This window comes from Anabas testudineus, chromosome 2, assembly GCF_900324465.2.
Source record: "Anabas testudineus chromosome 2, fAnaTes1.2, whole genome shotgun sequence".
Taxonomy (NCBI): Eukaryota; Metazoa; Chordata; class Actinopteri; order Anabantiformes; family Anabantidae; genus Anabas; species Anabas testudineus.
In genome coordinates this window covers 32,190,544-32,393,509 of record NC_046611.1, presented here as the reverse complement: position 1 = coordinate 32,393,509, position 202,966 = coordinate 32,190,544, and the positions used below count along the sequence as shown (strand labels likewise).

The 202,966-nt window shown below is 39.4% G+C and overlaps 6 protein-coding genes across 10 annotated transcripts; 3 read left to right on the top strand and 3 right to left on the bottom strand.

Annotated features, from left to right (window-relative positions):
• Positions 1-1,577: 1,577 nt before the first annotated feature.
• Positions 1,578-5,935, top strand: bambia (BMP and activin membrane-bound inhibitor (Xenopus laevis) homolog a). Of its 2 annotated transcripts, XM_026364178.1 has the most exons (4): positions 1,579-2,450; positions 3,599-3,880; positions 4,161-4,553; positions 4,592-5,935. In XM_026364178.1, exons 1-3 carry the CDS (start codon positions 2,378-2,380, stop codon positions 4,535-4,537), a joined length of 732 nt encoding a protein of 243 aa, XP_026219963.1. In that variant the 5' UTR covers positions 1,579-2,377; the 3' UTR covers positions 4,538-4,553; positions 4,592-5,935. The 2 variants fall into 2 exon arrangements, with proteins under 2 accessions (XP_026219962.1, XP_026219963.1); XM_026364177.1 differs by having other exon boundaries at positions 1,578-2,450; positions 4,161-5,935.
• Positions 5,936-9,026: 3,091 nt separating this feature from the next.
• Positions 9,027-49,393, bottom strand: prkdc (protein kinase, DNA-activated, catalytic subunit). Its single transcript, XM_026361928.1, has 86 exons — positions 49,121-49,393; positions 48,225-48,301; positions 48,039-48,143; positions 47,597-47,671; positions 47,246-47,354; positions 47,013-47,125; positions 46,774-46,873; positions 46,603-46,658; positions 46,016-46,046; positions 44,442-44,599; positions 43,160-43,306; positions 42,625-42,789; positions 42,317-42,485; positions 41,352-41,401; positions 41,106-41,228; positions 40,543-40,692; positions 40,219-40,328; positions 39,881-40,040; positions 39,690-39,776; positions 39,467-39,586; positions 39,039-39,198; positions 38,813-38,922; positions 38,523-38,610; positions 38,227-38,390; positions 37,952-38,104; positions 37,237-37,344; positions 36,916-37,142; positions 36,228-36,322; positions 35,856-35,958; positions 35,391-35,524; positions 35,009-35,239; positions 34,514-34,740; positions 34,232-34,440; positions 33,932-34,064; positions 33,227-33,385; positions 30,683-30,886; positions 30,390-30,578; positions 30,096-30,200; positions 29,834-30,001; positions 29,501-29,628; positions 29,204-29,411; positions 28,633-28,811; positions 28,381-28,549; positions 28,116-28,181; positions 27,972-28,035; positions 27,463-27,611; positions 26,728-26,868; positions 26,382-26,501; positions 26,152-26,295; positions 25,757-25,908; positions 25,115-25,246; positions 24,774-24,885; positions 24,480-24,604; positions 24,129-24,278; positions 23,456-23,629; positions 23,220-23,318; positions 22,886-23,096; positions 22,598-22,766; positions 22,138-22,341; positions 21,642-21,757; positions 21,324-21,455; positions 19,237-19,407; positions 18,532-18,740; positions 18,009-18,147; positions 17,595-17,783; positions 17,020-17,244; positions 16,701-16,809; positions 16,481-16,583; positions 16,237-16,396; positions 15,956-16,130; positions 15,344-15,537; positions 15,024-15,207; positions 14,724-14,884; positions 14,384-14,595; positions 14,183-14,270; positions 13,960-14,103; positions 13,351-13,558; positions 13,177-13,244; positions 12,870-13,090; positions 11,311-11,403; positions 10,925-11,011; positions 10,691-10,762; positions 10,357-10,558; positions 10,041-10,229; positions 9,798-9,937; positions 9,027-9,690 (listed from the first exon to the last, which is right to left on the bottom strand). Exons 1-86 carry the CDS (start codon positions 49,281-49,283, stop codon positions 9,486-9,488), a joined length of 12,327 nt encoding a protein of 4,108 aa, XP_026217713.1. The 5' UTR covers positions 49,284-49,393; the 3' UTR covers positions 9,027-9,485.
• Positions 49,394-50,827: 1,434 nt separating this feature from the next.
• arhgap29a (Rho GTPase activating protein 29a) lies at positions 50,828-80,443 on the top strand. 4 transcript variants are annotated; one of them, XM_026364295.1, is made up of 24 exons: positions 50,837-50,910; positions 50,945-51,069; positions 52,171-52,564; positions 64,302-64,445; positions 67,406-67,502; positions 67,712-67,784; positions 68,081-68,141; positions 68,606-68,752; positions 69,800-69,864; positions 69,978-70,088; positions 70,246-70,326; positions 70,580-70,747; positions 71,149-71,286; positions 71,484-71,668; positions 73,054-73,223; positions 74,126-74,254; positions 75,439-75,537; positions 75,754-75,917; positions 76,994-77,182; positions 77,479-77,616; positions 77,824-78,059; positions 78,140-78,443; positions 78,574-78,682; positions 78,799-80,443. In XM_026364295.1, exons 3-24 carry the CDS (start codon positions 52,270-52,272, stop codon positions 79,755-79,757), a joined length of 4,062 nt encoding a protein of 1,353 aa, XP_026220080.1. In that variant the 5' UTR covers positions 50,837-50,910; positions 50,945-51,069; positions 52,171-52,269; the 3' UTR covers positions 79,758-80,443. The 4 variants fall into 4 exon arrangements, with proteins under 4 accessions (XP_026220079.1, XP_026220082.1, XP_026220080.1 ...); XM_026364294.1 differs by having other exon boundaries at positions 50,828-51,069; XM_026364297.1 differs by having other exon boundaries at positions 50,829-51,069; positions 78,577-78,682.
• A 1,000-nt stretch (positions 80,444-81,443) lies between these two features.
• On the top strand, positions 81,444-111,176 carry abca4a (ATP-binding cassette, sub-family A (ABC1), member 4a). Its single transcript, XM_026364293.1, has 49 exons — positions 81,444-81,509; positions 82,059-82,152; positions 82,278-82,419; positions 82,593-82,732; positions 84,184-84,311; positions 84,594-84,791; positions 86,645-86,734; positions 87,779-88,013; positions 88,853-88,992; positions 91,103-91,219; positions 91,806-92,003; positions 93,527-93,732; positions 93,810-93,986; positions 94,207-94,429; positions 94,998-95,219; positions 95,467-95,671; positions 95,800-95,877; positions 95,983-96,186; positions 97,718-97,895; positions 97,999-98,130; positions 98,299-98,438; positions 98,958-99,095; positions 100,630-100,808; positions 100,957-101,059; positions 102,188-102,393; positions 102,661-102,715; positions 103,229-103,404; positions 103,597-103,721; positions 103,831-103,929; positions 104,015-104,204; positions 104,283-104,377; positions 104,728-104,760; positions 105,011-105,116; positions 105,225-105,299; positions 105,401-105,570; positions 105,747-105,924; positions 106,019-106,134; positions 106,644-106,791; positions 106,882-107,005; positions 107,228-107,357; positions 107,494-107,614; positions 107,691-107,753; positions 107,859-107,965; positions 108,061-108,202; positions 108,365-108,499; positions 108,581-108,684; positions 109,244-109,336; positions 109,454-109,703; positions 110,125-111,176. Exons 1-49 carry the CDS (start codon positions 81,444-81,446, stop codon positions 110,242-110,244), a joined length of 6,894 nt encoding a protein of 2,297 aa, XP_026220078.1. The 3' UTR covers positions 110,245-111,176.
• Positions 111,177-112,022: 846 nt separating this feature from the next.
• LOC113164807 (very-long-chain enoyl-CoA reductase) lies at positions 112,023-121,930 on the bottom strand. Its single transcript, XM_026364299.1, has 13 exons — positions 121,847-121,930; positions 117,568-117,618; positions 117,394-117,445; positions 116,944-116,988; positions 115,589-115,692; positions 115,290-115,405; positions 113,599-113,704; positions 113,300-113,372; positions 113,189-113,232; positions 113,027-113,084; positions 112,664-112,752; positions 112,543-112,588; positions 112,023-112,347 (listed from the first exon to the last, which is right to left on the bottom strand). The coding sequence occupies exons 1-13, from the start codon at positions 121,868-121,870 to the stop codon at positions 112,220-112,222; spliced, it is 936 nt and encodes a 311-aa protein (XP_026220084.1). The 5' UTR covers positions 121,871-121,930; the 3' UTR covers positions 112,023-112,219.
• Positions 121,931-161,673: 39,743 nt separating this feature from the next.
• On the bottom strand, positions 161,674-183,373 carry olfm3a (olfactomedin 3a). Its single transcript, XM_026361389.1, has 6 exons — positions 183,148-183,373; positions 165,601-165,744; positions 165,157-165,312; positions 163,755-163,974; positions 163,175-163,281; positions 161,674-162,912 (listed from the first exon to the last, which is right to left on the bottom strand). The coding sequence occupies exons 1-6, from the start codon at positions 183,265-183,267 to the stop codon at positions 162,235-162,237; spliced, it is 1,425 nt and encodes a 474-aa protein (XP_026217174.1). The 5' UTR covers positions 183,268-183,373; the 3' UTR covers positions 161,674-162,234.
• Between the last annotated feature and the right edge of the window lie 19,593 nt (positions 183,374-202,966).

The following is a 202,966-nucleotide window of genomic DNA, read 5'->3' as shown; positions in this document are numbered from 1 at the left end:
TAATAATTACCTTTAATTACAGCCTGAAAAAAGAGAGAATAAACAATATGATGCACTGTACAAACAATTGGAAAGCTGCTGCATGGTCATCATCAGCAGTAAGAATCAGAAAGTCAGCTCAACATTTGCAAAAAGGTACAGAGATGAGCCACAAATGTTATAAACAAAGTTTATGAATTGATAGGTCCAATTCATGATACCCTGTATCAAACTGATGAAAATTCAGATTCTGTTTTTGATTCTGATTCTGATTCAGATTCTGTTTTTGATTCTGTTTCTGATTCTGATTCAGATTCTGTTTTTGATTCTGTTTCTGATTCTGATTCTGATTCTGTTTTTGATTCTGATTCAGATTCTGTTTTTGATTCTGTTTCTGATTCAGATTCTGTTTTTGATTCTGATTCTGATTCTGTTTTTGATTCTGTTTCTGATTCTGATTCTGTTTTTGATTCTGATTCTGATTCTGTTTTTGATTCTGTTTCTGATTCAGATTCTGTTTTTGATTCTGATTCTGATTCTGTTTTTGATTCTGTTTCTGATTCTGATTCTGATTCTGATCCAGATTCTGTTTTTGATTCTGATTCTGATTCTGTTTTTCATTCTGATTCTGATTCTGATTCTGTTTTTGATTCTGATTCTGTTTTTGATTCTGATTCAGATTCTGTTTTTGATTCTGATTCTGTTTTTGATTCAGATTCTGATTCTGATTCAGATTCTGTTTTTGATTCTGATTCTGTTTTTGATTCTGATTCTGTTTTTGATTCTGATTCTGATTCAGATTCTGTTTTTGATTCTGTTTCTGATTCTGATTCAGATTCTGTTTCTGATTCTGATTCAGATTCTGTTTTTGATTCAGATTCAGATTCTGTTTTTGATTCAGATTCTGATTCTGATTCAGATTCTGTTTGTGATTCTGATTCTGTTTGTGATTCTGATTCTGTTTTTGATTCTGATTCTGATTCCGATTCTGATTCAGATTCTGTTTTTGATTCTGATTCTGATTCGGATTCTGATACTCCCCATTCCACCGTGATGGAGCTGTTAATTAATTAATCCACGTCAAAAATTAAATGCATTAAATGACCAGTTTAATTGTCTGAGAGCCAAAGAGCAGTTCGGCATAAATCTACCACTGAGATTAGGACACAATTGTGTGGCAAATTCTAGAGTTTTGACCGATGCTTGTTGTTGAAAAAGTAACTGTAAGATATTTGGCTTGCTTTGTTCCTCACTTGTTTCATCGCTTTGGATGAAAGCGTCTGATAAATGACTAAATGTAAACGAATTATGGTGCAAGCCCAGTGAAGTGGGCATCTGTGTAACTGCAGACATTCTGTGTGTCTGTGTGGGGTTAAAAACTTAACTCATGCAACTGACGAATCAAATCCTGCAGAAGCTGTTAAACATCACGCGTTCGTATAATTTGCATTTCCGATTGTTACAGGGGAATCGTGTCGGCTGTGTGTGTGTGTGTGTGTGTGTGTGTGTGTGTCGCCTCGGTGGCGCCATGTTGTCTTTTTGCTTTGCTCTTGTCTGTGCTCTCCTCCCTGCAGCAGCAGCGGGTGCAGCCTGGAGGAAAGCAGCACAATGACATCACAGGTAAGCTGCTACTAGCCGGTCTGCTTTACAGATGACACAAAAGTTTCTTAAAATGTAAAAAAAAGGACAGTACATGGATTATGTGATGACTACATACACAGAGCAAATACAATGTTAAATAAAAATAGTATGAAATGTTTCGATTGACAATAGATTCATCTTTGAAGATGTTGGTAGACTACAATAATAATGTTACAATATCATTATAGTATAATAATACACTTTTACACTAATACCACCTTCTTTTGTGTGTTTTTGTGCATTTCGTTTCCTAATTTAAATACTTTATCTACTTAGATCGAAGCCACTGGACCAGTGTCGATAAAACAGTATTATGTAATATGACGAACTGCTCTTCCGGTGATCTGACCAATCAAGCTGCAGGGGGCGGGGCTCTGGAGACCACAGCTATGTTTTTGACCACAGCTTCAGTTCGTCCTCTGTGCGCTGATCGGAGTTCACGTCTCCTAAAGTGATCCTCTTATGTAGTTTATACTTAGATTTGGTCGAGATCGCCCTCACAGAGATGCTGGGAATATTTTCCTCCTCGGCTTAAATAAGAAGACACCGTTTTTCGCGTCGAGTTATGTCGGGCCGTCATAAAGGGACTATTCGCCAACCTTATGATCTACATGCAGGAAAGCGACTGTTTTAGGAGATTTATTGTTTTGTCTTAACTGTCCGCTCTTGTGTTTCAACATAGTTGTTCTCTAACCACATGTAAATCTGTTTGCTCCGCCGGATACACGACGACGTTTAGCGCATTGATTTGGAGTAGATGGATCAGTTCACTTTAATGTCCGTCTGGCTTCAACTGGAACTGTGTGCTATAACTGTTCTTCTTACTAAAGGTACAGTGTTATAGAGGTTATCTGTTTATTAAAATCGGACTCAACAAGTCATGGAAAGAGAAAGGACAACGTTAAAATGAGTCTTAACCGGAACTACATTGTTTGGACGGTTGCTCTCAGAAAATGAGCAAATCAGTCCCACTCCATATATATATATATATATATATATATATATATATATATATATATATATATATATATATATATATATATATATATATATATATATATATAGAGCTAAATAATTAGAGCTAAATAATGTGGGGGAATCATTGACTTGTTGTGCTTAGATGTACTGTACTCATTATCAATTTTACAATGTTACAGTCATTCACAAATCATGGTGTTAAATCTAGTTTTGAAGCCTCCAACCCTCCAAAGAGCCTTCTACTTTCCAATGAGCTCCTCTCTGAATGACCTGCGGGGCCCCACTGCTCCATCACGCACAAACATTCAGGCCGTAGCTTTTTTAAATGTAGGAGAAAGGCAAGAGTTTTTACTGAAAGAGGTCGTGATTAAGTAATCACCGGGCAAGCAGGCAGCCATAATGACAAGGTTAGAGGACACTCTTCAGATAGGATCTCAGTGCATCCCCGAGCTGTCCTTACCACAAGTATAGTTTTGCATGCAAGCAGGGAAAAAAGCGTCTCCTCCACTGCGCTCTACCCCTTTAAGACTTTCCATTTGGGTTGAAAGAGGTAGACAACGGCAAACAAACCTCTAATTATAAACTGCCATTCCTGCTTTATTATAAAGACAAATATAGCCAATTTACATGTGAAACTCTTACATGAAGGCACAGTTGCTGTTTGGAAAAATAAATATAAAATATTTCCATTAAGTCTTGAAGGTTTTTATGCTGTGTGTAGAGGACACAATGGCAGCAAATAAATAAACCTCCTATAAGGACGAGGCAAGTGGGTTCTATTAACTACTCAATCTTTGAAACCCGTTGAGCTGGAAATGTTGGTGGTCAATGCGTCCTAGGGAATCAGGAATCCAGACATACATGCTGAATTATTATGTTCCAGCAATTGTGAGGGACTGCAAGGTTAAAGTAAAAACAAAACATTATGCAAGTAATCTTGACAAAAGATTCCCTAATCCCTATTAATCCTGCCTTTTTTTTTGTCTCTGTGCAAATCCAGGTGAAATAAGGTGTTACTGTGATGCCCCACAGTGCGTGGCCACTGGATACATGTGCAAGTCAGAGATCAATGCCTGTTTCACCAAGGTCCGAGACGCGCTCAACACAAACTCTGCCATCAACCATGGGTGTTTAAACCCGATTGCCATTGACATTTGCAGTAGCAGCTTGAAGGCCACAGACGCCCTTACTGAGGCCTTGGCATCGACACTAAAGTGCTGCCACACTGACATGTGTAACTACAGAGGCCTGCATGCCCTGGCACAAACCAGGGACTCCACAGGTAAAGCACTTGCTCTTGCATTGAATTATTCAGTTACCAGCTGTTAGGTTTCTAACTACGCCCCTTACTGCCATTTCAGTTAGTCTTAAAATCATTCTTAAATCATCTTCAGGAGATTTTACAAATCATCCTCAGCAAAATTTAGTACAGAAATCTTGTAGACTTATGAGACTACATAGAGATATTGGAGGAGTGGTAGAACCGTTTTTTTGTATAACATTTAATCCGGCAAACCTTTAAATGAAAACTGACAAACATCAAATCTTTTCTTTGTGTACAGATATGAAGTACTTGCCAGACAGCAGTAACAGCAACCTGGTGACCCGTGTCCAGGAGCTAGCCTCAACAAAGGAAGTGTGGTTCCGGGCTGCAGTGATCGCTGTTCCCATTGCTGGTGGTCTTATTCTGGTGCTGCTCATCATGCTTGCGCTACGAATGCTTCGCAGTGAGAATAAGCGGCTGCAGGACCAGCAACAACAGATGCTGTCCCGGCTTTATTATAGCTTCCAGTGTCACCACAACAAAAAGGGACATGTGGCCAAGCTGGACATGGAGTGCATGGTACCAGTCACAGGACATGAGAACTGCTGCCTGACGTGTGACAAGATGAGACAGGCTGATTTGGGAAATGATAAGATCCTGTCACTGGCGGACTGAGGGATGTACAGTGGCCATGGCAATTTGGAGTTTGTATGACCTGTTGTTGTGACTATCACCTCTACACAGTCAGGATTGCCTCTCAATAGTTCACTTTTTTTTTACATTATTTTTTTGTTTTTGTTTTTTTTACGTTATCATGTTTTTATCCACTGGACTGTTGGATTTGTGTCAATTTTTTTTAACCAGTGGTAAAAAAAAATATGAGAGTGATCTTGTGCTGTGTGATTTTTCTTTTTTTTTTGCCAGAGGAGCACTTTACTTGAAAATGAACAGGCTGCATCTAAGCTTGAGAGGGCAGGACTAAGGTGTAGTTAGAGCTCTGTCATTGCTCCTAAAGATAATTGACTATTGCCGTTAGTGCTGAAGGATACCAAATCTTTGTTATTTGCACATTTGTTAAAAAATGATATCTCTCAAAATGAGAATTTCACACTAAGACCAGGGTACAAAAATGACTTATTTGAGGGTAAAAAGTGTGTGTCAATGTAAGTATGCATACTCCTGTCTGTTTCATGATTAAGGCTTATTGTAAAAATCTTATACACATACTGGCTGTTGAAAGCTTGAAACCCTTTAGAATCTTCTGGAGTTCTGTATTAACATGACCTAAAAGTGTAATTTGATTTTGAAATTAGTAGATAAAGGAAACCCAGTTAAACAAATGAGAGAAAAAATACATTTATTAATTTATTTAATGCAAAGCATTTAGAATTAATTCAATGTTACATATATTTGTGTAGTAAAAAGCGATTCGAGTCAGGTTTTTCAATCAGTAGGATAACAATCAGACATGAGTGTGAGGGACCTTGCCTTATTATTTTGCCTTATTTGGGGAACATTCAACACTATTTTAACCTCCCCAGGAGTGGTCAGCCAGCAAATTTCACACTAAGAGCAAGTGTGTAAAAGTCTGGAAGGTCACAAGGAACCCTGGGATAACCTCTAGGGAACCAAAAGCCTCTTCTAGCAAGTTTTAATATTGATGATCATTTGTCCATCACTCAATCCAATGTTAAATAACAATGGTATTCGTCATAGACTTGCAAGAAGGTAGGGGAGAAGCTAGAAGGCTACTGGAAAAATGTTATGTTCATCTGTTCTGACAGATGAGACCAAAGTAGAACTTTTTGGCTTAAATGAGAAGTGACCAAATGTTGCCATGCATTCCATTAGTATTCTTTGAACGTTGTGGTAGTATAATTTTTTGGGTGTGCTATGAAGGACAAGGAAGTTTTGCCATCATTGATGGAATCATAAATTTGAAGGAAAATGTCACAGTTTCAGCTGTGAAGTGAAGTTCAACAGAAAGTCGACCATGCAGCAAGAAAATGACCCACACACAGTGTTGCAAAAGGGGTGATATATTTTTGCCACACACAAATATTAAATATCATTTTTCACAAATAAATGAATGTGTATCTGATTTACTGATTTATTTGGTTAATTGGATTCCCTTTACTAAGTTGTAGTACTAGCAGAAAAAGTGGATCATAAGTTCCATGAATACATCAGGAAGATGGCCCCAACTGATTGCGTGCTTAGTGAATACCTCAGGTAGCAGAAACCAGAGGAGCAAGGGAATGAAGAAGAGGAACCCTCATGGAAGGACAAACCCCTGTATGGCATGTACCACCGGCAGATTGAAGAAGTGGCTGATGTTGACAAATCCTACCAGTGGCTAGACAAAGCTAGACTGAAAGATGGCACAGAGGCACTAATCCTAGCAGAACAGGAGCAGGCTCTGAGAACAAGATCGATAGAGGCTGGGATCTACCATACCAGGCAGGACCCCAGGTGCAGGCTGTGCAAAGATGCCCCTGAAACAATCCAGGACATAACAGCGGGATGCAAGATGCTAGCAGGCAGGGCATACATGGAACGCCATAACCAAGTGGCCGGCATAGTGTACAGGAACAACTGTACAGCCTGTGTGAGTACAGGCTGGAAGTCCCAAAGTCAAAATGGGACACACCTCCAAAGGTGGTTTAGAATGACCGAGCTAAGATCCTGTGGGACTTCCAGGGATACAGACTGACAAACTGGTAATGGCCAACCAACCCAACATAGTAGTGGTGGACAAACAGGAGAACAAGGCTGTAGTGATAGATGTAGCAATTCCAAGTGATAGCAACATCAGAAAGAAGGAGCACGAGAAGATCGAGAAATAACAAGAGCTGAAAGAAGAGCTGGAAAAGATGTGGAAGGTGAAGGCACAAGGCCGCTCGAAGGAAGGAGCAAGTGGAGAATTTTATTTTATTTTTTTATATTTTATTCCTTTGTGATCAGACTTTAATCTTGTTTGAGCTTGAAGGAAATTTCTTTAAAAGTTATTTTTTTAAAATTGATTTACAAGTTGACTTGTGTGTTTTTCTATTTTATTTTTTATTTCTTGTTGTACGGTACCAGTCACTACCTTTGCTACTTTGGTCCCAACTTTAGGGTAAAGACAGTGTTAGATTTTAAGTCATATCAGACAGTCATCCTTAAATCTTATGTGATGTTCCAAAAAAATGTCCTAAACAGTTAAGTATACAGATGTAAATGACGATAGGTGGATCCCAATTCCCTTAATTGCATCCACTTTTCCCTCACTTGCGTCCCACTAAAGATAAATGGAGGGATCCAAAAAATCAATAAATAAAACAAAAATACAAGGAGAGAGGACCTGAGGAAACAGGGTTTTGGGAGATATAATCTTCTAATATATCTTCTCCGCTGTCGATTGTCATGATGTTTGTTTCTGATAATGGTGGATCAGCTGTCCGTCAGACTTTGTGGTCACTTTTTTTTTTTCAGCTTATAATATGAAAGTTCTTCAAGGCTTTTTGTCAGCAACTGCCTGTGATCCAGATGATGGATCTGAAAACATTTATTGGTTATGTTTTAATGTTATAAGTGTACTTCAGTATAAAACTTGCTGGTGTTGTGATGCAGTTTAAGATCAGTGCAATCAACTGCAGCCAATCACTAATAGGCTTCCAATAAAAGAGTGTGATGGTCCAATTAAAGACTTCTGTGAGGGATGGTCTTCTGGTGTATCTTTGCTTATCTCTCATCAAATATTGTTCCTCGTTCCTCAGAATTAAGGCTTTAGGACGTCTTTTAAGATGGAACATCAGAACAACTTCCAGGGGGGGGGTTAACCAATATCTGGTCCAGGTGATTAAATTCCATCTACAAGGGGGCAACAAGACACGATGTCTCTGGAGGAGTGTGTACACTGCAGGCTGCTTATTTTACAGATGGAAGAATAGTTCAGTTGAGCATATTCAGTGGTATTACTGTCTGAATGAGAAGATAACGGTGTATGTGATGATGTAGTATATGGACATGTTCAGTCTTGTCGATTTGGCATTCATATCGAGTGGCTTCATTTAATGAAAATGTTCCAATAACTTAAAACTAGGCTAAAGTTCTAGTTTTATCAAAGTGTACTGACAAAAACAACTGGGAATCAAAAAGGAGCCACTGACATTTAAATCCAGTTTGTTTTAGACTCATCAATGTAACTGGTGACTGAGAAATGTATCATATATTTATGTTGTAGATTTGTGTTTACCAGACAGCATTCCAGCCAGCCCAACCAGTCAAGGCAGATGGTCGCTGGAGGATTCTTCTGTTAAAGGGAGTTTTTTCTGTCCACTGTTGTTCAGTGCTTGCTTGTTAGATTTTCTGTCTTTTTTTTTTTTTTTTTTTAGCGCTATATACCTAAAAATAAAATGAACTGAATAGGCCTGTTCCTGTTCGAGTTTCGTCAAGTGGCTTTTGATGGTGCAGGACACTGACACTTGGGCTTTCCCTACAGGAAAGACGTACACTTGTAAGGATTACAATGGTATACTGTACTACGACCTGTGGTGTATTACTGTCCAAATAATTATTTCGAAGGTGTAGTCACACAGTCTGTTTCACCACAGCTTTTATACACACACAGAGGGTTTGTCGGTGATCTGCACAAGTCAGAACCCGAAGGAATTTTCAAGGCTTCTTTAAGCTGGAAGTGGTTAACACATGTTCCCTGAAAATACACTTACATTATATTTCAGTCTTTTAGTCAGTTGTTTTTTAAACTGAAAGTTCACTACTTCTTTTAGTTCCATTTGAGTCACTGGACTTGAACTGCTCAGATTTCAATACTAGAAAAACGTGGTCATCATAACATGTCATTAGTAGTGTGACTGGGTTAGTTATAGATTGTAGTGATACCATACCAGAGTTACAAATGAACCAATGAGGTACAGTCTACATCCAGGTTCAGCAAATTAGGACTCCCGAGTTATCTGCAAGTGAAATGTTTGTTGATGATTTTCCATCATCACAGCAAATGAATAAAGGTGGTAACATTAAACATACGTGTAAAGTGTGAAAATGTGTGCTTCCTGCACCAGTCGAATGTGAGCATGTTGACATCTACTGCAGGTGACAACTGAGAAGTTTGATACTTAAAAAAAAAAAAGAAACAAAAATTAGCTATTTGTACAATTGTTTTATTTGAAACATTACACAACATTAAAGATTGATGCTGGTTCACTTCAGAGTAAGGGTAAGTAGGTGCTTATGCTCATTTGGTATCCGATTTCCAAATGTTTTTTTCAAAATTGCAAATTAGATTAGCGATTTAGTGATTTCGTTGATTTAGCGCATTTAGAGTTCACTTACAAGCCCCTACTGTGTCATAACCCAACAGATAAGAAGAATTGTTCACAGATAGAAAAGAGGAAACATTGCAGATCACAAGGATCTTTGTGAACCAAACAATACAAGCTAATTTCCTTACCTACACACTTCCTGACAGTGTAATATATAATGTGAACAATGCTTGCACATTGTGCAAGTGATATGATCTGCTTAAAAATTAATGTCAAAGAATTCAAAACTTCATCCACATCCCATGCTTGTCTCCTTTTCAGTCACGTTGGCGTGACTATGGATGGAAATCAAAGAATCACATCCATGCTTCCCAGCCCACATAAACTCTGCCCAGCACATTTTGGTCCATGGCTTGGTCAAGCAGACACTCCACCTGCTGCTCCACTGACAGGCCTGCAGCTGGAAGCTTGGAACGTATGTTGTGCTCCTCACTCCCCAGAGCCACAGTCTGCATCCCCGGGAATGCGAGGTCCTTCTCAAAGCCCAGCTTCAGCTCCTCACTGACAATATAAAATCAACATCTTAACACACACACACACACACACACAAGTGAAGATTCTTTGTGAAGATCCAGTAGAGCATCTTAGACTGATATTCGATGACATACCTGGTAATAGCAGCTGGATTTGCTCCTTCTAGTTTTCTACTGCAAAAGTTCACCTTCTGTAAGGGATACCAGTTGATTTCTTTGGTGTTTATGTTCTCAGTCCAAGTGCCTCCTTTCTTCAGCTGTTTTAGCTCAAAGTTCTGTGGGATAGTAAAGAGATGATGTTTTCCTTATCTACTGTAAATTGGTCAAACAAACTGCTTTAGTGTTTACTGGGATTTTCCCAACAGGAGTATTGGTTACCTTCCAGTCCAGTGATGGCTCCTTCACAAACACATCCATGGTGTTAAGCAAAAGGTCTGGCTCGGCTCTATAAGCTCTAAGGGAGTGAACCATGACGCTCTGGATCAAACCCGATTCCTTCAGTGGTTGCATTAGATTCACAAACTGTCTGGTCAGCCGGAAAGGCATGAGTTCTGGCACAGGGAGAAACTGCAAGGACAGAAAGAGGCTGTGTTTGTTTCTTTTTTAGCCATATTAGCACGTCTTCAGATGGAAATGTTGGGATGTCCAGTTGCTCCATCTGACACTGAAATATCCTGAGTATCATTTCACTAACCTGTGTGGCTGAACCGAAAGCGTGACCAAAGTCGATGCCAATCATGCCTCCTGTTTCCATGTTGATCATGAAGTTGGACAGGTGGCGGTCTCCGATACCCAGAATCCAGTGGCTCACACACAGCAAAGCGTGAGAGCAGATGAAGTGAGAACGTAAAGAAAGAAAAGCCACAGGGTTGTTGCACATCTTCAAAAAGGCTCGCCTACAAATTGGAAAGGAGAAAAAAAAAATGGTACTGACCCTGGGAGCAGTTTTGGACTGCAATTGGAAGTTACACTTTAAGTTGTCTTAAAGTTTTGTGTAATATTCTATAAAAAAAAACTTGCTCACTTACTTCAGGAGATCACTGGGTACTTGCTGCAACATTTTCATAAAGTTGCTGACTGTTTCAGCACGTTTTGCTTTCCTGACAAAAGAAGAAATGTTTGAGCTAATTTCTGTTCACTATTCATATTCTAGAAACCAACCTGTTATACTACAACAGTTCTACAACCAAAGTGTAACTCGATCAGTTACTACCTGTAATGTAACCTCTGGTTTTAGAAACAGTGAACATCAGGAGACATACCTGTAAGCCAGACTATAAAGTGCGATGCCACTCTCTTTTGAATTTGAAGCAAAGCCTGAAAGCCATTGACTGTAGAGTTTAGGACACCTTAAAGTAAAGAAATCACATGGCATCACATTGCTATAATACTTTCAGCATTTGCAATAAGCATGTATTACCATCAATATATATAAATAAATACTTTTTATATAAAATATCACTACAAATATCTGCCCCTCTTATATTTATTCAAAAAGAAGTAAACAAACACATAAAGACAAGTCACAAAAGTTTTACGCCACAAACATTCTAATTTACAGTAGTTAATAAAATTATTTCTCTTCTAGAGCACAGCAGATTTCTTGGACAGTACTCTAATATTTTTACAGTAACTGTATCAAGCGTACCTCTGAGCATTTTGCTGTTCCTCCTGGGTCATTGTGTTCCACAGGAACTCTTTTAGGGTGCAGGTATTTTCCATCCACTCAATCAGGCCAACTCTGTAAAGACAGTAAAAACTAAGTTGGTTTCTCTGTACATTTTCTGTAGTGGTGTCAGGAAGTGGTAACAATGTTAAAGCCCCATCCCAAATACACACACACACACACACACACACACACACACACACACACACACACACACACACACACACACACACACACACACACACATAAATAAAATTAGATAAATATATACAGTGGCAAGAAAAACTTAACCTTAACCGTAACCTTTTGGAATTTCATGGTTTTCTGCATTAATTTCTGTGCTCTGCTCTTCATCTAACTCACAACAATACAAAAACACAGTCTGCTTAAAATAATACAACACAAACATTATATGTTTTCATGTTGTTGTTTTTTTAACATAACATGTAAACATTCACTGTGCAGGGTGGAACAAGTATGTGAACCCCTAGCCCAATTGGAGCCAGGAGTGAGCCAACATTGAGTCCAATCAGTGTGATGATATTGGATGTGTTGCTGAAAGCTGTCCTGCCCTTTAAAAACACACACCAGTTTTGGGGTTTACTGGTTTCAAGAAGCACTGCCTGATGTGAACCATGCCTGGCAGACAAAAGCTCTCAGAAGACCTATGATCAAGAATTGTTGACTTGCATGAAGCTGGAAAGGGTTACAAAAGTATCTCCAAAAGCCTTGATGTACTGTTCTTTGGTTGTGTAAAGCTGCTTTGTGACAATGTCAAATGTAAAAAGCGCTCTACAAATAAATTGAATTGATGTTCATGTGTCCACGGTAAGACAGACTGTCTACAAATGAAGAAAGTTCAGCACTGTTGCTACTCTCCCTAGGTGTGGTCGTCCTGTAAAGATGACGCAGAATGCTGAATGAGGTAAAGAAGCATCCTAGAGTTACGTTTGGTTGAGGTTATTGGTGCCAAAGACGGGTCAACAAGTTATTAAGTTCACATACTTTTCCACCCTGCACTGTGAATGTTTACATGTTATGTTCAATAAAAACATGAAAACATATAATGTTTGTGTACTATTATTTTCAGCAGACAGTGTTTTTCTATTGTTGTCAGTTAGATGAAGATCAGAGCACATTTTATGAGAAATTAATGCAGAAAACCATGAAATTCCAAGTTTTTCTTGCCACTGTATGCTTAGTGCTATGATCTGGGGCTGCTGCAGGTGGTCAGGTCTAGGTTGAGCAACATTATTGACCAAGTTATATTGAATGGTGCCGTATTAAAAGCTAATTGTGGTCTAACAAAACATTAGCATGTGTGACGTTTTTTGGATGTGCAGTGTAAATACAATAAATAAATCAAAGTATAAAGAATAGCAAAATAATTATTAAACACAAAAATAACAATAAATAAATAATAATATATAATAATAGTTTTTATAGAGGGGAGTCTCGCCAATCACTGACTGGAATCAGGGCTAGAGACAGGACATCAGTAGCTGGTGATAAAGAAAGGCATGGACAAATGTGGTCAGCACCTTGTGGTAATGGGAATGACTTGATAGGTGCGGAGCTGCAAGCCTCTGTGTGTGCAGATGGCGTCATGACTCAGCAAAATGTTCATGACACTAAAAAGCTGCTCGATGCGTTGGTCCTGACGGAGGTCCTCCCCACCCTTGACCAGAAAGGGATGATCCCGCTCATCGTCCCCGCGGATGATCAGGCGCTTAGGGCGACGAATGGAGGTCATCACCTTTACCTGCAGGGTAAAGGTGATGGCACTTACTGGGCAGCCAGTATGGAGACACCACACTTAGACACAAGATGGTTTAAACAACAACATACCCTTTCATCAAAGCCTGTGATTTTTGTGTGATACTCTGGTAAAGGTTTAGATCGCCCATCATACTGTCCTACATAGAAAGTAAAATATTTTGGCATGAACAAAACACAATTTATCTGTAAATTTACAGTTTACAGATGGCCCCGATTTCAGTTGTAACTTTTTCAAGCTGATACCTGGGATTTCTAGCTCATTGCTGAACTGGTCTGCTTTGAATGCACTTAGCCAGGGAGAGTATTCCTTCAGGTTTCCCGGTTCTGTCTGAAAATCACGCATGGCTGCTGCCAGATTTTCCACCTGCTGCACCAAGCTTTTATCCTTCCTCTTCTCAAACAGCTTGCTGCCTTTAGGTCCCAGCAGTTTCTCCACATCTTTAGCAAATTTCTGTTAAATTAGAGAAAGAAACTGCTGCAATAAACAACATACAGACAAGTCATTTTGATAATCATCTAGAAACTTCAGTCAGGATCTTTAGGGAAAAAATTAAAAAAACAAAAAAAACTGTATGTGGGGGAAAATGTCTAAATGTTTGAAGCTACCACCTTCACCTGTTCACAAATTCAAACACAGCAGTGAAGTTTGCAGTTAGGCTAACTGGTGACTCAACATTGCAAAAGGCTCCAGCACCCCTGCAACCAGTTTGTGTTACAGCAGCTCTTTTGTAAGAATGGACCACACAGGCTAACCACATGCACCACTGAGTCTTGGGGGCCCATGACCCTGTAGCTCGCTCAATTATTGTCCTATGTTGCCATATACATGTACAGAATTGAATACGGACAAACCTGGATAAACTTTTTCCGAAACGATCCATGACCATCTGTGTTTGGATCTCCGAGTGAAGAATACATCTCGTCATACATGTCACCCATCCGCTTCTTGTCAAAGCTTGGTTTTGCCAACTCGTTTTTTACATTGTCCCACCAATCCTGTGGGGACAGATGAACATAATCAATGAGACACTGAAAACTAGTAGCCAGCTGTTTGACTCATTCATAGTTGAATTACCTTAAAAATCATCCCAGGATTTGTAAGCTGCTGCAGTGCATCCACAAAGTTCTTCACAGTTCCTATCTTGCCCAACATGCTGCTGAGCCTGTTGGCACACAAACCATTTTCATTGAGATAAATACTAAGTAGTACTGAAAATACACTTTCACTATTAAACTAAATATGATGGAACTTGATTTTGTTCTCCAAACAACTGGCCTGTTGACAAATTCCCGCTGCTTGTGTCCTGTGGCTGAGACTTCAAACTGGTAACTCTCGCTGCTGATCATGAGAGCGTAAACAAGAGCTTGGGGGTAGCACTCTGCTATCTGCCCAATGCAGTGCTGCACTGCTACAGCTTCTGGTTTGTCCAAGAGTGCAACCATTTGACTGATCCAGCTAATCAGCATCCAGCAGGGAACTGACATAATCTAAACACAAACAGATGTGTTGTCACTATGTATGACTAAAGAAAACATATTTTATAGGATACTGCTAGACTGACAACAAACAAGACTTTTTAGTAAGGTGTATCTTACAGTTATCTCAACTCACTAACCTCTTTCTTCATGAGGTCCAAGGTCTCAGCAGGGTACAACTCGACAATCTGTAGCAGACGTGGGAACTTAAGGCGAGCTTCCTCTGAGTTCATCTTCAGTGCTTTCATCATGCTCTCCACTACATGAACAGGCAGAGCCAGAAAATCTGGAAATTGGCTTTCTGGGAAAAATAATAATAAATACAAAATAAATAAAAGACTGAATGTGAGGACATCATAATGAAAGTGAGATGAGTCATTTATTCAGAGTGAGTTATTGGCATGAAAATCCTTGAATTATCCATTAGTATTATTACTCACCAGTATCACCTTGCTCTTCCACTCGCAGTCGTTTGTCACAGAAGTTAGCCAAAGTCATGTATGTCTCTATGATGCTGCTAGTCTCAACACAGTCCTGAGTGTAAGACTGAAGTTCTTCATCTGCCTTTTTCGTAGCATCACACAACATCGCCAACGCTTGAAGCTGCAGCCCCATTTCCACTTTCTGCAGGATAAACAGTTTAGTTTATTGACCAAATACCCTTTACCTGTTTCACACACACATTCTGAGCACAAGTTAAGGCTTCTTACTAAGACTGCAAAGCAGCTTCACAGAAAGTAGTTGTCTGTGACTGAAGTACCTTTGGATTTTCACTGGACCCTGCAGCTCCAGAAAGCCTTACAACTTTCTGGGCCTTCTCTGCATCAATAGATCCCAAGACTGAGGGGCTTCTGCTTACACCTGTAGCCAGGATGTGGAAAGACGTACCCTGGAGTATCTTTTGGCATCTGAATACTTTAGCTGTGGCACTCTGACAGTCAGTCTGAATATCCTCTGCAGAGAGAAAACAACAAGACTATGTTTCTTCAATGTTTCTTCATTTGTCCTTCTTTTTTTTTTTAAATACCTGGATTTAAATTAAATCGTAAATTTAAAAGAAATATTCCGGTTGCAACTGAAACTGTTAGGCCATTGTTAACACTCTTTGGGGAAACACTATTCTCCTTACTACTGCTGTATGTACACAGTTTTGTGCTTGACGATACCATATTGATAATATATACTTTTGTTTAATGATATATGAAAGTGGGTTTAGTGCTTTTTCTGGTATTTGCGCTGAAGGTATTGGCAGCAAAACAGAGAGGTTTAGAGAACTCTCTTCAACAGCGTCTTATTGGGGAGTTGCATGGAAGCACTATTTCTTTAAGGGATGATCTTATAAATTGTTAATATGAATTGTTTTCCATCTTACCCAGGAGCGGGATTGTCTTCAACATGGTGCTGATTTGCTCCACAGGACCCTGGGTCTGGCTGCGTTTGTGACTGTAGCAGCTAAAACTGTGAACCCATCGCATCAACCAGGCTCTATTAGTTTTAGCCTCTCTGTGAAGTTCCTTTAGCAGCTTGGTAGCAACGGAAAAGTTATTCTGAAACAACATGAATAAGCCAAGGTGTAGTTACAAAGTGACAGCACAATAACAGTCAGACAGTAAAAAACAAAACAAACAAAAACAAAAACAGTTATTTCTTCACCTGCTTCCACGCACTATCAGCCATGTGTAGCTTCATGCTGAACTTGCAGTCATTTACTAATGTGTCAATGTCATCTGCTGAGCCTTCTGAACCATCCACTTCCATAGTGTGGGGAGTGTGGCTCTGCAGCTGTTCCCTGATCTTGTCCAAGAAGAAACATCTGAAGTGTAGAGATCAAATGTGAGGCTCATTTTTTATTTTTACCTTAATTGGAAAGATTTGTTCGTAAACCTGTTCTTCATACCGAGATGTAATGATATCATCCCATACGTTCAATGGATCCACTTTAGCATCAGGAAAGCGCTCAGTCCATAATCGGATGAGCCGTTTAAGGGAGCTCACAGACACTAATGATTAAAAAACAAACAAGTTACTGCACCTTGAGGCAGAGCCAACGGTTCATTTTAAATATCCATTTTATTTGATATTCATAGTTTGAATTATTATCACAGATTCCACACACCCTTCTCCTTTTATGAACAGCAGGAAATCCTGGATCTCAGTTAAGGACTGCACTGACTGCAGGATGGTCAGGCGACTTTCGGTCAAGAGTGTATCTACACTGGAGTAGCTCTGTATGATGCAAAGAAACTGAGTGGTCTTGTGGTACGCACTGCATGCACATTTACGCACACACACGCACACACACACACACACACGCTCACACACAAAAAGGACTGTGCACTCACTTCTGTGCACTGACCAGATATTTCTAGACAGAATTACATTATGTCTATCTAAAACTGTAGGTGATGGACAAAAACAAGATGTGTAACAGCAGACCTCCATGAAGAGCTGCATGGCGTAGTTGGTGTAGTATTGGGCGCGGTCGTAGTCCTCCTGCAGGATGTAGAGCAAGCTGAGCTCTTGGCTGTAATGACTATCCAAGAGCTTTTTGCGCTCCTCCACCTTCATGGCTTTGTCGATGAAACTCAGAAGAGTTTGGTCCCGCTCCCCCAGCTGCAGCTGCTTCAACATGCTGCGGATCATGTGCTGCAGGTACATTTCCTGCCGCAAATGCAGAAGACTGATGTTAGTTAGACTGAAGTATTACAACTTATGCACTTACATGATACTAACAAATTTATTTCACTACATGTTGAATATTGCATTCCCAAAGGGCTTAAAAGTTTGGTGTTGCTACAGAGTACAATATGTAAGATTGTATTCACAGCCACAGCAGTAATTTAGTTATTAAGAAGGATGCGTGAGATTATCCAAAGTACAGTAGCTTTTCATTCTATGCCATTACAGCTCATTTAACATGAGAGACTGTAGTTTGGTTTGGAATCGAAACTGGCAGGATGCCATTCCTCCCTGTTACATGAGACTAGACTGTGAAAGGTCACTTCTGTTACCTGGTAGAGAGGCTCTGACCACACCTTCTCCAGGTTGGGTGGGGAGTTTTCATCAATATACACAGTGGAGCAGTACTGAAGAGACTTCCACTCAGTCAGATGACTGTAGGCCTCCATGGCAGCCATTTCCCAGAAGTCCTTCTCAGATTCAGTGGGCTCACCATCATTCCAAACCTCAGTGTTGAGACCCTGCCAGTAAAGAAGGTAGTCTGCACTTTTCTCAACCTTTCATGCTACTTGGATCACTAATATTACATCCCTACGGTATACACCCAGCAAGCAATGTGGAAAATGGTGTCAGTCAACTGACAAGTTACCAAAGCACTGGATTTCTTAATTTTACATCTACTATACATTTATTGACAACTGACCACTGTCTACTACTGTGATGCGAGAAGCTCAAAACTTGGATACCTCATTGTAAAGCTTCACAGCTTCTGCAAAGTCGCTGTTGGCTTCAGCTTGAAGAGCAGCACAGGTGATTGACTTGGTCCCAACTTTCCCACCAAATATAGCACGGACAACATCATAATCCTCCAAAGATCTATAAAGCCTGGAAAGCAGATGAACATTTAGAGTATTACCCTTGTCAAAATTAGCAACAATTGTCCAAAAGTGACAGATCTGTTTATGTAATGTAGCTCTTCACAGTACCAATCCAACAAAATACATGAATGTGTGATGTCTGTATGAATGTTACTATCTATATGGAAAAAGTAATAACCAAAAAGAAAAAGAACAGAATCAGAGCATCAAGCTATTTGTGAAATTCTGAAAATTCTGACTCTTTGTGTTTAATGAGCTGTATACTTAATCACACTTTTATCATAGTATTGTCATAACAGAGACACCAGCTCACTTAAACACTTTAAAGTAGCTCTGTGTTTCTACCATTCAGCTCCAAGACAAAAGTAGGACTACAATAGCTCTGTAATACTTTGCAAGGTGGATCCATTTCTTGGTGTCTGGGGGGATCTCTTTGCGACCTCGTGAGCGTTTCGCAGGAGGCTCAAGTTGGACACCAGCATTCAGCAGGCTCTCCTCCAGCAGCAGGATGCCAGACGGCTGCTGGAGACTCACCATGCATGTGGAGCTGATGGCTGCTGGGTCGAGCTGCTGCAGTTCCTTATGCTGGTAACACATGTCCTGACACAAGAACCAAAAGAACATAATTTCAGCTCATGATGTTTCAGCTTTAAAGTTTTAATAGATATGAGGCTATGTTTTATGTTGCTTGACTTATCTAGGTATATATACCATCATATAAAACCTGACATATTTATTGCACAGTCATCTTTTGATCTTAAACCCAAATGTCTTTAGTGTACAGCAACCACACAAATGACCTGGCCTTCTTATTCCAATACTTTCGGAGTGAACTGTAAAAGCAAGGCCCTACAGTATAGAGAACATTTTCTTTGTTGCTCATTTGTTAGCTGTTCTAAAGAGGTGAAAGATGAAGTAATATTTGACTTGTCTTACTGGCCAAAATATATAGTATTCATGTTGAGTAAATGTGGCCAGTTTGCAGTAATTCATTCCAAAAACTACTTTATTTTGACTTTATTTTATTATCAATAATTATTACAGTTGCTCAAAAGATAGGTAGATTATTATTATTATTGCTTGCTGAGGGTCATACCTGTACACATGATATAAAAGGAGGGAAGCAGAGTGTACTCTTGCTCAGAAACATATTCATGTTGGCCCGCAGCTCCTCTTTAATCCTTGCATCCTCCTCTGGTTCTTGTTCAATGTCAAGAATACCAGCAAACAGGGAACTGAACAGCTGTTTGGCTAAAATTGGATCTCTCTACAGGGGATATCCATAGAAGAAATACATACATGATAAAAGTACTCAAAGAATGTTGTCTCCTTAGATATATACACACACACACACACACACACACACACACACACACACACACACACACACACACACACACACACACACACACACACACACACACACACACACACACACACACACACACACACACACACACACAGGTGGTGGTCGTATAATTAGAATATCTTCAAAAAGTTGATGTATTTCACTAATTCCATTCAAGAAGTGAAACTTGTATAATGTACTGTATACATTCATTCTACACAGACTGATATATTTGAAGTGTTTATTTCTTATCATTTTGATGATTAGAACTGACAACTAATGAAAACCCCAAATTCAGTATCTCAGAAATTAGAATATTACTTAAGACCAAAACAAAGAAAGGATATTTCCCACACTCTTATCAGCTAATTAACTCAAAACACCTGCAAAGGCCTTTAAATGGTCTCTAGGTCTAGTTCTGTGGGCTACACAATCGGTAAGGGAAGACTGCTGATTTGACAGTTGTCCAAAAGATGACCATTGACACCTTGCACAAGGAGGGCTAAACACAAAAGGTCATTGCAAATGAGGCTGGCTGTTCACAGAGCTCTGTGTCCAAGCACATTAATAGAGAGGAGAAGGGAAGGAAACGATGTGGTAGGAAAAAATGTACAAGCAATAGGGATAACCCCACCCTGGAGAGAATTGTGAAACGAAACCCATTCAAAAATGTGGGGGAGATTCACAAAGAGTGGACTGCAGCTGGAGTCAGTGCTTCAAGAACCACTACGCATAGACGTATGCAAGACATGGGTTTCAGCTGTCGCATTCCTTGTGTCGAGCCACTCTTGAACAGCAGACAACGTCAGAAGCATCTCGCCTGGGCTGAAGACAAAAAGTACTGGACTGCTGCTGAGTGGTCCAAAGTTATGTTCTCTGATGAAAGTAAATTTAGCATTTCCTTTGGAAATCAGGGTCCCAGAGTCTTGAGGAAGAGAGGACAGGCACAGAATCCACGTTGCTTGAGGTCCAGTGTAAAGTTGCCCTGTCATCTGCTGGTGTTGCTCCACTGTGTTTTCTGAGGTCCAAGGTCAACACAGCTGTATACTAGGACGTTTTAGAGCACTTCATGCTTCCTGCTGGTGACCAACTTTATGGAGATGCAGATTTCATTTTCCAACAGGACTTGGCACCAGCACACAGTGCCAAATCTACCAGTACCTGGTTTAAGGACGGTATATGTGTTTTTAATTGGCCAGCAAACTCGCCTGACGTTATTCCCATAGAAAATTGATGGAGTATTGTGAAGAGGAAGATGCGATATGCCAGACCCAACAATGCAGAGGAGCTGAAGGCCACTATCAGAGCAACCTGGGCTCTCATAACACCCGAGCAGTGCCACAGACTGATCAACTCCATGCCACGCCGCATAGCTGCAGTAATACAGGAAAAAGGAGCCCCAACTAAGTTTTGAGTGCTGTACGTGCTCATACTTTCGGTACATTGGTAATGGCATTGTGATTGCACTTTTATTATGTTCCATTCTTTTCTTTTCTTTTCTTTTCTTTTAAATTGTTAAGCACTTTGGTTAGTCTGCTGTTTTAAAAGTGCTTTATAAATAAAGTCATCTTGTCTTGTCTTGTCTACTTTCATGTTCATACTTTTCATTTGACTCAGATTTCCAAAGATCTGTCCTAAAAAATTTTTTTTTAATGAAATAAACACTTAAAATATATCAGTCTGTATGGAATGAATGTATACATTATACAAGTTTACTTCTTGTATGGAATTAGTAAAATACATCAACTTTTTGAAGATATCTACTTATATGACCAGCACCTGTATATATATTAATATAAACATGGGAAGACCACAGAGAGCTGTGGCAGTCTGACCTGAGCTAGTGCTTGTAGTGGCGCAATGAGGCTACTATATGGGATCTGGATGTCTGGAAAGTCTCCCACTCTGTAGTTACGATAGAGAGTTACCTGACCCTCTTTTCGCAGCCTTTGATCTGCTTTTTCTTCCTGTAGGAACCCCAACAGAAGCCCTAGTGGTTAGTGATGGTGGCAGTTTGGAGAAGTGACTGACAGTAAGCTGGGACTTTACAATAACCAATCTTAAACCTTGTTTGTGCTACCTTATAGCATTATAAAACACAAGTGTACCAAGGTTACTGTACATCAGTATATTGGTTTTTTAATGATTAATACCTTTTTCTGCCTTTGTAGTTTGATCTCTTTTTGTGCATATGTGAAGCTGACTTTCTCCTGATCCTTGAGAAATCTGCGTCTCAGTCTTAGAATGTTATTACGTTGCTCATTTTCTGCTGTAAAATACATAAAAAATGTTTACATTAATAGACTTTCATTTACATTAATAGACTTTCAATTTATTTAAAATCTACACTGCTACAGTGGTTAAACAAGTACACTGCCCTTCAAAAGAAATGGAATAGTGTGACCAATTCCTTTATTTCTGAAAACATTTTGGGGGATTCAAACAAAAGGTGCTATCTTCAAAGTTGTGTATCACAGTTAGACGTAAACCTTGGAAATACAAAATATTCATCGTTTAATGTCAAATGTCACCACAGCATAGAGTGGATTTAGGGATATATTAGAAAGATGAGAAAAGATTTGAAGATTAGAATTTTGTCAAAACTGTCCTTATTCAAAAAGATGTGGTTTTCTTTTCTAAGACACAAACCTCTGGAGCGACTGTCCACCTCATCGGTTGGTGCAGTAAGGCGCCTCAGACCAAATCCTTCTCCCACTGGTCTCCTTGCTAAAGCATGCCTCTCTGCTTTCTTGTCAAACACCAACAATGAAGACATAGATTCAGAGTCTGGTGTATACTCTGCTAGAGTATCCACGCTGCTTCCTGTCAGCCAGTTATAGGCTGTGCGTCGACCTGGAATAAAATACAAACATGAAAGTTTAAATGTGTGTTCACACCAACATGTGTTTTAGTGCTTTAAAGGAATCTGTATAATTTTAAGTGGAGTAGGTATACTAAACAAAAGTATAAAGTATATTTGCAATAATACACGGAAATACAATTGAGAATTGAAAGTGCAAACGGTCTTTCCTGCTGCTGAACTTGATTTAAGATATTTTACAGCAATATGTTGCTGTTCTACCATGTGGATACCTAATTACAGGGGTACCTGCTGTCTGTGTTTGGCTGAACTCCAGGGACGTCTGAGTGGCTCTTAGCTTCCCCTTCATGGCTCCAGACTGGGACACGCTCTCTGTGCTTTGAGAACTTTGGGTTTCAACAAACATGGGAGTCATCACTGTACTCCTGAAACGCCAATTGGAATCAATAACATAGTCCTAGGGGGAAAAGAAAAATCACCATTACATCAAGCTCAATGGTGGCATACAAACAAAATTATTTCAAACCTTTTTAGCTGAATCAGAGAAGTATTAAGTACAGAAATATTTTCACTGACCTGGAATGTACACTCTGACAGGGGATACTCAAACATATTTCGTTTGAAGTCAGGACTCTGACTGGTCATTTCCAGCAGTAGATTACTAGCCAGACTCAAGAAACATCGTTCTATTTGACACGAGTACAGAGAACGAAGCACCATCAGCATTCGCTGAAGGGTTGCTGTAGGAAGTCGCTTCTCCTGACTCCAAAAGTTCTGAACATAAAGCCTAAAAACAGACATGAATGCTCTCAGTTGAAACTTAAGACTAAATTTTGTACTATGAATTCCCCTGCTTCTGAAATATATAAAATGTAAAACATAGGACAAGTGAGAAAGAGTGGATACTTACTGAAGGCCTTGGTTTTCTTCAGACAGTCCCTGAAGCAGTGTCTCTTTAGCTGCATTCAGAATCTCTACTGAGGTATTATCACTCATGCTCTCTTTATCACTGGAGAAATGAAACAGTACACAACAGTATATGAGTAAAGTTCAAGTCAGGAGTAGTAACACTATAAGTAACAAAACAAAGAAAAATGATGATTTGATGATCTGTTCGAGGACAGAAGACAATAATGCTTACAGTACCTGTAGTTGTCCTGGATCCACATAAGAATGTCATACATCCTCTCTCTGCACACTGGTGAAGGGTGGGAGATGAAGGCTGTCACAGCACTTAGGAGCTCCTGAAGCTCAACAGGAGTTAAAAGGACAATGATCTTGTGGATGATATCCAAACACACTATCTGTCTTGCTTCATCCCTGAGCACACAGAAGAGAAATGTGCAGAAGCAAGATTGCAGTATAAATAAATATCCAGTTGTGCTGTTTATTCTACTCGTTATTTACTCTTCTTTATCTAAATGTTGAAGAGAGATTGCAGTGAATGTAAAATCTATTTGTTCACAATGTTGTCAGAGGATTTGCACATTTTTTTATGTGACAATGATTGGTAAAAAAAAATCTAATTTTGACTTGACATACTGCAGAGTGGAGCTGGAAGGTGGTTGGACAATGTGAGTAAATCGCTGCTTTTCAAAAAACAATTACAGAACGCCCTGTACCTGCTCAATACTCTTTTGCTTTACTCAAGAGGTTATACATGTTGAAAGTGACAACCTCCTGGTTCTACTCTGTGTATAGTGTAGAAGCAGTGTACTGTACCAGAAAAGCAAAAAAACTTTGCTACATAAAAACAACTACACATTGTATAGGCCTGCAGGTTTGGTTAATCATGAAGAAGAGTGTGGTTAGGACTTACCTATGGCTCATCATCTGAATGAAGCCTGTGGACTTAAGCTGCAGAAAGATGTCTGGGATGACATCAGCTCGGCTCAGCACACACTCAAGACAATGAGTCTTTAAGATGCCATGCAACTTTGGCAGCAGGCAGAACACGTGGTTGATGAATCTGGGGAGAAAAAAAACAAAAACAAAAAAAAACAACAATTAACCTTTATAATAAAAATAAAAAAGCTGCAGTTACTCTAGGTAGGCAGCTCAACAATTAGACACATTTAGTTATTCAAATGCAATATGCACAAAACGCACCTGAAAAAATGATTAAAGTATGACACAAAATGTGATAAATACAGTCAAAATATAAACTCACCGATCGATAAATGGAGGAAAGTGCTTTGACACTTTGTTTAAGCAAATAATGAACTTGTCATCCATGTCTTTTTTCTTCAGATTTGTTATCTTACTAACAGCAAGATTGAGAAGTTCTTTATGTTGCTGTGATAAGAATGAGAAATGAAAAAATGGCACATGTAACAATTATGTAGTACAGTATATTTAGCATAGTTTAAAAAGAAATATACTTGAAATATATATTTAGATATACATGTTCTGACACAAATATCAATCAAGTATAACTATTTAGGCACTGAAGAAAGACCCATACATTGTCAATTTCACTCATGTTCTTCAGGATGAGGCCGATAATTTCAGCAGCAGCTGAGTAGACTTCTTTATACCTCACAAAGGACAGGTTGTTAGTGAGAGACTCGATGTACCTGAAACACCAGCACGCCACACAGAGCTTACAATATAATTTGTAAGATAGGAGTATGTAAGCTACTGCACAACACATGTAAAGAAGCCATTTTTCCAACTATATTCAAGCTTGCAAGATTTGCATACTTATCTGCAGGACCAGTATGTAATGATAATGTCTGAAACAAAAAGGCTATCAGGTGAGACAGTGTACAGTATGTTGGCATTTAGCTACAATGTATATGTTACCTGTCATATTCAATTCCACATGAGGCATCATAAGCAGGTAGGTTGTTGGCCAGGATGATTCCCAGCAGCTGAAGACCCACAGAGTTATCTTTGCTGTTTGGGTCGGTGCCACAAAATCTCTCATATATCAGACTGTAAGTGCAACAAAATGGGAAACAGACAAAAATTTTATTTCAACTATACAGACTTTCTCCTCATACACAACCAAATGTATAATCATCGTTGCTTTCTTCTGTGAATGGACTTAAGATAAAGGCTTTTTTTTTTCCATTCTAGTGCAGACAAGAAAATAATTCAAAATCTTTCAGATAACTGGGAATATTTTAACAAATGTAAATTTTTTTAAAAGACATTTCAACACAGATTTGCTTAACCTGTGTTAACAAGCACCTTTTTGAGCTTTGAAAGATGACACATATCAGCCAAGAAATAGAGTCTGTAGTGTGTGGACCCATCAAGATATTTTCCATCAAGTCTGTTTTCTCTGGAAATTCACTCATTTACACTTTCGATCCCTCCATTTGAACAGCGCTAAAAATCCCCACTCGCTTGCTTCGTTTTCACTACTCACTACTTCACTACAGTTGTGTCCCATTTCCACTGAACAAGAGAACCTCTTAGTGAGACTGTAATATGGGCTACCTGTAAGAGACATGCAGACAGTCTTTCCAGCACTCTACAAGAGTGCGAATGATCTCCAGGTTGTGTCGGAAAACAGGCCTCTTAGAGTGGAAGCAGTGCTTGATTAAGAACTCTAGCAGCCGGTTGGCGAGGACTTCATCTCTGGTGTTACCCTGAGTCATAAAATACCGTAATTAATGATAGTGGTGACAGATAATGATTTATTATGTTCATTCCATTAAACAATAGCTAAAGAAAATGTATTCCACCTTGAAATGTACCATACTTCTACATTGTTCTATGAAAATCTACCAAACCACATGGAATAAATGTACTATAAATCCTGATGTGTGATTAGGTTACAAAAAGTGCTAACGCCTTATTATTTCTGTCTTTAAAACAGATTTATGAGCAACCTTGGGGTTGACCAGGCTAGTCCAGGATAGCACTGTGACCACAATATCCACCACCATAAAATGGATTCCTTCTCCTCCATTGTTTCCACACACAACAAGCTGCAACAGCGGCCCTAGCCAGTGCTTGGCATATGGTCGGAAAACCTGGAAACATAAAGAAACAGCAAAGATTAAATTCAAAAGGTAAACGGACAGTATTATTGATAGAAAGACCTGATGTTGTCATTCACCTCCTCTGTGTTGATGATTAGCTTTGAGATGAAGAGTCTAATATTCAGAGGTGTGGCTGGATTTGCTAGTTTTCCATGCAGAAATTTCATCCATGGAGGAAGCTCACTGGGGAAGCTACCCTGTTTCATTAAAATTGAACAGCATATTTTTCAGAACAGCCATATTTATAGACAACAATATTAATTAAATTTCACAGAATCACAAAATCAAACTTTATAATGGAAAAATGGTTCATGTTTGTCTCCTATTTTCCTGTGTTTGTGTCACTTAAATCTTCTTACATAGAGTATGATACAGTTAGAAAAAGATGAAGAATACAAAGACAGCCAAAACAGTGTCACTGACCTGTTCAATTTTCGGGGTTATGTTGTTCCTTTGCATGTGTCCAATAAGAGCAGTCATGGTTGCCATGCACTCATGCTGATTCAGCTCATCCATTTCTAAATCCACCATTGCATCCTGGGAGGTGTTTGTCTCCTCTGTCTCCTAGATTTACAAACACACCAACAATAGCAGATTTTAACATTTAGTGTCAAACTCTTGACACCCCTGAGCTTGAGCTGAGGAAATCCTCAAGATTGAATGAATGTGTTCATCAGTGAGAAGACACCTGGGTGGTGTTTTTTTCATCTTCATCAACATAGATATGTGCTGCCGAACACAGAGAGCATTTGAGCAGCTTGGACAAGCAGTTGGGGCAGTGTGTCGGGGAGGAAACATGGAAACTATGCAGCACCCACAGAGTCCTACTTTGACTTCAGCGTGTTACTACACTGGAGTTCAATCAGCTCCATTTAGAGGTTGGTTAGTGCGCTTTCCACGTCAACTGCAAACGGATTACTGAGCAGTTCAAATCTCCATTTCTGGGCTTCAATGTCGCCAAGAGGCGCTTGGAGGTCAAAACATTCTGGGATTTGTAGTATTAGCAGTGTATGTGCTGTATACCGGGGGGCCAGCTCTAATATGCATTTGATATGATCTCATGGGCCAAATATAATGACACCTCTGATCTAGACCATCCTACTACATAAAACATGCTAGGCTTAGTGCAGTTTAATGGGCAGAAATAGTAAGACCTACCCTTTTTACAATTGTGGGCCTTTGTCCTTCTGGATTTTGGGAGCTAAAGGAAAAGCTCTGGACTCCAGTGGAGAAATCAAACTGACTCATCTCCTCACTCAAGCTGCTGTCGGCCATGTAAGACTGGGAGGACAGATAAACTGGTGCTTCTGAAAGTCAAAACATAAAACATGAGTAAATTAGTCACTGGACCAATCACATTCCATTTCATTGTAAAGAATTGGACAAATTCATGGGACTAATGACTTGTGTTTATGCAGGGGTCCAAGTACTGTGTCCCAGATGTAATGACATTACTTACAGGTGTTTTTAAAATATAGCATTGACGATAATAGGACATACATGAAGTCACAGTGACCACCAATATCTGAATTTGAAGACATTGCTTCTATGCGTTCCTGAGACACCACATTCCCATAAACAATTGGATAAACATGAAAAAATCTGAAGAAATACATGTGCTATCATTGGCACAGAGGCATAAAAATACAGTTCTAAGCATTTTATACCTCCATTCTCCTCATTCACTACTTCTCGAATAAGGATGTATTTCTTCTTTCTCTCTAGTGGGACCTGTATTGATGAAAAAATAAATACAAATATGAATAAACGACAAATGCAAAGTAAAACACTGCTAAACAAGCAAAATGTACCTCTATTTCAATCGGAAAGTTGTAGGTCCTTTCAACATCAATAATATTTTCCAGAATAAACTGATTCTGCAAGAAAAAAAAAGTGAGCGATGTGAGTTTAAGTTCTCCAGTGTACAAAAATATGTCTCTTTCCATGGATGACAAAATATGAAACTCATTATACCATAAAGGATTTGAATTTTTGTACTGCACTATATAGTATCAAGAGTACTGATAACTGAAGTGCTGAGTGAGACCGGAGATAATTACAGAGGCCTGTCTATACCTTCTCTTGTTTCTCACTAAAGAGGAAGCCTTGGTAGAATTTGGGCTCATTGAAGCTGCAGCTGATGACGGCGATGGCACAGTTGTATGCAGCGCAGTGATAGGATCTCCTGAGTTCAAGCAGCTGAGTCTCACCAGACATGTTCTCAGTGAACGCTTCAAAACATGACCTATTATCAAAATAATACATTAATATTCGTAGGGCACATCAGGACAGATTTGACATCACTGTAAAGTGTTGGGGGAGTCCTACTTGATCAAGATCTTGGACATCTCATTCCCCTCTGTCTTGTCTGAACGGCAGTAGGCTTGATTAATGCGGGACTCCTTGGAGTAAACATCCTTTTTGGAAAGCCGAGAATACAGGAGCTCCATCAACTTGTATGAGCCGTTCTTCTTCAGCAGCTGGACCTCAAATGCTGTTTCATTTGACTGAAATAAAATAATCAATCAATCATCAATAGAAGCCTTCAGTCAAACTACAATGTGCTCCCCTGAGCCGACTGGAGGGTTTTTTTCCACTAAAGCTGCAGTTTTTTAAATGGAAATAGAGAACATGCAGAGGTAAGTTTAACAGTGATATACATATACATTTAGGGTCCTCCCTGCAGCCCCACAACACAACAGGAGAGAACATTTTAGTTGCGGAAGCTGCCCTTTAATAAGATGGCTTTTATTGGTAATAAATATTAACAAACGTGTTACAGAAACGGCTTAATGGAAAAATGTCCTCCTTGCCTTTTGTCAGTTTTAACTTTGGTCAGAGAACATTTTGATTTGATCGCTTTTAGCCATTTGTAAATGTACCAATGTTAAGGGCAAACCTTGGTGAAGCGACTGAGCAACAAAGCAATTATGTCAGAGACATTTGCCACAAAGAAGTCATTCAAGGCTATGGTGCTGCAGTGAGAGGCCAGAGGCAGCAGAACTCTCTCCATTATGGCCTGTAGCGTGGAACTCAGTGGCACATCACCCTTCTGGATCAACCCATATATTGCAGACAAGAGCTGTAGCTGTCGTTCACTGCTTGACCTAGTTAAACACAAGGAGTGGACAGAATAAAAGCAACTGCTGTATACATTGTATGTACCCTCATTTTCAGGTGTGAAGCCCTTACTAACCGCATCGCGATCCTATGGAAACAAACTTGAAATTGCTCCTCCATGATATGTTTTCTGTCACGACACAGAATCCCTGCCAACATTTTAAGCAGGAGTGGGCTCTGAGAAAGCTCCAGGGCATCCAGCAACTATAAGACAAAAATGTAAAGAGCAAACTTTTACCCTTGTTTCATGATTCGTGGAGTCTATGTCAACCTGTGGCCCTACACTCTCACTGAAATGAAAGCAAAAATAAAAATTACAATAATAATTACCAAATTTCTAATAACACTTTATCCAGCTGTAGTACAAACTAGTGTTAGGTCTGAATTAAGGCTTTATGGCTGACTTCACCTTTCGGATACAGTCCATATAATTGTTGCGGTGTAGCGAACCCTTAGCAAACTCGTCTGACTGCATAGGGAAGTGTGAAGCTACCAGTGCGTCAAGAGCTCTGTGCAGCTCGGCTAGCGGCTCCTCTGGAAGGGTTGTGAAGAAGGGCAAAACCAACAGGGCCTGGCTCTGTACAGATGAAAACCAGAGTCATCCACTTTAATCAGTATGAGAGAGTAATCCAGTATTTTGACTGGGTCCCACCATGTATCCTCTATGTTACCTTGAGATTCAGAGGCAGATTCATATCAACCAGCAGTAAAGTAAACGTGGAAAACACTGGTCTGAATGCCTCATGGTTGACAGTGGAGCAGACAGAAGAGTCAATCTAATCAAAGAGGAAAAATATTTCATAAAACAAATTAACAGCACTATTTTTTTTAAAACTGATCATTATTATTATTCTTATTACTTAAGAATGTTGATGTAATGACTAACTTGGTAGTTGCAGCTCTAGCTAATGAGATGACAGTTTTATTTTGCTAACTGGTATACAGTAACTACACTTTGACTGTACCTGTAGGAGCTTGGAAAGCAGCAAGAGAGTAGCAGTTTTGCTTTCTGGAGTGGAAGATTGTCCTTCCCACCATGACTGCAGACTGTTCCATTGTTTTAGCACGTGCTCAACCAGCCGTTGTCCCTGAGTCTTCCTCACAGAGCGCTCTTTAAAGCTGTGGTCTAGCATGCCATTCAGCAACGTGCTCACCTGATGAACAACAAAATAAATTAAAATAAAAAAAGATTATATTCTTTTACTGCCTAGACGTTCAGTTGTCTCACGACTGATTAAAATGTGTGAAAAAGAGCTACCATGCTGGGATTTTGAGAGGAAGCTTTCATGAGACGTGGCACTGTGGAGTCAATACTCCTCAGCAGCTCAGCGTTGATGGTCGTCTGGAAGAGGCTGTAAAAGTACTCGCCATGCGAAAAGTTCAGTAAGTTCTGACTATGGCTTCCAGATACTGGCACAGAAAGCATGATGGTGTTCAACAGCAAGTCCACCAGCTGCTCACTCTGTATAGGAAACGACAGAAAAGGAGGAGGCAAAAAACAAAAGAAAAAAAAGACAGAACATGCTTACGTTAATAGTTGTTTTTAATGATGTAATATTCTACACATACAGTTTATGTCATTTCACAAACCATGTATTGCTATGCATTACAGTGTTCAGAAGTGTTTTCTAATTTTGTTTTCCATTTGCCACCCCCCTTTTAACCTAATGCAGCTTCTCTGCAGCTCAGATAGCTCAAAAACACTACATCAAAAATGTGTCTAAAGATTGGTAGCTGCCAGTATTCCCCACTCGCTCCTATCTTGGAGTGGTCTTATTGCTTCCAGCTCAGGTCCTCTACCAGAGGCCTGGGAGCTTGAGGGTCCTGCGCAGTATTTTAGCTGTTCCTAGGACTGCACTCTTCTGAACAGCGATCTCAGTTGTTGTTCATGGGATCTGCTGGAGCCACTCTCCCAGTTTGGGAGTTACAGCCCCCAGTGTTCCTATCACCACAGGTACCACTTGTGCCTTCACCTTCCACATCTTTTCCAGCTCTTCTTTCAGCTCTTGTTATTTCTCGATCTTCTCGTGCTCCTTCTTTCTGATGTTGCTATCACTTGGGATTGCTACATCTATCACTACAGCCTTGTTCTCCTGTTTGTCCACCACTACTATGTCGGGTTGGTTGGCCATTACCAGTTTGTCAGTCTGTATCTCTGGAAGTCCCACAGGATCTTAGCTCGGTCATTCTCAACTACCTTTGGAGGTGTGTCCCATTTTGACTTTGGGACTTCAAGCCTGTACTCACACAGGCTGTACAGATGTTACTGTACACTATGCCGGCCACTTAGTTATGGTTTTCCATGTATGCCCTGCCTGCTAGCATCTTGCATCCCGCTGTTATGTCCTGGATTGTTTCAGGGGCATCTCTGCACAGCCTGCACCTGGGGTCCTGCCTGGTATGGTAGATCCCAGCCTCTATCGATCTTGTTCTCAGAGCCTGCTCCTGTGCTGCTAGGATTAGTGCCTCTGTGCCATCTTTCAGTCTAGCTTTGTCTAGCCACTGGTAGGATTTGTCAACATCAGCCACTTCTTCTTCTTCTTACCCTCTGCCAGTGGTACATACCGTGCAGAGGTTTGTCCCTCTATGAGGGTTCCTCCTCTTCCTTGCTCCTCTGGTTTCTGCTGTCTGAGGTATTCGCTAAGCACGCCATCAGTTGGGGCCATCTCCCTGATGTATTCATGGAGCTTAGTTGTTTCATCCTGGATAGTAGCTTTGATGCTCACTAATCCCCGGCCTCCTTCCTTCCGCTTAGCATACAGTCTTGGGGTGCTGGAATTGGGGCAAAACCCTCCGTGCATTGTAAGTTGGCGTCCATCTCCGCTTTTGGCCAGCTTTTTATGCCAGAAGCATACCTGATGAATGGTAGGGCGTAGGTGTTGATCGCCCGGACTTTGTTCTTCCCATTTAGCTGACTTCTCCGGACTTGCCTTACTTAGTGGTTGCTGTTTTCCTTACGGCCTCTTCGTGGTTACCATTTGCCTGTGGGATTCCAAGGTATTTGTAGCTATCCTCAACATCTGCTATCTGCCTTCTGGTAGTTCTATCCCCTCAGTTCTGACTACCTTTCCTCTCCTACGACTGCACTTATCCAGTCCAAATGACATTCCGATGTCTTGGCTGTATATCCTGGTGGTATGTATCGTATGTATTGATAGCACTTTGCTTTGATGTTTTTTCTCCTTGACTTAGATTTTGTTTGCTTGCCTTGTTCCTCACTTGTAAGTCGCTTTGGATAAAAGCGTCTGCTAAATTACTAAATGTAAATGTATCAGCAAGTCGATGTCTCGTTTCCTCTTGGCATACAGCTTGATGTCATCCACGTAGAGGAGGTGGCTGATAGAGGTGACATCACTTGATGTTGACTTGGGCAATTGGCTTGATGTTTGCCTCTAGGGTTGTTTTCCACTTTCCCATTGAGTTCTAGATGAAGGTTCTTAGAGTCCTGTTAATCAGTTCCAAGCATTCCATGATCCATGTGTGAGGCATTGAGTCATCGGCTTTCTTGTAGTCAATGATTACTGCTGAAGAATGCAGATGTACCAGCGCAACTAGGTTTCTAAACAGCTTGTGAAGCATGAAAGGCTGCACGACAGCAGCAGAGTTGTTGGATGACAGGGGAGAACACTGTAACAGCCTCCTCATTTTTATATTAAAGTCTGCCCAAAGTCAGACTAAAATTGAAACTCATAAAGTTTGTATCATATAAGTCGTTTTCCACTTCAAATAAGGTAGCCATCCCTTTAAAATAAGTCTGAGGAGAAACCTGATTACTCATCTGCATGTTAACACAGTTACTGACCTGCTGACTAAGACAGAAAGCCAGTTGAAGCAGAGCATCTGCAACCCTCCTGGTATTAATGTCCAAGGATGGAAGTGCCTTCCTGTCCTCGCCGGGAGCTATACCTTTATACACTGTTGTTAGTAGCTGGGACCCAAGGGATTGGGCAATGGTTGAATCCTTTAAGAAAACCACAAATGTTGAAAAGTGTCAGATCTGTCCAGCAATAGGTTTATTGGAAAGGACTTCATACATTTATACAATTATTTTTTCTGGTGATTTAGTGTGAAATAAGTTGAAACATACAAGATGAGAAACAAAGATTAAAAAAGCACAAATGTCATAAAGATAAGAGAGCTAGTTTCATGAAGTAAGACTTACAATACACATGCAGTGAACATAAATGAGTGTATGAATTTGAGCAGGGATTGAATATAAACAGCAAAATGAGAGAGTGCAATGGACAGTGAGTAGCATTAGACGTTTAAATGTGATGAATGATCAGGTAGTGGCCCATGGGATAAGTTTGTATCTGTGGGGAATCTGTGCCTTAAATGAAATCTGAAATAAACAATGATGCAAGTACATATAATAAGCACATAGTGTTTGAGCATTCTTATAGCCTAGTTTCACAAATGACAAATTTGCCTCAAGTGACTTTACATTCTATTCAGCAAGTTTTAAGTTTATGTTCCATCACATTTGAATGCCCCCCTGGGAACATACCTGGCTTTGGAGAATGGAGCCAAGGAGACCAGCCTTGTGGATCTGCTTACAGGAAGACAGAACCATTTCTATCTGGTCGTGTCGGCTCAGAGAGGTCGAATGGTAGAGGACTACAGCACACAACTCCTCTACGCTGTAAAGATCATTTTAAAAAAATAATTTAATTTCATATTTTAAAAAAGAAGAAAGGACTACTTTGTTTTGTTGGTGATCTCAAATATACAATACAATTGTGATTTCAGGAAATGCAAAAACAAATGCGACACGTCAAAAACAACAGTGAATGACATTACTACACACCTTTTACGTGAGATCTTTATCCGCAAGCTACCTTCTAGACGAGTGCAGTACGGCGACATCAGCAGGGCCTTCAGTAGAGGAACACACACCTCTGGTAGATTCTTCATTACCTCCACATCTGCCATGTTGAAACCTACAGTGGACGGTTCACACACCACCAGCGCAGTCAACTCGAAAAATACTGGGCAAAAAAGATCCTGTTCCAGAAGCTGAGAAAAAAAATTAAGCAATGAGCAAAAAAAGAGACAGAAATACAACTTTTCTTATTAAACCAAGTGATACCTTCAACATCTCTAGGTCTCCTTTGACAAGGACCATTGTGGCAAACTCCAGCAGGCGAACAATGATGGTGCACTTGCTGTAGTTGTACTGGTCAACCTCTCTTGGGCTGAAGTGAGAGGTCTTCTCGCCATGATGGAAACAGCTCTCTGCTGCTGCTAGGTCGTGTGTTGCCAGCTCAGTTAAAAAGAAATGTATGGCTTTCAGAAAACTTGACTTCTTACTTGAACCTTGGAAATTAAGGAAAAATCATTTAGTGAATCAGTGTAAGGCTAATACAGAACACTATAGTGATCAACGTCAAAAGTAAGATTTACTCTTTCCATCGTACTCAATGCACTTAGAAAAATACAAAATTCAACTGTGTTAAACACACAATGGCCACTCACAGGTTATTAGCTCACAGAGCTATTAATGTCACAAGGAGTCATTATCAGTACAGGTATAGCTAAAAATGAAATAGTAAACTAAAGTGTCCCTTGCACTTGGAGGACTTACTAAGCATGTGTTGAGGCTTGATTACGTGTGAACTGATGAAGGTGTTGTAGCAGTCCAGGACAGCCAGCAGTAGGTCCATCCACTGCAGGGTGGCTCTGACGCTGAAAGGGCCCGTCAGGTTCCTAAGAGTGGACTGTGAGAGGAGACCTCCACCCTCAAACCGCAAGATCAGGAAATCTGGCCCATTTTCTTTTAGCATGGCATCTAGCCACTGAGATAAAGACTTCTTTCCTGAGTGTGGGACACACACACACACACACACACGTCAATCAACTAAATGGGTTTTGGCAAAATATATTTCCTAACCGCTGGTGTAATGCTGCTTGAAAATCTTATTTAAAAAACAATTAGTCCAACTGTGAAATATGAAGCAGTTGGTCACCTGGAAGAAGAGGAACCAACTCATAGAGGAGCTTTAAGCATTTGTGGCGACACTCAGTCTGAGGTCGGCCACATTGTTCTAGAAGCCATAAAACCACATCTGAGAGGCACAGCTTTGCATTAGGTGGAAACCCTCTGAAAAAGAACAATAACGCTGGAATTCTATAAATCAACTTTCAACTTTCATCTTTATGTATTTATTTATACATTTATTTATATAATAATATCTTATCATTGCACAAACATTACTGCAATAACAGTACTATAACTTGTGGAAAACTGGGCAAAACACTCTTGTTGTACTATACTAAGGGTTCATTTAAGTTTACCCAGCCGCTGAACTCCACCTATATCACCTATTTTCATCTGTATTTAGCTAATTTTGTTAAGAGAATGAAAAAAATATAAGCTCAAACTAAAATTTAATTCAGCAAAGTGCCAGCACTTGGAAATATCAAGTACCAACCTCGGGACACGCCTCTCAGGACTGTGCTGATTGAGACCGGGGGCCTTTTTGTTGATGATCCTTGTCAGATGTTCAATGACAATGCTGCACTGCTGTAACGTGCCTGATGAAGGAAGAGTGGCAGAACAGCACCATATATTTAGAACATTAAAATAAACTTTTAGTTTCAATTATTACTAATATGCAATGAAACCTTAGTTAACCCAGCATTAGATCATAAATGTAATAAATGTCACTGGAAATAAAATTACAAACAAGACTGTGCTCTTCAGCATAACATACACATTTAAAAAAAAAAAGTCCTAATAATGTAACACAGTAGGTGTTAGTTGATGTATCCTGTCTATAAAGTTTTAGTACAAAAACAGTTACCCATAGATCGCTCATCTGAGTGTGCCAGAGCCAGACTTTCCACAAATATGACGAGAACCTCAAAGACAAACTGGTCCACTAAGGAATTTTCCTCCCTGCAAAGATACATACAACAACAAATATCAACATAAGTCTCAGGTCAAAGTGTGAAGAAAAAAAAGATTCAAGGATTGGAGGAGTAATTTGACAGATCCCTGTCTGGGCTCAAAGCAGGGATGTTGGAGTGCGCTATCAAAAAAGGTTGATTTATTATTTAGAACAAAATTTGTGAAATTGGGTACATAGGTATTTATTAATGTATATTAGAGAGGATGGCAGCAAACTAAGCCCAAAGGTGTACACTGTTGAGTATTCCCTCACTCTTAAGTCTGCATGTAAGTAACAGCTGACTCTAGAATTAACTAACTAGAATTAAATCTTATGTGGCATCCTTCTTTTTCAAGAAGTGTCAAGTAAAAATGTGAAAGTAAATTATAGTACAACAATTTATTACTCCAGCAGGAATCAACTGTGGGGTATTTTGTTAATGCTCTTTTTCAACTAAAATGCAAATCATAATCTTTATAATGTACAGTTTTTCCTAATCTTATATAAATTCTTTATCCTTTTTTTCCATATCAGTTTGTAATTCTGTAAAAGGTCTATATATTTCTTGGGGATCAGCAGAAGAGTCATAAAAGTATCCTACCTGAACTCTCTGTAGATACTGTTGAATGTTAAGGCAGCACCAAGTCTTTTGAACCCATTGGGGTGGAGAGCCAAGCTGTAGATCCGCTTAAACAAGGACTTCATATTGGTTGGGCTCTTCTTTTGCTGCTTGGGGGTGGTTTGCTTAATTGACCATTTGACGAATTCTTCAATGCAGCGACTACAGAAGTCTCGCAGAGTGCTGTCCATGGGGTCAACCACACCATCCTGACCAAAAACAAAAATGAGACAGAAAACTGAACCTTTGCCAAAAGACAGATTAAACAACCATGCGTGGACTTCAGAGATTCTAAACACTTACCAGTATTGCCTCTAAAACAGCTACTGTATCTTGGCTTTCAAACTTCTTGTTGTTTGTGAACCAGTGGATCAGCTGCATAACCAGTGGTTCAAAGAGCTGTCTGGTAACCTGGTAGGAAGAAAAAAAAAATTAGAAAGCTGTCATACAAACCTTCTGCCTAAGTACCTCTGTGACAACCATTCTCTGTGTGTAATAGGGTTAAAAACCAGCAATCATGACAAACCACCACAATTACCACAAATGATAACCAAGACAATACTGTCATGTCAGCACTGTGAAAGAGGGGACGTGTGCCCGGAGTGTACCCTGCGTTTGACCAATGATAGCTTGGATTGGTTTCAGCACCTCTGCAACTCTTAAAACCTCAGACAATAGACAGATTAATGTTTCAGAATAGTAGATAGATAATGGATTTTAAGCATTACATATATTAGCATTTGTTCTTAGTTTACTCAAACCTGCAAATATGCTTGCTGATGCTTCGTAAAATGAATGCAGGGTATACACGTGTTCTTCTTTGTCTGTTAGTATTTCTTTTTAAAGTAATACCAACTATAGCTTGGTATACCAGTGACAGTTTAGCTGAGTTAATTTCTCCAGAAGCTGTGGTAAGCAACATGTCTCATTATTAGAACACCTCTAAATCCCATAATAGGATATTTTTTGACAAGTGGGGACTGTATCAAGGGTAGCTATCTTGATGGAGTGAACGTACCTGATCCACATCACAGGCAAGACGCAGAAGCACCGGAAAAAGCCTCTTGTGTAGTCTGTACATAGGTGGCAAAGTATTCTTCCCCTCAACCATCTGAGCACTCTTCCCAACCATGTAGACCACCAAGCTATGAAGCAGCTCGCAAGCAGCTACCTGCAACAAACACAAGAAAAACTTAGTGATACATCATCACGTCTAAACTGTAAAAAAAGTCTACATCAAATGCATTCAATTTAAAAGTGGGAAACTTAGGACACAGATGTTAGACGGCATACTTTGGTTTGTCTGTCACTTGTGGACAAAGCCAGTTCACTGATGCGAGGAAGAAATGGGTCCAGGTATATGAGTGGCTTCATGTCGGTGAATGGCACTGCAAAACTCAGCCTTTTCTCAGAGTCCCAGGCAACAAATTTCTTCATCATTTCCTCAGATGAGACCACTAAAAGCCAAAAGAGATGGTCGACAAAAACAATTGGAACATCTCTCTGGAGCATGGACGAAATGCTCAAAATGTCAGAATCTGAATAAAATAGACTAAAATAGAATGAGAATATTACATATGAGATCTTACCAGTTACAAGATTCCTGTTCAGTTTTCCTCCAAGGTGACCAAGCAGTTTCACCACTCTGAGTCTCACCGTGACAAGAGGAGCATCTTCCTGCACTCACATACAACAAAGAAGCAAGTTGACATACAGGATCTCAGGAATATAAAGCATCAGCTATCATTTTCATAGTTTATTAGCCTTTGCCCTGTATAAATTATGTTTTATAATTAAATGATATAAGTATAAAAATACTTTTCATTCAGGATTCTACACTCGTCAAAAATAATGCTCTGGGAGATTTTCCATGCATTACCATGGAAAGCTGATTGGATTGCTTCAGGAGCCTTGTCATCACTCTGCTGTATCCTTTGTCAGTTTTTGAAGAAAAAGATGACATCACCTCCCAGCTGCTCTCATCTTTGTCTGAGGTCAACAACACACAACTTTAACATTGGCTGATGTCTTCATTTACTAAACCAAAACTTTCATCATCTCACAAACAAAAGGTGCTTGACCTCCCCAATACTACATTGGCTTACTGTGGTTGACGGTGGTTTTCAGGTATCCATCCAGAAGAGGAAGGATGTTGGGGTAGCACGGCTGTATGATCTCCATAGAAATGTTGGAGGACCAGTCCTCAAGAGCATCTAGGGCTGCACTGGCCAAAGGAACATGGCTCAGACCCAACTTCAGAGCCGCCTAAATGTACATACAAAAACACTCTGTAACAAGTCTAGTAGCAAACAGTTTTAACTCTACACAAAAGCTATACAGAACACTGTAAGGAGCCTGGACTAATTTTTAATTGATATATAATTCCTAATTCCTTTAATCAAATTATTTGGAAACTACAATACCCTGTGAGGTAAAAAGTATCACTAGCTGAAAATTACTGCAGTAAGACACCTGTATATGAGGTTTCCTTTTTAATAACAAATACACGATTTAAAAAAAAGTAAGATCCCACCTCCAGTGCAGGACAGTAGGCCTTGATGTCCAGAGCTACAATGTTGTGGTGGAGTGTGAGGATAAATGTCAAGCAGGATGCCAGCAACTCATCTTTGTACTGCTTAATTCTCGCACAGACCTAATGGAAAAACGAGTTACTCAGATTACACTACACATTAGGTTCTCGGGCAGGGCTAATTTGTATTATTACATTCCCATAAAGTAGTGTGAAGAGAAACTACCTCTTTTCCAAATTTGGAGAAGAGAGCAAAACAAGCACTTTTCACTGTGTCATTCTGGGTGCATGTTGAACTTCTCAGGTCAACTCCCTGTTTAAATGTAGATTTGTACAACATCAATATGATAATAATATTAATAATAATGATATATTTCACATGCCAGAGAAAATGCTTTGCACTAGTAGCAATATTACCTGGTAGTACTTGATTCTCTTAGCAATTTTCATGGTGACAGACAGCAGCTTGTAAAAGCCACTGACGAGTGGATTTCGTATGGAGTGCAGGATAAGTTCATGGCTCAAGGGATACATCCAGCACTGGAAATACTCCAAATGTTTCGTCAGCAACAACTCACTGCAAAGGAAGGAAAAAGAAAACAGTATTCACTTGAAACCGTCAATGTGCTAGAAGTAAGTAAATTAAGTATGGTTACAATTAGGGTGTCTAAAAGTTTCCCACAGAGTTTCATCCTACAGAGTTGTGTTCATTTTCTGTGCTTAGAAGGAGTGTTGCGTAAAGTTGTGTCGTTCACCTGCAGAAGTCAACAAGGTTGATGAAGGCCGTGAAGTCTTTGACCTTATTGGGTAACAGATGAGCTGTGGGGTCAGAAGAAGGCAGGACCTGGGCTGTATCTTCTGGAGCCTGACAAAAACCATAGCATCAAAGATCAACTGAACTGCATATAATTAAACTGACGCTGCCAGTAGTATAAAAAGATACACAATACGTAACATTTTCATGCAAACAACAATCATGACATAGACATGCCTATCAGATCATTGTATTGGTGCACCTAACAGCTATATTTTACAAAAGTCGAACCATATCAAAGTGGGACTTGAGAGTGAAACCTCACCTCCTCCCCTGTTGTCACTTTCTGCACAGAAAGGTCCAACTTTTCCACTATCCGGAGAACTGATTTCACTAACTCATCATAAAAGAGACGGCTCAAAGACACAAGAGCGGCATTCTGACTTTCAAAAGCTCCATCCAAAAATCCCGAGTCCTGCAGAGAAACAGAGATTCAACTTAACATTTATCATTTACTTAATATTTTTCATCAACCATTTCAAGGATCCCTTACACTTAAGAATAATAAAACAATCTCCCCTTCAGTATACAAAGCATCACCTCCTAACAAACGGGTACAGCTTGGTTCACATTCAGGACCCTGGAAGGGTTTTAACACTTTAACAGTACAGTAAGCAGCCACAAGCAAATTCGCATTATGGTACATAATCATTTGAAAGCAGATATGGTATTGGTAGTATTTTGAAATACATGTACAGTTTTCAAATAGAATACAAAATTGTAATGTGCATTATACATACAAGAGTATCCAACATCTTTACCATTTTTTAATTTTTTTTTTTTATTATGGCTAATCCAAGCAGCAGCAGACAAATTACATAGCTGTACCTTCAACTGATCACAGTCTAAAAGTCCTTTAAATAGACCAAGGTAGTTGTGACTAGATGGAACTTTCCATTTTCCAGTACGAACTTGGGAAGACTGAGAGTGAGAATTTCCATTGTCTTTGTCCTGAGAGAAGAAAGGACAAAAAATTGTATAAAGAAAAAAAGATTGTTGGATTTAGACAAAGTGAACTACAATGCACATTACATATAAATTCATTCCTTTAACAACACCTTAAAATCATCTGACCTCAGAAAGCACGACAGGTTTTGAACAGACTCTAATCAAGCCCTGGTGCACTGAAAAAGAAACAAAAGTTGATGTTTTAGCAGGTGTTATGTCCTGATCTCCTGATTCAAAAGCAGCAGGTTGTTAAAACGTGCTTTTGTGTGTATTTTTGGGAGCTCTTCATCACCACTACAGTCTCAAAGTCTTTACATTATTTTGGTTTAATATCAAAATATATATATATATATGAGATGAAATTTCTCCTTTTTTATTGTTTATTTTATGGCATTTACATTAACAGACAGAGCAACCTTTAGTATCAGATAACCCAAATTTGCATTAAAGTATCAAAGATACCGTAACACAAAGTTTTAAAGCAAATAAAACCTAATACTGTTTTTGGTTGCATGTACATTTAGTAATTTGCAGACGCTTTTATCCAAACATTCCAAATTGTTGTGCTGGCTATGTCCAATGCCTTTGCAGTGTCTTTTCTCATATTCACATTTTTTCTACTACAGACAGCTATATAGTTTCCATCAAATCCATTCCTTTCAACATCAGATGCAGTCCTCACAGGTGAGACCCATGGTTTAAACCAAGAGTAGTAATATTGAGCAGTTTATTGTTTGAACAGTCAATCTCACAGGAAACACCTGTGAGTCACATTCTAATACTAATACACTTGAAATTTGGGTTGTCTGATATAAATGGTGCTAGGTTCTAAGCTGTTTATTGCATCTAGGTGTAAATAGATGCATTACACAAGTGTATTCATCTTTTAATCTTAAACAAAGACACACACACACACACACACACACACACACACATTACTTAAGATAATTACACAAACAAATAGCTGTATAAAACAACTGCATATTATACAAATGTCTACCTGTTGTTAAAACAGTAACTGACAAACAATTGTGTTTTTGATCTTTGTTTGACACTCTTACTGTACAGTAGTGTTCTCATGACAGACTTACCCACAGAACTAATGAAACTCCACAGCACAGGACCTTTGGAGGCTATGGCCACTAGCACCTTAAGGATGGACCTGGAACAAGTGGTCTGCATTCTATCACTGTACTGAGGGAAGCTGTCGATCTGCACCACAATAAGACGTTCCAGCAGGGGTGTGTACAACTCTGGAATCTGAGGCCATACACACGAAGCTGAGAGTCACATATATTTTACTCTGGCAGACACAATTCAGTGCAGTGCACCACTGAGAGGAGCATTTTGGGTGTTGCTGTTATTCAATACTAGGTTAATGACAGAGTGAATTTGTTACCTTATCCAGGTGAATTAAGACACTGGCTATAGAGTCCAGGAAGCTGGGCAGCTGGTAGAAGCTGTCATCCTCCCCGTCAGACTCCGTCAGATACATCTGCTTACAGCGCTGAATCAGCTCTGTGTACATCAAGTCCACATCTTGGGGGCAAACTTTCTTGCATGGCTATAGAGGAAAAAAGAAAATTATACCTAGTTGGTGCATATAGTACTTAGGCACCCTTTCATCAACACCAGTCATGTTCTAAATGTGTCACTGAACAGCTTTTAATCTGAATATTTACCATATATTAATGATTTCAAAGTGAATATTATAATTTATGTATGTGTACTGTAAAAGTGTATTTTAACAATTTATCCACAATTTTATCCATTCCAATTTTTATATATATTGTTTTTGCAGTTGCTAACTATTTCAACTGTTTATCCATTACTTTTTGCTGTCTACATAAAGTAAGGACAGGAACAACAATAATAGATCAAAGATTTTGTTTTATGACTATTAACTGGAACAGTCAATAGGCATGCATACATACAGCGGCAAAGAATCCATATCCACGTATGGCAATGGACAGTTCTTTGTGTGTTGAGTCCATAGTCCTAATGATGCCACAGAACTTCTGCATGAAGAACTTTAACTTGCTTTTGTGCTCCTCAATATTATCTGCTACCAGCATTGCAACCTGAAAAATGATCAGAAATAAGTTAGGCTCAAACGTATTGATTCTTTGGCTGATTTGGTATCAGGACGAACAGCTTAGAACTGTGCCACTAATCTTGATTAGTAGTGTATAACCTAACCCTAAAATTAGTTCTACATAAAACTAGAAACAATAAAACAAACAAACAAACAAACAAACAAACAAGCCCATCACCAGGTACTCATATAAATAACAATTATCAGTCCATTTAAAGAGTCAGGTAGTCAGGTATGAGTGTGGCAGGCTAAAAACACAAATTGTGGTCTGCCTAAAGTCTGATCTTGATCACAAGTGGATAATGATCATTTTATGAGAACCTTAGAACAAAGTGATTGTTCAGCAGGTTGGACAAAACTGCTGTCGGATGGAAAACATTAACAACAGTGAGGCGTTCAGCAATCAAGGTCACAGAGATTCCCAGGGTGATGTTAAAGGATCAACAGGCCATCAGACAAACACTGAATCAGAATGATGTGCAAAGCAGAATAGCAAGGCGAAAGGCAATACAAGTGCTCCATCAGAAGGAAAGAACACGTGTTGTCGCCAAAGAAACCAAGATCACTGCAACCTAATGGTTCTTATTAAAAGATAAAGTGCAGCTTTATAAGAATGTTTTGTTCATCATGGACAAATATTCAAACAATTTGATCACCCTTAAAGCACCAAAGACAATCTGCAGATGTATTAATTTCTCTATCACTCAGCATCAGTCTACAAAAACAAACTGCAGTTACACAAGTCATTGGTTTCTCTGGGTTTGTTGAGATTTATCAATGGCACACACATTATACCAACATATAATATATACTCATGTTGTGAGCACTGCTGAGAGCATCTCAACAAAAAGTAAAACACATCATACTTTCACAACCTTTCCTAGTAGTCTTAGCAGTAGTCATTCTCATTACTGAAAGTAAGAGGCTTAATAAAGAACCTTCTATGTGCTCAGACGTAGCAGTGTTTTTATTCCCACTTTTAGCAGCTTGAAAAAATAGGGGCCCTGATCGTGTTTTCAGTCAGATGTGTATAAAAACACACAACATTTGACACTTTGAAGCACCACTGCAGTACGCTTTCTGGTTTCATGGTTTCTGTCCGTGTGTCTTCAAGAGTTTACCTGTTTGAGGAAGGCCTCAAGTGCATAGTAACTTGTCTTCTTCATCTGAGCGTTGATGTGTCCACAGAGTTTAGACATGACCTCGAACAAAGTTTTGTAGTGGTCCATCAGGCAGCTGCTGAACTGTGAAGCATGTCTGGCAAATAATCTAAGTCCAGCTGTTTAAGAAGCAGATATACAATCAAGTATTTGCACCCACTTTCTATCATTTTGCCTCTGTCCACCTCTGCAATTTAATTACAATTAAACTATCAAATTACAGTGGCAAGAAAAACTTTGTGAACCTTTTGGAATTTCATGGTTTTCTGCATTAATTGGTCATAAAATGTGCTCTGATCTTCATTTGACTCACAACAATAGAAATACACTGTCTGCTTAAAATAATAGTACACAAACATTATATGTTTTCATGTTTCTATTGAACATAACATTCACAGTGCAGGGTGGAAAAAGTATGTGAACCTTTGGACTTAATAACTGGTTGTCCCGTCTTTGGCACCAGTAACCTCAACCAAACGTTTCCTGTAGTTGCAGGTCAGACCTGCACAATGATCTGGAGTAATTTTGGACCACTCCTCTTCACAAAACTGTTTCAGTGTAGCAATATTCTTGGGATATCTGGTGTGAATGGCTCTCTTAAGGTCATGCCACAGCATTTCAATTGGGTAGAGGTCAGGACTCTGACTGGGCCACTCCAGAAGGCGTATTCCATCAATGACAACAATCCGTCCAGGCCCTGAGGCAGCAAAGCAGCCCCAAACCATGATGCTCCCTCTGCCATGTTTTACAGTGGGGATGAGGTTTTGATGTTGGTGTGCTGTGCCTTTTTTTCTCCCGACATAGTGTTGTGTGTTTTTTTCCAAACAACTCAATTTTGGTTTCATCTGTCTACAGAATATTTAGCCAGTAGTGCTGTGGAACATCCAGGTGCTCTTTTGCAACTTCAAACATGCTGCAATATTTTTTTGGACAGCAAATGGCTTCCTCCGTGTTGTCCTCCCATGTACTCCATTCTTGTTTGATGTCTTCCTTATTGTAAATGTCAACAAAAATGTTAGCATGTGCCAGAGATTTCTGTAAGTCTTTAGCTGACACTCTAGGATGCCTCTTTACCTCATTCAGCATTCTGCGTCATCTTTACAGGACGACCACGCCTAGGGAGAGTAGCAACAGTGCTGAACTTTCTTCATTTGTAGACAGTCTGTCTTACCGTGGACACATGAACATCAAGGCTTTTGGAGATACTTTTATAACCCTTTCCAGCTTCTTGCAAGTCAACAATTCTTGATCGTAGGTCTTCTGAGAGCTCTTTTCTGTGAGGCATGGTTCACATCAGGCCGTGCTTCTTGAAACCAGTAAACCCAAAACTGGTGTGTGTTTTTAAAGGGCAGGACAGCTTTCAGCAACACATCTATTGTTGTGACTTAGATAAAGAGCAGAGCACATTTTATGACAAATTAATGCAGAAAACCATGAAATTCCAAAAGGTTCACAAAGTTTTTCTTGGCGCTGTATTTACTGAGTGAATTAGTTTTGAAAGTCTTTATTTTGCATTTGAAAACAACAGGCCTTACCAAATGTTACTGCATATCGACTCATTTCCATCTACAAAAAGAATGGAAAAACAAACACAAACAAAGAAAAGAGTAATAATAATAAATACATAGTGTAAAGAAGTTGCTGGTAAAATGCAGTTCGTAAATGGAGCTTCAACACTGCTCTACATGCCATTAATTAGTAGGCACAAGCATAGTGTGCTAGAGTCAAAATAATGACATACAGGACCCAAGTACTCGTAAGTACTTACAGATATTCATACTAGCGTACATTTACGCATTCATATACGTTTCATCAAATTAATTGTGATGCTTTGTTTTAGATGCCACATTTCAACCAGAGTCCATTATAGGAATGACTGGTCACTCATTATATGGCCTAATTTCAAGTGAGTCAACTTCACTGGGCTTCAACAATATTGAGTAATGGATGTGCACACAAGATCTATATAAGCTAGTTTCAGCTACAGTGACAGTTTGTACTGCTTGTTCCTACTGACACATTTAGTTGAAGTTCAGTGCCAATGTGCCCACATCTCTTTCCTTCCTATGCAGGGTACACAAATGTAAAGGACGGTTATCTGAGACAATGACATTTACTATACCTGAGGACTGATTGACTTTAGGGCGTACTGAAAGATTTCCTTCGACGTTTCCGGGTCTGCAAATCAAAGACACACTAACCATGCAGCCACAGAAATAGAAGTATGATTTTGTTTGTTGTCTTAGTCATTGTGAACCACAAACAATTAGCAAAAACACACACAAGCTCTCACCTTCTTCCATGGTTTTAGTGAAGTTGACCATCAGGGCAGTTATTCCTCTCAAACATCCAGCAACAACAAAAAGTTTGGGTTCCTTTGTTGATGAAGTCATCTGGAAAAAAAAGCTCAACTAGCTACAGTTTATATGCTATAAAAACAAGGTCTATAACAAGCTGTAGGCCTGTAATGGAATCAGACATTCCACCATCCATTCCCTTTCTTCATTTGAGTGATATCAGTGCAAAACAAACCTGTTCTTTGAGCTCCCCTAGATAGGCTTTGTAGAGTTTGTCAGAGTTGCTGACCATCTCACTGGGGTGGACCTCAGCAAGAACTCCCAGCAACTCATAGATTTTGCCAAGTACTATACCCCGGCCCCCCCAAAAATGAATAAACACATTTCAGTGATTTACATTTTATAGCCTGAATAAAGTTGTTCTGTTAACAATGTCAAAACAAAGTGTGGTACTATATGAAGCCTCACCTGAATCGGGTAGTCTGCTCTTCTGACAAAGCTCACTGTAATATCTGTTGAATATTTCATTAATTTTGAAGTCTGCGGCGACACTGGAAGCCTTTGTTGTTTGGAGAACCTATAAGAGGATGTGGTTACTTTTAGATGTCTCTACCACAAAGTGTACTGTAGTGTAGATACTTTCTAGTATTGGTAATCTTGTTTTAAAATCATAATGTGCTATATTTAACAAACTCTCACAAGATCCTAGGGATAAGTATGTTGTAAGTAAGTTTATTTTTAATGGCTCTCCGCCACAGGTCTGAGGGCAACACCAGGCATAATTAGCCTTATGTTAAAGAAGGCTAAGCAGAAACCAACCTTAATAAGGAGCTCCAGCACTGGGGTCCTACATTTGGCTACTTTTTCCTTTGTATACAAAGACATGCACGTGTCCTGCACACAATAAAAATGAATAATTAGTAATTAATAATAGTAATTATCATTTGTGATTTTGTAAGTCTGTGCTAGTGCTTAATTGTCTTGTATTATACTGAGAGATACTGTATATCTGTAGAAATGGGTAGAGACAGGGTGTTTTTCATCAGCTTTAAATGTTACCTTAACCCAAGGAAGATGCTATAAACATCAGAATCAAAGACAAAAGAGAAACTGTGCAAAAAATGTATAAAAAGATGAGTTTGTAAATGTATCAAGTTAAATTTAATTTCTACAGGATGCACAAGGAAGTTATACCAATACAAAAAGAAACCAATACTTAATGATTTTACTATTAAAAGACAACAAACAGCACAATACGTACTCTTATATCAATGGCGTAAGTGTTCTCCCAGCCTTTGATCCGTGGTGAAACCTTGTCCAAGAACGTCTCCAAAAAACATAAGATCTTAACTCTTGTGTCCAGGAGCTGGAAAACAGGTCATCACACTGACATAGAAATACAAATTTTCTCTCTGCTGCACCAGATGTTCCTTCATAGTGAACCTACCTCCTCTGATGGCACAGACTTCCTGAGAAAAATCAGCAGTCCGTAGTCTTTTGAGAACAATAAGGATGTCTGTAAAGCTTTGGCACAATGACAGAGGAGAAAATTGAATCATATGAAAATCATCACCTTTCTCTCTTACCACTAATATTTGTTTTTCAACATGACTTTCTGTATTTTGTTCTTTTACTGGTAGAAACAGACATCTATATTTTATCAAGTATATTTAAAGAGTCTGTGTGAGTTCTAGATGCTTCATAATAATCATCATTTCCATATTTTATTGATCTCCTTTGGGAAATCGTTGTTGGGAGAGCTGCAGTAGATGATGGCGCTACTGTAGGTTTCTAACTGCTCAACCGACTGAGCTTCACATCGCCCCAACTGTTTTAAATGACTAACTAATGAAAGAGCTTACTTGAAGTTACTGCTGCCAAAGGTGATTCCACCAGTTATTATAACACTGTCACCATTACATTACATTAGATAATATCAACTTTCATGATCCCGCTATGCACACATCAGGAAACTGACTGCAAACATGCATTTTGCATATAGTTGGAACTAAACGGTGAATCCCACAAGGAACTGCAGAGTCATTCAGTGGTTAAACACAGTTAAAACACATCTACTGAAACCCGTTTGAACTTCAATTCTAACAATCCGTCATTTGTTGCGTGTTGTTAGTCTGCTCGTTAACAAAGAATCACATGGTTATTATCCAGCTTTCTCGAGTTACCGCCCCCAACACAGTTTTGGCGGAAGAGACTAACATGACACATGCAAAGTAAATAAAATGTTATTGGCATATTTTCGGTTTGACGAACTTTTAAGTAGCTTCTACAAAGACTGACACTGAGAGGAGTGCCGACGTTAACTGATGAACTCCACTAGCTTACCGAGTTCAGTCTCGGTTGATGTTAGCATGCACTCCTGTGCCAGGTCAACGATGATATCGTTACATGTCAACGCTGCAGCTCGGGTGTCTTCGTCTGAAAGTGCTTCGTGAAGTTTGAGAAGAAGCCCGTGAATCCCTCCAGCAGCAATGCTGTGAGAAGACATGACCGCAGCACTGAGCTAAGCTAGTAGCAGTCACTTTTCCTGTCTCTAGAAGTACATCTTCACAGAAAACTGAACAACAACAGACTGACACACCGCCATTCAATCTCCAACATCCTCTACAGCAGGAAGGATCGTGTATGTTTCAAAATAAAAGCCCCCTTCTTCTTCTTCTGGTAACCGGGTCACACTTAGTGATTTACAGCATCAACCGGAGTTTTCTTTTTCAATTAAAGGATAGAAAATTGAAATATGTTGAACCTTGTCCTGCAGATCAACATCCAAAGTCCAAAGTTAAAAAGCTACAACCTTGGAAGATGTCCATTTGAGCGTTTAAGTAATTTGAAACCTGATATTATGTTAACACAAACACATGGAGGACTGGGGATGTTGGTTCTCATCACTTTTAAACATCTGTTTTAACAATAGCAATGGTTACAGCAAGGAAAACCTGTTTCAGTTTGTTAGATAAAATCAACTTCACTCTTGTGATTTAACGATATACAAATAAAATTGAATTGAACATTTGAACTCATCAGTCCAGGGGCCTTCTGAATGGAAGTTTAAAACAAATCCAGCTGCTACTGAACAGCCTCTTTCGAGATAACCATGACCTGGATGACTGAGTATCTTCACAGATGTGAACAACTGACAGAAATACCAAATCATTTTAAGCTGCAATTGACAATTTCCGCATTCAACCATCAGTGCAGTAAACAGTTGCATGCAATGTGTATTTGATGCTGTGCAAATTTTGATACTGTGTTTTTAATATGTTCCCTGGTTAAAGGAAACACAACATTTTTTGTGAATATCCAACACAACCATGGGACATAACCATTTCTTGTTGGTTTTCTCCAGGTACTCCAGCTTCCTTGTCCCTTTAAAGACATGTATTTTAGGGTTAGGGGTTAGGGAAAATTGGTGACTCTACACTGCCCGTGGGCCCATAGGTGTCTGTCTCTGTGTGTCATGTTCAGAGACCCTTCAGGGCACAAGCGGTTAAGATGATGGATGGACGTACTTCTCAACAGATCACTTAATGTAACGAGCATCTACTTTGTTTGACTGCACTGCAGTAGTTTCTCCAGCAGATGTCACATGTGTCCTGTCTAGAGGATCATGTACACTGCAGCATACGTGTGTTGTTTTTGATCCTTGAATGTTTGATCTTAGATGATCTTATCTCTCTCTCTCTGCTTTGCATGTAAGAATATTTGTGAATACACTGTGATAAGGTTTGAAAGTTAATATCAGATAGGAGTCAAAATATGAAGATCCCTACTGCAGCGTATTTCTTAGAGATGTAAACCTCCCTAATATTCTGTGTTTCACATTGATCTGAAGCAGACTGTTATGAAAGCGCACATTTTGAAGGGATAACAGAGACTGCATCGTTACATCGGTACAGACCACGTTCCGTTTATGAAGTTAAAACTTCAGACACCTGTTGTTAAGGGAGGACTCGCACATAATCCCTAACGCGCACACGCACACGCACGAATCCGTACACACGCCAATCACAAGTTCCAGCCAGCATCACATGGGCAGAGGAGGCGACTGAACGCGGTGAGTGCGGCTGAGCTGGACAGGGAGGTCTCGGTGAGCTGTGGCTGAGCTGGACAGGGAGGTCTCGGTGAGCTGTGGCTGAGCTGGACAGGGAGGTCTCGGTGATCCGTGGCTGAGCCGCTCGGACAGCTCCGGGGTTGCGGATTCATTTATCTTTCTCCAGACGGAACATCGGTCGAGACGGTTTTCTCGGCTGAAATGTTTCAGGACTCCATTGCAGGTATGTTATTTAGCGTTTGTGCTGTTTAAACCTTAGTTTTGGTAACTGAACATTAGCTACAAGCAAACAGCGGCTGACTGTTATCTTAACTAACGTGTTTAAGAGGAGCAGAGTAACTATAGAACAGCGAGCTCGGTCCCTTCACAGCGGATTACACGCGAATTCCGCCCACGTTGAATGCTAGTAATGTTAGTAATGTTAGTACTGTACTTCTTTTGCTTGTAAATACCTGTTCTTCTGTTCGTGGTTGGCACACATATTTATTCGGCGTACATTACGTTTACGTAGTATTTCGTCCTTCTATAAAATAACAATGTGCACACTTGTCTTCTGGTCTCCAGAACAAATGGTCGCACAGTGTCAGAGACTGTAATGAACGAAGTCTGGCTTGTTAGATTTGATGCATGCTAAATTATAATGTCCAATTTAATCATCCGTCTCAGATTAAAAGTAGTTTTATCTTATTTACCGACAAGTAATAAATGATCACATTTTCGCCTTTTTAATGAGAAATGTCCTGTTTTTTCCAACATGTGTTTAGATGCAGTGTGTATGTGCTGTTAAAGGGAAATAAACGACCGGTTGGGTTTTTACTTTCCTCCTATGAATGTCACAAACACTACATTAAAGTGCACAACATGTGCGAAAAGAATACAGCTTGTTTTAGAGAAGTTCATTACGAAAACGATGACCCCTATTTTAGATTGTGTTGTGTGTAATTACTTCATTAAAATGAAGAATGTGGAGATTTATTTATAACTTTAATTACTTCTTACATTTTCACACGATTTAAACAGCACTGTGATTGTGAAATATAAAACACACCAGATCACACCAGAACTGATAAAACCAGTTAAAAGTCACTGCAGATTGATTTTTGCCAATTAAAATGGAAACGGGCAAAAATCCACCGCTTGAAGATTTCTAAGATTTCAAAGTAATGACAAAGACGATTCATGTTAAGGCAAGATGAAAATGGCCAGTTGTACCTGTTGCTGTTAGAGTGGATATCCTGCTTAAACCCACCTGTGTGTCCTACATGTAAAACAGTCATTAATGTCATTCTACTGCAGGATTATTAAGAGTTTTCTTTTCCTGCAGTGTCTTTCGGGCCTGTTGTGGTGCAGCGTTTGGTGTGAGAACAGAGCTGAACAGTGGGGTGAAAGTCAGCTGGCCTTAGGGCCTCTGGTCCAGTAAGACATGCTGGCGGCAATGCTGCGGCAAAGTTCTGGTGGCGGATCTGGAGGAGGAGGAGGAGGAGGAGGTGGTGGCGGCGGCGGCGGCGGCAGTGGCGGTGGAAGCAAACTCTCCCTAGGCCTTTCCCGACTCTCTAGCTCTAACATGGGTTCCGCAGGCTCTCCCAGCCTCTCCAAGAGGAGCTCGTTGAGCTCAGATAGCCCCGTCTCTGACCCTAACTACATCATGCAGCTTGTCAGTGATGTGCGCAAGTTTGCCGATGTGCTTCTACAGCTCAAAGAAGTTTTCAACTCTAAAGGTATGTTTGGAAAGAGTGGCATTGATAAAATGGCTTAAAATACAGTTTTCCAAGTGCTGTTCAAGTTTTCTTATGTCTCACAGTTGACTTAATAAATCAGTTTACATTCTAATACGGCAACATCTGCCACTATTTCAAAAGATAAAAAATGGTCTGTAGACCTCCTAACCTATTCATGATTTGTTTCTACAATAACTGACCATTGTTGATGGGGACCTTCATCTTATACATAGTGTGAGTGCTTCCAGTTTCAACAACACAATGACACAAACATAGCAGTGTGAGTAACCTCATTCTTTTTTGCTCATAAACAAGATGGAGGCGTCCTTCAAAAAATTTGAATGTCCAGCAAGAGAAATGTGAGAGGGGGGCTTGTAATTGTGTAAATACTGCAAGGGGGATTTATAACGGAGTGTATCTCTTAGTCCACTCTTGTGTACACACTGTTGCTTTCACCACAGAGTACACTGTCCCAGGCCCTAGGCCTATCTACCTGTTTGTCCTACTTGTGGCCTTGACTGTGCGGTCAGTCACCAAGCTTTATCTCAATGTCTTTTACATTTGATAAATGAACACACAGTCACCTTTTTGCTAGAAAGTTTATAGATATTTTGGTCCAACAAAGTATTAGGTGTAATGCCAGCTAATCTAAATGTTCTAAAACACACTGTGGCCACAAATTAACTGGTTCTTCTTTCCAGCACAGTTGAGCACAAGGACATTTAGATACTTGTCTGAGAAAAACTGATGCCAGTATATTTGTGTGTGTGGTTATTCAGTTCCTGACTTGGTATGTTTGGTGTTGGCTTTTGGGTCAGATCCACATTTGTGAATCCTCACATCTGGTGTAAATGGCCTGTGCAAGTTGAACAGACTATGTGGCTGTGTGGTGACCCCCCCCCCAAGCAGCATTGTGCCATGACACCCAAACCTCACAAGAAGGAATCCCAGACTTTTTTGTCTGGAGAGGTCAGAAAAGGTGCTTGACCCAGCTTGACAGGTCAGCATTATAGAGAGCAGAACATGTGCTTTTCAAGCTCAAGAGACTTTTCAGTGACCTGTTGCAGGGGAAATCAACAAATTGTCATATACAAGAAACTGGTCTTTGCAGGTTAATGGAACTGCAGAATGCTTTAAATAATGCTTGGTTCTGCTTTTTCATTCTCTTAACTTGGTGTGCAATCAGCCAAATTCAGTAGTGAATTTGGTCTGTTTAATAACAGGTGATAAACGCATAGTGTGCACATGCAGGTCAGCTGTCATTCTAGATGTTTTGCTCTTGCTGTGTATCGTTAAGAAACCGGTTTATAATTTGTGTCCTCTCCAAATATTACACAAACTCTGTAGAAGTAACATGAGATGGCTAAAGCCCACTGTGCTGCTAATGAATACAGAAACTAAGTCTTTGAAATGTTTAGGAAAATAGGTAAATTAATTTCAAATGCCAGTAAAAAGTAAGGTGAAAGAGAACATTTAATTAATCAGTGACTTAACACTGGGGCACACTTGACCCTATGCAAACAGTCTCAGGTTTTAGAGTCTTAGCAGCTTTTTTTTCTCACTTTTTGTTCCACAGTTCATTGAGAAAGGCTATCAAGTTTGTTCATGTGTAATGAAATAAGAAAGTCTGTTATTTTCTTGATCATATCCATCTGATTTGTGATTCAAACTGTCATTGTTGAGATTTAGGGCTGTAGGGCTGTAGTGGAGGTGCTCACAGATTGTTGGGAGGCACTGACTTGTGCTTTGATTAGATGTGATTTAAATCCCCACCTCTAATTTATGACTATATTGTCTCTGCAATGCTTGACAATGGGTCAAACCACTCATTGCCCCAACTGCTCACTGAAACTGAAGGAAATCCCCCCCACCTTTTTTTTTTTTTTTAAACCATGCTGAGGCAATAGTCACAAGAAAAAATTGAGCTTAGAGCTACCCTGTACTCCTCACAACAGTGCCTGCATTCACAGTTGACAATGTGAGTCTGACACCTATTGTCCTTGGAGGCAGCTCCAGACTAACATGCTGCTGCTAACTGGCAGAAATGATACTTTCCCAAGTCAAGAATAGCTATGGGTTGTGGGATTGCTCCCTAGGGGAATTCTTGAGCCAAAAGGTTTATTTTCTAGCCATGCACATCAACCATAAAAGGTAATTATTACATGATGAATCCTTGGTTGCTTATGCAGTCAGTGACGCATGACTGAATTCTGTTTTTTACTTTGCCTCTGTTGATATGCATCGGGAGGACATGTCACAACATCCTCACAGTTACATTGCCTCTTAATGCCATGCCCTTGTCCAGTGGACATGAACGTAATGGAAGGGGATTTTTTTGAATGTTGGCCTTCATATCATTTTGGGGTTTCTGTGGTCTTAAAATAAGCTCTTCAGGCGGTTGTTCTGCATGTAAGATCTATTTTTAGGAGTGAGTGTGTATTGTTGTGACTGTTTGTCTGATCTGGACAGGTGTGTCATCAGTGTTTTCATGCCACCTCTGCCAAGCTGAATGATGTCCTGTGTTGTGTGTTAGCCACTTATGAAGGAAAACTGCACCAGCAAACAGTTCAACCAGTGAAGCTGAGTGTGACAGGGAAGTGATTTAAATTACTGGAAACAATTATCAAAAGATTGACCGTTATGGAAATTATTAACCCACAAAGGTCACTGAAATAACTTGAAACTGTGGCTGGATAGTGTAGTGGTAAGATTGCTGTCCTCCAGTAGTATGCAGTAGACCTGGGTTTAAATCCTGGCTGTGGCCTACCTCCTTTAGGGGTCCTTTGGCAGGTCCGTATGCTTACCCTGCCTTTGCCTTGTACCTTTTACCTCACTTGTAACTTCCTTTGGATAAAAGCGTCAGCCAAATGTCTAAATGTAAATGAGTTGTGGTTCAACAGAGGATTTAAAAAAAAAAAAACTAACTACTGAAACTGGCATGGCCAAAAATTATGATAGCTTTAACTTACAAATTTATTTTGCATAAGCTTTTGAGGCAATTACTGCAATCAAACAATTTCTGTAACTCTTAATGAGACTTCTGCACCTGTCGACAGGTATTTTGACTCTTCATAGGCAAACTGCTCCAGCTGGCAAACAAACAAACAGCAGGCAAAAAAAAAACAACAACAACAAGCAGGAAAAACATTGGGCAGGTCAGTAAGGCCAGTAACTGCACTCTGAAGATATACAGCTCCGGGGGCCGAGGATACCTGCAGAAAAGTACAGAAACGAGGAAGCTCAACTACGAGAGAGATTTTAATGATTAATTGATAACAGGTACATGCTAAAAATGTGCCACAGGTGTTATGTAATGTATGCCCATGAGCACCAATTATGTGGCAGTGAAGCAAAAATATTTTGAGAGTATAGTTCAGTCTACTAATTATTGTTGGTACTGTTACTGCACTGATCTTATATCTAATACATAATCATGAGGTAGCATTCCATTTTTGATGTACCTGAAAAAAGTTATTATTTTCTTTTGTGGATGTTGGTTAGGCATTATGCCATGACAGTGAAGCTCTGTGGGAAAGTGGTTTTGGCCTGGGTCCTCAGAGAAAGCCTAAATGCTATTTTAGTGATTTGCATTCTAAATCACTCCTTGTGAAATACCAGCCTAAAATTAGCCCTACTTAGGCTTTTCACTAACCATTCCAGACTTCCTTAATAGCTGTGACTGTGCTTTGTTTCTACAGTCTATCCCACTGGGTCTGGGATCCACTGTACAGCATTGCAGGCTTCTTCATGCCTTCCTTTTATGGTTCTCTTACTGCAGCCATATTTAAAGACATAAATTATGCCAAGGGCAGGACAAAAAGCCTTCTTTACTTTGAAATTGTTTCTTAAAGATCTTGAAGGTTTGGGAGTCGGGTCCTTTTTTCCAAAGATCTTGATTTAATACTATACTTATCTTGCTAAGTAAGCTACCTAACAGGATTTATTACATTACCCTAATTGTTCTGTGTACTTTAAAAGTACATTCATTGTCTTAGAATTACTTCACATGCTCGGGTTAAATCTTTGGATTGTTCCCCCCAGGATTTAAGTATAAAAGTATTGTGACATATGGCAGGTCAATTTATATTATCTGTCTGGGGAAACAAAGCATGAAATGATATACTGTACTTGGTGCCATCAACTGAAAATTGGTCTTTTGTCAACCCACAATGTATGCAGCGATGGCACACTGTATACAGGTGGTTAAACTGTGCTGACTTGTCAAGTTTAATAGCCTTACAACACTAAAAGATTTGTAAGTTGTTTTCAACTTAAAACCCAAGGGAGGTGTGTGTGTTTCTGTGTCTGTGTGTATGTATCTCTCTCCTTCCTTCCTTTTGGAAAGATTTATGTTATGGGCACCGTTCTCGCTGGGGCAGCTTTGTTCCAGAAGGCTGTCAGTGTCTACCACACACAGTCAGATAGAGCTCTGGGATTCCCACACTACACATGAGAAGCTAAGGATTGTGTGCTCTTTAGAAACTCAGCAGTGGAGACTTCTTATATACACAGAAGCTTTTAGATCATTGTAATAATGTTGAATTTAACAAAAAGAACCAGTTTAACCAAGGCTTCACCTCTCTTGGATTAAGGCTTTGAAACAAAGACGATACATTTATCCTGTGGATAAGATCAAGTCATCTCTGAATCTGATGCTTCAGTCCCCACACTGGATTAAAGTAATCTAGAATTAGATAAGGCTGTTTTAATTTGAAATCCTGCAGTTTTAGACTAGCTCAAAATATTCAACCATTAATAAAGTCACTTGATTTAGATATAGCCACTAGTAGGAAAACTACATTTATAGCTATTTATTTAATAGAATGTTTTTTTTTTTTTTTTTTTTTTTGTATCTAAAATACTTTTAGTGGGTACATTTTTGCAACATCAGGCAATGAAACTACTGTATTACAGTATATGAATCACAAATTCAGCAAATTCCCAATTATCTGGATATGGTGTGTTCTGTCATTCAGCAGCACCATCTTAGCTGGGGGTGGACACAGAATGAAAGGGTGATCAGTGGATGCCAGCCCTCAGGGACCAGGGTCATCCACCCCTGTTTAACATCCAACCAAAGAGTAATGGGGACTGTCCTGTCTTGGGAGACTCAAGTTAGGTCCTTTTGGGTTGTAGAAAAAGCAAGCGAGGAAAGCTATTGAGGTGTGGATGACCGTGCCAACTTGCATGACACAGACACCGAACCATAAATCTGCATTGACTTCCGCTCATCGTATTTCTTCTGAGTATTCTTCGACCTCTTCTTGTTCAGGGCCTCTTCCTCCTCTGAAGTCAGCTTGGCTCCCTTCTTGCATCTTAGAGTTGCATAGTGGGCCTCATACCGCTGCTTCAATGGAAGACTGTCAACGAGGATGAGCAGGGTCTTGGTTCTGACCATGTTATTGATGGAGGCATTGTAGACCACGTCAATGATCCTCGTCTCTGGAACTTAGAATTCTCTGAAGTCGAGTATTTCATAAATAACAGGACAGAGGCAGGACCCCTCACGGTGATATGGGGGCTATCTAGAGAGAGAGGTTAATTGTCTTGCTTCACTGTGGCTGACAGAAAGAAGGGTGAAAAACTAATTCTTCACTTCACCCTTAGTATCTCATTTATAAGAGAATGATTATAACATGTCATAACATGTCTGTTCAGTTAGTATGTAACTGCAACATTTTACCACTTCACCTAGATTTTTAAATAATTTCCAGTGTTTCATTGGTTGTAAGTAATTGCTTGAAGGAAGGGATGTGTGGACCACCCATTGCAGTGACCCTGCCCAAGTGTTAAGGGTTAAGTGGACCCATTTTGCACGACCCCAGTTGGGCAAATGGTTCAAATTTGGCTTAAAACCATAAGGTCATTTTTTGCTGTAACCTACTATACTGGTGAGAGCCAAAATGTAGCACTTCACCATAGCCAATTAAAGAAGAAATTATTTGACCAAACAGTTATTGAGTCACACAGTGATTGATTAGATTTGGTTGCGTGTCACAATAAGACTATCTCAAAGGAGACCCATGAAACCAAGAATCAGCATTGCTTTTGATGAATGCACAATTTCTTTAAAACAACTGCCCATACACAGTCCAATGTTGGTTATTTAAGGGCTGAGTATTTTAAATGTCCAGCTGGGCTCTGATTCAATAGGACACATTGAGAGATTTTGATTGACATTAGTCATGGCTAGCCTGTCCGACATCCTATTTTGCCCCCTCTGTCATGAGATGATTCGATTTGATCAGACCTCTGGAGCCTGAGTTGTGACATGTTCAGTGATTTCACACTTGCTTTGTGGCAATTGAGCACCCTCTCTGTCCTCTCAGATGTTTTGAAGCATAAATAATACATTGCTCCCATGATTTGCAATGCATGACTGAGCATAGCTAGGGTCAGAGTTAAAGGAATGTTGCCAAGTCATATTGTGTCAAGCCCTAATACTTCTGTGCTTCATAAAGTCAAACCATTGATGCCACAAAGTCTGCTTTTGCTACACATTAAAAAAGGGATTGGCATATTTTTTAGCTGTTTGCCTTACAAAACAAAGCAACTTCTGTTTACTATATGGTGGTGCACTATGTAGTACATTATGAGCAAACTGCTTAAGTCTAAATTACCCTGATTTTAGCTCCTCCAAAAAATAATCTGTCTCAATTTTGTGCCCCCAAACCAGCAGTTTGAAGATTTACTGCAAAAACCCTTAGTGTAAAACACAAATGAATTTCTATTTGATAAGAAAATTAAAATAAATTTAATTTTGTTTAATTTATGGAACAATCACTAGAAAAACATGACAGCAACAATAATAGAAGGTATGGAATTAACTATCAGACTAAACCTTGGACGCCAAATCTTTTAGCATGTATAAGGATGGTAAAGGTCTGTATCTGGTGGCAATCCAGCAGTAGACTGAGCCTGGCGACTTATTATTATTAAAGATAAATATAGTTGGGTATCATCTGCAAAGCAATGGAAATTTGGAGTGTTTCCTAACAATAGTATTTAAAGGGGACATATATAGAGTTAAAGAATCAGCCCAAGCACCAAACCCTGTGTAACTATCTTTTGTGTTCATGGAGGACTCATCATTAACATGCACAAACTGGAATCTATCTGATAGATACGATTTAAACCAGCCTACAGTTTCTTTAACCCCAGTGAAATGTTCCAGTCATTAATTATTGAGATTAATTCAGCGTGATCTACAAAAAAGCAGTAAGTACGTTTGTACATACGAGACCATCCATGACAGTTGCAGGAGGGCTCTGATAAATTTTTTTCTCTTGTAGATTTTAATTGCAAAGAAATTCATGAAATCATTGCTGCTAAGAGGCTCAACAGAGTCTTTGTCAGTGCTGAAAAGAAGCCTAGGGTTGTTCTTATTTGCCTCTATTAATGAAGAATAATATGTGGTTCAAGCTTTACGGAGGGCTTTTCTATATATTTATTATAACTATCTTTCCAGGCTAGGCAATATTCATCTAAATTGGTGGAACGCCACCTTCTTTCCAGTTTACGTGATTTCTGCTTTAAGCTACGGATTTGTGAACTGTACCATGGAGTTAACTTCCTCTGATTCACTACCAAGATAGTCGACTTGTGCTGGAGTAAAGTTATTTTAACTGCCCTTCTCTGTGTTGGTACATGGCTCTGAAATAAAAGGTGGAATCATTTCCTTAATTTTGTAGCTTTTTCACATAAACATCTACTGTAGTGAAATTTTTTTCTAGGTAATGTAAAGTTTAGTACAGTAAATTCAACTGATGTTAAATGGTCAGATAAAAGAGTGTTTTTAGGGAAAAACTATTAAATGATCAATTTCAACACTATCTGTCAAAACAAGATCAAGGGTGTATTTGGTATTGAGGTGCTAACTCAGTGGGGAATGATCCCCTCCACCCCATAGTCTCGAAACGCTCGTTCCTGCTCCAAAGCAAGAGGCTGGAATGTTGGGTTTCCATGACGCTAATGAAGTAAAAACCTGGCAATGTGCTGCTGGCAGCCCCTGAGCAGCTCCTGATCAGCGTCCTCCTCCTCATCAGGATCAGGGTCTGATCCCCCATATCCTTCATTCACCGTGGCTTATTATGCCCAGGAATGTCTCTCACTCTCTGCATCTCTCATAACCCCCACTGAAGCACCAGGGATGTGGGGTGCAGGGGTAAATTTTGCGACAAATCCCAGGGGAGAGTGCTACTTCAAATAACACAACCCCCTTCCTCCTACTCCTGATTTTTTTTACCCCCATATCTCCCAAAACTCCTCCCATAACCCTCCTAAAGTTTACAATTTTCCCACCCCTAACCATCACTCCACAATTCTCTTTTCCCGGGAAAAGTGAAATGCTGTCGTTGTGATTTAGTGTTCCATAAATGCTTCATGTGACAGGCCCATGTGGTGACCAGTCCCACTATTTGTTTGTGGCCCCAGGGACAACAGTGAGTTTTTGGCACTCAAACAAATCTTCCCTCAAAGCTCTGTATTCTTCCCTGGGGAAAACAGACTGATCAACCCAGTAGCTCTCCTGTTTTAGCCACTTTTTAGATAGCCTTGAACTTTGTAACGTTGCAAATGTTTCCACAATAATATTGTCTCCAAACTTTTTGTCCTTTGTTAAAAATGGTACCCCTGCCGAATCAAAATGCACTTGTTGCATGTTGGCCCTGCTTCGTGGGAACGAGTGTTCTTCTCTTTGTGCCTGATCCAGAATGTCAGTTTAGGGGGTTAAATAATCAGTCTCTGTACATTATCCAGTACCCTGCTGGGCTGGTGGATGCAACCATAATGTCTTGCTAATTAGCTTTCATTTAGGATCGTCTCAATAGGCCACACATCCACCATTGAAGATTGAAGCCTGTGGAGCTTTGCAAAGGAAGATCCTCTGTCTTGTGGGAATTCATGGTTTAGGCTCATCCTTAATAAACCTCTTGCTTGCCCAGGCTTGATACCTCTAGGAGTCAGGATTTAGTTACTTGCTCAGTGAATGGGATGTATAGGTTGTGTGGGGATGATTTAGGACATTGTGTGTATTTTTCCATTCAAAGGATAATGTCTATAAATGGGATCTGAACTGACCAGAATCAATTAAGGGCTCAAGGAGTGAAGCAGTTTTTTGTAAACTTTTATCAATATCAAATCATTGTGGGTTGCAGTCACTATATGAGGTGGGAAGAGAAAAGGTTTCAGGGAAGATTGATTTTTTTTAACAGTAAAGGATACCGCAAGACACCGCAAAAACATACATAAAAATGTGATGATAGCTGTTTTTATGGTTTTTAATTTGCTAGTGGTGCTAGAGTATTTGGGGTGTCAAGTGAATACAAGAATACATGCTGTAACATTACTAAATCTCATGTTTCTCATTTTTTATAATTTTCAAATGACAAGATACTTAAGGCTACCAACACTGAGAATGATCTCTTTCGTACGCTCATGGGCACTGGTTGTATCAACTCTGAGTTTGATGTGTGGCTCTGCCAGAAGCAGACCGTCGTCCCTTTTCCTGCCTCGTGGAGAACTGAAGCGCTGAAACAAAAGGACAAGAGGCTTTCGTTTTCAAAAACCACCAGGTCCCTGGCAGAAAAAGATGCTGTACATGACATCTGATAAAGATGGATGAAGATGGTTGCTATGGAGCAGGATGAGACACCCTAGGTCATGCAGAGAAGCATTTGGCAAGCTAGAGCAAACAGGGTATTTTGGCATTGAGTAGCTGATGTGGTAGTGGGATTTGAGCTCATCTTATGTAATCATTTTGGTGTTGGTAATTAGGCAATCTGTGTACTGATTTGTGCGATGATTGTTTTTTTTTTCTTTCTAATCTAAACAACTGCTTGTTCATCTGGAATAACCTCTCTCCTTCCTCGTGGTGTTATTTCCGGCGAATATTGCAACTGTTGTAGTGAGTTGACCCCATTTTTGATTTGCACTGATAGGCTGTATTGAAGTAGTCTGTAAAACAGCTTCATTATGGTGATTTGTTGTCTTTAATTCATTAAAGGGGAAAAAATGGCACTTGTCAGAGTCCTATAAGAAAGGTTGAAACTTGCATCCAGACAATACGCCAATGTGATCGTGGTAGCTTTTTGGTTACTGAATTAATTTTGGCCCACATTTTTGGGCGCTTTTCATACTCAGTGTGTGACTATTGTGATGTTGTGACCTGTTGGTCAATGTGAACTTGCTCCCTGCTTGTCAGTTGACTGGATTTTTCTGTCAGCTCTTAGTTAGCATTGTCATGGCGGCAACACAGAACCAAGCGTTACTAGCACCACTGGCAGCACCATTTGCTCAACTCCAAACAAGAGAGCTAACAAATAAAAGAAAAAAATAGGAGACAGCTAAAGTCTTTCTGATCCCCCCTTCCATGAAGGGATAATCCAGGGGTGATCGTCAGCACAAATGAGGCTTTGACTGCCTGTATCCATTGTATGTGTTTGTGCTCGTGTGTGAGTCATTTTTTGTGCGTAACCTTTATTTTACTACAAATTAATGAATAGAGATAAGACCACGAAACAGAAAATTGGGCCATAAAAAAAATCAAACATGATACAACAACCAACCAGACTACAGTGTAGTTTTTCTAATCTAGGACTGCAACATATTTTACGCACAGTGGCAATGGCACCCATTCCAGCTGTGCTAGATGTCACACTACCTTGTACTACTCACAATAGTTCCAAGAAGTGGTACAATAACGCTTTTATCTTTAGTGCATGTACATTGTCTCATTCCTTGACGATACTAAAATATTCATTATCAAGGTTACTTAATGACAAAGTGCATTTTGCCCTTTGTAAATGGTGGTGACTCACTGTTAGTGAAAACAAATCTAGTACCCAGAACCACATATCATACATATTCATGGTTTTCAGGTTTGCACCATAGATGTTCTGTGTAGGTTTGCTGAGCTGTGGGCAGTCCTCCTGCCATCTTAGTTAAGTTGCCTGGACAGTGCATTAGCACCTACACAGTTTACTAGAACTCTTGTGAAAGGGTGGCAGGAGTCTGACATGGCTACCATGGACCCTTTCAACCAACAAAGCTGCAAGGTGGCACCATCTGTGTAAAGCAGGGAGATTTTAAATAGCTTGCTTCAGTATGTTAAAAATTTTTTGAATGTGAGAAATTCAAGTTTGTAATTACTTCGAGTTTTGTAATTAAAGTAACTGTCAGACTTAGGACACAATTCTTTGTCCAAAAGCAGAGGGAGGTGGTAGAGAAAAGTGTGGATCATCTGTATTGTGAGACATTCAGGGACAGTACAGAGTGTAGGTCTTTCGTGTTTTGATCCTAGCACTGCTGTTTTTTATTTTAATTTGGAGAGTGCAGGTTCAGCCAATAAGCAACATCCAGCACCAATATGCCTGTTTGACAGTCCAGTCCCAATTAACACAAACTTTGAACACAGTCTGCGCAGGCTTGGACAGGTGGTGAAATTTAAAATGTGGATTTTTGTTGAGATGCAAATATGGAAATCATAAACCAACCTTATGGTCCTAGGTAGTAAATATTAACCCAAGTCCAAACCAAGAGACTTATTTTCAAAAAAATGTGTTATCACATTGTAACTTCATCTGCCCTCAGTTTAAAGGGTGTAGTTTATTGACCTGTCTTAATATATTTCTAACCACCATGATCTAGCCAAACTGATTATTACAAAATAGACTGAATGTAACTTAATGGTCACTGAGGAAGTAAATTGGAATCATGAAACCATCTTTTCACTTTCTAGACCACCAGGACTGCCTCCATCAGGCGGTCCACGAACGACTCGGGGAGCTGCTGCGAGTTCTGAAGGCCATTATTGCCAAACACCAGAGCCTCAACTCAGTGGATATATTCAGTACAGCTGGAACCGTAATCGCCACGGTCAAAGGTGAGCTATGATGATCAGCTCTTCCTAAAACAAACACATACACAGTTTCCCTGTAACACATACCAGCTACTCCTCCACTCTTCCTTCAGTCTGTTTAGTCTCTGGTTATCTACCCTCCTCCCTTGACACTCTCCTGGACATACACTAGAACTATGCCCTCTCACTTAAACTACAAAAAGGCTTTCCCAGGGAACGCCTCTTATAACTTCAAAGAAGTCACTACTGCTTTATAATGCAGCAGCATGTGTTTTTCAACCCCATACAGAGTAAGAAAATAAGAAAAATATTTGGGAGTCAAATACCTGATTTAAGAGGGAGGGAGGAAAGGGTGTGCTTTGTGCTGTGTCTGCCAGTTCAGATGGAACTACAATAAGGAATCCTTTTCAGTTGCTCATTCTCCGAGATTATGATCTGGTATGCAGGTCAATTCTTAACTTGGCTGCCACACAAGAATCCTCTGACTTTACCTCATCTTGATTTGCATTGCAAAGAAGGGCATATAGAGACTTCACAGCTTTTTTTAACTGCTTGCTTTTAATGAGGAATGGTGACAGGGAGCTGAACAAGTCTGAGGAGACTTGTGTAGTTTACCTTCACTGAAATATCTAAAAGGAGCCTGCACAGGCGGGCGCGTGCGTGTATGTTTGTTTGCCATAAACAGTAATTAGATACGCTATTACATTGGGTGGAAAAATGTTTAAGAGTGCAGCTGCTTTTGAGAGCTGACAGAAAACTGGTTGGATATCGCTGAACAGGTACATATGTCAAGCATATCATGTAACAGATCTACCTTTTTCAAAAGCTGTAATAATCTAATCTTTTAAATTTATGTCCAGTGAATCATGTTATAGTGCCTTTTTTCTGCCACTAGGTGGCCAGAATTGCCCACTTGTTGACCCCAACACAGTAACAAGGTGCTATCAACTGCACACTTTACCATTATTTTAAACTACCAGGTCTTTTGTTATACAACATTTGACCATGATGTCTTTTGTTCTGATCTTTAAAACTAGAAATAAATATTAAAACTGTAAAAACATTTCCTTTTACTCAACACTAGATAAAATGGTCTACACAAACTTTTGTAATATTTTTCATCCTTTAATACTTCCACTATTCTACTTCCAGTCCGATGCCTTGCTACATCTGCGTTGCTCTTTATTGGAAGAAGTCCTGTATTCTATTGAGGTTTTTGCAGCTGACGGGTGTTTCGAGAGAGTTGTGCTTTTTCCAGTGAAACAATGCAATTTTTCCCAGATGATGTAACCATGTTTGGAGTTCTGGTCATGGCCCAAGCAAGTGCTGGCATTGTATTCCAGCAAGCCTCAGGATGTCCTGTTGGGGGTAGGGGTTGGACAGAAGAGGAGGAGATGTAACTGCAGAAGAGAGTTGCATGCTTTGAATGGTGGTGGCTACAGTAGCTGGTCTGGGGTTGACGAGAGGCAACAAGAGGCTCCTAATGGACACCCCCTCCCCCCCTCCTTTTTTTTTAACACCCATCTGACAGAGCCTATACTTCCTAATACTTCCTGTGCCTGTTTTTGAGTTTTTTACTTTGGATTTATTTCTCTGTCAGATTTTTCTTTTTAGCTGGATACATGAACGTAGTCATTTTTCAATGACACGTTTAATGTGTTTAGCATTTCATTCATCTTGTAGTTGTGGTTTTTGGTGATCAGATTAACAGGAGGGGAAGAAGAAAAGCTGTTTGAAGGTAGGTAATTCGTTGTTATACCATCTGTAGTACTGTTTACTTCTCAACTCCCAAAAACCTGGATGCAGTGTGTAGTAGCTAGTGGGGAAGCATCTTAGCGGGGGTTGCAATTGGTGGGCAGGTGCTCACCAGTTTTTATTGTGTGGTTAATTCAATAATCTAATTAAACTAGCATAATGTATCACAGTGCCCCCCTTCAGAACCACTTTATGAGACTGTAGATTGTGTTGTGATTTTTATCCTGGTTCCAGAATGGTTCTATTTCTAAGCATGCAGAGTTTGTGGCCGGAAACCTAAAGATCTATTTTTGGGGTCTTATGCTGTGAGGTGTAGGGGCCACCAGCACATTGGGTGAGATGGAATTGTTATCTTTTTGTGTGTCTGTATCTTGTTAACTGTTGAACGTTATATACTGTTACTTAGAGCTTCCAATGACTGGAAGCGAATTTTGTGTATGTTAGAGATACTGTATGAACTCAAATCTCAAAAATAAGACGTGCTACTGCATTATGAGTAACAATGTGCAAATGTGGATATTGTTTTACCAGCTTTTTTAAACCACTCGAGATTAGTTTTAGCTTGTGTGCCATCCATAAATGTTGTTCTCTGCTTGTATTAGAGAGATCAGATTCACAACAATAACTTTGAAAGTTTATCTAAGAGAAATAACAACCAAAGACCGTAGGTTTTCAATTTAAAATGTCTCTTCTGAGTCTTTGAACTGTGACATCACTGATTTATTGCTTGGTGTTTGGACTTTTTTTCTTAGCACCTCTTTCCTAGTTTATTTTCTCTCTGCTCAGTCAGGACAGGAAGTTTATTGTGAAGACTGATTACAGACGTATTTACTCGTCTGTGTTCTTTCCCCCATTCTGTCCTCAGTCATCACTGTGTTTGGACTTACAGCAGGAAGCTACTGCTTTTCTAGATTAGAGCCAGATATGTACACTTGCAGTTTTTGCTTATCTTTTTCTGATTTAAGGTATACAGTTGTTTTTGGATGCCTCTGAGGGACTTTTTCATGCGAAAACGCCTGAATGTGTGCGATTTAAAGTGAACACCTCCTTAGCTGTGAGTGTGATTCAGAGAGTACAGCATGACTCAGAAGAGATTGAATTGAGATTGTCACACTTGACATCATTAGCAGGATGATGAATCATGCCTCAAACACAGGATGTCTTTAGTATGCTCGGTTTAGGTTTGCCACAAAAACTTAACTCTGTCCTCCTTTATCCCAATTCGACAGGAGTGAACTTTAAGGAGGTGACTGAAGAGAACAAACGGAAACTTTTTGGAGAGATCTACGCCGCTATCGACAAATTGGCATTCACATTTGGCAATGTGTAAGTTTGTCATCATTATTGTGATTGCTGTTAATCAAGAGCAGTTTTTTTACGAGCAAATGTACCTGTTCCTTGTCAATTCAGAAAGTACATAATATATATATAAGTCATTAAAAGTGTTGCATTATAAACTGGATGTATTTTGAAAATCATCAGCTGTTTTTTTTCTACACTCAAACTATTGATCTGTGTTTCTGTTTTCCCTACAGAGTGTCCGACTTCCTTATGGGAGATGCAGAGAATGGATCAGTGTTGGGGCTGCCCCTAACTAAGAGGAGCAGGGTAAGAAAATCACTGTTAAGCCATTATAGTCTGGCTGCACTGACTCCACACATTTACACAGTTACTAGTTTGTTCACCATCCAGCCAATATTAGAATTTGTCCTACTGCCCTTGAGCTGTCAAAAGATGTGAAAAATAACAGCAGCAGAGTTCAAAGGTTAAGCGAGTACTTGCAGTTGCTACAAGTTCCTGACACAGCCTTCATTCAGTGTGTTGCTGTTGTTTTGCTGCTGTAGTTTCTAACAAGGAGAGCAGGCTTCTGATAAGCCTCGTGTTTGATCTTTTTTTATTTTCAGTCTTTTGAGACCCTCTCTGTGGAATCTGGAGGATCCGGTCCTGAGAAAGATGATCCGCCAGGTAAGACAGATCTCAATAGCACACAGCTACTGTACTGTGGTGCAGTGACGTGAAAGAGGTGGGGTGGAAACTAATCCAGGCATATTTGTTTGGGGAAAAACGCTTTTTCAATCAGTCCTAAGCTGGGCTACTGTTCTTTTATGATTCTGGGGCAAGGTGTTGATTCTGGTGGACCTCTGCCATTTGCAGGCAGATCTGGGACTGGGTGATACAAGCTCTCAAGTCTTGATGACTTATTAACATATCCATCAGTCAATCACCTGTTAGCATTGGCTACCTTCAAATGGTCTTAGCCAATATCAAACTAATGCAAGGTCAGTGTGTTTTCTTACACATACTGACACATATCCAGTGGTGAAGAGTTTGTTTGGTGGTGGTGGGCAGTGGGGGTGGTCACAGGTGGTCATGTTAAAACCCATCTTTTACAAGATGTGGTCTCTGTGGTCTCCCTGTGGTTGTCACAGGGCCATCTCCGCCAGTTCGGGCTGAAGACGTGGACAGGACACTGCAACGGCAGGAAGGCGGAGTGGTGTCAGTGCTGCTCTACGCCAAGGCCTGGTCCAAGTACACCAAAGAACTGCTGGCCTGGGTGGAAAAACGTGTCAGCATGGGTGAGTTGGAGCTTAGGTGGAGAGACTAATTCTGACTTGTAGGAAGGCAGCAGCGAAGTGGCACCTATTACACTGAAGGACAAACATCAGCTGTGAGATGGTGCTGTTGTTGTTGTATCAAACAACATGTACTTACAATAGGCACTTTATTACATGTTAGTGTGAACAGTCACGTCAGTGTATGTTCTGACATGTTGTTATGTACGTGCTATTTCCATACATACATTTAAGGTAAAACAACAACATCATATTAACCCACCATTCCAAAGCAATGACACTGAAATCCTTTTTTATAAGACCTAAACTGACTGGTTTAAATCAGAGTTTGGTAGGGTTCCCACAAAAAGAGATTTGGTGATTTGCAATATAATGTTGATTGGTTTTCAAGGAAAATGGACATACTGAAGATAGTGTTGAAATGTGTATTAGACTATTCAAACACACAAAGAAAGAAGCGTAAAACACCTGCTTAGGCACTGTTATTTTTTAATTGTTATCATCACATCAATAAACATCTAAATCTATCTCTAAAACTAATTCATGATACTAAACTAAGTTAAATTTCAATAATTGCACATCACAATTGCAGTTAGATTCATTGTGTAGCACTAGTTTTTACCAAGGAATGCACTTAATTAGGTCAGTTTTCCTTGATCACTTGAACTGGACTAAAAACGTTTTATCCAGGCTCAAGGTTGAGTGTGTGAATGTGAGAGCTTTTGTTTGGTAAACCAGTTAATGAATGAGTTCAGTCACTCATCAGTCAACACAGTGACATGAAGCACTTAGTCAAGTTGTACAGTACTGATTTTATTAAGCAAACAGATGTGTTTGTATAACAAGTCTACTCAAGTTAATGCTTCATTTGCTGATTTAATATTACACAGTACAGTTGTCTCTTGTGTGATTTAGTCAGAGAAATGCTTACATGGTTCTCTGTCGTTGTGCTTACAGCGCTCTTCAAATATTTGACGGCCAGTAGACAGCCCTGGTATGTTGTTAAATATCCACCAATTTAACACAGAATTTGGTGTGGTCTGTTTCTAGATATTGAGTGTGCAAAGAGTTATGCCAAAATGGCAGAATCTGCCAAGACGCTGGCGAGTCAGCAGGTGAGTAGATATCTCTGCTGCCTTCAATGCATTTAATTTGTCTGCCCATGCTTCGCCAGGGCAGTGAAGCATGGGCAGGGTTAAGAGTTAAGACCTTCTCGTCTATATTTAAGGAATTCATGCCTTTCCGTGAGATCTACATGAATGCTTTCAAAAATGACATTGAGTACAGCCAGCTGGTCCTTCACACGGCAGCAGTACTTCAGAGCAACAAATTCATACAGGTAGTATAACAAAGACTTTGTCTTTAGTTGTACAGTATAAAACAAGAGGACTTACTGACTCTCTCTGTGTCTGTGTCTGTGTCTGTGTCTGTGTGTGTGTGTGTGTGTGTGTGTGTGTGTGTGTGTGTGTGGTGCGGGATTATGTGTTTCTTTCCAGCCTCTCCAGGCCCGAAAGAATGAGCTGGACAAACTGCGAAAAGAGGTCAAGGAGCAATGGCAGAGAGAGCAAAAGAAAATGGTGGGTTGACCTACTTAACACCAGGTGGTTTTGGATGATAAGTACTATTAGATTGTTCAAAAAGAGGATAGAAGAGGAGATATCTCTATAGTGTTGTTATTATATTTTAAAGGTTACCATTTAAATGAACAAATCCAGTGCATAAAGCCTGAAATGGCAAGATCAGCTTAATGTCTCTTTACATGTATGCTACAGTATGTGGGTCTTTCTGTTTCTGTATATCTGTGTGTTAATGTAACATGTGCATCTCCAGCATGAGGCAGACAGTGCTCTAAAGAAAGCCCGGCTGATGCAGGCCCAGCGGCAGGAGGAGTATGAAAAGGCCAAGGTGTCCACCAGCCGCCTGGAGGAGGAGCAGGGAGCAGCGGGAGCTAAACAGCTAGAAAAGAGGCGCAGGCTAGAGGAGGAGGCCCTGCAGAAGGTAGAGCACCTCTTCTGTTGTGTGTTGTGTTTAATTGTGGTACACTGCAGATTCCTATGGACCCTCAACTAATCTCAATTACTGGATTTTACTTTTTACTCTTTTTTGTAAATGGCACCCAACAAATAAGACCATTATAGCATACAATCTGAGCCAATAGCACAACCTTCTCCTCTTATACATTTTTGCTTTTTGTTAAGGCTTTCTTATGATCTCTCAATATTCTCAGTCAAACTGATTTTTTTTGTCTGGACTAAGGGAGCTGTTGTCTGAATTTTGAAAAGCAGAAAACAAGATCATGATTATTTTTGGCTCACTGATGTTGTGACCTACTAAACTAAGCATTCATCAAAATGCAATAATCAAGTTTTAATAATAATTTACAAATAATCTGTTGGCAGGCTGAGGAGGCCAAGGAGCACTGCAAAGCTTGTCAGATTGATGTTGGAGAGAAGAGAGTGGATCTGGCCAACACCAAGAGTAAGATCATCACTCAGATCCGCGAGATGGTGTCTCAGTGTGACCTCACCCTCAAGGCTGTAAGTGTTTTTTATTTATTTATTTCTTTTGGTAAATGTTCATTTAAAGTTTAGACTCACTCGGTTAATAGAATACTGCATTCAGGGCAGTCTGAAGAGGCTGGCACTTTAGTCCAGTGTCACAATTCTATGTATGTACCTGCAGGATAATATTATTCCCCTCTAATTTTTTATTATTATATATATATATTTTGTAGGTGACTGTTAACTGGTTCCAGCTTCAGCAGGCCCAGGTTGTATCTCTCCCCGTTAACCATCAGAGTCTGTGTGAAAATGCCAAGCTGTATGAGCCTGGACAGCGTTACATCGACTTTGTCAGGAGTTTGCCCACCGACGGGCCTCGTCTGGATGCCCAATGTTTCGATTCACCTGTCACACCTGGGTAAGAAATACAAAACGTCATCTCAAACAACCTCCACAGTGGTTTGAAGGTTGTCCATTTAAATAGCAGGTTTCTTATTGTAGACCCACAGAATCCTATTGAAACAACTCTTGTTGATTACCACCATACCAGACCTCTTTATTTACATCTCTGTGTTTCATCATCCCACTCTGTGGGAATGGGAATATTAACTGTGCATACTTATGGTAAACAAGTTATTGTAAAATCAGTGGTGAGGTGGAGCAAGGGAGGGAGGCAGCTTGTTTTGGAAAGCGTAAAACAATTGGGTTGGCTGTGGCTTCCTGCGGAAATTACTGTGGTCATGGGACAGAGTGGTTGGGGGAGTGGGCTTTTCAGTAGCTTCCAAACTAGATGCACAATGTTTCTGATGGAGAACTTGAGTGCTATATAATTTGGGTAGTTTTTACCCCCCATGTAAGCTTCCTTTTGAGAGAGATTTGTTGACACAGGTTTGTACTCACACTGGACAGATGGAAATAAGAGAGCGCTTTGTTAGTTTTCTTCCTCTACTCACCCCCAACCCCACCCCTCTATTCTAATCCCTATGATCAAAAGAATTCAGTTTGAGAGAGAGGAAATGCAACACATATATGCATCCTTACTAGTGGTCTTCATAAGGTTAAATATAGGCTGCTGACCTACATAGTGTATTTTGTGAGAAGACAGTGGGTTACTTTCATTAACGGTTGTTAATGACAATACTGATACATTTCAGTGGCATTTTCATTTTGAGTCAAATCAAAGGGAGTTTCTCTTTATTTGTTCTGTTAAAAGGAAGCATACTTATACACTACATTTTTACACCTTGCCAAAGCATTGTAAAGTATGTGATGTAGAGCAGCAGCGAAACAGTATGCAACATTTACTACGATGTACAGAAATTGGTTGCTAACAACCATTTTCAAGTCAACTTAGAGTCTTACATATGTCGTCCTGTTTAGGGCGGGGCTAGAAGATTCAAACTGGCAAAACAGCTGCAACATTAGACCATAAAATGTGACTATATGTATGTTGTATGCCAACAAAACAGTGTAATAACATTTTTAGAGTGGATTTTATTGTGTGGTTGTTTTTAATCCACCCTAAGGATCTAAGGGTGGATGGAAGGTGATATATGTTGTATATTCATACACACAAATCACCAATAGTGACGGAATTGTGTGATTTCCCAAAAATGACTTTTCTAACTTTTTCCTAATCTGCAGTAACACCTTTTATTCTTTTTTGTTTCATGTTAATGGTTCACTGTTTGGAGGACTTCCTAGTTAGGAATTCAGAAAAATAAAAATATGAATAAATTGTATTGCTAAAGTTGTGGTATCTACATTTCAGCCTTCAGACATATTGTTATGTTCATTCCCCAGAGTGCCTTTTGACAAGCGCTCAGTAAGCGTCTGTAACTCATCCCAGAGTAACCTGTCGCAGGCATCTGTGATGTCTGATGTCGTCACTGGAGACGACATAGACAGTTCCTTTAATGCCCAGAATGCCAGGATCGCAGAAAGGCGCTCCAACAGCAACACTGACATCCAAAGTAGGTTTACACTGAGCATGTATCTCTACATTTTTGATTAATTGTTTGGTAAAATGTGGAATGCCTTAGTTGATAAAAAGTTACAGTTGCTGGTCAAATGTAGGCACCATGTAAGGACTTCTGACACCAGTAGCTGGTTCCTGCACATACTCTATCATTTAGCATTGCTTGTCAAATTGAATCGGACTCTCGAAGACAAAGATAGCACTTTTCATGTTTGCATTGATCTATGTGTTTCAAAATGTTGCTCGGTGAGTTACACACAAAAACTGCAAAACACAAAGTGAAAGATGATGTGACAGAAGCATTCAACTGTAGCGAATTTCCTTGTCTTGTTATCTTCCTTTGTTTTGTTGTTTTACTTATATATGCAAGTTGGATCTACCCAGATCTTTTCAGGAAGTACTGGGCTAATGGGTGCATCAGTGGTAATGGGGCCATTTAAAACGATGGTGGTAGTTAAAGAGTACTGATGGCTAATAAATGCAAATTAGCTATTACACTGGTTGATTGGTCTGTGTGTGTGTGTGTGTGTGTGTGTGTGCGTGCGTGCGTGTGTGTGTGTGTGTGTGTGTGTGTGTGTGCGTGCGTGTGTGTGTGTGTGTGCGTGTGCGTGTGTGATAAATTAAAAATTAAAACAGAGTATATTAGCATTGTCAACAAGACTGCCATACAAACGTGTGTGTGTGTGTGTGTGTGTGTGTGTGAGAGAGAATCTGTTCTTTCACACATTTGATAAAAATGTATTATGTTTACAAATTCTAGTTCTATTTCTGAATAGGCTTTTTTATTGAGATTATTTCAAATGTATATCACAGAAATTAGTAGAAATGTTCAAGTGAAAAATGACTAAGGTGTTGTAGATGTATTCTCTTCCAATTATGAAATCTGTTTTCATCCAGCACTTCGGATTCAGGCCCCGTTTCGTCCCTGGGCTGCAGCCAGCCAGGGGTCAGGGATGTGCAGTGACTCAGAAAGCGCTGGAGGGAGCAGCGAGTCTCGCTCTATGGATTCACCTACTGCAAGCCCAGGTAGAGTTATGGAGACAGTCATCCAGCTTCATTATCCATTATCCAACTTCTTTAGCTCAATGTCATCCTCATGTTTTGGTTTAAAGATTAATGTGGCCAATTTCACAAAACAAATTCTATCACTTGACTACTTCTAGGTAAAACTAAGGAGATGTGGTGTAGCTTTGATATGTTTAGTTTTAATGGTCAGTTAAGTTTATTCTAAAACTTGTCCATACACTATGTTGATCTAACACATGTTGTACACTGTCTATGTTGTACATCTAACACCTATTGGATGCATCATTTGTATTTCTGCATTCCTTTTCTCATGCTATCACTCTTGCAATCAAGGAAATAAAAAGTCACTTTTATGTGTAAAGCTTCTGTGTTCACTGCCTAGCTGAACTAAACAAGTCACCAGGTTTTTCCCCGCTTGTTATACAACACCTAGCCATGGCTATGGTGAACGTTCCTTTGTGTTTCCTCTGTTGCCGTGCAGCACTACACGTTCGGAATACAAGTCAGGATCTAGCAAGTGTTTACAAGGAAACACTTTATTCAAATGTGTCAGTTCATGCAAGAACTGACAAGGTGTTTGTTCACCTCATCGGTTGACACTTGAAACAGCAACTGTGCGCAATCCCTTTTACTGGTTACAGTATGACAAATTGACAAGTTACAAATGCAACCTGTGGACAACACACACACATTGTTAAGTAGTTACTTATTCCACTGAAATCTTTAAATACATTATTGAAGGTATTAACATTTCTTAGTTTCTATGTAAGAGTTTGTCATTTACCATATGACTGAGAGGGTTGCTATTACCAGTACGGAGTATCAGATATATGTAAAGTGTATTTTGCCCTATCTCCACCCAGGAACCCCTAGTGTGTTAACAATGTAGAAGTTTATCCCTGATGAGCCTCTTTTAGATAAATCTACATAATTAAAACTAGGCCTATTGGGATCCATTGATCAGTCAATAGAGGTGTGAATCACCCAACAATCCTATACAAGAGTGTCTCAGTTATCAACTCCATGCAACCAACCACGCCTTTTTATTTAGAGCATTAAATTCAAAAAAGCCATCTCAGTCCTTCTCACTGGCCCCACAGTAACGTTGACCACAGGAGGAAAGAACTGGCCTTATATTACTTTGGAGATGTGGACTTACTGGTGTGTGTTGCCTTACTGTTCAGGAGACTTCAAGAGGAGATTACCCAGAACCCCCTCCACTGGTACCATGTCTTCTGCTGATGACCTGGATGAGAGAGAGCCTCCATCGCCCTCTGACAATGGTGAGTGAAGCTCACACAATGTTCAACTGCACAGTTCTTCAAGTGTCTGTGTTTGTTTCAGTACTTTTAGTCAAGTAAGTTTAGTTACTTGAAACTTTGCATTGTGTCCATACGTACAATCTATTTTCTTTTGTAAGCAAACTGCCACATTTCTGAGTAGGAGTGTGTAAGGAATGGGAGGAGAATGTTAATGCACTTCGTCCTTTTACTCTGCAGGTTTAAGTGAGATTGTAATAGAGACAGCCAGCTCCCCAGGTCCCTTTCGAAACACCCAGATGTCTAAGGCAGCTCAAACCCACAAGCTGAGAAAGCTCAGAGCACCCTCCAAGTGTCGGGAGTGTGACGGCCTGGTAGTGTTTCACGGAGCTGAGTGTGAGGAGGTAAACTTGGTTCCCTTTTATTCTCTTTATAGAAACAGTCCAACCATGATACTCTTATTTTACAGTTTCAAGATGACCATTGCCAAAGTTTCACAATGACTTCTTTATGACTCACAGCGAGCAAAAATCAAACCAAAACAAAAGAGAGAGAGACCACCTCTGTCCCCATCAGAATCTTTGAATAAAAGAGAAAAGTTGAATCTGACCACAAGCTCTCCTTAGAGACTAAATCCACCAACCAGCCTCAGCTGGGGAACGGGCAGTGGAAACTGAAGACCTTTTGTTGTGTCCCCTGAGGAGTCCCCTTCACATGTTTATTTTAGATCCAGTTTCTTTCCATATTTAATAGATGTACTGAACAAGACAATAACAAAAGAGTTACTGGAAAACATTTTTCTACAGAGAGATTATGTAACGCTGGACTTGAGAACATTTTCTTTGGTGATACGCGGGTACTAGACAAGAAGCTGTCCTAGTTTGCTTATTTTTTAGTCCCTTAGGACCTTAATTCAAGTTAGTTGAACATGCTGCACAGTGCTGCACAACCTGACCAGCTGGATTTAATGGTTTGAATAATTTTAGTAGAGACAGGAAGCCCATCATTTTGTATTTTTGCTAATTAATTTACACCAAATAGCCATTAAACAGAAGTTTTTAATAAAATCAAAAACTGAACTCTAAAGTCTATTCTGAGTATTATTTCAGTACTTTATAAAAGCCCCTCTTAGAAGCAATAACAGATTTGAGTCTCCTTGGATAAGCCTTTACAAGCTTCTCATACCTGGATTTAGGCAGTTTATCCCATTTTTTTTCCTGACAGATCCTTTCCAGCTCAGTCAGATTGGGAAGATGACTGAGCTTGAGTCAGTAAGCTTAAGTCATTTAGATAATTAAATGTAAATTTATGATCAGAAAAGGCAAGTTTATCATTTAAATGTAATCTACATAAACATGATGAAGTGTGCGTAAAATGAAATGAGTCTTCTTTCATTTTACAGTTCTTACCTTTCAGCTGTCATATATGAGCTCTTGCCTTTTTTTTTGTGTAACTGAGATATGTGTCAACCCCTGTGCAGTGTTCACTAGCCTGCCACAAGAAGTGTCTGGAAACTCTGGCCATCCAGTGCGGCCATAAGAAGCTCCAGGGCAGGCTTCACCTCTTTGGCATCGACTTCACACAGGTGGCTAAGAACAGTCAGGATGGCATCCCCTTCATCATACGGAAGTGTACATCAGAAATCGAGAACCGAGCTCTTAACATTAAGGTATTTTCAGTCGAACATGAATGACAGAATGTTTTTTTTTTTAGAGGGTTTAATTTCTTTTATACTTATTAAAGTATAACTGTAGTCCTGGTGAATGGTGCTGCAGGAGGCCTCTTCCTTCCTCCCTTCCTTCCTTCCTTCCTCTCTTCACAGATCACTTGCAATATACATCATGCTATAAAAACAACTGCTCTCTTCAAATGTTTTCTCTTCGAGTTGGAGGGTGTCACCATAGCATTTTAGAAAAATGTATCATGTGTTCCTGTGTTGAATGCATTTTGTTTTTCTGCTGACAGGGTATCTACCGTGTGAATGGTGCCAAGTCTCGGGTGGAGAAGTTGTGTCAGGCATTTGAGAATGGAAAGGACCTAGTGGAGCTCTCCGACCTTTCTCCCCACGACATTAGCAATGTACTCAAACTCTACTTGAGACAGGTTGGCTGCTTTTTAAACCTTTTTCATAACACAGTTGAGTATTTAAATGTGGACTCTGCAGAACAAAAGCCAGCTCTTATAAGTAAAAGATCCCAGATCTAATTCGGGCCCACTTGAGTATTTGCTTGCATATTTCAGATGTCTTTGTTTATTAAAACTTCCTTGTCTCATTTAGTCTACATCTTTCCTCTGTGTCTTTCATGGCAGCTTCCAGAGCCACTTGTCCTATTTCGCTTCTACAACGACTTCATTGATTTAGCTAAGGAAAGCCAGAGTATCATTGTAGAGGAACTGGAGCTGCTGCGCCTCAGTCCCACCCCAGTGAGCCCAGCCCAGGTCAGCGTGGACCTCAACCGGGTCCTCTTTAAGATCAAGGACCTGCTGAGACAGCTGCCTTCACCTCATTACAAGACACTGCAGTTCCTAATAGAGCATCTACACCGGTACGCCTCAATCAAACACCCCTGTAAAAATATTCATTTGATTCATTATTTACTTTCTCTCTATGTTGCTTCCTCTTCAGCGTGACAGAGCGTTCAGAAGAGAATAAAATGACCGCCAGCAACCTGGGTATCATCTTTGGCCCAACACTGATCAAGCCAAGGCAGGCGGATGCCGAAGTTTCCCTTTCCTCGCTGGTGGATTACCCCTATCAGGCACTCATTGTGGAGCTCCTAATCAGACACTATCAGATGGTCTTTGATACCCCCGTGAGCCCTTTGAGTGGCACCTCGCCTGCAGAGGTTGATGCACAACGCAGTCTTACCCTTAAGGAGAAGGAGCAGCAGCTAAGCAGGCACTCAAAGTCTCTGGGAGACATTAAAGAGGTGATCAGTGTTCATGCTTACAATAAGATTTGACATGCCAATGTCATATGCAAAGCATTTATCCATTCCTGATTTACCTTAAACATGCACATTGATGTTTGTTTTCTGTTCTTGTCTGATTTACCACCAGCAGGGCTCGAAAGTGTATAAGAGGCATTCCTCTATCATTCCTTCTTCCAATTTACTAGGTGAGGTTCAGGAGATCATGCCAAACCTTGATGGAAGGGACTTTGAACCTGGTCAGTACTGTTAAAAAGCTACATAATATTAGCCAATATTACTCCTGAATTGCCAGTCCACATTATTTTATTTGTTATGTAAACGTATAAACATGTTCTAATCTCTCTGTTTAAAGCTGATGAAGTGGATTCAGAGACTGTCAGTGAGGTTTTATCATCAAGTGTCCCAAAGTCTGCAGAGAGAGGCCTCTGTCGCTCCCAGCATATTACTATCACCAGGGTCCAGCTCCGACACCCTCGAAAACCGTCTTCCCGGCCTTTTAGCATGCCGGCTGAACGGGTGCACGGGCGAGGCAGAGTTGATGAGAATAACACCCGAAACAGCATTGACCAAGATGCCATGAAAGGAGATGGCTTTGACCTGTCCATCAAAAAGGTGGATGAAACTGAGAATACAAAAGTGCGAGTGGCCACACATTACCGAAGAACATACATTGACACCCAGACATTACGCAGAACTTGGGACAAACAGTACAAGCATGAGGTCTCTTCTAAGACCATTGGATTTATAGCCAGTTCACCCACAGACAGTGCACCAGTGGATACCAGCAACTTATCAACTTCTGTGCCATCAGCCCTCTCTCTTGGAACTACTGGCAGCACTATTAGCACCATGTTCCCCAGCAGACCTTACACCGTCACTGTACGACCCAGCAGAACTCTCAGAGGGGAGGAGAATCTTAGCAAGTACAGTCCCATTTCAGCAGCTTTTAGGGCTCCCAGGACTCTCCAGCCTCCCCCAGGAACCTTCTACAAGCCCCCGTCAGGTTGCAAAGCTAAAGCACTGCAGAACTGCTTATTAGCTAACAGTGCTGAGGAAGAAGATGAGGAGGAGGAGGACGATGACGATGAGGAGGAGGAGGAGGAGGAGGAGGAGGAGGAGCTGGGGATCGAGTTAGAGGTGTCTGTAGATGAGCCTCTGGAGGAGGAGGAGGACGTTGCGGCTGAGCACACAATCACATCTCCCAGCTCGAGTCCTGAGGAACTGGGCCAAAACCAGGCCAAATTAGTATATCAGAGACCAAGGCCTAGACGCCTCCAAGAGGTGGAACATAGAGAGGCTCATTTTGTGTGATCCTTTACCAGTCACAGGCTATCAGATGTAAGAAATGTGGCTCAAATCTGAACAGTGTGTGTCATATTCTGCAAAGACAATTTCCAGCTGTATTATGACTTTGGGCACTCTGTGGAAAATGAATTGTAGCTTTGTTCCTCAGAAGACAAAACAGGATGCACTTAAAATGCTGTATATGTTAACATACCAATATTTCATTTACCAATCACTTGCTCAGTACACTCTGGCAGCAGGCCAGAATATTTATAATTTTTGTCTGAAAATGTGCAATTACATCTTATTTGAATATTTTGTATAAACTTCTTACAGGCTCACTATGTATGTTTATATACCAAAATTATGTTTGAGTTCAGTGCATGTAGACAATGGAAAAACACTAGTTCAGTGCACTTACCTGGCATCAATATTCTTCACCAATGAAAGTTTTTACCCACTGTGAATGTTTTACACTGTTACATTTAGATCATAATAATCGTTTTGATTATAACGTGTATAAAGCAACATTATGACCTTTGTTACACATTGTATACACAGTAGTTTCAAGGGGTATACATGACTTGTTTTTATACTGTTGAACTTGTATGGTATCAACTCAAACTGACCTAAAAAGCTTTTAGAAACACGCCTGTGTACCATATTGTGGCATTATCTTTGTTCTTTTAATACAACATTGACATGTCTTGAGAGCCAAAGTGTTTTTTTCCTTTTTTAAGTATTTTTAACCTAACTCTGACAGCTTATTTGTAAGTCCATTAGAAATGCTTCATTTATTTAAACAGTATCAGTTTTTCACAGTATCGTTCAAGGTTGACTGAATGTCAAAAGGTTCAGTGTAAAAAAAAACAAACTTCCAACCTTGATGTTTTGAGTGTTGAAAGACTTGATTTAAGAGGATTTACTTCCATGATTACCAGCAGTTATGCAATGGGGAGAAAATTCAGGACCACGTAGCACGGTAAACTGAACACCATATAACAGAGTAATCAGTTGTAATTAAAATTGACATATTCTTTTAACAGTGGCAGGTGGTTAGGACATGTACATTGGTACAAAGGGATGAGAGGCGTTTCCAGTCTCCCAGCACAGAGAAAGGAGATTAATTCAATCTGCTTAACTATTCACAAGGTCTGAAAACAAGCTGCGTTAGCAACCTCAAAGGAACACACGACAGAATATGTGCTGTTATGCTTTATTTACTGGGCATCAATCTACAGTGCAAGTGTTTTTCTAAGGTAAGTGATGTGCTGCACTATGTCCTTCGGAATGTATTTCTAGTGATTCAAATAGGTAATGTTGCCAAAAAATTGCATAGTAGTCGTAAATGATGCAGATTGAAGTAAATTTTGTGTAATATCTAGGGGTTTCTGGTAGTAATATGAACAATAAAAAAAGTACCAGAGTAAGAGTATAAACTGTGGGAAGGTTTATACATTTTACCACATGAAGTGTCTTGAGCTCATTAACCTTATTACAGAGCTATTACTAGCTTTCACATGGAGCTGGATAAAGCACTGGCTATACTGAACCTCTGTGATGTTCATACCTCCTTTCACTGTCTTGGAAACTTGTATCAAGTCACCTGTAATATATCAAGTAGCCTCACTTAGCTCATGATAGTATTGCGGACTGGTTAAATGCAGGTTTGTTGGCTGCTTGCAGCCCCAGCGGGGGTGAAACGGAGGAACCATGGGGGCAGGAAGACAGGTCAAGCTCCTGCTGTGGAAGAACTGGACCATCCGCAGGAGGCAAAGGGTAAAATCCTCTCATTCATCAATTCCACACTCCATTTAGCCAAGGGAGTGGGCTAAATGTGGATAGCAACAAATGCCTTCAGGTCTCATTCTTTGCTGATGACTTAACTCATTTACTGAAAGACCTTTTTGTTTGCAAGTTGAAACCCTGCCAGCCTTCATCTACATCCTCCTTACTTGTGTTATTGTCCCTGTAAAGGCCTAAACTGCACTGCAGACACAATACTCATGAGTTTAGTTTAGAGATAACCTAGTGCTTGTAACATGTCAGATTAAACAAGCATTTTAAAGGTTCAGATTTATTTCTGTAGTATGTGAAACTTGCAACAGATAGACACAGGCCATACATGTAGCTTCCTCCTGACTGCTGGACTGACACAACCACTGGTCTACTGTCAAAGTGGAAGCCTATCTACTGTCTGGAAGTTAACATTTCTGCAAATAAAGCAAATATTTTGGTTAACAAAGTGAAAGACTCACTGCCCTCAAACAAGTTCAGGAATAAAATACAGCTTTGTACTTTTGTGCATTATTATGTATTTTTAACCAGGTGCGTTTCTTCATGGAGATCATATGGCCCGTTATGCTTTTCATTGGACTGGTGTGGCTAAGACGAGTGAATCCACTCTACCGTCAACATGAATGTAAGCACCCTGCAAGACAAGAAAATAAAAAAATGTTCACAGATACAGAAAAACTACCATCTGTGATGAGTCCTGTTTATACATGTGCAAACTAGTGAAGGCCAACAGTATTTGCACTCCCTCAGGTCACTTCCCCAACAAGGCTATGCCCTCCACAGGGGTCCTACCTTGGATCCAGGGAATCTTCTGCAATGCCAACAACCCGTGTTTCCAGTACCCCACCCGTGGTGAATCTCCCGGCCTGGTGTCCAACTACAACAACTCCATGTGAGCATTATCCAGGCCAAGACGATAAGAAATTCTTATAAAAACCTTAGATCTAAGATTAAAAAGGCAGATTCACTTAAAGAAAATACATTCCAATGCCTCTAGATTATCATCCACTAGTTTTTTCTGAGTGTATACAATCATATTTACATCTAAATGTGTGTGATCCTCAGATTGGCTCGGTTCTACACAGATGCCCAGGAGCTCCTTTTTAGTGATCCCCAGTTTGTGCAGCTCAGCCGACTCTGGCGGGAACTGAATGCCATGAGTAACTTCATGGACACACTGCGCACTCGCCCAGAACAGGTCTCAGGTCAGTGCTCCAGGCTTTGTCAACATACTATGACAAAGCCAATGTAGAAGCAAATCCAGCATCGACGAGGTTGTGTGGCAGTTGTGTCAGTGGCATAGGTGTAACTGGAGGAACTGTGTTTGAAAAATGTGCTTTTTAGATGATCTAGTAAGAGCTTTTATAACAGGATTACATCACATGGAGAAAGGCCTGTAGAGTAAGCTGCTTACTTTTATTGGTGTGTTTATTTGGTGGGAATGTAATTCATGCTTTCCTTCCCATGACAGAACATAGACACTGATCTCAGGGGACGACACCTACATAAATCTGTACTGTATATATGTATGTTTACACATGGAAAAGCATGTTTTCCCTGCTGACAACATGAACCTTTACTGTGAGTGAGTGCAGTCCAGCCCATGAAGGATTACATCTGGTCATTCTCAGTGCTGCCAGTCTCACGGAGGAATATGTAGATGGAGCTCACAGAGATATGCATCCACATTCCACCCAAGTTTCCATGAACCCAGGGAAAGAAAATTAAATCATGCTGAGAACCAAGTTATGTAACTGATGGATTTGACTTGTGGCTGTCTCATAGAAAATATTTGAATTCATATGCTTATTTTATGTTTCAAGGCCCTTGAACAATAATAATATTACCTAAAAAGAGATCGGCTGTCTGAGTGTCTATGCACACCTTGAGTATCCAGAGTGCTGTGTATTTAGGTTGGAGGTTATATAAAACCAACAGTAAGGTGATGAAATGTCTGTAAATGTATTGAATGTTGTCTATCTAGCTTTACCTAGATGTGTAAAAGGCCCCAGGGAGTGAGAGTACGTGTCAACAATCACTGCCTCATAAACTTTTACACTGTGTGTACAAAACTAGCCTCAGCGACGACTTTTCCTCTCTGGTTTGTGAAGTAGAACTTTTTGTTTCTGTGAAGTTTGAAAAGTGCAAATATTATTTTGCTCAACAACAAAAAAAGGTTTAAAAATTGAAGCAATGTGTCCTTATGTGATGCTTTCATTCCATGAATATTTTGTGTGCTGAATATATTCCTGTTTCCTCTCCCTTTCTTGATTTTGTGACCTGCTTGTTGTAGCTTTCAGTGGGGGCATCAGTTCAGTTCATCTAGGGCAGAACCTGGATAGAGGCCACACCAGCTATTTGGCAAGGCAAACATTATTCATGCACAGACAGGTGACTGGAAGTAATGAGACAATGCAGAGGTGCCTTTATCCTGTGTTCCTATCCTCCTAATGCAGCATATGTGTCACAACCTGCCCAAAATATTTGCCACTAAGTCTCCAGATTTTTTCAGTGTACCCAGTTTATCCACCGTGTGACTCAAACGCAGATTTCATCAGTGTGTTGATAGACAACATGCTGGAATGAATCTAAAATTGAAGCTTGATGTATTCAAATACCTTTTGCCCACAAGAACTGGCTGCTTCTCTGTGTGCAGGCCGAGGAGTAAAAGTGGAGAGCATCCTAAAGGACGATGAAACTCTGACATCGTTCCTACTGAGAGACATTCCCCTCACAGAGTCTGTGGTGTATCAGCTCGTCAATGCTCAGATCAGGCCTGAACAGGTACACGTACACAAGCATAAACACACACCTACACAACAGGGTTGTTGTGTGTGTTATATGGCATTTTATTCATTTTTAGACATTCCACCTTGCATGGTACTAAGTTGGATCATACTGGATTATGAAGTTACACAATAACAAATGTAGATCAAAGGCTTTTAGAGCTCTTGGCGTCCTGGCCTTGATTTAGATTTAAGTCCAGTGGATATTAAACGTACTCAGACATTATATAAAAGCTTAAGTCACCATAACCTACTGTAAGTTTCCTTTTGTTTTTTGCAGTTTGCCTATGGGGTTCCTGACTTGCATTTAAAAGACATAGCCTGCACCCTGAACCTGCTGGAGCGTTTCCTGATTTTTCCCAGCCACAGAGGTGTCTATGCTGTTCGCAATGCCATGTGCATCCTAACACCACAAAGGCTGCAGGTCATCGAGGACAAGTTTTACGCCAATGTCGACTTTTTCAAGCTCCTCCGTCTGGTCAGTGCTCGTTTGTCCTGAGAATTGGAAAGGATGGAAGTTTTAAGGATTGATACAAATACAGAAAAACTCAGCTTATCATCTAATGCTTTGCCATTTTATTTTCCAAACATGGGCATTATCCAAACTCTATTCATAATCAAGCCAGTTAAGGAGAGACCAGCATGGGGCTGTAATTGGAAGAGTTTCATTGGGGTGTTAACTTATTTAATTTCAAAGATGCTATTCACAGAAAGCTGAGCCAAGCCAAGAGGCCTGAATGGGCTGAAGCTGGCAGATGGTAATAAAAGATTTGGCAGGTTATGACATTAACAAAACAATGTCATGCTCACTTTTCGCCAGTGTGCGTTGGCAAGATAGTGAAATGAAATGCCTTTCTTCAAATAGCCCTCAGTTTGGAATAAAACCAGTATGTAGATTGTGCAAATGACATGAATATTAGCTAACCTGCTGATATTATAAAAATGTCATGGAGTACACTTTACTACTATGTTACTTCTTAGTTTCAGGTCATGAGTTTCAGCTCATGTCTTGATCCAAACTACACAAGCTCACACAGGCCTGATCGGCTGACACGCAGCTTTAAATCTGGAGGTGCAACCGATAAACAGGTGTTCGTATTTTGAAAGGGCTGTGACTCATGGGACAAACATTTATCAGGCAAATGTAGCACAAAGTAAACAAAACCTTTCTGCTGCTGTGTTCAGCTGAACACTAGAGATAAATCAAACAATTCAGTCTTATTAAAAATTCTTCCTCGATTAGCTGCTGCTTGGCTGACCTTATTGCATAAAAGACTAAATTTAGTCCATGCCCGGACTCTGCCACTGTGCGTCTTGAAATTGTGAAACAGCCATGAGCTAAGCAGACAGACAGACATGGCCTCTTTCTGTAATTAGCTTAGTGTGGAGACTCCTCTCTTTACTAATCACAGGTTACTGGGAGTAAACATGGGTCACAACAAGGCAGGCGGCAACAAAAGCTGCTTCAGTTTTAGTCTGATCACACACTCTACCTCTCTCGCTCTCTCTCATTCTCTCTCTCTCTTACATTCTGATCTCATCACACACACACACGCACACACACACACACACACACACACACACACACACACACACACACGCACACACACACACACACACACAGTGAGACAAAAAGAAATATCAGAGGAAGGATGTCTTCTGTGGCAGTTCTGTGTCTTGGCCTTACTGCTTCCTGATGCTTTAAGCTATTGTGTTGTGAGCTGGCTGGAAGATTTCTGGGCAAAGCAGCAGAGGATCCTCACGAGAAAGCAACGCTCAACAGATACAAGGGAAACACTTATAGTAACATGCCATTAAAAACAACAGGACAACTATTCACATTTTTCTCCTTAATCCACTAAAACATGTTTATGTCAGTGCACATTTTATTTAATTCATCATTCAGGGTTTTCATTTATAAACAGCTTTAAAAAATCCAAACATTTACTATAAAGCAAAAGTCAATATTTGAAACGGATTTCTAGCACTTATCCTTCTTTGTCTTTAAAACAAAAAGAAACACCTAAGGGGGAAACATTAACAACATACTCTGTGTCAAAAGAAATTGGGTTTATGGGAAGTGTAGTGTTAATGTCAAGAAGCACAATATTTATTACAGCATATATATATTATATATATATATATATATATATATATATATATATATATATATATATATATATATATATATATATATATATATATATATATATATATATATATATATATATATATATATATATATATATATTATGTGTATATTTTAGTGGTAGTCTACCTCTAATAGTATAATCATGATTAATCATAATAATCATTTGTGTTTCTCTCCAGCTTCCTCTTGTTCTGGACAATCACTCTCAAGGCATTGACATTCCCTTCTGGGTACAGGCAGCCTCTGCTGCCTCAGACAAACTGCGAGAGGTAAGGCATGGCCTGCGCAGCCCCACTCTAGCTCCATTCAGAAGTTCACAGCCTGCTATTTTTAGCCGTCAGGAAACTGTTGCTTCCTCTTGCCTGAGTTTTTACACAAACACAGACTGTGGGGGGGACATCATTTAGTGCGTGTGAGGAAGGCTAAATCCAGAACAGGCTCATTTAGCCTCAGAAATAGATTGAGCATCACTATGGGAACATCCCACAAACAGGTGAAAGCTCCACATGTGAAGGTTAATGAAAACTAACGGAAGCTCGGAGGCGACTGCATGATCTGATGTGACAGTACCACTATGCTTGTTATATTTGTGTAGTTTTCAGAACAGTCACGACTAGATGAATTGTGTCCAGTGGGTACACATGAGGGTCTGCAGCAGCTCTGACTGCTTTTACAGTTTAGTGTGTGATTATGTATGTGTGCTGGGCTCTGTCTGAGTTAGTCAAAGTGCTCCTGTGTTTGAAACATCGCATGCACATAGACACATGAAAAAGCTTTGTTGTTTGTTGTGGATGTTACCATGGTATATTTGGTGTAGCTGACATCCTGTTGGCGAGACAGTTGTCCCTGTCTCGTTGAAAGACAGGACAGATCAGTCATTCCCCACATATTTTACAAAGCAAAATCACATGTGTCCCTTTGGAAGAGGACAAAAAGAGAAAGATTGGAAACTCTTGTAATTAGAAAATCTGGGGATTTTATGTCATTTCTAGCCGGTGTGTACAGGTTTTCTAGAAATTTCACATATATTTCACATTTTCTTTATACCTCTGTGTTGTTTCTTATCTGCATGTGTCTCACATATGTCCACTCTTCTTGTCTTTTCTTACTGCTATAGTGCCATACCATTCATTACTATCAATACAAAGACTAGATTCTCCTTGATGATTGACATGTACTAAGGCCATATTGATGCTTGAAAACTTGAGTGTATGTTTACCATAACAAATCTGTTATATTGGGTTTCACTCTCTGTCTTTGTTCTTACTTAAGCCCTTTCCACCCCCCTCAGTATTATCTTATCTTCTGTGCAGTTGTTCCAGAGGAAAAGCTCCAGGGAGCTTCTGCAGGTTGTGACTCCTCTCTTCCAGAGCAATCTGTCCTTCAGGCAGGTGATGGCTGCTGCATCCAGCCTGGTATGTGGCTACACTGAGGGGGCTTTTTCCCGGGTCACCTCCTTTAACTGGTACGAGGACAATAACTACAAAGCTTTCCTGGGTATCAGTAGCGGCAGGGCACACAGCCACTACTCATACAACAACAGCACCAGTGAGTAGACCACATACAGATATTAGCATGTTAGGCTGCCAATAATGACTTACTATGTTTTTTCAAGTACCTCAACTTTACTTCACTTACTCCACTAGAGAAGGAAAGTATAGGATTTTTTTTCCTTTACTTTATTTGTCTGGTGTCCAACATTTGTTTTTATTGCTACTCGTTAAAGGGGTTCTCTCCTTGAATCTTTTCATAAATTAAACTGAACAAGACCTGAACATGACATGATCATTTCTGCAGACACTTGATTTATGAAGTGATGTGGAGTTCGAAGTGACCCTGCACAAGACACAGGACCCCAAAAATGTCCACAAAAACAAGCCAGTGCTCTCCGACTGCCAGCACTACCAGCACAAAATTGTCAAAGGGTTATGTCGGAAGAGGACCTAGCGTAAAAGTAGTGCCAAATCTACATGTGAACCATGCTCCATTGTTTTGAAACTGATCGTGGGATAAGCTGAAAAAAAAAAAAAAGATAAATGTGAACAAATCTGGACAAAACTTCATCAACATGTTATGTTGTAATAGTACATTTAGTTTGTTTTCTGTCAGTAACTGGGTCGATTGATACCCACAAAATCACTTTACTGCTACTTTTTGGAATATCTACTATTGTAAAGTGCAAGTCTTCCTGTTTAGTAATGGAGAACATCTTAGGCAACCGCATGAACTTTTACTTGAGTTTCGAGTTTTTGTATACTTTTTCACTGCAGACAACAGATGATTACCTGTTTCCTTTGTTGCCAGTTTCTAGTTGACATGTCTCGTGGCGAGATTGAAAGTGTATTACTGTATGCAGATAAATACTAATCCTACTGTATTCCCTCCAGCTCTTTTCTGCAATGATCTAATGAGAGACCTGGAGTCCAACCCTGCCACCAGGATCGTGTGGAACTCTGTGAAGCCCATGCTGATGGGGCATATCCTCTATGCCCCCGACTCTCTAGCTGTCAGAAAGATCATTCGAAATGTAAGCAGCACTGAGTGCATTTAGCTAAATTGTATTATAGTGACAGTTTCCAGTGACAGTAGACGTTAGCAGGATTCTTAAAAGTAGGGTCTACAGCAAATCAAACATGGAGACATAATGAAAGTTTATAGAAATATAGTAAGTAAAGGAGAATTGTTCTCATATCACCACCTTTAGATTTTTTCTATTACTCCATGACATCCAGAACTTTTATGTGCTTTAGAGCAGACAAGCCCACAGCAGTGAACAATGCAGTGTCTCTCTAAAAGGGATCAGCTTTCCTCATGTCAGGTCCAGTCCTTTGTATCTGGATGTAGATAGGTGTCGGTCAAAGCCTTTCAGGGGGGCACCGGTCATGGATGGCTTGGTTACAATGGGACAACACAAGCTGATCCGGCACGGTGACAAACACACAGCATAGTGGCACCATCGCTTTTTCACTGTTATGTAAGCAACACGAGTCTGCCTTCAAAGACGTGTGATCACATGCACACAGAGATACATTCAGTCATGTTGTGTAGCGTTACCAATTTCTGTTTTCCTCCTTCCTTAGACTGGGATTTTAATTACAATAAGTAACTAATGACCAAGGGGTTAATCCATTTCTTTACTAGACCAAAGCCATGGTCTCGACACCATCTCTTTCTTCCTCTGTACTCTGTCATCTATCTGCATCCTGATGTTTGCTGGATACATTTACATAAAAGTACATTTACCTTAGTTAACAGATCATTTTTGCTGAATTCTACCTATTTTTACATTTTTCTCCTTAATTGTTCAAAAGTTTTAAAAACTGTAAGGTAAATATGCATTTCCATGGTATCACTGTAAAGATACACACTGAAGTTTCATGCAATGTCAGTTTGTGAATTTAAAACAGATGAATTGATGAAAGGTAAAACTCAGAAAAAAAAGACTTTCTGTATTTCTTTCCTTTTCTATCTTCTTTATCTTAAATAGTTGTAAATAGCTAACAGGTGAGGTGCTTAAACAATCCACCGCTTCCATATTGAACATCCTACCATAAAAATGACTAAAATAGCTGATAAGACAATTATGCCTAAAATCCATGTAATACTATTTAGACAATTAACATTGTATTTTTATTTTCGTAAAATTCTCAGAGCGCTGGCATAGTTAGATCCCCAAGGAGTTTTAAACATCTAATCCATCAAATTCTTCTTTGTCCTGTTATCCAACACTTAAACAGAGGAGCAGGGAAGTTGGAACCAGTCACTGGCATTCATGACTTTATTATGTGTGGAACACAGTGCACTCATTACATTTTCTAGTATGTGTTTATCTATATTCAAAGACACCCTACGTACCTTTCACTGCCCCCACGGAAGAAATCACCCTAAGGAACCCCCTCCCCCTTTACCAACCCAACCATTCTCTTTTTTTCTCCCTGCTATTTTAAACTGCCCCAGGGAATGAGGAAGCTCTCACTTGTGGGAACCTGACTGAGATTCACTGGTCAGGCCGAATGAATTGAGGCCAGTTGTCACCAGCGGCCTCCATTATCCCCATTGTCGCCCAAAATCAGACACACACAAGAGGAAGGCGTTTAATTGGGTGTACTCTTGAACGCTCTCATCCCCCACTGCACATGACCGAATGCTGAAATAGCCTTGTTTTGTTATTTGCCTGACACAAAAGCACAGTACTCACACACAGTGAGGGTTTTAATGATAAGCATGCAGTAAATATTTGACTGAGTGTGTTTGTTGCACATGTTGTTGGTTATCTGAAAGGGCTCGCGGGAATTCTTTGTGTGACAATGTGTGTGTTGTCTTTGCGAGGGCCTGTTTTCACAGGGAGTTTAATGTGGGAATGGTATGTAGCGGGAGATTAGGAGGAACGGTGAGAGTGTGTGTATTTGAGTTTCTGAATGGTGTGTACATATGTAAATTGGACATTTTGTCTACAAATGTGCAAAATGTTTGTATTTTCATGCATTTCTATATTACTAAACTTTGTACATCAGGATACAAGCTTTTGTGAGAATCTGTGTGTGCGTGCTTATTCTTGATAATAGTTTCCTGTCCTTTCAATGTCGACACACCAACTATTTGCACACACATCCATACACACATTCTCATCACCGTAGGCAAACACTACATTTGAGGAGCTGGAGCGACTGAGGACGATGGGCAAGGCCTGGGAGGAAGTTGCTCCTCAGATCTGGGCTTTTTTCCAAGATGGAGTCCAAGTCAAGATGATCCGGGTAGGACATTATTGTGCTGTTAGTGAATAATGACATATAAAGAGTACAGTCGCACAACCTTAGTAATGAGGACACACATAAAGTAGCTTTATCAAACTGTGCTGATCGCAATTTGTGTTGTGAATGAAATTAACATGAAACCAAATATTGGAAGAGCGGTTTCAAAATACATGCACTTATCAGTCCTACTACGTGCAGCAGATATGATCAGGATCTACCTTTGTGTTCAGCAGACATCCAATGTCCAGCAACTGTCTCTTTGAATGACATGATTAATGATGTTGCTGAGCTTTTCCTCAGTAATACTTTTTTATCAGACTTTTGTCCAAGTTCCTGGCTTGAACAAACTGTAGGACCTTATCTTACCAAACATCCCCTTTTCCATTTATCCGTCTCTTTAAAATGCTATCTATCTTTGCCTACTGCATTGCAAGACCTGTCAATTTTTTTGTCCTTGTTTGCTTCCCCCCTGAACTCTAAACCTCTACTGGTGTCTCAGCAACATCTTCCTTGAAAAAAAAAAAAACATTTCTTTTAATGGAAAAAACAGGACACACACAGATGATTCCCCTTTCCTTTTTTCCAGGACACCATACGTAACCCATCAGTGATGGATTTCATCGACAGGAGTCTAGAGGAGGCGCCATTCTCTGCCAAACACTTCCTCAACTTCCTGCACAACGGCCCACCGGAGGACCGCCCTGATGGCATGCCCAATTTTGACTGGCGAGACATCTTCAACCTCACTGACAGGGTCATTCGAATGCTTAACCAATATGGAGAGGTGAGTGGGCATTACTGAGACTTTGAGAAATAGTGTTTAGTGTTTTCTTCATTATGCCAAAACTGACTGAACTTGTGTGTCAAGTTCTAGGACTATTCATGGAATAATCCAGTTAAGCGCAGCTCTTCTCACTAGTTGAATACCCTAGTTGCTTGAAGCCCAAACGCAATGTGCTCATTCCCCTCTTGACATGATGGCACTGTTTAGAAAAGCTGTCTTTGGCTTTTAGGGTTGGTCATCCCGTCCAGACACATTGAAATCTACCTAGGTGGGCAAGCATCAGAGCAACAAACTAGCTGTCAAGACTCTTTTGTTTACTGCTGATGGAGTGAAGGGTTAAAAAAAACATCACATACCTTCTCTTGTGAGGGTCCTCTACATTTAAAGTGGGCCAATGCATTTGAAACAAAGTTTAAATCACCCTTTTTGATGTGTAGGCTAATCTGGATGAGAGGCCTAACGTCCTGGGGGGTGACATGGGGGACACCTTGGGGCATGGATGGGTGGATGGTTGGTGTGTTTTGTTTTTGTCCAACTTCAAGCTTACAGCACTTGAGCGTGACAGAGAGAGTGGGAACGATTGAGGCCAATTAGTTACAGCTGCCACTTCATCCATCATCCTTTTTAAAGCGCCAACAATGACTGTGGGCTTGATGGCTGGTTGGCTGCATGTTAGTGGCATGCATGTGTATCACACCACACAGTGGTGTTACTAGGTGAATGCCTGGGCAGCCTTTGAGATTTAAATCATCATGTGTGCATGAGATCTTGGTGGCAAATAGTTGTTTTTCTGTTTATCTTTCTTCTTGGATCAAGGTTATATCATAAATTCTTTATATGAAAAAGAAAGCCACTGCAAATGTGAAGGTAGAGAGTGGGTCATGGTGATTTGAGCCAACACTGGCATCTCTGGCCATTTTCAGTTTTTAAAAAACAGTATACTGACCTGTTGTTCAGCAAAGGATTTACTGCATTCTGGGGTTATCTGACTATGAATTGTGAGTAAGAAACACTTCACTTTAAACTTACTTTTATGAGCATTGCTCTACTGCTCTTGCTAGTGTTGATATAAGCTAGTAAACTTCTACAGGACACACTGAGGCAGAATGAAGTACCAACGTTCACGGTCCCTAGAGGATGAATTCAGATGACGTTTGAAATCCTGGACCTTTCACGTAGCCCCAGAAGGGGGGGTCAACATTTTTCATGACATCTTGACATCTATCAGAAGGAATGCCAAAATTTTCTACACTCATGTTCTCTAGTGGATGAGTTGCTATAATGTTGATGCTGATCCATCCACTTTTCAATCTAGCACGGTCATCAGGTTAAAAATGTCAGTGTGCCTGATCAGTTGCATAACTAAATACATCCTAATATTCTGTACTTTGTATTTAGTGCTAATTGGCTATGATAAATGTGTATAAATGTGTTTCTCGTCAATGCTGCTAGTGACCATTAGTTCTGAAGGTGAAGTTGAAAAAACCTCCCACTGTCTCCCTTACTCACTCCCCCTCACCCAGTGTGTGACCCTAAACAAGTTTGTGCCGCTGCCTGATGAGGACGCCGTCACTGACCGAGCCTTGGACCTGTTGGAGGACAGCAAGTTCTGGGCAGGCCTTGTCTTTGTAAATATGTATCCCTGGACCAACAATGTCCCACCTCATGTCAAGTTCAAGATTCGTATGGATATTGATGTAGTGGAGCGGACCAATAAGGTCAAAGACAGGTAAAAGTCAAAGTGCAAATGATTAGTTTAGTATGATGATGAAAAATATATAGACTCACTAGGTGTGTATTACTCAGATATTGGGATCCTGGCCCCAGAGCAGATCCTATGGATGACCTTCGCTATGTTTGGGGCGGCTTTGCTTACCTTCAGGACATAATTGAGCATGCGATCATTAAGACTCAGACAGGAAAGCAGTGGCCACTGGGCGTTTACCTTCAGCAGATGCCATATCCTTGTTATGTGGATGACCTGTGAGTGGAAAACATTTTTTAGTACATTAAACAAACCACATCAAACAGCAGTAGCAGTGTTCACTGATCCTTAAGCTTTAGAGTTTAATGTATAGCCATGATTTATATTTACAGTCTTTTTTTGGTAGTAAGCCTAGACAGATGGTGAGAATCACACAATTCTGGCAAGCAGTCTTTACATTCTTCTCCATCTTATTTCCTCTCTCACTCCTCCCTCCAGCTTCATGCTGACACTGAATCGCTGTTTCCCTATCTTCATGGTACTGGCCTGGGTCTACTCTGTGTCCATGACAGTCAAAAGTATCGTTCTGGAAAAGGAACTTCGTTTGAAAGAGAGCCTAAAGGTCATGGGGGTCACCAACGGCGTCATCTGGTCTACCTGGTTTATTGATAGCTTCATCATGATGGGCACTAGCACTGCTCTCCTCACTATCATCATTATGGTATGGAAAAATCTAACAAATTTATAAAAGCAGTTGCTGTTTTATAATCCAATAAATTCACCTGTGATATTAAGTTCACTGTGTTTCTGATCATGATTAACTGGTCTGGATAGACAGATCAGTCTCAGTTTTCTGTGAACTGTTATCTGATTAGGTAATTAATGATAGTGACACACTAAGTGATTAATCATTAATACAAGAGCCTTTAATACCATGACATCATGGGAAGTATGCTGGAGACTTTAGGAATGAGCTGATCAACAATGATTAACTTTTGTGCCTTCTAAAAATCATCTCATCAGTAAGATGGGCTGTGCTGTCCTCTAGTGGACGCTTGGCATAGCACAATGTTTAACCTAAGCTCACCCACATAAAACATTCTGTATTGTCACACGATGATACAAAACAAATACTTTAGAATATTAAGACAATACCATATATATCACATTGATAACAGCATAATCCTTTTTTATATAAATGCAGCTTTCCTTTAGTTTTAATCTATATGCAGTTATTTAGTATGTTGTTACTGACAGTCTAAGAGCATGTGTTTTTCTCTGCCGTGCAGGGAGGGAGGGTACTCAACTACAGCAATCCAATCATCCTTTTCCTCTTTCTGCTCACCTTCACTACGGCTACCATCATGCAATGCTTCCTCCTCAGTGTCTTCTTTAACCAGGCCAACCTGGCAGCAGCCTGCTGCGGCATTGTTTACTTCACCCTTTACCTCCCACACATCTTCTGCTTTGCCTGGCAAGACCTCATCACCAAAGACATGAAGATACTTGTGGTGGGTGTAACATGACTTGAGAATGAAAGACAAACAATATACAAAGGCGCTTGAAACAACTTTCAAGCACACACAAACGTTTTAAATTGTTAAAATCCTTGTTAGAATTCTCCATTAAAATGCACTCCCTAGCTCCCGTAACCTAACCCTAACTATCACACCTTAATGCCCGATCCTAATCCTTATATATACCCTAAATATATATACATATGCATATATGTGTACTTAAACTTGAGTCTTCACTTAGAGTCTGCTGTCTCAAGTGGCATTTGGCTTTGGGACAGAGTACCTGTCTCGATATGAAGAACAGGGTCTGGGTCTACAGTGGAACAACATCCAGACCAGCCCTCTAGAGGGGGATGAGTTCTCCTTCCTCACCTCTATCTGCATGATGGGCCTGGACACCCTGCTGTATGCTGTTCTGGCCTGGTACCTGGATAATGTCTTCCCTGGTGAGTGCGTTAGAGTGGAATTAGGAGTTCAGCAACAGATACAGATTGTTTCTGAGACACAGTATTGTATAGTTTGTCTTTATATATTTACTGTAGTTTAGGTATGATTTTTTTTATTTCCATCACAGGACAGTATGGAATTGGCCGACCGTTTTACTTCCCCCTCCTGCCTTGTTACTGGCTTAACACTGTGGCTCCAGCTTCAAGTAATCTCATCTATTTACGGCCATTTACGTTGAGGTTTATGAGGAGGAAATTAATGTATCTAATGTGTGTTTAACATGTTTTGCATTGTGTTTTTTTTCTCAAAGGCAATAACAAACTTGAGTTGGATAAAAAGGGCTTTGATAACCTGGCAAACAATGAGAAAGGAGAGCGACAAAAAAAAGAGGAAGAGGAAATACAGAATCATGGAAAAAACCAGGAGAAAGCTGAGACTGTGGAGAAGATCAACTCATGTGAACACCCAGATCAGCATGCTGAGGCTAAGGGCAAGGAGAACCAGGAGAAGGATGGTATAAAGGCTGCATTACGTGTTATTATTGTTTATAATCAATAATAATAGGGGCTTGATAGCTAAAGGCTCTGCCTCCCATTCTACATTTGGAAACTCTAGGAACCACAAGTAAATCTGCAGCCTGAGAACAGAGAGTTCTGCTGGGAAGATAGGGAACTATGCGGTCTTAAATTCAATTCTGGATTTTACAGGGAGCCAATGGAGAGAAGCTAACATAGGAGAAATATGATCTCTCTTACTAATTCCAGTCAGAACTCTGGCCGCAGCATTTTGCATTAACTGGAGGCTTTTTAATGAGTTATTGGGACATCCTATTAATAATGAATTACAATAGTCCAGTCTGGAAGTAACAAATGCATGGACTAGTTTTTCAGCATCACTTTGGGACAGGACATAGGAGATCATATTTCTCCTACGTTAGCTTCTCTCCATTGGCTCCCTGTTAAATCCAGAATTGAATTTAAAATTCTTCTTCTCACTTATAAATCCCTTATTAATCAGGCTCCATCTTATCTTAAAGACCTCATAGTTCCTTATCTTCCAAGCAGAACTCTCCGTTCTCAGGCTGCAGGTTTCCTTGTGGTTCCTCGAGTTTCCAAATGTAGAATGGGAGGCAGAGCCTTTAGCTATCAAGCCCCTCTCCTATGGAACCAGCTCCCAGTTCAGGTTCAGGAGGCAGACGCCCTCCCCACATTTAAGACTAGACTTAAATCTTTCCTTTTTATAAATCTTATAGTTAGAGATGGATCAGGTGACTCTGAACCATCTCTTAGTTATGCTGATATAGGTTAGTCTGCTGGGGGAACTCTACTGACAAACTGAGCTCCTCTCCTCTCTCTTTTCTCCTATATCAATGCAAATGCCACCATTTCATGTCATTACCCTTGTGTCTTCTCTCTCTTTTAGTTGTGTTTCCTTCTCTCTGTCTCCCTCTCTCTGTACTTTTCTGCAGGTATCCTCGGCCTGGAGCTGTACATCTCCAAAATCCAGTTGACCTGCTCAATGTTCTTGATGCTTGTTGTTGTCTTTATTGCCTGCTGTTCTTTTCTCTCTTCTCTTTCCACTCACCCCAACCAGTCGAGGCAGATGGCCGCCCACTATGAGCCTGGTTCTGCTGGAGGTTTCTTCCTCTAAAGGGAGTTTTTCCTCTCCACTGTTGCCTAAAGCTTGCTCAAATGGGATTGTTGGGTTTTCTATATCATTGTTTGTATAATTATTCTCTGTAAGGTCCTAAACCTTACACTGTAAAGTGCCTTGAGATAACTTCTGTTGTGAATTGGCGCTATACAAATAAAACTGAATTGAATTGAATTGAGATTAAATCCTGATCCGAAAAAGGAAATAATACAGTTGCCCTTGAAATTACTCAACCCTCATGCAAATTTGTTGTTTTGGCAAAATCTACAAACTTGCAGAGATAAGATATTTACACATCAGGTATTGTCTCAAGCACCCCTAATGAAACTAATAAAGTGTTTAATTAGTTCCTTTAGGTGTTGCACTGTATATACTGTGCTTGCTGTGTGCAGGTGAGTCTTTCTTTGAGGCAGAGCCAGCTGACCTGGTGAAAGGTGTTTGCATCCAGAACCTGGTTAAAGTGTTCAGCAGTTGCTCCAGACCGGCTGTGGATGGCCTAAGCATTAGTTTTTATGAAAGCCAGATTACTGCTTTTCTGGGTCACAATGGGGCTGGGAAGACCACCACCATGTATGTCACACACATCCTGTACATACAAACATAAGCTCACTATTATCATTACAATTGAACCTGTATAAAATTATGACAAATGCTTTTTGTCTTGTTCGCCCAGGTCTATCTTGACTGGTATGTTCCCTCCCACATCAGGGACAGCCACCATTTATGGCAAAGACATTCGCACAGACATGGATACCATCCGTCTTTCTCTGGGAATGTGCCCTCAACACAACATCCTTTTTCAGCAGTACAGTACCGTCTCACATTAATTCAAGCATTCCTTTAAAGAGGCTCAAAAATACATAAATAAGAAGTCACAAAAGTGAATGTTCATCAAACTACTAGTGTATAGCATGTACAGTGTTATAATTCTGATAGACTCTAACAGACTGCTTTGTCCTCTTTCTCTGGTCAGTATGAGTGTAGCAGAGCATATCCTGTTCTACTCGCTGCTGAAAGGTCGTCCGATCGCTGAGGCTGAGGAGGAAGTGGAGAACATGCTGCAGGATTTGGGTCTACCTCACAAGAGAGACGAACTGATCCAAAACCTCTCAGGTCTGGATGTTCAAGTGTAGTAATACACCTAGACATACTCACACAGCTATACACTTGATTTTTTCCCTGAAACCTAGTCCTTTATCATGGCCTTAACCACCACGCATCATTATTTGGACTACATTTGAGATTTTTATTTTCATAACAACAGCTGCCTCAAGGTACATTGAGGTGGCCGTCTACTTTAAATCTAATATTGTAAGATCTCTGTTGATTTTGGCCTAACCTCCACCATTCTCATAGGAAGGGTCTGTAATGAATTACCCTAAGAGTAGGTATACACACATAATGCAGGACCCTGAAAGACTCTAAGTGATCTAGGGGATCTAGTGGTCTAATTGCCTTGCCTTATGCTCTACACTCCAAACTAATATCAGATGAAACAGGAAAAGTCATGTGATGAGTACAGACACTGTACACACTCCTCATTGTGACTGACTAAAATGTTTTAAGTCCAGTGGTTAAAAATTTGTGGTGGTCCTCCCAATTTCACCCCCCCCCCCCAATTTACTAATCCAGGCGGCATGCAGAGGAAGCTGTCAGTCGCTGTGGCATTTGTCGGTGGGGCTAAGGTGGTGATCCTGGATGAGCCCACTTCAGGGGTGGACCCCTACTCCAGGCGTTCCATTTGGGACCTGCTGCTAAAATACCGTGCAGGTAACACTGACCGCTGTGGCTACTACATTGCATGAAATAAAGAGGGTAGAGCCAGACAGGTTCGTCTAGTCTATCGGGTCCTGTGTTGGATCTTCAATGCTCCGAGAGGCAGCAGGACTATTCTTAACTATAGTGTTGTACATTAAATTAAATTAATTTAAATTTTATTTGTATAGCACAAAATCAAAACAGATGTAATTTCAGGGTACATTACAGTGTTTAAGGTTTAAGACCAACAACCCCACTTGAGCAAGCACTAGGCAACAGTGGAGAGGAAAAACTCCCTTTAGTAGAAACCTTTAGAAAGAAACCTCCAGCAGAACCAGGCTCAGGGTGGGTGGCCATCTGCCTTGACCGGTTGGGTTGAGTGTAAGAGGAGAGAGAAAAGCAGACAATAAAAAAACAACAACAAAAAGCAGTAAAAACACTGGGCAGGTTGGTAGGACCAGTAACTGGACTCTGCTATTCAGCTCCAGGTCCAAGGATACCTGCAGAAGAGCAAAGAGAGAGGGAGACAGAAAAGAGGAGTGCTCAAGTCACACTTTGACTTTGTTAAATGCATGTTACTAAACTGGAGTTCAATCAGCTCCATTAGGAGGTTGGTTTCTGGCTTTCCACGTCAACCACAAACGGATTACTGAGCAGTTCAAATCTGCATTTCTGGGCTTAAAAACGCGACGCAGAGTACACTGAGTTTTTTTAGCCAACCGTGCACGTTTTGGGGAGGGGTGGATTAAGTTTGTCCGATGTGACTGGTTGCGTGGATGCTAATGATTTTAAACTGAAAAGGAGGGGGCGCCTGGCGGTCTCGACTGACGAGCCACCGCACTAACAAAGCATTCTGGGATTTGTAGTGTTAGCGGTGTGTGTGCTCTAAACTGGGGGGCCAGCTCTAATACACATTTGATATGATCTCGCGGAACAAATATAATTACACCTCTGCTTTAAAACATCTTCGAGCAGTCTAGTCAGGATGGGCATGTTGATGGTTTAGATGAATATAATAACTGATATTGACTGATGTACATGCAAGTTCATCTATGTCGTTTGCAGGAAGGGTCTGATCAAGTTTTTCTCTAATAGTTATGATTTTATTAGTAAAGAAATTCATGAAGTCATTGCTGCTGAGGGTTATATATTATGAAACTGTCTTTCCAGGCTGGGCAAAATTAATCTAAATTAATGGAATGCCACCTCCTTTCCAGCTTACATGATATCTGCTTTAAGCTATGGATTTGTGAACTGTACTATGGAACTAGTTTCTTCTGATTCATTACCTTCTTTTGCAGTGGGGCAACAGTATTATATTGAGAGTTCTGCTGGGAAAATATGAATTTATATGAATATACTGTATGGCTTTGTCTTAAAATTCAAAGCAAAGTAATAATGTCAAATACTAGTAGTTTGCCACATATTCTAACACAGTCTTTATATTAACAATGCATTTTTTCTGCCTCACTTTCCTAAATACAAAATACCAAACATCTTTCCATGTGCCATTCCCCTCCTTTACCTCTATCATCTCACTTTGCAGGGCGTACAGTGATCATGTCCACCCACCACATGGATGAGGCCGACTTACTGAGTGACCGGGTGGCTATCATCTCACAGGGCCGCCTCTACTGCTGTGGTTCCCCCATCTTCCTCAAAAACTGTTTTGGTGCTGGCTTCTACCTTACTCTCGTACGCCGCATGAAACACAGCGGTCCCAAGGTGAGCAGTGCACATTAGCCTGTGTCTGTATATTTGGGTTAACATTTCACAGACTGGTAGTTTTGAAAATAATATTAAGAATAATATGTTGTTTCATATCTGAGGAGAAAAGAAGAGCCAATAATGGTTGTAACATTTTTTACTCCAGACCAGCTGCGACTGTACAAAGGACTGCGCCTGTAAATGCTCAAAATGCTCCAAGTTTAAAGTGAACCAGGAGGAGAGTCAGGCTCCAGACCGACAGATGGACGGTAAGGTGGTTCCACTGCTGCATTATCTCAGAGGTCATGAAATGCCAAGTTTATTTTTAGTCTATTCATCTTCAAAACCATCCATACAACAAAACATAATCTCTTGTTCATGTTAAGGAATAGTGGATTTACATTGGATTGTAGTTTGTCCACTTACTGAACCTGCTGTCAACACATCTAGAAACACCCTGTACTGTGTGACTCTAGTCCCTCTAACTACTGCGTGCTCTGTTAAGTTAAAGCACATAAAAAGAAAGACATGGGAAGAGTCTTTAATAAGTGAGTTGTTGCAGATTTAAACATACAGTGTTAATAAATATAGTTGTGGAGCAGAGTAACTACCACTTTCTTCAGGACTCATTCCTAATTTACCTCTGAGTGGCTGATGTTACATTTCCTGTTATGGGACTACTAATAAATTCAATGTAACAGTTCCCTATTCTTTTCTACTTTTATTAGACAATTATTTATTATTTTTGCTTTATGATGAGATGAATTTTTGCTAGAGAATGAGATGTAGCCTTGTGAGATGTAGACTATTGCCTTTCCAGTAAGTCATATTTACTCCTTACATTCTGTGCTTATTACATTCATTTTTAAGGTGTCTGCACTTCCATTTCTACAAAGTATCAGTGGTGGGGACTAACCAAGTACATTTACTTAATAACTGTACTTAGGTACACACTTAAGTACAGTTTTGATGGATTTGTACTATTTCGATGCACTTTTTCCACTACTGCGGAATATGTCATCTGTGTGAATATATGCGGTGTGTGTGGTGACTGAAATAGTTTTAGACAATTGTGTTTTTTCTTGTGTGATCAAGTAAAAAAAGTTGTTACTTGTTTGTGCAGCTCAGCAGCTCATTTGGGATTTAATCAGGAGTGGCGTATGAAGAAAGTAGTTGTACTAACTTGTCATTATTTACTCTACCATCCTGGATTCTACTGCTACTCAACTATTCATTAACCATTCAATAATTAACATGATGTTCCTTATTAAACTGCTCTCATGTATGTATACTGCCTTGTTAAATTTTCATTCATCATCATTGTAAAATGATGAATCAAAATTAACAGCAACATATTGAATACACAGGCAAAACTACCTTCCTCCAATCATCTCCAGGTAACATGGAAAACATCACAGCTCTTGTCCATCATCACGTGCCGCAGGCTCGTTTGATCGAGGCCATTGGTCAGGAGTTGACTTACCTGCTTCCAAACCGTAACTTCCAGCCCAGGGCCTACGCCAGTCTCTTCAGGGAGCTGGAGGAAACCCTGGTGGACATTGGCCTGAGCAGCTTTGGTGTGTCTGACACGTCGCTGGAAGAGGTGTGTGGGTTCATTGCAAAATATGTAAATAGCAGCAGTTAACTAACAATCATAGTGAATTGCTTTTCAAGTCCAGTGGCTCAAAAAAATTAAACAATACATCAAACTGACATAGACTGGCCTCTGTGGAGGTCTCTTACTAATGATTTCATTTTCACTGATAAACAGCACTTTGATATGCAGCATGAAAAACACTTTCATTGAGGCAATCAGTCACATTTTATAAAGAGCCTCTGTTAATCTTGGATCCTGACTGTTATTTCGCAGATCTTCCTAAAGGTCACTGCTGATGGGAAGGCAATGAACCGGAAAGGTATACAAGGTAAAAAAGAACATACAAACACAGTATCTTTGTAGCATTTTTTTCCTCTTCCTCTTGATTTGAGCCGTGATCTCACCATTTACCATCCATCATGTGAGCTGTATCCTTTGTGTCCCGCTCTCTGACCCTCGCAGACAACATATCATTGCAGCAGATTTCTTGCACTAGTCTCTGTGGATTCAGCAGAGTGGCAGTTGACATGGAGCCAGTGGAAGGTGATGGCAGCTTTCAGCTTATAACTGGCCACAGATGCTGCCTATATGTGAATTTCGTGTCATTTAGTGTATGTATTGAAAGGTCAAACTTGTTAAATAAAATGTATAACTAAAACTGAGTAGCGTGACATTTGCTTGCGTTTATAGGTAGAGCAGAGCTGGTCAGTGCATAGGCTGCCATTTTTTTTGGTCAGTGACTGAAGACTAGATGTGCTTCGCTTGCTGGCTGGCCTCTACTGTAGCAGATATCATCTGTATAAATGAGGCCTTGAAGTCTGACTCGAGCCCTTTCATCTAGAGCTGGATGCGGCTGTGCACACCAATGGCCAGGGCCCGTGCACTGGACAAGAAGGGAGTGCAGGCAGGGGATCCTACCAAGTCAGAGGCCTGTGTCTAACCATCAAACAATTCTTCGCTCTGCTCATCAAGAGGTTGCATCACACCACCCGCTCCTACAAAGACTTCTTTGCTGAGGTGACCATATTACAATCATTATGTCCAATACAGTCCTCCAGTCTAGAATTTAAAGTATTGTTCAATTTTTTTTTTGTGCAGTCTAAAGTCCGTCTGACTGAAACTGTCTGCACATTTTGTCACATACAGGGCAGCACTTGACAGTTTTTGTGTCTACTTTTTAAATCCCTGTCCTGTCTCTGTTTGTGGCAGATTCTGCTGCCAGGCAGTTTTGTTTTCCTGGCGCTGATGTTCACTCTGATTGTTCCACCTTTTGGAGAGTATCCAAGTCTGACCCTCACTCCCTGGATGTATGGGCGACAGTACACATTCTTCAGGTGAGCATTATAGGTTTTTTGATTTCCTAATACCATTCAGTGGTTTTGGATTAAAGGGGACATTTTCTGGTGTGTTGATCTGATGTATTGATCATTTTGTCCATTACAGTAATGAGCGTCCAACGGATGCTCAGATGAGTTACCTTAGCGAGGTGGTTCTGGACAAGCCTGGCTTTGGGACTCGCTGCATGGTGGATGAACCACTGGAGTGAGTAAACTCCACTGAATTATTCCACTCTATCACTACCACTCTTTGTTGGTGTTTCACTTGACTCACCTTCTTCCACTGGTAGAGATTTCCCCTGTAACAACATCACCACAGAGTGGGAGATACACCTGGATAACCCTGATCTGGAGGACATGCTGGCTGGTCCAGAGTGGAACTCCCTCAGACCGTCTCCAGACTGTCAGTGCAGCACAGCCAAGAAACTCACCATGCTGCCTGTGTGCCCTGAGGGAGCTGGAGGCCTGTCACCTCCTCAGGTAAGTGGCTGAACCTTCAACACAGCCTATTCAGTATCTTAAATAAAACATGCATCTGTGTGTTCTTTTGTGCATCAGAGGATCCAGTCGACAGGTGATGTTTTAATGGACCTAACAGGCAGGAACATCTCTGACTACTTGGTGAAGACCTACCCCAGCCTCATCAGAACCAGGTGTAAACAAGTTTCTAGCTCGTCCCAAAGGCAAAAACTGTATGGAAACTGAGAAAAGATCAATTTCTTGAACATTTTTGAATTTACTGCAGATTCTGACTGATCCATATTAATCTAAACTTTATTCCTTTGAAATGTGTAAATATTCCCACGTATATGTTAGAATCTCCAGTCACAAAGATAGAGTTGTGTACCAAAACATATAAAGCACTATTAAATTAAAACTCTTCACATTGAAAACATAGCAACAGAAACATAGCAGTTCAGTATTTTGTAAATGAAATGTATTCAAATATGACAAAAAACAACTATGTAATGTGTGTGTATGTGTGTGTATGATCCTTTTCTAGCTTGAAGAGCAAATATTGGGTGAACGAACAAAGGTAATTGAACATTTGTGTCCAGCTGCCTCACCATAAGGCTACATTTAAATATAGGGATACATAATGTGTAGATAGGTCTGCTTATGTAGTGGTGTAGTCCTCCCTCCAGTGGTTGTAATTATATATATATATATATATATATATATATATATATATATATATATATATATATATATATATATATATATATGCAGAGTAGTCTGCAGTTATTAGCTGCAGATAACAGCAGACTTTTCTCTGTGGTGTCCAGGTATGGAGGTATATCAGTGGGAGGACAGCTTCCTGTTTTGGAGCTGCAGCCGGAAACCATCTGGCGTGTAGCAGCACAGCTGGGACAACTGCTCAATGTTACTGGGGTTTGTCTTTGAAACTCAACACTTTGTGTTTGCTACATGTTTGTGTCTGTGTGTTTGCTCTTCTGTGATTTCTTTTCTGATGGGCATGCACATTTTTTTTGACAACAGGGGAAATACTCCAAACAAACACTGTCAGACATCGGGGAGTTCCTCAGGTACATGGAGACTGAAAATAACGTCAAGGTCAGTGTCCCCAGCCACATGAAACCTGCAGCAGCATGCATTGTGCTGCTGTTATTGACACTGTAAATCAGCAGTGCTCAAAGTCACTGTTCTATCCACAGGTGTGGTACAACAATAAGGGCTGGCATGCTATGGTGTCTTTTATGAACGTGGCCAACAACGCCATCCTGCGTGCAAACCTGCCCAAAGGAGCTAACCTGGCCGAGTATGGAATCACTGCCATCAACCACCCTCTGAACCTTACCAGAGAACAGCTCTCTGAGATCTCTGTGTGAGTGAGCAGCAGCCACACAGTCCTGTTCTAATTACAGTTCAGGGTCTGGTACTTTTCCTGGTGTTTACAAGTAAAAATAAAGGGAAGTAGAACACAGGTATGACGCACATGCAGTCACAGTCACAGATGTCACTGCTGAATAATGGGATGTTTTTTCTCCAATGTTTCTCCAGCTTGACCACCTCGGTGGATGCAGTGGTGGCCATCTGTGTCATCTTCGCTATGTCCTTTGTGCCGGCCAGCTTCGTTCTCTATCTCATCCAGGAGAGGGTCACCCAGGCCAAACACCTGCAGTTTGTCAGCGGTGTCAGTCCACTCGTCTACTGGTTGGCCAACTTCCTCTGGGACATGGTACAGTGACCCTGCTGGAATAATGCCTTCCTGATAATATCCAAGACAATATAAGAACATAAGAATCCTATTTACTGTATGTGACTTTCTCCAGGTGAATTACTCAATCAGTGCATTGATGGTGGTGGAAATTTTCAAGTTTTTTGATAAGAAGTGCTACACCTCACCGACCAACCTCCAACCTCTTACTGCCCTGCTCATGCTTTATGGGTAGGCCTTTTAAAGCTTTTACTTTTTGTGTGTTTTTTTTTCTAAATAATGGATGTTAAAATTACATTTTCTCCATGATTTATATTCTACTGTATATTTCTACCATTTTCCAGTGCACATTCACTACATTATTTATATACATTATTTTTCTCCTTTGTATTGCCTTGTTGCTGTTATGCAGCTCCCTCATGATGCTGTGGTGCCTGCTTCTCTAAAGTTAAACTAATACATTTTGGCTCCTATATTGTATAAATATTTAATAAACAGTACAACATGATTTATTCACAATACCAATTAACATTTGCAGTAGTCTTTAAAATAAAGGGATTGAAATTGTCTAAAATCCTTCATTCCAGCAACTTGCGCACAGTCCACGTCTCTCATTTATTGTCAGCATTCTGTACTAAGGTGGATTTAATAAGTGCATTAGCAGACAGGGGCCGCAAATGGTTTTGGAAACACTAAATGTATTTAACATATAAAATCAGTGTCTCATCCCCTTTTCTCAGCTGGTCCGTGACACCCATGATGTATCCTATGTCCTGCATATTCAGCGTCCCCAGCACAGCCTATGTTTCACTGTCTTGCATCAACCTCTTCATTGGCATCAACAGCAGCGCCATCACCTTTATCCTGGATCTATTTGAGGGAACCACAGTGAGACCAGTGTTCTCCTTTCTCTCAGTTCCATCTTCTGTCCATCGTCAACTTTGCTCTCATTCACATATTTTCAATTTTTTTTTTCAGGCTTTGTACAAATTTAACCAGCTGCTAAAGACTGTGCTGCTCATCTTCCCTCATTACTGCCTGGGCCGAGGTCTCATAGACATGGCCATGAACCAGGCTCTCACTGACATCTACACTCGCTTTGGTAACAACAATACATGCACAGACATATATACTGTACTGCAAAGTCCTATAAGCAAACTCAGATCTGGAACACAAATCCTTCTCTTCTAGTGATGTACCAGAAAACATCTGATAAAGGGCAAATGTAAAATGTTGAAGAAAAGCAGTTGCCAATTTTGAAATGTTCAGTGTTTCAGTTGTCATTGACATGTGTGCTATGTTCACATTGTATTATATTCTTCAGGGGAGGACTACAGTCCAGATCCCTATGACTGGGACTTTATTGGGAAGAACCTGTTCTGCATGGCTGTTGAGGGATTCATCTATTTCATCCTGAACATTCTCTTCCAGTATGGCTTCTTCCTGGATCACTGGTAAGTGTAACAGAGGTTGAATTAGGTTGACAACTTTACTGGATGTGTCTTGTGAAATGTATAACACCCAGAGAAATGCAGATTCATCCCACATGATGCCACCTAAAATATGATTTGCTGACTTTTCCTTTGGCAGGGTATCACAATGTCCAAAGTCTTCTGTTTTGGACGAAGATGTAGATGTAGCAGATGAAAGAATGCAAATCTACCAGAGTGAAAAAACAACCGACATTTTACGTATAATAGACTTGTCCAAGGTGAGTCCCTTACCTTTTTGAAACATGATCAAACATGGACAAAAAAATGCACGTTGTTCTCATCTTGCTTTGTCAGACATACAAAGGAACAATCATCCCTGCAGTGGACCGAATCTGTGTTGGAGTGTCACCTGGAGAGGTTTGTGCAGCTCAAATGATTTACAGCACTTTACTGCACAGAGGGAATATTCGGCTCATATTATTATTCATCTATCATGTTTTTTTTGTCCTGCTGCCTTGGCAGTGCTTCGGTCTCCTGGGGGTAAATGGAGCCGGCAAGACTACCACTTTTAAGATGTTGACAGGAGACATTGGCGTCACATCAGGGGAGGCCTCGGTTGTTGGCCACAGGTTCATAAAGCAATGTTATTATAACTATAATAAGCACCTGTGGTGGTAATTAGTCAACCAAACAGAACTCCTGCTCATGGTTTGCTTGTTTGCAGTATTTTAACCAACATCCTGGACGTCCACCAGAACATGGGGTACTGCCCACAGTTTGATGCCATAGATGAGCTGCTGACAGGTAGAGAACATCTACAACTTTACGCTCGCCTTCGTGGAGTCCCTGAGACTGAGATCAGCAGGGTGAGATGGAGCATTTACCAGGAAATAAATCACTTAAAGTGTGTCTGGCACTCTCGTTAAATGATAAATGGTGTGCCCTGTATCAAAATCTACAAATGTTCCAAATTTTATTACTGTTGCAAGTGAACAGCTTTGTGAACTGAAGTTTGTCCTGGTGCACAGGTGGCAGAGTGGGCCATCCAGAAGCTGGGTCTGTCAGAGTATGCTGGTCTAAGTGCTGGCACTTACAGTGGAGGTAACAGGAGGAAACTTTCCACAGCCATTGCCATGATAGGCTGCCCTGCTCTGGTGCTGCTGGTGAGGATAACACATGAGCACCATTAGACAAGATGCTAGGTGTGTGTGTGTGTAATTGAGTTTTATTTCTGGGTACATTAGGATGAGCCCACTACAGGTATGGACCCTCTCTCCAGACGCTTCCTCTGGAACTCAATTATGAATGTTATTCAGGACAGACGAGCTGTGGTCCTCACCTCTCACAGGTAAGCTACCTAATAAAGTAAGATAATCTATCCATCTATCTATACAGTATATATAATGTGTGTATGTAAGCCAGTGCCGGAGAGTAACTAATAAGATTTAGACATATACACATAGATATATATACATTTATTTGACAGCTTGAGTTAGTTTTCCGATTAACATTTAGCATTAAAACATTTTATATGCTTGTAAGAAATATTAATTTTTATTCATTTATTCATCTCACAACCCTTTTCATTTTTTTTTGTTACTCCGAATCACTAAACTAATCTAGTTTGCTCAAACTAGCTTCACTTTCTCCAGCTCCACCAGAAATGCTAACAATATTATAATGTCATATACTAGTGAAGATATTTAGCAGTCACAAACAATATTTACTTTAATACTTTGAGTATCCTTACAGTAACTAGTTATACTTTCACTTTAGCATGTTTTTATTGATTTATTTATTGTAATTTTTTATATTCTTGAGTATTTTTATATTGCTGCGTTGCTACTTTAACTAAAGTAAATGATCTAAATACCTATTCCACCACTCTTATGATTTTATCATTACAGTATGGAAGAATGTGAGGCACTGTGCACCCGCTTAGCTATTATGGTTAATGGATCCTTCAAGTGTTTGGGAACCATTCAGCATCTCAAATACAAGTTGGTCGTAATCAATATATGATATTTACATCATATGATTGGAACAATTAATCCGAACTCCACTTAGTACTCTATGAATGTGCTTACCTTTATTTTTGTTTACCTTACATCACATAGATTTGGTGATGGCTATGTAGTGACCATGAAGATCAGGGCAGCTAAGCCTGGTTGCAGCCCAGATCTGAACCCTGCTGAAGCCTTCATGGAGAGCACCTTCCCTGGCTGCATCCAGAGAGAGAAACACTACAATACTCTTCAGTACAAGATCTCCTCTTCCTCCCTGGCTAGGATCTTTCAAATGGTCATAGCTAACAAAGACAAGCTCAACATAGAAGACTACTCAGTGTCACAGACCACTCTTGACCAGGTAAATATGTAGAGTGATACACAACAGACCCATTTGCACTGCAGGAGTGTTTGAGGATCTGAATGAACCATGGTCTAAGTCTAAGTCTGGGGTCAAAGTTCTGCCCCCCATAAATGTCCGTGTCATGGGGGTAGTACTTCTTGAAGATCCAGGAACTACAGGGTCGGGGCTTGCGGCACTAAATGTTGCTGACTTGGTTAATACCGTGCAACATTTTTACAACATTTACTTTATTCCTCCTGCGGCTTTGGCCCTACCATGGACATGAAAATCATAACTCCCTCAAAGGTGCAGGCAAAGTAGCAGAAATCTTCCAGTGGAAATGGACATGACATAAATGTTTACAACCTTGTGTTTTTTTTACTTATTATACTGCTGCCTCAAACAAACATTTAATTTGGATGGTTTCACTTCCTTGTAGGTGTTTGTGAATTTTGCAAAGCAACAGTCAAGAGAGGACGATGCAATCGTGCTGCATCCAAAAGCTGCTGGAGCTCAGCGATATATTGACACCGCACCCATGAAGTCTGAGGCAAAGTGAACTTAACGCTGATTTTTTTATTTCATTATTGTGTCATACACATAGGCCTGCCCTAGGCCTGATTAAGACAAGCAAATGGCACATAATCAGTTTTGTGAGAGAATGACTGTCTTGCTTTTCCAGTAAACAGGATTAGTAGGCTTTGAATTTGGAAAGTGTGGAGCATTTATGTGCCTGCTATGTGTTCCGTTTCCTGCTCACCTTGTAGGCCTTGCAAACTAAATTAGCTATGGCCATGAATATGAGAGATGTAAGGTGTGTGGCAAGCGTATGTCCTGTGTATTTGCTTCAGATGCCATGCAAGATTATCTTATTGCCTTTTTTAGGTGTGAGATTAGCACATGACAGTCATAGTCTTTGTTGGTGCAGTATTAACTTAACTTTACCAAGCCAAGTTCTTTGTGCTTCAACATACATGCAGTTGCCAGTTTATTAGGTACACTACACCAAGAAATTTCCAGAAGAAAATGAAAAGTAAAGAATAAAGTGCGTCAGAGAAACAAAGGAAACAAGCTGACTGTGGCCACTTGATAGATAGAACTGTACCAGAGTAACCCAGAAGTAAAGTATGCTTATACTGCTGTAGATCAACTGTGTCATGCTGTTCTTGAAGTGTGAAGCATGGTTTAATGGAACAGCCATATATACATAAACTATCTGTCCTCATTCAGAGAGACAGACAGATGGAGAGCACAGAGCCTGAGTGAAGTGAAAGAAATAGAAGAAAAGATTATAGTCCTTTACACGGCATTATAACCTTTGTGTATGTGTGTGTACTATTTTTTTTACAAACATGTCCACGCTGAAAAAAGTGCTACATTAGTTTTGTTAGACATACCTACTAAACTGACAAGTATATGTGTTACTTTTGTAAAATGTCTGCATTCCACCAGTATATGGTATCATTAGAGGAACATGACACAATGTCATAGAAGTGATGTCAAATAAAGTAGATCTTTCCTTAAGATATGAATTTGTATTGATTTCAGATACTTTACATATACTTTGACAGAAAACTGTTTAACTATAAAGTAAAACTTGAGTCTTGACAGTTAGCACTGTACACATAACTGCCAATAATTACTGGTTTCTATGGTACAATTATCTCTTATCTGAAGAAGACAATCTGACACATCCAGTGTGGAGGCTTCAGCATAAATAAAGGTTTTCTTTATCAGTATTTCTCCTGAGAGCATACAGGATGCCATAGCATTATAAACTTACCTCCACAGGCACTCTATTATGAAAGAATATTAGATTTCTTTCAGTTAACTTGAAGACTTTATTAAAGCTGTTAGCATTTATCAGCGAAAAGAAGTAACACAGCATGTGGGCTAATACACTAAAGAGCAGAGAGAATTACTTTGTGGTTTATAATTATAACTAAAAGCCAACGTTTAAAATGTCTGCAGTAATTGTAGTATAGCTCCACTATGTTTTTGCTCCCATTTCCAATCTTTTCATTTAATTAAAAAATGCATAGTTGCCAGCTGAAAATGTTTTTATTTTACAGCTTCAGGCACAGGCAGAGTTTCACAAATGTAAAACCATATCTAAAGGTAGGGAGCTCATTTAAACTGTTTTCCATTACTATATTTTTATTTACTGTATATATCCATTAATACAAATACATGTAAATAGAAAGGATATATTGGCAAAAATCAGTTTTCTTTTGATTCTACTTTAAAGCTTTTCTATGGTAAAGTGACATAACTGTAGCAACACATTCAAATTAACTGTGTTGTGCTAAATAAATTTGATCAATTAATACATGTAACTGTAAGACCTAAATATATATTAATGTGTATATATTGAGATTTGAGGTATTAGTAATATGGAATAAATGTCTATGTTCCCAGTGGGTTAGTTAATGTTAGAGGGCACCTTTTATTGATTCATTTGACAATGGGCAGAGACTTGGACGGACTTCACATGCCTGTACAACTTTTATATTCTGCTGCACTTTCAACCACAGTCAGAGAATCAGGGGAATAATGGCCATGCGAAGGCCGGGATAGTCCTTGAACTCCCTGCTGTAGGCTTTGTGCTTTCCTTTGGCCCAGATGCTCATCTGAATGAAGATCAGTAAAGTGTACAATGCAACTGAAAGACAAAACACACAACAACACTTTCAACAGCGACATTACACTGCCAAAGTACATAAAGCTAGAGTCTTGAAACAGAATGTCACGGCACATCATCACCCTCCTGCAGTTCACTGTATGGACATTACACATTTGTGCAGTAAAAGATGCCACTGTGGATTCATGTCAACAAAAGCTAATACACTGTGCATACCTGGCATGCACTGGGTCATGATGGTAAAGCTCACCCAAACTCCAACCTACAAAAGAGGTGAACACATAAGCATGGGTGGTGTTGATTACTATTGCAAATTACTGTTTATGTTTTCTATTACCTCATATGTGTAATTGGGACAGGACACAAAGAAAAACAGCCATGTGAAGGGGTTCTTGGTTGGTTTAGGGTACCTTCTGCTCCTGGATCCTTTGAAACAGTTTTATAGAGAAAAAATACAGAGTGGGCATGAGTTTTGATGACATTTAAATAAAATGGTTTGTCTTTTATTTATCTTAATGATAGGAATACAGTATACTGTAGACCAAACAGTGTAAGCACGTAACAAATAATCTACTGGGGACTGTGAATGGCTTCAGTGTGTGTTTATCCCACTAATTCTAAATGGACGGATTAAACAGTGTCTTCAGATTACGTCTTCAGCTAATAAGGACGTAAAACAAAGTAAAACTGAACAACTCACCATCTCCTCTGAGATTATTCAGGGCCAGGTGAATGGAGAAGTTTCCCAGTTCACACATCTGGAGCACAAACAAGCATTTCATTCTTAGTGTGCGTGTGCCCTCATAGAGGGCAAACGAGCAAACAATGTATGTCACCACAGCGTGTAGATCGGTGTACGTACCACAAATATGACCAGCGCACAGTTTACTTGTAGGTCTCCATATGCTGTCAAGAGAGAGCGTTACAGGAAGGAGAGAGGAACAACATCGTGTGTGTGGGTGTGCTGACTTACATGGAGGTGTATAAAGAGGGTGATTGATATAGTAGGCCAACCAAGCTGAGAAACCCCAGTAATAGGCACAATTCTGAGAGAGGGAACAGATGTATGAATATGTGTCAAGTCCATTAATATTTGAACAGTGATACAATTTTTATCACTTTGTCTTTGTGCAGTATATTGTACAATGAACCAAAATAAACAGGCATTTTACATTAGAAGTAGTCCTTTGGCTAAGAACAGGAGGAAAAAGAGGCCACATGTTCTGAAAGAGGTTACCATGATCTTCTTTTCAAGGGTAGTCACATCCTCACCCTGACTATCATCCGGAGAGGCATAGTCCCATGGGAGAAACGATGCACAAAGATAGTCTCTATCAACCTCTTCGCATAGTGGAAGGTATGACAGGCACAGGCTAGTCTAAAAAAACAGAGGATGGATGACATTACCAAAACCAAAAAATAAATGAATGAATGGCTGAATTGATTACTGTCTTGTTGTACTCTGCAACAATTCCAAGATAAAAAAAACACTTTGATAGATAGTACACTGACCTAAATTAATTGTACTTAGACTTATACCCAATAGAAGTAATTCCATTTTTAATAAGGCTTATCAAGTCAGTTTGAATCTTAAATATGGACTAAACCTAAATCTAATCTCCAGTAACAGCAGTGTGTGCTCTGTTCCAGAGTGACACCAACTGTTTGTTGGTATAGAAAGAAGCACTGCTTGTGTTAGTGGCTGGGGGCAGGACCAAGGAGACCAACTAAAACTTTGCTTTAAAAATAAAGATCAGTTTATCATTATTAGACAATGTGATCAACACAAGCGCAGCTGATGCTAGTTAGCCAGCTAGAGGCTTAGGCTAACAAATAAAAGAAGACGAAAAAATAATAAAAAGTCAAATGGGAAAATAGGTACAAACAATGAAATCCTGTTATCAAGATGACCTCTCAGACAAAATAGACTGAATGAATAAGTTTAACATTTGACCCTGACATACACAACATTGCCACAAGGTGGAACCATTATATCATGATAATGCTCTTACTAGTAAATTGTAATGTCTAAGCCAACAGTCCCAAAAGAACCACCACAACAATTACAAGTTTGCAAAATAATTACATCTGTGTGAAAGACAAAGGCGCTGTCTTGGTTCTAACGTCTAACAATAAACTTACAATAGATCTAACTTAAAATACAATAACAGCATACAAAGAAGCTACTTGTTCAATAACAAATAGCAGATAAACTTCAATTAAACCATTAAAACATTTCGACTGAAGTCCAGTCAGTTCAGAGTAAGTGACAAATAAACAACGGACTTGGAACTTAAAACATAATTAGCTTGCTGGAACTTAACCTCCCTAAACAGCTCTTCATGTATCAAGCTGACTCAATCGGAACCTTAAACGGTATAAAAAGGACAACTGTTGTTAAGTTAGCAGGGCAAACGTCTACACAGTGTTACTTCCAGTGCCCGTACCTGCATATTAATATAAATCATTTATTTACCTGCTGCAAATAATTACAGCCTCAAAAACAGCACCATGAGGGCAACCAAGACTAAAATACTGACTAAAACATGACTCAAATGAAAACTGAGTTTTACTGAGTATATCTTGACTAAAGCGAAGACAAAATAAATCACTATAATGTGACTGAAATAAATTGCAATTTTCAGGAGATGATGAGGACTAAAACTTAATTGAAAATTTCTGTCAAAATTAACACTGCGTCTACAAACCCCAAGATTGGTGGTTTGACTTCCTGTTCCCCAGATCCCTGGCCACATGTTAAAGTATCCTTGGACAAGACACTGAACCCTGAACCTTTGGCACTTTAAAGGATAAGCCTGTCCACAAGAACATCTCCAGAGGGATTCATAAAGTATTAATTATCACTATAATACCATTCCTTGAGGGGTGGAAGAGTAAGCATCAAAGCGTGTTGGATAAATACATTTCTTATCAACATTAACCACCTTTCTTTTTCCACTTACGTGACAACAGGATGACGGCTGGAGGTAAAGGCATATCTGAGTGAGTAAAAAAATGGTACTCGAAAATAGAAGAGTAGGTAAGTCAGAAGGGGCCCAATGTACTCTGCCAGGAATACCTGGAAACAAAACACCTTTATACTATGATGTCTATATATGTATATCTCTATCTATCTATCCATCTATCTATCTATCTATCTATCTATCTATCTATCTATCTATATATATATCTATCTATATATATATATATATATATATATATTTCTTATTTTTAAATAAACAAATGTGAAAACTTTTCTTACCATAGTCCAACCCAACTGCGGACCAAGATCTCTGACGTACATGGTGGCTGTGGTCCCAACAGGTAAATTCTGTAAAATGTCATCATCTCTCAGTGATTTACCTTCTGGAAAAGCGAAAAGAAAACCTGCAGAAATATTTAATACACCCAAAGTCTGTTTCATCTGAGGTAGTTTGCAAATGACCACATTGGCAGATTGGCTACAGATTATTTCTTAACAGTGTTTCAGTCTTCTCAATGAATGTGTGCACATTCCCTCTACCTGGAAGCTCACAGAGGCACAGCTATAGATAATATGCAGAGCTAATTGGTTGACATTTTTAGAATATCCTAAGAGGGGCCTGGCCCAGATAGCTTTAGACCAAATGTTTGTGCCTTTTAGTAAGAAGATAGACCTATAATTTACATAGAATACCTCACAGTAGGCCTTTCTTTGTACTTTAAGTGCTACCTTTGCCTTTTATTTAGGGTAATTAATGGGAAAATGATGCACATTAACTAGTTTACTTAAACGAAGGAAGAACAGACAGTGAAGTCCACAATGAAGGCAGCTCTGTAGAGACACGCTTTGTTCATTGTGGCCTTCATTACCTCCAGAGTGAAGGTTATTGCAAACATTATTGGTTTATATTGCCTACTGCATCATGGCAGTGATTCAATATCAGATATTAAACATCATATACTGGTCATTTTAAATGAAGCTTTGACAAAAGGAAGATTTTTCTGCTCCCTGCTAAATCTATTCTGTCACTTTCAGCCACTTTCCCACGCTGTCAAAATTCATGTCTAACCAATTGTTAATGTCTAACCATTAACAATTCTTTCTGCTTTCTCAAGCCAATTAGCTCATAGGGTTCATACCTTAAATATCATCCTGTTTCCGTCATTCTGCCTTTCAGACCTATGCTCATTGAACACTCCTTCATCCCATCACTGCCTTATCCTGAAGGGCACTCCAGGCACCCAGCAGTTCCATCTTTCCCTCTCTGCTGACTTCGCCACCACCAGACCCCGGAGGTTTCTTCCTATGTACTCTACTCACTGACCTAGGAGATGCAGAGCTGCTCCTCTAACCTCTGTCTATCCGCCAACCATCTACTTGAGTTCATGCAATAAATTTTCATATACACTCTTCTGATCTCTCCTTATTTAAATGTGCAGTATCACTATTTCAGATGCATATCCCTTCTAAACATATACATATATGAAATGTTGATAAATCATAAACAGCAGCATGGATCAACATATTCACTATAAAGTATTTGTCAACATTTGAAGTGCACACGTTCTATGGAGTCAACCCTATAAACAACGGTGTGATAATAATAATAATCACTATACAACATAGCTACTTACTTGGATCAAGCTTCAGGGCTTGTCTTGCTGGATACCAGTGAGGATCTGAGCAGATAGCACACACAAACACACACACACACGCACACACAGGGTTGCAAGTACTACACACTCACATTTTGGCCTTGGGCCCAAGACTAATAGATCAAAATGGAATAACTTTGAGTTCTAGTGTGCTGATGAATGCTGGCGGCCTGAGGCTGTCATCTCTGACCACACACACACACTGATGACAACACCACTGCAGGCATCGAAGGAGTAAACAAGAAATTGTTTTTAACAGAACATCTCTATGGGGATGTGATGTGACATGATGTACTGTAAAATGATTCAGTATCATATCAACTCAAATAATTTTCTCTGACATTAATCTTTACTTTTAGGGATCAACAACAAAAGAAAAAAAGCATTATAACTAGTAAACAAGATGAACACTCAAATTTTACCACTCACGTGATTTGTAAAAATGGCTCTTGATATCTCCTATTGTTGAGTAGGGCTCCACCTAAATGGAACAGAAACATTAAGTAACTGTGATGTATTTTAAATGAAGTGAAATTATAATGGATAAATAAAATGGAAAACAGTGTGTTAAATCATCCAAATCACAGACATATGTCAGCATACCTTATCTAAAAAGCAAAGCTGCTCTCTTGTCTTGGCATCCAGGACCTCCACCTGATAAAACAAAAAAGTACCACTAAGGTAAAGACCCAGGTAGTAAGTTTCAGACACACACATGCTGACTTAAGACAGATTTCCCTTTATGTCTAATTTTTAATCAGTGAAAATTCAGGATGTCTTAAAAGTGATTCAGCCTCTACGTGCCACCTCAGCAAGCAAGGCAATAAAAGCTGGACTTTACTATCCCTCCCTAGAGCCTTGCCAGAAAAAAGCTGTAAAGATTGTTCCTATCTATTATCAGATGACTTGAATAATAGTATTCTGTAGGAGGTCAACTATCATACAGTCATTCTATTAACTAACTCATTTGATCAAGGTTTCTTTCAATGTGTTTGATTTGTTCAAAGTTCTAATTAATTAGCAGTCACAGTATGACATGAGTTTTAACATTTAATTAAAAGGGATAAGGTAGGGCACTCAGTTGTTTAGTACTGTATATTGGCAAATACTGCTTGTTCATAAGTCAACAAGACAGAGAAAGCAAGTCATTATAAATAACTTCTTAGACCCCCTCAAATATAAAGGCTTGTATAACATAATTTGTTCTTAAAGTAATAAAATCTTTTACATTTACATTTAGTCATTTGGCAGACGCTTTTACGCAAAGTGTAAACAAGTGACGTACAAGACAAAAAATCTAAGGTGAAGAACTTTAAAGTAAAGTGCTCCAGGAAGAGCTGTTTCTGTTTTATGGGATTTCATTAAAAAGGATTAATTTTTTCTAAAATGTTATTATTTTAATTTTTTTTATGATTTAATGGCAGAGAAAGTTGCAAAAGAGTTCTGTTTTCAGCATTCAGCAACATGGTTGACTGGTTTTAGCTGTAAGTGTGTTATATGTGCATGTGTTTCATGTTAGGTTGTACTGTCTTTGGATATAAGTGGTCACATTTAGACTGTTCATGGCTCTTGTAAATGCCAGCAATACAAGCTGGAGGATCACGGGAAATGTAGTTTTTATAGTAAAACTACAGAAAATAAGGTGTCTATGTAAAACATGTACACCTGAAAAGAAAATGCACAATCCAAAACAGATTTAAAACAATGAAAATATACTTATATGATTAATCTTCTAATGGGCCATGTGTGTCCAGTTTTCTTGACCAAGTAGAGTCATCTCAGTCTAAATAGTCTGGTAGAGAAAAAGGAACTGTTTTTCTCCTGCTCTTTTGCACACATCTTTTTTATCTTAATTAGACCATGTCAGTAGTGATGTACAGCATATGCAAGCAGGACGGTGGGTGGCGGCGCACAATTTGCCCTGAAAGCACTCCACACTGTGTTGCTCAGCAGAGCTGTCCTGGCTAAATTTGCTCTCTGCCTGGACAGTGTAATAACCCACTAATGGATAGCTAAAGATTTGCTGAGTGCACAGTCGAGAAAGAGAGAATGAGAGTAGAAGAGGAGACCGTGCATACAACAAGCAATTTACTATATTGCAATTCTAGATATAAAAATATTTCATCTTCAACTTTTTGCAGGTTGTGTTTGTGCTCTGCAACACAGGGCTTGCTGACGTCTCCGTAAAAGGTGACCTGGGAGACAGCTTTGTTTTGCTTTCCATCTGCTGCATGGAACTGCATTCTGAGGGCACATGTTGAGATTTCTGCATGTCAGCGAAGAGCAACAAGAGCATCATTAGAGCGCTGTGTTGTAGAACTACGTGCGCTCTGCGGAGATGTGCCCTTGTGAATCTGATCATCAGATGCCCCTTTTGTCTTGTGGGGATACAGGGCGCTTCTGACAGAACAGGCAATGCAGAGAAGTACAGTGTGTACTTGTGAGGGTGCTGTGTATATGAGTGGAACAGAGGTTTTGCCAACACATATCATGGGTTGAAGTTGATGAATGCAGTCACTGAAGCACATGATTCCTACATCAAACTCTGAGCATACTACTGAGGCTGATTAGCTGTATATGACTTTCTAGCATCTGCCATTGTTCTCACTGGGCAGAAATATTTAGTCAAGGAAAGTAATTAACTGAGTGCTCTTTGCATGCAGCCAACTGATAGTGTTCCCTGAATGTTCCACAGGCATCTGTCTCAGGCCAATAGCCAATAGGCCTGCTGCATTAACAGCTCAAAAAATCAACATTGGTTGCTACTCTACGAGTGTCACTTTCAAAATATTATGAAAGTGGGAGATACCACTACGTATCGTGAGATGATGGGAGAAGACAGATGAAAACTTGACTGAGGTGTTTCATGAGTGAAGCCTGATCCACTTCCTAGAACTTCAGTTATCATTTCAGCAACATCTTAGCATCATGCAGCTGAAATCTGATGTTAACCATCTTGAGAAATAAACTAACTAAGAAGATCAACTCAACTCAACTCAAAATCAATACTATAATATTAATCAATATCTATACAATAAGAAGCAACTGCTAAGTTGGATAAGCTTAGTAACAACTGAGCACACATTCAGCAGTATGCTGTAAATTAAGTTGTGTTCACAGTCCGACTGCGCTGACAGACGATTACAAGTCTATTTCTTCCTTGGTGCTCATCAGGCCCTTTAAGACAAGTCGGAAAGCAAGAGAACAGTTATGCAAAAAACTCCAACTCAGTTTTTTTTTTCTTTCTTTTCCTAAACTCCGCTGAGACAATTTTTTTTTGTATCTGTAGAATATAGTAAGCTATGTTGTATTTTTGGTTCACTGGGTTTATTATCCTAATGTGTGGTAGTTGATAGAAGTAAAACAATAACCTTGAATTGTCATATTCTGCTTCGCCTTCAAATTCCAAGGAGCTTTTGCTCAAGTCAGGCCTTGAAAAAGGTCAAAGTCCTCTGAAATACAATATATACAGTGGCAAGAAAAAGTATGTGCACCCTTTGGGATTACGTGGACTTTTGCATGAATTGGTCATAAAATGTGTTCTGATCTTAATCTAACCCTCAACAATACAAAAACACAGTCTGCTGAAAATAATAGTACACAAACATTATATGTTGTCATGTTTTTATTGAACATAACATGTAAAGATTCACAGTGCAGGGTGGAAAAAGTATGTGAACCCCTAGCCTAATGACTTCTCCAATAGCTAATTGGAGCCAGTAGTGAGCCAACCTTGAGTCCAATCAGTGTGATGATATTGAATGTGTTGCTGAAAGCTGTCCTGCCCTTTAAAAACACACACCAGTTTTGGGTTTACTGTTGCAGCACTGTTGCTACTCTCCCTAGGCGTGGTCATACTTTAAAGATGACTGCAAGAGCACAGCGCAGAATGCTGAATGAGGTAAAGAAGCATCCTAGAGTGTCAGCTAAAGACTTACAGAAATCTCTGGCACATGCTAACATTTTTGTTGACACACAATAAGGAAAACATTAAACAAGAATGGAGTACATGGGAGGACACCATGGAGGAAGCCATTGCTGTCCAAAAAAATATTGCAGCACATCTGAAGTTTGCAAAAGAGGACCTGGATGTTCCACAGCACTACTGGAAAAAAAAGGCACAGCACACCGACATCAAAACCTCATCCCCACTGTAAAACATGGCAGAGGGAGCATCATGGTTTGGGGCTGCTTTGCTGCCTCAGGGCCTGGACGGATTGTTGTCATTGATGGAAAAATGAAATCCAGAGTTTATCAAGACATTTTGCAGGAAAACGTAAGACCATCTGTCACCAACTGAAGCTCCACATATGATGGGTGATGCAACAGGACAATGACCCAAAGCATACAAGTAATTCAACAAAAGAATAGCTCCAACAGAACAAAATACACCTTCTGGAGTGGCCCAGTCAGAGTCCTGACCTCAGCCCAATTGAAATGCTGTGGCATGACCTTAAGAGAGTGATTCACACCAGACATCCCAAGAATATTGCTACACTGAAACAGTTTTGTGAAGAGGAGTGGTCCAAAATTACTCCAGGTCGTTGTGCAGGTCTGATCTGCAACTACAGGAAACGTTTGGTTGAGGTTAACCAAGGGTCAACCAGTTATTAAGTCTAGGTTCACATACTTTTTCCACCCTGCACTGTGAATGTTTACATGTTATGTTCAATAAAAACATGAAAACATATAATGTTTGTGTACTATTATTTTCAGCAGACTGTGTTTTTGTATTGTTGTGAGTTAGATGAAGATCGGAGCACATTTTATGACCAATTCATGCAAAACTCCATGTAATCCCATAGGGTGCACATACTTTTTCTTGCCACTGTAAAAAAAAGAGAAAGTAGCATTGTAAAGTGTCTTTAATCTGTGGCCTTACCTCATAGAACGTGGTCCGGCTCATAGCTGTGGATTATTAGTATTTCCTGCACACAGGATAAAAACAAAAAAGATTTAAGCATTGGTATGTTCAAACACACTCCCATTCCTCACACACCCACACACATGCAGATGTAGTTCCCTTCGAGGACAATCCCTGGACTGACCCCTTTCTTCCCAGGCTCCTTTTCTCCCTCCCATCCTCTCTCTCTCACATACTGTACGCACTCTCACTCTCTTGCTCTCTCTATCTTCATCTAGTATAGTGCTGGTACACAGAGACACATGCTCTCCCTAACCGCTACTTTCCTGCTTAATCTTTCTCTGTGGCTCAATAGGTAGAGCAGTTGTCTGCCAATCACAGGGTTGGTGGTTTGATTCCTGGCTGCCATGTCACATGCCAAAGTGTCCTTGAGTAAGATACTGAACCCCAAGTTGCCCCCAGTGAGTCAGATCAGCTGCATAGCAGCTCTGCCATCGGTGTGTGAATGAGACGCAGTGTAAAGCGCTATATAAGTGCGGAATAGGTTTTGTATCTGTGGAGAAAAAGCTATGGCAGAGTGACTGGAGACATGAGATGGAGATGGTAAAAACATACAAAAAAATAGAAGAATAAGTAGGAGGAATAGCCTACTAAAATGCACCATTTTTAAAAGTGTGGACTAGACCATTGCAGCTATAGGAACAGCAACATATCAAATGAAATCACATTTCTTACAGAGATCCACTCACATAAAATGCCCTACAAAAGTTCATTTGCAAGCACCAAAATATCCCACAGAAGTAGGGAAATGTGTGTCAACCACATGAAGATTAGTGTCATGTTAGTCTTTTGATGTGGAGGAATGAGACTTAAGCAGAGATCTCTTTACTTCCTTAATGGACATTTATTATTTATTAATTTCACATGCAACAGCATGACTAGAAGTCCATCCCCACAGCTACCCTAAATACCCTGCCAAACCATCAAGACATAAACATGCTTGTATATTTGTTTATAATGACAATAAAGTTTCTGATTCTGATTCTCCTAAAACATTATTACAGAAAATGCCCCCAGTCCCCCACCCCCTGCTGCTTCAACATGGAGAAACAGGAGGTATTGCTCTGAATTTCACAGAGGACTCTGTGCAGTAGGTGGTGAAATACACATTTTATGTTGGTTGTTTATGTTGTAGACTGTCATTAAAATAATAGAAGAAGAAGAAGTATAGAAAGAAAACTTGCTGTGTGCCAACTGACATTAACATAAAGAAGAAAAGGACACAGGTGTGTAACACAGGTAAAATAACATATATTGCAACAATGGCAGCAGTGTTTAGGATACCATCAAGCAACACACAGCCAGTCTGAGCTACTTCTCCACTGCTAATCCCTTAATCCACACATAGCAACATAAAATGGAGGATCTTCTCCATCACAGTTATAGATATAGTTTATTTTAAGGTATTTGACATTAGGTCAAATGTGTTATAATGTGCATACATGGAATTGGACGATTTAGCAATAACAAAGGGAGTGTTACTCGCTAAGATAAGATAGCTGCGGGTGACTTCTTGGCTATTGCTTGGTGATTTGAGCAGCGTGTGCAAGGTGTGCATGGTGGATACCTGCTGTTTGTTAGCTCATTGTAGTTGAGTAGTGTCTTGCCGTCCTGTTATCATGTACTTTTTTACATATACATACACATGATAGAAAATAGCAATTTATTGATTAATGTTGTGATTTTCTTTTCACCTTGGTATGAAAAATATGAATATGAGGTTTTCTTATGTAAAGGTATGTAACCATGTCAGTTTTCTTTCTTTATTCTTCTTTTTTTCTTTTTTTTTTTTTTTTTTTTAGAAATTTGCTAAACTTGAAATTTGAATTTTCAAAAAGTTTCAAATTTTCAAAAATGTGAAACTTGAGGTGAAGCCTCCTGTGTCATCAAACTTGAGGTGCCGCCTGGCAGCAGTGTAGAGATATATTGCCAAAAGTATTCGCGCACCCATCCAAATAATCAGAATCAGAGCTTTATGAAATGGATTTCCATGGCCGAGCAGCTGCATCCAAGCCATGCATCACCAAGTGCAATGCAAAGCGTCGGATGCAGTGGTGCAAAGCAGTGGTCCCCAACATTTTTTGCGCCACGGACCGGTTTAATATCAGACAATATTTTCACGGACCGGGCTTTAAGGTGGATAAATACAGTGGCAAGAAAATTCTATTTCAGTAGCAAGCTACAGGGCTTCAAGTTTGTATTATTAATTTTATATAAGATCTACTAGAACATATAAAATAAAGTAACTCACAAGCTATGAGCCTGACGAGTCTTGCTGGCAAGCTGTAAGGCTAGCAAGGCTAGTGAGTTATACTGTATGTCTCAGTAGATTTCCTCCTTCTATTTTCTTTTGATATAGTATCCCCCCCCATTGTTTTGTGCTAACATGTATTATAAAGTGTAACTTACAGTATATCAAGGTTAGGGAGGCTGGAATAATGAACCTCCACGTGTGAAGACTAATGAAGCAGCAATAAATAACAAAGGCCCACTTAAAGAACCTGCGACATCTGGTGGGCAAAGCCAAAAACTTTAAAAGCAAAAGGATAAAGCTGCATTTGTGTTTTTTTTATTTATTAACTGACTTGAGTCATTCATTTGATATGTGTATTATTTCATGATTTATACAGTCATTATTTATTGGGGTAATTTAGTTCAATCATTTTGTTCACTAGATATGGTATTACATTAATCTTCCATACTCTTGACAGTGATGTCACCCAATCTCATTACAAAAACATTACTTGTATTTATTTAAGTTAGTTATGTCAACTGGTTCCACTACCCAGCTGGGTGGAAAACACTGAAAGCCTACGCAATTAATGTACATCTACGCTTTGGCATGACTGTTTTCTTTCTAGGGAGTCTTTCTTTTTTCCTTATCCTAAATGTACAGTATATTTAAGTAGTAATATGCTTTTGCAGTGTGGGTTCACTCTACCATGTACAGAGCACAATTTCTTTTAGTTGAAGTGAAAAATGTTCTATCAATTTCAAATTTTTGTTGTTTTTTTAAAGATAGGCCTGCATGTTGTAGTCAAGAGTGCTCATTTACAATAATCTGGCAAAATAAGATTAAGTTCCAGTCACCATTGAAATAATTGATTTACTCTTTCAGTGGATGTCTTCATGGAAAGCCCAGCTGGGTGCAGTTTCATCCTTCGTCTACTTGGAAATTACACTCAGGCCTTCACGTGTCATTGAATAAAAAAAAAAAAAAAAATACTGCCTGCGCTTTCACATCATGTATGTGAACATCAATACACACACTTGGCGCTTTTTCAATTTTCTCCAGTGTCTTCACCACTTCAGCATCAAACTTCAGAGGCATGTATCTAATGTATCGGCACGTAGTCATCCTGCACAGCCCCAGATCTCTGCAAGGAAAGTGGAAGGAGACTTCCTGCCTGCCACCATCACACCCCCTCATCCTTTGGTGTGTTGATTGCATTTAGTTGGAGCCTCCAGCCTCTTTTCATCTGAGATCCAGCTAGTCTCCAGAGCAGACTATGGGATTCTCATTTAGAGGACCAACAACTACAAGGAAAAAGGCCCTAAACTACAATGAACCGGCATACTCAGAGGTTAGAGGGTGATGCATACTGATGAAAAAGTTGGTAATGACACTTACAGTACGCTCACATTTTGATCATAGAAGGCAACTGTGATGGTAAGCTTTAAAGTTTTTATAAGCTGCATCCACAACAAAAAATTAAATAAAAGCCATAATCCTGTGTTAATGTGGAGTTAAATTATGTATTTGTCTGGTAAAAAACACAGGAATTATTGAACAGACTCCTCACTGGTCAGTTAATGCCTTAAACTCGAGTGTGCACGTCACACTCTGCTGTGTGCTGCAGCAAACTGCAATCTCTAAACTAATCTACAGCATAAAGACTATATATTAGTGTGATATGGTCTACTGCCCAGTATTTGATCATGCTTCAGTACCAATGGTATTTCTCCACTAGGTGGAGATGGTGACCCAGCACTCTGCGGTACTGCGCACAGTCAGTTATTGGAAAGGCAGGGATCTTCAAAATTTTTGTAATGGCTATCTTTCATGTATCTCTGTTTGATCATAGTTCACAGGTTCTGGATTGTGATGAAGCCTCTAGCTCGTGAGGGAGATATTTCATCCTACTTGCTGTTCTTAATATGTAAAAACACAGGAGACCGAAGTGGCTAAAGCTTTGTTACTGGTGAAAGTGAACTTATTGCTACAGGGTCAGTTCCACATACCAATTAGATAATATCTAATATTACACTACATGCTACAAATAAATAATATCAGCACAGTAGTGGCCTACATAATAAACTATGTTTGATTAAAAGGATTACAACAAAAATCTTTGTACATATGCATATCACTTAGATTGTTAATTGTGGAAATTAAGTTTAACTCTATTAGTACACAAGTAATGGAAGAATACATAAATACTGAGCTCAATAGTGGAACATAATTAATTTGTATTTTTGGCTGCTTCATACCTTTCAGAGGTAAATATTGTACTTTTACTTCACTATCTTTAAGTTGGCTATAGTTACCAAATAATTGTGCCACATTTTGGAATCTGATTTGTTATATAGAATATAGTATAATCAATGACTTTATTGATCTCCAGTGTAATATTTACAAGCTACCAGCAGTACATGCAGTAAATCAAATTGTATTTATTAGATTTAAACCAGCATTTGATGAGTTAAAGGTACAGTGAGTTTTTAGAGGGATCTGTAACATTTGGAGAAATGGAATATAATTATAATTATGCTTTCACTAGTGTGATTAGAATCAGTGCAGTTTCTTTAGCTCATTTATCTACATAGGCAGTGAATCCCCTTTCATATAGGCTACCATGTTTCTTCAGTGGCCCAGAAAGGAATTTGGAATGGAATGGAATTTCATGTTTTGTTCACTTTTGAATTAGAAAAAGGATGTAGAGTAACCTCATCACCTATGACATTACTACTTGATGCGGTTGTAGCCGACGACATGGAACCTGAGGGTCACCACTATACTGTCTCTTATGCTCGAAAAGCGAGCGGTGGGTGGTGGTGGGTATTAAAATGATTGTAACCTGCAATCTTACTTACTTAGATGTCACTAGATCTTACACAGTGCACCTAATCAGCTGCTACATTAAAGTGATTTAAAGCTTCAAAAATTACAATCAGTATCCTATTCACTGATGTGAAATCAACCATTCTACAAGATGAGCACTTTGACTTTTGGTACTTTGAGTATTTTTTCAGCTAATACTTTTATTTAACACTTTTACATGTAACAGTATTACAGTATTTACATTGTGGTAATAATTCTTCTACCATTGTAATCAAATATTTATGTCGAATGTCTATCACACTATTACACGAGTTTGCATTAGCAAAATTGAATTAAAGTAGAAAGATCATTGATTGGTCTGTTTTCGGTTCCTTTCTGCTGCTTCCACAGCAGAGTGTGATACTAAAGTGAGAGTGTGATGCTACAAATGGCTACCACATGACGTACCTTCCCAGGCAAAAAAAAAAAAAAAAAACAACCTTTCATTTTAATTTTGAGAAAACGAATAGCTCATTAAAAAGAAATAATGAGAATTCAGTGAAATGACCTTAATCAAAAGGCATTTGCAGGGAAAATGACAGACTCAATACTGCCAGGTAAGTCATTCACCATAATACAATGTCAGATTGATTGAGTTTTTCGCAGGCTGCAAATCATATTGCTGATGAATATCATTAAAGTAACCAGATCCAACACATCTAATCCAGACCCAATCAATTCCATATTAGGTAAAAAAAGTGTTAGAAAAAACGAATTACCGCATATTGTAGAATACTAACATGAAGACTATCACTTTTAATCTAATAATAACACATGGGGTGATGCAAGATAATGCAGACCAATGCAGCTGTAACTGCTAATACTGTTTAATACACTATTTAAAGACTTGTTTTACAAAAGGGATTGTCCTTTTCTTTACTATGCTTCTTTTGTTTGTTTACATTCAAATTTGCCTTTCTTCCCTTACCCTCATCTACTGTATGAGTTTACCATATTCAGACAATTGAGGCTGTGACAACAGCTCAGAAGTCTGCGTCGCAGCACAGACAAAGTAAATGCTTGACCACATTAACTGCAGAACTAGGCTTCTGTTGCCTTGTCAGAGCTACAGGGAAAATATATTACTACTGCTGCAGTACAAATCCCAAGTAATCAGTCAACATATTATGATGTGTCACTGCAACCTCACACATCATTGTTTTCATTAGTTTTTACTCTCGTAATGTCATCTTCATCTTGTTCAGACAGATGGTAAGGCAGACAGTTGCAGTGGCAGTCATTATAAAAGTTTTATTGCAGTCTCCAGACTGTGGGGAGAACCACCAGCATAAGCTCCTCCATCACTGACACCCTCACATCCGACTACAAAATCCATATTTGTCCTGTGGTTTCTCATTGTTTTATATCGTGTGGACCAAAGTTAGTGTGTGGCCTTGGGTTTCTGGCTCATGCATCTTTACCACTCTAAGCTACCGACTGCTGTTTTACAGTTGATACATTTAACCTCAGCTTTTTAACTTTACAGCAGTTTATTGCTCATTGTGTCATTAATACAAAGAGTTCAAGAAGTTACCTAATGTTTTAACAGTATTGTCCCCAGATTTTTTCCCTATTGAAATGATTTGGTTTGACACAGGCACTAATCAGAAACAAATCTGAATTTCTCTCAGCTTCTCATTTTATTGACTTCCCATATTACCCCCCACATCCAATGAATTTCAGCACATTTCTGTTCATGTGTTTGCTAAATAGTTGGGGACTGAAAGATCTAGGAAAAAGCACTGTAACCATGATTTGGAATTTAAAAATAAATAATACACTTTCTATTTTAGTTTAGCAGTGAACTTGTATTGATATCCTTATTCCAAAATAGTCCAAGCATGATCTCCAGACGGGCTCTATAGCCAGTACAACAATTTGAAATGTTGTTAAAAAGAAAGAAATCACTGGTGTACTGAGCAGCATGATTTCTGGTGGATTTCAGGTCTCTTTGCTGGATCATACCTGCGTTTAACAGGTTAGCTGTTAGCTGTTAAAAAGTCCCCAACAGTCCTCTCACAAATGCCGGAGATTAGAAAAATCTCAAGTAAGTAGTGTAGAACTAGGCAATTGTATCAATATTGGTAAATTCATTAAGCCAGAAAACAACTAAAGTTGCAGTCATACATTCCCTACACTGACCTACATTCACTACTTTCCCTAAATGCATCGCTATGACATCTGACAGGTCATTTTACTATCTTATTATCTTATAGAAACACAGTAGAGACCTTTATTACGTGACTATTTCGCAACAAACATTTACATGTGGGGAATAGTCTACATTTGGTCAGTGCTCATTTCAGATCCTGGGAGAGACAGACATTCATTCAGAAACCAGTATGCACAGGGAGAAGATGCAGGTTCTACAGAGAAAGGCTCCAGCTTTACACAATAGCTTGACACATATCATTTAGGACACATCAACATAGTGTGTGTTGTGCGATGCATCAGAGGCATTGGGAGTTGAAAGATTCCATTCCAAGTCATGGTCTTCAAAGATCCAGCCTCTTGTCTTCCAATCTAATAAATCACCCATAACAAGCCCATCCACAAAGTATGCTACCAAGTGCATTTGAAAAATAGAAGTTTTTTTCTATCGTTCTTTACTGAGGCAGGCTTGGCTTTGCCTTCAGGCTACACTTTGTCTTTGCCTCCTGTACCCCCACATCTGACAATCCTCAGGGACTGGTGTGCATGGAAAAGTAAGGGATTGATTGAACTTATAGCATACTGTTATGCTCACAGTCTCTCTGACACACTCATATTCAACAGCTGTGCAAGAACAGCAGGCTAGCTCTATTTAGGATAAAACATAAAAAGGATACAGTTATAATGGCATGCTACAACAGAGTGTTGTATCATTATGGATTCAGGCTGCTCCATTCCCTATTGGTGGCAACTCCAAGCAGAATGGCAGATTGGTTGTGCCAGTATACTCAGGCTATTTCTCAATTCACCTTTCTCATTAGCTGCCCATAGCTGAGCAGAAATTTATGCTTAAAAAGACCAGGGAAGAGTGTCCGTGTCTGGGTCCCATGTCAGCTACAACTCTGCTTAGTGGCTCAGTTTGAAAATTGATGTGAAACAATGGTTCAGCCACGGGTTCCTCTCAGTGCTAGATAACAATCACTTTTAGGACACACACAGATCCTTTAGCCCTGGGCTAGGTCACCTCCATCCTATATACATGAGGCTTTAATCTAACTTCAATGGGAGAACAGCAGCCTTCAGGTCACCTTTACTGTCAGATTCTTTCTGTTGCTTAAATAATGTTGAAGGGAGTTTGGTTTGATGACACATCAAAGAACACAAAGTTTAAATAATTTAAGTATTTCAGTCATATTTAAAACTTGAGGGCATGCATACAAACCTGTGGTGCTGTTTTTGGCTGATGGAAGGTGGAGTACTGCTTTCAGACACAGATTTGAGTCTGTTTTAGAAAATAAATTTAACACAGACTTGCAGTGTGCAACATATAAAAGCAGAAATTACAAAATCACTGTAATGATTTGCATTGATTCACATATAAAAAAAAGATCTGAAATCCCTGACCCTGTGGTTCTCTGCTCTCTTTAAACAGTTCTCAATTTTGCTCAATCCGCAAGCAATACCGCCAATTTTAAAGAACAGCTCGTCTGTTACACTTTGAGCAATGTCCTTTACGTGCCTCTAAGCTTCTCTTTCAATCTGCTTTTGAGAGAGCTATCAAGGGAAAACTGACATAAGCTTTGAATCCACCCAACGAGAAGCTAGCCAACATGTGTTTATTCTAAAGGCTTTAATATCTGCCATTGTTCTGATTTAAAAGTTGTTCACATAGTAGGTTAACATCAGCATTGGCTTCTTCCTGATGTGTCTGTGTGTCTATGAGCTACTTTTGTCTGTGTGTCCATTTATGAAAAGCAATGTTGAACCTTTACATTTTAGTTAAGTGTCCTCGTGTACAAAATCATCCCATCGATCATCTGTGCAAGCAGTTTATTATAACCCATAGCATGTTTTATTGCATGGCATCCTCTTGTTATTTTAGTAATTATATATATATCATATATATATGATGACAGCAAAGTCTGAAGCTGTAGCACTGTGTTTACAATGTTAGGTGAATGGAGTCAACCAGACTAACTAAAGGTTAGTTTACCATTAAATTACTACATTAATATGTTATATTTATTAATATATAATATATAATTGCCCAAAGATTCAATTCAGTTCAACATGATTTGATGTTTCTACACCTATACCATCAATGTGATTTCAGTTCATAAGACCAGCATGCACCCTCCTTTTATCACCGTTTTTTACCAACCCTTGCAGTAAGGGAAATATTTTTAGTTCAGAAATACTCCATGTTCACTAGTTAGAGATTAACTGTCTGCTGGTTGCTGCCAAACAGATATGTACAGTGTGTTATTAGAGCTTTTTCTGCTGAAGACAGCTGCTATCTGTGCCCCAAAGTGAGGCTTTAAGAGCACTGAGAGTGGACCAGAACAGCAAAGCTGTGTGTTTGTGATCTATTCTTAAAAGAAAATAGTTATTATAGTTGCTTTAAGGACATCACATCTTAATGATGAAATGCAATAGAGGTCTGCAGTAGTATGTAGTATGTCCTCTTAACTCAATCTGACTGTTCTGGCAGTGATATGACTGAAGCACACCTATTGCACTCACTGAAAGCCATCAGCATTCCCGGCTGCAGAATTTAATATTCACAGCCATATCCTGACCGGAAGACGAGTGTCAAACACTTTGACAGTGTGTGAAGTACAAGAACCTAGTATGATGAACTCCCTCATCCCGCAGAGATATCATTGTCCTTTCATCCACTAGAAAAAAAGAGCCAGAGTGTGCCTCTGCTGTGAGCTTGCAGCTTGCTGAATAAACCATGGATGAGTCTAAATGTGTGGACATTTTTACTGTCATGGTCAGGGACAGCAGTGTTGAATCAATCCCTCCAGGCATGAAACAGCCTCAGGCTATTATATGGGGAGCTCTTACTGTCAAACCCACAAGAGCAACAGTGCTGACAACAGCACTCAAACAACTTGAATCAGATACCCAGGTTAGTCTTCAAAACTGTTTTTTAAACTGACTAGCTTCAGCTAAATTGTTGGGATGCAGAGGGAGAGATAGGCTAACAATTAACATGCTAATTAGTGCTGTCATGATTGAGCATCACTTTTTATTTACTTTTATTTTATTTGTTGGCATCTTCATAGCACAGCAGGACTCAAACAGCACTCCTGTCATCACCGCCTACGTTTTCTTTAGGTACAGTGAAAAATGCATACTGCAAACAAGCTGTATAGATTTTTCAAAGCTATAACAGTGTCTTAATTGCATGTTGACTTTTTGGGGAAAGCGTGATGAAATCCAAAGCAATCTTAAGAACAGCTTTACTCATGTTCATCTGCCCAACCAAATGTATTTTTGAGGTTTATAATGAGAGCACCAGGGAAACAATTTTAATGCAGCAATGGAGTTCAAATGAAAAACAGCAAAGACCCCAGCATCATATGAAGTCCCATTTACAGAGCTGCAAGAGTTGCAGGAGCAACTCTGCCTTAAAAAAAGTTTTACTGCAAAAGTGTCTGTGCAGGACACACCTTAGAGTGTTTATAAGCATCAGTAACTCCCATTACATGCACATGCAAAACAAAAATATATATAATAAATAAATATATAGTCCATGTTTTGTCCTTTTATATTTAAATTAAGTGAAACTAATGGCTGCCTGGTAGGTAAGAAATCAATCTAGGAACATTAGGTGTACTTTGGAAAATAGTTGACAGATGTGAAGTATATGCAATTTGCAGCTAATGGGCCAAAACAGGCAAAAAGCACTGGTTCAGGCTTAAAACTACAAGCCTGACCCATTATTGGTGGAAATAAGATTTGTTGGCATTTCATTTAAATCTGGTCAGCTTTTATTGACTTGGGATATGGTGCACATTCATAAAGAAAATCATGTAATGAAACTGACTGCAACATGTGTTAGATGGTGAAATTAAGCAACAGATATAAATATTTAATCTTATACACGCATTAAACATACACACTACACATAAAAACACAATGTGGACTGTGTGAAGAGACACTCAGATTTGGAAAATCTGCCTTGTACATTTAAAGAGAACTCCCTATAATCCAATTGAAGGGGCTTTCATCCCCCTCCAGTCTGATCAGAAGTGTCCTCTTGCACAATTTCAAAAAGTGGCGCAGGATCTGTGATTCAGGGGCAGACAAACAGCTGTTGGATATGCATTCCAGATTTTAACAAAGGGATTACAAAAATGAGCTCCTCAAGGGAGCTTAAAGAGAAGCAATATCACGTTTCTGCAGAGACCTGCTCACAAGGAACACAAGAGGCTCTAAACCCACATAAGCTTATTGTGTGAGGCAATTGTGTAAAAAGGACATAATAAAAGAATGGATGTCCCGACAATCTGACCTTAGTTTATGCACTGCCCACATCGTCTTTCCTTTCAGTGTGCTCCAGTATACAAGGATAAATTGGTGCATAGCCTTCTGTATGTGTAACATTAATATACTGTAAGATAACATTAAAGTGCATCATGAGGCAGGGGCGCATCTACAGGACTACAGCACCGCAGTGTTCCCTCATAGCGAGTCAGCCTGTGGTCTCGTGCTAAGGAGAGGAGTGACTGAGCTGCTGCCGCTGCATCTAAAGGTGAAGTCAGAGCTTCTGTGTGACTTTTAACTAACCACACCAGTTTCACTCTCACATTAATGGGAGAAAATTGTAAAATACTTATTTGGTGCAAAGATGACATGCATTCAGCTCAATCTTTTGCAATGAGCCGCCTTCATATTAAAACACAGGTAATTGTCCACACACTGGACATGAGTAGAGGACAGCCGAGCAAACCAGCCTTATATAATGCCACAATCTTGTTTTTTTCATCAAGCAACTAACACATTAACCTTGTTGTATGCAAATACAAGGGGGTGACTGTGGCTCAATAGGTAGAGCAGTTGTCAATCATAGGATTGGTGGTTCGATTCCCAGCTGCCATGTCACATGCCAAAGTGTCCTTGGGCAAGATACTGAACCCCAAGTTGCCCCTGGTGAGTCAGGTCAGTGAATCTGCCATCGGTGTGTGAGTGGGTGTGTGCTTGTGTGTGCGAATAGGTGAATGAGACGTAGTGTAAAGTGCTTTGAGTACCAACTAGGTAGAAAAACGCTATATAAGTGCAGACCACCATTTACCATTTAAATCAGAAGAAGTTAATAGCTGGATAACTTCCTCCAGCTCAGCTTAATTTGTGAGTAAAACATACCTATATGCTATTCAACCCCATGCAGGCTGGGTGTTTACCACTAACAGGGTAACACTAGTTTGTTTTAGCTATGAGGAAGTGTGGAGGTTGTGTGCTTGACTACATGGCAGACTTACCTTCAGCCAGAGCCGGGCTCTACCCTTTTCCACTGGTGTTACTTTGGTAACATAAAAGTTGAGTAGGTGGGAGAAGGCATGAGGCTTTGTCAGAGCGTACCTGTTTCGTTGATGCAGCATTTACCAGTTTAAACTAGATTCCTATTGAAGTCAGAGAAGTATCAGCAGAAAAGATTACTTTGTTCATTTTAGGCCAGCGCTATTCTGCGACTGACTTTTTCAAATCAGATAATGCGTGTCAGACATTGTTATGAAAGATGAATGAGTGAAAATGAGGAAAAACTGTACTCAGCATTCTGGAGCCAAGTGCTCAGATGGAGAGGAAAGGTGGTAAACACTGTACAGTATGTAAGTAGGTTACTGCTTCTACTTGGAATATTTCTCTGACTACAGATATTTTGTTTGTAGTGTCACATATAGTTATATACTGAAAAACGCCTCATTGTGAAATGTGAAGGCAACATTTTTGTATTTCTACTTTTCCATTTCCAATTCACCCAGATTTTTCTTCAATTGTCCCTGCTGTCTTTTTACTCGCTTTTATCTCCTCTACACAATTATTGATTTCTATCTGTAATTGGTCTTTTTCTTCAAATGCATTGTCCTTGTCCTGCCTCTTCTCCATTTAGCGTCACTGTGCTTCTCCTCTAATAGAATTCCGAACGTATCCATTAAGGTGCTCTTGTTTTTCCTGTTCTTATCTGATGTCTGTAGCTGTCTCTTTCACTTCACGTGTGCTTCAGTCTTTCCAAATCTGTTTCCATGGGCGGCTTGTCATCTTCTGTTACCTTTTTCTTTGCTTGACATATTTCTGTGAGGGTCTGAGCATCCTGTGCCAGTAGCTTTCATTTTTCTGTCTTAGCTATTCCACTTTCCTGCTCCTCTGTTTCTGACCTTTAATGTGCACTGCTGGTTATTGCCCAGAAGGTCATTTCTATTTTCCTCATTTTGCCTTGAGGGCTTTTCTTGCAGTTTAACACCTAGATTCTTAGTTAACAAGCCAGTCAGAGGAATGCAACATCTCATTGCCTGCTAACATGTGCACTAAGCCCTCCTCGGTCAAGGTCTTAGATTTGATTTTATCCCAAAGTCCCACTGAGAATTCAGGTGCATTTTTGGATGCTTCTACTGTTAACTGTGGAAAAGATGCTTTGGTGGCCTGTGGCACGGGCAACACGGGTGTATTGTAGGACTGATTATTCTCGCGTCATCCTACTGTTGAGACCAAGAGTTAAATTAGGTCGGAGCATCACATCATAGACAGTCAGGCTGTAACTCTTTTGTGTTGAACATCCCAGCTTTCAGACAATTTCTTAGTCTGTTGAAATCATTGTAGAATGGAGCTCATTTTCCTGGAGTTTATTAAATATCTGTGGCCATCACACAGCAGCAGGATCAATACACGTCTCCAAATTGAGAGAGCACATATGGCACAGCAACAGCAGCTTCATTAAATGTTCAGATCTTTTGTGTCTGCCACTGTTGTCTCAACAGTGGCAGACACTGTTGGCTCATTAATCTAAATGTTTTTTTTTTTCCACAGCAAACAGGTAATCTTCAGTAAAAAAAAATGCTCTGAATGAGTTAAACTGAACCAGACAGGACCTCTTGGTACATTAGAGTTTTGGGTGTGGTTGGACAGAAATCATGTTCAGTAGGGTTTTGGAGACTGAAGATTTTGCCCATGGGTCTCCTCAAAAGGGATGAAAACTATCAAAACACAGCATGAACGGTGTCTGGCTTAGGTCAAGTTGAGTCAGAAATACAGACCATTGCCTATTTGCTGTTTATTGTGTTAACACTATGCTAGAAATGATCAACAACTTCATAAAACATGTAAAGATGCATTAAATTTACTTCCCAGTGAACAGGCCAAGCCCGGACATACTGCTGGACTGAGAGTTGGACTATTCAGTTTGTTGTACTACCTTTGTCTGTGATATTTGTTCTGCTGCTGATACCGTCTTCTACAGCATGTGCTGCTGCTATCTCTTGTAAACCAGCTCTTACAAATCTAATCTCACCAAGGTGCTTTCCTGGTTGCCGTTTTGCTTTGATAAGAGGTCAGACATAAAGAGGCAGTGAGATGCTGACCCAGAATAAGAACTAATCAAAATATATTCAGTTTATAGCAAAGTACACAGATTAAAGCTGTGTCCAGTAGTTTAAGGTAAACCTTTATTGATAGTGCAGTGTTTAATGGTTACAGGTGGGTTTTTAATCTGTGGTATTAGTACTCTTTATGGTTCACATAATCATTTTTTGGACTTTCCAATTTGGCATAAACTATGAATGTGTTATGTAGACCAGAAAGACACATGTCTTAGACATTTCAGATTACACTAAATTGAAACATTTAATTTGTTTTGTTAAATTATATTTTTTAAAACTCTTCCTTTTTGTATTACTATTAAAAGCCATGCTTTGCCTATTTCTTCAGGTCTGTCAAGGAGAGCAGAAACAGAACATTCTCCAAAAATGCTTCCCCAGGATAACTAATGAGGAAATCCTGGACTACTAGCAACTCATTACCAAGCCTCGTCCATCTGGACACAGGGATTTTGTGTGGGTGGACTGAAGACAAGGGCAAAGCATCTTAAACGTCCACACACAATAATCAAGCGAAATTGCAAGTACTTACATTAAAAAGTACACCACTACAATACTGTAAGAACCACTACTTAAGAACCAAGTTCTTAAGTAGATGCTCTGTAAAGGTGGAGTTGATTTTACCCACTTAATGTATTGACAGCCGCTTCATCCATAATAACACATCAGTATGTATTAGTTGGTTCTGCAACTTTGTCAAATGAATGTAATGGAATAAAAAGTCAATTTCCTTCTAAATATAGAGGAGTAATAGTAACACAAAATGGAAATACAGTGAAGTATTTTAAAATTGTACATAAGAAAGGATTTTTGAGTAAATGTACTTACTTTTCAACTCTGCTTTAGACAACAATTATTAGGGGTTAATTAATTATTACAAATATTGATGACATGTGTAACACGATAACAGCTGTCAATGGTATAAACTGTACGACCAGCATATGTTTAGGCTGGAACATGTGAATGAAGAAAGGAATGAAGGAAGCAGAGACAGTCGTCTGTGGCTGTTTTGACTGCACTAGGCTGGTCATTATTATCACCATCATTTGGTGCTAGAGTAATGATATAACCATGTTCAGATGTGTGTGGAAGATATTATGTCACTAGGTGAATTTGCATATTGTTATTTTTTTATACATTGTTATAAAAACCAAATCAGAGAGCTAGTTAGGCATAACAGAATCTACAGCACTATTATTATACTTTTTACACCTAAAAATGAAATATTCTAAACATGTAAAATGATGCATAAAACAACAACAAATAAATATTATGGCTCTCAATACAATTTAGTATAAAATAACAAAAAGTGGGAAAATCTAATATTTTCAGTTAGGTTAAGACATTTGCTTACTCATACCAGTATTAAGATATGTGGCAAACATGTATGTATGTAAGACTTCTGCCTGTACACATAATTGATGAACTGCTACAAGCAGATACCTTGACAAGGTATCAAGTTACAGTTACCAGAGATCGTTGAATGTGTCCATTTAAAAATACTAGTAAATCATGCATCAAACACTTGCATGATAATATGGTTTTGCCGTTTTTTTTTTTTTTTTTTGGCTTGACAAAAGCTTTTCAGCTTTGGTGGTGAAATGCTTAACGCCAACGCTTCACTTGTAGCACAGTGTAGCACCATCATTGAGCCGCTGAAAAAAATTTATACCAATTAAAGTTCCAGTGTAGAGAGGGTTTTTCATCCAAACACAGCACAGGTCTGAAAGTAAGGTTTCAGTCAGAGCAGCACTCAGTCAGGTAATCACTGAGTCGTTGGTATTGATCGACAACTCTATCAAACCCACACACATATACTCTGGACACTTTGTACTCTGGTACATTAGAAATCTTATTTACTGAAACAACACTTTGACAGAAGTTTGGATGATAAAGACGTGAAAAAGTGCAGGTACTGTAATGCTGCTGTAGCTGCTGACATAAAATATCTGTGCTATATTGCACAGATGCTTGTCGCTGTCAACTGTCTCACAGTTTAGATTTTTGTGGCAGGTCTCTCACCTTGTGCACACTACTAAACATACTAAGGAGGAGATTGAAATGAATGAACACCAAATTAAATACAATATACAGTCCTCTCCAAAAGCATTGAGACAGCAAGGCAAATTCACATGCGTTTATTTTTCCAGTATAAAACCTTTCACTTTTTCCCCTATGATCCATTGTTGAGTTGACAAATTGCTTTGGATCATTGTTTTGCTGCACAATGGAGCTTCTTCCAATCAGCTTGATGCATATAAAATCTTTCTGATGCTACTTTCATTAACAAAGATTAGTGATAAGTGAGCAGGCATGCAAACCCAAATTATTACACTACTGCCACCATGTTTCACAAACAAGCTTGTACAAATTGAAATCATGAGTTGATTCTTTCTCCACACTTTGGCCTTGCCATCACTGCAGCAGAGGTTAATCCTGGTCTCAGCCAATAAAACTTGTGTTAAAACCTGGAGGGTTTCTGTTTCTGTTTGTTTTTTATGTAAAAATGTTACATGTTGGAGCTTTAATCTTGGTTAGAGCTTCACTCACATGAAATAAATGCAGAAATGATTAGAGGGTTGCAGCTGCGATCAGTGTTCATGACTGAGCGCTGATCGTTGTCTTTAATTTGTGAGATCTTTTATGAGCACACAGTGTCTCAAAATCCAAATTGTTAATTTCTTAATCTTTTTGAACAGTTTGATGTTGTGACATGTACAGGTATTGGCAATTGAATTGATTGTGATAATTAAATCCACAATAATAACAATGACATAATATGATATTTTTTTTATTATGTGTCTAAAAAACAAACCATTCCTATCTGGAAATTGATTTAATTAGATTAACTCTGAACCACATTTCAACAGAGATAATTAGATTTGTAAAATCATTAACATGGACAACTGCTAAGAGCAGGGGTCACTTCTGTGATCTCTCGTTCTTGTAGGTGTTCAGCACTTGTGTTTTGCCTCCTCTAAATGCTGAAAGCATGCTCACAGAGAGGTAGAGAGAAGAGGTTGGAGCGAGGAAAAAAATGCTGAGAAATACAAAGACAGAACGATACTGCAATGTTTATATGTATAATTCTTTGATAAATGGCCTGGAGGAGTGTGGGGGCTTACTTGTTTATTGTCGCTGCCCTTCTGTTAATTAAGACCTCTGCTAGCTCTGCTTGCAGGTTTTACTCCTTCACTGCACTTCTGGCCAATGCAAGGAACAGACAATGGAAATTAAATTCAGTGTGGGCTGAATGGACGGCAGGTAAAAACTCTACAGTACTCTGTACTGCAAACATTCCCTATAATTTATTATTTAAAAGAAATATATAATTTATAGTTATGTCTGTGTTTGTGTTTCATATTTTAATATGCTATTGACATTGCAGAGAGAAGAAAACTATGTCTAAGAACCAATATAGACTTAAACTTTAGCTGACACTCTGAGACACTTACCTACGGCAATTAATATGAGGGATCAGATACGGGGTCAGTTGATTACTCAGGACATGTCTGTCTGTCGATAGACATTGATTGCTGTAAGATTAAAGCTGGAACTTTCACGCTACAGGACACTGTCTATCCACAAGGCTGCTGGATAAATGGTGTGGGATTAATGTCAAAGGGAAGAATAGCAGGAGTAACTGGAAAAAAACTAATTATTATTTTATCAAAAACTGCTTGGGAAATGTAGAAGAGATTTGTTTACTTTATTTAAAGCTACAAGATGTGAAGAGAGTTTCTCAAAGGCAGAAGGTCAAACATGAAGAAGGGGGGCTCTATCAGTTTAGGTGCAAGATTAATACTACAGTAAACTAGTAACAAACTTCAAAACATGTTTATTTGAGTCTGTGAAGATTCTCAGTCGTCCATGTAAGATTTTATGTTTTATGCTTATGTGAGATTTATTTTATTTGGTTTTATTTCTTGAAAAGACAACATGGAAACAGGTAGGAAGGTGCTAGGTGTGTCATCTGGAAGGAGGAAAGAAGGTAAAGACACTTGGTGGTGGAATGAGGAAGTACAGGAATGCATCCAGAGGAAGAGGTTGGCTAGAAGAAAGTGGGATGTAGAAAGGACTGAGGAAAGTAGACAGGAGTACAAGGAAGCACAGCGTAGAGTAGGAGAGGGAGGTGGCAAAGGCCAAACAGAAAGCTTACGATCAGCTGTATGACAGGTTAGACACGAAGGAAGGAGAGAAGGACTTGTACAGGCTAGCCAGACAGAGAGATAGAGATGGGAAGGATATGCAACAGATAAGGGCGATTAAGGACAGAGATGGAAAGGTGCTAACAACGTTAGGAAGCCAGACCCAAGGGAATTAATACAGTTCGATGGAGCACCTTTCCTGACCTTGGGGGGGAAAGACAAAGGCTTGAATTTTATTGGTGTCTGTACAAGAAAAGAAACCCGTTCTGTTCAACTTGAGGCAGACTATTGTTTACCACTTCAACATAAAGATAGACCTGAACTCTGGAATCCCAGGTTACCAGCGTTGGCACAAGTAAGCTATGGGAAAAGAATGTGAATTGAAACCATAAATATCCTCTGTACCCTGTCCTTGAAGCCACCACAAGACACCAAAACCAATGTGCATTTAACCTTCCTTATGCTCCAATGATCAAATCACATGGGGGAAAGCTCGGATTGGTCTTTTTCAGCCACTTTATTTGAACAGCGTATTGCTGTAACTCACAGAGTTGCCTTGTACCTATAGTGGGTGCTTTTCCAAGCATCTGGTTGTCATAGTGGTAATTTCATGCTGTGGTGTTAGATCAAACTAGCACCACAATGTTCAAAGGACCAATAAACCCACTCATATTTCCACATTGGAGTCAGAAACACTTTCCTTTTTCAAGCACGGTAGGCAGACAGGAAAATAAACTAGGTAATTAGTGCTGAATGCTGACACATTGGAGAATATTAACATGTACGCCACACGGACACACAGCAGCGGCAACAATACAAAGCCTGACAGGTAGTGTGGTGAAAGAAATATGTGTTATTTAAATGTAAAATGTACCGTGAAGCCAAAGAATTTTACAGATGCCTAAACTGAATATACGTTTTAGGAGTACATGTAAAATTCTGGGAAAATGTAAAAAAAAAACAAAAAAACATTTTGTAATAATTAACAATGAATTAAAAAATTCATTTCATGATTAATTGACTTGTTATGATGTAGATGCTACCATTGTCAATTGTGGAGTCTCCAACTTTCCGCAAGATTATCAATAGAATTCTTATGATGGGTAACAAAGGGGGAATGGCGCCTGGTAGAAAAACATTTGCTGGCTAACTCGACAAAGCTTACTCTTAGGTAGTTTCTCCCATTCTTTATTGCAGTACCACTCATACTCCATCAGGTTGGATGGGAAGCGTTGGTGCAGAGGCATTTTGAGATCTCTCCAAAGATGTTCAATCAGACTCACGTCTGGGCTCTGCCTGGACCACTTAGTTGTCCTGTAGCCACTCCTTTGTTATCTTGGCTGTGTGCTTAGGGTCATCGTCTTGTTGAAAGATGAACCTTCACCCCAGTCGTCGGGTTCTTGGTCAACTCCTTGACTAAGTCCCCTCACTCTTGATTGCTCACTTTGGCCCAGTCTAGAAAGAGCACTGGTGGTTCCAAACCTTCTTTCCAAATCGTGTCCAATAAACTATATAGTCAACTAGACTAGTCTACTATATATACTATACTAGTCAATTTGCAGAAACATCACAATGATGATCAGTGGAAACAACTTATGTACATGTGACATTTTTTTTTTAATTTTTAATTTTTTATAAATTTAAAAAAGATTTCAGACAAACTTCTTTCGCATTGTCATTATGGATGCATTTCTGGATGCACTGGATGCATTTGAAAAGCATACATTTATTTAAAAGCATAATATGTGTTTAAAAAGTCTGTCACTTCAATTTAAAAGTGATGTTTGTGTTCAGGTATGTGATTGAGGCATATATACCTGGCTAAACACTTTTACCACCAGTGCACCAAGAAATACAACCTAAAACTCTTTTACACATTGAAGAAGCCCTACATCAAGTGTCGAATGAGTTCTCTGGTCCTGAACTCCTGTCAGATGGACTGACAAATAGTGGAAACATATTCTGTGGTCAGATAAGTCCACGTTTCAGACAGTTTTCTGAAAAAATAGATGTTTGATTCTCTTTGCCAAAAATGAAATAAGACCATCCACCTATGAAAGCTGCAAAAGTCAACATCTGATGATGTGTATTGGGCTGCATCAGTGCCCACAGCAAAGTTGACGTATCAAGTCAGAGGCGTATACTGGAATTTTAGAGAGACATATGCTGCCATCAAGGCAACATCTTTTCCGGGATGTCAGTGGAGAGTCCAGCAGGACAATGCCAGGTTCTCCATGTGCCACAACAGTGTGGCTTCACAGACATTGAGTGTGCGCGCTTTCTGAAAATGTATTGTGCATCATGTAGAGGAGAATCAGACAACAGAGATCAAGGATTGTTGAGGAGCTAAAGTCTTATATCCAGAATCCTCGTTTCCCAAACAACTAAAAAAGGTTAACAAAAGGAAAGATAATTAAAGACACAGCTCTAAACATCATCCTGTCCCAATTTTTTGAGTGTGTAGGAGGATGAAAATTTCAATGTCCCTATATAAAGAAAAGACAATTAAGTTAGACAGTTGAACACTGAAAATCTTTTAATGTAATCATTAATGTAATTCAGAATTTTATAATGTTACAGATCCTGTCCCACTATCATTAGACACAAATTATCAAAACATCCAATGCTAGGACCTATCCCAGCTGTCATTGGGTGAGGTATATCATGGCATTGAAATAAAACTATAAATACTTTTATTAAGAAGAGAAAAACTCTATACAGAAATCTGAAGTTGAACTCATTCTGCCAGTTTGAATGTCCTGCACTCTGTCACATCGGCAAAGCACTTTTCTAAATTTCCATTTCTCTATGTAGATAAAGTAAATAATAAATAAATAAAAAAGATCAATTCTCACACCCAGTCTGCACATTATAATTATTACTGTGACTCTTCACTGACAGTAGTTATCACAGTACACAACGCAGAGTACATAGAGTAGCCACGTTACTTCTTCTGTACTTTGGTTTCTAAATGTACAAGGATTATAATAGGCTCTAATTTGTGTTGCGAGTGGAGGCTCCACCTACATAATTCTGCAACTTGTGCCACGCTGCAGCACCAGTGAAGAACAATCGTGGTAAAAGTGGCCAATTAATGCGACAGCGACCAACAATCTGCATCTGTACCTCCATAAACATTAAATGTCAGGTTTTGGAGTCAGGCCTTCAAAGTAAAAAAAAACAAAAAAACATTTCGTTTGAGATTCACCTTTTCACCGCAGATTTGCAATTTAAAAAGTCTATTCCACAAGAGGTAGCTTCTGAAGACGAACCATTTCCCCATAGATGGTAATCGAAAGTGCAGACCACTGCAAAGACTCAGAAACAGAAAACAGAAAAGACAATTCACACCTCATGGTTATTTTCTATTTATTGTGTACTACTGTAACTAACCATTTCTATACATATACAATGCATACATACAAACAAATTTCTTTCTATATAGATATTTTGTTTGCTTTTTCATTTTTAGTGTGCAACTGTACAGCCACACAAACTGTTATCAAAAGCATATGAAGCACAAAGTCCTCTGACAGCTTTTTTTGTAATTTGAACAAATGGGTACAGTGCTGTGGCATTTCTTTCTCCTCATTCTCACTTTTTACCCCGATACAGACAAAAGCTTGCCTTTGCTTTCTATAATAGAGAACCAAGAAGAAATTTATGAGAATATAGAAAATCAGCACCTGAAAAAAATCTGACAAGATAGGCTGTTAGCAAAAATATGGCTACACCTAGAAAATAAATTACAACGCTCCATCTCAAAATATGTGCAGGATTGCTTTGAAGATCCTAGGGTGGTGTAGTACAGTACTACAGTGAGAGAGGGGCTTAGGAAGGTTGGGTGAGGTTTGTCCTAATGCTAATAGGCCAATCATTTTCTTGTTCTACTACAATAATGATTTTTTTTCTTAAAATGGTCAATTATCTCAGTTTTAACATCTGATATATTTTTTCTATGTTGTCTATTGTAAATACAATATGAATTTATTAGATTCAGAAATTGTTGCTAAAAATCTGTTTTTATGTAGATTTTACACGTTGTTCGAACTTTTTTGTAACTGGCCTTATGTAATTCCCACCTGCCACAAGTGGTATACATGTACTTGTATTAAAAACTCAATTCAAAGAATGTATTATTTATGCCTAAAATGCTGACAGCTATACAGTGTAAGGTACTATATGGAAATTGTATTGGACAGACAAAACTGGACTAATTGGCCCCTCACAGCGAGGCCTGCGGCTACAGAGGTGCCCGTCCAACATGTCCTTGTCTCCTCATTTCTTTGTTGAGCTGTGTTTTTTTCTGCTCTGTATTCCTCTCTATTTTCTGCCTCGTGAGCTCCCTCAGTGTGCTTCCCCCTCCTGAGCTCTTTGGTAAACCACAGCTTGTTGCTGTAGCACACATGGATGCAAACAAGGCCCGTGAAACTAGGGGAGTTTCCAACGTCCCTTTAATTCTGATACTATAATCAATATACAGAGTAGGTTACAGGGTGCTACTGTATAAATATACCGTAAAGGCATGCAACATCCACAGCTCCCTCAATGGTCATGCCTGTCGTGCGTTTTCATGTGCTGTAGTTGCAGGGTAAACAGTGTGAGGCTGAGACTGACATATTGTATTATTTATGCAGACTTTTGTTTTCCACCACACATTATTAGTCTTTATTTAAATACTGTAGAACAGACTTTTTAGTGGTTTTAGAGGCGGGCTTGCCTTGAACATTTGTCACCGTGTGGACCTGAACCATGAGAAACAAATTTTACAAGTTTATCCCTATCTCTGCATGTGGGAGGAGCAGGCTGAACACTCCAGGGTAGAGAGCGAATGCAACACCAGCGGGTAACATTTTCGAAAGGGTTTGTACTTTGAGAGCCAGAATGTAGATGAGAGAAATGTCACAAGACCAAAACTTACACCTACAATGAGAGTCTTTAATTAGTGTTTGTGGTGTGGCCTTTTTTCTTTAATTTACCCAATCCAAACTTCCCTGTTTATGTTTAAAGTAAGAAGAATTTGTTCATTAAATCAAAATCTTCTGTTTTTATCGAGATTACTTATATTTGTCTTTTTGCCATCAGTCAGCTCAACAGTTTGAGGTACTTACAAACTCCCCACATGGTTTTCTCTTTGTCTGTGTCACCATTCCCATGCTGGGTTCAATTGCTTTCATGTTCAAATCTCATCATATTTACGAAATGGGAAAAAAAGACCATGGAAGACATGGAATTTGTGTTATTCTTAAAGTAGATCTTTCATTGCAAAATCTATATTTAACACAAAGTCCTGTTTTTAAAAAAGCTGTGACCAACATATCAAATGTTGCAACAGAGAAATGTGATTTTCAAAAACAAAACAAGAATGGCATACAGTTATGTGAAAGTCCATCTCCCTCCCTCACAAAGTACAGATGTTCATCCCACTTGGTTTTTTCTGTTCAGTATGCTGTTCCAGTTTGTATCTTGCATCCAGACACTATCTTGCACCTCCTGTCTGGTGTGTTAGCCCCAAGCTTCTATTGATCAGGTGCTCAGTGTTGGTTCCTGTGCTGCTATGATCAGTGCCTTACTGCTGTCTGCTAGTCCAACCTTTTCTGGCCACTAGTAGGATTTCCCAGTGTAAGTTAACATCCACAATCTGTAAACCTATGTATGCCTCCATATAAGGTATGTACAAAAGATCTGTTTTTCAGCAGATGCTTTGGTGCAGCTGGTTGTTGTTTTATTGTTGTCCACAGTAATACTGTAAGTTAACTTTTACACTGAATGCGGAGCCTTGTATGTGTTTTTGTGTAATTTGAATACCTGCAGGAAAGCCATGTATGGTTACCACTCAGCTCTGGCAGATAGTTCGTGTTGGCAGAGTGAATTGATAAAGATGAAGAATTCACTAGACTGCAACTCAGGCAGGTACAGAATGCTAAAACCGGTATTTATCAGGGATAGTGGGTGAGATGAACAAGAGTCACTCAAATAGCCTTTATATGCACTTTGTTCAACTTTTCCAAATGGTCATTAAAACTGTGGACAAGTGCTTTCAGTGGGAGACAGAGGACACAATAAGATGGAGCATTTCTTTACATGGTCCTGGCAGCTTACAGAGCTGGTGGAGAAAAGAGTCATCAAGCTTCTTAGGCCATTGTCACATTTTGGCTGAAAGTCAAGGCATCTAAAGATTCTAGAGAACGTAGCTACTTAAAATAATTAGCACAGAGTGCCATCAGGCCTCTCTGTCTGTATGCAGTCTTTATTCCACAGAAGTTAGACACATGCATGGGGAGTTTAAATCTCTCATATAAATGAACGGACCCTAGATGCTTCATTCTAAACGTCCTGGAAGTTGTTGTCAAGAATTATCCTGACAAAAATCTACACCAGAATTTGACGTGTCCTTCAACAAAACATTTGCTCATATTTTCATTCGTTCTTATTTTGATGAAAGCACATACTAGTTGCTATTTAGCTTATGAAACACCCTAACAGTGTTAATAATTAGAACACGAGAGTGCAGCGCCATGTGTCACACAGAAATTGAAAAGGAAAGTTGAAGATGGACTGTACAAACAGAGACACGGCTGTGCCATGGGTTCCCCAGTGTCACCCATTGTAGCAAACCTATACATGGAAGAGGTGGAGAAGAAAGCTCTCAACTCCTTCACAGGGACGACACCGACCCACTGGTTCAGATATGTGGATGACACCTGGGTGAAGATCAAGACCCAGGAGTTACAATCCTTCACAGACCACATAAACTCAGTGGACACCAACATCAGTTTCACTAGAGAGGACACCAAAAATAACCGTTTGGCCTTCCTGGACTGTGCGGTCATCATTGGGGTAGGCAGAAGACTGGAAATAGAGGTTTACAGAAAACCCACCCACACGGACCAGTACCTGTTGTTCGACTCACATCATCCACTACAACACAAAATAGGAGTCATCAGGACTTTGAACCATAGAGCTCAAAACATCCCCACCTCCATAGAAGCCCAAAAGAAAGAAGACAGGCATCTGAAGACAGCGCTCAGGACTTGTGGATATCCCAAGTGGGCCTTTAACAAAGCAGCAACCTGTTCCAGGAAAAGAACAAGGGAACAGTCGGAGTCTCAGGTCCTACGCAAAAACCTGGTCATACCTTACATGGCTGGGGTTTCAGATAAGCTGAAGAGGATTTTCAGAAAACACAACATCCCTGTCTATTTCAAACCCACTAACACACTTAGACAGAAACTTGTACATCCCAAAGATCGGACTCCAAAACACAAGATGAGCAATATAGTGTATGCGGTCCAATGCAGTGAGGAATGCCCTGAACTGTACATTGGAGAAACCAAACAGCCGCTACACAGGAGGATGGCACAGCACAGGAGGAGTAACACCTCAGGTCCTGAATCAGCTGTGTACCTTCATCTTAAGGATAAAGGACACTCATTTGAGGACTGTGACGTTAAAATATTGGACAAAGAGGACAAGTGGTTTGAGAGAGGGGTGAGGGAAGCCGTGCATGTGCAAATCAACACTCCCTCTCTCAACAGAGGTGGAGGACTTAGACACAACCTGTCTTCTATTTATCATGCTGCCCTTTCATCTATCCCCAAAAAGGCCAGAACCAGTTCACACCTGCACCAGGTTGGACACACTTAACGACCCATTTAGGTGTTACGAGGGGGTGGGCTGAGGTGTGATCATTACATCCTTCACACCCCCCCCCATCCTTTGTTTCACCTAACGAGCCTATTCAGGGCAAGGGGTGGAGTGAAACCAAACCTGGAGCATAAATTTGCGGCCTCTAACCAACTATCTTCAGTCTGAAGAAGCTACTTGGATGAGTAGCGAAACGTTTCAACTAACTAAAGGAAGTCCAGTTGCCATGACTCAACTTCCAGATAATTTCACCTGGACGACTGAGAATCTTCATCGACATATCTGGAGGACAGCATACTAAGTTAGACAAGTCTGTCCCTGGTGAGTGGATCAAGACTGTGGATGTACTGTACCTCCTTCTTGTTATGGTGGGGAAGGGGCACATTACATTTTATCATGATGCTGTGTGACGTGAATTAAAGTGTTAGTGCAGTTTTAATTTCAAATGACCATAATGCTTTATAACGTAATGAAAATAATTATGAAAAATATGAATTATTATTATATTAACAGTCAGTCAACAAAAATGCAATAACTCGTTATTTGCTAGCATGTTAGCACTCAAGTTCTATTAGAACTCCTAAGAGCAAATCCCGAAGAAGAAAACACTGGTGGCAGAATGTTGGATGTCAGAATCTTTGTGAAAACCCCATGAGTGGGTTTGCAGTAGATATTTCTTCTTACTTACCTTTGTATCTCTGATTGACAATGTTGACGACCAATTCTGGTCAAATATTTGATGAAATATTGTATTCACGTTCATGATTGCATGTTTTCTTATAGCCACAAGCGATCATGTATATAGTCTGGTGCTGAGAACAAATTAATTTGTTACTAACTCGTGTTTCTGGTGGTTAAAAAAGCTTTTATTTTGGAAGCCTGGGTCTAATATGATGATCCTCCATTTCCTGATCAAAATGAAGATGGGCCGCAGTATTACAATTCTTCTTGCATGCTCAAATCATTGGATACACTTCCATGGTTTCATGGTATCCAGAGAAGCTCAAAAGACAACAATTGCAACATTTCTGCGTGGCTATCGCTCAGTGAATCCCAATTAACTTTCCTCTCAAGCCACCATGAAGTTGTCATTTGTGCTTGAGAATGAAGAAAAACACAACAGTTGGCTTTGTTGACATGAAATCTGTTGCAGATATTCATGCCCACTATACTCTTGTTTTTGTGGTTGCTGTTACTGACCAGCTACTCCAGTCTGACATTGTTCATCAACTGTTTCACAATCACTTGTGTGCAGCTTTTTTCTAACCTGCATTTTTCATACAGTATATCTGTACAGCATCAAAACCTTGCACTAATCTGCACCTTCTGACCTCTACACTCTCTCTGGCTAGACAGCAGTCCCCACCATTCACTGCACAACTGACAGCTGCCTCAGTGAATCTCATTACATGTAGACTGCAGACATAAATAGAAGGTATTTAAAAGGGATGCTGAAAACGTGTGAAACGTGTGTAAAATGATTAAATCTTTTCATGAGCATGCAAGCTCGAGCTCAAACCTGGACAACAAGCCATGGCCCATTGCAGTAGCTACAGTAACAACCACAAAAAAGATACTGTCAGTGATCATGTAAGCAAGAATAATGAGACACACATGAGAGGAGCTGAGGTCTTAGGGATGGTCAACTATGGTCAATACTTGTACCTTTTGTTTTCTATTAGTTAAGATAGAAACAACAGCAGACCTCCCTTCCAATCAAGACAGAAAGGAGCCAGGATGTGACTTTTTTCCCATGCAAAGCCCTATTTGTATTTCAACCACTCAAATTTGCATTTATAGTGTTTCAGTAAGCTTGTTTAGCTGTGTGTTTCATCATCAGGGGTATTTCATGGCAACAAGAGGTTCATTAAACTCTCCTAAAGCCTTGTGTCAATACAAGCCATTGTATAGCCAGCGTGCTCAGAACAACATGGAGGTGTACTCAACTGTGTGAGACGTCTGGATATCAAAAATACAAAATAAATGATGATTTGTTTTGTCTGCAAAGTGCTCTTCTCATATTGATGGAGTTGGCTTTGTAACTGCAAACAAGGAAAAAGTTTTCAGCACACATCCAAACTGGATGGTCTCTAGAATTAGTGAGATTTATGACAACAATTTGGCTGATCCAATCATGGACACACTGGATGTAAATAACAGCTGGAATTATTAACTTACTGCGAAAAGTGACATGTTGAGCAGAGTGTGTGTGGAATGATAAGCAGCCTGGTGACTACATGGAGTCAGATTTCATTATCAGTGGAATTACTCTCTCCTTTATTCTTATCAGTGTGATAAAGACCAGCTACAAGGTTGCTGAACTTATCCACTGCTCTTCAGCACCGTCATTCTTTACAATCGGATGGCTATATCACATTAGTATGGGCAATTGCACTGTGTATAGTATAGATCATTAAAAACACTGGAGACATTAGCTCATGCAATTTTTACTGATTTGATGACCTAGTTGCTTTTAGACGTGCACTGAATTCCAAATCTTGTTGATCATAACAAAGGAAGCTTTATTTGCTAAATGTTTTTTACTGTCTTCTGGCAAAATTGTCATTGGCAAAATGTGTGTATAACTATACTGTATATAAACCTTCTGTTCTTAGCTAATCAACTACTTCATATATCATGTAGTACAAACCATGCCTCCCCATGCACACAGAGCTGCAGTGACTCTGTGTACATGTTGTAGTGTAACAGAATTAGAAATTAGTTACCCATAACATGTAATTGCACATGCTCCAAAATAACATTTTCATATATGCCTGCATTTATTTTGGACGTAAATCTAGTTCATTAATCCTGCACATCTTGCTTGTTTAAAGTAACCATACTAAAATTATTCTGTTACCTCAGTGATTATTCTGTCTAAATTCATAATTTCAAACTTCCTACACCTGACACTCATTGTCCCAGTTTCTGGACTGTTTTCATTATCTCACCATCCTTTTTTTAGGTACAGAGGATCATCACTGTCACATTACAGGAGAATTCATGTCTCTCAACTATTTCAAATACCATCGAAGGACTTTTCTGATTAACTAAATTCCAGAAAGTTTTTTTTCTCTTTGAGTTTTTGTTTTGATGTCACTTTATTTGTGCCAGTTATTACAATGTGACATACATCCATTTCACACATTTCATCTTTTTTCCTGTTTGTGTTTTTGATGGTTTGAGTTTTATTAATATTAAACTCAAAGTCAGAGAATTGAACAAATTGTGACTGTTCTTAAACTACAAAACAAATGGCAAAGCTTTACATATCAACAAATCACAGTGTAATAATGTTGAATATAGAGAGTATAATAAATTCTGAGTATGTACACAGGGACAAATATGTGAGTACAAAACAATTAGGAGGTTAATTACGTTGTGCCTTCAGAGGGGTTTTGAAATTCTGAAAATTACACTATATAGTAGGTTTTCCCAGGTAATTGCAAAAAAGACTATTATCATTTCTGGGTAACAAGCAGAACAAATGAACTTGAGTAAACATAAAGTAGAAAAACGTGCAAATAACAATAGTACTTTCTGAAGCAAAATGTTTATCCAATGCCTCTAATACAAAAGACAGGATTGAGTCTGTGCGTTTGCTCAGTTGGTTAAGCAGTCTTCTGTGGATAATGCAAGAACCTCAAAGGCAAAGTGCCTGAAATGTAGCAGTGAGTCCACAACAATTTCTCCTTTAAAGTACACCGCTCAAAAATTAAAGGAAGACTTTTTAATTAGAGATTTAGCATTAAGTCAGTTAAACTTCTGGGATATTGATATGGTCAGTTAAGTGTCAGAGGAGGTTGTTAATCAGTTTCAGCTGCTTTGGTGTTTATGAAATCAACAACAGGTGAACTAGATGGGCAACAATGAGACGACCTCCGAAACAGCAATGGTTTTACAGGTGGAGGCCACTGATATATTTTCCCTCCTCATCATTTCTGACAGTGTTTTTGCATCTGGCAAGGGTCAGAGTCACTACTGGTAGCATGAGGCTCAGACTGTCTGGAAGCTGAGTGATACCTTGGTTTATATCTGGGAGAAGACCCCCCAGGACACACTGTAAAATAAATTCTGTTGCTTTTACCAAAAAAAAAAAAAAAAAAAGAGAAAAAGGTAATTTTACAGTTAAAACCTGTAGTAAATTTAACAACAACAACAACAACAACAACAACAACAACAAAACAGATAGTTAATCTGATTGTCCTTTCTGTTGAATTAGCATGACTATGCTAAAATGCTATAAAAACAAATTTTGTAGAATTTACATGCAATTGTTGCATTGAATCTGATTTAAATTAAGTGAAAAATACCAAAAAACTAAACAAAACAAAACAAACAAAAAACAAACAAACAACTAATTATACAAAAAGTATTTCTGAAAAATAATTTAAAGAAACTTCACTTGAGTCCCAGGGGGGTTACACATGACCCACATTTTTCCCCCGTGATACTGGCAAAATAACATTACCCATAAAGCAGTTCAACTGGTACCCATTAGCGCCACCTCAGGGTCGCGATACGGTAACAAAAACAAAGAACTGTTGAACAGCAAACATAACATTTGACCTAATGTGTAAATAGCCTCAAATAAAATTTAATTTTGAAAATTTACATATTAGGAAACATCTATTTACTTTTAGTTCCAATGTGCTTTAAAGGTAGAAAAAATAACCTTTTTTTGTTTTTGGCTTTAAAAATTAATCTCTTCACAATATTATTGTAATGTTCTGTGTTCAATACAATTACGTGTCATGCAAATTTCCTTTTGAACAGTGAATAACAATAAATATAAAATATATAAATAAATGGTAAAGTGCAGGTTTTAGGAGACATTTCAATGTAATTCTGAGATGTTTCAAATTCCTCTGGCTATTAGCAACACATCATCATGAGTTCTTTATTCAAGGAGGGTATAAAAGAGTTCTCACACCGAGCCGATCATATTACAATCACCTAACATTGTGTAGGTCACACTCTGTCCCTACACAGAGCTACACAGTTCCACATACAAGAGAACTGGTGGTGGTGAACTGTTTTCTTGTTTTCTGCCAGCTGTCGGTCGTAGTGCCAGTTCCAGCTTGTGTTATAGCATCATCATCTGCTTCTCATGCTTCTGGCTGTTTGGGGAATGTAATGATTATTTTACATATTTTTATTGTAATTTTGCAAAATCTCATCTGTAAAATATAACATATTTATTTGTAAAATATAGTGCAGTCTGTTTTTGTACAAAAAAGATTATTTTAATACTGTCATTTTATTTTAACTTGTCTTGTTTTTTGTATTACAGTTTTTCAGAGTGTAAAATACAACAATCTATAAATTACACATAGAAGTATTTTTATTTTAACATTTTCTTACTTTAGAATTAAAAGTTTTATTTTGGTCAGTAGTTCAAATATTACTGTAAATATAACACTGCTTCTTTGTTTTTCTATTTACATTGTTTAAACTGTAACTTTACTGTTATTTTCACTGACATTTTTACAGTGCACCATTCTTTGTCTCATTAGGAGCATGCCCTGACGTTGTCAGACATGCATACAAGCACATGGGGTCCATACAAACCATTTTGAGTTGCTGCAATAAAATTTTAGTAAAATGGACTAACCTGCTACTTTCTTCATGTTCAGGCTGTCTTTGAATTCAGCCCTCTGTGATACATTTAATTTCTATCAAACAATGTGGCATCTTTCCCTACAAAAACATTTTTGATTTATTTCCACGTGTTTTCAAAGTTTTCGTCTAACTTTTTTAAACAGTTTATGTAAAGAAAAGCTAAGCAACAAAGTTTTTATTTTCCTTTTTATGTAAGATTTAGTTTTAAGATCTTTAGTGTGAGATACATACAAAAAGCGAGTCTATTGATGTTTATAAGACAACATAAATTATTGATCTATTAAAGAATGATATGGGAGCTTTTTAGAAAAGAATGCATGAGGAATTTCAGTTGAGGTATTATGTTTTTGTGACTGTCTGTCACTCAAGGCATTGAAATGTGTGCAAATACACCTTTGTTACAAAGTAAGCCTTGGGTGTAAATAAAATTGTCCATGGTATGCATACTGTAAAATAAATCAATGTCAAGGTAATTCCTTCAAGTCATACAACTGTAAAATGTAATTTGGTTACACAAGTCATCAAAATGATCAAACTACTGCGCTCAAGCAAACACCAAGCTGTAAAACTGGGCTCCAGTCAGACACAACTAATTTCTCCAGGGTGTGTGGAGAAATTTTAATTAGAGTAACTTTGATAATTATTGAGCTATTTGTTATTTTAATCCCGTCTTGAGTAACCATGTTGATTAATTTCCCAGCACAGCACTGGTATTCATTTCAGCTCAGATTCCCTGTTGTTTTAAAGCACCCTTGAACATGGTCCAATAACCTGAGTCCCGTCTGCAGAGAGTCCTGTGGGTTTCATTTCATTTGCACGTGATTTTGGTGTCAGTCATACTGTGGCGTTTCCTGGCTGCCAGAGAACATCTCTGTGAGAGGGAAGACAGGCTGACATTAAAGCTTTTGAGCAGCTACTTTCTAATTTAACTGCTCCGATACCATCTCCAGCTATACTATTAAAGTGAAGGTGAAGTTAAAGTCCTCCAGCAGAGTTAGATCCTGCAAGATGCTTTAATGGCTCCTTGTAGTGAAACCTACTGTGTATGAAGAGTTGGGAAAACTATACATTTTCACAATCACCACCTCCATTGTCTATATTCATTTATTCCTATTTACTTTTTTATTATACTCTATCTTCCAATTATTTTTTCTAGATTATAAAAAGCCACAGAAAATCCTCACCTGATCAGTGGCTTGACATATTACCACAATTAATCTGTACATGTCTAAATTATGATTACCACAGTCCCATCAGTGAATGAAATACTATAAAAGATTTCCATTCCTTTCTCACCTGTGCTCCTCTGTAATTCCGTCTGGATGTGGGCTGTAAAAGATGAAGTTTTAACTCTGTGACAGACAAAGTTAAGCTACATTAAGTAACAGTGACATTGACTGCAGGCTAACCCTTCCATAAATCTGCCAGACATAAATGTAACAAAAGCAGAGCCGTAGCTGAGGCAGCAAAGTAAAAAGAAATCCGATGAGGATGTCTATATACAAAGCTTACTGATGTGCTGTAGTTAATCTCTGGCAACTTGCCATGAAAAAGTACTGGCTCTGAAACTAATGCGCACCTGTAGGAATAAATCAATGCTGGCAATGACAGCTAGTCATGCTCTGTGGGATTGAATTGTGGGAAAATAATACCATGACTGCTGAATCCCTAGATACATCTCATTAAAACATCTTTTTTCAAATTTCTTCAAGACCCTTAGTGATACAGCAAACCTTCCAGTTTTCTTCTGTTTTCACATAGAGCTACTCAGATGGCTTTGTGTACTAATTCATTCACTCATCAGCCTATACCAATTTCTTTGATTCTTAAATGTTGAGCTGAAACAGGCAAGAAGCGCACCTTCAGGTCAAAGAAAACCATGAAGCAGTTAGTGACACATTTCACATTTTCTTTAAAACCAAAAGTAGGCACTTTGATAAATCCTTCTGTTGCACTGTGAACATGGAGCCTGCATGTCCTTTGTGATGTATGCTCATGCTTGTCTGTGTTAGTTAAACTCCTTTCCTTTGGCTCTGGTATGATGTACATGCTTTTCTCTGCAGTGCATTTTTCTGTGCCACTAACCTGTTTTGAAAGCCATTCATCACCTGATCAGAGCAACAGCAGGTGAGAGCGTGACAGTTAGTAATTCAGCCTGTTGGTTTGCGGATGACACAAGCAATGCTATATGACAACAGAAGAATAATGAATTTGTGTAATTAGTTCAGACAGTGAAATTAATATTTGTCAGTTTGTGTTCTGGAGAGAAAAAAAATCCAAAGACAAGAGATGGAAGGAGTGATGCAATGAAGGGGAAATATCTCAAGTCTTGTCCAGACTGAAAATTAATTATGAGAAAGTGAATGCTGAGTAGAGAGACCCCGAAACTAGTGATCTATGGTTTAATGTTGGGTAGCTAGTTAACTAGCCTAGCTAATTAGGACCATGTTTACTTTGATGAAGCAGTATACCTCCCAAAACGGCAGAATTATTGACCTATCCGTACCGAAAATTATAAATAGCAGTGTAAAGGAAGGCTTTCATGAAGACATTGCTAAAGTGGAGCTGTGACAGGGACAAATAGATGCTTTTAGTGACTGAAATAAGTACCTAAAACTTGAAGGGTGTAATCATAAAGTGTGATCAAAATATTTGTTGCTTGGAACAGATTGAAAAATAACAGGCTTGTGCTGCAGTTCTATGAAATGTCTAGTGTTGACTGACATAGTGCAATTGACCTTTGCCCACTACACTAGTCATGTGGCTATGGATGAACAAAACTATGAATGATTCCAAATACATCACCAATAGCTACACTGTAACCACTCTTCTGAGTGACACGACCCATCTTCATGTAACAGTTAATATGTTAGCAGTAACTAAAACAACATGTTAGGTTAAGATTGGAGACCAGTCTGCAGGGTCATTGCTTGCATGGTTACATAATATCTTACCTATGAGAAATGTTAGCCAGGCCGCTGTCTGAGTTGCCTACTAGACCTACCAACATACAGTACTGACTGCATACTGCATTTAACACCCACCTCACTGCAGCTGGTGTCAATGTCTGCCATATTTGTCACAGCCTAGGCTCGGCCTAGAGTGTTGCTGTATACAAGAGACTTCAATTATACACAGTGTACATATACACAAGAATTATCCATACTTATACTAATGCATATTCTTTCATTTATGAGGGATGAATCACATTTCACTGTCAGCCTACTGTTGTGATCTAATGTGATGGACTTAATTTCATAATAATAACAAATGAGAAAGAATGAGCATGGGGTTAGTCAGCAATGCTATCAAGATTCTGTTTATTGTCCAGTCAGCATGTTGCTGCTGTAGCATGACAGAATAAACTCCTGTGTGCTAAAGATTCAGGTAAACACATGTCACACCATGCTGGGATAGGTGGTGAAGTTATCAGTGTCAGCTGAGTGACTGATTCTCTGAGAAAGTGAAGTCTTGATTTCCTGTCGGTGTAAACAGCTCCAGAGCAGTAATGACTTTAATGAAATACAGAGACTAACAGCAGTCACTAGGCATCTGCATAATGACAATTATGACATTGAAATTGCATACAGAGTGGACAATGTCAGTCTTTTGCATTTACACAGGAGAGTGCCAAGCTAGCTCTTTTCAGCTCAGGCTCCCTGCTGTGTTACCTGACATGTATTTCTGTTAAGTCACTGCATTCGGCTTTTTTCTTGTCTCTTTTCTTGCCTTTCAGCTGGTGACTACTCAACATTTTTTACCACTTAAGATACTTTATTTTTAGGAGCCTTACTTAAAATCAGCATCTGTGACAGTGATCAAACATCTTCCTAGAAGAAAAGGTAATGAAAACTATTTCTAGTCCTAGAACTTAGCACAAGTCTTTCTTGATAAAGGGTTTCTCTCCCCATGAGTGCAAGCAGATCTCTTCAAATCCACAATTTCAATCTTTAAGATACCAAGGAAGCCAAGGAAAGTACAAATAACAGTGCCACCCACTATACAGGCCAACCACAAAAGCAACATTTGTTATGATTTATATGGAGGTTTCATTTAAGGTAAATTTTACCTTAAATGAAACCTCCATATAAATCATCACTAAGCAAATAAAGCAACAAGATGGGATGTGTTATTAAAATAACACATCCCATCTTGTTGCTTTATTTGCTCAGTTGTGTAAGGTTCTCTTCAGAGCAAAACATAATAAAATAAGAGTGAACTGGTGCATCTCATATGGCCTCGTAGCTGTCAGGGTTACGGGGCTTTCAAGGCCTTTGATGAGTCCATTGAGACATAATGTATCCCTCCTGAAGGACTTGACTCATTAGAGCATTAATTACATTTTGATAAATGCTTTCAGCAAAAATGTTTATCGTAGCATTCTGGATCAAAGCGTGTGCCCCAGCTAAGATGATGATGTATACTCACATCCTCTTGTTTTCACAATTATCCCTGCAAAGAAGTGGAATAAACACAGTAACGTACACATTACCATGCAACAAAGTTTTAAACAAACACTACAAACATCAAACAGGATAAGGTTTTGACATATGACTAATAGACTTATTGCATAGGATCTTCCTAATGTTAACGGGGGACTTCACTGATTTTCAACTTGCTTTCTATGGTTACGTTTGAGGAGCACATGCATATTGATGGTATTAAACTTCCCTCTTCCCTCCCAAATGAAAATATCTCTCTGCTCCTCTAGATGAGATCATCTGGGGTTTTCGATTAATAGTATCATTCGATTGCCCATGCCACAGAAGTTGACCTGCTTCTCTAGGACTCCTCCAAATGATCAGCAAAGAGAAGGCAGAGGGAATTTTAATATGAATCTAAAACATGTTCTCCTCAAATTAGAACCAGAGGAAGCAAGTAAAAAATCAGGGAAGTCGCTCTTTTAAAAAAGCTTGCCAAGCTCCCTGTGAAACTTTTAGTCTATTAATAGCCATGGGGATGTAAATGCATCCTGAAAATTTCTCCTGTTTATTGATTTCTCCTAACAGCATCCCTTTAGCGACAGATAACATTCTCACTTAATCACAAGACCAGCTGAGGCATGTCATGTAAAGAGACGCACCTCTTACCCAGGTGACATGACAATTATCTACTAGAGCAACCACCATCAATGAGTAAGGTCATTACTCCCATGGCGGGTAATTTTCCAGCCTTTTTCCACAGTGATGAGACTCAACCGAAAACAGAGGGAGACACTGAGAGAAAAAGGAGAGGCAGCAATCCACAAGACAGAAATTAGCATTTGAACTCTCATTTCACTGAAGTGGCTGTGGATGTCTCTCATAAAATGTATATTACATTAGGGCTTTGGGGAGATGAGAGGTGGGATTTCAGAATACAATTAGAATTTATCAAAGAAAGTTTAGTGTCTTCTCTCGATAAGTCAGCTGAGATAGAAGTTGCATTTCGCTACGTGAACGTAAACTCGTTCTGGCAGGTGTTTCCTGCCCTCTCTCCTCGACTTCAAGGAAATTATAGTCTCACAAAACAGCAACACATCCTCATTTTAGTCTCACGGCTTTGGAGGGAATTGGCATATATCACAGCCCCCTGAGCAATCAAATCTGGGCACATGTCACAGAAAACAAAGTGAAAACTGAAGCCTCTGGGTGGAAGCGCTTCAAGGTAAAAGTTTTACAAGGAACTCGAGCAAGATGCTTCAAGAACTCTGTGTTGTAGGCCGGGATCAGATTTGAAATCAGTTCGAGCTCAGGAGGATTATTGGCAGATACCGCCTAGTCATTACTGCAAGTGAACAAAATCACTTTTCTTGGGAACTTCCATTAATTTAGTTGAAATAGAACAGCGTGCAGCAGCCCTGCAGAGCCACCTCTGGATCAATGAAAAGGAACAACAGAAAAATCCCAATTGATCCTCTCTGCTAAACTCCACCAGGAGGAACTGTCATGGTGCAGAATATGTTCGATTAGGGTTCCATCAGATCCTTGACAACAGAAAATGCATCACCATTAATGTCAATACCTTACATTTCTGTAATATATCTACTAACACAGTACATCCAAATGCGATTAAAAGTACTTAACAACACAGTAATAACCTTAATCATTGCAGTTTCTGTGTTTCGGTTTCTCACTTGGAACAGTGCCATTGTGCATTTTTCAGGCACTGACCTCAAAACAATCCAAATGAGTGTAATCAAAAACAAATTGCAGTTAAGGGATGCATGTGCTTTTATTGAGTGACAGTTGAATCCTCGATCCCTATCTAATCAATAAATGCGGGAAGACAGCAGTGTGGGCTGTTAAAAAAAACTCTATCACATAGTCAGGTGATATGGATAGTTTTCACAAGTCACAATTATAGTTCTAATTTCCACCCACAAGTTTTTAAAAAGTTCTATTGTCTCAAATTTCAGCTCCAAAATTTTTTTTTATTGCATACTGTGCCATGGTGATACATTACCTGCAGTCTCTTGACATCTTCTCCCCTGAAGCCCTCCTCTAATTAGTTAACTTACTACCTTTGTTAGTGAAAATCAAACTTTCTTAAATTAAAGCTTGATTGAGAGAGCCAGCACTCCCTGTGATTTCTGATCCACGTTGGTGAAAATAACACATTATAGTCCACCCAGTGTGTGTCTGTTTATAAGCACATATGCAAATGGGTTTTGCCTCAGGCATGTTTCATTACACAGGATATGCATGAAAACATGACAGTGCATTATCCCATAAAAATGATAGACTGTGCTGTGACACATTCAGGACCCAACATCAGGTGCCATCAAGCAAATGTCTCCTTGTGAGTGGACTGAGAGACAGGATAGTGAATAATCCCAGTAGTTTGTTGTCTCTTCATGCTGATTGAAATGCCACAAGATGACTCTCAAGTCATCAGAAAAGCTCACGCTGAGTGCATGAAAATCCCTTCCTTTCTGTCATCACCAGTATCAATATCTATTCATCTTTGCACTTATAGGTACCAAATTATGCAGTTTCATATTTTTAGATGTAACGTCACTGTGGTGATGAGTGTCCATGTTAAACACCAACGTTCAGTTGCAAGACTCCCCAGTCCCCAGAACTTTCACTGGATCCTCAACAATACCCACATATGTCTGTCATCAGTACATGGTCTTGCTTACCTACTAAGGTTATCTGTGAAACTCCCCCTGTTCAAGATACAGATTCTTACTGTAGATGTTGGGGACGCTATTTGTCTCCTCCACTGTCACATTCTGCTTGAATGTGTATACCTTGAATTTCAAAAGCTGACATTTTAAATGATAAATGAGGAAAAATTTGAGTGAGATTCTGAGGCTCTGGCAGAAGAACAAGGTGGTGTTTCATTGATAGTGCGGTCCACCAGGACAGAAACAAAAACAAATCGTTTTAGACAGAGGGTCAGAAGATCTACTGCATAAAAACAGCCTATAATAAAAAGAAGCGTGGTTTTTTTTATAGCGTGGCAAGAAAAAGTAAGTGAAATTTCATGGTTTTCTGCATTAATTCATCATAAAATGTGATGTGATCTTCATTTAAGTCAAGAGTATTAACAAATCTAATATGCATAAAATAAAAATAAAACACAAAAAAATCTGATCTTTTTTGTCTTTATTGAGAAGAACCATAGAAACCTCTTAGTGATAGTGAAAAAAGTATGTGAAACCTTGGAATTAATAACTGGTTGACACCCAAAATCATTTTGAAATGTACAGTATTTTTATTTTAATGAAAATGCACAAATACTTTGCTCTGATTTCCTTTTATAAAAAATACAAATGTTTTCTTTCACAGAGACAAACATAACAGCAATATTTTTCAAGCCAACCTTTAAAAGAGCACCTACTGTGTTTTATAATCAGCTAGCTTTACATATGTAGCAAATATGCAGGACTGGTTGCCTTTAAGGCTTAAATACTTTTAAATAGATTTTTAAATAGACAAAAATGCAAACACTGTAAGCAAAACAGATTTATAAACAAAAAGCCATACACAGCAATAATACAATAAAATGCTGCAGACATAGTGGACATTCATGCAAAAGCTATCAAGAGTCTTCAGCTGGCAGACCCAATACACAGCAAATATGGCATACCAGTCTGGTCAGCAGCAATGGAAAAGTGTAAAAAACGTATCATGTGTTTTAGATATAAGATATCAAGTCATTTGTGTCCATGCTCAATTCAGCCAAGAATCCAGAGCCACAAATGGCAAGTAAGGATGCCATACTTCATATTCCACAAAAGAAAACATAGTTAATTAGAAGGTCCTTGTATTACAAATGATGGTGCTTTAGTTGTGGTAAGTAACATGATGTCTAAGAGTCGTCATCAGTTTTTATGACATGAAATAGGGTGACATTAAATATTACCTGGTGCCCGTTATTCCAAGCATACAGTGCTCTCTCTCGTGCATTGTAATCAAGCATGGAGATGTGAAAGTACTGGTTGTGGAAAGGAATGTCTATGTACTCGTAGGTTGAAGTCTTTGTGGAGTAGGCGTAGTAAACCTTGGCTCCTGACAGGTGAGAGTTAGTAATATAAAGCGTCCCACAGATCATAAAGGACTCACCCGCGTTCCTTTTGGAGTATTCGGTGTTCCAAGTCTTTAGGACATGGAGGGTGTCGGGGTCGATCTGAGATATGACCACATTTCCAGCATTTTGATTAGTAGCGTACACAACCCACATTCCTAGTTCGTCAGCCATGACATCAATGTCGGAGTACCCTCCCCATGTGTATGGGTACATGTTGTGGAAGCCAGCGAACTCCAGAGCTCGCTGGGCCAGCACACTGCCTATCTCAAAGCTGTATTTGACAATGATGTTGCTCTGGTACTTGTTGTAGTACAGCGATCCATTATAGACAATGTGATTGGTTCCCTCCCATTTAAACGGGAGGCTGTAGGTTCGAGACACGACTCCTGCTACAAAGTCCTCCATTGTTTTGTACTCACGCACAATCTTGCTGTTGGTGTAACTGTCCATGTACCATACCTGCATCAGAGCAGATGAACAGAGTGCATGGTGACAGTCAGCTCACAACTGATACAAGTCAGAAATGTCTTCTTATAACATATTTATGATACAATGACAAAATCATGCCAAAACTAAAACTACCTAAAATCAAATATGTGCCATGATAACAGTGAGTCCTGTCTTTAACCGCTGCGATACTCTGCCTACTCTGAAAACACAACACAGAAATTGCACACAGTGCACAGCAATTGGAAAGCACTCCCCTGCTTTCATAACTCACCCTGTTGTTTCTGGTTGATGCTAGAGGATCAGTCATCCATGCCCCAAACCGGGTTCCAGATGTCTTTATTGTAACAGGTCCAGTGATTTTCATTAATTTCCCACATGCTGTTAATAAAGAAATGCAGCGATAAGATGTGCTGTGCTGGTTTTTGTCTCTAACTAGATTTCTCAAGCCAATTTCATGCCTGTGCCACCAGAGAGTGTGCCCTCTGTGCATACTAAGATAGCACCAGCAGCGAGCTGCTTTATTTAACTTCAAGCATAATGATGCAACGGCTGTTTGTAGCTAAAGGCAACTTAGTTGCATTGAGTCTAACCCATGTTATTTTCTTAAATGCGCTTAACCAACCTGCTGAAAAGTTCTATGTATATACAGACCTAGTCAAGGGCAAGATATGGTTTGAGCAAAATAACTAAAGAACAGTTACTGTCTAATTACAATGCAATGACAATTTAGCTAGGAAATGTACAGGATAATATGCTACTACAATACTACTACTACTACTACTATTACGACTGTTTACTTAGATGACAAAAAAGGCACTAGCATCTAGTTGCCTGCAGTGTTTACTACTCACTGAGTTTGCCCATGCAGCTGCGGAGCCTGCTGTCCAGCCGCAGGACTCTCTGGTAGAGCTCATCGTAGTCATATGCCCCAAGTTCCTCCTGGATGCCCGTCAGAACCGCCGACAGGTTCTTGATCTCCTCCTTGAACTGCGAGATGAGAGCAGCATCCATCTTGTATTGCTCCAGCACGGGGATCAGTGGCTTCAGCTCGTCCATCTTGTCCTTAAGCTCCTGTGAAGTGACAGCGACAGCAGCAAAAATGCCACAACAGAGAGGGATGGAACAGTGTGGTCAAGGCAGAAAACACAACAGTGTGTTTGAGAAGTGAGCAAACTCTGCTTCAGTACGTGTGAACATTTTCTGATCAACAGAATACACATATGAATTTGAGAAATTGATCATTGGTATTTGGAATTTCCCCTGAATCACCTCAGTGCTCCATGCCTAAAAGTTAACATGGACAGTTTGAAGTGATATAATCAATCCAAGCATTTAGAAAAGCTTATAAAAAACCATACAGTGTATTTCTGTAGGCCAGCTAAAAGTGGAAGTCCTCTAGTAACCCTTAATAAGTCTATTGCTGTATTTCTCTTGTACTGTAATGTGATGTTGGTGGTCGTCTGGGGCTACTAGTGGTTGTTCTACACAGTTATTTTCTGACTCATTCCTAGTCCCATAACAGTTGTCCAGTGCAATCCACACAGGGCAACTGCAGCAGCAAACCAGCCCCTTAAACAGCCAAAGATATGCCCTCTGTATTACAGAGCCTCTGAATATTTTGTGGTCTATACTGTGTCTCCTTATTTTGTCTTATCTATATAACAGTAACAAAGAATCCTCCCATCTGTGCATCCTATTCAGAGGTTTTTGAAGTAAAGGGAAAGGTCAGTTTGCTATTCAGATGTGGCTGTTAGCTCTTGAATCCACCAGACGCAGATATGTCATGTTGTGTCTGTGATGTGGTTTTGTTGTAGCTTCATATCCCATTGCAATGTTTCATAAGCAGAGCAGCTTGTTGTTGGGCCAATTTTACCTTTACATTGTTGCTGTAATCCTTAAAATTATTTTATATCTATGTTTTTCACGTTATCTTTTAGTCGGGGCAAGCCCCCAGCTTTTTCCCTCCTACTTGAAAGGCTTTAGAGCAGGGGTAGAGGGCTACTACCTGATTGGTAGGTAGGACTTTCTTCGGAAGTGTACCAGATGTGGCTGCTGTCAAAAATAGATCAGGCTCATATCTTTAGCAGAGCAGAGTGGACAGAGACTTCTGGGACATGCTGCAGTGAACCTAGTGAAGCAATGACTAAAGTGGAAGTGATCAGCTCCAGTGACTGTACCAGCTGGTACCAGTGTTTACATTGTAAATGTGAATACAGTTTCACTGAACATTAGATGAACCAGGCTGTGGGATACCTGAAAGTTTCTGGCCATGATGGATTTCCTGTCATCCTCAATCTGTCTGAACTTGGTCCTCAGGCCCTTCATCTGGTTCTCCATCTTCATGACATATTGAAAATCTCTCTGAGTTCTCAGGTTCAGCACCTCAATGGACTGAGACATATTTTGCACCTAGAATAGAACAAGCCATGAAACATGATCACCTCAAACAGTATTATAATGCACAAATTGGACATATACAGTGGTAGTTCTGCACTGCAGCTAATTAAAAGGTGCTTTGATGAGTTGATGAGCCTGGGTGTGTGCCTGAATGTACTAAGTAACTACAATTGACTGTTGAACGAACATGGCAACACATGGCAGTAGTGTATCAAATTCTGTGTATTATAAAAATCATCATTTGCGTCATTATGCGTGCTTGTTTTTTGTGTGAATGCAGCACTGTGTACATGTCCTTACTTTCTCTAGTAGCTGGCGGAGCTGTCTGCTCTTGGCATCTCTAGAGCAGAGACTCTGTTCTGGCGCCACCACTGTGCAGATACAACGTCCATCAGCATCCTGGGCCGAGCTGTACACCTGCCAGCCCTCTTTTGGACCAATTGTCTGCATGTACAAACAAATACCCAATATGGTTAGACCAAATATGGCTTATGTACCGCACGGCCATTGATTTCATACTGGTCCACATTAGAAAACTGTTAACATGGGTTAATTGTAAGCCGAACAATAATGAAATGTTGCTACCAGTGTTCAATTCAATTCAATTCAATTCAATTCAATTCAATTCAATTCAATTCAATTCAATTCAATTCAATTCAATTCAATTCAATTCAATTCAAGTTGTACAGCGCCAAATCACAACAGAAGTCATCTCAAGGCACTTTACAGTGTAAGGTTTAAGACCTTTTAGAGTATAATTGTATAAAAAATGATAAATTCCTAACAATGTGTTGTGCATGAATGTGCTAAAACAGTGCCATGCAGGACGAACGTGACCGTCAAAGGCTTTATGTTACAGCCTTATTCCAAACTGGATTAAATTCATTATTTTTACTCAACATTCTACAAAAAAACTGCCCATAATATCAATAATAATAAAGAAATCTTTATTAAAAATAAAAAAAATGAAAGTCTTTGCCATGTCACTCAAAATTGAGCTCTGGTGCATTCTGTTTTCCTTTCCTTGGAGTTCACCTGTGGGAAATTCAGGCCCTGTTCACCACCTGGACAATACCATTCCTACAGCGAAGCATGGTGGCGGCAGCACCATGCTCTAGGGATGTTTTTCCAGCAGGAAATCTCTTACATTAAAATTACATTTTTGCACAGATGGATGACTGTGGAATTTGGCCCCTTTACTTATACAGAAAGCATCTTTTGGAGGAATCTCTCTGAAAGGCCATTCCTCCTGTATGGGAGACACAGTTGCAGCATCATCTTTAAGTGTTCATACATCTGTATGGGCACCTGACTCTAGTTTTAAGATAGACTTGGATAAATCTACAGTATCCTTCAATGTTAATAATGTGATAATACGTTTATTTTTGTACCCCAAGGTTTAATGCTAGTTTATTTTTTCACTGTTTATATCTTACAGCAATCACATATAAATGTATGTGTGATGCATCTTCTGAAGAAAATTATATAAAAAGTTATAGATTGCTGAGACTATCAAAATGCCCAATTTTTTAAGCTGAACTCTCATAACCAGCCAGCATCTCACAGTGGCTAAACACACTAGTCATTCTAGTTTAGATAAAATCCCTTAATAGAAACACTTATGCTGCCAAAATCTCTTGTAGCTCTGACAAACATTTGAAGGAAAAACTGAGACTGTAACTTACATAGAAAAGATGATTGTTAGGAAGAGGTTAGAGGAGTTGAGCCTTCTCTCAGCTCAGTATGATGGATATCATTTATAGGCATGTGGCTGCCTCCACTTGAAAACGCCTGGAGGCTGTCTGGCTCTCTGCTTCCAGATTTATACCAGACAGCCACTGTATAGTACTCAGTGTTGTTAAAAGGAGCTCAGCATTGTGGGGAAACGTTGTCTCTGTCTTTGTTAGAAGGTGTTACTAACTTTATGTCTTATTTACGGTATTACAGTGGGGATGAGAACATAAATGAAGCTTAGTGATACTGACATAAACTGATGGCAGTCATAACAGATAGCTTGATATAAATGTGAAAGTTAGAATAGACAATGAAAACTAATAAATTCTATTGTTAGAGGATAAACAAACAACTGTGCTTTTAAAATGTCTTTTTTTTAGATATAATGCATGAAAAGTAGTGCATATAACCACATGCTAAATACTGTAATATGTACATTTAATTTAATTTAACTTTATCAACTTAATAGATCTGTTTAATTTAAAATCCTACACTTAGGGACTGAAATGTGATATCATTATTACACAAGACCATAGACTCATATTCAGTCTTTAATAACCTTCAAAATTATCAGACAAATGACTTTTATTTCTTTGGAGAGTATTTGGAAGCATTTGCTTACAAAAAAACAACTTTGTCTTCCTAACATCCAACTTGAAATAGTGCTGAGGACAATCAAAATGGAGGCAGCACTTACACCATCTCAGGTAAAGGGGTGTGACATACTCCACAGTATTTCCACTCACTACCAGATCATAAACTTTAATGGAGAAGGATGTAAAGTTGTCACGTGTCTCAATTTATTGTAGTAACGGGCAAGATAGTGGCAGTGACAATCCTTAAACATGAACTCACTGAATGGGAAGTGAAAATGCTTGAAGCTGTCAGGACCCTGGATTCAGACAAACCAAACACTGCAAGATTCAATCTCTTGTTGTTGAGTCCTCCAGTGAAGGGGCCTGTCCAAATCCACATTGCATGAAGTCCACAAGGGACCTCAAGTACACTTTCTGCAGATGTCCATAAGCCACGTAACGTTGAATGTCACACCCACTTCTCTCACCATGTTTCCTGTTGTCTTTAAACTGTCAAAACTGTCAAAGTCTAAAATGCCAAAAAAACAAAAAAAAACAAACAAGCAAAAATCTAGAATAGGAAAGTTCGAACATTTAAAGTACCACTGCATATTAAAAATACAGGTCAGGTGAAAACACACCAAACTAGGTGCTGGCTGTGACAACATAGTGTACAGAAAATAAATGAAACAGATGATCTCACAGAAAGTTAAAAATAATGTATTGATGTGTCCCACATGACAACCAGTCAAATAATAAGCAATTACAAAAAAAAATCAATTATATTTAGTAATATAATAAATGTGCAGAGAAAATCAGTTTTATAATGAATAAATAAAAATTCAAACTCATTGTTTTCACAAGAAGGCGGAATTTAAAAGTTTGCTTAATCAAATCGAGTCTACTCCCACCTTGCATACAATAATTACATTACTACAACCACTTTAAGTTTTGATGATGATTTGTTTAAACATCCCCACACTGGTAAATCTATTGCTATTAAGGGCATTATTAGGAGCAACATTAAAGCTGTAATCTACTTTATAACTTGTCCATGTAATAAATCATATTATATGACACACCTCATGGGTCCAGACAGTATCCATCCATCCATTATCGAAACATCTTGTGAGGTTAAAGATCATGGGATTTCTGGAGCCAATTCCACAGTCAGTGAGGGAAAGCCAGCTGTATCAGGGGATACTGCTAGTAATTCATTCGTATCTGTACTCACAGTTCTTCTGTCTGGCATAAATATGTAAATTATAATCCACAATGAGCTGTGCGGCTATCTATAAAATCATGCATGAGAGGATACAGTAATTGACCATTCGCTAAGCCTCGACCACTTCAGTTGCTGTTTTTATGCCTGAAAAGCTTTTCATTCTCACACATCACATATACAAGTCACATATACAGATTACAATTTCAATGAGAGATTTCCAATCAGTATTTTTTCCTAAAATTTTGAAACAGTGGGTTCTTAATCTCAGCCAAAAGAAGATTTCTCTTAGCTACCAGTTATCTATTGTACCATCTGTTGTTATCAGTAGTAAAATCTGCCAAACAAGCTGTATACTAGCATTAGGTGGCTGAAAACACTGCTCCTTCTGATTACCTCACTACTTTTGAAACAAGAATCCTGTCACCATATAGTAAAAATCTGTATATTTTGTTGGTTATTATTACGTGTCTTTTGCTATAGGGTGCACGTAAAGAAAAAAGTTGTACTGTAGGTGTTGCAGAACTCCTGTGGCCATGTACTGTCTAGCAACAGAAAGCTGATAACCAAGCATAAACAAACCAAAAATCAAAAAAGACAAATTTCTATTAGGTGTGGTTGATTTTAAACTGAAAACTGCATTACAATATCTTTCACAATAAAAGACAAAAAAAAAACAAAACAAACAAAACTATGCACCAATATATTTTTGGCCTAGGTCACATCAGCATACAGTCTTGAGAGCCATGCAAATATAAACAGTGATTTAAAAAAAAACAAAGGCTCAACTAAACCAATTGAGTAGCTAAAACACAGAACATGAATGAAATATTCAGCCGAGTGTAGTCCGTGCCTGAAACTGTTTGGCCTGGCATCATGTCTTGGCTGATAGCCACCGCCTCCATCAGTTCGTTCCTGCACTTCATACCCTTATGAATTAAAGAGTTTGTTATTCTTATTCTAACCTTTCATGACCTTGTGCTCATATTGGTGCTGTTTGTGCAACCTCTTGTTGGTTCAGGCTTGTGACACAACTTGCAAATGACAGATGTTTGATTCCCATCTGATTTGTTGCTGAACTGACAGAGGAAGCTCTTTTTATTTAGAATTAACTCTTCCTTAGGGCCAATGTGCAATCTTGACAATTTACCCTACTTGTTGTGTTTTTAGGCAGAATTCACTAGCCCACAGTATGATGGATATTCAAACACATCATCACACGACTATATTGTCAATATTGCAATGTTACAGAGAATCATATCTGTATATGATACAACTTTTAAAATATGGCAGAACATTGGTACCTTGCTCATCATGCACTGAAATCCAAGTGGGATAAGAGAAGAAAACCAAATACAGGTTGGTAAAGGGGGCGTTACGTGAAGAGACAGACAAGGTGGAGAGGTGCCTATGTAAAAAAACTGTAAAAAAAAAATGCCTGAAAAAAGGCACAAAAGACACCAAATTAACAAAGAACACAAACTGACTGCTAATTAGAAGGAAAGAGATAAAGGAATGGGCATGTATAATGCTACAGAGTAGTACAAAGATAGCAAGCATAAGACGATGAGATGGGGTGAGAGATAAACAGGGAGGGCACCATGTTCTAAAGAGTAAATGAAGGAAACAGACAGGGAGCTAAAACAGAGACAGAACCACATACAGCATTAGCAGCCCTTCTCACTGATGCTGACTTATTGATTAAAAGTCACTTACTAATGCATGACAGATGGTGTTACCAGTTCTATACAAGAACAGGCTAACATGACTTCTCTAACTATCATACCTGTGCAGCACTTGGAGAGCAACGAGTTTTACCTTGTGCAGATTAACACCATTGTATTTTATTTATAAAACTGTGTAGTTGATGAGGCAAATAAACAATTCTTTTAATATTTTCTCTTCTCTCGCTGCATTAGAAGACGACCAGGCTCCAAGGCTACAATGGTTCAACAGAGCGGCAAGACTAGTCATTAATCATCCTCACAAAACAGCATCCAGAAGGTCCAAACTCTCCCAAGTCACCAAGCAGAGTGTGCACGAGAGGTTCCAGAAAGTATGTACGGCATACAAACACACAACCAGTTGCCAAAAAAACATCAATGTTTTTCATGCTTGTTCTTGATCTCGCAGTTTCCCTTTGCCAGGTTAGACTGATCCAGTACTTATCAATATTCTTTTTTGGAGTGAAGTTGCCAACAAACAGTATTTTGTGCCAGTATTCAATTTGTTTATAGTAAAAACTAGAAAAGGACAGCAAAATATATCACTCCTTCACATTTGACCCTGTGGTGCTGAGGCCATGTCTGTTCATGTTTCACTTGTATAGAAATACATTCCCTAACTCGTGCATGCATTAACCCTCAATTAAAACCAGACTGGAGAATATGCGATATGTAAGATAGATACAATGTTAATACCTTAGTAAAGTAGCTGACAATACAAAATATCAGATTTCCTAGATATTGTATTGAATTTGGGGGAGACAGGGAGGTGCTGGTAATGTAAGGGAAACTCCACTGTGAGAGGGGTGGTAAATGTGTAAATCAAACTGGCAGCAGGTTGGAGGGTGGGGGTGGTTGAGTTCAGTTCCAGATGACACAGGTCATGGATGTGTTTGTCGTTGTTTTGGTCTCAGTTTTAGAACCGTTGCACCCCTACTAAAAATACAGCATATCATATTAATATAAAAAAATTATGATACAAATCATAGATTCTAGCCATCAACTTGACCAATATGCCTCTGTATCACTGTCTTAACAACAAAGTTCAGAAGCAGTTACATTATTAGTAACTATCATCTAACACAGTTCTCTAACTCTGCGCTGTGATTAAAAAAACACATGCCACCATTATTAAATGATCGAATAACTCAATGAACCTCAATGAGGACTCCAGTTGCTGCGAATAATGAATGATCATGACTTTATTACTTTTATTACTGCACACAAGGTCAGACTAACTTTTCCCTATTAATGTTGGACTTTATGAGACGACCTGATTGAACTATGAATTAGTCCTTAAACTTTTCATGCCTCCGTGAAGCCAAGAGTGACATTTACAGTACTGTGTATTACTGTATGGCATTTGGCCAATATGCATTCTTACATTCAGTCAGTCATGTCACCTTTCAACTTTGACTAAAACATCTCAATAATTAGTGGAGGAATTGCCATCAAATTTTACACAGACATTTATTTTCCCTAGAGGATAAATACCACAGATTTTACTGATCTCCAAAAAAATCCAAGCTTGAAAAATCTTAGTATTTCCTAGATCCTTTAACTTTGGTGATCCCCTAACATTTTCTCTAGCATCACCATGAAATTGGTGGTTTAGAGCAAAAGGTCATAACTGTACTGGACAGACTGCAGTGAAACTGTATACAAATATTTATGCATTGTAACAACACTTTTAACCTTTCCTTTAGCACCATCATAAGGTCAAAAATTTGTCCAGCAGTTTGGTTTATGACTTCATCGAATTAGATTTTTCAAAATGAATGCACAGGTGCTGACATGTTATCAGTAGTACTGTTTGAATTTAAGTTAGTTTTGACTAAAATTTGTTGATTATTTAGTTAGTTTACTCTTATCACTTGGAAATCTTGGCTCGCAGCAGGCATGCTGTACATACATAAACCTGACTTTCCTAATTGCAGATTACTCAGTAAAAGCATGCAAGGTGAATAGTGCACTTACACAGCATAAACAATAACAGTAATGAATTCCTCCCTGTGGAAGATATGATTCATGTTCTTCACAGCAGAGAGGTAGCCTGCTAATTACACACCTAATTGAATACCCTTTTGTTTGTTATTCTGTCATCAACATGTATTTTATCTCAGCTACTAGGCGCTTACCATTAACTCTGTCCTCATCAACCTTTCGTGTGATTTGGGGAAAGATGTATGTAGATGATGGTTGATGAGGGAGAAAAAACTGAACAGATAAATTCAGATTTGTATCATATAGTTAAGTTCGAGATAGTAAATATTGGCAGGGGCAGTTAGTCCCCATGCCCTCATGTGTGGCTGTGAGCAATTTACAAATCCAGTTCTTAACATTGTTACCCATTCGAGATCAGTTAGAAGTTAGTTCTGAAGAATTTACTTCCTGTTCCCTAGAAATGAAAAAAAAAACAAACTGTAAAACCTGTAGTTGGACTCCTGCAGATGTATTATTTTGTGTGGTGTTAAAGGCATCTGTTTTAGCCACTGCCTAGATTTACAGCAAGTTCATATACTGTAACTGAATGTGCTGTAAACTAATCTCGAGCCCACTGTGTATAGCCTTGGACTTTTGATCTAATTTATTTTGCCAGTCTCATAATGGCTAATTCCATTTGCTACGCTGCAGCAGTATCAGTCTGGCTATGTGAGGAAACTCCCCAGAAAGATACCACAAGTGAGAAACTGGTGCTAAAAAATTAAAAGACTGTCAGTGGCAGTGGCAGGAATCATTCTGTTAGACATACAGATGAGATAAACAGTGTGAGAGGTAACCAGTTCCCTCAACAGCGTCAGCTGAAGCTGTCGAGGCCACAAATAGGCATCAAGTTTAATTGTATAATGGAGCTACAGACTGTATAGGTGACAGACTGGTAAAAGCTACTTTTACTTCCTTATTCTTTACTACTACTTAATATCTGTAACCAATAAACTAAAGAACATCTAGTTTCTAAAACATCTGCAGTATCCAGTCCTTTGTGGCCTGTTATTACATATTGAACCAGGGCTGTAAGAGCTTAAGTCCGGACTCAAGTCTGTTTTTCTATTGTTTTGGACTGTTTTGGATGTCTCTAACTCATTCCTACCTTCCTCCTTTAAGACAAACATCGAGAAAGCTTGTTCAGAGATATTGTTTAGATACTAAAATGTGAAGTTTTATTTTACTTTAAAATTAAAGGCCTGTATTGTATTAAGTGAATTATTATCAATAAAAATAAAAACATACTTTACAAATATTAAATTATAAAAATTTATAGTAAATACTATTACCTAATTTGATCCTACAGTGGGTTTACACTGCCCTTTCACTAACCCATCATAAACACAGTACTACACTTTTGGAGAGTGTTAAGTATAACATTAAGTGAAATTGTTCTAATTTGATCTTACTGTGTTTTTTAAACTGCACATTTGTAATCATAGTGCAAATCATAGACAGACAATCATTATTATCATATCATCATTATCATCATTGGAAAAGATGTTATCTGTTTCAGAAGGGTCAAACTATTGGCATGAATCAAACAAAAGAAACTTTTTTTTGAATAGGAAATTGCTGAAACTACTAAAACTTGGTTCCCAACTGTCACATGGAAGAAGGTCATGTGGTCTGATGAGTCCAGATTTACTCTGTTCCAGAGTGATGGGTGCATCAGGGTAAGAAGAGAGGCGGGTGAAATGATGCACCCATCATACCTAGTGCCTACCATACAGGCCTGTGGGGGCAGTGCTATGATCTGGGGTTGCTGTAGTTGGTCAGGTCCAGGTTCAGCAACGTTATCTGCCCAAAGAATGAGGTCAGCTGTCTACCTGAATATACTGAATGACCAGGTTGTTCAATCAATGGATGGATCAATTCTTCACTGATGGCACAGACATATTCCAAGATGACAATGCCAGGATTCATCAGGCTCAAATTGTGAAAGAGTGGTTCTGGGAGCACCACAGAGTCCAGATCTTAGACACAGTGGTCCGAATCTCCCGTCATCAATTTTCAAAAATCTATCACACTTATGTTAACATACCAAGTAACTTATGTAACATTTTGTTGAGAAAGGTTGTGCTCCAAATTTCTATTTAATACCAATGATAATGGCAATGAATAAGGTTATGTTTCTACTTCTGGAACGCAACCCCGAGGGTAGGGCTCCAGTGCTGTTTGCTGTCCAATAAAATAACCAAAAAAAAAAAAAAGTTTTTAAATGTAGTACTACACACTTGACAGACTCATATTTTCTTCACCAATTATTTTCTTACATGTATAATGTGCTTAAAAACAAATCATTAATTTTACTTTGCTCAGACTTACTGTGATCAGACTTTTGAAATCAAGATGACATCTTCCAAAGTCAAATTATACTGTTATACTGTATAGACTTATACTGTCACGCATTACACTGTCTACAGATGTAGGACAGTGGATTTTGGTCCTTATCACTTACATAGGAAGCATCTTTTGGGAGAATCTCTCAAAAGATCTGTATTACTAGCAACTTAAACAAGTTTCAGTGTTTATATTTGTACCTAACTGTCATTTTAAGACAGACTTCACACTTTATACTTGGATTTTCTGTTTAAAAGTGTTTTGTTATATTAAAACTTGGCAGAAAAGCCATGTTAATACATTTAAATACAAATCCAGGTGCCAGCAATGCCAACAAAGGAAAATCTTGTATCAGAATAATGCTGCTGTCCAGCCTGCCATAGACAAAGACCTAAACAGATGCTATCTATCCAGTCATCTATCAACCTGTCCAAACAAAAAGCCACCAGGGTATTAGAGGCAAGTCAAGTGGAATATGCATGTCAGTACTCTAACTGATATTCATACTGCTTAAATGAGTTAACATTTTAGCTCTAATGGCAGGGGAAGATGAACTCGCATGTGCAGCCAGCTCTGTAACCAGACTGATGCAGACATCTAAGACAGAAATGACAAATAGTAACTACCCTACACATAGCAGCAACAGCAATCCTGGCACCAATAATCCGGAGAGCTAAAAGGTTCCAGTAAGATACTGACAAAGAGACAAAAAGCTAAAAAGAAAGCCATCTTTTCTCTCAGATGTGACTGTGATGAAAGGTGTGCAGGGAGATTAATTTCCTAGAGGCGTGCCACCTTCTTGCCTTTTTTGACCTCAACGAAGAGAAGATTGAATGGATAATTCTGCTGGAGCTCGGCACATTCTGCCCTAGAAAGTCTCTGAATGAGCTACAGCATTATCTTGTTCGCACCCTTGCGCTTCTTCTCTAGAGTGTGCTTCAATGACTCCTCTGACTGCACAAGACGACATGTCAGTCATAAGCACCGTGGAGGAAGATAATGAAAGAGTCATCAAACATCGGTGGAGCAAAGGTAGCGGACAGCTCCAGGCCACACTGAACGGCACATGCAGAATACTAAGCAGTGCTCTGACGTCAAGTCATTTCTTGGTATGTTGAGATAAAGCCAGCATGATGAGCATCTTTTCACCTCTATACCTCACTATAAGAGAAGTGCCCACACACAACACTAGCATGTTATGGGAGTACACTGGGTACATTACTTCAATGCAGAAAACAGAAAAGACATTGGAGGACATGATCTGTACAACCGTTGTGATGTTACAGAGTGGACCATATGCAGTTCTTGCCATTATTGTCGCTGCAATGTGTAGTTGCATTTTTGGGGATGTGCTAGTCACTCTAAGGTGTAGGCACCACTTATATGTGACACAATACTATAGCTAATGCCTAGGTATTGTGTGCATTCAGGTGTAGATGCAGAAGCATAAATCAAGTCTAATACTGGTGTATCTCAAACATCCTCAGAAATATTCCTCTTTTGTCATAGGTTTTACCATTATAATTAAAATCTTTACATATTCTTGTTGTTTATGGCACATAAGTGGGATACGAACCTTTCCCTATACACAAGTCAAATCTGTTTCACCGACATACACATGTCTTGGCAGTGTTTAAGGTTTATTGTAAAGTAGGAACGTGCTCATTAGTAATGCATAGGAAACTCAGCAGCTTTAATTTCTTAGAAAAGGACATTGCTGCCATATTAATGCCACAGAATCTGCAGGGTATGGCACGGTCACAAAATGTCGCAGCAGAGCCAGTCCAGAGTGACCTGATTATATCTTGCTATTTAGCATACTATTGAATGCTCTTCTTCTAATTGTACTCCACAGTGGTTCCAGCATGCTGGCATGTTAAAGCGTCTTCACTTTAAAACTTTTCAATCCTGAGGTAGAAGTAAGGACATTGGCTAAAAATGAAATTATGTATAACTTATGGATCTATGTGTTGGCATTAGTCAAGTAGCACCAGTGCAGTAGTCATTAAGTGCAATAATAAGGTCCACTTTGTAATGATTTAAACATCAGAATGCTGCCTTAAACTCTCCCATTAGTATGTTCAGTGTGTTCCTGGAGCTTCTTTGAAGTTTATTGCAGTTCATTTGCTGTAACTACTTTCCTCACACTTACTTCCTATACTTTAAATTTAGTTAATGATTTCCTGTTTCTTAGCAACTTTTGGAGAATGTGCCTAAACACATCATGTCAAAAAAGTAGTTATCTATATAACAACCTAGTTATTGAATTCTCTCTGGTTGTTAAGGGGCTAGTGCTGTAGAATACCTCCACTCCACGAATGCTGAACATGTGTGCAGAACTGTGAGATAAGACAGAAGTTATTTTAATCAACGTTGATCTTTGCAGCACAGAAGCTGTTCTGAAAATCTACAACTGACTGTTCTTTATGCCTATCTCCTGTGCTGGAGTGGTGTGCATGGGTCTGTAGGCTGAATATGCAGCAGGCGCATGGATGTATTAAGTAGTGGAAAAAATCTTAAACTGAAGCTCCCAGGAACATCACTGTGAGCTGTGAAGCAATTTGAACATAGCAGCCAAACCACATTACTATAATTTCCGCGTTTATCACACGTTTTCTCCATCTGCATCTTTGAAAAAGAAGCAACTATAAAAACTGTGAATACATTTTTTGAGCACTGCAAACCCTGTGAAATTACCTGGAAATTACTTTTTACTATCAGATTCTGATCCATGCAGTGTGATAGCATTTGGTAAGCTTACGAGAGCTGTGGCATTGTTTTATTTTATCCGCATACTCTGTGGGTTCAAAAATGCAGAAGATTAGGCTCATTTTAATAGCTTGAATCTGGAAGCACGAAGAAAACAGAAAGGAAACAAAGGAAGCATGTTCTCATGTGCCTGGGTGGGTTTTCTCTTGGTACTCTGATTTCCTCCCACATTCCATGTGTCAGTGATAGATTAGCAATCTGTCCAGACTGTACCCAACCTCTCGCCCAATGTCAGCTGAAACTGGCTCCAGCTCCCCCACGCCCATGACCCTTAACAGGATAAGCAGTAAAGATAATGGATGGATGGAAGCAGCCCTGGAGGACAATAACAGTTTGCCTGGGATTTACAGCTTTCCTTGTTTTTTAGCACAATATTGTGTATCATGTGCATTATACAAGAGCTTTCTTTTAAAAGCAGTGAGTTGGAAACATTAATAAGTCAGTCTTTGGTTTTACCCCACTAACATTTTCTTAATTAGCTACTGCAGCTAAAGCTGATCAAATCAAGCAGCCAGAGTCATCACTTCAGCTGACTATTAGTGAGAAGCCTGATTTCATCTACCACTGTTAAAAGTCAGTGTTTCAGTCAGTATAAGTCAATATTAATTTTTGTTGATTTGTTGTCAGTATAAACTGCATAGGTAGTGTCTGTATACAGACATAGTAACTTTCTTAATGTAAAACAGACAAAGCAAGTAATACATCCTCTTATGATGAATGAATATGTGGTAGATGGGGTGTGAGACATGGGATCCTGAAGGCAGCAAATTGGTGGTGGTGGCGGGGTAGTTCTTGAACTCAATTTAAGTTTTAGGTAACTCATATGGAACTCAAACTAAACTCTGCTACTGCACTTCATCATCAGTCTAAATCTAACCTTCTGTTTAAAGCTACTTAATAAGTGATATTACATTTTATCTTTGCTAGTAAGAAATTAACAAGTGTAGGCCATAATTATCTCTCTGGTTGATTGAGTACATTTACATTTATTGAGACCACAAATGTTCATCATTCCTTTCAAGTCCAGCCTCTCCGCTCTCATTCTGTGATATGCATCTGATATGGAGACCGCTTGGGCTGTAATTATAGTAATCATAAGGGGAACAAAGAGAGAGGGCTGTAACTATGCCCCTGGTAGTTTCAACATCATGTCTCAACTCCTGTAATTATGCTTAGACTATTCTTATCTTACCCAGACGAGTGAAAAAATACAGCTCAAAACAAGGGGAAGTGAGGAGTCATAATGGTGTTATATAAAAAGCAACTATTTCAAAATTATACATATTAAAGATACCTGTGTTGATGTGTCCATTTTTGGAACTATGAGAATGAACTAGAAACTAGAAAAGGTCAAAACAGCACAATGCAAGAGATACTTTTTCTGTCGCGATGCACACGATACCTAGGCAAGTGATTTCAGGTTAGAGGATGGAGGACTCATTACAACCTCACACAGAGTCAAACAGGCCAACATCTCTCTAAGTCCAGGCAGAAAGTGCCATATTGTTACCATGCTGCTGGTGCGAACGATTCACATCCATCATCACTGGACTTACTTTCTTTATTTCCAGTCCATCAGCCCTGACAACCCTCCCTGCTTCAAACACGAAACATGCAGGAGCACAACTAATGACTTTGCTGGCAGTCTCGTTCCTAGATGTTTGCTTTGTTTGTCTTGACATATAGTTAGAGAGTGTCATCTTTAATTTGGCTCCTGGTGGAAACGCTGATGTGAAATATGAAACCACTTTTTTTTTTTTTACCCCATCGCTAAAAGGCTGTGTGCATGTGTAGGTGGGTGAACAGGGCCATCGCTCATCTTTTAATATGGCATCTGTGCCAAACAAATTTCCCTACCAAGCCTGAGTGTATCATCCACATAAATGCTAATGCATGCTGAAAAAAGGATTTCAAACAAGCAAGAAGCGACATCAGCTCCTGGCAGACGACCCCCTTCAGCTCGACAATACACAATAATTTGAAAGACAGAATGCCTCTCAGTGTTTCATATGATTAATGATCAACAGTATGTCATGTAACATTTTCTCAGCTGGATATTACTAACCTTTGCGGCTGGGATCACGTTTCAAAAATCATATTTTTCAAATGTGACCCTTAAACCTTTCAGCAGAAGCAGAGGCTGAAAACTGTAACTCAGTAAATTGGTAATACTGGCATTTACATTAAAAGTGGATTTGTGTGTGAATGTGAGTGCATGTGGGTGTGTGCACGCCTGCCTTCCACCTACTTGTTAACACACACACGGCAAGTGCCTACACAAAGCTCCATCCAACTGGTGTAACTAAATCCTCAAGAGAAACTAACCATAACAATTCATTATTCGCCCTCTAGCTTGGTTCAGTGCAGCCATGCACATCATTTGTTGTTTCGCCACCAGGGTGCAAACATATTAAGAGGAATTAAGGTTTACGATGGTGTGTTTGCACCTGTTTGCTGTAACTGGCTAGATCACTGCATTTCCCAGGGTACATAGTACATAACATGGAACTATTTGACAACAAATTGGTTGTTATAGAACCTGTTATAGAATTTGACCTATATATAACACTACACATTAGGTATAATTATTACATATTACATTACATAATTGTAACTGAGTTTCTAATGTGTTAAATACTGTCATTAATAGATCATATAAGAATTGAAAGGATATTTTAACTGTTTACACCTCAAACATGTTTGGACAAAATTAAAGCGACTAGCTGTGTTGACAAAGATTAACCTTAGCTTGTTTCTGTTATGTGTTACATAAGCACATATGCACTCTGGACAATGTCTGGAGAATCAGCTTGCAGGATAAAGTCTGGTTAATTTCCAATTTCCTGAATAACTTGGACAATTTTCTCACATGCAACTCACCCAGGTCAGGGTTCCAGTGCATGTTTAAAAACACCTACCCTTGGATTCACAGTGCTAACCTTCCAAATCTCGCGTAGAGCAGTACATGGAGTTGTGAAGTTTTTAAACACCCAGATGCTAAAGGTATTTCTTGAATCCTCATAGTTATAGACGTTATAGGTCAGAGTCGTAAACAGGAACAGACAAGTGTCAGCTTAGTTCTTACGTTGTCTCGCTCTCTTTATCAAACCCACTCCGGCAACAGTGTTTGTAACTGTTTTTTCTTTTTCTTTTTGATGGAAAAAATGAATGTGATGATGATATTGACCACATAAAATTATATTTTTTTATTATGTGTAATTATGTTTATAAATTAGTAAGTATGAAAAGAAGTAATATTAAATATTTTCCTTTTTTGAATGACAATGTCATTTCCTGTTGCTATCTTTGTTTTCGAGGAGAAGAATTGTCAGTACTGAACTGGATACTTTTTGACTCTGACCACCTAGAACAATATATAGAGATTCGGGAAGTACCTGCAGGATTTGGATAGTGCCATACTTCTCTATGGCATTAGAAGCTGTTGCTGTGTACTGATTTACAGCATAACTGGGGAGGTAGCACTGTAATTTGAAGGCATTTCAGAGGCACAAGTTAGAGCTAGACAAAGATCTGCCTGCTAAATTTAAATGGGCAATTCTGTCACGAGTCTGACCTCAGACTCCTGAAGTCTATCAAGTCTCTGTTTCTTTGGCAATCAGTAAGTCTTCCAGGTGCTGGATCTAATATGTATAATTACCCGGCTGGCACAAACCATAAGGGAAAAACTACACTATGCAAATATTTCATTTTCTTACAAAGACTCCATAGGGATCTGTTGTGTACACTACAAATCCACCAAACAGTTTCATGCCATGCTGTGGAAAATTGAAATCCATACCATTAGCCCTAGCTTTAGCCACTTTATTCAGGCTGAATCTGGGTTGTAATAGACTATTGTAAAGTTACCAAACTGAAGTTGTGGGGGGAAAATACAAAAGATGGTAATATACCACATAGATTCCAACAGGCAACAGCTGCCAGTCCTTACCGCAATGAACCAAGACTTGTGTACAAGGTGTGACAGCCCGCAAGTGACTGCTTCATCACTTCCAGCTTACTGTAATTCCATAAAAGCTTTGTCTTTCTAGATCTAGTTTACGCAGTGAAGCAGAAAGGCCTTTAGGGCCATGCTAGGAAATCTGCATGCAGCTCTCGCTCATACAATATTTTATACTCATCAGTGGCAGCGGAGTATTCATTGATTTAATCACAATGAAAGGTAAAAGGTGGTGAACGGTAGAAACTCAGCTGAATGATAGTCAGCAGAGGCAACACTGCAGGATGGCATCTCTACAACTATAAAGAGATGGCACAGGGAAGATATTCAGAGCCTTCTGTTGATGCAACGATGAAAAGCTATAAATTAAGGATGCATGTAGCTGGGATGATTATTTTCACTGCTTGTTGACAGATGACTTTCAACGAACTCAATAACCTACAGTGTAAAGTGTTCAAATGAACAAAACCAAAGTTCTACTTAAAGTGTTTCAGCATAAATATGCTGTGCTGCAAAACATTTAGAAAACTGCATGAGCCACGGACAGAGAGCGTCTTCTTCTTATTCTCTGTGGGCTGCTCCACACCCTCACCACCACAAGACACGGAGCCCCAAGCAACACATCGATTTCCCCATTAATTACAGGAGACTTGGGGCAGGGTTGTCAGCTTCACTCGTGGTTATTCCATCTTTCCTGCACCACTAAGCTGTAACTCAGTGCAAACACACACTTCTATTCCTCTAAAATCTGCTTGACGTTAAGCGCAAAGACAAATCCAATGCTGATTTAAAAACACACACACAGCACACAGTTCAGACAGAAAACGGTCCATGGTGGGGGGTAAAGAGGTTCGCTAGGACATAACCATCCCTCCTGCTGAGCTAGTCTATTCATAAGCATCATCATCTATCACACGGACAACAATCAGCTGTGATAAAATGAAAATCGAAGGTGAAGAAATTGGAGTAATGAATGCTCCTCCGTGTAATTCATCTTATGCATTTCAGGACAACATAGACGCTGGTTCCTATGAGCTTTCCATTTTCTGGGGCGCAAAACCGCATTTCAAATATCTCTGTTTTATATTTCTGCGTCAAGGAAAAACACATTCACGACAAAACAGCGTTTAAATACAGAGGAATGACTGGGGTTTGATTTTTTTAAAAATGCTTCTATACAATTTCTACAAACTAGCAGAGTATTTCTGAAGAAGCCGGGAGACCACATCTGTGAAGGAGGGCTGCAGGCACCCTGACTTCCCTGCTTAATTACACAGTAACCTGGCACAGCTACCTAGAATAAAACCTACACCGAAGTGTAGTGCTTCCTGTGGATTTGTTAGGGTTGTCTAGCTGAGCTCAGATCACCTATGGTAAACAAAGGAACTTGAAATTCTATTACTTTTGGGTGAAGTTTGGCTTGGCACACTTAGAAGTCGTGCGTATCGCGGCGACAGCAGCCTCCGACCTGAGCTCAGAGACGAAACAAGTGGAAGGAAGCGAGCAGCAAAAAAAAAACCCAAAAGAGAAACTCACCAAAGAGGGATATAATCCGAAGATGGTGAGAGAAAGGACGGGGTAGAGGATACTCAACAGGACCCGCATCCTGACGGACTCCCGCCAGCCACCTTTCTCCACGGCGCAGCCCTTTAACATAGAGCTCCGGTCCTGTCTCACCTTAATGCGTTTTTATTGCTGTGGAACCGCAGACAGAGCGCTGCGGCGGCGGCACAGCGACCACGCGTTCACCGGCATCACACCCACCGCCCCCCGGTGCTCCGACTGACGGCAGTGCCGAGGCAAAAAGTTTGGAGCGTGGAGAAAATATTCAAATAATTCAGTTCCAGCAGACTGCAGGGGAGGCGCACCGAGCATGTGGCATCACCTGATGGGTTCAGGGGACTCTATCTATCTATCTGTCTATCTATCTATCTATCTATCTATCTATCTGTCTGTCTATCTATCTATCTATCTATCTATCTATCTATCTATCTATCTATCTATCTATCTATCTATCTATCTGTCTATCTATCTATCTATCTATCTATCTATCTATCTATCTATCTATCTATCTATCTATCTATCTATCTATCTATCTATCTATCTATCTATCTGCATCAGGTTACTTGGATTCGCAGCTCAGCCTCCTCTAGACCACAGCAGTTTGGTACATGGCCCCTATTACCTGAGCCACCTGTCATCGGTTATAATCCACCTCTAGAAAGCTGGCAGACATAACATAGTCTTTCATTTGCTAGTTGTATAAGTACACACTTAAATGACTGAGTGAGGGACATAGTATCACAGATGACAATGCCTGCTACTGGCACCTGCTGCCTATACGTCATAAGAACCGGTCTTCTCAAGCTTAGAAATGTCTGTAAATGATCATGTTATAATGGGTCCAGTACTGGCAGAGATTCAGAGCTGGTGTGCTTCCAGGATATGAAGTAGGCCTACTTCTGCATCTCTGAGTCTAAGAAGTGCTTTCCCACTTTGTGCCTTCATACAATAAACTAACCTTCAAGCACATTCGGGTGGGGGGAGGGTTGGGGGCAGCAGATGTGAACCATTCCTCACAATAACAAAAACTCACCATAGATATAAACTTCCTCACTCTTTTTTTCCAGGAAATGGAAGCAATCGAATGAGTCCGATTCTTTACGACCCTCATTCAGAGCTGGCGCTGAGAAGTTTTTATTTACAAGGTTGATGGTGGCAGAGGTCGGGGGTGGGGGGAGGCGGGGGGGTGGGGGGTGCTGCACACATCTGTGGTTACCTTCATATACTTTCATGAATATCTCATGCCTGAGGTATTCATCAAACTATTCATCAGTGGAGCAGCAGTCGAGAGATGAGGTACCGGTGCAGGCACAGTGTGACGACGCAGCCTGGTGTAATGCCATGAGCTGCAGTGCTAGTAGACAGCTAGACTCTTGATAATCTGGTCATCAGCTGTGTGACACTGTGCTCTGGGGGTTCTCATCTGTTCTCAGACACAGTATATATCCTCCTCTGCTTTCTCATTGCTCTGCTGTGGATTGCCTCCTTATTTTGTTGTTGTATTGGAGTTTTACTGATATTTTTTTCTGGTACATCTGCAAGAGAATGCTGACTCTTACAAGGTCTTAGAAATAAAGTACCAGAGGTGGATTGTTGGTCACCATGACCATCCATACGTTGTACTCTGATAGCACTGTAGCAACAGCTCTAAACCTAAATATGCTTTAAATGACTCTGAGTCTCCACAAGCTGAATCCTGTTACCTTCCCAACATATGACCTCAATCGACTAAATAGTTGGCATTGCCATTAACTTCAGCTGTGATTTGTAATGGGTGCAGAAAAAAGAAGGTAAAACTGGTCAAATCTTAAATTCAATAAGAACTGTCAGATTCACGTGAGAATTCAAAGCCTAAGTTAAAAGCTAGTACAAGAATGAGCTTTTGTTCATCAAAGGAAAGGGTCCCTTTGCCAAGGCCTGTCAGTCAAAACCACTGTTGTGATGCCATCTTGGATCCTGCATACGGCACACTCTTGTCCTCTGAAAACATTACAGCCGAACCAGATTGCTGCTTTTCAACCTCCCGACGTTTTCCCACACCACTTCTCTCCTTTGTTCCCTACTCTGGCTCTCTGCTGCGGATCGCATCCAATTCAAAACTCTGCTGCTGTTCTACAGGGCAGTGGGAGGAAGTGATTCTTCCTACATCCAAGCCCTGGTCAAACTCGTCACATCTGACCAAGCCAAGCTTCAGGTCTGCCTCTGGACATTTAGCCATAACATTGCTGAGAGGGCCCTATGGTCCCACAATTTGTCTCCATCTAAATTAACTGTATCATTAAAACATTTTAGCCATTTGTATATATTCCCAGCATTGGATGCTATCTAGTTCACACTGCAATGTGGCTTTAGTGCAATTTCTGTAAACTGCTTACGACAAAAGCTTCTGCCTGTTATTCTTTCAGTTGTTATTTAACAGACACTCTTTACAAATGTTAAGTTTTTTTGTGGATGCAGTCATGTGGAGAAAAGAACAGATAAAGAAAAGGTGTAGGACGCTGTGGTATCTCCCAGGAAACTCAGCTTGGAATAACAGACAGAAGAAGTAACCACGCGCTGGCAGAATGTGAAAGTTGGATCTTTCATTACTCTCCTGTGTTGGGTGACATGCATGGGTTCTCTCCATAGCACATAGAAAAGAAATCCCCTCTCACACTGAGACTGCTTTCCAATAGAGCACTTTAAACACTGCCACCACCCATTTGTTTAAAGAGGACACTTTGACACTAAAAAGGAAATAAGCTTGAATCAATCTCTGCATGTTAATTAGATTAGAATTACCTCTAGTTTTTGGTGAAATGATGAAAGCAATTACATCCAATCTGCAGGGAAACAAACCAAGCAGGAGTGATGTCCACTACACCATAATGGAGTCTTAATGAAGAAGGTTGAAGTCAAGCTAGTTCCAAAGATTCAAATTAAACAGAACTTCTACTGCAGGGCTTATTTCTATATTTTTTCAGAAGATTGTGTTTGTGAACTCTAGACTCTGCTGTTTTATCATGTACAATACTGTTAACATATATACTGTATATATATATATATATATATATATATATATATATATATACCATATCCAATAATAGGTACTCATGCTGCATTACTTACCTCTCCATTAGCTGAAATGTAACAGACAGTGCTATTTGTTTTGCTAATTAAAAGCATCCATCTCATCTCTGCTCTTTTACACCTTGAAACAGCTTTCTTTCTCTTTTGTGATGTACTTGAGAGCAATCAGTCTATTTTGGAGTGATTAAAGACTGCAAAACAGCTCAGAGCTATAATGCATTAATTATTTAAACCAACCTAGTGCATAAAAGACCACCAGATTCCTTTTACATACGTTGAAATGTCTGCACACATGTGTCTGTGTACTTAGTAGATTACCAGATGCGAGCTGGTGGTTAAAGGTAATGCATCACAGAGAGATAAACACACGTGTATGTATGTGAGTGAATTTTGTGTGTTCATCTGCATTCATTTACCCAGGGAACAGCTAATGAGTTGTCTGGAGGGGAGGCATGTGTCATGAAGGTGATCAGTGAGAGCCCTGGTAAACAAGGTTTCTGTGGCCACAGTGTTGTCTTCCAGTGGCTCAGAGATGATAATGAAATATCAGTAACAAGAAATGTAACTTCAATGTAACTTCACACATATTTATGAACTAATTGTTACTTATTGATTCATTAAGGTAGTATCAAGTCAGTAAATCATCATGCAGCCTTTGGTATGTACAGTATGTATTTTGTAGCTACTATACAAAATGGGAAATCACATTTTGTTGAATTTCTATTCATGTTGTGAATGCAACTTGCACCCAGTCACTGGAAAACTGTTCCTGAGTTTAAGGATTTATAACATTTAAACTCACAAAAAGTATATGCACTCAGTCCAAACACAAGATAACTTTAAACATAAAGCTAATAGATATAGTTCTTCAGATTCTGTAATTCACACACTTCAGGGTCAGATGTTTGAATATGGGCAGCATGGTGGTGTCGTAGTTAGCACTGTTGCCTGGGTTTAATTTAGTTTTTAATTTATTTTAATGAATATGTTGTGTGTGAATTGCCTGTTCAATTCTCTATTAACTCTAGCCATATTCTTTCTCTACCCTAACTAAGTACTGTGAGTGCCTAAACCCAAACATAAAAACATTTAATAACACACTGACACAAAACTGGATGTTCTACTGCAAGATCAGATATGTTGGCAGAAAAAACATTATTAAATAAATAGGAAATGTAATTTGTTTGCTCTGGTCTGGCTAATGCTATGGTGTCATTAGGTGAGAGGCGGGGTAAAACCTGGACAGATCACCTGTCACAGATCAATCACAGGGCTGACCTATAGAGACAGACAAATAACTTTTTTTACCAATGGGCCATTTGGAGTCACCAATTAAGCTCTAACATGCATGCCTTTGGACGGCTGGAGGAAGGTGGAGTACCTGGAAAAAATCCATGCAGACCCAGGGAGAACATGCAAACTCTACACAGAAAAGCACCAGATCCTTCTTGCTGTGAGGCAAACGTGAAACCACTACACCACTGTGCCACCATAATTACAGTTGTACAGCATTAAAATCAATAGTCTTTAAAATACTGCTTGCTTAGTGGAGTACTTATAATTTTATACTTGAAGTATATTTTAGAGCATGTACTTAGTACTTCAACTTGAGTTAAGAAATTGAAGCAGTACTACTTGCACTGAAGTATTTTAGAAGTCAAGTATTTACACTTTTACTTAGTATTGAGTCCTTCATGACTAGACTGGATCCAATTTTTACCTCTTCACCTTGGTCACCATTTGGGCAAGTTTTTACTTCACTTGGTATAGGTCATATAGTCGGGTGCCTAGGGTGCCTTGTGGTGGAGGAGGTGCTAAATTTTCAGGTTTCAAGAGCGACTTTCAGAAAGTGGAGAAAAGAGGAGGCAAATTAGGGTAGAGGTATGCTGTTCTAACATCGATTGAACACTGGTGTGTTGGAGACTCTGACATGAAAGCACGTATTGTTCTACAGTTACTGTCCTCACCGAACAGAGGGTGCTCCCGTGGGGTCCTCCCCCGGCTCAAAGCCCTCACAGGTGGTCAGTGTCACGGCAGCCTCCCTCAGCTGCAGTCAAAGCAGAGAGGAGCAGTCCACACTGTAAATGAATCGAAGCTGCTGCTGAGCCCGCACTGGCTACAGAGTAGGATGTAAATGTTTCTCCACTGTCACACTAAAGGACACACCTTGTCCACTGTGTGCTTGCCTCTCTGTGACATAAGCTATGGAGGACAAACCATAAGCTCGCCTAGGGCACTAAAATGGCTAGAGCCGGCTCTGACTTGTGATGTACCTTTTAATGAACTTTGAAAAATCCTTGCATAGCCCCTGAGGTATTCTGTATCTGTAAAGCCTTTACAGACGGAGACACTGAATATAACCTGTAATTAAACATTGATATTCAGTGCATTTTACTCTGCATTTCACTTGTTCAAGGTGAGGCTGCTAACCTCACATTCTTTTTACAGGTTGTAATAAAACTAAGTTCTAGTCACAGTTAAGATGAACCTTTCTGACTTATTTTGTTTACATGATGTAATGATCACTGTTTTCATGTTGTTCTTCTTTTTAAAGTGGCGCACCTCCAGGTACACACACCACTATAAAAACATGTGATGGGGAGGAATACAGAACAAATAGAACAAAGTAATGGAGGGACACCGGAACAGCTAAAGCAATAAGTAGCGTAACTGTACTGTGCCAAATCCTCAAGAAATCCATAAAAATACAATAACTCAAAATCCAGCAAAACCCATCAAAATACAATCACTTCTCATTCAAGCATTATTAACAGACAACCCACCCTCACCAACAGAAATCATGGAGTAAACAGTCATAAATAAATAACTCTCACAGTACCATAACTGTGGTAAAATATTCTAAAATATGTTTAATTCATATCCAACCAATAGCGTGGAAGCAATGGGCCTCCTGGGAATTCTTCATTCCAGCTTTAGAAAACAGAGACATCCACATGTACTGGAAGCTAAAAGAAAAAACAAAAACACACCATGGCAATATATTTTGACATTGAAAAGCTGTTCAGTAAAGGATAACACTAAGGATTCAGACACAAAAAAAGTGGAGCAAGAGAAATACACAAAAATAATTAGAAACTATAAGTAAGTGAGTCTAGGCTGACAGCCATGCAGAAAGACATGGTGTATGGTCACATAAGCAGCTGTTATATTGACCCTTTACACGCATTCTTCATGACATTATGACAAAGATTAAGGAGGAATTAGCAATTCCTTCTGTACTCACCGTTTGGGGACAAATTAAGGGTCTCATGTGTTATTTGCTTTTGGCAAAAGGGCACATGAAAGCAGAAATCCAGAGGGGCATTTAAAGCAACTAAAGTAACACCCAAGAGGCCCTTTGAGGTGGCTTAAATTGAGGTTTGCAGAGAAGTGCCCCTCTGCGTTGACATGAAGCATGGCAAAATCCCAGTGGAGTACAAACGAACCCTGGTTAAATGATGTTTTTAAAGAAGCACTTCAGCATTTCAAGTAAAAGAGCAAAAGTCATTTTTTGTCTTGATGCCAGACAACAGTGAACAACCTAGTCTCCTAAAAATTCCATTTCTATTGTAGATTGAACTATCTTTTTACACAGAACATACTTGATCATATTTTCAAGGACAATGACATTATTTAAGCAAGTTGCAAATATCCAGACAACATATTTTTCTATATTGTTTTATTACATGTCTTTCATGTCTTTGTAAATGCAATCTTACAGTAAAACACCCATTAATAACTCTTATTTTTATATACACCCACAAACCTTTTAATGGTTTTGTTCAGGGACTCACCATCACTTGGTTTGGGAATTATTGTGGCCTGACCAAATACAGAAAAACTTCAGTGTTCAATGTGTATTTATTTCTAAGCTGACCTACGACCATTTTGTAAGCGCTTTAGGGCCATGAGTTACCATGGCTACATCAAAGAGCTAGAAGTAACCAACTCCTCACATTACCTTCACCAGAGCCAAAAAGTGGCACTAGGAAATACCCAACAGGTGGCGGCTGTCTGTATCCATCATTCGAAAAGGGAAAGCAGAAGAAGACCTACAGTAGGAGTGCAGCTATGCAAACTGTTTGCTCACTATTTTCACAACACTGTGGGACACACCACAAAAACTATACACTGAAATGAATGAATGCATTACATGCACATATATGTTGCACCAGTGTGCTCCCTGCAATAGCACTTAACTAAATCATGTGTTAGGTGTTGTGCATGCAAAATAAACCCACAAACATCTGTGAACAACGTTGCTCGTAGTACACTTGCATGTTTTTCATGTTTGTCATGACAATGTAGACAGACTAACCAGTCCATTTTTTTTTTTTACTGAAGTTGTTTAATTAATGCTAACCCTGCTCCTACTTTTTGCTTTTTCCACCTCTTTAACGTTTTGTTCCAGAATTACATTACTCCTATTTTAACTCGAATCACCTAAAAAAACTTGTGTGCTATCGCTGTGCTGTCCTTTCTCTGTCATTCACTCTGCTGTGTTATTCCTTTTTCATTCTCTCCCATGCGCTTTCAGGCATTAGTTGCTGAGCAACATCAAGTGATATTTGGTGGTAAAGAGCAAATAGTGGGGAAGAAACAGCACATTCAGTGTGAAAAGGCCTTTGTCATTCTGCAGAGCTGATGGGTCTCAAAAGCAGTTGGATATTTGAGTGGTCGTCTGCTAAGACTGATTAAACAGTTGTACCATTCATACTATTAAATATAAACGCTGCACGAAAAACTTTGCTGATTAATAGACTATTGCCCACATGTGGAGCAGATAATTTGAAGGGTGGTTCTTCACATGATTTTTGTGTTATTGTACAAAATTGTCTATGCACATTACGGTATGAGCACAGGAGTGATGCACATTTGTGAGATGCTGATGTCAATAATGGGCATGAGCAGCTGGTGGCAGCAATATGTGATATAAGGTTGTAAGGACTTAAGGAAGAAGGTGACCACAAGTTGGTGTCACCGAGCATTCGAAGCATTTGAAGACACATACAGAAAAGGCTTTGAACAATGTTTTATGCAGTAGGAAAGACAGTAAGTATGTGTGTAATGTCTAGAAAAACACGCATACCAACACACAGTCAAAGACAAAATAATTACACCCAGAAAACTATAGAATATTTCTCTAAAATTCTTCTCAAAGTCTGCATTGTTGATAAAACTTAACACAGTACTGTGTAGGTTTTATTTCTTTCAAAACACACACAAACAATCAATCAGCAATCAACTCCAATGAACAGGAACATTTGCTTTGTACATGAACACTTGATTGAGAGGGGCAGCTATTAAATTCTCGGTAAGAAGTAATTTCATCATATCAAAAAGTCATTCATTCATACTCAGAAAGTAGGTAGTGGATGCTCATGTTTAGGTGGAAGGTTTTGAACAGCTAGGTGTTGCGTCATTGCAAAGCACAAAGAGACTCATTCTGTTAGTGACAAACCTGAGTGCAGTCAAAAGTACAGGAGTTCAACAACTTTGAAGAGAAAGTCTAGCTTTATGTCACTGCTGTGTCTTTTAGCAAGACAATGACGAAGGAAAAGAAAAGGGAAACTGAATCGAGATCCTGCAGTGGCCCTTTCAGAGCCCAGATCTCAAGAGATTTGGTTGATATTTTTGTCTTTAACCATAGGTACTTGATTTCTGGCTCAGAGTGGGTCATTATAGCAATATATAGCCATTAAATGCTGTGAAAATAATGCTGTTAGATTGTTGGCTGACAGAGAGTCAGTGTTGTAAATTCTACCTTACATATTGGTGCATCACAGCTAACGGAAGAAATGGGCATATGTCACACGACTATTGTCTGTATATGTAGTCTTGAAAAAAAAAAACAGCAGTAATATAGAAAGGTATATTTTGCACCAGGTGTACAAGACATTTTAGGAGTTATTGATGCGCTGCACTGTACCGCACTCCTTGTATTGTGCACACTACTGGCAGTGAATCAATTTTTCGTAGTTTTTCGTGGCTTTCCCTGTTGTGACAGAATCCCAAAATGTTAGCTTGTGGAGCTTCTACTTGAAGAAGTGCAATGCTATCATTTACGACCACTTTAAGATATGAAGCCGCCTCCTGGTGTTACTTCTTCAAATGAAACTCAAGAACTTTCAACAACAACACATTGATCCCAGTGTAGAAAGCTAATTAAAATGTACAGTGCACCAATTAGCTCTTATATAATTGCTTCTTGAATGCTGGAAGTTGAGTGGCCTCTGGTGAACCACTCTCCCTTTGTTTGAACCAAATATAGATCTCTTTATTTTCCTCTACAATAAAATATGCCTTTGCTTATTACTCACATGTGATTTCTAAGAAACTACTGGCCACGTTGTGATCTGACTAGGGAGGTTATTGTTTCCTGCCTTTGCATCTGGTGCTTACTTGATTATGCTAATGAAGCCAAAGGGTTAGAGCAATTAACTGAAAACCAAACAAGCCTTTCTCCCTTCTTCTTTAAGCTTCTGTGATGAATTGGGGAGCACACTTGGGAGGAAATGCAGAATCCTCCCTTCAGATTTCCAGAAATAACGATCTGCAACACAAAACAATGTGCATAAATTGCCCACACGTAAGAGGAACTGAACATGTGAAAGAATATATATTGCACTAAGTATGCACATATTGAACACTCCAACTACTGCTGATGAGGAGGACGAATCAGCAGCAGTCAGAGTCATGCATGTCTGCTCATAAGCGGACATACATGATTCATGATGGACGGAATGCTTGCAGCAAATGTACGCGACTTGTCTTTCTTGAGTTTTCTCTTTTCCCCTCAGGTCACTCATATCTCTGTGATGCTGTTTGTTTTTCTACCGTTTGAAATGAAATTCTGTATGCTGCAAAGGTGTGTGGACAAGCAATCTCACTACCTCCTTGCATGACTGAGAGGACTACAGGGAAATGTTAGTGTTCCCATGGTGAGCCACAGCTGAACGATAGTTCTGGTGCTTACTAAGGTTCAGCAAAAGTTTACATCTTTGAAAACATGAACATTTAGCATCTGAGGACATTTTCATCCTGACTCTTGTAATAATGAATTCCTCGCAGCCATTAACAGTCCTGTCTCATGCACATCAGTCAAACATTACCATGCATCGGGCATCCAGTTCTCTCTATACTAACCCCAATCATGCAAAAACATTAAGAAGCACAACCACTTTTCATCCACATTTTACTATTGCCAACACTCCTGCTCTCTCTACCTGCACTTCTAATCAGAAGACGAGTCCAACAAGTTGAAAGGTACCCAGTGGGGATTGCTCATGGCCCATCTGGAAAAACAGAATAAATTACTGGCTGAAGAAGAGGTAGAGGTAGATGTAGTGACTCATCCTACAGTGACTCTGGGAACATATTATTGATTATCACAGGCTCATCAGAACTCGCAAAGCCTAAGGTTGTTGACGGATAAATGTGTTTTATTTTTTAGGTACTGCTAATAAATGTGGATCTATTGGGATCAATTCCATCTTGAAATGGAGATTTGGATCAAGGTCAACAAGGTGAGGAATAACATGTTACTAAGAGCCACTCTTCATGTTCAAAACTCTTTTCTCTGTCAAATGTTCTGTGCTAATGACAGTTTACTCCATATTTGTTGACACTGTTGTACTGTGGCTTTGCACAATCCTTGCCTATATTATAGTAATATATACCACTTAACCACAGGTAGTTAAGTTTTATAGGAATCATTAAAGACTTCTTTTCCTTTTTTTTTCCTTTTACTCCTCTTTCAACGTCTCAATCATGGATTACCAGCAGGTAGTAGTTAGCAGCAGGGCTGTAAGTTCTAATGTCAGCAAATAGTATGTTCAGATAATTGTTAAATCCAGTAGGAACCTAGAGTTACTCCCAACCCATGAGGCTATAGTAAAATAATTCAACATAATTTGTGTTAGAAGATACATCTAGTGTGAACTATTACAAACAAAAAATTGACAAACAAAACAAAATGGAATTACGACTTTTTGTAACAACTCCATTTAGTTGCTGACTGTTGCATTGTACCTGGTAGCTTTAACCTGAATAATATAGAATCACTCTGTGGCCAAGAAGTTCATATTTAAGACATTGTTTTCTGAGGTAGCTGCAGGGTACATACTAGAGGTGGTGAGGCCAGACCAGGACACAGAATGAAAGAAGGATTGTACATTTAGAAAGGAGTTAAAAGGTGTTACACTCAATTTTAAAAACCTTAACAGCACTGTAACAAACGCTAAATAAACAACTAGCTACGTGAAATTACAAGGGGGTGGTAATGGGGCAGCTCCATCACTATTATAGGATCTCCTCTTGAGTTGCCCCTTCACTCTCAAACAATACCACTCCAATTGTTCAGTTCCAAAAAAGTGTAATTGGACATTACATTGACAAATACTTCATGTCTATAAGCTGTTCAAATCACTTAAAACAAGACAAAGAAAATCAGTAATTAGAAATTAACATCTTAAACCCCCCCAAATTGTGAGACTGGTTGCTTCTAACTGCAGCAAAAAATGATTCTCAGGAGGTTTAGCACCTGCAGTGAACATTACACCAACTATTAATATACTCAAAGTTTGCCACAGCAAGGTTGGGCTTCGCACAGGAGACTACTGTACTGTTCAGTCCATTATGAGACTACTTTCTCTTGATGTTTTTGTGTAAGTAATGTTACAAATGTGAATAGTCTGAAGCAGTCATTTGTAAAGCTAAAACGCATTATGTTTGCCACGGTTATTGACTAAACTCATTTTCACTAAGCCTAACTATGTTTATTTAGTGCCTAAACCTAACCCAGATGGCTGTTACACTATTGTTTATTGTCATATACATGTTTAAAGGCATATTACACCAGCTGCCATTTTGGTGTCTTATATTAAAAGGGCTCCACTTTCCACTTTTCTCTGCGTGAGTGGAGGCTCTGTTAAAACAATGACTTTGGTTTAATGAGAAGGCTGACACAGACCTATATGGGAGGTAAAGTTAGAAGACTTGATGCAACATTTGTGTAACATTTTTTGTTCTTAGCATAATTCACATCTTTACACATAGTTTACTGTATAGAAGACCACTTACTTGCAACAACTCCCCACCTGTTTGTTTCTTTCCTTAATCTGACACACCTTATTTTATTGGAACCACTCTGCTGAGAACTTATACCACCCCAATATTTCTAGCTCTGCCACTGCTCTTCTAAATTTGGTTGTGTGTCATTTTATCAATTGAACAATTGAATAGTGGGTTGACCTACTTATTAAAAGCTGGGAATTCCTACCAGTGTCTTTATTTAAAATTTTCTGCAAAGACTGTATGGGAATGGAAACTTTGATAGGTGTAGCAAAAGTAACTAATGGCAGTGGGGATTAACAAATAGTCAATTGCATCTCTAATGCTGCAAAGGGGAAACTGAATTAAATTGTTGTTTTGTGTTTTGTTTGTGTAGTCAGGGTTTCAGTCCAATTTCCTGCCATTCGGTGCAGCTTCGAACAGGATACTCTGACTCATTGCCTTCCCTGTGTCTCTACTCTCCCTCCTCTCTGCTTAGTCCTGGAGGATAAAGTGTGCTAAACCTGTCATCTCTTCATTATCTCAAGCCTTCAAGCAAACACGTATACATATGTGTGATTAAGTTCATGGTCCTTTCAGTTATCTCACACCTGGAGGACAGTATTGCTTTGGCTCCTCCTTTAACCATGCCACACACGTCGCGCTTCCCCTGAATCATGTCATTAATATGTTAGCCGGGCTGGTTCATTGTCAAATGCTCAATTATAGAAATTAAATCAAAATTAAATTAAATAAATGTATTATTCTGTAGCTGCAGCAGTTCACCAGCATCCATTAATGTTTTCATTTCCAGGCTCAACGGGGAAAATGCCTTCCTAGTTTTTCAAATTTAAATGCAGAAATGTAAATGCAATTGACCATGTGCTCCTGTCTGCCATCTTCATTTACGGGAATTTATTGTGAATAAATAAAGTTACAGTCAGAAGCTCTGCTTCTTTTTACAACTGTGTTTAATCAACATGAAGACATTCCTAGCATCTGACATTAGCAACAATAAATGTCCACTGAACACAAGCTTATTCTCATCACATGAACAGAAGTTCTGTGTTGTGTGCCCTGGATAAACGACCTGTGAGGTTAGATCATGACGTTTAATTATTCATTTTAAGTCAGAAAACAGCCTCTTAGAGGATTTGTTCCTGTGTCTGTGTTACCACATTAGGTAACACACACTGCAGGTGCCTACATTTTTAGCAGCTTTTTCTCACTGTGGACTACAGATATCAGTCTATGTGTACATTATGGCATTATATGCAACCAGGCAGCATGGGATAAAGACCACACTGTGCTGTCTCTGAGGTTTTTTTCAACTCGCAGGATTAGAGCACTGATGTGTGACATAATCAATTTTCAGCTCAAATAAGGGATTTAGCACAAATAAGTATTCCATTGCCCTGTCAAATAGAAGTGCACAACAATTGCCTCTAACTATGTCTGATGCCAGCTGTGACTGTTCTTTCTGAATCTATGGATTTCTAGAGTTCTAATCTGAGTCAGATCAATATGGGCTATATAGTTTGGAAGCTGCTATGAATTGATTTTGAATTGATTACAGTAGACCTATGTGATGCTGGCCTGCTGATCAACATGATTTCAACAAGGAAAACAGACCAGAAATTGGAACTAAAAAAATTCAAAACACTTTGAGTGGAGGTGAGAAATAAGAAAGGCTCTGGACATAATGTGAGATGGTTTCTAGGCATTTCCAGATGAAAATGCCAATCTTTCAGGTGGAGTATTTTCCCCCTGTGAGTGTGACGGGACTTCAAATGGCTGTGATGTGAACAAGGCTGCAGAGGAGATGCGGACTAAATATCAAATCCATCAGAGGCAGGTCGATGGGTGTGACCTTGTATAGAATATTCTTCCTAACTTGTCTCCATGGGGACAATTTTCTCACAACAGTGGTAACAGAGGAGAGTCCCTAAAGGTGGAAACTGAGGTATTTGTCTAAACTACCTGTATCTCATGACTAATTTATGCAGAAAACCACGAAAATACTTTTTCTTGCCACTGTATAAGAAATAATAAGCACTTTCAGATAAATAAAAGAATCCACACAGCTGAAAAATTATGTCATGTTAAACAAAAACAAGTGACATCTGACATGAGATTACTAAGCTGGAAAATGATGATGTTCAAATGGAAGATTAAACCAAGCAGAAATACATTTCACTGCTCATAAAGTATCTCCTAATTAAATGCAGACTTTATCTTGCCTAACACTGTGAAACCAAAACTGAGAGCGTAACCAAAGAGAAATGGAATATCAGAAAACCCGTAAATACACAAAACGTACGGTGGTAATTGGCCAAATCAACTAACCACATCATTTTAATAATAATTCACACAGCCTGTTGTGGAGCAGAGATGAGCAGGGTTTGCTTTCAACTCAATCACAACCTTTACTCAATATATTTTTTATCTATGAAACTCCAGCACTTCTCCAGTGCTCCCAACTTGACCAGAGCAGTATTAGAAAGTTGGCATGAGGAGATTTACATGAAGGTGTTGTTATAGTAATGTGCTGCTTTTCTCCATTGTTGGTTTTATCTCAGTTAATCCTTGTTTCAACATTATTAATTAAATATGAACTTAGAGATCTACTGTCTGCTTATGTTGCCTTTTCCTCTACTTTCATTTTCCTGACATCTACTCTCAGCCCTTCAAGTTAAAAAATGGCTTTTGAAAAGTCTGCCTGTTAAATGTTTTAACAGGTGCTGCAAAGATCTATTGTGTGCTGTCTTCTCCGCCCTGTGAGATTTGCCTCCCTTGTCCTTGGCTGGTAAACACAATTTTCACGCTTGTCCCTTACCTGCTATTTAAGAGCGCACCAGCTCACTACCTCCCAGGAGATGCACCAGAATTTATTGGAAGGGAGGTCGGAGGGGCTTTTCAGGCTGCGATACCTCATGCACAGGATAGGAAAATGCAGAACCGGGCTCATGTGAACTTATTCAAATGAGAGACTGTCTTTGAAGCATTGCATGGGGTGAGCTTTGTTATGGGTCTCAGTGGATCTGCTGTTGACAGTCTCTCAGGTTTTTTAACAAGGGGAGCCTTGGCATGTGCCTAAGGGCTTGTTCACAATCACTCGGTTTGGTTCTCTGATCACTCCCCCCGCTTCTTTATCTCCCCTTTTAAATGTGGCCTTGAAGTCCACTTGAGGATTTTGAAAGCCAAACAAGAACAGGACGGTATACACTAGGTAAGGGTACTGGACTACCACAGGAGGATCACTTTATGTGCTGAATCATTAATAGCAGTCTGAGGTTTTTCCCCAAGGATGTAGTGAGAGTGACTGATGCCTGGAGTCCACTCTGCTGAGATTGCTACAGTGAATTCTCAAACTTTGAGATGCCTCCCTCCTGACAGTCACTATCTATTATCTCTGCAGGGAATGGGATATTAATATTGCAAATGTGACAACGTGCTGCAGGAAAACATGCTACCAACTATTAACACTGAGATAGCCCTTACTGCTTAAGTACAGTAATATTTTACAATGCATTTTTTCAGACATAGCACAAGTAGAATGAATCAGATTCATAAAAAAAAGTAAATGAAGTCCATATTTAAGAATCAAGTGGAACCCAATTCATAAGTGAACGTGATCTTTTATTTACAGTTTGTTCATCCACCTTTCTTTTTAATAACGGATTGGATCCTGCTGCAGACATGTTTGGATGTTCCTCACTGATTATTCTTTCTAGCTCCTCTTTGCTTGACAGGCGTTGTTTACTTTTGTCTTTAAAATACCCTAAAGATGTTCTGCTGGAGACGTGCTGTAGTTCAACCTATCACTGATTACTCGGAACGGCATAAGTTAGTTTGCATTCATAGTGCCATTGCCTTTTAATTCCAGAGCAGTTGTCTTCATTCAGTTTCCTTGTACAGTGTCAGCAGCACGCACCCATCTGTTATTCTGTGTTATGTCATAGAGTTAATCACTTGTGTGTGCTGCCATTTTTTGAGGATTGTCACTGCTCCCTTTGTTATTGGTAGTATAAAGCTTTCTATTTTTCCTGACCTCACCAACATTACTGATGCTCATGTCTTCTCCATCTTTGGAGTATTCCTTCATTAGCCTTAACTGACTTACCCTAACTTCTATTGGATACTGACTTACTGTGGTTCTAGTGATCACTGGTGACCAGTTAAAGTCAGTTTTGTTGCAATGATCACAAGTGTACTCACTTTCTACTTTGAGGCCTGTTTGTTAACCTATGTGTTATTGTTGGATTAGACTGAAGATCAAATACCCAACATCAATTTGCAATTATACTTAGTAATAAAATAAAACATAAAAAAAAACATCTGTTATGTGACAAACAAGATGCAGAGTTCTTAATTTCTTAAGTCAAAGTTCTAATTTGTAGAAATTTTGGATGAACACTGTTTTTGTGCCTCTGTACTAACACCAGCCGTGACTGGATGCAGAAAAAATGAGTCTGGAGTGCAGTATCTCAGGAATACAATGAGTACATTTCTTCAAACTTGGCATAATGGGCCTCCTGGACTCACAGATGAACTGATTAGGTTTAGACACTTAAATTGAAGACGATAAAATGATTCCACTGAATCATCTCTTCACTTCTCTGTGTTGTAACATAAGTGGTATAGGTTAATTTACTTTAACCTGAAATTTTGTAATGATCTAAGTTACAGATTGTTTTCCATTTAAAAGAAAAGCTCAGCTCATTACACATCAGGTGGTTGATGTGACTATTGTGTTTTTTCCCGTGTATATATATATTTATCCTAAAACTGAAAGTGCCTATGAATTTCTGTTGTACTATGTAGCTTATGATCTTATGGTTTACAAAGACAAATAGCTTTACCAAAGATTTATATCCACAGAAAACCTCGAAAATCCCATAAACCTTTATGTTCTATAGACTTTTACATAGATATTACATATCTCCCTTTCTCTCTGAACAGGAGTAATTAACTTCCTAGGAATATTTTTACAACGAAAAGTGTATAAGCAACTGCCAGATCTGCTTTTCAGTTGCCAGTCGGTGTACTGAGCAGATTTTCCAGGGTCCCTTTCCGAGGACTGTCTACAGCTGAGCACCAAGATTGTGTTTTAAAATGATTGCCACTCCATCCCTATTTGTGCTGACTGAGCACTCTGTCTGCATGTTTAATGTGCTGCTTTGGCTTGGTGACTCGGAGAAATAGTAAAAATGTACATGTACATCTAGTGATAACCCATCTGTCATGTAGAACCATTGCTTATGTTCTGCTGCAAATGTGGAATCAATCTTTTAGGTGTATACGGATGATTTTAATTTTTGACACCATGACTCTGGGGGGGTACTGTACATCAGTAGACTTGTGAACCAGTATTTGTAATTTATTTTATTTTGGGAAATTGGGAGGTGGGCGTTCATTCTAGGAGGTAAAAGTTTTTGTGTTTTTCCAGGCCTCACATTCTGGGCAGAGGGCAAAGCACAAAAAGGCAACAACTAACATCTTCAGTGGGTCAAGGCAGAGGCAGGGTCCAGGGTCAAAAACTGGTCAAAAAGCACAAGACTTGATTCAGAGCAAGCAAAAAACTCCAACAATCTGAAAAGAAAAGCATGAACTGGAGGGAGCTTGTAAGGGAACAAGAGGGTCATGTGAAATAATCAGGCATAATTCAATAACGCTAGAGACAGAAACCGGAAGAGAAAAAAATAAAAGCACAAAACAGGAAGTGGAACTGGGATCATGACAAAGCTTAAGAGTTGATGATCTAGAGGAGTGGTTGTTTTGCTGGCAGTCAGAATCCATACATCCATCCATCTGTCATCTCCCACTTATCTGCAGTCTGGTCACAGTGGAAGCAGGTTAGGCAGGTAGACTCCTGAGCAGTGTTTTCATCTCCACCTGGGGAATCCCAAGGTGTCCCCAGGCCAGATGACATACACAGTATACTTTGGTGTAGGATGTGGCCAGAAAAGGGTACAGGAGGCATCCTCAAAAAATGGCCGAACCTTTGCCTAAACCCATTTCCCAATTTCTAAGGTGTCCTGCTAGTCACTACCGAAAGCTTAAGACCAGAGGTGAGGGCTGAAACATTGACAGGCTGTTACACCAAACCCTCAGGCTCAACTCCTTTATCAGCACAATGATCCAGTACAGGTCCCACATCGCTGCTAAAGCCAACTCACGGACATCCCAGCTGTTGAGAACATACCACATCATCAGCAGAGAGCAGAGAACAGCCGCAAACTGTTTAAAAGACAAAAGACAGGAGCCCAACAATACATGTTGCTTTGTATGTTGAAATGTTGGTCTGGTTTGTTTGCACCATTAAAAGCAATAAATCTATTAGTGTGCTCCAGTGTTTTAGGCAATCCCAGTCTTTGCAATGCATTCAATTAAAGTCAATTAACTCAATGATTTGTGGAACATCAAAAAGAACCTTATTTTTGTACTACTTAAAAACAAAATTATGATAATTGAGCAATTCAAAGAATTTAATTAATTTTCCTACATCCTTTCCTGGTGTGACTCAGTAAGCCATCAAACCCCAACATTAAGTGCTCCTGGCTGTGTGTATTGGCTGCTGACATTTACCCTTTTTTTTCAGCCTCTCTTTAACACTAATTGCATAAAGCTGAAATTAACTCTTCACAAGGTGATGTTAGAGAACTGGAATAGAAAAATAGAGTTGGAGTCACCGTGTATTTGGTAGGACACCGCTAGCATAACCAGCCACTGTGGCTGCAGGTATGAGACATAAAAAGTTAATAATGTAAATTATTACCCTGCCTTCAGATTTCACTGATCCTCACTCACAAAGTAAAATATTCAAGTAAAAGTGCAAATAACGCTCTAAAACAATACTCTACTTTAAAGTCTTTACCCAAGTTAAAGTAATAGAGTACAAAATGTACTTGCAGGATCAGAGGTTTAAACCCCAGCTTGAAATGTCCTGAGGCTGGACAGTGAACCCTAAGGAGCTCCTGCTGTGTGATTGTAACTCGGCAGTCACTTTGTAAAAAAGCATGTGCCAAATGATTAAAAGTAAAAATACAAGACTCTAAAAAAAACAATGAAAGACTGTTGAACTTGATGCTGTTTGTTCCACACGTGCCTCATAAATAAGGTTTGTGCAGAAATCGAAAATATTCAACTCAAGGACAGAACAACTTCACAAACCTCATTTCTGAGAATTTCATTAGAAAAATCATCCACATTCATTTCATGTCTTCTATTCTATTCACTCACCCTTCAGTTAGTAGCAATAAAAAAAGCACACTAGGCTGTACACCAGTAATTTTCACCATTAAAGGAAGAAATTATTTATTGTGAGATCATTTCACATTTCAATGGTGTGTGAAGTCTGGTTGGTTCTACTAATGAATCAGCACAAAGGTCCGTAGAGACCAGATGTGGAACAAAAAACAGCAGCTGGTGAAGTTGAAGCTGGTTTTAATATTTCTATGACGTATTGACGTAAAGTTGTGGACTTTATCATGTGATGATGTGGTTGTTGATGTTTTGTAGGGAGTATATAGATCCAATGTCAGTGTGTTTCGTGTGTAAAGATCGACTCAGATGCACCTGTGTGGATGCCGATGACGTCACTGATGTCTCCTTATTGACTCTAAATGCCAGGATCAGTCTTTGAGAAATGTAAGTGACAGCACTTCATTTT

Bases quoted from the DNA above. Each gene is read 5' to 3' on its own strand.
- bambia (XM_026364177.1), top strand. From the start codon at position 2,378: ATGGATCAGTTCACTTTAATGTCCGTCTGGCTTCAACTGGAACTGTGT. The intron at 2,451-3,598 runs GTACAGTGTTAT...GTGCAAATCCAG, and splicing joins AACTGTTCTTCTTACTAAAG to GTGAAATAAGGTGTTACTGT. The intron at 3,881-4,160 runs GTAAAGCACTTG...CTTTGTGTACAG, and splicing joins ACAAACCAGGGACTCCACAG to ATATGAAGTACTTGCCAGAC.
- prkdc (XM_026361928.1), bottom strand. From the start codon at position 49,283: ATGTCTTCTCACAGCATTGCTGCTGGAGGGATTCACGGGCTTCTTCTC. The intron at 24,279-24,479 runs GTGAGTTTATAT...TTTTCTCCCCAG, and splicing joins TTTCCTCCATTTATCGATCG to ATTCATCAACCACGTGTTCT. The intron at 23,097-23,219 runs GTAAGTATCCAC...GTCTGTTTTTAG, and splicing joins GAAGAAAACCAAGGCCTTCA to GCTTTATGTTCAGAACTTTT.
- arhgap29a (XM_026364294.1), top strand. From the start codon at position 52,270: ATGCTGGCGGCAATGCTGCGGCAAAGTTCTGGTGGCGGATCTGGAGGA. The intron at 70,089-70,245 runs GTAGTATAACAA...GTTTCTTTCCAG, and splicing joins AGAGCAACAAATTCATACAG to CCTCTCCAGGCCCGAAAGAA. The intron at 70,327-70,579 runs GTGGGTTGACCT...GTGCATCTCCAG, and splicing joins AGAGAGAGCAAAAGAAAATG to CATGAGGCAGACAGTGCTCT.
- abca4a (XM_026364293.1), top strand. From the start codon at position 81,444: ATGGGGGCAGGAAGACAGGTCAAGCTCCTGCTGTGGAAGAACTGGACC. The intron at 103,722-103,830 runs GTGAGCATTATA...TGTCCATTACAG, and splicing joins CGACAGTACACATTCTTCAG to TAATGAGCGTCCAACGGATG. The intron at 104,761-105,010 runs GTAATTGAACAT...TGTGGTGTCCAG, and splicing joins TATTGGGTGAACGAACAAAG to GTATGGAGGTATATCAGTGG.
- LOC113164807 (XM_026364299.1), bottom strand. From the start codon at position 121,870: ATGAGCCGGACCACGTTCTATGAG. The intron at 117,619-121,846 runs GTAAGGCCACAG...TTGTTTTATCAG, and splicing joins GCCGGACCACGTTCTATGAG to GTGGAGGTCCTGGATGCCAA. The intron at 112,348-112,542 runs GTATGCACAGTG...TTTGTCTTTCAG, and splicing joins CATGACCCAGTGCATGCCAG to TTGCATTGTACACTTTACTG.
- olfm3a (XM_026361389.1), bottom strand. From the start codon at position 183,267: ATGTTAAAGGGCTGCGCCGTGGAGAAAGGTGGCTGGCGGGAGTCCGTC. The intron at 165,313-165,600 runs GTAAGGACATGT...GTTCTATTCTAG, and splicing joins TCCGCCAGCTACTAGAGAAA to GTGCAAAATATGTCTCAGTC. The intron at 163,282-163,754 runs GTGAGTAGTAAA...CTTTATTAACAG, and splicing joins CAGCTGCATGGGCAAACTCA to CATGTGGGAAATTAATGAAA.